The sequence below is a fragment of the Eretmochelys imbricata genome, chromosome 10, assembly GCF_965152235.1.
Source record: "Eretmochelys imbricata isolate rEreImb1 chromosome 10, rEreImb1.hap1, whole genome shotgun sequence".
NCBI classification, from domain to species: domain Eukaryota; kingdom Metazoa; phylum Chordata; order Testudines; family Cheloniidae; genus Eretmochelys; species Eretmochelys imbricata.
The window spans coordinates 73459425-73747782 of NC_135581.1; the positions used below are offsets into that span (position 1 = coordinate 73459425).

Below are 288358 nucleotides of genomic sequence, written 5' to 3' on the forward strand. Positions count from 1 at the left end.
TGCCCATGCAGAATGTGGGAGATGCCAATTCCATATCTATCTCCATTTTGTCCCTAGAACCCTGCTGGGGTTCCACAGGAGTCCAGGGGTGGGGCATGGAGTGCGTGGGTCAGGGGGTGGGGCCTCCCTCTTGCATCATCACCTCCTCCTAGCCCCATGGGTTAGCTCAGCATTAACTTTCTCTGAATTCCTTCCATGGCTGCTACTGAGAAACTGCAGTGAAATCCAACTACTGGCAGCATAGCTGCTGCTTTAGGGGAAGCCGTCTCCTGCCTCTGTGGATCTGAGGAAGTGAACTGATGGGGTGGGGTAGGGTTATCCCCTCAGGATCTACGGAATTGTGAGATCTCCAGGGGCAATAAGCCGCTTGCACTACATTGGATGTAGTGAAGCTACATGAAGCTCAGCAAGGGGAACCTCTTGAGTTTTCCTGCCTGTCTAGACCCCATCCATCATAAGTGGCCTGGAAAAAGAGAGAAATGGTAAGGTGGCAAAGTTGGCAGACAATACAAAATTGCTCAAGATAGTTAAGTCCAAAGCGGACTGCAAAGAGGTACAAAGAGATCTCACAAAGCTGGGTGACTGGGCAGATGAAATTCACTGTTGATAATTGCAAAGTAATGTACATTGGAAAACATAATCCGAACTATACATTCGAAATGGTGGGATCTAAATTTGCTGTAACCACTCAGGAAAGAGATCTTGGAGTCATTGTGGCTAGTTCTCTGAAAATATCTGCTCAATGTGCAGCCACAGTCAATAAAGCGAAGAGAATGTTAGGAACCATTAGGAAACGGGTAGAAAATAAGACAGAAAATATCATAATGCCAATGCATGGTATGCCCACACTTTGAATACTGCATGCACCCCATCTCAAAAAACATATATTAGAATTGGAAAAGATACAGAGAAGGGCAACAAAAATGATGAAGGTGAACTGAGCTAGTGGAAGCTTCCAGAGGCTGTCACAGTTGTTCTGGTGAGCGGCTGTTTGCAGGCCAGAGTGGCCCTCTCCACACCTTTTCACCGGTTAAAGCATGACCTGCCCTCTGAGCAGGGACAGCATTTCCAACCCAAACCATTTTCAGGGTGCTGAGAAGAAGGACTCCCCACATTTTGGGTGAGCACTTGCTTACTATAAAAGGGCAGAGGGGACTTCAAGCCTGGAGGTCCCCATTTTTTTTTAAAATGGTGTCCCCAGGAGCAATGTCTTTTGAACTCCCAGGCAAGCCCTGCGGGTGGCAGTAGCTCACTCTTGAAGTACTCCTAAGGTGTGATCCCATGGGCAATGCTACACATCCACCCTCCCAGGTGGGGCTTTTGCCAAGGTCTTCAACACACCCTGCTGGGATATTTACAAGAAAGAAAGCAAGGAAACACCAACACCCCCATTCTCCCCTTTCAGAGTAACATTAGAAAGACAGAAAGGGATAGCTCAGGGAAGAGAGGCTCTAAATACTGTGTGTGTAAATATAACAAATTTGAGTCGACGGGGGGGGGGGGGGAGGTGTTTAAACAATTGAGATCTCACCGCTCGGCTGACAGTAACTCAGTGGATACACTTAGCTGAAGGCCGGCTGCAGAAGACGACCAGGATTCTTGCTGGGTGGAATTGACCTCCGGGGGCCCCGAGAAAGTAGCACTTGTGGCTGCAATGAAATGCCAGTGGTCTGCTCCGGCATTCCTCTTGTCAACACAAACCCCATGTTTTTATCAAAAACACATTTCAGAACTAAGTAAAACAAAACAAAACAACATTTGAGGCTGCTGCGGAAGAAAGGTGGGTGACTCCCGAAGTGCCCGACCTACTGTCCTGCTCATTGATAAACACACGCATGGCTGATTGGTGTTCTGAGAATGAGGGTCTACATGATACACCCCAAAGTGATCACTCAAAAATCCTCTGCCGGGGTGTGGGCCATGCAGCGGGAGAAAAAGAAAAGCAAATGCAAGTTTTGTAATTGCTCTGGGAGAGGCAGGAGAAGAGTATGGATCACAGCTCACTGTTTCTGTGATTTCTCACTTCAAGGACCGTGACTCTGTGTTGAGAGGAAGGCTCTGGTTTACCTTGGTGCTTGTGATTGAGTTGGAAAGGCTTTGTGTGTTGAGTGGGTGCTCATGAGCTTTCAAGCAATAACATCATAAAATACATACAGAAGTGATTGGTGTCATATAGATAACCGTGTATGGACAAATACCTTACACCAGTGGTGTTCAACTTATTTTTTACTGGTACTGCCCTGCTACTCCCATTCAGCAAGATGGGAAGACCAAGGTGTGACCTCTTTGTGACTCCCAGGCTAAGGACTTGTCAACCTGGAGCGAAACTTTCAGACCAAGCCAATGAATGAAGTATTCTGTGAGGGCTGAGCCACTTTAAGCCAGGAAAGTCCACCCTGGTATTTAGTTATTTACTTCCCAAGGGATCCCCAAGGACTTTACAGACTTTATAAGTAAAGTATAAACCTTGGAATCACTTCCTCTATCACAGAAATGCCAGAGTAAAGATGTGCTAGTCCTTTTCCTGGGCCGAATTTTAATTGGATATGTTTTTAATTCTTCCCTCCCTGTGTCACACTGTTTTGTAATGTTCTTAAACAGCTGCCACTTTCCACCCCAGAAATGGCTGCATTTCACAGGGGGGTGGAGCAGTTCCAAGATATATACAGCCTCGTTTGTAAAGTGCTTTAAGGTCCTCTGGGGAGAAAGACATTGGATGAATGTAAAATGTTTTATTATTAATATTTGTATTGTTAATATTTTGATATTTCTTTCCCTGGATCTATTCTTTCCATTGCATTGTTGACTTTTCTCAGTCCAGATTTCAGAGGACAATGATGAAAGCCAGAGTAAATGATTCCTGCTTAAGCGAAGTGCTGGCATATTTCCGGACAGAATTTAAACTTAATTAGAAAGGCAAATGGATATCTCTGGCAGAAGAAAACTGTGGCTGTCACAGGCTTTACCAACTTTAGTTTAACAGAGAAGAATGTGCGTGGGCACCATTGTTTGGTTTCCATTTTAAAAAGAAAATTAAAGGCACATTTCCTCCAGCTGTAGATTTGAAGGATGATTTACAGACCAGAAGAAGACAATATAGGACTTTCTAGACTCTGTAAATCAGGGACATAAGAGTCAGACTGCATTTTAAATACAGCACACAGCTGCCTGTGCCATACTATTTAAATACTATTTATATGCTGCCTATATAGTCCTTCACCCTTCTATTGTTATTCACCTGAGCAGATGAACATTTCATTTAGAGTAATGGGGGCAATTTGCATCCAAATGCAAAGCCACTGAAATTAAGTTTTGGAGGTTCACAAAGACAGGTGAAGGCTGTTTGCTCAGCTGTACTCTGAGAACCCCAGTCATCTCCACTTCCTTCATGACTCCTACAAGCAAGCTACCCTGGAGGTGTTCCCCTTGGAACTTTAAGTTTGTGGAACTGAAAGTTCCCAGACAATTGTATAGAGGATGATTTGCTTCCAGCTTCGGTGACCCAAACCTATTCTTCCCCTTTAGACCTGAAACATCATTTCAAACTGACTGCACTCTGTGGGTGTCATTAATAGATTGATAATCTGCTAGCTGAAAGCTGTCTTTCTTTTATAGTCAATAGACGCGTACCAGTCCTAGGGATGTTTCCTGTTCTGTATAAGCCAAGAGATTTTAAGAGTGTGCAAGCCCTCTACAGTCTACTGTCTCTCCCTCTAGTTCTCGCAGCTAGAAATGTATGCAGCCAGGACATAGAGGAAGAGACTCCAAATGAAGGTGACAGGTCCACACCTTAAATGGAGAAAGATAACATACAACAAGAACAATCTTCCTCTCTCATCTGGAATTGTAAACATTTATTGCAACGGTCTCCAAAGGACTGCACAGGATAAAACCTTGTGCCTTTCACGAATAAGGGTCCCCCAAAGTTAAGTGAGTCTGAAATGCCATTTATGGTCAAAAAAGGCTAAAGCTTTCCCCCCCACCCCCCAGTTCATACTGAGTTCCACAGTATAGAGAGTGGGAAACTCATGCCCGCAAAGAAAGCCACACCCACAACAAACTCCCCTTAATTAATTGATTAATTATGCTGATTTCATTAACTCTTTAGCTCCCCTGGTGGATCATCACAAACCAATGCCACTTCCTCAAGCTAAGCAAATGCTTTGGGGCCTTGACAAGTTCCCCGGGTCTTATTTGAATAGGGTGTAGTTTGGAGTTTTCGTGGCATCACAGGCGTGTGTGTTGCCTGTACAGGTGAGGAATCATTTCCGTAAAAGTTATTTAAAAAAGTTGTAGAGTCTTGAAATTAGAGTAAAAGCATCCGATAGCTGGCTGACTAGTCTCTAGTGCTCTGGTCTGCTGCCTAGAAATGTGCACACTCTCTTCATGGGTTACAGCAGAACTGTAAGCACACAGTTCACATGGCGGTGGAACGATTGTTTTGAAACTAGGCAGATCTTCTGTGTTTAGTTTTTGGCAGGTTTTGTGTTTTTGGCGGGCAGCCACGTTTACATGTGTTTAGTTGAATTGACAGCCCTGATCAACACTGCAGATCCCAGGCAGGTACGACTAATCCTGACAAGGCAAGGCAGCAACAGACAACAGGCTCCTTCCAGCTACCCAACGTTTCTTGCCCCGTAAGAGAAAGAAAGCTAATTTGATTCTGCAATAACATTTCAGACCTGTGATTTATACTTTTGACTGATTGCACCTTCGTAAATAGACCACGCCCTCCTTATGACAGCCCTCTTTAGCAGCCAATTATTCAAGGTGCCCTACGTAGGCTATTGCAAACAAGCGGTATTATGATTGGCTTTGATGCAGTAGAGAGACTAGTTACAGTAGCCTTGTATGGGTGACAGAGCAGAGAAACAGCCTTACCAAGTCCACAGTTTTTGGACCGAAGACTTGAAAGTACGAGCAGTTGCACACAAGCCTTCAATTTGAAATATAAGAGACATTCCAAAAGGACATATGATTAAATTTATATAAGCCACAGTTTGTAATGGTTTAGGTTTAATCTCCTAGTCCTTGTGAGTCTTTAAGTCATGATCTCAGGAGAGCAAAGCATAACGGCATGGCAGATACAAGAGAAAAAAAGAAAAGCATATGCACCAAATGATGTGAGCTAACTAGAGATAATGATAATTCCTGTGAACCTCAGAAAGTTTGCAGTTTCAGATAGCATAAGCATCCACAGTAATTATCTGTCTATCTATCTGATGCACTTAATCATAGAGGATCTCACCTACTATATTCTTAATAATATATTTCTTCTCATATTATTGTTATCTATATTACAATAATTTCCAAAGGAATTCTCAAACTTTCTCTCCAAGTGTCTTAGATTTTGACCAGAGTTGCCAAGCCATGCTCAAAGAAGGGGTAACTTCAGAAAAAGGCATCTAACGCATGCAAGCTGTGAACATTTAGCTAATTCTCTTATTTAGAGTTCTCTGATGGAGAAAGAGAAATCACACTGTTACATTCTAGCAAGGGAAGGCCCTTATCACAGAAATGTGTCATGCCTAAAAGAATGACGAGAGGAGGAAAACTAGCATGGCACCTGTGGGCAAATGGGACTGTCATCCAAACTGCATTTATGTGCGAGTTTTCCAGAGATTCAGGTTTACTCAGTTGGACACTGAAACCAATATGATATGCTGGGGAGGAGGATTGCAGTAAATCCTGACATTCTCCAGACTGCAGAGACAGTTACCAGTAATGTCTCTGTAGAGAAGCATCTTTACAGCTGCAAAACAGTTGTGAAGCCAGGGATGATCGCTGAGCGCTGCTAGTTAGCATGGGGGATGAGCTGGAGAACATCCCCAGCTGCTATTTGTAATGGGGCTGCAAGATCAGGTACTATTTTGGGGTGGGACTGTGTGGTTCCATAATTTCCGAGAGGAATTTCCAAGACTGGAATAGCCCTATTTTCCTCCTTCAACAGGTCTTTAAGCTGTTCTGTATTAGTTCACCAGCTTCAGACTTTGCTACAGCTGCACAATGTAGCAGTGCCAAATCAATCATATTTACTGGCCTGGAACTAATTAAAAATGGAATATTTTAGATCAGTCATGGTGAGCATGGCCAGATTTACAGTGATAATACAGGGAAACTTAAGGAGCACAGTGACCTAGCCCTTTAAAAATGTCGTTCCTTCTATACGGTTATGCTACCCACAGGCCAATTGGGCTACTCTCTTATCACATTGTGAGTATGGAACCCTGCTGTTATATACCCTCATGCTGGTTAATGTGGGAGTTTAAGGGGGTGCAGTAGCTGCACGGATTGCCAGAGTCCAGTTTTACAGATGGATTGTCATGGAAATCTGCCTGCTGAGATACCTCTTTTTTTATTTTTAGAGCAGGACAAGTCTGCCAAGCTCAGTCATCAGCTTTAGACGAGACGAATTGAATTAAAGTCAGAGGGGAATGCAAATGCCAGAACAAAATGAGGACAGTGCGAATAATAGAAAAAAAAAATAGATGATTGAAACCAGCTCAGAAGAACCCATAGGCCTGCTATGTGACAGATGAGCTGTTTCAAAGACCAACAATGTCCTATGGAAACGGGGTTACCCAAAACTTGGAGAGACAGTTATACATTTCACGGGTCTGTCCAAAGTCCAGCTCAGCTTGCAGGTGAGTTGAAGTGAGACCTGGCACAGAGACAGCCCTTTGGGATCCTTTGGGTACTATATAAATGTCCCCCCCCCCCACAGCAATGCTATCCCTACTGCTGGATCACTTCCCCTTCAATCTATGTCCAGCTCATCACTGTTTGTTTACAGCACCTTTCACTAATAGGTGCTAACTTTGTACTTGTACCATGTTGAAACAAGCTCAAAATGTAATAATAATGCAAAAGAGGTCCTTATTTTTCATTACTTGTTGATTCACTTATTTATGTATTTGGGTGTATAGACAAAGTTAAGAGAGCATCTATCTGCTTTCTCCGTCATGCATGCGAGGAGCTACCTGCAAGGCTGCTACATTATGCTCCTTTAAACCTCTTCTGAAATCTCTTCACCTGTGCATTGATTTCTACAAAACACTTGAAGATGGTTAGGCAGCTGCTGTGCTTTGATTGCTGCCAATTACACTAATAATAACTGTCTCTCTGCTATCTTGTGCCTCCCTCATCGGTTTTCTTGTACCCACTGGCTTTCTCTTGTTTTATAGATTGTAAGCTCTTTGGGGCGGAGACTGTATTTTCTTTATACGTGTGTTTACTGTCTAGCACAGTGGATGCCTGATCCTTGACTGACTCCTCTATGTGCTACCTCAATAGAAATAAACAATGAAGAAGAAGAAGAAACAATGCTGTACTTTAAGTGCTCCTGACACTCAAAAGTTGAAAGCTGGACTGTACGCGGTCATTGGATGTGGCATCATTTTTCCGGTGCCTGGCTGTTAAAGTCTGGTACTGTTAAATATAGGAAAGCAATCTTTCATTCTCAGCATCTCTTTAGGTTTATGAGAGAGAGAGAGAGAGAGAGAGAGTTCTAAAGCCCCAAAATAAAAACCAGTTGTGTTTCTGTCCCTCATAGAATAGAATTTGATTTCATGCAGTGTTTTTTAGCATTAGAGCACTTTAAAAGCAACGGCTTAGATAAACTGGTAGTGCAGGCAAATGTGGCAGTCATCATAGGCCCTATAATAGTTTACACACAGCCTCAGACTTTAGACTTTTAAAACGAGAGAGACCAGGGCACCAAGGATTCTGCCTAATCAAAACATGCCACGGGATCTTTAACTTTCAGCTGGGGGTAGCCAGCAGAGATGGACAGAATGGTCCTCAGTTTATCACCTCATCCTCAGGACAAATAAATGCCAAATCAAGCTTTATGGTTAGGAAATGGCACATTAAGCATAAGGGTAAGGTATGCTCTGCATTTTCTACAATGGGTTCTCCTCCACCACAGCTTATGTTATCATTAAAATGATTTAATTGGAACCTCTGCTAAGAAGCGCTGTAAGTGACATGTTCACGACCTGCTCTGCATCCATACACACTATCTTGAGTGCTTGAATAAACATTTTGTAGGCACAGCTCTGAAGGAATTTACATTAACCTGCATTTATTTCATGGATGCTGGCCAGCTCTTGTATATTACCAACAGAGCAAGCAATGTCTTCCATCAAATTGAGGGGTTGTAAACAGAATACATATTAATAATGTGGCAGGAATCTGACTAGATACAATATTTTGGTTCATGCATATGAAAGTCTTGTGGAAAGTTTGCTTATAAGCAGCTGGTGAATTCTTTAGTTAATGTTTGAAATGAATAATAGGACAGGAGAAAAATTAAAAATCTCTCTCCCAAACATACGCATACTTTAATTCTTGCAATATTAGACTTCCCTGGGACAGATTCTTTCCCCACCCTGGGTAGAACAGGCCTGAGCCAGAGCCCATTAGTTAGAACAGGGGTTCTCAACCTATTTCTTTTTGAGGCTCCCCCGATATGCTATAAAAACCTCTACGGCCCAGCTGTGCCACAGTGACTGTTTTCCTGCATATCCAGTCGATTAAAACCAGGGCTGGCATTCGGGGGTAGCAAACAGGGCCACCGCAGGGGAGCCCTGCAAAGCTAAGTTGCTCGGGCTTTGGCTTCATCCCATACAACTTGGGCTTGGGCTTTCCGCCCTGAGCCCCAGCAAGTCTAATGCCGGACTGCTCTCTGGTTTATTTTGGCGGACCCCCCTGAAACCTGCTCGTGGCTGTCCCACCCAGAGGCCCCTGGGCCCCTGGTTGAGAACCGCTATGTTAGAGAGTCTTTCCATTGACTTCAGTGGCCTTTGGATCAGGGCCAATACGAACACGCAAAAGGTATAAAATCAGGCCTGGCACAGTGGAGCCACAAATTTTTATATCTAGACCTGGATCCAAACTTTGCCAAAGTTCAGGAGCGTTTTAATCCAGAGTTTACATTTAGCCCTTTCTCCAGATGTGTAAAAGCCATAAAATTTGGATCTAGATCTCCCTCAGAATTTGGAGGGATTTGGGTTGGGGTTTGGGGTTAGGAAATTCTCTAGCAAAATTGAAAATTAGGTTTGGGTTTTTTTTTAAGCATTACCTGTATGTTACCAAAGGAAGGCTTTGATTCAAGATCTGGGTAATGTTTTATCTGTTCTTTGTCTTTGTTTTTCCAAACTGGTTCATCCAGCCCTAGTGCTCTCTTTATTATTCTGTTAGCTAGAGCAGGTAGAGAATTTAAGAAACTGATTCATGAATGCTTCCATGAATAGAGTGTAAAGTTTGTTGGGCTATCATTTCTAAGGGCATATCATTCATTACTCATGAGCACTTGCCTAAGCTCCAGATATTCATGGAAGTGGTCACAAATCCAATACATTTTATGATTGTTACCAATTTTTATTCTTATAAAGTTTGCTCCAGAAAGTGCATTATTTGTGATTTACTATTTGTCATTCTCTACTTTTAAGAGTTTCGGTCATTCAATCAGAGAGCAGAAACAATATCATGTGATTTAGGTGACCAATACACACTGCAAATATTGACTAACAAAAATGTAAAGTGAGCTGTTCACAAACACACCAATAGAGTGGCAGTTGTTTTTCCAAACTGTTCAGTGAATATGTTCAAATAATGAGCATTTTAACAAGAAAATAGGATTGATCCATGAATGAGTCACATAAGGGGAACAGAGCAAAAATTGAAATTAATATTATTTGCAACAAATAATCTGAAAAACTCTAATCTAGCCTATCAGACCTGTGTTAAATAATATTCTGATGGATGCTCTGGAAATTTTTAAACTGGAAGTATACACAGGATTTTCTTTTTTCATTTCCTTTCTCTAATTTCCAGCATTTTCTGATTTCCAAATACTGAGTTTGGCTTGGATGTACATTGTGCTGCTTATATTATTTTTCTGTTTTTAGAGTACAAAATAGCCTGTTCGGGGGAATAGATGTTTTCCAGTCTTCTAGAAAATCTGCATATTTTATTATGTTTTGTATTCCAGATAAATATTTCTCCAGATATGTTCACACATTTGCTGCAGCTACCCCTTTGGGTTAATTTCCAAAAGGCTATAAAAGTGATTTGCTTTTAGAGAGGAATTGGTCAGCTAAAAAAATGATTATGCTGTAGCTGATGTGAAAACTAAATATGTCAGAGGCGAGGTGGAAAACATCAGCAGAGAAAGACCCGGAGAACTGCCAGGATAAATGACCCTGAGAAGGAGGCAAACAGCTGTTTTAGAAAGTCCAGCTTTTAACAAACATACAACAGTTCAAAAATTACAAAGATAATTTTTCCCTATGTACTTCAAATGACTTTTCGTACAGAAGCTGTGCTGGCTTGTGTGTGGGAACAGTCTAGGGTGACCAGATGTCCCAATTTTATAGGGACAGTCCCAATAATTGGGGCTTTTTCTTATATAAGCACCTTTTACCCCCTACCCCCGTCCCAATTTTTCACACTTGCTGTATGATCACCCTAGAACAGTCTGTGCCTCTGCTGGACAGAGCATTCCCAACCTGTCATCTTTAAAGGCCGGGTGGCTAGACCCTTTAAAGGGAAAAGGGGCATCAGCTCCACCTGTGAGAAGATCAACTCACCTCCCCAGGTGGGAACATGATTTTGATCATGTGATGGGAAGGTCATGTGATTAAGTCAGGCCTGGGGAAGATAGGTGAAGAAAGAACAGACTCTTGAGGGAGTCCCTGAAGAGAGTTCAAGTGGGAGCTTAATATTCCATCTACAAGGACTGCGAGTGCCAGACAGGACAGAAGTCTGGGAAGCTACAGCAGGCTTGATGAAGCAGATGGAGGTGAATGAGTGGTGTCTTGGCTCCAGCAAAGAGGGCTGAGGACTCCTGATTCCCAAAGAGTCAAACTGTAGGGAGCTGCTCCCAGTTTCGGGAAGGCAGGCTGGGTGCTCCTGATTCAGGAAGAGTGATACTGAACTGGGGTTGGGGCCTGGAAGGCCAATGTATGGAAGGAATACATATATTGGACCCCAGAAGGAGTGTTTTTAGTTACCTTTTGGACTGTGTGGAGTTCTTAATGGGCCCTGAGCAGAAGAGGAAACTGAGGCACGGCACCACAGAGCCACTCCTGGTCATGAGGGGGCGGCCACCTGTCTACAGGCCAAATCTCCAAAAATGTGTGCCCACCCTTTTATCAGATACACAGATATCTCACTGCATGCATATGCAAGCTGAGGATTGTATGCACATATAGTTGTGAGTATTGGTGTGTACATTTCTTCACAATCCTGCTTTACAATGTAGCCTATATTAGTTTCTAGTGGGTAAACGATCAGAACTTCTCCTTAGCATCCTTAGGTACTAGAGACTTGTGTTTTTGGAGCCATAGGTCAACACTTTTGTTTTCCATGCAGCATGTATGTGATTAACTGATGATCCTGATATATATATATATATATATACACACAGAAACACAAAGCAATAGGTTCCCTCATTGCTGTGCATATCATCATCATCCATGTTATGTTTTCCTTTTTTACCACTGAATATCATGCTTCCTAGCGCTTGAGAGACAGTTCAAATAGACAGCATCCCTCCTTTTAAACATCTGTCTTATCAGGTCTGTCAGATCAATACAGTTTCCTCCAATTTGGTTACAGAAACTAAAATTAAAAGTCTTACCCAACTGGAAAACTAATTTTGAAATACATTTTTAATCCTGGAGCAATCTTTTACATGCGATCCTAATTATCTCCTTTTAAGAAGACGTAATTAAGTGCCCACATGACAGACGCTCAGTTTCTACAAAGCATCTCTGCAGCAGACAGACATCATTATTAATGCAATTCCTGGAGGTGCAGGCAGGAGAATAAACTGGTTGTCATTTGAACATCATCAGTATAATGAACACCTGACTAGTGTACGGTTTGTTTCAAGTGAAGCAGACAAGGGAGGAGAGCGACTTTTAATGAGAGCGAGAGAGGATATTGCAGGATACACCTGACTTGTGTCTCCTTCCTTCATATGTGGCAGAAAGGAAAGGCTGGCCTACATATGGACACATGAGATGAGTAAAATGAAAAGGTTCTTAAAAGTGCGTTCTAAGAACTTCTGCTTAATCAAGGAGTTGGAACCTTGAGCAATGGGTTGGAGGGGGTGTTGTTTTTTTCTTTTCTCTAGAGCTTTATTTTTATTTCAGGCAGTATACTGGCAGTTTATGTCTGTTTTATTTTTATTTACCCCTGCAACAAAATTTGAGGCCATGAGTTAACCTACCTTACATGGGCATACAGCTGCCACAGTAATTACATAGTTTGTGCGTGTCTATGCCTTGCTCCTTGTGTTGGTGGTGCGTGTGTCCACCAGTGGCGTTTGTGTCGATTGTACTGTCAGTGTGAGGCCCTGAGGGACGGCTCCTGAAAGCCAGTAACAGTCAACATAAGCAACTCAGTTTCTCCACAGACACTGCGTCGACTCAACTACTTCGACCTGGACTCTACGCCGCTCGTGGAGGTGGAGTTAAGTGAGCATAGCAGGGCAGTCGCATTGGCGGGAGTGAAATTTAAGGTAGACTGCCTGTTGACCTAACTCGGTAGTGTAGACAGGGCCTCAGTCTTTCTTTGTTTTTGAAATGCACACTGTCTGAGGGCTTGTCTACGTTACCCATTGGATCAACGGGCAGTGATCGATCCAGCGGGGGTCAATTTATCATGTCTAGTCTAGACGTGATAAATCGACCGCCAAGCGCTCTCCCGTCGACTCCGGAACTGCAGCAGGGCGAGAGCAGGGAGAGAGTGAAGACACCGCAGTAAGTAGATCTAAGTACGTCGACTTCAGCTACGTTATTCATGTAGCTGAAGTTGCGTAACTTAGATTGATTCCCCCCACCCCACCCACCGGTGTAGACCAGGCCTGAGAGAGAGAGAAATGAAATACATTTCAACCAACTCAGTGCAAAACATAATGACTGAGATTTTTCAAATCTGACTAGGGGGTTTAGATACATGGCTCTGATCAATTTTAATTTGAATATGTAGTTAAATCCGCTAGAAGCACTGTAAATATTAACCATATTCCAAAGCTGGATATTCATAGAGCTGGACAAAGAACTAGTTACAAATTTAGGCCTTGATTCAGCAGAGCACTAAGCACATGCTTGAGTCACACTGAAGTAATGGGCATAAGTGCTTTGTTTGACTGGGACTTTAGCATCTGTATCATTTGAGTGCTGAACCTAGTTTCCTTCAAATGCATTTGTTATTTACAAATATTTGCGAAATAGTTCAGATAATGGGTTATTTGCAAACAGTTCAGTTCCACTATCTGCTATTTGTGTTGTGTGATTAGTCACCTATAACACATAGTATAAGTATAATTTCTGCTCCCCAATCAGATGACTGAAATATGTTGAACAGGAGAATAGCACATTTTCGGGTGCAATTTTTCCAGTGAATAATCATTCACATTAAACCCAGTGATACTTTGGGAAGCTGTGAACATATTCATAGACATCTAGCAGTTGTCAGAATACTCTGAAGCAGAGCTGTTTGGAAAATAAATTTTCCATCCCAAAAGCCAAAATTTCTTTCTTTCTTTCTTTCTTTCTTTCTTTGAAATGAAATTCTGGACAAGTAACTGTTCTGGGTCAATCCAAATGTTTTCTTTTGATATATTTGAAATGTTTTGTTTTGATTGCAACCCTTTTTTATTTTTTTAACCATATAAAATAAATTACATTTCAAAACAAAAAGTCATTTCACAACGAAAAATCTAAACGTCTTGTGCCAAAAATGTGAAAATGAGATGTTTTGACATTTTCAAAACTTTTTTCCAATTTTTTCTAAATGAAGTTTCATCAAAATTTATATGATTTTGCAAAATTATTCAGTTGCATATAAACAACTTTTTTCAATAGAAAACTGTTTCAGTAAAACGTTTCCAACCAGCTCTACTCCGAATAGCATGACCTCCCATTAGTCATAGCAACCCAAACTAAGTGATTTCATTTACAAATATCTTTCTTTTGCTACCTAACCATTTCTAAATACCATGCATCACCCTCATTGGGGGATAGTTTGCATCTGTCAGAGGGCACAAACTGGTCCATAGTCCCAAAACTGATTGAGCTGAAAAATGCATGAGATATACGATGAAAGAAAATCTAATAAACTGCGGGGAAAGCCCAGGAGAGATGTCCAAACCTCAAAAGGTTTGTAAGTTCAGCTAAATTCCCTGAATGCAGATATTTACCTGAACTTTGTCCAAATGATCCAAGCCATCTGGGCTAGAGCCTAGAAAATGAACCTAGAAGTCTCATGAGAAATGGTTTTCTCACAAGATTTCTGGTACTTCCTGCTTCTTGACAGGCAGGAAATACCAGAAGAAAAGGCTTTCTTGCTCTAGTTCATTATTTTCAGGATTAGCTAGAACCAGGAAGTGTAGAGGCAGCATGAAAATGAAAAACAGTGGAGGTGAGGGGTGAGAAGGAAAGTTAACCAGACTTCCTCAAGCCATCCAAATGGTTCTGTCCAGGTTCAAAATATATCATGGCAGATGAAATCTCGGTTCAGTCCTCATTTTATGCAGACTGGTTTATGCGTCACTTGACAGAACGATGTAATGCTGCCAGCTCCTGAATCTACTTGGTCAGAACTGGGGCCTCACATTTCACCCTAACAATCAAGCAATTTCCCAAAGAACAGGTCATTGCTATAGCATTGGAGTGTCAGTCAGTGGAAGCTGGGTTCTGTGCCTGGCCTTGGCTGTATGACTTTGGCCAAGGTCATTTCACCCTGCTGTGCTTCAGGTGTACTGTCTGTGGACTTCCATCCAAGGATCCCAATGCACAATTGCTATTCTTGATGATGCTCTTGTTTTGCAGACTCTTTGGGACTCAGGAGTGGCCCATCAGGACTCCAGAAAGGAACATAAAGCAGTAGGTCACTCAGCCATCCCATACAGTATCATCTCATTGATCTAAGGTGTGACAAAGCAACTGCTGTCTTCCATGGTGACATCCCCAACAAGCACGTACCTGTGTCAATTCCTTGCTGCAGTGAGCAAGCCCCGGTTCCTTTGTGTGTGTACATGTGAGAGCTGTTTGAAAGAAAGCAACCAGCCCCTATAGAAACAAATTCCGAGCAAGTATTCAGTTCTGCAGCTGTCGAAGGTGTCTCTGTGTTTCATTGTTGATAAAAGTACAGCCCACAATGACTCAACCATCCAGGAAGTGGTGGGATGTTGACGAAAAGAAAAGAAAGGAAGGGTGGGGGTAGGGGGGAGAAAACCTCTCAAGATGGGGAGTCCAGACATGCCAGATTTCTTTGGCCCAGACATTGCTGTCATGAGCCTCACAGCCTTTTAACATTTGATTTCCTGCTTTCTTCTCATCTGGCACAGAGATTGAACTGAAGTTTTTGAAAAGAGCATCATAAAGAATATTACATTGCAGATCTGACCTGTGAGGGCCATAAACAGCGTCTCCTTCATGTGCTGTGAGTTAAAGTGCAGGAGGGAACCGACATGAGTGCTGTCATAAATCTCTCATTAACCTACATTTGCCCACTGTGAAATGAGCATCGATTATTATTTTTTTCCCTTCTCTCCAGCCCTTTCTTGAACTCCTCTGATGAAGCAGAAGGCAGCTGCCTGAAGGACAAGGGGTGGAGGTCTCATTTGGAAGCTGAATAATAAAACCAACCATTGATTTCCTATTTGCAGTGTGAGGTATTCCAGTTTGCTGGGCTTTGTGATACTGAAAGGTGTTCAGATCTGACACATTTGCAGATGAAATAGTGCTTTGGGATATTTTTGTTTGTTTAAATTCCCAAGGTTTGTTTCTAGCAGCCTGCAGCAAGTGGCTTCTTGGGGAAGCAACATAAATTACCTGCAGCTCAGATCCCTGGACATCTTTCTCATCTGATGTTGTCCTTGTCAGCCATCTGGATATATGAAGATTGCAGTGGTTTTTCCTCTCACTCCTTCACTTTAAGAAACTTGGCCCTGTAGGAGTGATATAACATGACCTTTATGTGGTGACCTTCAATAAATAAAGGGTAATATAAATGAGGTCAAAGGGGCTCAGGTGTGAAGCTGGGCATAACCTGGATTTTCCAGAATGGAATGAAAACAAAACAACAACCCTTCAAATCTCATTGCTAACAAGAGAAGGTGCCAAGCCACTAAATTTGAATCAGAATCCAGATCCAGCCCAGAGTGAGGGTTTTCTTTTTTCTTTTATGCTTCTGATCAATATAACATAAGGGAGCATTTGCAAGATTTGGATCCTGGTTCTGATTCAAGCAGCTCCACAGTTTGAAGGGTCAGGCCCGTGTCTAACAATTACCGTCTGCCTATACAGAATCACCTTTTAGTTTTAATCAACCCTGTTGCTGCAACATTCCAACACAATCCACTCAGTGAGGGGCCTCCCTCACTTTGCATCTGGGCTGTTTTAAACTGCAGCTAAGATGAACAAACTCTATTAGACCTAAGGGCCGGAAAGGGCCTTTAGGGAATTGACTGCCATCTTTCCAGCTGAGTTCTGGGTGAGTTCTGCCAGTCACTCACACCTGAAGCCATCCACATGTTATGGACTTTATTGGCCAAATATTCAGAAAGACTGACATAAATTACCATGAAGCATATAATCCTGCATTCCTCTAGACAGAGGGCCTCCTGAGGGGAGGGGAAAGACATTGCCCTGGTATTAGCAGAAATGGAAGCCAGCCAATTTCACCTGCCACTTCTCTGCTCTAGATTAATTTCACATAAATCTGTGATGATTTAATAATTACTTTAGCTAGGTATGCAAGAAAATTACATATAGCATCTACTCATATGTGTGTGTGTGTATACATCTCTATATATACACGTGTTTTATAGAAATCTATATAACACAAATATGTTAATAAATGCTTTTTCAGAATAGTTTTTAGTTTCTTTTATCGCCATAGATTGAGATAGCTTTCTCGCTGAGATTTGCTCTCTAATTGTATTCTGAAGAAAAGTAAACACCTGAACATTTTAAAGCACCTTTTAATTAAAAACAAATAACAATAAACAGCCAGAGAGGCAGCTGGCGTCATCAGATATTCAGAGAATGGCAACGAGAAGTCAAACTGGGTGAATTATTCATTGTGAATATTTGATTAGGTAAGCCCTTTCTAATGCTTGTAAATTTTCTGCAAACAGACTTTGATTTTTTTACAAGTGTGTTTGTTCTTTGAAATTATTTCAGACATTTTGCACAAACATGTTTCAGCACGTGAGATGTTTGTGAACTATTTCTTTAACTATTCCTTAGGCTATTTGCCCGTTTGTGATGTGTGGTGTGTAATTGGTCTCCTAAGTCACATGGTATTCCTTATACTCCTATTTGAAATTTTTGTTAGCTGGAGGATAGAAATCAGATTTCCACATGACCCCCGTATCCATTCCAGTGCAAGTTTCCCTGAGTAGTCACAGGAACCAAGAAGTGTGGAGACAGAATAGCCCAATGCTAATGTAATAAAACAAAACAAAATGCTTTTTCAACCCCTCAAGAAAAGGTTAAGTCAAATTTTGGGTGAAGATTCAGGTCATTTCTTGTTTCATGTGACCCATTGTTGCGAAAAATCTAATACTCAACATTGCCTCCCATTCTGAGAAGTCACAGAGCTGTATAAACTGTCATGGAAACTGTATGCAGGAATAACTTCACTCCTGACTGAAACACAGATCTTTAGTCCCAGTGCCGAGAGTGTAAAATGATGTCTCAGTTTAGAGAAGGAAGTTAAGAACTCAAACCAAAGGGTAAGGAGGATTAGATGGAAAATTAGAATTTTGCCAAGATGCTGGAGTCAATGACAGTGCCATGAGACCACCACAGATCAGGACTTCCATTGCATTCTAATTCCCTGAGCTGGCTAAAGCATCTTGCAGGACAGTCCGAATGCAAAAATAAAATAACCCTTAAAAATGAATTCGCTGTGAACAATGGGAGAATTTTACTAGGTGGTTTCATCTTCCTGGGCTGGTGGAACTTGACATGGATGAGAAATTCCTGTACAATGACCTCTTGTCCACGTTGTTTTGTTGCATCTGAAACATGAGGCCTTCACTTTAAACCTGCTTAGACATTAAAACAAGGGGATGCAGTCATTTCAAAATTAGCTGTTAGCTCAGCAGCAGTTTTATTCGAGATGTTCGGGGAAAAAAATATTTCAACTTTTGCCTCAAGGGCTGGAAATCTATTTTTCAAGCTGTTTAGCGTTGTCATTCTCAGTGCATCTTTTTAAATTAGATTGAGACAGTGAAATAAATGGGAAATATTGCCCTGGGGCTCTTGGTATTATCAGAGGGGCCTTTGAAGAAAGAGAAGGAGAGGAGGGAAAAGAAACCTGATTCAGAGAGACCTGGTGAGCCTTTTTGCTGACATGAAATCAAATCAGGGATGGTCTGGTATTTACCGGAGTTCGTTTTTAATCAGGTAAAATCATGGTTTTTACCACCACAGGCAAAATTAGTTAGTCCCAGCTTAAGACATTTTCTATTTTAAAAACTGTTTCATGAATGCACAACACATTACACTTCGTGTTAGTTACATATTAAAATTGAGGTTACATAGGACAGTAGATTCATAGGCGCTGACTTTCCAATGTGCTGGGCGTTGCTCGATCCCCAGCTCTGCTCCTGGACTCGCTCCCACTCCAACCCTTCCCCAAAGTCCCCATCACCACCTCGCCTCTTCCTGCCCCACCCCGCTCTGCCTCTTTCCGCCCCCATCCGCCCCCTCCCCCAAGCATGCCATGTCCTCGCTCCTCCCTCCCAGAGCTTCCTGCATGCCGCAAAACAGCTGATCGTGGCTGGTGGAAGGCATGGGGAGGGAGGGGGAGGCTCTGATTGGGGGGACCCACTGGTGGGCGGGAGGCGCTGGGAGAGGGAGGAGGGACTGATGTGAGGGCTGCTGGTGGGTGCTCAGCACCCCCCATTTTTTCCCTGTGGGTGCTCCAGCCCTGGATCACCCACAGAATCGGCACCGATGAGTAGATTCATAGATCAATTTAAGGTTGTACAAATGAAAAGCAAAAGCAGTCGGTATAATACTAATATATGTCATTATAGTACTGCACATCAGAATGTCTGTATACATTTTAGTCTGGATGCATCCAAAGTTTGAAAAAATTTGTTCTACACTTGCTGAATGTGCTGGACACTGATGCAATTATTTTTCCCAGTCTCCTGGTTTAAACTGGGTTAAGACCATATTTACTAGGGATCTGACCTAAACTAGCTTTTCTTGTTTTTTCCTATATTATAACTGGTTAAAAGATAGGACACAAAAGGTAGGAATAAATGGTCAGTTTTCACAGTAGAGAGAGGTAAATAGTGGGGTCCCCCAAGAATCTGTACTGGGATCAGTGCTGTTCAACATATTAATAAATTATCTGGAAAAAGAGGTAAATCGTGAGGTGGTAAAGTTGGCAGACAATACAAAATTACTCAAGATAGTCAAGTCCAAAGCTGACTGTGAAGGGATCTCACGAAACTGGGTGACCAGGCAACAAAAGGGCAGATGAAATTCAATGTTGATAAATGTGAAGTAATGCATATTGGAAATCATACTCCCAAATATACATACAAAATGGAGGGGTCTAAATTATTTGTTACCACTCAAGAATCAGACCTTAGAGTCATTGTGGCTAGTTCTCTGAAAACATCTACTCAATGTGCAGCCACAGTCAAAAAAGCAAACAAAATTGCCTGTTCTGTTCATTCCCTCTGGGGCACTGGCATTGGCCACTGTCGGCAGACAGGATACTGGGCTAGATGGACCATTGGTCTGACCCAGTATAGCCGTTCCTATGTTCCCTGGAAATTACCAATCCTGATTCAAAAGTGACTGAGGTTAAATCAATTCAGCTATGACAAACCTCCTGTTGAATGTGGAGGCCTATAATTCAGTGCTTCTAGATTAAAATCTCAGGACAAGGTGTGAGGAGAAATCCGCAAGTTCAGATTCAAAATTTTAACTCAGCTGAGGGAAAGGTGAAGTCAAGTAAAGCTGGGAAACAGGTTCAGGTAATATAAGACACCCACGAACTTTGGTCTTGGCAGAGTTCTGATTGCTGAGTTTCCTTCTCTAACAGTGTGTTCCCTGTGGTCCTAGTAATATCTCAGTTTCCAATCTCCTTTCTGAAGGTTCCAACTTTATCCCATCTAGACTTTGCTAATGTATCTATCACCCTGGTATCACAGAAAGCAATTAGGAGGTGCTTTTGTTCACAAAGGAATCCATTTATCTTGGTTCAGTTCTTTCCTCTTACAGTCCCCCGTCCCTAGCCACACTAACACACCTGCCAATGTAGAGTCTGTTTGGCATCAGTTATAACAGTGTTCAGGGCTACTCAAAAAGCTATCACCAATAATATTTTTGATGAAAAAATGCCTTTTGGACAGAACAGAAATATCTCTTTTCATCAACAATGGGAGAAGAGAAGGGTTAATAACTGAGAAAAACATGAAAAATTGAGACAAATTTTAAAAAAAATAATGAAGTCATCAGAGTTCCATTGATGTAAAACTGGTGTAAGATAAGAATCAGACTCATTGTTTTCTGTTTGTGACATAACTATACATCTCCCCAACAACCAACTGTGAGAATTGAGGATTGGAAATAATGCAGATGAACCCTTGAGAAACAAAGATGCTGTTTGGGGCCAGAGCAATAAAGAACAGGGGAAGGTAACTGTAGCTAATATTATCCCAAAGTAGGATTCCATCCAGGCAATAAGCCCTGTTCTCTCCTTGCAGAACTCTCATGGAGCTCAACAGGAAACCTACACATGGAATAGGGATAAATAAGCCCCAGTACATTTAAAGAAAGGATTCTAAAGTAGACTCCTCAATGCTTTAAATATCCAGTATCTCATACGAGGGAGCAGTTAGTGGTAACATTAAGGTTGTTGCCCCATTGGGAATCTAGGGGCAAATCTTTAAAACAAGCTCTACCCCTCCCCCAAGTCTATTATAGGAAAAATTAATTATAGGCACAAATAATAGGCAACAAGGGAGAGTGAAAAGGAACAGCAGGAGAGGAAGGAGGAAAGAGAGAGAGAGAGGAGGAAATGAACTGGAAGAACTATAAGCATATACCCTGTTTGTTTCAGTGGAAGTAAGGAGAAAATTAGACCATTACCCTATTATTTTTGGTTATTTACTGCGGGCAGCTGAAAGAGTTCCATCAAACCTGATTTTCAACAGAAAAAATGGATTATTGACTAAACATTTTTTGCAAAACATGTCTGCTTTCCATGCAAAAGTTTGAGATTTCATTTAAAACCAGAACTCATTAAAAAAAAAAAAAAAAAAGCCCAAACCCCAAAAGCTGTTGACCAAAATATTTTTATTTTTGATATTTTGCTGAAAAGTCAACATTTTCCACAGGAAATTTTGATAAAAATGAAGAAAAAAAAAAGTCAATTGATCATGGAATAAAATCCTATTTTCTATCCAGCTCTGTTATTTACTCTTCGGGAGGTGTTCAGGTTCTACACTGATGGTTGGCACTTCCAGAGCTCTGATGAATGGCTGAACACATGATGCGCTCTATGACAGTTAAGGGCTAACTAGAGCAAGGACCGTTGCTCTGTTCCCTCCCCCAGCGTATGTACACAGATTGCATTTGTGCAATGGGTGACTGTTGATTCGATGTATGCAGTGTTGTAGCCATGTCAGTCCCAGGATATTAGAGACAAGGTGGGTGAGGTAATATCAGATCAAGTTGGTCCAATGAAATATGTTACCTCACCCACCTTGTCTCTGTATATTGGATGGTATTTTTCAGTAGCCATTTGGCCAGACTTTTCTGCATGTTGCTGTCATCAGTGCAGGAGCTATGTAATGGAGTCCTTTAAGCAAAATTACATTTCTAGAGATAAAATGCCAGATATTGGAAAATATTTTTTCAATACTAAACGTGAGATCAAAAGTTGCGGCCAATAGAACTGGAAGGTTTTATCAAAAACCAAATCACCTGTTTGCAAGGGGAATCCTTTCCAGTGCCGCCCTCTTCATCTGTATACCTTAGGCCAGTGGTTCTCAAACTTTTTCCGTCACTTGTTCAGGGAAAGCCCCTGGCTTTGTTTACCTGCCGCGCCCGCAGGTTCGGCCTATCGCAGCTCCCAGTGGCCACGGTTCGCTGCTCCAGGCCAATGGGAGCTGCTGGAAGCGGCGGCCAGTACGTCCCTCTGCCCATGCCACTTCTAGCAGCTCCCATTGGCCTGGAGCAGCGAACCGCGGCCAATGGGAGCAGCGAACCGAGGGTACTGGGAGCCGCGATCAGCCGAACCTGCGGACGCGGCAGGTAAACAAACCAGCCCAGCCCGCCAGGGGTTTTCCCTGCAAAGCAGCAGAACAAGTTTGGGAACCACTGCCTTAGGCAGTAGATGAATAATAGTGTCCAGGATTTGAGCATTAAAAGGAGAATAAAAAATAAATTGACCTATTTTTCTTTTTATATTTACAAACAAATGGAAGGTTTATGATGCTCAAGGGCTCCACTCTGTCTTCTTGTGCAGATCCCAGAGGGTAATTTCTGGGTAATTATCCATCTGCTGCAAATGCTCCTTCATGTGAAGGTCATGTAGGTTTCTGTTCTGCCTGTTCACGATTCACAGGTGAGGCTGGTAGGGGTGATTGTGAGATGGTTTGCATTGTGATTCCATCAGCATGTGGCTCACACACCTCTCTGTCACATTTTCATTGGGCCTGATCTAAACTTCCTTGAAGGTAGTGGAAAGACTCCTATTGACTTCAGTGGACTTTGGCTCAGAATGCTGCCTCTGTGTCTGGCCAAGACAGGGAACTAGATGAGAGCACGATGGCTGGGGTTCATACCAGACAAGAGAGACGTGGCATAGGTAGATTGAAGGAAGTGTCCTGATGGTATGTTGGGAATGATTTCTGTGCACACTATAGATTGGTGGGATTCGTCCACCATTTACCAAACTAGTTTACAGCTCTAGGTCCTTTGGGACCTCTGAGTGTGTCTACACTGCAATGTAAGCACAGCGTTCAAACTCAGGCTCAAGCCTAACCCCTTCCATCTACACACAAATCATGCTAACCCAGGGCTTAGACCAGAATCCAAGGACCTATGGGGGGGTGGACGGTCCGAGCCTAAGTCAAGCTGGCACCCAGGGTCCAAGCCCTTGTGCTCTGGAAGTCTGCTGAAAGTTTCCCACAGGCCAACTTTTTTCGTGCTTTGGATAGTCGAGTTTGGTGGACAGTCAAGTTTTCCCACACAGCACCATGAACAAAGGACTAGAGCAGCCACATTTTGGGAGGGCGCTAGGAAGCCTGGGATATGAGTGGTTGGACTTGAGCCTGCATAATGCAGTACAGATGCTGGAGCCCCAGGTTGGGATGCAGAGTTCACCACTTCCTAACGTGGTTAAAAATGAGTGTAGATGCTCAAGCCCTAGGTTAACAAGTCTGCTAATTTGAGTTCTACATACCCTGGGTTTACACTGCAGTGTAGACATACCTTTGACTGCGCCTGAATTTCCAGGTAGAGTTAATGACCAAAAGTACCTTTTGTAACATCTCTAGTAAGGTGACTACAGCTGTTTTTCTCAGATATGGGCCTTGTCACAGTCATGTGGGCCTTTGTTTCCTCCAGATTGGATGCTTGCTGCATGGAGCTAACTAAGCTTCAGCTGTTCCCAATGTATCTGCCCACTTCTTGGCAGTATTGGGGGCAGGCAGCCTATTACACCAGCTCTTTGACAAATGCGCTGGCTTCCTATTAGCAGACATTGAGCTGCTGGGATGGTCAAGATAACAGCCACTGAACGTGAATGTCTGGAGGATCTGGATGTGGAGTGTTCTCAGTGGCAGGGCCTTTGGCTGTGGAATAAGTTGGCTTGTTGATGCTCCCGCAGAGTTAGACAGAGGCAAAGTCTGTTGAAAGTCAGGACATGGCCCATCTTTCCTCAAAGATTTGTTGCTGTGGCTTGGGGACACAGTTGCCCTTTGGGGGTTGGGGGATGGGGTGGAGGGTGTTGTTTTATTAGTGGGAAAGTCTCTTTTTTCTTTTCAACGTCTAAGCACCCCATGCTCATGAGCAACCCTACAAAAACAGACCACATGCGGTCCACCACTCATGAGCAACTTACAGCAACAAACTGGCATGTAAAATATTCTGCAAACCAAAAGCCTGAGAATAACAAACAAGTATGCATTGTCTACTGTTCACGAGCAGCCCCACAATAACCTATCAGTGCATTTGTGCCATGGAGAAAGGAAAGTTTAGTGGGGAAACAATTTCAGTTTCAGGCTTCCCAAAGACTTTCTAACAGGCGAGGAAACTATTGTTATTAGTATTATTATTCAATTCTAAAAAAATACCCAGACAGGATTTCTTTAAGATGAAAACCCCCTAGAGCCTGCTGCAAATGTTGCTTTCTCTTTGCCTTACAAAGCACAGTGAACCTTTAAACATCCATGGCTGAGGTAGATTTTAAAAAAAAAACAAACATGTCTAAATTGGATTTGCAAAGCACAATCCTATCCTAAACAAACAGGGCTGCCTGGAATCTTGCTTGCCCGAGAGTTGGCATATCTTGTAGATTAGTTAACATTAACAACAATGCATTTCACAAAGGGAGAATAGACCGAACTTGGCCTTCACCATAGCTCCTTAAACCTGGAATGTTATCCCAGGAACACACTCTGGTCTGTTTAAGCTTCACATGGACTGGCTATTGGTAACACTAATCAAAGTCAAGGCATTTGCAGATGGCAAATTGCTCGACTCCAGCACCACACCCTGCACTGAGGACTAGAGGCAGGCTGCAAACTAAACTCAGCTAGTTATTCCACTACAAATTGCAGAAAGTGTTAAAGCTCCAGGGAATTGATTTAATAGCTCCCTTCCATTCCTCCGTTGGTTTCCCAGAGTTTGGCTTGCAGGCAGCTGAGGATGGGGAAGGCCTGGGCTATGCTTCACTTTAAAAATGTTTAATATTTAGTTTGCACTTGTTACTGGGAACATTTTTAATGATTCATACCTATAAACCCCTGTGCATGAGAGAGAGAGAAGCAGGCAATGAATGAATGGCTTTGATTTAGCCTGCCCGGGCTCAAGGAGACGGCAACCTGCATCAAACTGGCCAAGCATGCAGCCTGAACAATAAACAAAGTCTCAGCCATCCAGTGTGGCATTTGGGTGACCACATGCAAACAGCAGAGAGCTCAGCCTTCTGGGTAAAAACTAGGACTTCAAGTTTATATTAGCCTCAAATTTCAAATGGCTGAAAAAGTGAACAACTAAGTGCCAGCTCAGCAAAAAAATAAAGGTATTTCCCCCGCCCCCCGTCTGCAAACTGATGCAAGGAGTGAAATATGGCTCAGTATGAGACTTTTGTAAGTGCATGCATCTTAATCCCACCCTCCCCCCACCTCAATAAAAAATAAAATTGCTACTTGGTCCTGTGTTTAAAGATTGAAACATCAAAAGGAAATGAGCGGTATCTCTGTACAGAGAAATGTACATAATGAATGAAAGAGGTTGATGTCAGAGTTCCAAACATCACCTAAAGCAGCATTCTGAAGGCAAGTCAAACACATGCTCAGTCAAGGCTGTGACTAGTAAATGGCAGAGTGTTAATAGCAGTAATAGGCCTGGTTCTCCTCTCACTGCAGGGTGAATCAGGAGTTACTCCAGGGCTGTCAGTGGAGTTATACCAACATAAAACTGGTGTGACATCAGAATTGGGCCTGTTTAAACTCATCTTGCCAAGACTCAGAAGGGTGACTCTGGAAGACCCATGGTAGGACCTCACCAGTACAATTAATTCCATGTGGATGGAGCAGGGAAGGGAGAACCTCAAGATGTTCTGGGTTTGGTTTCAGTTTGGATGAGTGAGGATGCTTATCTGAACCTCCTGAGGCTGCCAAACCTGGAGTGGGAATCTCAAGAGGAGGCTTTCTCGTGACAGTATTTCTTGCCTCCTTTTGAAATGCCGTGATTTCATATTCCCCACTTCATTCATCACTTAGCTTTGAAGCTAAGTTCTGTCCTTTGTTCTGGGGTGCTCTAGTGGGGCAAGAAGACATAGGGAGTTTCTCTCCTCACCCGCGCCCTCTGCATGTCAGAATCCCTCCCTAGCACTCAAGAAAGAGCTAGAGAGAGGGATTGGATGCAATAGCTGGTGAACCGTGGCCCCAAAGGTCTGTGGTCTGCCAGCTACAGAACGCAGCCAGGGCCCCAGCCAGCTAGCTCGCATGCTGCCATCTGTAGCCCACACTAGCTGGGGGGTCATGCCTTGCTGCTCCATTCCAAAGGAAGGAGCAGGGTGTGCCCTACTGTGCTAGCCAGACGGTTCTTGTGATGCTAAAACAGGGTCTTCACTGCTCTCTGTCCCCTCTCCTGCCAAGTTCAGCTCCTAGCAGTGAGGGCAGAATCTCGTCCTTTGTTCTTTTAACCCATCCGTATGCCTAGCTCGTCAACATTGGCATATTCAAGGGTGTTTGAATTAGGGGGCTAGTTCAGCCTGTTGTGAAGATAGGGGTACATGCAAATGCGGGGTCCTGAGCCAACAGCTTTCCAATCTGAGAAACTTGTTCAGGACTATCTCTACAACAGCTGATGACTGTGTCCCTTAGTGGGTTAGTACAGCATATGTTTAAGAAAGGGGATTGCTTCCGCATGCCTACTGGCTTTATCTTTATTGTCTGGTAAAAATCAATAAAGGTACCATGCTTTTGTCTTAGGAAGTGAAAAGTCCTTTAATCTGACACTTTAGCCAGTGTTGTAAGCCTGCACATATGGCAACCAAGCAAAATGTGCGTTTAAAGATTCTGATCAATCTTTTATGTGTTTCTTTCTCTTTTAATATTGGAGGGGGACTGCCAGAGAAAGAGCATGGTCTGTGTGAATGCCATCACATTGGACCAGGAAAAGAGAGATTGTCAGACCGCAAGAATACATTGCACTTATATAGTGCCCTCTCTAGGCCATTTCTGGGCAGACAGGGCAACAGTTTGAGCTCAGATTTTCGTTTTCCACTTACAAAAATGCCTGCACCCATGTTTTGTGCATGTAAACAACTGTGTTTGCATACCAATTAGACAGTACTGATTTGCCCACACAGGTTGTGCATGCATGATGCATGCAGGCCTGTTTGCGGGTACATTTAGTCATACATGCAAAAGTGACATGCAGCATCAGAGGCATTCAAAATTCAGTCTATAATGATTAATGGACAAGAGCACAACTAGTGTGTTATGCCTGTTATAGTTCATGTGTTGTTTGAAAGGTCTGGTATACATTCCAACTACAGTATCTCTGTACTTTGCTGCAACACAGTCAGCCTAGTAAGTAGAATATTTCTAATGCTAGATTTGGTACCATGCAGAGAGGCGCTGTAGACCATATGGACTAAAGATTTGTTTCCATTTCAAGTGAATAGCAAACCTTGTTTGGCCTCAGCACACGTTCAGACCTCACCTTGCTACCTACGTGCATAAATCATGCAAGGTATAAAGTATTTTTAGTCTCTGTTGTACAGTATTGGTCAGGTATCTGATCCTAGGTGTCACAGTGCCCTCTAAAGGAGTTGCTTTGAATTGAACATAAGCTGAGAAGGCTCAACAGCCGAACTCTGCAAACAAAATTTGCCCTCTGTAGCTTATGGGGTTATTGGACGTAAATAACAGAAAGGTAATTCAGCCAAATGTGGGACACCCTTAAAAACCATTCTGTGCCTGAGATGCAAGCAAAATAAGCCTGACACGATTATATGGTTGCCAACATTGTATTTAAAAAATAAGGGACTGTTTTCTTAGCATCCCTGCCCACCTCTCCTTCCAATATTGTTGCTATCCTTATTATTAATAGTAATAATAATAATACACAGTATTCACCTACATTCACCAGGGGTATTTCTTGCTGCTTCTTGCAATGCTCAGCAGCTCCCGATCTTGTTGTACGGAGGTGAAAAAATAAGGGACATCCCTTGTAATAAGGGACTGTTGACAACCCTAGATGAACATTCCTGCTAATAAAGTCATTTGCAAGAACATTTTAAGACAGCAAAAACAAAGTGCCCTGAGTCCCATCAAACAAATGGATTTCAAAGTGGGAATGAGTTTTCTTGGGAATTTCTTTGCAATATGCTTTCAGCTCCAATTGTGGAGATGATTATTTCTTCTTAAACCAGAAAGCAGGTAAATGGCTGATAACTTCTGGACCCTAGAAACCACCGAAGCATGTAATTCTTTAGTTCCACTTATTAATGATGTAATTCCCAGAGTACTTTCATGAGAGGTGATGGGTAATTTAAAGTGACAGTGTAAATTTGATTTAGTACCAAATGTAAGTGATGTTCAAATAATAATAATAATAAAACAAGGTTTACAAAAATATCCTATGAAAAGAAATGTTCTCCTAAATTAAAAACATATACCCAATGATTTATTTTTTATGGGTTTTTTTTGTTTTGAGGATCCAAACTCAGCAGCCTGTTATTATGAGTATCAGAAAGAAAAACTGACTATAAATCAGGGATCGGCAACCTTTGGCACGCGGCCCACCGGGGTAAGCCCCCGGTGGGCCGAGCTGGTTTGTTTACCTGCCGTGTCTGCAGGTTCGGCAGATCGCGGCTCCCACTGGCCGTGGTTTGCTGCTCCAGGCCAATGGGGGCAGCCAAAAGCGGTGTGGGCCAAGGGATATGCTGGCCACCGCTTCCCACAGCCCCCATTGACCTGGAGCGGCGAACCACAGGGAGCCACGATCGGCCGAACCTGCGGATGCGGCAGGTAAACAAACCAGCTCGGCCCACCAGGGGGCTTACCCTGGCGGGCTGGGTGCCAAAGATTGCCAATCCCTGCTATAAATATAAGACAGGTTTCAGAGTAACAGCAGTGTTAGTCTGTATTTGCAAAAGGAAAAGGAGTACTTGTGGCACCTTAGAGACTAACCAATTTATTTGAGCATAAGCTTTCGTGAGCTACAGCTTATGCTCAAATAAATTGGTTAGTCTCTAAGGTGCCATAAATAAAAGAGAAATTGACCAGTGTAGTTTCACTGTCCACTCTGGGTGAAGCACAAAAACAAACAAAAAAAAGTCCTAAAAATGCAACATAAATTAGATTCAGTCCACTTCTTTCAATTTTAATAATGTGAGGCCCACCTTGATTATCATACACATTGTAAGGAGAGTGATCACTTTAGATAAGCTATTACCAGCAGGAGAGTGGGGTGGGGGGAGAGAAAACCTTTTGAAGTGATAAACACCCATTTTTTCATGGTCTGTGTGTATAAAACATCCTCACTGCATTTTCCACTTTATGCATCCGACGAAGTGAACTGTAGCTCATGAAAGCTTATGCTCAAATAAATTGATTAGTCTCTAAGGTGCCACAAGTCCTCCTTTTCTGTCAAGGAAAGAAGGTGAAACCTATGATTTTCATCTTCACATTATTCCTTTGAAGCACTGCCAGTTTCTGTTGTTCCGGTAAACAAATCTGCAAACTACTGGTTCCTACCCTCCCTAACATGACAGGGTGAGTTTTATGACACTCTGCTAGCCGTAATCCTCACTTTAGTCTGCTATAATAGTGCTAATTATTTCTGTATGTAAATAAACTATTGTTGACAGAACTCTTTTGGCAATTCACATGTGATTCACAGAGAGAGAGGTTTTAAAAATGATTTAGCCATAACCAGAGATTCCATATGTCCTGTACTAGGAGGCACTTCTCTCTTTCTCTCTCTTTTTTTTTTCTTGTTTTTTTTTTTTTTTTGGAACAGGAAATTTGTTTATGCCTGTGTAGCAGGGCTATAATGTGACAATTTGCCTCAGAGTGAAATCAGGATTTATGGTACTTAGCAGAGACCACAGAGGTAAATTGAACTGCAGGCTGTATTTAGTCATCTGCATTTTCAAATGTCTCCCTTTCGATTGGGTGACTGTGCGTTCATTGCTTTTTGGAGACAGACATGGCTGCAGAATCAGTCCCAATGAAGTTATGCGGGAGGATTGCAGACCCATTTAATTCAGTGACAGAACCACAACTTTTTGCCCAATTTGGCAGGAACAGGATGGGGCCCTAAACCTCTAGCCAACCAGCTTCAATGCAAAGCTACCACTATTCATCCATGTTTGAAGAAAAGGTGTTTTTATCAGCTGTTGATCTGTCCAGGGTGCATTTCTGGAAATCACAGCATTCCACATTAATTGCAAATCCATGCCACAAGAAATCCAGGCAGAGGAGGTACAATGATGATCTATTCCCATACTATTCATTCCTCTGTATGCCAGAAGCTGGGAATGGGTGACAGGAGATGGATCACTTGATGATTACCTGTTGTGTTCATTCCCTCTGGGGCAGCTGGCATTGGTTGCTGTGGGAGGAGAGCATACTGGGCCAGATGGACCTTCGGCCTGACCCGGTGTGACCATTCTTATGTCCTCTTTTGGGGGTCTTATTCTGCAACCTTTACTGACATGAGAGTACTCCTAACTTAACTAAGTAGGTTCATTAAAGTAAATGGGATCTCTGAAGTCAATAGGGCTACTCACATGAACAAAGATTACTCATGTAAGTAAGGGGTGTGGGATTAGACCCTTGTTTCAAATAACCTCATCTCTAGACACCTTTTCCTTGGGCAGTTGTTCTCTTGCATAACTGTAGAATCACAAATCAGACCCGCTCAGCCAATCAGACTGCATGGCATTGCATACATAAGAATTAAGGCCCACATCTTTAGGCTTCCATTCAATGGACGTTAGGAGCCTAAATGCCTTTGTGGATCTGAGTCTAACTGTCCTCATGGTATGGTGAGAAGAGGGTTAATGAGAGCCTGTGGATCCAGTTGACCATTGCAGCAGATGTCAAGCATGGAGAGGAGAGTTAAAAGGAGGAGACCTAGCCCAGTTCAGGGCTGACCAGGAAGGAGACCATCCAAGAGACTGAGCTAGCTAGCTGGTCAGGTTACCTTTCTGGTGGAAGGGCTGATTAGACCCTAGGACACCAATCAAAGTCCTGGTTATTTGAAAATAGGCCTTGAACATAAGGGGGGTCCTGCTGAAGCTTGCCAGATGATGCTGTTTTGAGTTGTGGTTTCGTTTGTCCTGTTTGTTGAGACTTTATTGCCACAGAAGGGGTGGGACTCAACTGTTCCTTGGCTGGAAGGCTAAAGCACTGCTATATTGGATCCTGGGAGAAAAAGCAGCCAATGCGTGGAGACTCCATGATTGAGTGAGCTGTTCCCTGGTGGGCCATGAAGGGGTGTTGCAGAAGCAAACCCAGTCACAGCCCTGATAAGTACAGCATCCCTTTGCTTTTAAAAATCCATTTCAGTGTAACAGGTGTCTAATTTCTGAAATACTTGAAAGTTTCTGGCATAAATGAACAAGCACAGTAACTTTCTGTGGTTAGATAGTATGATAAGTTACAGTTTAGAAGACAGAAATAACAAGGTTGTTTACTTTACTGTGGTCACCACAGGGTTATGTAGTGAAGATATAACAAATACATTACATAGCCAGGGCATGGTTATTGGGGTTCTGAGTTCAGGAAAAAAATCCACCTCATTATTTTGTGGAGATTTCACTTAAATAATATTTTAAAAGTCAGCTAACATGAAGAAATATGGCTCATCTGGCAAGGTTCTGAGATACATCAATAGCTCTTGAATGAAAATATGCCCTGCGGAATCTATGGGGTACAATGTTGGCCTTTCTCCTCTCCTCCCCTTGAGTTAATATTCTCTCTCAAGTCATATACCATCTCATCCTGATCCCCAGGGGAAATATCTAACCCCACATTCCCTTTGTGGAACAAGCTACACCTGAGAGTGGAAGAAGAAGAGGTGTTAGCATCCTCGGGGAGTCACTGAACATGGGGCATACTTCAACCCTAACTTGAAAGGGGGATCCATCACTTCTGTTAAAATCACACATCCCTAAACCCCTTGCCTTTCCACTGCAGAAATATATCTCCAAAGCAAATGCCATGAGTGAGGGCGAGGATGAGTAAGTAGTAGGTAGCGTTTAGTCACTGGTAATAAAGTGGAATGTAGAGCCTGGCATGTGCAAAGGGGAATTATTATTTGTATTACCGAGACCCAACTCAAGTCATGGCCCCACTGTGCAAGGCACTGTACGTACACATAGCAATACAGTCCCTGCTTTGAAGAGCTTAGTCTAAATAGAAAGGACAGGCAAAGGGTGGAAGAAGCAAATATTATCTCCATTTTACGGATGGGTAGCTGAGGCCCAAAGAGGCTACATGACTTGCCCAAGGTCACACAGGAAGTCTGTGGCAGATTCAAGAGCTGAAACCAGATCTCTGACACCCCAGTCTAATGCCTTAAAGCATAAGACCATCTTTTCTTGGATAAACTGGGAAATTAATCTGGCACTACGCAAAATGCACTTCACATTCACCCAACCCAAAATAGAAAGCAGATACTGCTGTTTGCCAATTGGATTGCAAGCTGGGAACTAGGGTGACCAGACATCCCGATTTTATAGGGACCGTCTTGATATTTGGGGCTTTGTCTTATATAGGCGCCTATTACCCTCCACTCCATCCCGATTTTTCACACTTGCTATCTGCTCACCCTACTGGCAACTTTCTACATTCTGCCATGTGCTGGAGATGTAGCCATTCAAACACCACAACTATCACAGATCTTTTGGTGTCCTGCCACATGAATGCCCTGCTCTGGACAATGTGTGCGCTCACATCTCAGAAGCCCTAAATTACCCCACTCCCCTGTCTGTTACACGCTGCCTCATTGGTCTTGGTACTGCTAGTTCAAAACCACCTTTCCTTTAAGAATACAGTCTCACCTCCTACCTTACACTACAAATTTGTATGTAGACATTGAGAAGATCCATATTTCCCCCTAGCTCAGATTGGAAATTGGATTTAGCATTTACCCTCATAACAGAAAGAAATTGCCCCCGTAGAAGAGATAGCTTGGACCTTTTCTCACAGGAGATGTTGCAAGATATTGCCACACTATAAAAGGCCCTTTGTTATCACACTTTATTGTAGATTCTCACATCACAAGCTAATAGGCATGTATGCTCTTGAGATACTCACTTTGTATCCCAGCCTGTCTCTCATCTCATTTGCTTCCTCTTCCATGTCTGCATTAACATCTTCCTTGTCCTTATTTCTTATTTTCCTCCCTTTTCAGTTTCTCTCCTACAATCAGACTCTTACTTTCTTTAGCTCCCTCACCCCAAGCAGTGACAAACACCTTTGATCAGACTGAAACTTAAAATATTTCCTGTTTGAAGTGTCCCATTTGTTGTTGTCTGGAGAATTGCCTGTATAGACTCCAGGATCACCAACCCAGATATTCAAATCATGAGTCGGACCCCCCAAAATCATGAGGTTTTTTTTAAATCATTATTTTAAGCAAAAAAAGATGTATTTTTTGGGGGGGCGAGGAATTTTTTGCCTTCTTGTGTTTTAAGCAGTTTGAAAGCTAACCTTTGTTTTGTAAATGAAAGCTGAGATTCTCCCATAATCACATGACTCCAGGAGATGGGGCTTTGAGGACAACATCAAATATCATGAGCCCGATGATAAAATAGCAACAACTGTCAGCAGTGACTGATGCTGTCCTATCTGCTCTTTCTCTGCCTTTGTAATTTGTTGTATCGTTATAGGGAAGAAACAAACAAGCAAATAACCTGAAACCACCAAGATTTAAAGAAGAGGAAAAAAAAGGACAGTCATGGCTATACCATTTGGAGCAACTCAATGTAACTGGTGTGTGAGAGGCACAAGATGTAGAAAAGGAGCTGGGGTAAAGTGAGGCCTGAGTTATGCTTTTGTATGTGGATTTAGGGCTGCTGAAAGGAGTTAGATTGATAGCGCAGGAGGGTGAAGTCTTCTGCTTATTCACAAAAAAGGCAAACCATGGGCAGTGGCCGTTCAGGGTTTTCTGCCAGTGGGATTGGAGCCCAACTTCTTCTCCCCTTATATGGAGAGACCATCTATCGGGGCGAGAGAGCAGTTTAGTCTGCATGGCTTGCTATCCCCCCTCCAGGCTGAGGGTGCCAAGAAGGCTGCCAGTTAAATGCCAGCAGTGGTGGTGATTTCTCTGTTATGGACACTTGTCTGCTGGGAATTGGACTGGGCTGAGGTATGTCGGCAGAGCTGTGTGTGGGAAAGAGAGCAATGTGCAGTGTCATATGCTACTGCTCTTCCCATACAGAAATGGTCACATTAATCTGCTACCATCGCTTCTCTCAGAAGACTTTCTATTTGCCTTTGTCCTTCACTTCGGCGGCTGTCCGCTTCTGTTTTGCGCTGCATTCTCCAAAGGGTATGTAACAAGCCTATCATGGTTTCCTGAAAACTGAAATCCTGTGGTACTCTCCAAGTGCTCAATCCTAAGAATGAAGTGTTGCCAATCCTGAAATTTTTGGGCTGCACTAAAGCCAAGTTACATATGTTGCTATAGATAAGGGCCTTAAAAGTAGGACAGGGTGCTGGTTTGCAATGTATTTACTCTCATATTATAAGAGAGCACATTGTACACCAATACCTTCCTGACAATGTCCAAAATGTAGGACAAGGGACTAAATTAAGGACATTCAGGTCAGAATATTGCAAATATCTTAAAAGGAAGTGGGATTCATTTTGTATTAATTGGAGTTGGGCTCAAACTGGACCCTAACATTAGCAAATGTAGAGGAAAATCTGAATTCAGATCCTGATATGCACTTCACCGCTTAGGCCTGTATCTACATGGGCCTAGCTCAGAACCTGGAATTTACAATCCACCACCGTTGGGTGAAGTTCAGAGTCTGTTTTGAGTCCAGTGCCGGTTTGTGGCCCATTCCCGTCTCCACTATAAATAACATTGCCTGCAGCCTCTGTTTCACATCCGGGCATTGCTGATGTAAACAATATGTGACAATAAAAGTGAAATAATAGCAGATTTGTGTGAAACGTGTGGGTGCAAAAGGAGTGCGTTCTTTATGATGAATAACTAATCTGACAAATTTCCCTTCCTTTCGTTCTCTGAGCACTGGGCAGTTTTCTCGTATTTGTACATGGAAATCACTGGATTGAATTTTTCATGAAGTTTGATGGCTCAGTGGGATGTTTCTCACAACTAGAAACCTGCCATTAAAGCTGGGTTGCTTAGTTGCCGTTGGTTACATAACCCATGTTACTCAGCATACCTCTCGTCTTCTAGTGTCTGTGCCACACCTGGAGATTTATGAGTCTGTTACTGGGTGAGAATGAGCACTCATACAGCAGAGCGAATGGTTGTAGAGTCCGAGGTTCTTGGCTCAACGCCTGCTGCCTCAAAACCGGGCCAGGCTATGATGTGAAAGGTAAGTCATATCGGAGTTTCTGTTCCTTGCCTGACTGGAGGAGTGCCATGGGATGGAAGAGGAACATCTCGCCACCAACTTTCATCCTGGGGGACAGTGATACCTTTAGCCCCCAACTTTAGGGTGGCTGTGAATGGGAGGGAGGGCACAGAGAGGAGTATCTGAGCCTGCTTTGTGCAGCAGCTCTTAATGGATTGCTCCCCACCACCTTCCTGCTCCAACTGCTAAGTTAATAGGCTCAAGCCAGCCCACGACAGCTGTGATTGCGGCCTTTGGGCAGCCGGGACCACTATGCCCCCCTTGCCGGGCAGACAGGAGGCTGCAGATGTGGCTACCAGCAGCCTGGTCAGCTCTGGCTTGCCTGGTTCCCTCCTCTGCTCGCTTGGGGGGGTCTTAGGCTGGGGGGGGCCTGGCTGGGAGCGCAGCTTCTCCTCCGCTCCACCCCGCATCCCACCTTAGGGAATAGGCACAAGGGTGGGTGAGGATGTACCAATATGGAGGTGGATGGCACAAAGGAGCAGTAGGAATGGGGGTGAGATTGAAGGGCACAGTGTGAGGGGGATAAGCATAAAGAAGAAGCGTGGTGGGGGGCAGGCAGAAAGTGGGGGACATGGGAGCAAGGGAGCAGCTATGGGGGTACAGATGATGGTCATGGGGGGAAGCTATAAGGGGGATTTGGGGAGAGGAAAAAGAAGATGGCAGGAGTTTGGAGAGAGGAAAGAGACTGGGCAAGGGGCCGTTTGGGGAAGGGGTGAGGGGCTTGGGGTAAGCAGGAGAGAATGAGGCAAGTTTGGAAGAGGAGCGACGGAGGGGTTATAGAATCATAGAATCATAGAATATCAGGGTTGGAAGGGACCTCAGGAGGCCATCTAGTCCAACCCCCTGCTCAAAGCAGGACCAATCCCCAACTAAATCATCCCAGCCAGGGCTTTGTCAAGCCTGACCTTAAAAATATCTAAGGAAGGAGATTCCACCACCTCCCTAGGTAATGCATTACCTAACGGTTGGGGCTTAGAGACTGGGATTTGGGGTGACAGGAATCTGCGGTGAGGGAGGTGACCTTGGGGTGGGGGGCTTGGGGAGATGGGAGTATCTGGGAGGGTTTCACCCAGAAAGGAATGCAGAGGCTAGTGGGTTGGAAACGCTGCAGGCTTTGCAGGCTGCTGCAGCTCAGGGAGGAAGCCAGTCCCAAACCTGCGCTGCAGGAAGACCAGCAGCAGGAGGCCAAATTAAGTGCTGGGGTCTTGATTTTTATTTTTATCAGCCAGGAGGAAAGAATTCGTCTGTGGGGGCGTAAGGAAGTGCAATGTCATTAGGTGCTATAGGAGAATGTTTCTCTCCAATGTCTCCCAGCTTTTGGGGCAAAATGACTGCCCTGCACTGTTTATGAAGAGATTTCTTGGGAGCAAACTCATGAAAATCCCCTTCCGCAAAGGCCACTATGTGAGCTTACCATTTGCCTTCCGTGTGGGCAGCTCTACTGCACATGAGTTTGCAGGGCATGAACGAAAAAGGGGCCTGGGCATAACTAAGCCAATTCATTAAGCAAGTCTAATGAATGTTTTCAGAAAGGCTTTGGCGGTGTCTACCCAGCTCTTTGAGGGATGTCTCACAAAAAGTAGGTCATCTGGATAATTAAGTGCCTGATTTGCAGGTGCAACCAGGCACTTAGCTGTCTACATGACACAAATTTGTTTGCAAAAATAATTGTGGCCACTGTTTAATAATCTGACCCAATGGATGCTAAGATAAAGAATAATATTTGCAGTGGTTATGGAGTCCGCTGGCATAGACTAAGAAGCGTGTGCAGAATAAAATCAAATGATATGGTAATGTGAGAATGCACTGTCGATATGTGTAAGTTGCAGAGGGTCACTTATGAACAGTTTACTGAAAGAGGCACCATCTGGAGCCACTTCACTCACTTCCTGCTGTGGCTGCATGTTGCTATATCCAATATAAAGTCAGGAGAGAATGTCTTCTCCATGACAACATCCTGCTTTAGGCTTTAAAACGAGAGAGCCCCCTGCTGGAGAAAGAACAGAAGTACTTGTGGCACCTTAGAGTCTAAAAAATGTATTCGAGCATAAGCTTTTGTGGGCTACAGCCCACTTCATCAGACGCATAGAATGGAACATATAGTAAGAAGATATATATATATACATACAGAGAAGGTGGAAGTTGCCATACAAACTGTAAGAGGCTAATTAATTAAGAAGAGCTATTATCAGCAGGAGAAAAAAAAAACTTTGGTAGTGATAATCAAGATGGCCCATTTAGACAGCTGACAAGAAGGTGCGAGGATACTTAACTTAGGGAAATAGATTCAATATGTGTAATGACCCACCTCTCCCAACATTCAAAGACCCAACATCTGTACTTAAACAACAAGGAGTTCGGTGGCAGCTTAAAGACTGACAGATTTATTTGGGCATAAGCTTTCGTGGGTAAAAAACACTTCTTCAGATGCCCACGAAAGCTTATGCCCAAATAAATCTGTTAGTCTTTCAGGTGCCACCGGGCTCCTTGTTGTTTTTGTGGATACAGACTAACCCGGCAACCCCCTGATGCTTGACGCCTCTAATTAATAATCTGTTAATTTGCACTGTGATAATAACTACAGACCCCAACCTTCTTGTGCTATGCCCTGTACGAACTAATAACAAAGAGCTGGTCCCTGCTCCAATGAGCTTATGCTCTATAGACACTGGTGGATACAACAAAAAGGTGTGGGGAGCTTGGGCTAATGATGAGACTGTTCGAATAATGTGATAAACTCTTAGATACTGTGGTGGCAGCGGGGTTATAGAAATACCTAAGGTGACCAGACAGTGTTTGAATGAAGTAGCTGCATGTTGAGATTTCAGTAAGAGATGATCTCCCCACTGAAGAAAGTGGAACTGGGTAGCATGATCACCACTCCCTGGGGTGGGTACAGATTTCTCTAGGACCTGGGAAGAAGCTTTCTGAAATGTATGTGGCAGTTTATTAGTGGCAACAAGACCAGCTTCCTCTAACTATCTCCTTCTCACCCATGTGCAGCACTGAAGGAGGCAGTTGCCCGCTCTCTGCTCACCAAGATTCACGACCTGATTCTCCTCCCACTGCAATCGGTGGAGTTACTCTTTATTTAAGAGGAGAATCAGGCCCAAGTCTCCACAAAGCAAAGGCAGGGAGAGAATGAATGGCACTGACAGGTCACGATGAACATTGGAACTCAATGGCAATAAAATATCAAGAAGTTAAGTGCTGATTTGCAGTCATTTTTCACCCTCGTCTGTGCTTTCGGAGTCTAAATAATCACCACTTTTGACAACAGCTACTGCACGTAGAGCTTAAGTGTTTATTAGATTGGGCTGCTGAATGTCCCTTGGGTCCAATAATACTTGAATATCAAAGACAAGATCTAGGATGCTCAGCACAGTCATCCAGCATTATTCCTAGAAGAGACCTTGTAACTAACTCAAGGACTCTTCTCTTTTCATTCTGTTCATCCTTACATGTGATTACTGTCCAGCAGCCAATGCCTTGGAGTCAGCGCATCTCTGACGGATGGGAGTTGGGGTGGGGGCAGAGTAGGGTGGAAAGTTTTCTTTTGTGTCTTGGATGAAACTGTGTGGATGAGGTATCTCTGGGTAGCAACAACAAATGGTATTGCCTTAATGAGAAGGACATCAAGGGAAGATATTGCATTGCTGCTATGAACAGCAATCACAGGCTCAAGGAGGATAAAAGGCAAATGAAGTTCACAGGGATTTACAGCACAAGATAGAATACGGAAACAAATGAACTTCTCATGCTCAGCACTGGAGTGAGTTCATTCAGGAAAATCTGCTGGGCCATCAAAGAACCACCAGGTTGGGGAATGAGCACCGCAGCCTCTGAAGGAAAAGGGAGTTTGGGAAGGAATAGATGTCAAAAAAATTATCTTCAGTTGATACAGGTGTGCACAATCAGGATGGAATGAGCCAGATATGTCCTCAGCAAATTTCTACTACCAGGTTTTTTTTTTTAGGACAGGCAAACCCATTCACATGAAATAGGAACCCACCTAAATCTTCGCCCAAAACTGGATCAGAAGTTGAATTCCTTAAGATTTGAAAAAGTTGCCTAGTGGATAAAATACTGGATGGGGATTCCAGAGACCTGAGTTCTATTCCCAGCTCAGCTGTTGGCCTGTTGGGTGATCTTGGACAAGTCATTTTGCATTTCTATGACTTGGTTTCCCCATCTGTAAAATGGGGATAATGATACTAAGAACTCCTTCATAAACCACTTGGAGATCTACTGATGAAAAGTGTTATATAAGACTTAGATATTACTAAATCACTTTCAGAGTTGTCTATGCTTTCAGGTTCCAGACAGGACCAGAATAGGAGTCTTTCCAATCTCCATTTGCAAATGTAACATACTGGCTAAGCTTGTCTTTGTTTCACTCTAGTGGCTGGATGACATAGGGGAGATATCAGCCTACTACTGCTTCTAGCTAACCGGTTTAGTCCTTTAGTTCAGGAAATAGAGACCACTGCTTTAGACGTAGGGGCCTCAGATTAAGTTTCTGCTGACAGTCCAATCAGTGGGCCAATCCATAGGGTAGACAGAATCCATTCTCAAAGGAGGGAATAATCTCAATTGGATAAATACCTGGCTTTTAATATGTTTATCCAAACCAAACCTCTGAACACTGTGAGATTTTCTTTTCATCCCTGCTACCAAAGTTTACATATTATGTATTCACATGTGAAAGATTATATTCACTATTCTAGCAAAACCTGTCCTGAGGACCACACCACCAACATCCAACCATCATCTTAAAGCAAACAGTTAAAGGAGACCAAAGGTTTTCATTGCAATTCAACTCAAGGCCAAACAAGAGCCCACCTCTTCTGGGGGCCAGATTTCTGCTGATGGTCATTTCGGACGGATTCCCCAGCATTCAAAAAATTTTGAGAATGTGAGGAAGGCTAAATATAGTCTTTTCCTCTAAACAATAAAACTAGTTTTAGAGTGTCATTGACAAAATTCAGCCTTTTCCCCTCCCTAGTATGAAAGATGAGAGAGTTTTGGGGTCAGTTTGCAATGATGCAAATTTTCCAGGGTTTCTTCTTAAACCATCACTGAGTGAGTGCCTGTTTCACTCTCCTTTATTCTACATACATCTGGGAGAAACACACAGCGGCAACAGTGGTAACTAATATCAGAATGCAAATGAGCTGAGCATGAAGCAATGCACAGATCTCATTTCTGTTGCCACCATCTCAGAATGATCAACAGTGCATTTCACCCTCATTCCGTCCATCCAGTTGGGGGGAGGAGAGTCAAGCGACATGAACAACTGTCATTTCTGTAATGCTAGAGGGCTTTTTTTTGTGAGGGATAAGATGAGAGCATGAGGAGAGAATCCCTGCTGACTCCTCTTAATGAAGATTTTGTTTGTAAAATATCTTTCCAAAGCATCTGCACTGAATTCCCTTGAGAACCTGCCAAATACAGATATGAAGCCGCAGTAGTTACTGTGTGGCCATATTTTCATCCACCTGAATAGCATGCCGAGCTCTTGTGGCTGTGGTAACCCATAACCAATGTTCCTATGGGAGAGTGACCACATTCACTCCAGATGATGTTGTATAATGGCATTGCTATTGCTGGTAATTCAAAGACAATCAGCTTTAAGTGGACCCCGGAGCGATGTATGGGCCTGATCCAAAGTCCATTTGAAGTCAATGGAGAGCTGTGTTCACTCCAGCAGTCTTAGCTCTCAGAAGAGCTTATAATAACATATCTCTGTGCAGCATGAGTTACTCCTCAATAACAGAGCTTGTATATGTGTTCATCAGGAAGTTAACTGAGTGTCTGATAAACCAAAGGGAAGTGATTTGAGTTTTAAACCTCCAAAGAGGCGTTAGAAATAAAATCATGTCACAATCTTACTTTTCAGATGGTACCAAATATCTCAACAGATTGTCAGATTTCAACCTATTTCTATCTTTTTTTTTTTTTAATGCCTAGGGTATTTCTAAAACTAAACATATCCAGATTCAGGCAGGTCAGCTGAAACCATAACAGAACAAAACCATCTAAGTTCCTTCTGCATCTTTGAATTCCCCAAATGGATATTGGGTTGTTGTGTTCTGAACCCCATGATCTGAGTGTCCCTAAGCTTCTGCTGGACTGGATAACAGGGGTGGATCACTTGTCGATTGCCGTGTTCTGCTCATTCCCTTTGAAGCACCTGGCACTGGCCACTGTCTGAAGACAGGATACTGGGCTAGGAGGACCATTGGTCTGACCCAGCATGGCCATTCTTACGTTCTAATATGATCTGAAATTCGCCACCATCAGGCAACCATCAGAAGATAAGCACAGACCTCACTGTGGCCTGGATTTTACTTCTGAGTTCTAAATTCAGCTCTGGTACTGACTTGAGGACTTTAAGCAAATCGCTTACACGTTGTGCATCAGTTTTCCCCATCTGTTTTTAAAATCATGTGTCTAGTCATTTTTCCTTAATCTGCCATTCTGGATATGTGTGAGGCTTACTTAGTTAACATTTGTACAGTCCTTTGAAAAATGTCAAGCATTGTATTAGGTGTTAAAGATACTATACAAAGTTGGTGAAGACTTTAACGTGATTTATAAATGGTAATAATTATTAGGTAGAGTTACCTACTGCCTTCAGAGAACGACGTTGGAAAATAGTGAAGGGTGAACATAAAATCTCAGCTTGGTTTAGATACTTCTCTGAATTTTTCTCCAACTTCTTGAACCCGATTGATTCCTGGGAGAACTCCTCTCAAGTTAATGGAGTTACACTGGAAATTATGACCCCTTAGGTCTATAAACTGAGCCTGAAACTTCAGAAGACTAGGGCTTACTGTGCAATTTCTAGTATGTCCTTCAAATTGGGATCAAAACACTTGGAAATCAGCCTTTCTGTATTTCATTTCTGTACTCAGTCCCAGCTTGAACTCAGAATTGAAGAGGCGGCATGAAAATGGGGAAGAAAAGAAAACGGAACTCTGATTAGCCCTCCAGAAAGGTTAAATGTGGCCTTGTGGATAGCACATGGGAATAGGAGAGCTGGTTTTTATTCCTGGCTCCGCGAATGGCCTGCTGGGTGACCTTGTGCAAGTCACGTTGCCTCTTTCTGGGATAATACTCCTTTGGAAAGCATTTTGAGCTCTACTGACGAATTAGGAATTCCTTGGGCTTAATTTTAGTTGTTGGTGGGGGTTGTTCATATTTACTTTGACCCTGTTGTATTGGCACCTCCCATTCAGAAACCTGTGGATTCTGTAACTTTGTGACAACAATATTTGTTTGTCAAATGAAGAGCTGTGAAATCAGCGTGAAACCTGTCAGTCTGTGGAAATATTCAGGGTCACCTTCCCACACCCGATCTCCACAAAGTTGCACTACACCCTTCCCGACGCCCAGACTCTACATTTACACAAGCGATGAGGCTCGTTACCCAGGCAGCTCTGGCAGTTACAAAGGCTACCCTGGCAAATCTTGTCCCTAGGGGCCAAATCCATAAAGCCTGTCTCTATAAAGCTAGCACTCTGGCATGGCTGTTCCCAGTGCAGGATAACGTGGGAAGTCAGGAATGTAAGTGTCAGTGCTGGGTGTGGGTTCTTCCACTTTAGCTTCTCCTTGACAAAGTCATTCTCATTTGATTTCCAGGGGCAAACATTTCCAAAATTGTGAACACAAGAGCTTGCTAAATATTAGCTTTCAAGGCTTTAAGTCACACAGTGTTTACTCTAGTTACCTCTTCTTGAAGTCTATATAAAGGGTCATGTTTGTTCAGGCATACTCTTAAGAGCTCCAAGACCTGGCTCTGTAAAGAGGTATGCAGTAGAGAATGTAAATATTGCTGGCTCTGCTGTCCTTAAAACTGGAAACCTTCCAATGAACCTATAGAAAGAGCTGGTGGTGGAAGTGCAGGGAAAAGAGGTTATAATAAGACATTGAGATAAAACTAAGGAAACTGCCTGGAATGTATAATTTAGTGAAGGACCAAGGATTTTAAATATATTTATTTTCCTTATCCCATGGTTTTCACCAAAGCCCGGCAGGTTGCCACCCCACCCAATTTCCGTGTTCTGTTCCCAAGCATGTGCTATAAACCTCCCGGCTGCCTTTTCACTTGCTGGGTCTGAAGCAGTGGTTTCCGAGCTGTGGTGTTTGGAGCAATTGCTCGTGGTTTGTGGGGAGCTAGCTGGACAAATTGTACTGGCTTTTTTCTTCTTGTTTCCAGCTGTTACTGTGCAGCAAAAACTATACCATCCGCTTTCCTAATGTGACTAGTAAGTGAGTGCTGAAGTTGCCCCAGGAGTGTTATGTGATCGGGGATGTGAAGGGAGGCGGGCTGCAGAGTGGTGATTCAGACCAGAGGCGCTCCATGCAGTCAGGAATGGGAGAGATCTCAAGTAGAGCCGCTGTGCAAAAAAGCTTTAAGTTAGTTGCCAATTCTGGAAAATATTAAAAAAATGGTTTCAGGTCAACCCAAAAACAATTTTAAAAAATGTGGGGAATTAAAAAGTGTTTAAAATATAAAAAAAGTGAGGGTGTCAAAGGCACTTCCTTTCGATGTTGAGCATTTTTTGTTTTTTTAATGGCTTTTAAACTCTTTAAAGGAAATGTCAAAATGAAACATCGTTTGAATGGAAAAATCAACATTTTTCATTTTGAAAATGGTGAAATGAAATGTTTTAATGTTTTTTTTTTAACTGGAACAATTCGACAAAATTATCATGAATTCTTGAAACATTTTGATGTCGTTGAATCGGCATTGTTCACCAGAAAGCTTTGGTCGAGGATTTCACCCTGCTCTGCCCTCAAAATAATCTCTCCAAGTTGGAGCCCAGAATATGAAAAGGTTTGAGTTAAAATCAAAACAAATAATTGATCAATAAATTCTCAAATGGGATGAACATAGCTTGAGACTGAGGGCTCCTCTGTTAGCTTCCGTTTCCTTAGGATAGAGAAATAAGTATCAGGATTCCTGGTTTCTATTTTTTGTCCTGCACACTCTCTCTATGTCCTTGGGTAAGTCACTCAGCTGCTTTGTGTCTCGGTTTCCCCATCTATGCAGTGGTTCTGTCAATATTTACCTAGCTCAAAGGGGTGAGTGAAGATGTAATTAACTGATATTATGAATCCTTTAAATCCTTGGATGAAAGGCATCAAGTGCATATTAATAAGCGTGTAATAACTAGGTACCTCGCTTGTGGAATCATCTTTATGATTGCTCTTGTTTCCTAAGCCTGTCTTGTGTGTTTTATGACACTAGATAAAAGAAGAGAGCTAAGGCTACAATTGCTGCTACAACTCCAGTGTTTTCAATTTAAGGAAACTAATGGGAATATCAAGCTTTATAATATGAATGGTGGCATTTGTTGAACCATGTTTAAGAATCAGTTCATGCTTCTGGGGCTTATATCTTAACCTTTGTTTGAAGACTATGCAGGCGTCACTGACGAGACTGGAAGCAAATCTGTCCTCTTCTGGATGTATCCATGACTGGTCTGAAGGATAAACATGTGGAGTAATCATGCCATCTGCTGGACAGAGTACACAAAAGTTTTCAAATTTAATGAAAGTCATCTGTAATGTCCAGATCTCCCATGGCCCTGTTTAGAGGGTTGTATAACTCAGGGGATTTGACCTAGGCTTTCTAACCTTTAACCACTTGGACACTGGTTTGAATGCAGCCCAAGTTGGCACTGATTGAAATCTCTTACCATCCGACTGCTGATCTATGGTCTCTGTAAAATAAGTTGGGGTCTCTGTCCTGTTCCTAACAGATAGATGTCCACAGCACAAAAACAATTGTCACAATTACTCCTCTTTTTGTTCTTCTGTACCTGGCTATATTTTATGTGCCTCCCATTACCATAGTATCTAAGCACCACTCATCCTGGAGGAAAACAAGTGCATGAGTCAAGGAAACATGCATGGGAGTCATGACTTCAGCCTTGTCCGTCCTTACTAATTGCCTACTGGGTTTTGACACCTGAGCAGCTCAAGCATTTCAGTATCTACCCTTCTCCAGTCCCAGGATGATGCATACTTTGCTTTACTGTATGTAGTTCAAGACTTCTGAGGAGATAGGGCCCCAGTCAAAATACTGGATCTGAACACCCCTGAATCCAAACAGGTCCATGTCTGGTCTCTCTATAGCAGGCAGAACAGAAATCCCAGCTCCAACCATTCTTGAATTGTCTAAGTTCTTCACCTTCTAGACCTGGCTCTCACTTTTGCAGGCTTATCCATGGAGCTGTAATGGTTCCAAAAATAATGTATCAAGACTGTCGGGTCTGAAAGGATATTATTGCAAGTCCAGAGAGCAGAAGAATTTGATTTTCCTGTATGTAAGTAGATAAAATTACTCTAAACAATATGAAGATAAGGTCACATACACGAAAGGATGTGGAGAGTTTAGTCATAGACTAGGACCCTATTGTGCTACCCACATTGTGCAGTGGTACTGCAGTATAATTGCTGTATGAAATCACACATGAGACCCGGCAATAGGTGGAGATATTCCTTAGGTTTTTTGGGGTAAGCCTCTAGCCATACTGTTTCTGTATCCAACATTTATCTTCTCTCTCTTGTCTCCAACAGAGGTGTTAGCCAGCAGCTGAAGAACGCTGTAGAAGAAATGATCTGCAAATATAAATGTTTTTCTGGTTAATTCCTATTAAGTAAGACTCCTTGTGTGCAAATTCTTCTTGTCTCCATGGAGCACAGAGCTGTGTGTGCCAATGTTTTCTGGATGGGTCCAGGGAGAGGAATTGTGTGAAAACAGCAGAACACAACCAGCAGCATAAGCCATATTTTTGCTCAGCGAACAAATTGTAAGAAGGGGATATTTCACCCTAGGGAAAAATTGCATCAAGAAGATGTATTTGTCAGAAGTTTCATTCTGAACCAAGCCTGAGAATTCTTGGGTTCCAACAGAGAATACTCATGATTGTTTCATGTAGCTCAATTAGAAATGAGGCACATTTTGTAACAAAAAGGGCAAAAATAAACAAAGACAATGATAGCTCATTTCCACCTTCTTGGTGTGCCTCAGCAGATGAAAATCAAGAGTGCACCTACAGTTCGGGGCCTCCTGTTCCAAAGATGTCCTCAGAGACCAGCTTTCATAACATATTGTGATGCAGATTTGATGAACTCCATCTAGGATCTTTCATGGCTTAACCCCATTCCTGCTCCTGACTCCTCTAGTTCCTGAAAACAAAGTGAGGGGGCTAATCGACTAAGGTCTAGTGTGACAAAGGGGGCTAGTGCTGGTACCGAGCTGAATTCAAATGAGCACCTTTGCAGATATGGACCAGGGGCTTCCAACTGCAGGCATTATCAGAATGAGTAGAGACTGGAAATCACCAGTCAGCAAACTGTCGGGAAGTACTGTTCACTAGAGTGTCTCTAAATAAGAATTTGATTGAGGCAATGCAATGGAAAAATAATCAACTTTCCTCCTAGTCTGTTTTCCATTTATAGTCAGATTCCAACCCTTTACTCTTAATTTGCCCTCATGGCAAATATTTCATATACATAGGTATGGGAAATGCACAGTCTTTGCAGTGTGCTGCATAGGGATGTTCACTCTTCCCTTGTTCCACTGTAGTATCAGTAGGTAAGATACCATTACTGTAACATACCAGGATATACACTGCACACACACATTGCCTGCTTTGAATTGTACTAATACAATTTATAGAAAAGGGGTCGTTCTTCACAGTTTGTTACCAGATTCCTTCTTGGTCTGCAACATACACTATTTGACATTTGAGCTGATTTGAGTGGTTAGCTATGCCACATAGTATTGCTCATTGTCAGAGTCTGGCTGGCCCTTTAAATGGAGTCAGGCCTCCCCTGTGGTGGATGGGCTACTCTCCCAGCTGATCCTGATCAGCTTGATATCAAATGGCCCTGTTCAGTTACTAGACCCAGTTGGGAAGGGGTCATGGGATGCCTTCAAAGGATGAGAGAGTTTGATTAGTGTGTTGGGGAGGGGGATTGCAGAAGGGCAGTTGGCTCCTCTAGTAATCCTGGAGAAAGGTAACTCCCAAGCAGATGGCCTTGAGCAGAATTCGAGGAAGGAGGCTGCCTCTTGTGATTGGCCCTGGATGAAAGGCAGCTCCTGGGGGAAAAGCCCTGAAAGTTGGCGCTCTGCAGGAGAGTGGGAAAGAGCTGCGAGCTGAGTGCTGGAGGAGCAGAAGATCCTTTTGGTTTATTGCACTTGTTACTTGTGCCTTGCCAGGTGGTGCTCAGAGAAACTACTGCTGGGCAAATTTTCCTCGGGGGACTGAGGCAGACTGAATAGTGCCGAGGCAGGCCAGAAGGGGGCACTGTGGATGCCACCTTTCTTTTGCCTGAAAGGATGAACATGACCTCTTGGATCTGCCAGGTTGTCTTGGTACTCTTGCGGGAGAGATACTTTTGTGAGTTTTCCTGTTTCCTGCCATGGTGGAAATACCATCAAAACATCTTCCATACATCTTTTGTATAGATGATTCTGAAGCAGAAGCACAGCGAAAACTGTATGAGCTATGACTGATTATACCACCTGAGACTCTGCCCCCAAGAGTCTGCTTGACTTTAACCTCTTTGCTCCTGTTGTCCACAGAGGGTACGTCTACACTGAAATGTAAACAGGGGCTCAGACTCAAACTTGGGCCCAACCCCCTCCTCCATCTACACACAAATCTGTCAGATCCAGGACAGTAAGCCCTCAGGACCCAGGTCCTAAAACCAAACAACGTTTTGCGTCCCACTGGGATCGGGTCCAAATTCCATCATTTTGCAGTGTGTCTGTAGCTTGGGGCCAGGTCCCCAGACTCATGTCCTGAAATCTTCCAATGCTATCCCACAATCCTTTGTGCCAGTGTTTCTTGGCCTTTCTATCTCAAGACTAGCCAATCGATTCCTGGGAAATGGAAGTAATCATCCTGGTTCAAGTACAACTACTCGGTGTTTAACTCTTGCTTATTATTCTGGCCGCTAAACGGCAAACAGAGTGAAATGTCTCCTGTGCTAGCTATGGCCACTGTGTGGCAGCAAACAGCTTATGCTTTTTCCTGTTAGCACCGCAGCTGAGTGATAGGGATTAATACAGTCCTAGGTGCACAGAGTCCAAACTGTGGGCTGGCCTACTGATCAGCTGTTGAAATGTACACTTCAAAACCAAATCATGGTCACAGGAGAATAACGAATCTTCCAGGCAAATATTAGTCTCCAGTGTCTGGGTGTAGCACCTATTTGACATGCCTGCTATAGTAGGGAAATGCTGATATGTCTGGAATAATTAGTTGTATTATTGTCCTTTGTTAAAGCCTAAGCTCTAGTTGAGAACATCCGGATTAATTCTATGCACTCCTGTTGATGAGGTCACAAGATAACCAGAGGGACACAACAGGAACTGAAACCATCACCGTGTTCGAGTTTCTAGGTTTCACTATAATGTAGTGAGATCTTGTAATGGGGGGTTAGCTGGGGGAACTCCTGGAGGAGGAAGGAAATAGAATCCAAGGAAAGGCAGACACAACTGCTGAAGTAGAAAAGAGAGAAAATCAGAGGCATAGCAGGAATGCAGTAAAAATAGTCTTTTTAAATAAAGAGAAAGCACAAGCACCTCAAACCATGCAAAGTCCAGAGACTCACCCAGAGGTTCAGAAGCTTCTCAATACTTTTATGGATTTCAAATCAGGCTGGAAATGTTACCAGAATGTTTTTTTGGATGGGGGGGGGGGGCAGGGAGGTGGTAGTATTTCCTGCCCCAATCAGGCATGCCAAAATCCAAATGATCTTTTCCAAGTGCAAACCAATTTTATTTTTGAACCTCAAAACATTTTTGGTTTGAGTCTGAGTCCTGAGAGAGATTTAGATTGGTTCTTTTATTTATTTTATGACAACCTGATCATAAAAAGATGCTGGGACAAGTGTTTAAAGGAAATAAGAAATAAGAATTAAAGTTAAAAGCATGACCAAAAATCAAGCTGATCCATAAAGCCTTTTACCCTCGTCTCCATCAAATCCCTCCTCAATTATTATTATACTTCATTATTTGTATTCCAATAGTGCTTAGAAGCCCAGAGACCAGGGTCCTATGTGCCAGGTACTACACAAACACATAGTAAGAGACAGTCCCTGCCCAGAAGAGCTTACAGTTTAAATAGAGAAGATGGACACTGGGTGGGAGAAAGGAAACTTTTAGTTCTATTTCACAGCTGGGGAAATTGAGGTACAGAGAGATTAAGGGTGAAACTTGCAAGAGCACCAAAGTGGAGGAAACAAAAGAGCCTAAATCTGATTGACTTTCAATAGGTCTTTAGGCTCCTAAGTCACTTAGGGTAAAATTTCCAAAAACCTCTTTAGGGATTTTAGGGACCACACACGAAATCTACAGCAGAGTCAGAAACTGAACCCAGAACCTAAATCACAAGACTATCCTTCCTTTCTAAGACCCACTTGTTCCATGATGACTTCAAAGAACTAAAACTGAAGGGCAGCTGAGTAGAGATGATGACCCTGCACCTGAACTGTGCTTGACCCAGGTAATAGGGAAAGGTATTTTTGCCAGTGCCAGCCTATGTTCAACCACAATGAACCTGGGTGAATGCATTTAGGGGAGGAGCTGTGCTTGTTAAATAATTGTCAAATATGGCGCACAGCCAAAGGGAGCAGCAAAGATAGAGGCTTAAACAAAAAAGCCAGACAGAGTCTAGGAAGGAATGTGGTCATGCAGGTAGGCAGGAGCAGAATTCAGTAGAGGCATGAAGGTTAAGTTGAAGCAGAAGCGTGACTTGTACATGGACTAAGAAGACACTGATAAAAACACAGGGGTATATTCAGATTGTGGCCATTTTCAATCAATGGCATAATTCAAGAATTTAGTCATAGGTTTGTTATTTTCTTACCTTAAATAGGAAATAGCACTTTTTGCTTGTTAAATATCTCAACAAATGAAAAATATCTGCAATTCAGCCCATTTTTTCACCTTAAAAGAGTGTTTATCTGAAACTAAGATAATAAACCCATAAAGTCATGTTATAGGTGTTTGACGAAGCCTGTAGTTTGGTGTTGGTTGGTGGCAGTTCCCCTTTACAGCTGCATGACTCTTTAGTACCTTTGTTCTCTTTGTCTTTTCAAGTTCGTCAGAAATGATGTATTGTAGATCAGATTTATTTATCTTAGCGCTATCAAAAACTGGATAGAATAAAGCGGTTGACACCAATGTTAAGCTTTTCCCCCCCCAATCATTTATTACAAAAAAAAAATCGTGCAAGCCAAAATGGATTTTTTTAGCTCCTGCTCTATAAATCTTAGTTGTGTTTCTCTTATTCTCTAGAAGAATAGGCCCCATTGCAAGGAGTCTTCTATCAAGATTAATACTTCTCTCCATCTGAGGATGAGCACAAGACCCAAATGCTGACAGAACTCTCTGCAAAGTCCCACAAATAACTTTCCTGTTCTGCCAATAGATGAATTTCCAGCCACACCTTGCAAATAACGTGTTATAACATGTTCACACAACTTTTTTAAAGGGTCAACGACTGGTCAATTGTCAGTAACATGAAGAGGATACCTAAGGTTTAGGTATTTTGTCAAATCCTTCAGGAAGGCTTTAAAGATCAGATTTTCAAAGACTGGTAAGGATAGTTACACTCACCTGGTTTGTGTGTACACAGTTCTGTGTGAAAACTGGATATTTATAGGCATGTGTAGCCAGTTAGACACAACTACCTGAAGAATAATATGGCAGGCAAAATTTAGGGCATGTGTGCTCCTTATGAAATCTGTCTCTTTTGAAAGCCATCTGGTTGCATCAGAAGAATTTTCTCTCTCTTTCTGAGTTGTATGGGAGAAACACCAGGATCAGAGCGCTGCCAACTCACTTACTCCTTTCCGGGTCCATGTTGTTGCCACTTCTCTCTTTCCTTTTGTTTGTGCTGTCGCTGTTTCTCTCTGCCTGGTCTTTCTTGCTTATAGTCTCCAAGTCAGTTGGCTTCCAAGTGCTGTTTTTCATTTTCCTCATTAATCTTCAGCTTCTTCAATACCACCTGCTACTGAAACAGTGAACTCTGTCTGGGTGGAGCATTGTAGCTGCTTCTGTCATTCTTTTCCCCGCTCTCCTTTAGTAGGTCATCCCTGAGATCTCACTCTTGCTGGTCCATTCTGGTCTCTGTGTTCCAGATCTGGTATCCCTAGTGTTGATCTAGGTGCTTCTCTTGAGCCGCATCCTGGTTCTGGAACACACTTCTTTTCTGATCCTCAGAGAATAGCAGTTCACCAGCTGGGCCGTTGTCAGCTCTTGAGAGTTTATTTGTCTATCTCCGCATAGCCTCATGAGCTGACTTTTCTTGAGTTGCTCATAACTCACCTTACCTGTATATTTCCCCAAAAAGACTAGAGGGCACTTTTTTTTCTCTTTGCTTTTTCCTACTACCATGCTTGCTTTTAGCGCTGTTGGAACTTACTGGAAATTCCCCATTGTCACTACCCCATCATGCTTCCATCATATATGTCATAGTTACTGAGCTAACTACACCACGGATCCTGCCTTGTCTCTTTGAATGCACCCAGCTCGGGCCTCCAGGCCTGGTCTGAGAGTGGGAGAATCTTGTGATTGCACCTCAAGAGGGATGACTGTTTTAGGCCTGAGATATGAAAGGGGATGCACTCAAAGAGACCAGGAGGAGCCAGAGGTGCAGTTATCCTAGTAACTCTACCACATACGATATAATATAACTGTGGATGTTCTCAGTATCCATGTGAATTTCCAGCTGTTCTTGATGCAAAGTAATTTTCCCTGCGAGGTTTCCAGAAGAAACAGGCATGTTCTAGAGGCCACAGAAAAATATGGACAGTTTCTGAGTAGCTCTGCATTGTGTCACAAATATTTTGCATGCTTCTAATAAGGATAACAGTGTGTACTTCCTTATGCTGGTTCAAAGTCCAAGCCTTCAGCCAAACCCTGCACGCCTTACTCATGTTGCAGAAGTGAGTGGGACTGTTAATCTCTTAGTGAAATAATGAATACCACTCTTAATTAAATAAATCCTTGTACAGAGTTAACTAATGTGGTCTGACCAACCTCTTCACAATGATTATTCGGTGGGAAGGACAGATTCTGCTCACGTTCACAGGTGTAAAAACAGATCAATTCTAATCTAGTGTAACTGAGCTCACAACTTGCCCCCCAACCCATCTTGGTAGCCTCAAATGTTTCTATGCAGTGCAATATCCACATCAATCGAAAGCCACATTAGAAGCAATGAAATTACATGACACATCCATCTGCCATTTCTAGTGCATGCACTATAATCTACGACGCTTCATAACCAGAAGGAATTAATATTCTTCATAACAAGAATATGATTTGGCACTTCTCTGGCAGTGAGAGATGGGGGGTTTAATGCTCATTTCAGATGGAGGTCTAGAGGGTTGAAGGTGAAAGGGGCCCTCCATCAAATCCTGCCATTCTTTGGAAGCTTTGGGGGAAATATTTCATACACTTTCCTCTTTATGTACTTTAATAAATCATATGGGAGCATCAACTCTGAGTAAAGAATAGCAGCAAAGGGGAAAAATTACCCAGATAGTGATCTGTCTTACTCCAAGCACGGAAGGTCCTTGTGTCTGTGAGGCCACAGTATTCTTCCTAAAGCTATTTTCCCTTCTCTTAAGGTTTACCCTTGATGCCTCCCCCTGAAAAAAAACTTATGACTGTTGATGTAGGAAACAAACATTATTGGAAGTCCAGGATGTTTATCGTACTCTCAATAGTTTAAAAATAACTTTCCCAGTCACAATTAAATTACAAGGGCTCTTCCTAACTGTGATAATTTTAGAGTCACAGAATAAAATTCTGGCACATTTGAAAGGACATTGTCCAACTTATGATGTCGTAAACAAAAAATTACCCCACCTACATCACTAATACCCTCGATTATTTAAAATTAAAGAAATTTGAAAATCCAGTTTACTTGATCCTCTGCATTCTTTATTTGCTCTCAGATTGGACAACAAAAATCAGTGAAGTCAGTTTCATTCTTGCTTGCTGTCAATATCTCATTCGGGTTCTTTTTGCTGGCTGTTTGGGTTTCAGACTTTGCGAGGGGATGGTTATTTGTTTGAAAACAGTTGTCTTTATTAGGATCTTTAAAAATGTGGAAACCTTCCTGTTGGTCTTAGGTCGTTTCCTTTTTAAAATATACATGTGCCAAATTTGTCAGAATCGATCTAAGCCAACTTTCCCAGGAAGACACTCTGCCACAAATCACACTTGCTGTTTATTTGCACAGGCTTCTCAATTCGATTCACAACCAACGTGTATTAGGAGAAGGACTATACTGCATCCAGCTTGTCACATCATTCCCCCCGCCCCAGGCATCTGTGCCGCTTTCAGTGTAGGGTTTAAAATAGAACAGTGTGAAATGTTCATAAACAGTGTGAAACAGGGGTAAAGGTTTCTGTTCTGTTTTCTCATTCACCTGAAATAAAACATATATTATCATCTCAGACTCCTTGCATTCCCAGACTGAGAAAAAACAACAAAGCAAGAACAGGACAAACAAAGAGACAGCCTCTGGAAAGGTAACTTGCCCTGTAACATTGTACATCAGAACTGGAGTATGAAATGGAAGCTGTCCCTGAAGCAGGCATGGAGACTCCTCCTCATCTGAAAGTGTCATACGTCGGTAAGAGAATGACAACATTTCCTCTTTTTCATAACGACATACAATACACATTCAGTTTCTTTGCAAGCCTGTTACCCAAACCCCAGGCCAGTTTTGCCAAAATATTCATTCGAGTTGATAAAACTGGTCCAGATTTCAAGGGATGCAAAATGGGACAGTTTGATTGGCTTCACTCTGAGTTTTGTGGGTTATTCAACTCTGGAAACTCCAAGCGCAACTCATTGGTTGCGAAAAGTGTTTTGGGCTTCAGGTGAAACATTCTGCATGATTTCCTGGGCAACCAAAGCACCATGTTTTACATAGTCCTAGTGAAATTCTGTGCGTTACACATGCAGGTACAGGGCGTTGTGGTGTCGGGGAAAGGTGGCTTTCATCCTTCTGCTTTCTGGGCTGAACAGAGGCCAAACAAGACCCCAAAGAGCTTGAAGTTAGAGACAGCTCCACAGGAGTTGCCCAGAGTGGCCACAGCAGTATGTGCTATGACCTCACCCTCTACTGCCTTACCCTGGAATGCCCCCAACACCAGGCCTTGTAAGGAGGCCAGCCCTGAGCTCCCTATGGAGGGCCAGTGTGGTATCTGTGCTGGGAGACTTCTTCCCAGCCAGCTAAAAGGCTTTTACAGTCCCTGCACTATTATTTATTCTTATCCATTTGCATTACCCTAGCACCTAGGTGCCCCATCATGTACCAGACCTACATTGTGCTAGGCGCTGTACAAACACCAAACAAAAAGATAGTCCCTGCCCCCAAAAGCTTACAACTGACATATAAGACAAGAGACAACATCTGGATACAGATGCACAGATGGGGGAGTACAAGGAAACATTGAGACAGTGTTGGTCAGGATGATTGGCAGAGATCTCAATATGCCGGCAGCCTAACTGTTGTCCATTTTTGTTAAGGCCTCATGTCAAAGGAGGGTTTGAAGGAGGGTTTGGAAGGCGGATAAGGAGTTAGTTTTGCAGATGTTTTCAGGGAGCTTCTTCCCAGGCATGAGGGGCTTGTTTGAAAATTTAGCAAGTGGGTGATGGAGACTGGCATCCTGGTCTGATAGGCAGCAGGAGTTTTATACTGAATGAGATATAAGATAAATGGGAGTCAGTTGTGGAGGGCAGTGACACAGATGGGAAAGACCCTCCCAGTATTCTCAGTACCTTTGCATTCTTGTCAGAAGCAGTCACATCATCAGCCATCATGTTCTTTAGCCCCTGGTCGGCTAATAGGTAAGGGTGCACATGTTGGGAATCCTGGTGACAAACTGCTGACAAGGGTCCAGGAACTTATGCTTTACACTTGGTTTGCTAAGAAATACATCACCTTTCCTCAATTACTTCAAAAACCAAAAGTGCCCCCCAAAACCTGAAATTCCAACCCTCTATCCCCAGTCCACACCCATTTGTGCCCATTACCAAATTTTCACAAGCACATTTCCTGGTTAGCTTTCTTGAGATGAGGCTCAGACCTGGAAGGATTCCCAGAATGTCTCATTTAGACGCAACTGGAGTTATAATTTCACACTCTGCCTTCAGCTGAATTGGGTGCCACATCCCTTGGAAAACATTCCAGTGTGCATAGGAGAGTAAATAAAGCACCTAACAGTTGGTGTCCAATGGGTTATCAGCTGTTCGTTAAAGATCAGGGTGTTGTGACAGTACTGGATTGATAGGCAGTTAGAGACTCTCTGAAAGGCATTACTTAACCCTTCAGAGCACGATACTCAGACACAGATATTTATGCAAAGCAGTTGCACATTCATATGCTCAGCAATCATCTATCCATGGCAAAAGGTATCTGACCTCCCACATCTCAGCTATTTGATCCAACCTCAATCCCCACAATACTCCTGACCCCTTTCCAGCTCCCCACCCAGAGGTGCCAATCTGGGTCACTCTATCTTCTTGATGGCTCTGTTCCTAAACCCTCCAGATGTGCCCTCTTGGCTGACCTATCCCTATTCTGATGTATTCAAGAGGCGGCTGGGTTAGGAAACCTGGAATGGGAAAGCAGGTCACAAAAGGGGAGCATAGGCCAAAGACTATGGTGTGTTTCCAGGACTTGCTCCAGATAAAACCCAACCTCTTTTGTCTCCTGCCTGCTAGAAACCCCTCTCATATCACTGACCCCTCCCCCACCACGGGGAATTAGTAGTCTAAGGGTTAAAAGGAAAGTACCGGTACGTGTTTTCTTAACTCTAAGCCTCCTTTCGCAATTTCCTTCTTGAGTTGCTTCATCAGATTAGGTGCTTTGCTACATATAAATATTGGCTGCGCTGAGAACATGAACCTTTACACTCTGAAGTGAGGTGAGCGTATTTCAAAAACGTGCTAGGGAAAGGAAGTTGTGGCTTATCACCAGATATGACAAACCAGTGACACTCCCACTCTCTCCTTCCCTCATGCCTAGAGATTTAGAAGAATTAGTGCCTTCAGAAGCCATCTGCAGTGCTCAGGCTAGACGGGGCTAAACTGGACTATCCATGGGATCAGCAGAGAATTCTTGAGAGCAATAACTCCTGTTTTCCTTAGGGTCCAAAGAAGCTGGCAAGTAAGAGACTTCACTTTTAACCAGCTGGTCACATGTGCAGGAGTAAAATGATGCAATAACATGCCACAGAAACATATTCCAAGAGCATCAGAAGTAAATTTACATAAATACTGTGATTGTTTGCTAACCCATGAGAGAATATTGTCTATAAGGGTGGTGCAATGGCAGGGGGAGGCAGCAATGGAAGACAGGGTAGAAATGCTGACAGCCCGCACTTTAAATAATTTTCCAGGCAGAATAGTGTGTTTCTGGTGGTTGGGCTAAATAGTGCTCTGAGAATCCAGATGCTCAGGGGTCTAGATCCCTGCAGATGCTCAGGGGTCTAGATGGAATGATCATAGGATGGTATCAGTGATGACGTCTTAGAGAGGTTAGATGTGATTGCTGCAGGAATCTGACCAACTGCATCAGAGCTTTCCCCCTCTTTATGTCATCAAGGGAACAAACAAAAGATAGCAGACCCTACCTGACAGTGTACTGTAACTTCTTCTCTTCATGTCCTAAATGGCTGTACAGTGAGTTGGGAATCAATAGCTGCTGTGATCCACCCTGGAGGAGACTGAAGGAAAGAAAATATTCCTGCATATAAGTAGTTGGTAAAGCACTTTGGGCCAGATTTTAAAAGGTATTTGGGTACCTAAAGATTCATTGGGGAGCTAAGTGTCTTGGCACTTTTGAAAATACCACGATGCACCTATCTGCGTATTTAGGTGCCTATTTAAATCTAGCTCTTTGATGCTCCATCTCAAAGGCACTAACTACATCAAGTACATGAATTAATTATTATTTAGGAATAAGAACAGCAAAAACACTTACATATTATGCTCTCTTATACCTAATTCCATGGAGCATTTTGTTATACAGTTTATAGGGATGCTATTCATGAAATGGTAGAAAGCCTTTTAAAACACTCATGTTCAACCTTTTTCTTCTCCGCCCCCCAACTTTTTCTTCCCTTCTGTCTCTTTTAAAAATTCACTTCACCTATCCAATATAATATGTTCATGCTCATGAAAACTGTTTTTGTGGCCTCTTCATTACAGCCCTTTCACAGTCGCCCTTCTGCAAAGGAACACATCATTTCACTTCCAGGTTTCATACAGATCTTCTGGGATGACAACTGCATGCACATGGCTCTAATATCAGACCATTGCTGAGGCCAGATATGAAAAACCTCAGCCACCCCAGCCGGTTGTTACCTGGCAACATAATTCTCAACTTTATTGATGTTTATTTTTCTTGTCCTTGGGATAATCCATTTCGATCAAAGGCTTTAATGCCAATCTGTCTGGTTTATCAGAAGAAATGCAAAATATCTTTTATATAATTCTTAAGCCCTCGAGGCAAAGGCTAGGTATTTTTTAAGGTTGTGATTAAAGAAATCTGCAGTCTGGTGTTTTGGTGGCAGTGTAGCTGTGGGGATCCTAGACAGAGAATTTAGGCACCCACAGGATGTATTTTACATTATGTTTCATAAGGCTAAATGTTACCTCTCATCCTTGTATGTGAAACATTCAGCCAATGTTGTATCATTACAAGAAGGCAGGCCTGAGGAATGAAGTTTGGATCCAGAATCGGATCATATTTGAATATTCCCAAAGTTTAGGGAAAGTAGGGGTGGGCATGAATATGTTCAGATTTGATGTCCCCATTGGAACCAGTACAGAAACTTACACCATCTGGATCGGATTGTCTGGTTCTGCCTCATCTCTCGTCTTTATTGTCTGTGCAATAGCATCTAGAATGTTTCAGATGCAGTACTGGCAAAATACTGAACACAGAGGATGCCAAGCATTTCATTCAGCTAAGGTCTATAATGACTTTTTTTTTTAACAGAGCTTTAAGTACCTCCTTTGATTTTTCTTTTAAATGGAATGGGCTCCAACTCCTTGCAGCTGAATAGGTAGGAGGGGTGGAGATGTAGATCTAAGCCACCTATCTCCATCTCCATTCTTGGGCTGGCCAGCCGCTGGCTGGCAAACAGCTTCCCAGGCAACTTAGAGCAGCCTCAGGGACTGCTCTAAATCACACTGCCTGCAGATCTGGCAGAGTGCTGTGTACTCCACCTCTTTCTTCTGAGGAGATGGAGAACAGAGAAGGGGTGTTGTAGAGCTGGGTGTGCCGGCATTGCACCATCTGAGGATTCCTATTTGCTGGGGGGATCCTCAGCTGTCCCACTAGGGCAGCCAGGAAAGGGGCTGAGGATGAAGCCCAGTGGTTTTATCAGGAAAACAGAGGCATAAACCAGTTAGGAAATAAATGTTATATGGAGTTACAGTTAAGGGCACAGAGAGCGGGGGCGGGGAATGTTGCAAAACACAAGTTAAAATAATTGGCCCTAAATCTTATGTTTTGAGACGTAAGCTGCAGGAGTAAGTAAGGAGACATTTCCCTGAATGTAGAACATTACACCATCAGCTAGGTATATTAGAATGGGGGTCCACTTTCCTCTGAAGCAGCAGGAATTGGTCACTGCTTGAGGCAGGACGTGAGCCATGATGGCTCAGTGGACTGATCTAGTATGGCAAATCTCTCTCTGTAAAAATAACTGGTTATTCTTACTATTTCCTTATATTGAAACAGAATTTCCTGCCCCCCCGTCTCCCCGCTCAGATTTTTCTGAGGCTTGTGTAGGGGACAGACCTGTTTTGAAGAGTGTTGAACTCTGGCATAAAGCACCCTGTGCGGTGAAATAATTGCATTAAAGAGCAATTAGTGGAGACTGAGTTGGAAGTCTGGGTCCAGCATTAAAAGCCTTTGATCACAGCCAAGGCAGATGTATTTGACGTAAATTACCAAGTGATGCCTGTTTCTTATCTTGGTTTTTCTGCTTGTGTCACATAAACATTTAGCAAATGCACTGTGTTAATTAGCTTTATTTTATTTCTATGTCAAACAGTCAAAGGGTATCCATTTTATTGCTACTCCTATAGAATTAGATATACAGGGTCAGATTCCCTCCTTTGCCAACAGATGCCCAGCTCAGTAGAGTGGGGGTGGGGGACTCATGGGGATGGTATGAGGGGACGGCCTACAATGGCATGTGGCCCATTGGCAACTGCCAGTAGCAAAAATCCCCAACTGCTGGAGACGGGACACTAGATGGGGAAGGATCTGAGTTACTATAGAGAATTTTTTCCCAGGTATCTGCCTAGTGGGTCTTGCCCACATGCTTAGGGTCTAACTGATTGCCATATTTGGGGTCAGGAAGGAATTTTCCCCCGGGTTAGACTGGCAGAGACCCTGGGGATTTTTCACCTTCGTCTGCAGCATGGGTCATGGGTCACTTCACGTTTAAACTAGTGTAAATGGAGGATTCTTTGTAACTTGAGGTCTTTAAACCATGATTTGAGGACTTCAGTACTGTAGCCAGAGGTTAGGGGCCTATTTCAGGAGTTGGTGGGTGAGGTTCTGTGGCCTGCAATGTGCAGGAGTTCAGCACTAGATAGGATGACCAGATGTCCCGATTTTATAGGGACTGTGCCAATATTTGTGTCTTTGTCTTATATAGGCACCTATTACCCCCCACGCTCTGTTCTGATTTTTCACACTTGCTATCTGTTTACTTAGATGATCACAATGGTCCCTACTGATCTTAAAATCTATGAGTTGGTTATGGCTCCTTGAGTCCATGTACTAATCAGTGCTGACCCCATTAATGCCATGAGTTAGAGCAGCCTTGGGGGCTTCTGTACCACCTCTGCAGGAGCCATGGGGATAGGGGGCATTGGCAAGCTGGAGAATGGAGGAGCCAATGCAGATCTATATACTAGCTATTTAGTGACCTGCGAAGGCCTGTAGGCCATAAGAGTCCTGCACAGGGACTGGCCTGGCTCTGAACAGGGGAGGCATTTAGGTGCCTAGTTCTCTAGGAGTTAGGTGCCTAAGTACCTTGGAGTGTCTGGGCCAACAGCCTTCCCTCTGTCTCTGTTCCAGAGTAAGGCTGACGCTCCTATGGAGGTGTACAAAGAATTATCAGTGCCTCGTTTTCTATTTGGCATTCTTCATTTTTATAATCCTTTTCTTCCTCACCTCTCAAACAACCCTTCTGTAGTAGGCCGGTCACAAGAACACTGCATGGAGGAAAGAGACCATATTACATAAATACTGCTGTACAAATAAGTCTCCTTTGAGAGTCCTTTTTAAAGGCGCACTAACATTAGTTCATAATTTTCAGCTCTTCGTTAGTCATTTCCTATTGTCATATGTTTTAAAAAAAATCCATGAGATTAAAGAGGCAGATTCCATCAGGGTCCTTGTAGTGCTCAGTGGAGTTTGTAGCCCACTAAGTATACAGAAACTTAGTGGGAACGTTGGTCTTGTATCTGTCATCTCAACCTGCTGAGCTCTGAATGTGCAACCCAGGCTTTTGAGTCATACAGTGAGGAGGCACACAACAAAACACAGATGAGGAGGAAGCTTGTGGATGTATAGCTTTCATTTCTTTGTGAGATCTAAACTCTGGGTTGAAGATGCAGCATTTCCAGAATTTAATTCATAGGAATGGACACTGAGAGAAGGGTGAAATCTGGATCTCAGTAGGCTTCTTCTTAATCAGTAGGCAAACTTTCCAAATAATGCAGATATGTAGTGCGAAGAAGTGCAAATTTTGTAGGGTAATTTGTATGCAGTCAGTGGTCACTCTGTGAATGGACAAATTATCATTACTAATGATCATTATTCCCGTAATAAACATAGACAGTTCTTGGTGACATTTTCTTGGGGTGGGAGGAGGGGCTACAATCATAGATGGGTTTCAGAGTAGCAGCCGTGTTAGTTTGTATTCGCAAAAAGAAAAGGAGTACTTGTGGCACCTTAGAGACTAACCAATTTATTTGAGCATGAGCTGTAGCTCATGAAAGCTTATGCTCAAATAAATTGGTTAATCATAGATGATTTTACCCATATATCTGCATGAAGTAACTTAGACCTAGTAGTTGTTTCTTATGGGACATTTTGCATCAAACAAAGAGAATTTGATATTGCATGTCTGGCAATCACTTAATGCATACGGATCTGCGTAGCTTAGACTGGGGAAGGGGAGAAATAGTGGTACTATTCCAAATTCTGTTTCTAAGCCAAGCTCTGCCCTAAATGAGATGTGTTGCTCAGAGGCCTGTCCTCTTAAATTGTCCAAGGTAACGAATGTCCAACACTGCCTGTTACATACAATTGTTTATAAAAATCAGCATAAAATGGAGACAAACAGAGTGGTACAAACTGACTTGTGTAGGTTAAAAGAACTGAGTTCAGGGGTTTTCAGGGCACCTGGTAGAGTCACAGGTTGGCATGACAATTAGGTGACAGGTTTCTAGAAATGGGAGGACATGTTTATAGTTGAAATCACCAAAATGTGTTTGGATCAGTAAATGTTAATGGGATGAGGTTGCCACCCCTTATTGGACATTGTTTATTTGGGGGCCACTAAATAAGAGGGAAGAGTGGACTGGAAAGACTGAGCTTCACCATTTTGACTCTCTCCTTCATCATCTCCTGGGACTCTGGTATCCACCATGACCCCAATAGGCCTCTGTCTTCCTGATCCTGAATGGCATCCTGTCCAGGCCAGGCCACAGAAAGAGGGGACAATTTGACATTGCCACTTCCACCAGCTTCGGCTAAATCCTGAACGGCAGCTGAGATGTGAGATTTGGGTTCCTATTGACACCCACCCTCATATGTCATTTTCCCTCCCTATCTTATTTTCCCTCTTTCCTATTGCTCTCCTTTGTCCTTCTGTCTAACCAGAGTCTGGCTTAGCCAGACAAGACAACTCATCTTTTTCAACACTGTGGTGACCCTGTGAGCAGAAAAGCTGCTAAAAGCAATGTCTTAAACTGCCTGACGTTGATAAAAGTTGCCAGATCTTGCGTGGCACCTACCGTGCTCCTGTTTCTCCAGCAGCCAGGCTACAAGTGAAAGCCAGCGTCAGACACAGAAGCTACATTTTTCTCTCTTTGCCATTCTCTCCTCTCCCTTTTGCATAAATTTCTCTTTGTTTGTCTTAAAGAAAACAGGATCAGACTTCATCAACAGCTCCTGACCATCTCAACTAACTTTTTCTCTTTCCCTATGAAAAGGGCAGTTAATGCAATCTTTAATACCATCTAAAACACTGCCAAACACTAGGGGTTTCTGTCTGAGAGCTCTCTATAGGTAAAGCAAAAGGGAAGAAGGCCTATTGTTAAAATGGAAGCCCTCTTTAATACTTTACATTTTAAATGCTTTAATCATTTTTCCTTTTTCTGTATCTTTAATAAAAGTTTTAAAAGATCATGAATGGTGGCTGTTACAGTGGGAATTGCCACCAACGATTTGACATAAAACCCTGGACAACGCTTAACTGTTTAATGTTGTAACAGTGAACACGGGTTTCATTAACATCTTATCCCTTGAAAAGAAAAGGAGCACTTGTGGCACCTTAGAGACTAACAAATTTATTTGAGCATAAGCTTTCGTGAGCTACAGCTCACTTCATCGGATGCATTCAGTGGAAAATACAGTGGGGAGATTTCTATACATAGAGAACATGAAACAATGGGTGTTACCATACACACTGTAACGAGAGTGATCACTTAAGGTGAGCTTTTACCTTAAGTGATCACTGTCCTTACAGTGTGTATGGTAACACCCATTGTTTCATGTTCTCTATGTATAGAAATCTCCCCACTGTATTTTCCACTGAATGCATCCGATGAAGTGAGCTGTAGCTTATGCTCAAATAAATTTGTTAGTCTCTAAGGTGCCACAAGTCCTCCTTTTCTTTTTGCGAATACAGACTAACACGGCTGTTACTCTGAAATCTTATTCCTTGTTCGGCCAGGACACCCCCTATTGAACACAACAGATGTCACTCAAAATGTGTAGTGTAGGTATTTATAATACATGCTCTTCTGGGCTCCGCTCCTGCTCACCAGGTTTGAATACACTCATGGGGTCTCCTGAGCTTCATGTTGGCAGTTTCCTCTCTGTTGGGCTTCAGATACCCCCCTGGGCTCTGATAGGTTCCTTTGTCTTGCTTTCTTGTTGATTTGGATGGAGGGGGAATGGTAGTATCTCACAAGGCCTGTAACTCACGTCACTGAAAGGTAATGTCACTCCAGCGGCCAAGCAGACCTGCACAATAATGCCCTCCCTCTCCCTTCTCATATGTTTGATCAGTTATGAAACAGTTAAGAACCTTGACATTTCAACAGGTTTCAGAGTAGCAGCCGTGTTAGTCTGTATCCGCAAAAATGTATCCTTGACATTTAGAGTATCTTGCTTAAGCACCTGGGTTAACACCTTGCTGACATGAATCATAGAATATCAGGGTTGGAAGGGACCTCAGGAGGTCATCTAGTCCACCCCGCTGCTCAAAGTAGGACCAATCCCCAATTTTTACCCCACATCCCTAAATGGCCCCCCTCAAGGATTGAACACACAACCCTGGGTTTAGCAGGCCAATGCTCAAACCACTGAGCTATCCCTCCCCCTGATATGGACAAGGGGCAGTTCACACCTCCCACCATGGCTGTGTTCTCTCCAAACTCAGGCAGACATCTCTGCATCAGTTACACTTGGCTCACATTTTGAAGGTTTTCTTAGCCCCCATAAAAAGGTGAGACTTCCCTGAGCCTTGAGGTCAATGGAGTTAAGCAAGTGTATAGCCACTGTAAGTAAGAGGAGATTCAGGCCCTTAGTTTTTCAAAATGAAAGCATAAATTTGGGAGCACAAGATGGCATCTTGGGAGAGATGTCGGCAGGTCAAATAAATACCCCTATAAAGCTCCCAAATCTGGGCATACTACAAACCTATCTTATGGATAGTATAGTTTATCTACCTTACATTTAGCTAACTATGCCCAGAAAGTGAGTTAAAATAGATGATAAATATTGTTTCCAGCAATTTACAATAAAAGCTTCAGTGACTGTAAAAAGAACATGGGTAATTCATTTGAATCTCAGTAAATATCTATTTTCAGCACAGGATAAGATCAGGACAAGTTCTCAATATTTCCTGTTTCTTGCTTATTCTTATAAATAAATGGCCTAGAAACTAGGGTTCAGAAAACCACAAATAGAGCAAATACAGGAAAGGTTCTTTGGAAAGTAGATTCTGGTGATAGATGAGTCACTAGAGCCACAGAACTTGTCTGGAACTGAAGAGCAAACATCACTTTCCTCCCCAAATGCCTCTTTGTATTGGGAAAGCTTCAGCAAATGATGCAGGAGGGGACAAAGAACATTGCTGTGGAAGAGAGGCTTTCATTCCAGCTCCATGTCAGCTGGTGTGTGATAATCCTTTATTTGTCATCCAGGTATTCTGTTATCATTTTATCATATTTCCAATGAGGCACATAATGCACCTTCACTACTGTTCTTATAGCAAACATACACACTCCGCATTTGTAGAGGACAAATAATTAATTATAAAATGGCACACACCTATGAACTGTGCTGACGGTATAATATACAATGGCTAGGGATAACTTTGAGAATTAGTCACACAGAAGCAGCTGCCGCCACTAAAACAAAATAATGCTGTGCAATCTCCAGTAATATTCACTGTCTTTAGAAATTCCACATGTCTTATTCTGGTCATTGTTTATCTCTATTGAAAATACACTACAATGAGTGTTTTAGCCTCAATCTAGGTCTCCTTGTACATATAGCCCCTGGTTTACCTGCTTGCTCTACTTGTGTCTATAGTAATTTCCAATACCTGTTTCTTTTTGTTCCCATTTTTTACCACAAGGCAAAACCCTCTTTGCTTTAGTGGCCAGTTTGCACAAGTGCTTTATTTCTTGTGTTATAACTTTCTCTTGTCACATCTCTGGAATCCTGTTGGGTCCTGTCATGGTAATTTGATAGGTTTCAGAGTAGCAGCCGTGTTAGTCTGTATTCGCAAAAAGAAAAGGAGGACTAGTGGCACCTTAGAGACTAACCAATTTATTTGAGCATAAGCTGTAGCTCACGAAAGCTTATGCTCAAATAAATTGGTTAGTCTCTATGGTGCCACTAGTACTCCTTTTCTTTTTGGTAATTTGATAGTTCAACTAGTTTGCTGGTTAACAGAAAGATCACCTCTCCATACTACATTAGCGGCCTTGCAACACATTTTCAGTTTGGCTGTCTTGGCTGTAATGTAATACAATGCAAATGTATACACAACAATTAGAATTAGACGCGGCAGAACTCAATTTTTATTTTTTATAATTCAGATGGATAATGTCGATATTAATTCTTAAGCATTTTTTTATTATTTTTATCAATCTAATTTTTCACAGCTGTGGGAAATTATGGAGGGGTATCAGACAATTATTCAGTGACAGTAGATGTTGAGATTCAAAGTTAAAGCTTTATAAACTATTAAAAACTCAAATTGTTAACATCTTATGTTAAAATGTACAAAATAAATATAAAATCAACAAACCTTACCCATTTTTACTATTCCTTCACTAGTCCATTTGTAACAAGTCTAATCCAAAAGTCTAAAGTGCTGTGATTTTGATTGTAATAAATTCTCAAACAGCATTTTTCTCACTTTGTCTATCTGTAAATTTTGATATTAATGAAAATACTTTTTCATCAGTTTTTGTGTGGGTACAGTGAAATTGATGTTTCCCACATTTACCAATAAAAATCTAACACTTTGAAGCCTAGATATAATATATTTGGGGCATGTTCAGACTCAACAGAACAGGCTTTTCAAGGGCACATGGATTTTGTTCTAGAAGCTATTTGGATACCTGAAACAAATATGGGGTTTTTGTTTTTGTTTTAATTTTGATAAGCTAGAAAGAGAATGATGAAAAATATCATGCCTATAGTGAAAATGGCAAAAAATTGTTTCTTCATTTTTGGCAGGGATATACAGTTAATTTTTGGTTCTCAGGTAACTTCCACTGGAGCCATTCCCTTCCGCTTGCACAAGCTAAGCAAGGTTGGCCTGGTTAGCATGTGATTGGCAGACTCCTGTGAAGTGGCATGAAACTCTGCCCTTTGAGCCAGTAATGACTTAAATTAATACCACAGCTCAGAGACATAGACCTTGAACTTGTATTCTTCTTAGCATATGTGCAATGCGCCTCATGTGTCATGTAATCAGGATTCACCACCGAATTTGGTCTGCTGGTTGGATCATTAACTTCCCTGGCCTAGGCTGGGTACTGACAGGGAGTGCATCATGAACACTGATCCATGCCTCCCAAATATGCACTGAGGCCCTGATACTTTAGTGGGGCTATGCCTGGTGGGTAGGTCTGCCTAAGCAACTGTACCTTGCACGATCAGGGCCCAAGTTAAGTTTGGCCTTGATCAAACATGCTTAGACATGTGATGAGTAACCGTACTCATGTGAGTAATCTCATTGCCCCTGATCCTGCAGTTGGATTCACATGGATTCACATGGATTCACCAAGGGTCTGCCTGTCCAGATCTGACTGTAAGCTGGGTCACAGAGTTCAGTGGCACGATTCCCATCTCTGTTTACAGGATTGGGGCCTGGGGCACTGTTTTTACAAGAGGGTTTTTTGCACTGATGTAGCTATCTAGCAAAACCACCACAGTAGATTCACTACACAAGCCCTGCTTGGCACTGGTGTAGTGCAGTGGTTCCCAAACTAGGGGCACCGCTTGTTCAGGGAAGGCCCCTGGCAGGCCGGGCCGGTTTGTTTACCTGCCGCGTCCGCAGGTTTGGCCGACTGGGGCTCCCACTGGCTGCGGTTCGCCTCTCCAGGCCAATGGGGGCTGCGGGAAGGGCGGCCAGCACATCCCTCAGCCTGCACTGCTTCCCGCAGCCCCCATTGGTTGAGAACAGCAAACCGTGGCCAGTGGGAGCCACGATCGTCCGAACCTGCAGACGCGGCAGGTAAATAAACCAGCCCAGACAGCCAGGGGCTTTCCCTAAACAAGCGGCACTCCTAGTTTTGGAACCACTGGTGTAGTGTGTTTACATTAGTCACTTGCACCAAGTTACACCAGTGCAAATTTCCCTACTTCAGACAAGCCCTTAAGTAGCATCTGTATTTCCACTGAGGATACAGTGTCTGATTCCCCCTTGCCCTGCACCTTTCATAGTGACTTACACTAGAGCAAAGCATTTGTTAAATGTTTTCAGATTAGAATGATAGTACATTACACCCATTTTGCCGTGATGAAAATCTACCCAAGGGGTAGGGCAAGCGAGAAAGAGGCCTAGTTTACCTTTAAACATTAGATCGACCTAGCTATATTGCTCAGGAGGACTGTGAAAAATTTTGAAGTCGTAATGTTGACCTAAGCCTTGTTGTAGGCATGGCTAGGTCTACTGAAGAATCCTTTAGTCCACCTAGCTCAGAGGTGGGCAAACTAGTGCCCGCGGGCCACATTCCCTCCGGCCCCTGAGCTTCTCGCCCAGGAGGCTAGCCCCCAGCCCCTCCCCTGCCGTTCCTCCTCCCCTGCAGCCTCAGCTCACTGCGCTGGGCAGCGGGGCTGTGAGATCCTGGGGCAGCGCAGTTGCAGAGCCCGGCGTGACCCGGTGCTCTGTGCTGCGCGGTGTGTGGCTGGCTCCAGCCGGGTGGTGTGGCTGTAGAGCTGCCAGCCACTGGTGCTCCAGGCAGCGCAGGAAGGGAGCAGAGACCAGTGGGGGTTGGATAGAGGACGGGGAGTTTGGGATGGTGGTCAGGGGGTGAGGGTGTGGATACAGGGCGGGGGGGTCAGAGGACGGGGAACAGGGGGGTTGAATGGGGGCAAGGGTCCTGGGGGGCAGTCAGGAAGGAGGGGGGGATTGGATGGGGCAGCAGGGGGGCAGTCAGGGGCAGAGGTTCCGGGGATGGTCAGGGGACAGGGAGAAGGGGTGGTTGGATGGGGCAGGAGTCCTGAGGGGGCAGTCAGGAATGAGAGAGGGGGTTGGATGGGGTGGCGGGGAGCAGTCAGGGGCAGGGGTTCCAGGGGTGGTCATGGGGACAGGGAACAGAGTGGTTGGATGGGGCAGGAGTCCCGGGAGGGCCCTCAGGGGGCAAAAAGCGGGGGGGGGGGGAGGTCAGATGGGGGCAGGGGCTGGGCCACACCTGGCTGTTTGGGGACGCACAGCCTCCCCTAACCGGCCCTGCATACAATTTTGGAAACTGATGTGGCCCTCGGGCCAAAAAGTTTGCCTGCCCCTGACCTAGCTACTGCCTCTCGGAGAAATGGGCTCATTACCTTGATGGAAAAACCCCTTCCATCGACTTAGGAAGTGTCTACACAATGGCACAACAGCAACAGCTATAGTTCTGTAGGGGCCATAGTGTAGATGCACCCTGAGGCCTGAAGAATAGGACAGAAATGCTATGCAGGGTTGCACTTGTCTATTTTTACAACAACTATTAGAAACAAGGGTGGCTTTTTTAAAAACCAAAACTTACTAACTTTGATATGTGTTGAGGTCACATTAGTGTTTGTTAACGTTTTTCGTTAGTGATCTTTATAATGATATTGCTAAATTATTTTATTTTACCAGCATTAGTTGGAAGGAGATTTTTATCAGCAAATGTCCATAAAAGTAGATCTCACCCTAGGCACGCAAACCAAAAAAAAATAAAAAAGTTATTTCCATCGATGATAACAGAAATGTACAGATTGTCCGGCAAAGGAGGAAAAATGCGGCTTGAGAATTTCTAAGAATTTGATTTAAGGATCTTCACTGTATATTTTGGCACGTGGCGATGACAAGTTGTGCGTTAAGAGTTATAAAGCGCCGTCTTCATGAATCGCAACGCCTGTCATTAACTAATTATTGTCTGACCGCCCCCACCCCGCCCCATTTCCTGCAACATTTTAAACGGAAAAAAAAAAAGGAAAAAAAGCAGTAAACAATGCTTAAACACAAACATCGATGTGATCCTTTAGAAATGAGATAAAAATAAAGCTTGAATTCTGCCAAGCCGAATTATAACCCTCAGGGGCTGCTTGGCACCAACTCCCCCCCCGCGGTCACTGCCTGTCCACCACTGGTGGCTTCGGAATCGGCTTGATCCCCTTTATTTGGATCACCCTTTCCCGACCCGCCAGACGCCCCCGCCCGCCCTACAGGTAAGCCGGGAAGCGTCGAGCCCGGAGTGGGATTTCCCGGCCGGTGCCTGCCGGCTGCAGTGGGATTTCCCTGCTCGGCGGGACGCTCCGGCGGCGGCGCTTCCCCCTAACTCAGGGCTGAGGCTCCTGGAAGCCGCGGCGCTGGCGGGGCTCCTCCCCTGCGAGTGGCGGCGGCGGGGGCGAGGAAGCTGCAGCCGGAGCCGCCGGGGGAGCGGAGCCCGGGACACCCCGGCAGGTGAGAGCCGCTGCCTCGGGCGGGGGCAGGGACACGCGAGGGGGCCCCTGCCCCGGCCCCTGCCCCGTGAAGTTGAAGGCCAGACCCGGGGGCGGGGAAGAGGGACTCTGGGGTGCACTGACCGAGGGAAACGAGGCGAGTGGAGGGGGCGGAGGGCTGGGCACCTGGGTGCTGGGGTGGGGCGGACGGTGGGCTCTGGGTGCGGTGGGGGGAGGGTGGGTGCTGGGGGGGGCGGGCTCTGGGTGCGGTGGGGGGAGGGTGGGTGCTGTGGGCTCTGGGTGCGGTGGGGGGAGGGTAGGCAACTGGGTGCTGGGGGAGGGTGGGCACTGGGCGCTGTGGGGGGGCAATGGAGGGAGGGTGGGCGCTGGGTGCTGTGGGGGGCGGTGGGGCGGATGGTGAGCTCTGGGCGCTTTGAGGGGCGGTGGGGGCTTTGAGTGAAGGTGGGGGGAGGGTGGGCACTGGGGGCTTTGAGGGGTGCTGGGGGAGGGTGGGCACTGGGTGCTTGGGGGAGGGTGGGGCGGACAGTGGGCACTGGGTGCTGTGGGCGGCGGTTGGGCGGACGGTGAGCTCTGGGCGCTGTGAGCTCTGGGCGCTTTGAGGGGTGGTGGGGGCTTTGAGTGAAGGTGGAGGGAGGGTGGGCACTGGGGGCTTTGAGGGAGGGTGGGCTCTGGGTGCTGTGGGGGGAGAGTGGGCACTGGGCGCTTTGAGGGGAGGTGGGGTCAGGGTGGGCTCTGGGTGCATTGGGCAAGGTGGGGTGGGCACTGGGTTTACGTGGGAGGAAGGTGGGGGAGAGGGCATTGGGGGGGAGATGAGGGAGTGGGCACTGTGTGCATTGGGGGAGGGGGCACTGTAGGAGATGAGGGAGTGAGGAGGAGTGGGCACTGGGTGTACTTGAGAGGAAGGTGGGGAGTAATGGCATGAGGTGCACTGGAGGAAGGTGGAGGGATGTGCGTAGGGATGGGTGTGGTGGGGCCAGGAGGTGGCAGAAGCAAGGTGCATAGTGCTGCTTCTAACTGTAAAGTTTGCCCCCTGCCCCCTTTAGTGACTGCTTCTGGTCTCGAGACAGACAGTGGGAGTTGTAGTGAAGGGGGGAGACCCCGGGTCCTCTTCTGTAAGGGATGGGATTTCCCTCTGTTTGATTTCCCTGGGACTCTCACACGTTCAGCGCACCAGCACAGCTATTCACTTGTACTTGGTTATTAAACCAGGACACTGGCTTCCTCTTGTCCCTCCACGTATCAAAAACCCCATCAGATCCTTTTCAAACAACAGGTTTGGTGATTGATTTGCTTAGGAACACGTAAGCGGAAAACCAATGGCTATACTCGGATTACAGGCTTCGCTGTGACTGTTGTGAAATCTATATGGCTGGAGCAACATTTGAAAGCCAAGTGATGATGACTGAGTTGAAGTGTAAATGTTAAAGTGACAAATGTAATAATCAGATTGTATTTGTTTAAGCAAACCATGCAGTTGTGGATATTGGACACACAGCTGGCAAACACGGCATCTCCCTTCCCACCCATGAACTAATTGGTAAACAGAACAGGAGTACTTGTGGTATCTTAGAGATTAACACATTTATTTGAGCATAAGCTTTCATGGGTTACAGCCCACTTCATTGGATGCACAGAATGGAACATATAATAAGTATCTATAATCTGCAGGTTGGGGGGCTGTCTGTAAGCGAGGACTGGTCTGTCTCCCAAGATCTGTGAGAGTGAGGGTTCATTTTTCAGGACAGGTTGTAGATCTTTGATGATGTGCTGGAGAGGTTTTAGTTGGGGGCTGAAGGTGACAGCTAGTGGTGTTCTGTTGTTTTCTTTGTTCTGTCCTGTAGTAGGTGACCTCTGGGTACCCTTCTGGCTCTTTCAATCTGTTTCTTCACTTCAGCAGGTGGGTGTTGTAGTTGTAAGAATGCTTGATAGAGATCTGGTAGGTGTTTGTCTCTGTCTAAGGGATTGGAGCAAATGAAATTTCCCTTACTTGAATGCTGCCCAGATAATTACCCAGTCAACTTGCTCAGGCAAGTAATGCTCCTCATGAGAGGTTTCAGAGTAACAGCCATGTTAGTCTGTATTTGCAAAAAGAAAAGGAGTACTAGTGGCACCTTAGAGACTAACCAATTTATTTGAGCATAAGCTTTCGTGAGCTACAGCTCACTGCATCCGATGAAGTGAGCTGTAGCTCACGAAAGCTTATGCTCAAATAAATTGGTTAGTCTCTAAGGTGCCACTAGTACTCCTTTTCTTTTTGCTCCTCATGAGATTACTGCTTTAGGGTTTGAACACTAAAGTCAATGGGAATGTGTCCTTGTCTTCAGTGTAAATAAGATCAGGCTTTTAATGTCTACTAGGCATAAAGGGTGGTTATGGAGGAAAGCTTGTTGCTACTAAGTATTACATTTTTTCAGCGTTTTTCCAACAGTGCTACTTGTGTATAATGCTGTAGTTTTAGTCTACTCCTAGCTGATTTATTTCCCTCTTCCCCTTAAAAGTAGCTTCTTAGAAGCATCTGAAGTTTTGCACCAGTGGCTATGCAGTAAGTGTTGGCAGGGTGGTACCATCCCTTCAGGCCTTCTGTATGTCATAACTTTAGTGCAATCTGTTGAATTATTGGTCTGTTACTAGGATGTCAGGCTTTATCAGTCTCAGCTTCTTATTCTTGTGTGGCAAGGTAAGTTTGGGAGCAGACTCCAGATTCTTGTTCTTCAGTACCATGTGCAGTCACACAGCCACTTTCTTGGCAGCAGCTTTGTCTAATCATCTGCTTTTGTGGATCAGAGGGAGGCATGGTTTACCGGAGGAGGATGAAACATTCTAAAATGCTCTTAATTTCCTCTGTTCCTTTTTTTTGCCTTTGAGTGGAAAATTGCTCCTGTTTTCCTCAGACCTACAGGAAATATGCTGCCACCTCTCAATGCTCTCATTGTCTCCTATTCTTCACTGCTGCATAATAGTCACAGAGAAACTGTTTTTCTGGGAAATTAACATTTTCTGTGAAAAAAACATTCTGATTTCCTTCTTCAGGAGCTGGGGATTTAAATAACCCCCTGCAGTGTTGAGAACCCAGATCTGTAGAACTTCTCACCTGGGTGAAGCTAGGCATGTGCATAAGGCCATGTCTATAGCTGTACTGGCAAATTATCCTAGTTAGATGCAGCTTCTACTACCAAAAGTTGCCAAAGCAAAATAAGCTTTTTTGCTGGTATGACTGCTAGGGCTTTTGCTGGTATAGCTGTGCTGGAAAATACTCACGCCTGCAACCGACATAGCTATGCCAGCAAAACTTAAAAGTACGCACTAGGCATCAGTCTCTGCAGGATCGGGCCTTAGTACATGAACAGAAAGAGAAACTGATTTAAAATTGTCTATAAACAAAACAAAGACTAAAGAAGTGTTTTACATAAGAACGGCCATACTGGGTCAGACCAAAGGTCCATTTAGCCCAGTATCTTGTCTTCCGACAGTGGCTAATGCCACATGCCCCAGAGGGAATGAGCAGAACAGTTAATCAAGTGATCCATCCCCTGTCACCCATTCACAGCTTCTGGCAAACAGAGGCTAGGGAAACCATCCCTGCCCATCCTGGCAAATAGGTCCATCAATGGCTATCTTCCTGAATTTATCTAGTTTTTTTTTAACCCTGCCATAGTCTTGACCTTCACGACATCCTCTGGCAGAGAGTTTCACAGGTTGACACTGCATTGTGTAAAGAAATACTTCCTTTTGTTTGTTTTAAACCTGCTGCCTATTAATTTCATTTGGTGACCATAGTCTTTGTGTTATGACAAGGAGTAAATAACCCTTCCTCATTTACTTTCTCCACACCAGTCATGATTTTATAGACCTTTATCATATCTCCCCTTAGTCGTCTCTTTTCCGAACTGAAAAGTCCCAATCTTATTAATCTCTCCTCATACGGCAACCATTCCATATCCCTAATAATTTTTGTTGCCCTTTTCTGAACCTTTTCCAATTCCAAAATATCTTTTTTGAGGTGGGGCGACCACATCTACACACAGTATTCAAGATTTGGACGTACAATAGATTTATATAGAGGTGATATGATATTTTCTGTCTTATTATCTATCCCTTTCTTAATGATTCCCAACATTCTGTTAGCTTTTTTGACTGCTGCTGCACACTGAGTGGATGTTTTCAGAGAACTATCCACAGTGATTCCAAGTTCTCTTTCTTGAGTAGTAACAGCTAATTTAGACATTTTATATGTATAGTAGGGATTCTGTTTGCCAATATGCATTACTTTGCATTTATCAACATTGAATTTCATCTGCCATTTTGTTGCCTAGTCACCCAGTTTTGTTTTATTATCTACATTGATGTAATTTAAAATAAAATAACAGAGGTAAAATAAGACATTTGATCCTGCATTCCCTGTACAAACTACATTTTCATTGCCTTCAACGTGGCAGCTGCCTTGCATGAGGACTGCGGCCATCATGCCGAAAGATATGAAAAGTACCTTGGACGTGTACGATACGCACGCATCAAAATTTATTAGGATGGTCACATTATTTAGCTTTTAATGCTAACTACTGCATTTTTGCAGTTAACTAAATCTTAATGAGAAAAACCCTCATTTTAAAAAACAACAAAAACTGAGGCCTTGTCTACCATTGATATGGTGAACAGTGTTGAGCACAGGTGTTACTACGTAGATGGAGTTACACTGGGGCTAACCCTTCACGTATACACACTGCACTGATATAAAGCAAGTCTTTACTATTACTTTGATTATGTCCTGGAATTATTAGTCCTCTCTCAAAAAAGTTTTTATAACCATCGAACAAAGCTATCTTTAAAAAGTTACCAGTTTAAGTCAATTTTTAAAACCCATATATCAAATTCTGGGAATTTTTACTTTTTTTTTTTTTAAACTGTGAAAGTGGCACAGCTGAGGAGTAACATATCATGTAAAATGGAAATGACAATGAACATTTCTGAAACATTCCTGAAATGTTGGAGGAGATTTATGCCTATGTGCTGTGGTGTACCACTGAGATGTCTTAGAGAAGAATATTGCTTTGTATATCTGTCAATGCCAGCTACAGTGGACTGATCACATCAAGATACACAATTACCCTCAAGTGAAGTTAACAGGTTTTGATTTGTCCATAATAAATCTAGGAAGTTGAGGTTACAGTGTTAAATATCCACAGATTTAATTTTTTAAAGCTTATAAGGAATAGCGAAACTTAAAACAATTAAGTGTGTGTGTGTGTCCTTAAATTGTGAAATAATCCATTGTTTTGTCACTAGTTAAATAACAATTATTAAGTGATCAGGGTGCAAAAATACATAGTGTGATTTTACTTTTTATTTTAATTTTTAAAAAATATCTATAGATATTATAGGCGAGGAAGGATTGTTTTAGGGTCTCACTTGGAACTGGGGTACCACTGAGGTCACCTGACCCGCCAGCTTGGGTTATCTTTACACTGTGTTGCTGTGACAGGCTCTCAAGCCCCCTTCCAGCCCACACACAGGTAGGGACACACCCAGCTGCAAGAATTTTGTTGTTGCAGCCTTTGGAATTAGCTCTCCAGATCTAGATTTGCTAACATTCAGGGAATACTAGTTCCCTCAGCATTTTCTTGGGAGGTAAGGGTGTTGGTTGATAACTGCATTGATGTAGGAAGCACTAATTCTCTTGTATTAACTAACTAACGCACTGCATGTCATTTTTTTTTAATCGTCCTCTAAGGCCCTGATTCAAAGACTCCCTGTGACTTTCTTGGACTTTGGAACAAGCCCTGTCCTTAGCAATTCAGAAACGGGCAGCCATTTTCTCATGTTTAAATGTCCTAGGGCCTGATATGGTCCATGCAACCCTGCACATCTCACAATAACGTTAGTTGAAAGTTAATCCATCCTGTGGCACTAATCAGACCAAATTTGGGAAGGAATAAACATTTTCTGCTTGGTACAGAGTCTATAGTGACAGACTACTTCCTAATCTGTTTATTAAAGTTATGCTATTCCTATTTCAAGACTGGTCACATTTGAATAAACACTAAGCAAGGAAAGTTGATCTGTATCCAAAATGCTTCAATAAATTAAGAAAAATACATATAAAAACTTGTTGGCTCTTGTCTGTACCTAGAAGTGTAGATATGGACAGCTGGAGTGGGGATAGTTCTTATATGCATGAGCAAAACACGAGAGGTTAGAAGATAATTAAATCCATTAAAGGTTTAGGTTTAAACTTCCAATACCCAAGCTTTGACATTGAGAAATAAATAAATATAAGTACAAGGAAGTAGTGTGATTGAATGGTAGATTAATAGACTTTTTTCCCCCCAGTTAAGCTCTGTTTTTACTTTGTAACTACAGGGAGAGGATAGTTTGTAAGACTTATTTGGCTTCTTGGATGCGCTTTGATCACCCTTGGTTATACCTCTGAATGAGGCTATGTCATGCTTACTAGGCAGTTTTGGAGCTCTCTTCATCTCCCATATTGCCCTGTCTCCATCCCTGCACTCTGCAACACATGCCGGCAGTAGAATATTTGCTCAATTTCTTCCATTTTCACCTTCATTTTTGCCTCTCTGCACCTCCCGTGTCAAGAGCTCTGACATGGCTCCAGGATCCCTCTTGAGTCATCAGGCCTGCCCCTCTTCCAAGCTCCTGTGGCCCTTCTTGCTACACCCTGGACATTTGCCCTGGCCTTCTCTGACTCTTGGAAAGACTCCCCTTTCTCATGTGGGATGTTAGTTATATACAGGGAGTCCTCTGACTTATGACGCCACTTACGATGCTTTTCAATTGACTGCCTGTTTCGCCCCTACGACGCTGGATTTGCATAAAGTTAGCTTGAAATCACTTCCTAGTTGCATTATACTGGTATGGAGCTGGAAGTGGTCGCTTCTGATTAGCTTTGAGACAGCAGGGTAGCTTGTTGCCGTGTAGGGTTGCTGCTTGTTTTTGATGGATATCACAGCTTTAAAGTTGGGCTACAAAGTTGAAGTGAGAATTGACTTAAGCATGGATTTATGTTCTGCATTTTGTCCCATAAGCCATGTCTACTGATTTCCAGTCCAGTGGCAAGACCATCCTTCCTGACAAATCACTAGTTAGAGCTGGCCTCCATAATTACTTGTTGTTTTTGGGGTGCTATTCTTATTGTCCAACAGTTGAAATCTAGAAGGAGACATTACTACAACAATGATTTATGATCTGAATCACATGCCTCACAAACAATTCCAAGCACCTAATATGCATTTTAGTAAAGCAAAGAAAATGTATACTTTTATTATCCAAAAATGTAGGCTATATTTACAGGATGGAAAACAGTGACTCTCAAAAATATTTGGGGCGAGTGGTGGAGGATGCCGTGGCCAAAAAGACTAATGTCATCCTTGGATGCATAAACATGGGAATCTTGAGTAGAAGTAGAGAGGTTTACTTGGTTCTGCCTCAGTGCAGAAGGCTGGACTAAATGACTTCTCAAGGTCCCTTTCAGCCCTACATTTCTATGATTCTGGGTTTTTCTTACCTCTGTATTTGACATAGGTGCGACCACTGCAGGAATACTGTGTTCAGTTCTGGTGTCCAGAATTCAAGAAGGATGTTGATAGACTGAAGTGGGGTCAGAGAAGAGCCACAAGAATGATTACAAAGGATTAGAAAACATGCTTTTTAGTTATAGACTCAAAGAGCTCAATTTATTTATTTTAATAAAGAGAAGGTTAAGGGGTGACTTGATTAGTCTATCGATGTCTACATGGAGAACAAATATTTTAAAATTGGCTCTTCAATCTAGTAGAAAGCTGAAGCTAAACAATTTCAGACTAGCAATGAGGTGTAAATTTCTAACAGTGGCAGTAATTAACCATTGGAACAATTTACCAAGGGTCATGGTAGATTCTCCATCACTGGCAATTTTTAATATCAAGATTGGATGTTTTTCTAAAAGAGATCCCTAGGAATTTTGTTGGGAAAGTTCTATGGCAGGGATTGATAACCTTTGGCACGCAGCCCATCAGGGAAAGCCCCTGGCAGGCTGGGCCGGTTTGTTAACCTGCAGCATCTGCAGGTTTGGCTGAACGCAGCTCCCACTGGCTGCAGTTTGCCGCTCCAGGCCAATGCAGGCTGCGAGAAGTGGCGTGGGCCAAGGGATGTGCTGGCCGCCCTTCCTGCAGCCCCCATTGGCCTGGCACGGCGAACCGCGGTCGGTGAGAGCTGTGATGGGCCAAACCTGCAGACGCGGCAGGTGAACAAACCGTCCTGACCCCACAGCAGATTTCCCTGGCAGGCCATGTGCCAAAGGTTGCTGATCCCTGTTCTACAGTATGTGTTATACAGGCGGTCAGACTAGACTACCCTTCTAGCCATGAAATCTCTGAATTTTACAGTGAGAGATTAAAGGAACTCATTTAAACTATTTAGTTTATTAAAAAGAAATTTGAGATGACTTAATTATGATCTAGAACTACCAGTTCAGGAAGAAGAGATCTGATATTAGCGGGCTCTTTAATCTAGTGTAAGGGGACTGTTGCCCCCTTACTAACATTCAGTGGGGGTGTTTTAGTTGCTAGCTCCCAGTACTAAAAAGGGGGAAGGGTCGATGGGAAACCAGGACCCGGGGACTGGCAGTCCCCAGGAACAATGGGGAGAGGCCAATGCTCTAGGTCAGCCTGAATGACAGGGTGGGCAGGCTAATCAGGGAGTCAGGAGGCCAGGGAGGTCCCATCCTCCGTGTGAGCTGGATTTGCCTGGGTCAGACAGAGTGGGGCTAAGCTAAGGAGAAAGCAGGGGCCTGAGCTAAGCTGGGGAGCAGAGCTGGGCCAGATCTAGAGGGACCAGAAAAGCAGCCCAGAGAGAGCAGACCCTGTCCTGGGAGCAGAGCTGCAGCCCCAAAGCTAGAGGCTCAGCCCAGAGAGAGCAGACTTGCCCTGGGAACAGAGCTGCAGCAACCAGAGCCAGAGGGGCCAGAAAAGCAGCCCAGGAAGCAGGTCAGTGCTGGGAGCAGAGTCACAGAAGCAGCCTGCAGAGCAGACCTGCCTGGGAGCAGAGCTGCAGCAACCAGAGCCAGAGGGGCCAGAGAAGCAGCCCAGGGAGCTGGAGGCAGAGCAGCAGCAGTGCAGAGACAGAGTGGTGCGGCTGGAGCAGACCGGAGCTGGGTGCTGTGAGCAGCTGGAGAGACCGAGGGGGACCCTGGGCAGCGGGCCCAGCACAGGGAGACGCCTCAGCCAAGGGGCTCTGCAGGCCAGGCTTGGATCGTAACCCTGACAGGTCAGGGGCAACACTGGGAAGAAGGGTCCTACCACTTAGAGCCTGAGAGCGTGTGGCCACCACCAGAGCAAGTGTCCAACCCACAGCATCCCTGCAGCACAGCCAGGGCCGGAGAAGAAGGCCTGGGACTTACAAGGAACAGACTGTGAACTGCCCTGACGTTCCAGAGACATTGTTTGTGATGCTCCCTGCCACAGAACGGAGTGATGGGTTTCCTTTAACCTTTCCCATCTTTCCTTATTCTTTTTAAAATTAATTGTTGATTAAATAACTTGCATTTGCTTTAACTTGTATGTAATGGTCAGTGGGGGTCAGAGAAGTGCCCAGTGCAGAGAGAGTACCCCAGAGTGGGGACACCCTAGCCCTTGTCCTAGGTGACCACAGCAGGGTTGGGGGTCGAGCCCCCCAGGAATCCTGGACCCAGCCTTTTTGGGGTTACAAGGACTCTGCCAGACAGGAGAGTGGAAGGGGAGTCCTCAAGGTCAGGGAGGCCACTGGGTAAAGGAAGTGGGAGCGAGGACTCAGATCCTTTCGCTAGCCCACTTCACCAGGGTAGTGCAGAAGCCAGGAAAGTTCCCCACAATAGCGGGACTATTCCCCTGCTTACACTAGCATACAAAGACATAACAAGATCCAATGGATGGAAGTTGAAGCTAGCAAAGTTCAAACTGGAAATAAGATACAAAATTTTAACAATGAGGGTAATGAAGCATGAATCACTGGGTAAAATTCTGTGTTTGTCTTATGTTAGGTAGGAGGTCAGACTAGATGATTGGAATGATCCTTTCTGACCTTAAAACCCATGAGTAAGTCCGCACAATAAGTACAGTTTCAGAGTAGCAGCCGTGTTAGTCTGTATTCACAAAAAGAAAAGGAGGACTTGTGGCACCTTAGAGACTAACCAATTTATTTGAGCATAAGCTTTCGTGAGCTACAGCTCATTTCATCGGATGCAGTGAGCTGTAGCTCATGAAAGCTTATGCTCAAGTAAATTGGTTAGTCTCTAAGGTGCCCTCCTTTTCTTTTTACAATAAGTACAGTGTGGACAGAGGTAGTTCTGAGTTCACTACGCAGTGCTCTACAAATGTCCATCAGAACTTGTCTGGAGAGACCATCCTTACTGGGAGAGAAGATTGTTCAGTTTCCTTGGGATTTAGATGGAATAATGCTGTGTCTTACAATATCCTTCCTATATCCCCCACAAAAACTGTACACAAATTCCTGGTTAATAATCTTGTTAGTAAATTCTTGTTAGTAGGAAATACACTGTTAGTCCTGAGACGGAAATGAGAACCAGATGCCTAAAAAGATCTGAAAGTGAAATTCAGACTCTGAATCATCAAGTACTGTATTCCAGACACTAAAGGAAATAAAAGTGGCAGCAACCTAATTTAAAAAATCAAGTGTCCCTGCCTTTGGGACTGGTGTGGCTAGATTATTAGTAGCTACGATGTCTTGAAGCTATGGTGAACATAGATCCGTACTGTTGAATTGGGCTTTCGGAGAAACTGCAGTGACAATGCTAAGCAGATAATGTAAAATTAATTTCAGATGTGGATAAGGTGAGCTCCAATATGCATTTTGACATATGTCCCCGGCCAGCACATCCCTCGGCCCCCGCCGCTTCCCGCAGCCCCCATTGGCTGGGGACAGCAAACTGCTGCCAGTGGGAGCTGCGATCGGCTGAACCTGCAGACGCTGCCGGTAAACAAACCAGCCTAGCCTGCCAGTGGCTTTCCCTGGCAGGCCATGTGCCAAAGGTTGCCAATCCCTGACTTAGTTCCTTGCTCTTTATAACTCTGTTCCCTAGACCTTGCTGCCTGGATGCTGGGAAATGGAGCACTTTGGGATAAGGAAAACTGGGCTGCAGAACAGTTTGCTTAGTGGAGTTTTTGGACCTGTTCAAGGCAAGGTTAGATTGTAACTGGCAGTTGTATGATGCCATTCCTGCTGTATGATGCTGATCATAGAGGTCCTGTTAATATTTACTGTTGAGAATCTTGCTTAACAAAAACATATTACAGGGTCACACAGTTGACACCTTCGCTATTTTATGGCTAAAACATGTGATGCCTACGTAAGCCCTTTTGACTTTTTTCCTTTTTAGACTTATATTCCCCGTTTCATCTCCCTACCTTCTATTTTGAACATATTTCCATCTTTCTTGTACCATTTGTGCATCCTCTAATAATAATTTTAAGAGATGTTTTTATAGATTTCTCTTGCTAGAGTGCATAGCTGCCAAGTTTCAAGGAGTTCCATGTGACATCGTATGCAAGTTATTTAATGATTTAATTTGTATAGTACAAAACAGTTTGCACTTAGGCACAAACTTCTTCTTTTTTAAGCTTTGCGCAGTGAGGGCTGATGAAAGGCAACAACTCATTTGACCTCCAGTGGAAACAAATCACTGATTTCCCTCACAGGGTTGGTTCCCCTGGGCAGTTGTGAGAAGGCAGGTCCTTATTCCTGGCACTTCTCAGAATTAAAGGGAGAGGTTGGCATCATGGCAGGTAAATTAAGGTCTAAAGGAGGTGCAGTTGCCGTGCAGGAAGGAGCTGGAGGTAGTTATTGGTGTGAACCTGGAGGAGTTAGCCCTATTAGCCCCTTCCATGCATCAGTTCCAGTTCCCACCCTGTCTTTCTATTGGTTCCTGAGCCTCATTCAACCCATTCAAACCCCCCATCATCCCCACTCACATTCTGTTTCCCTATTAACTCCTGACCTCTCCATAGCTCCCTCCAGTAGCTCCTGTCCTACTCACTCTTAGCTTGGCCAATAGCCCCTGAGTCCTCCGAGCATCTCCTCCTTCCCCTTGGTACCTCGCATTAGTCTGTTCTCTCCCCTCTGTGGTGCAGCCTTACCAGACGTCCTCTGCTGAGCTCCACGCAAATATGAACTGGGAGGCAAGAGCAGGCAAAGGAGGAGGCACCGAGGCTGCCTACTCTTTCTCGGCAGTGCCCCAGCGACTTTGGTGGCTCTCTGTGTGTGGTATTTGTGTAGTGAGGGTACTGTCTGAATGTGCAGTTTGCTGTGAGCCCTGATGTTAGAAAAACATCATGAAATAAATAAGACTTTCTGCCTCCCGCTGGTACAGCTATGAGGCATGCTGTCCTGGGTCTTGCTTTGTGTGGCAGAAAGGGTGGAAAGTATTGGTGAGAAATTTTGTATATAGCACTTCTTCTGTTTTAGAAGATAATGTAAGAAGTGAAAGTAATAGCTCCACAAGTTGGAGGCAGGTGCATATTTTTTTTTCTCCACTAACTTTCACTACCAGGTACTATTTTAAGATGTCTGTAACATTTGATTCTTCAGTTACTGCCCAGAGTTAGTCTGCTTTTATGTGAAAAGAAAAACAAATTCTTCAGATTGTGTAGGGAGTCTCCAAGTAGCTAGGGCTGCTTCCTTCCTCTCCCCAATCAGGACTGCAGACAAATGAGTATGCAGATCATGTACTCATTATTGTAACTCATTGTATATGTGACCGGTTATTTAAAAAAAAAAAAAAAAAGCAAGAGCCCAGGGCTTAAAATACCCAGGGATCTCTGTGTACAAGAAAAAATAAAATAAAAACAAATCTCACAACAAGCTTTGTAAAATAAATGTTGTTAAGTTCAGTGTTTGCCTCTAGAGTTTTTATATTATGACATTCATCTGCAGAAACCTAGATTTCCTTCAGATAACATGAATAAAAGGAAGTCTGTTGATCTGTTTTTATTCAAGCATTGCAGCATGCAAGAGTTGTCTTTGGTGAAGCAGTTAGCATTTAACGTACTGCCTAATATAGTGTAAAGTGATGGTAAGAGAGGAATGGACCAAACCAAAAGACTATAATGTGCACGATTCCAGTATGTCACCGTTTCCCAAAGTGCTTTTCAAAGAATTATGTAATAATAGAGAGAGATTACTTTCAATTGAAACTGCAGGAAAAATTTAGGAAGAAAAAAAAAAATGTAATTGCCAGAGTTGGAATTTGGCAAAAACACATAAACCCCTGCTGTTGCAAAAAGTCCTATGAAATCTTGAATGACCATATGTGATTAGGACTTTATCTACACATTTGCACCTGCAGTAGCCAGTAACACCAGCCTGGGACACTTGTTTGTATTGACACAGAGGGAAGAATAGTCTGAATCATATCCAGGACCAGCTCTAGGCACCAGCAAAGCAAGCACGTGCTTGGGGTGGCACATTTCTAAGGGCAGCATTCCAGCCATCCCATCCCCCCCCCACCAGCTGAGCCCACTGGCTGCTCCCTCCGCCCCGCGCATGGGTGGAGCTGGGGGCGCTGCTCCCCACCCCGCGCCGGGGCAGGCTCCCACCTTGCGGGCGAGATTGTAGCCCTGCCTGAGCGGCGGGGACTGCTTGTGGACCTCTGCGGTGCCAGTCCAGCCAGAACTGAACCCGGTCCCCAGACCCAATTTATGAGAAACTGGGTGCATCGGAAGACACTAACGTTTTTCATTACAGTGTATAGTTGAACCCAAATTGTTTGTAATTGTGATTTTGTTAAAATTAAATGAGTACACTAGTAGGAAATTGTTTTATTTCACTAACTACAGATTCTCTATTTTCATTTTTTTTAAAATTTGTAAACAGCCAAAAAACAAAACAAAAACATTGCAAACGTGTAAATGCCAAAAAAAGGGGGGGGGCAATTTTTTTTTGCTTGGGGTGGCAAAAAACCTAGAGCTGGCCCTGATCATATCTGTATCATTGGGGTATTTCTTGTAGGTCTCCTATCCACATTTTGGCCCTGTTTAGCTTATGAGATAAGAAATCACAGCGCTGGGAGGTATGGCTGCAAGCCCATCCAAATCAATGCTTCATATTGGCATCACCTGTTCTACAAGAAAAGTTAAATGATTTAAGCAGCCAACATTGCAGGGATAAAATCGTGACCCTATTGAAGTGAATGGGGCTCAGATTTCCCTCGAAACGTTTAAAATAAAGTCATCACATGAGGAACTGAATTTGAAAGCTCAAGGATAAACTGATAAACTTGAATGCAGACAAAGGACTACCAGTAATTTGCAAAAGTATTTTCATAATCCTTTTGATTAGGATTGCTTATCTGAGGCAGGCTATGTTTCCAGATAAGTAACTAAAAGCAAGCCATTAAAATGTAAGTATGCAAAGCTTTCTGTCTCTCAAATTATTTGCTTATAATGGTAACGATTTATACTTGAGCGAGGTTCTGTAAGCAGTGATAGGAAAGGTCTGATATATCTAACGTGACCTGTTTCATATCTAACACACGTTAACATACCCTAAGTCATGTCTGTCTATCAATTAGCTGCAAAAATTAAAGAGAATAACGGGTATGTCTACACTACAAAATTAGGTTAAATTTATAGAAGTCGTTTTTTTAGAAATCGTTTTTATATAGTCTATTGTGTGTGTCCCCACACAAAATGCTCTAAGTGCATTAACTCGGCGGAGTGCTTCCACAGTACCGAGGCTAGAGTTGACTGCCGGAGTGTTGCACTGTGGGTAGCTATCCCACAGTTCCTGCAGTCTCCGCCGCCCATTGGAATACTGGGTTGAGATCCCAATGCCTAATGGGCAAAAACATTGTCGCAGGTGGTTCTGGGTACATGTCGTCAGGCTCTCCCTCCCTCCGTGAAAGCAATGGCAGAAAATCGTTTTGTGCCTTTTTTCCTGAGTTACCTGTGCAGAAGCCATATCATGGCAAGCATGGAGCCCGCTCAGCTCACTATCACCCTACGTCTCCTGGGTACTGGCAGACGCGATACTGCATTGCTACACAGCAACAACCCATTGCCTTGTGGCAGCAGATGGTGCAATAGGTCTGATAACCATCATCGTCATGTCCAAGGTGCTCCTGGCTGCCTCGGTAAGGTTGGTCAGGAGCACCTGGGCAGACATGGGCGCAGGGACTAAATTAGGAGTGACTCGACCAGGTCATTCTCTTTAGTCCTGCTGGCAGTCCTATTGTACCATCTTCTGCCGAGCAGGCAGGAGATGAGGATGGCTAGTAGTCCTACTGCACCATCTGCTGCCAGCCAAAGATGTAAAAGATGGATGGAGTGGATCAAAACAAGAAATACACCAGATTTGTTTTGTATTCATTTGCTCCCCCCTCCGTCCGTGAAATCAATGGCTGACAATCGTTTCGGTGAGGTCTGTCAGGGGCACCTTGAAAAGTTTAATGGAGATTCAGTCCTGCCTGAAATACCAGGGGAGGGATAGCTCAGTAGGTTGAGCATTGGCCTGCTAAACCCAGGGTTTTGAGTTCAATCCTTGAGGGGGCCATTCTGTGTGACAGTTGTTTTTGTTTCTCCTTGAAGTAAAGCCACCCCCTTTGTTTTTAATTCTCTGTAAGCCATGTCGTCAGTCACCCCTCCCTCCGTCAGAGCAACATCAGACAATTGTTCTGTGCCTTTTTTCTGTGCAGACGCCATACCACGGCAAGCATGGAGCCCGCTCAGATCACTTTGGCAATTAGGAGCACATTAAACACCACACACATTATCCAGCAGTATATGCAGCACCAGAATCTGGCAAAGAGAAACTGGACGAGTAGGCGACGTCAGCGCGGTGACGTGAATGATGAGGACATGGACGCAGACTTCTCTCAGAGCACGGGCACTGGCAATGTGGGCATCATGGTGCTAATGGGGCAGGTTCACGCGGTGGAACACTGATTCTAGGCCCGGGAAACAAGCACAGACTGGTGGGACCGCATAGAGTTGCCGGTCTGGGATGATTCCCAGTGGCTGCGAAACTTTCGCATGCGTAAGGGCACTTTCATGGAACTTTGACTTGCTTTCCCCTACCCTGAAATGCATGAATACCAAGATGAGAGCAGCCCTCACAGTTGAAAAGTGAGTGGCAATAGCCCTGTGGAAGCTTGCAACACCAGACAGCTACCAGTCAGTCGGGAATCAATTTGGAGTGGGCAAATCTACTGTGGGGGCTGCTGTGATGCAAGTAGCCAACGCAATCAAAGATCTGCTGATATCAAGGGTAGTGACCCTGGGAAATGTGCAGGTCCTAGTGGATGGCTTTGCTGCAATGGGATTCCCTAACTGTGGTGGGGCCATAGACGGAACCCATATCCCTATCTTGGCACCGGAGCACCAAGCCTGTGAGTACATAAACAGCAAGGGGTACTTTTCAATAGTGCTGCAAGCACTGGTGGATCACAAGGGACATTTCACCAACAACAACGTGGGATGGCCAGGAAAGGTATATGACACTTGCATCTTCAGGAACTCTGGTCTGTTTTAAAAGCTGCAGGAAGGGACTTTATTCCCAGACCAGAAAATAACTGTTGGGGATGTTGAAATGCCTATAGTTATCCTTGGGGACCCAGCCTACGCCTTAATGCCATGGCTCATGAAGCCATACACAGGCAGCCTGGACAGTAGTCAGGAGCTGTTCAACTACAGGCTGAGCGAGTGCAGAATGGTGGTAGAATGTGCATTTGGACGTTTAAAAGCGCGCTGGCGCAGTTTACTGACTCGGTTAGACCTCAGCGAAACCAATATTTCCACCGTTATTACTGCTTGCTGTGTGCGCCACAATATCTGTGAGAGTAAGGGGGAGACGTTTATGGCGGGGTGGGAGGTTGAGGCAAATCGCCTGGCCACTGGTTACGCGCAGCCGGACACCAGGGCGGTTAGAAGTTGTCAGGAGGGCGCGGTGCACATCAGAGAAGCTTTGAAAACCAGTTTCATGATTGGCCAGGCTACGGTGTGAAAGTTCTGTTTGTTTCTCCGTGATGGAACCCCCCACCACCCTTGATTCGCTCTACTTCCCTGTAAGCTAACCACCCTCCCCGCCTCCCTTCGATCACCGCTTGCAGAGGCAATAAAGTCATTGTTGCTTCACATTCATGTATTCTTTATTAATTCATCACACAAATAGGGGGATAACTGCCAAGGTAGCCCAAGAGGAGTGGTGGAGGTGGGTAGCACCAGGAGGGGTGGTGGAGGAGGGAAGGACAAGGCCACACAGCATTTTAAAATTATAAAACTTATTGAATGCTAGCCTTCTGTTGCTTGGGCAGTCCTATGGGGTGGAGTGGCTGGAGGCCCCACCACTGCGTTCTTGGGCATTTGGGTGAGGAAGCTATGGAACTTGGGGAGGAGGGCGGTTGGTCACACAGGGGCTGTAGCGGTGGTCTATGCTCCTGCTGCCTTTCCTGCAGCTCAGCCGTATGCTGGAGCATATTAGTTTGATCCTCCAGGAGCCTTGGCATTGAATCCTGCCTCCTCTCATCACGCTGCCACCACCTTTCAGCTTCAGCCCTCTTTTCAGCCCACCACTTCTCCTGGTCATTTTGAGCTTTCCTGAACTCTGACATTATTAGCCTCCACGCATTCGTTTGTGCTCTGTCAGTGTGGGAGGACAGCATGAGCTCAGAGAACATTTCATCACGAGTGCGTTTTTTCCACCTTCTGGGACGGAGAAGATCCTGTGATCCTTGAAACACATGCAGCTGGTGGAGGAAAGAAAAGGGACAGTGGTATTTAAAACACATTTTTATAGAACAATGGGTACACTCTTTCATGGTAAACCTTGCTATTAACATTACATACCTAGCACGTGGTTCCTAGCCGCTGTTTGTACAAGCGTAACTTACCTTTGCTTGGAACCAGTTTAGGTGAACTTAAAGCACTGTCCCCTCTGTCTCCTAGGGCTTTACACTGGTGCAGCTATGCTAATGCCTGCCACCAACGGCAGAAATCGTGGGGAAATTCTTTATATAGACAGGGGCTAAACTATTTCAGCTTTCACGTTGAGGGAGCTGGAATGTGTAAAGTTGCACTAGGTTAGGCTTCAGTAGAGTTGCCTTTGAACTGAAACCAGTATTAAGACATGTGAATAAAGAACATCTTCCTAATAGCCTCTGTTTGTCACTTGTTGGTCTTTTCAGCTACTTATTATAAGAATTGTTCTAAATGTTGAGGAGTGGTTAGTCATAGCTGAAAGCATCCTAACTTAAGCATATGTTCACAAAGCTTGGTGGCAAGCAAACCGACCCTTTATTTTCACTTTCATTGTATAAGCAAATTGAATACAACAATTAGAATATTTATGAAAGGTATAACAGCAGCATTCATGTGCTCAATTGCATATACTTGATTTTTACTGCTTTTGAGGGTACTTCTTAAAGTTTGCTGGGTAATGTTTCAGTGTAAGCCTACAGGTTCAGTTTATCGTGTTGTTCCATGGGGACTGGTGGCAGTAGTGGGGTGAGTAGTCAGAATGAATATGGCAACACATTCCACAATGATGGTGCATCATATTGTAATTTAGCATGACTCTCTGCACCTATTTACTAACAATTTGCACTTGTAGAAGGTCTTCCATCTGAAGGTCTCAAAGTACTATATGCTAGTGAATTTAGCTTCACGACACCCCAGAAAAATAGTGAATAAAGATGAATTAGTTTACATAATTTATCTAAACTCTCAAATGAGCCTTTTGACAAAACCCCTCACGAGCATTTTAAGGAAACTTAATAACCAAAGTAATGTTCAGTTCCAATAATCAGAATAATATCAACTACTTGTACATATTCTAAATATACTGTAACTATCCAGGAAAAAGTGGAGAGCTCAAAGAAAACTAATTAATGTGTTGAGATGGCCAAAAATCAAACATAGTGCTAGCATACCTAAAGAACAGGAGAGAAAACGCTAAAAATGTTTAGTTATATCAGTTAATGGCGTGCTCTGACCTTAAGTACTATGGTGAGTTCTGATCACATTGTCTCAAAACAAAACAGAAAAGCAGAAATAGAGAGGGTTCAAAGCTAGGTGACAGAAATGATTAGAGACATGGAAAGCCTTCTGTATGAGGGGAGAGAGAAAACATTGGGACTATTCAGCGAGGCTCTGAGTAGGTATAAACATAAATAGTATAGAGATGGGAAATAGGACACTCCTATTTATTCTTTCTCCTAATACATGAAAAAACCCAAGAGGACATTCAATGAAATTGAAAGGCAAAAAAATTAAAATTGATCACAAGAAATACTTTTTATGCATAATAAGCCTGTGAAACTCCTTGCTACAATATATCATGAATGCCAGAGAAGAACGAAGGAGGAGGTATTGGGGCTGAGGCTCTGGCCCTGAACAGTTTTTTCTCTGCATACGTGTGATTGCTTAGACAAGATTTTGTGATGTTGTTGGCACCAAGCATTTGAAATTTACAGCAGGAAAGAAAACTTCTGATCTACGAAGGAAGTAGAATATATGGAGAATGCTGAAAGTATTGAAAATAAGACTAAACTTATTATGAGCAAGTGAGAACCTGCTGCTGTCTGTTAAATTATAGTTACTGTCCTGCTGCTAAAGATGGTGAGTAAAAGCAGGAAAAGAAAACACTGGAGAAAGTAAGAGCAGGCTGTTTTTTTGGCATTTGCTGTAGATCACAGTAATCAGTTAAGAGAAATGCACATATTTATAAAAAGACACTCCGATGAAGTGAGCTGTAGCTCCCGAAAGCTTATGCTCAAATTTGTTAGTCTCTAAGGTGCCACGCAAGTACTCCTTTTCTTTTTGCGGATACAGAGTAACACGGCTGCTACTCTGAACCCTGGCACATATTTATGCAATTCCACTGCAGCGCATTGTCTCGCCCAGTGTTGTCACTGGAAAGTTTGTCACTGCTTCATCAGAACACAGCATTGTGGTGAGATGTTATTGGGATAATCTTTCTTTACTTCTTACTGTGATGCTCTGTCGGGGCATCTAGAATTGTAGTCATGCAATTACCTTTCTGCGTTATCAAGAGGGATTTTTCTGGTGCTTTACTGGATGGTAGCTCCCCACCACCCCAGTTTGGGAGCCAGCCAAACAAACTCTTTAGGATTCTGCCAGTCCTAACTTTGCCTTGCAGGTTAACCCTTGGTGTACTTCAGTTTCCAGTCTCTCTAGAACAGTGTTTCTCAACCTTTCCAGACTACTGTACCCTTTTCAGGAGTCTTATTCATCTTGTGTACCTCAAGTTTCACCTCATTTAAAAATTACTAGCTTATAAAATCAGATATACAAAAGTGTCACAGCTCACTATTACTGAAAAAAAATAGCTTACTTTCTCATTTTTACCATATAATTATAAAATAAATCGATTGGAATATAAATATTGTACTTACGTTTCAGTGTGATACTGGAGCCTGTTCTTCACTTGTGAGCTTTGTCTGAAGCCTAAGCGCTGACGCTCAGGGCTGAAGCCTGAGCCCCGGTGCTTGGAGCTGAAGCAAGTAGCTTAGCTTCGCAGGGTCCCCTGTCCCCTGGGCAGTTGCCCTGCTTGGCAGCTCCTATGCCAGTCCTGCACTTGCGATCCCCCTAAAACTGTCCTGCGACCCCCATGGGGGTTACAACCACCAGATTGAGAAACACTAATTCTAGATGAGCAGAGTCCCCCCTGGAAGACCGCTGCGTACCCTGAGGGGTATGTGTACCCCTGGTTGAGAAGCATTGCTCTAGAACAGTGGTTTTCAAAGTGCGGGTTGCAACCCAGTACTGCGTCATGGAAGGTAAGGCACTGGGTCGGGGCAGCTCTGGTCAGCACTGCCGACCGGGCAGTTAAAAGTGCTGCCCAGCTAAGGCAGGCTAGTCCCCCCCTGTCTGGACACCGCGCTGCGCCCTGCAAGCGGCCAGCAGCAGGTCGGAGTCCTGTAGCCCCCCCCCGCCTAGGAGCCAATGTGCTACTCCCGCCCTGAGCACTGGCTCCTGGCCAATGGGAGCTGGGGAGGCGGTGCCTGTGGGCAAGAGTCGCGCGTAGCCACTTGTATGCTCCTCCGCCTAGGAGCTGGACCTGCTGCTGGCTGCTTCCAGGTTGCAGCGCGGTCCATGGTGCCAGGAAATGCAGGAAGCCTGCCTTAGCACCCCCGCTGTGCCACTGACCATAAGCTGCCTGAGGTAAGCACGTGCCCCACCCTTGTGCCCCAATCCCCTGCCCCAGCCTGGAGCCCCCTAAACCTGCAGCCCCTTTCTGCACCCCAAACCCCTCATCCCCAGCCCCACCCCAGAGCCTGAACCCCCAGCCCAGTGCCCCCTCCCACACACTGAACCCATCATTCCCGGCCCCACCCCGCAGCCCTCATCCCCGCATCCCAACCTTCTGCCCCAGCCCTGAGCCATTCCCAAACCCCTCATCTCCAGCTCTGTTGGGTTGCGGGCATCAACAATTTTCTTCAACTGGGTAGCCAGAAAAAAAGTTTGAAAACCACTGTTCTAGAAGGTCTCCCTGCAGCATTCAGCCCGTCACTGGATGCCCACAGAAATACCAAATTTGCCATCTCCAAAGAGACAGACTATACCTGCCTACTGGCTCATTTGAGGATGCCTACCTCACCTTAATATAACAGCACTGATAGGAATTTATAATAAAACAGGAATAAATTTATCACTTACATCTGTTATTTATTAATACTTAGAGATAATAGAAACAGAAATGGTTACAAAACCACAAAAGTATAACGTGTGTGTAAGAGACTACATGTAACCTCAGTAGGCTCCAAGCTTTGTCTAAAGCAGTTTTCTCACCTATAGCTGATTCTCAGCATCACCAACCCCCATAGTTGGGGTTCCTCTGTTCATGGATGCAAAGAGCTCTATGTCCCCTTAGTGATGAATACCCAGAATGTCTTTTTGCTTCTGCTTATGTTCCCCAAGATTTGTTGTCTTTGTCGCCAGGTTCAAGATGAACCCTTGGGGTTAAGACTCCCGTGTCTTCCTATGCTGATTTTACATCCTGTTTGACCTCCGATGCAAATGAACTATTCCTTGTCTCTTGCATCATCAAGCTCAGTTTACATTATAGACGGGGAGAGAACTATCTTCCCTCTTGTCTGGAAAAAAACCTGTTTCTCCCTTTCATTGGTTACAGACTTTAGAGCATAAAATCAGTGTAATTCCTCATATAGTGGTAACACATTTCATAATGATATTAATGACCATCATGTTACTGGTTTTCATCTGGTATCTTACACAACATTCTTTCTAGATAAAAAAACAACAAGGAATCTGGTGGCACCTTAAAGACTAACAGATTTATTTGGGCATAAGCTTTCGTGGGTAAAAAACCTGCTTCTTCAGATGCAGGTAAATATTTTGACAGCGGTGTATGAGGTGTAGTGAGTTTGTCAGGCTTACTAAGAGTTGCTGACATGCAGCAGTAAAACACTAATGGGCGTCTGTGTCACTCACTTACTCACTCCCCACCTAACCTCTTCCTGCCCTGTCTTGTCATCTGTCTTGACATTTGATATTCTGTAAACAATTTTGTGCCTTGGGGAAGTAGGAAATTGTAAAACTATGGGGGTTTAATGCTATCAGTGGCTGATACTTTTTATGTCCAACATTGGGGTACTTGGGTCAGTCTGCCCAGTGCTTGTAATGTCGGAGTACTGTATTGTGTTCCTTAATATGATGTGTGCTGTGCCAAGTTTTTTCAAACATTCCTTGGATTATATTGTCATTAGGGAAAAAAGTGATATTCCTTAGATTGGTGGAACAGATTTTGAGACGCACTGGTCCACTATTCTTGAAGTATTTTGTTTTTATGGTGGTGGTGATGATGATATGGTATAAATTATTGGGGAAACACTTTATTCATAGTGTTATTTGTAGAGTGCTATATACATTGATAAGGGACTGCCCCATAGCAGCTATCGTTCAGATGCCCCTGTTCTACAAATACTGTTTATCGAGTGAAGTGCTTACTATCATGAATCCTTTCATGGAGAACTATGCCTGGTAGCGTTTGCAGGAGTAGGTTGTATGTTCAATAACAAAACAAAAGCAAACAAAGACGACAAGCCGTGGTGAATAGTCAGGAAAGTGTGTGTGTGTGTGTGTGTATGTGGTGGGGAATAATGGAAAGGGAATAGGAAACACAGCTCTTTGAAGAGCTTTGTTCATCTAGGGAAGCAGATGTTATGAACTGGTCCTGTCTTTATCAACAGCATTTTGAATGTGACAGGTTTGTGTGTGAGAGAGCAAGAGAGAGCCAGCAAAACAGAAGGTGCTGGATAAAGATGAATTTGAATTTCAAAGGTCTTATTTTATGGCATTTTCTACAAACATGTTTGGCCTGGTAATTCTAAAATGATGTAATATTGGAAGTGGAGGCCCTATGACTGTGAATGGCCCATCGTGTTTGAAGGTGGAAAGGTTTCTAAATGAGAATTGTCAACAAAAGCAAGCTCAGTACAGCCTCCTATAGTTAAAGCATTGCACTGGGATTTGAATCTGGTCTCATTTGCTGGCTCTGCATCGACTTCCCTGTGTCCTTTGGCAAGTAATTTAGGGCCAGATTTATTTATATTGTTCCTCCACACAAGTGCAGTGTGCTTGCTTCTCCCCTTGATTTCAGTTGGAACTGTGGGCGCTTACCTCGCTAAAAAACAGGCCCCCTGGCCTCTCTGTGCCTCAGTTCCCCACTGGTGAGATAAGGAGAATTCTTCCTACCTGAAAGAGGTGCAGTGATAAATTCATTTAGTCTTGATTTAAACACTGTTTTTGTACCTGTATAGCAGGGACCAGCAACCTTTGGCACACGGCCCACCAGGGATAGCCGCTGGCAGGCCGGGACGGTTTGTTTACCTGCAGTGTCTGCAGGTTCGGCCGATCGCAGCTCCTATTGGCTGCGGTTCGCCGTGCCAGGCCAATGGGGGCTGCAGGAAGTGGCATAGGCCGAGGGATGTGCTGGCCACCACTTCCCACAGCCCCCATTGGCCTGGAATGGTGAACCGCAGCCAGTGGGAGCTGCGATCGGCCGAACCTGAAGATGCTGCAGGTAAACAAACCGTCCCGGCCTGCCAGCGGCTTTCCCTGGAGGGCTGCGGGCCAAAGGTTGCCGATCCCTGCTGTATAGCTATGTGGGTTAAGGGTGTGACTTTTTTTGTACCAAAATAATGGCACAGCCACTAGTGGACAGTTTTATATCAGTACAAAAGTGCCATGCACCAGTATAGTTTGTTCGCTTTCCTGTATGGGAATAGCTATACTGATATAGATACTTTTACACTGATTTAACACAAAAGCAGTATTGCTACCCCCCAAATGCTCACAAACCACGAATTAGGGTCCCCCCCCAAAATCAAAGGAGTAGGTTAAAAGTCATGAGATTTTAAAAACAGAACAAAACAGGATTGTTTTTATTTTCCTTCTGACTGATAACTGTTTGTTTTATTTTAGCTGGTTGTAGAGTTTTGAAAATGTACAGTAAAATTGTACAAATGTGTTTTCCTGTGTTCCAACCTGCTGTATTTGTTCTGCCTCACGCTTTTACAAAAATCTAATCCTCCCTGTGCAATTTATTAAGCTTCTTTCACTTATAGGGGCCTTACAAATGTCCAGTATATTGGTTTGCTGTTTTCGCAGGATGTGGTCAACGCCTTTCTCCGCCTCCCCCACCCCGCCCCCAAACTCATGGAAAAACCGTGCTTGCACACACATAGGTTGTTTGTTTCCACAAAGACCTGCTCTGAAAGGAAACCACTTTCCTGCTTGATTGCTTGGAATATCACTTATATAGCGAAAGCAAATCCTCCCAAAGGAGTTGATTAATTTATGAAGCATTTGATACCAGTAAGTGTCTCAGCCATTAAGTGCCTAATCCAAAGCTCTTTGGAATCAGTGGAAATCTTCAACAGGCTATGGATGAGACCCTAAGAGAATTACATGTACCTGAAGGTAGGCTCTTTGTTCCCTTTGCGTGTAAATCAGCTTTGGAACTGATGGAGCATTCTGTGCAATTTTTAAAGTCTGCCCAGGAAAGTGTGTTTGGGGATTCTTTTTTCTTTTTGAGTCAGGTTGTTTGGATAATAGCCTGTTTCTGAGATTGCACGCTATTAATGCTGTAGTCAATAAGATTTGTATTGAGTTAGCTCATTATTATTAATTGTTTATATTACATTAATACCCAGAGGGCCAATTTGGGATTATGGTCCAGTTGTGCTAATCACTACAGCAAGGAAAACACAGTACCTGCCTGAAGAGCTTACAATCTGAAAAGTAGAGCAATGTGGAGGGAGAGTGACACCCTTAAAATCTATCGATGAGAAAGATTGTATAAGTATATTATGAGGTCAGCAGGGACCCATATGATCGTGTAGTCTGACCACCTGCATAACACAGGCTAACAAACCCCACCCAATAACTTCTGCATAAAGCCCATAACTTCTAATTGAGTGATAGATTCTAGAAAGACATCTAGCCTGGATTTTTATATAAATTTTCTAACTTTTTAAAGTTTTATTATTTCATCAAAAAGATCAGCATGTCTCGACTCTTCCTTGGCCTTACTGCATCGTTGTCTGTCTGGCTGCGTGTTGGTACCGCAGCAGAAATGGGTCTGGAGGGGAGAATTATGCCTCAGAGAGCATTATGCATGCATGAGGGGTGTGATGAAAGGATGTTCAAAGGTGTTTGTGGGAGGAGTTTTACAAGTGAGCGATTGAGGCTGGTGTCATTGGCGGAGAAGAGGAAACAGGGTGAGGGGCAGGGCGATGCATTAAGGGCTGTATCCAAAGCCCATTGAAGTCCATAGAAAGAGTCCCACTAACTTCAGGCAACTTTGCATCAGCCTGTGGGAGACCAGGAGTGGATATGTAGAGAGGGGCAGAGTTTAAAATGTGGATTAGTGGTTTGTTAATCAGCAGCTGGCTGGTTAAATTAGGTATATTCATCTCATTTCTACAGCTGAAAGCCATAGCTTAGTTTGTAAAGTAGTGTATGCAGAGATGGGTTCCCTAAGTATGCTGGCCTCAGTTATTAAATGCTCCATGGCCAAACTAATCGTGTTCTACCTCACAACTGTGCTGAAGTCTATTAAAACGTCTTCCTCCCTTGGTCCTCTCAGAGGGTCTGGTATTGGCCATTCTAAATGAAATTAAAAAGTACTTCTGATGTGACTAGTCTCTCTGATATCAATGGGGCTATTTCAGGGGCCTCCTGATTCAGCGGATGCATTATACTAGGAAGTGGTGATGGAGAGCAAGCCTGCCTCACACTCACCGTGCAACAGCAGCTCCTGTCCTACAGACTCGCTCTGGTGCACGGGGTCACAAGTGGCAATCACTCAGATTTGGCCCCACCACCTCTCCATCGTGATGGAGGAATATGTACTACATGCATGGAAAAAGGGTCTGCAGGATCTATGGCTGTGGGATAAGTGTTCGAACAAGTTTTACTCTGTGTGTGTGTGTGTGTGTGTGTGTGTGTGTGTGTGTAGATTAAAGTATGTCTCTTTAATCCAATTCAGATGGTATTCTACAAATTCATGCTCTTCTTGCCTACAGGCATCTTGGATTTATAGCTCTTGCTGTGCCAAACTTTCAAAGTGGTCTCCTCCAAAGAATAATTCTGACATGTAGTGGTGTGTTTCTGTGGGGAGGGAGGGACTTCCAGGGACAATAATGAGTGCAGAGAATGTTATTAGCTGTGCATCAATTGAAGCCTGGATTACTAGATTCTTGGGTGTTGCCTTGAGCCATCACTGTTCACTCCACCTTGGCTGATGAGTGGCAGTCCTCAGTGTTCTGTTTATGAGTTGGTATACTGGGATGCCCAAGAACTTGCTGAAAGTTTTAGATACTCTCCACAGAGCTATCTCCTGCACATCCTATCCTTTTTGGCCAACATATCTAAAGTACTGTCCCATGCTGAAGTGTCAGTAGAAAAGGTTTTAGAACAAATTGATACATTAGACAGGAATAAGTCATCAGGACCAGATGGTATTCACTCATAAGTTCTGAAGGAACTCAAATATGAAATTGCAAAACTACTACCTGTAGTATGTATCCTATTGTACAAACAAACGTCTGTACCAGATGACTGGAAGCTAGCTAATGTAACACCAATTTTAAAAAGGGCTCCATGGGTGATCATGGCAATTACAGGCAGGTAAACTTAACTTCAGTACTGGGAAAATTGGTAGAAACAAATGTAAAGAACAGAATTACCCGACATAGATAAACATGATTTGTTGGGGAAGAGTCAACATGGCTTTTGTAAAGGAAAATCATGCTTTACCAATCTGTGAGAATTCTTTTAGGGTGTCAACAAGCATGTGGATAAGAGTGATCCAGTCAATATAGAGTACTTGGCTTTCCGGAAAGCCTTTGACAAGGTCCTTCACCAAAGGCTCTTAAGGAAACTAAGTAGCCATGGGATAAAAGGGAAGATCCTCTCATGGATCATTAACTGGTTAAAAGATAGGAAACAAATGTTGAAGCCTGGAGGAGAAGACAGGGATAGATCATTCCAACTACCCTGTTCTGTACACTACCCCTGAAGCTTTGGTACTGGCCACTGTCAGAGACAGGATACTGGGCTAGATAGACCATTGGTTTGACCCAGTATGGCATTGCTTATGTTCTTTCAGGCAGGAAAGTGTGCACAGAAGGTATCCTAGCATTGCAGTTTTTTTTCTCATGAAAATGTTACCATGCGTCAAATCTTTGTTTACAATATTTACTAAGCCAATCACTCTTCCAGATTACAGTACCTCTGGTTTCAGAGTGGTCACCGTGTTAGTCTGTATCAGCAAAACAACTGAGGAAGCCTTGTGGCACCTCAGAGACTAACAAATTTATTTGGGCATAAGCTTTTGTGGGCTAAAACCCACTTTATCAGATGCATGGAGTGAACAAAACAGAAAGCAGTGTAAATATTACAGCATATGAAAAGATGGGAGTTGTCTTACCAAGTGAGGGGTCAGTGCTAACGAGGCAAATTCAATTAAGGTGGAAGTGGCCTATTCTCAACAGCTGACAAGAAGGGGTGAATATCAAAGGAGGAAAATTACTTTTGTCGTGCTAACGAGGCCAATGCAATCAAGGTGGACATCGCCCATTTCCAACAGTTGACAAGAAGATGTGAGTATCTGCAGAGGGGAAAATTACTTTTTGTAGTGACCCATCCACTCCCAGTCTTTATTCAGGCCTAATTTGATGGTGTCCCATTTGCAAATTAATTCCAGTTCTGCAGTTCTTGTTGGAGTCTGTTTTTGAAATTTTTTGTTGTTGAAGAATTTGCCACTTTTAAGTCAGTTATTCAGTGTCCAGGGAGATTGAAGTGTTCTCCTTCCGGTTTGGGATCATCCTTCAGGATAAGTTGTAGATCTCTGTTGCGCTAGAGAGGTTTTAGTTGGGCCTGTAGGTGACGGCTAGTGGCATTCTGTTATTTTCTTTGTTGGGCCTGTCCTATAGTAGGTGACTTCTGGGTACTCTTCTGGCTCTTTCAGTCTGTTTCCTCACTTCAGCAGGTGGGTATTGCCTCAAACAACCCTGACATTATAATAAAGAAGGCTGACCAAGGAGGTGCTGTAGTCAGCACGAATAGGTCGGAATATGAACCAGAGAGAGTTGCCTAGCAGCCTGACACCACATTCTACAGCCTGATCCCACTGAGGGCTACCAAAAGAAACTACATCATCTACTCAAGAAACTCCCTGAAGAAGCATAGGAACAAATCTACACAGACACACCGCTAGAACTCCGACCAGGGGTATAATATCTGCTTTCCAGTGCATCAAGGATCTGCAACCTATCCTGAAGGATGATCCCTCACTCTCACAGACCTTGGGAGACAGGCCAGTCCTCGCTTTGACAGCCCCCCAACCTGAAGCAAATACTCACCAGCAACTACACACCACACAACAAAAATACTAACCCAGGAACCAATCCTTGCAACAAACCCCGTTGCCAACTCTGTCCGCATATATATTCAAGGGACACCATCATAGGACCTAACCACATCAGCCACACCATCAGGGGCTCGTTCACCTGCACATCTACCAATGTGATATATGCCATCATGTGCCAGGAATACCCCTCTGCCATGTATGTTGGCCAAACCGGACAGTCTCTGCAAAAGAATAAATGGACACAAATCAGACATCAAGAATTGCAACATTTTAAAAAACCAGTAGGAGAACACTTCAATCTCTCTGGACACTCAATAACAGACTTAAAAGTGGCAAATTCTTCAACAAAAAAACCTTCAAAAACAGACTCCAGTGAGAAATTGCAGAACTGGAATTAATTTGCAAATGGGACACCATTAAATTAGGCCTGAATAAAGACTGGGAGTGGATGGGTCACTACAAAAAGTAATTTTCCCCTCTGCGGATACTCGCACCTTCTTGTCAACTGTTGAAAATGGGCAACGTCCACCTTGATTGCATTGGTCTTGTTAGCACTGACCCCCCCACTTGGTAGGCAACTCCCATCTTTTCATGTGCTGTAACATTTATACTGCTTTCTGTGTTGTTCACTCCATGCATCTGATGAAGTGGGTTTTAGCCCACAAAAGCTTATGCCCAAATAAATTTGTTAGTCTCTAAGGTGCCACAAGGACTCCTAGTAACTCTAGCAGTTGTCAAGTTGCATATTTTAATTAATAAAGTTTGATAACCCACAATATCAGGTTTCAGAAAGGGGAAAGAGTGGAAATGGCCCACTTCTGATGATCCTAAAGGAAATGGGCCTCACATAATCTTAACCATCATTCCTTAGTGTAGGGCACACTTTCTACTGCTCATTCCCTTCTAATAACACAGTATACTTTCCTCTTGCTTGTTAGAAATGGACTGAAGGTCTGTGGGTGAGACATCATGAGTCATAATCCAGAACTGCTGTTCACTTTAACGATTTGGCTTTTATTCTTCTCACATTCTTTTTAGTGGCCTTATGAATTACTGAAGTCCATTCAAAACCAACAATGCCAAGGAGCTGCTGACATCCCCGTTGCAGCTATGGATTTGGATAGATCCTCTGTCTGGGGATCCCTGAAACAGAAAACCAGGCCTTTGTTACAAAACTTCAACATAAAGATGATAAAGAAAAGCTCTAGAAAAATGGTGGCTAGAAGGCAAAGGCATTCCTTGGACCGACGCCTCAGCGTATCTGTGCCCGACATACTGGAGAGTGAGTCTTTCACAGGCGAAGAAACTACTTATTCAGGTTCCCAGGCCCTGTCCACCTTTATCCCAAGCACTCTTTCCAGCTCGGTCATGTCTCTCAAGAGCAGCAGCACTTCTTTGAAACGGGCAGGAGAGGACCTGCAATGGAGACAGCAGGAGGCTGTGCACACTGAGATCAACATAACTGAAACAGAAACGGAAGTCATGTGTGGATCAGAACCCAGGCGGAAATCCAGCATTGACCTCTTAGCATTGCTTCAGAGAGCTCGCCTGAGTGGTGATCTGACAGAAGAAATGACTGAGGTAAGGGGCTTTTGGATAAGCCAGAGTAAGTAACCATGTCAGAGTTTGCATTCTGTCCTTTATCTGGGTTGGTTATGAAGGGATGAAGAAAGGCTAAAAATAAATTTTTAGGTCAGTAAAAATTAACGTATATAACTTGAGAATAAATCTTATTCCAAATTTTCCCTTTCATATACTGGAAAGTTCTAAATGCCACATTGGAACATTGTTCTAGCATCTGGCTTTGGCAAGTGCAGGATACTTTTAAAGGCAAATTTTTGAAGGTTCTCAAAAGAATGATCCCTTGATTCAAAAGCGTTTGAAGGCTTCTGACCTTCAAAATATGTTGCTCTCTGAAACATTTGGTGTAATACTTTCTTTGTTATCATAATATACTGGTTTCATCAGATAGCAAAGACCCACCCAAACCAGATTGAATAGTAGAGTGGGAGGGAGAGCGAGGTAAACTCTGCCTGAAATATGAGCTAACGGAAATAACTCGATGGCGTACAGTGAACTTGTTGGATTCTGCTCAGGAATTTCATTCAGGTTTTCATTACAGGATGATCAATCTGGTTAAAAGCACAGACAAAAGGGTTTTCTAACACTCCCATTTAATACTCATGGAAATGAGAGACTACCACTGACTGCAGGAGGCATGTGAACTTTGTCAGTGTATCTCTGCCAGGGTTATTCAGTCCTGACTAGCATCACCACTTGCCTATGTGTGTGTGTCTTTACAATATGTGTCATTAGTACTACTTACTGACCTGTTCCATTGCTGTCCTCCTGCACCATTTAAGCTCCATTTTCTTTTGAGTCAAAGTGGTATTTGCTGTCTACAGTGAGCTTCAAATAGAGCGAAGAAACCTGGGCCATACCCGTATCTTGCTAAACAGATGTTTAGTGTAGTGGCTCATGTTTCAAAAGGGGGGGGCATATTCACACAAGCTGATGCAGAAAGTGTAAAACACACCTCAATGAACTCCTGCCCTCAAGTATCCTGTATGCCAGGATTCAGAGTAACAGCCGTGTTAGTCTGTATTCGCAAAAAGAAAAGGAGTACTTGTGGCACCTTAGAGACTAACCAATTTATTTGAGCATGAGCTTTCGTGAGCTACAGCTCACTTCATCAGATGCATACCGTGGAAACTGCAGCAGACTTTATATATACACAGAGAATATGAAACAATACCTCCTCCCACCCCAGGTATTGTTTCATATTCTCTGTGTATATATAAAGTCTGCTGCAGTTTCCACGGTATGCATCTGATGAAGTGAGCTGTAGCTCACGAAAGCTCATGCTCAAATAAATTGGTTAGTCTCTAAGGTGCCACAAGTACTCCTTTTCTGTATGCCAGGAGGAATTCATCTACAGAAAAAGCTGTTCCTCCTGCCATCCCACTTGCCCCTTTCTGGTGTTTCCTACTCTTGGGGCCTTGTACCCGGGAGTGAATCCCATTGTCCCCGGGAGTGAATCTGGTCTACTGCTCTAGCCTTGGTAGTGATCTCATCTAGTTACTGGTTTAGTCTAGAATGTGGTTTAGCCCCCATCCAAATGGTTGCCAAGCTTGCAGTTAAAAATCATTGTAGCTGACATTGTGGCAGTTCCTTAGGGCTGTTCCCTGTCCATTGCCAGGGCGCTAAATGTTCTGCAGCCACAGAATCCAACCCAGGCCACAGAAATGTTCTCCAGAACTTAAGCTTTCAATTTAAAACAAACAAACAAAAAAATCTGTCCCTTATGGTTGCAGAGATAAGTTTCCAAGTGTAAGACAAGTACTAAACCAATGCAGTGCTGTGTTCCTGAAATCTGTCCGTTAAACGATCTCTTGGAGAGATGAGAACTACTCCATTTATTGTAAATAACTATATCGTTAGCGGTTTCACTGCTGTTCATTCTAGCCGAAACATCCAGTCCCACAATCCCAAACAGTGACAAAATCCCTGATTTTTCCCTGATGTAGATATCACAATTTAGGGGTGGTTTACATTAGAGAAGTTGGGGAAATGGTATAACCAAGACATTTTATAATTGCACTATAAAGTTGTAATGACTTCTGATATATATGAGGGATATATTTACTGTTATAACTGAATAGTGAGTTCTAAAATGCCTAACCCGTCCTGGCTGGAGTAATTATCATTATTACTTTTATTATCATATTGTACTTTGTACTACTTTAAATAATGAATGACAATCAAATAATAATATTCTCCTACAATGTAACTTTAGCTTGTACTAACTTTAGCAGTGCCAGTTTAAAAGTCCATTAGCTAACGCATAACTTTAGACACTGGGCAGATGAAGGTCACTTATTTTCAAATGTATTTTTAGTTCTATCTGTAAAATAACTTAAAATTTGCATAAAAATAAATGTAGTTCCAACTATGATACCAATAGCAATTATGTGAGTCACATACATGATTGTGATCAGTAAACATAAATGCCAAAATAATTTAGAAAAATAAATTCCCTTTCTTCATAAACAAGAAAAAAAACTTAATCACACATGTTAAAATTATGTTTTTAGTTTAAGACAATTGACTAAAATAGAGTAGATAATGGGAATAATACAGAGTGTGTCTGTTAGAGAAAGTAAGCAGATTTTATTAATATTTGTTTATCTGTACTAAAGATAGTGTACAAAGTATCAAACGTGTGTTTCTGATATCTGTGTTAAAGCTCTAGAACTGATACCTCAAGGTTTGGGATTGGGAATAACTTGCTGTATTATCTCCTTTTTGTTCTAAATTTACATATAAACTTTAAACATGGCTTTAATTGGAGTTTGTATATATATATTTTTTTCTTTATATAACAATTAGATACAGTGCTCCTGTCAGCTAATTCCTAAATTATTATCGGCAAAAACCCTAGAGTTTTCAGGTGCCCAAGTAGTCCATGGAATCATGGCTAAAGTTTCCTCCGAGCCCCCCGTCATAAATATAAAGGGAAGGGTAACCACCTTTCTGTATACAGAACTATAAAATCCCTCCTGGCCAGAGGCAAAACCCTTTCACCTGTAAAGGGTTAAGAAGCTAAGATAACCTTGCTGGCACCTGACCAAAATGACCAATGAGGAGAGAAGATACTTTCAAAGCTGGGGGGCGGCGGGGGGAAACAAAGGGTCGGTCTGTCTGTCTGTGTGATGCTTTTGCTGGGAACAGATCAGAAATGCAACTCAGAACTCCTGTAAAAAGTTAGTAAGTAATCTCGCTAGAAATGCGTTATATTTCTTTTGTTTAATGGCTGGTAAAATAGCTGTGCTGAATGGAATGTATATTCCTGTTTTTGTGTCTTTTTGTAACTTAAGGTTTTGCCTAGAGGGATTCTCTACGTTTTGAATCTGATTACCCTGTAAGGTATTTACCATCCTGATTTTACAGAGGTGATTCTTTTACCTTTTCTTTAAAGAAAAGTCTTCTTTTAAGAACCTGATTGCTTTTTCATTGTTCTTAAGATCCAAGGGTTTGGGTCTGTGTTCACCTGTACAAATTGGTGAGGATTTTTATCAAGCCTTCCCCAGGAAAGGGGGTGTAGGGCTTGGGGGGGATATTTTTGGGGGAAGACGTCTCCAAGTAGGCTCTTTTCTGTTCTTTGTTTAACATGCTTGGTGGTGGTGGCAGCATAGGGTTCAAGGACAAGGCAAAGTCTGTACCTTGAGGAAGTTTTTAACCTAAGCTGGTAAGAATAAGCTTAGGGGGTCTTTCATGCAGGTCCCCACATCTGTACCCTAGAGTTCAGAGTGGGGAAGGAACCCCAAAATCTGAAATGGTGCTCCGGGTGAGCCAGGAGTGGCCAGAGGGCTGCAACAGGGCCATGGGCTCTGGTAAGATGCAACCCCAGTGTGATGGTGCAAAGCCCGCCTTGAGGCACATGCTGAGCATCAGGCACCACAAGTCACAGCAGTGGCGCAGAAGGGTGGCAATATACCATATACCACGCCACGCTTATTATATGCCGCCACTGCTGGCGGTGGTGTTGCCTTCAGATCTGGGTGCCCGGCTAGTACCCACCAATATCAGGCTGCCCTGCCAGTGCTTAATTTGTGCCAGGGCTGAGCTCTGGCATCTCTTTTTCATTTCAAATTAAACACTGGGGGAGGCAGTGGGGCCCACAGGTGATGTGGGTGGGGGGGGAATCCCAGGGAGACCAAGGGGCCAGGAGTGATGGGGGGGCACCAAAATAAAAGCTTGCCCAGGGTGCCATTTTCCCTAAGGCCAGCCCTATTCTTATGCTCTAAAACAGGAGTGGGGAATCTTTTTTTCTATCAGGGGCCATTGACCCCCAGAAAAAATCAGGCCTCACACAAACAGAAAGCGAGGGTCTGATCCAAAGCCAAAGTCTTTGACTACCCCAGTCTTTGGATCAGATGCTATGATGCAGTTCTCACCATAAATCAGCCCTACCATCCCCTGGTGCTGTCATGTGGTCTTCTCTGAATTTCCCCCCGTTTGTCAGTATATTTCTGTGGGGCCCAGAAGCAAGTGCAGGATCCTTGGGAGCATGGGGGAGGGTTCCTCCCCAGAACTGGACTGAGGGGGCTGTCCTCTCCCTGTTTTGGGGTGGGTGGCCCAGTGGCATAGCCAGGACGGGACACTTGGGTGGGCCCTGACTTTTGGTGGGTGGGAAATGATGGGGGGGGGGGGGCGGCAGGAGGAGGTTTGGGGCTGTCTCCCACCCACCCCCTCCAGGCTTCCTTGCAAGGGGCGATGGACACTCTCTGGGCAGGGGCTCCCCAGGGCCCCAGGCGCTCACGCAGCGTCTCTTCTCAGAGCTGGTCTCCAGCGGCAACGGCTCCCTCCCACCACCCTGCACCGGGCCTGACTCCCCAAGGGCAGGTCTACCTTTTTTGAGCATTCCTCTGTTGCTGATGGGTCACCCACTTGCTCGCCCACCTGCCACTGGGTCAAGGGAGCATGCTCAGGAGCCCCAGCCAGTTGGGGCCCCCAGAAAAATGGGTGCCCCCACCTGCTCTGACCCCCCTGCCCAGTGCTTCTGCCGGGGAATGGGGTCAGGGCGCGCGGGGTCTTGCCTCAACCCCACTCATTCAGGCATTTCAGAGTTGCTGCAGAAAAAAAAAAAAAGGCACCCAGTCTATAAAATTATGTATCTCTTACTATGATCAAAGAGAAAAGGAGCTGCTAGAAAAGCATTCTCGGAGTACCCCCCTGCTTTGGAATTTGCTGCCCTGTCTTGGTGACCTTCAGAAGACCTTGCAAGGCTCCTCTTTTCTCTAGGTCTTTTGAAAACTGAAGTGTTGCTAGAGAGATGATATTTGGGGGAGAATGGATGATTCTTCAGTGTGAATTTTCTTTTGCTTGGGGGCTAGCCATCTATTGTCACTATCTGGTGGTGGCTCTCTGTGTTATGTCTTACCCTTTTAAATAGATGTCAGTAGTGCCTACAGCCTGGCTAAAGTGCCTTTTTAAGTTTTCCATAATATATAATGAATATTTTTATCCTTGCATTTTGGGCACCCAGTATTTACCAGTGAATGGATCACAGAAGTGTTTCCTCTGTGTGTCTTATTTTGTTAGCTTATTTAAAATGGTAAATGAAACAAAATACTGGGCTCCATCCTGCTGTCATTCACTCCATTGTAGTAATTTCAGGGACTGCAGTGGAGTGACTCCGGACTTACACCAGTTTAAATGACAGCAGAATTTGGCCTAATGCAAGGAGGATAGGCTTTGATGAGTGATCACATTTATTAGGTGCCCGCTGAAATGTCGTTATACCCATTATACACTTGAGAAGGGTGGCAGTTTGACAACCCTAAAGATGGAAGGCCAGTTTATCCACGGAACAGGTATATCACAAGCAGCAGCAACCGTGTAGCCTTCCTGCACACACCAGTGTCCCTCAACTCTGATTTGGAGGGATGACCTCTAAGGATGAAAGAGAAGCCTGAGTTTAATAACCCATTTAATCCCTGGCCTCTCTGCTGAGACACCCACAAGGGTGTCAATTAATGCAGTTGTTGGGGTTTCTTTTGAGACATGGATACTTTGGCATGGTAAATGGACTAAGACCACCAAGTCATAACTAGTAACAACTTTACAGTAGGTCACTAACGACCTGGGTCCTATCCCATTGCCTGCTTGTATCTCAATTGTCCCTCCAGATAAGGTCAGAGAAGATGGAGATTGTAAACTCTTTGGGGATAGGGACTGTCTTGCTGTGTGTCTCTATAGCAACAAGCACAGTAGGACTTCAATCCTGATTAGGGCCTCTGGATACTACCAGAATACGAATAACAATGATAGAGGGAAAATCTCTTCCTACATTTGAGCAGGAATTGGACAGCGCTTTATATTCCGGTTTATAAGGTGAATGACTAAGAAACATTAGCTATGTGAATGATGCTGATTTTACAGTTCAAGTATAGGAGGTCACAGGCCCACCGACAGCAATTCTGGGCCCCAGGGTAATTGCCCCCTTTGCCACCCCCCGCCCCCATCAGCAGGCCTGGGAGGTCAAATTCTGCAAACCTTATTTGGGCAAAATTCTCCTTGTGACCTTGAGCACCTGATTTAACAGAAGTTTTCTCTGATCCAGATTTGGCTCCCTATGTATCTCTTCTCATTTTGCACTTTCAGTCTAAATCCTTAAAAAATAAAAAAAAAAATGAATTCTCCAAGCTGTGAACCTGAGTCTCTCTTACCTCAGTGTAACTCCATTGACTTCAAAGAAGTTGCTCCTGGCTTCACTATTGATCAGATCAGAATCAGGGTTTGCATATCTCCTATTGTGGGACATTCTGACCAAATGAAATTTGGACCAAAAATGTAAATATGAAAATTTTCATGACTTTTCCCCATTTCTGTTAACCTCTTTATATATAATAAAAAAATTTCCATTTTGGAAAAAAAGACTAAATATTGATGTTGCTCAATTTTAATTGCAAAAACTAACTTAGCTGCATTGTTGTTGTATAACACCAAGGAGTCAATGCCATGTTTTTAGGCATGCATATTCAAGAGTCTCAGTGAAATTAGATTTACTAGAATAATAGGACTATATGGAAACCAAATTATAACTAGTTTCATTATCTGAAAACTATAACTTTGTTCCAAAGATAGGATGCAAAATGTATGAGGAAAAAATAAAGGTTGACTTAATAATTTTGGGGTAAGTGGTTTATCATAAATGGTATGCAGGTAGCAAAGAGACAAATATTTTTCATTTCACTTTTCTGCAATGTTCTTTGCTCTTCCATTTATGCAGTTTATAGCAAAGATGTAGAGCCAGACTATTATCAGTACAGTTGATGGTACTTGACAGAAATTCCTTAAAAGCCTCAGACTGCTAGAAATACTCTGTTTAAGGCAACACAATTGAGATTTTACACACGCTAGTCAGAAAATTCAAAATTAAAGGTCCCCAAGCAACTGTAACTCAGCCGTTGTATGTAGAGAGTCTCTTATGTTGCATTATCTGATGATAATTTTGCTGAGTTTAATATGTGTTTGCAATGTGGCCAAGTTATGGTTATAGTGGGAACCATAACTTTAAATTTCCTGCCTATCATGCAGATAAAATGTCAGTTGTAATGTGGCATTAATGTAGTTTTTTAAATGCAATTTATTTTTTGAAAATTAAAAAAGAAAACTGGAGTGATTTAAGTTTTGAAGTATAAATACATTTGCATTTATTCAGTGTATCAGTGTCTGTATGACTGAAAGGTGCCTGGGGCAGGAGCTAGTCTTTTTATTATGTTTGTACAGTGCTTAACACAACAGGGCCCTGATCGTGCCTCTATGCTCCATCAACATGCAAATAATAAATAATGATGACAGCACTTGAAAACTGATTTCTGGGCTGTGTGTGTGTGAGTGAGCGAGAGAGAGAGAGAGAGAGTTCTGGGTCATTTGTGTGTGTGTGGTGTGTTTAGGAGAGGGATATCATCCTTCTTAGCATTAATCTATGCTGAAATTCTGACCAATGTGATCATCCTGTATGAAACCAGTACAGCTGCCCTCTATGTTATGCCTCCTAAGAGCAGAAGAAATCTGAGCAGGGACCTGTACCAGTGGCCATAGTGTTATCTGGGGTATCCTGACCCAGATGTCCACTTTTACCCCTACAGATAGCCTATCCATGGCTCAATGCATGAAGTCAGAAGCAGCGGAAGCCTGCTAAAAGTGTGTGTGTGGGGGGGGGGGCCCACTGGTGCCTGAACTATGGCCCCTCCGCCACACTGCCCCTTCTCCCCAAGCCCTTGCCCCAGCACTGCCTTTTCCCCCAAGGCCCCGCTCTCCTCACCCCATCACTTGTCCTTATGGCTGGTAAAAGGTGATGGGGCCATGGACCCGTGTGCGCCCCCACTCCCCCGGGTTCCAGCGCCCCTGCATGGAGTACTCCTAAGGTGTGTTTACACTGCACACCACTGGCGGCGGCATGTAAGGTACATGTCGCTACCTGCCTCAGTGAAAGCAGGCTGCATCCACATTGCAATGTGTAGCTACATGTGACCGCTGGGAAAGTCTCTGGCAGGGAGGAGGCAGCAGGGTAGAGGCATCATAAGCAGGGAGCTGCCAGCACCTCTTCCCACTACCTGCCCTCTGCTAGAGCCTTTCCCAGCTGTGGGAGTCTTTTCTTGCAGTGGAGAAAGGCTGAGCAGCTGCCCACCCATGGAGCCTTTCCCCACTGCAGGGGTGCTGCTGGAGCCTTTCCCCTCTGCCTACCCCCTGCCAGGGGCTTTCCCTGCTGCCGGAGCCTGGAAAAGGTTCTGGTGGCAGACAGGCAGCGGGATGCTAAACTGCTAAAAACAGCAGTGTAGACGGGGGATGCACTGCTTGGATGTGTGTAGAGCTGTATAAGGTACGTACTCTAAGGTGCTATTTATACACTGCACACCCCTAAGCACAGGTAAGCGCTCTACACGCGGTCGTAAGATTTGTGCAGTGTTGACTTACCCATTAAACACTTGCAGATGCAAACTCTAGGGTTTGGAGGAGTCAAGCTTTGGCTGCAGAGGTTGCACCCTGTCCTTCCCTCCATGCCACCTCTTTTCCCATCTGCGCAGAAGGACCAGACAGCATTTTATTCAATTATAAAAGAAAATGGCGCAGAACGTGTTTTCTTCCCCCCCCCCATCTCCTTGACCACCGTTGTCTCATTCATGAGGGAAACATGTTTTACCAAGTTAAAGATTGAAGAGTCATGTACATCACATGCCAAATTTGAAGTTTTAAAATTTAAATGGCGGCGTTATTTGAATTTCTAAGATTTTAGTTTGATTTCTTCTTTCTCCCTCCCCAAGCTTAGAGATCTCCAAACTAAAATACACAGTGAGATATTCCAAAGATTTCCCCATTAAAAAAACTATGCCTTTGGATTGAGAAGGTGAGTTACAAATTTCAACCTGAAGTGTCGTTTCCCTTCCCCTTATCTCTAGTATGCTGTTGCTCCTGCTCTTTTATTTTTAAGCACCTGGAATTGGGACAGTGACAAAAAATATCTTGTCATCCATAAGTATAGCATCGCTAGGACAGTGTTGGAATGCAGAGTGGGAATTCACTAAATTGGTGGAAGTGTAACAATTTCTCAGTCTCTACCCCTCGTCCCCACAGTCATCAGCAGGGTTTGAACCAGGAATCTTCATTACTGAAAGCATGGGCCTCTACCATTTGAGCAGAAGAGCTAATTCCAATAGCTGGAAGAACTAGAAGGCTCTTCTTTTCTGTGTGGACCAGCCACTAGAGAGTGAAGATAGCAATATACCATGTGACGTGTTTGTGTTAGGCCTGATCCACACCCAACTAGTGCCAATGCAAGTCTGTCAATTATAGCTATTCTGATACAGCCACTAGTGTGGATGCAGTTGTACCAGGGTAAAGGTATCTTGTATTAGCGTAGTTCATACTCCTTCTTACTTGTGAATAAGCTATGCTGGTATAAATACATTTATACCCGTATAACTGGGTTCATATTAGAAGGGTTGTACCACTTTAACTATACCAGTATAGCTAACTATACCAGTATCGCTAAAGTGGTACAACTTTTATGTGTAGATGAGGTCTTCTAAGCAGAGTTTGTGGTAAAATGGGAGAGCAGTACACAGTGAGTCTTTCAAGTGTCTGAGTGCCTTCATCTCCTACTGGCACCGATAGGAAGTTAGGAGTATTCAGCCCTTCCCATGTTCAGGGCCCAAATGAATGTTTTGTGGCAAAGGATATCTGTACTATGAGCCTCACACTTGAAACTGGCTCACCTTTCCAAACCCTGCCTCCATGCCAATGAAGATGTATTTTACAGTCACTTCCACAGAAGCACTAATTTATCAACTGTTTTTAATGCTACATTTAAGCACGCATAGTTGTTTAGATTTTTGGTTTACTGCCTGCCCCCTCCCACATCTGAAAAGGCAGAGAGCTGTTTAGTTTTAAGGGCATCTATATGTTTGATTCATATTGCATGGAGTATTAAGACCTGAGAATATTTGTTGTGGTAGGTGAGGGGAATCCCAATATTTCTTTTGCTTATTTGATCATCTTTTAAATTTTTGTTTTTAACAGCATCCATGTGAAGGGATAGATCTGGAATCTTCAATGTCCTCTCAACTTTTTGATGAACAAATTGTAAGTTTATGGGTTTGAAATGTTTTGAATCCTGAGCAGACTATCTGGGAAAACGGGGGTTAAATTTAGATTTGGGTTCAGCTCCTTACAGATAAAGGGAATACTGTACATCTGAATCTTCAACTTCCTTAAAATATTTTGTTGGTTTTTTTTTTTTATGGTGTGTGGGAAGGGGAGGGTGAAGTGGTGTGAGACAATCACGTGTCAAAAGAACTGAGGTACTCTAGAAAACAACATCATTTTCAAATGAGATTTCACATACAAGCTGCCACATTTTTCAAATACTTTTCAAAAGAAAGGGTTGGATACAAAAGAGCCTTCCAACTGTATTGCTTAGAGAAAAATCTGGTCCTAACAAATTGTTTGTTTTGGAGAAATGTGCTGCAAAAAGCACCAGGGTATGTATTCAACTACTTGGAAGATGTAGGAAAAACTTGGAGTGGATTTTGGGACTGAGGGATATTATTTGAATATGGGGGTAGAGCCATTGCAATGTTTATTTGGGCTCAAGCTTTTACTATTGAGTTCACCTTTCATCATCCTCCAGGCAGTCTAAAGTAAACCGGGTTATGGCACATACTGGCCATGTTAAAAAGGCATTGTTAACGTACACACACGCTCAGTGGGCGCAATGTGTATTTGCAAAATTTGGATTCAACTCTGGGACTTTTACCATTAACATCCTGAACTCCATTATCTTCCTCCATAATGGTGATATAAATCAGATGTTTTATCTGAAGATACAGTCGGGATGATGATGATGGTTTATATTATGGCAACATCTAGAGTTCCCAACCAAGATCAGGGCCCCATTGTGATAAATGCTGCACAAATACATAGGAAAAAACTGTAAAATATTAGATACCTTAATCTAAATTAACATGTCCAGAGAAATGTTATATATTGGCAATGAACATATCTGAGTGGAGATGAATGTAAAAAGTACAAGAAAGTAGGAGGAAAAGAACATAATTTTATGTTACTCTGACTTGGAAATCTCAATATGGACATAACCAGCGTACAATGCATATCTACAGTATTATTTGTCATTCTCGCTTATGGCCCATCCTTTATATTACCCCTTTTCTATCTCTTGTGCATGTCTGTGATGTTGTTCTGGTTACCATTATTTGCATTATGTGTTTGTTATAATTACTACTAAAGCTGGCTGCAATTCGGGATTTCTAGTTCATAGGAATTTTCAGTATTTCGAAATTTCCTGCAGACCAGAAATTCCAAAAGGATTTGGCTTCGGAAGCTCAGAAACATGTTGTTTCAAAATGAATTATGCTTCCAGACCAAGGCAGCTGCTGTCTGAAATTGACAATAAATAATTGGTCTGCTGCTGAGGCAGCCTGCATGGCAGGGCTGCTTTGGAGCTGTGGACACTAGAAGCCCCAAAGTCCTAAGCAGGCTGCCGGGAAACCAGACAGGTTTCTTTTGGAACTCTGCCTGTGATTTGATAAAAGTTCATCAAACTCCAGATGTTTCTGGAAAATAATTTTCGGGTTAGCCGAATCAGCGTTTTCCGACAAAGCTCTGTCTTGTTGGAAATTCCCGACCAGCAATATTTATGATTAAAATGAAGAAAATAGGTAATTCTGACACAGGCTTTAAAACAAAGCCTTTGAAAGTTGTCTTGTGTGTGAGTGCGTGCACATGCGCCAAGACATGCGTAGCCAGGATTCCTTTTGCATAAGGAGAGGAAATGAGGCCTGTGAATTTCAAGTCACTCCAGAAATAGAAAACATGTTTTTGTGTGTGAGCTGAGCTGTATAGATGGTGAAACTGATGACTGGCTTCTTTGCCTTGCCACAGCCTCTTGAGGAAGGAAATGACTGTTTGAGCAGCTTGTCAAGCTCCTTTGCTTACCTACTGACAATACACCTGAAAGAAGGCCGGAACCTGGTCATTAGGGATCGCTGCGGTGAGTCTGCCTTTTGATGTACAGCAGATAACTCTCTTTTGGGGGGAAAAAAACCCCCAAGAACAAACTACGGTCCTGATTCTCCCTTCACTTTCCAAACCAGTCTAACTCAATTGGCTTCTCACTTACTCTGGTGTCAATCAGGGGAGAATCAGGCACTACTTCTGTCTGCCAGCCTGCCAGTCTGCCAGTCAAAATGTTAAATTTCCTGTCATATAATCACCCTAGGTACACAAGGGAGGGGACGGGCAGATATATATTGCTGCTTTTCCCAGGTCTGAGAATTATACACGTTGCAACGTGACCTTGTAAAGCACATGCTTTCCTCCTACTGCTGGCAAAAGACCCAGTTCAATTCTAGTTTACTTAAAGGAAACCAAAGGATGTTTTGAAATCCAGTGGGTGGTAGTGAAGGGGAAGACCAACAGCTTTGTGATTTCAAGGATGGTGTCTAAAATGTGTGTGTTATAGGGAGGAAGTTAGTAAAGATCTTGAAACTTGAGGGCTGTAACGTAGGGAGCGTTCACTTCTGAGGGTAGGGATTATGTAGTTTCACCTAATAAGGCCTGGGGTGTATGTTTTATGGCTTAGTGAAAGGAAGGTCAGAAAGACATTGAGGAAATGAGTTAATCAGTGGGACATTATTCAAATATTATGGAAAATGTTTGAATTTGGGTTGCTGCTGGCTTGAGAGAGTAGCACGTAGTCCTTGACTGTATGCAGGAGCACTTCCTTTAAGAGCTTAGATCTGGGTCTCTTTGCCTCTCCAGAAATACAATTACTAGTGTTAATTATAACACTCTGTCCATGGAGAAACCTCTGAATACTTTTACATTGCAAACGTGTAAGCACTGTCTCTCTTGAAACTGAGCAATAGGGCAAAAGTACATGAGTAACAGGATAAGCATGGACCTGTTATAAAGATGTATTTGCTTTCTTATAATGGGCCCTGGCTTGTTGTTGGGCTCCTTTCTGATTACTAGATGCATTGTTTTTTCTACACTATATTTTACTGTCCTAGCCAGACGGTAAGCTCCTTGCCAGGGACTGTTATCTTTCTCTGGCCAGCTCCTAACATTCTGAAGATATTAATAAATAGATGTTATGTAGTCTAAATCCTTTACTTTTTAAACAGAACTGCTCTTTGTTGAAGTGTTTTCTGACAGGACAGCATGTCACCAGGTTCACTAGAAACCATATATGTCAGAACAAGTCTTGCTGTTGGATGGCTCTGTGGAAAGGACTCTCTGCTTGCTACAAATGAGCAACTTGGGCAGAGGAATGTTTCCCTAGAAGAGAGAAGGCAGTCTTAATCTCACATTGTATTTGCTGTGTCTTAGGTGAGGCACTGCGCAATTCAGCTCAGTGTGATGTGACAACACAAAGACAATCCAGGGCAAGATGGATTATTGTTGGTTTAGCGAGGGCGTGCATGGGGAGATGTGCAATCCACTAAAATTCCTCCTGTATTTGCATACAGAGAAGTACAAAACGAGTGTCTGCCAATCTGGCCATCTATCTTCACATTGCTATAATATCTATACACAAACCCTCGACTTTAAAAGCACAGTTATGGTCAGACTTTTGCCATTGTGGTGCTTTTGACTCTCAGGTTTTTCTTCTTGAGAAATTTAGCTGGGCTAATCTGCAGCAATCTGTGTTAGGGTAACAGATGGGTTTTGAAATGTATTCTTAAAGGTGGAAAGTCCTGGGTTCATCGTACCCCCAGTAATGGGGGAATTTAGTAGCTAAAGGCCTGATGCTAAGAGTGCCCTGCCACTGAGTCTGACTGTTGATCTGTCAGCCCATAAAGTCTTGGTAGGACACTTTGTCATCGGAGTCGCAAAGAGGCAATCCCTGAAATAGCTATGGCCCTACTCTAAGATGGAGGTCTAGTATTTGATAAGGAGTCAGTGTATGGCACGGTACATTTTATGATGTGCTCTCACTGGCCTTTTTTACCTAGAAAGTGGGTTGCTCTGCCCCATGCTGTAAGTATATGCTTCTGTCTAGGTAAAAGAATGCAACCTATTAAATTAGACAGAGTAAATATTCAGGGTCATTCCACTTTTATTGGCAAAGAATACAATGTAAGTTACTGGGCACCTGAAAATGTCCAGTTAGGAAATGGATCAGTCTGAATGTGAAATCCATTAAATGTCTTAAAAAACAATGTAATAAACTTCAGCCAGTTTGGTTATATTGGAATGGATGTGGGAAGCTTCAAAAAGATTTCAGTGCATTTATTACTCCTCAGGCTTTCCTGATTGCTCTGGCAAAGATTTCAAGTTACCTCTCTGTGCATGTGGAAAAGCTTATTTGCATGTGTGTAGATAGGTAGTTCTGAATATAGTTACCTGGTTCATATCTGCACATGGATCACTGGGGGGTTTTCCTTCTAAGAGACCTCCTGAAAATGTGAAGCTTTCAGATTTATTTATTATTTTTGCCCCCAGAGTGCCAGCTGATGCTCCTGAAAAGTTTGGGAACCAGAAACCTACCCAGCTAACTAAGCAGTGCAGTTAAACACAGCTATTAGATGGGTTTAAAACCCACAACCCTAGCTGCTTTACTCGTGTGGTGGCATATTGCTATAAGCAAATAAGTATTTTGGTTCTGTAGGTCTTCTGGGACTCTTGTAAGCAGGGTTGGTGCATTTCATTGGGATTTTACATTGTTTGTTGGCCTGGAAATGCTCTTAACTTACAAAAAAAGTGCAGATAAGCATCATCTGGCAAACTGCAGCAATGTTGTGCTGTATAGCAGTCACAGTGGAGAGTACGTCAGAGGCATTCGTATGTTAAGAATACCCAGTATCACTGTACCACTCAGGGGTTTGCTCATATTTGAGATCCTATTGCAAATCTAGGGGTAAATTCCTTTCCAGTGACACAAGATGAGCTTCAGCCTAAGATTTCTTGTCTGTTACACAGGGATGGTCATATGAGAGAGAATAGTATGTCATACACAGAAAACCCAAGATATATAAAGCTGTTAATATTAAATCAATAAGGTTTGAAAGAGTTGGCATGGCCTAATTTCAACCAATTTTAGTTTAACATGTTTTGTAGTATTCTTGTCCTAAATCCTGGGGAATATAATTTAAGAAGACCACAAACACTTATAAATTTTACATAAAAAGTTATTCATCAACCTAGATCTATTTTGGTAACATTATTCTTTGATTGCTCACCACTTTAATTTCTTAATTTTTGTTCAAAGATTATGTGATCATATTGGGCAAACGTGATTCAAGATGCACAGTATAACTATGTACAAAAATTGCTACTTATTTGGGGGGAGGGGAAACGCTATGATCTTTATTTACAGACTGATAATGCACAAGCTCTTTAAATGGATAAATATGTCATGGACTGCGATAGAGTATATTATAGCTAGACATGAAAAACTGTGTTAGTGGTGCCCTCTTGTGGCTATTTTAAATGCTGCAATACACTTCGGGAAGAATGAAATTATAGTACTGGGCACTTCCCTGGAACTCTTCCATGGTGGAACTCCAAAAGCTTTACAAATATTAACTAATTAACCTGCTCAGTCCCTCCAATTGCATTCCACTACTTAAACAGCATCTGCATTCCACTCCATTCCAGAAGTGGCGCAGTTAACAGCGTACACAAGTGCTACAGAAAAAGTTAGGGCAAGAAATGAAGAACATGTTAATTGGTCAATACTCCAGGGGACAGATGAAGTTAAGAACAGAAGAACGGCCATACTAGGTCAGACCAAAGGTCCATTGAGCCCAGTATCCTGTCTTCTGAAAGTGGCTAATGCCACATGCCTCAGAGGGAATGAACAGAACAGGTAATCATCAAGTGATCCATTTCCTGTCCCGTATTCCCAGCTTCTGGCAAACAGAGGCTAGGGACACCATCCCTGACCATCCTGGCTAATAGCCATTGATGGACCTATCCTCCAGGAACTTATCTAGTTCTCTTTTGAACCCTGTTATAGTCTTGACTTTCACAACATCCTCCGGCAAGGAGTTCCACAGATTGACTGTGTGTTGTGTAGAAAAAAAATACTTCACTTTGTTTGTTTTAAACTGCTGCCTATTATTTTCATATGGTGACCCCTAGTTCTTGTGTTATGAGAAGGAGTAAATAACACTTCACACCGTCATGATTTTATAGACCTCTATCATATCCCCCCTTAGTCGTCTCTTTTCCAAGCTGAAAAGTACCAGTCTTCTTAATCGCACCTCATACGGAAGCTGTTCCATACCCCTAATCATTTTTGTTGCACTTTTCTGAATTTTTTCCAATTCCAATATCTCTTTTTTGAGGTGGGGTGACCACATCTGCACGCAATATTTAAGATTACTGGTGTTGGTGTGTAGCCAAGATACCAGAGTCAATAAATCTGCTGGTGTTTCTCTCCCCCCCCCCCCCCCCCCCGCGCCTCCAATCTCCTCAGAAGGACATCACCTCCAGCATCCCAGGCCTTCCTAACACTACGCTGTGGTTTTTGTCCAAAAGTATCAGAGGAAAGCATGCTGCCTATTCAGTTGCCAGCACTTCTGAACTAGCTGTTCTAATAGAGATTAAAATGAGAGTGAAAGTCTATCCTTGCCCCACCCACAATCACAGAATTGCCACTACTGCCTACCGAATATAGACATTTTTCTTCAGGTGGCTCTTCCCAGACTAGCTGATCATCTTCCCTCCTGCTGGGCTGATGCTGGGAGCTTCAGATGCATTTAATGGATTCACTGCTCCTCGCCAGCCATTGCACTTCCTCAGAACTCACCAACTATATTCTTAACATCTATTAAGTACTAATTGATGAAACTTGGCTAAATTCATCTCAGGTGTAACTTCACTGCCATCCACAACCTGTGAAATCCACAGTTACATCAGGGGCAAATCTGATTTTCTTCATGATCTTTCACCTGTTTCCTTCATTTTCTCCTCTTCTTTCCTTCTACTGTATACTACTCCCCCAGTCTATTTTTAATTGTTCTCCATTTTCTTCTCGCCCTTCTCTTCATAGTCCTAATTCCAGGGTCTGTTCTCCTTTTTGCTCTGGTTTGTGTTTCTTCCTCATTCCCTCAGGTTCTCTTTCGCTCCCCCTCTTCATCCTTATTCCCCATCCCCTTAATCCTATGCTCCTCCCCAATTACTTCCTTTACTCCTTCATTCTCCCTTTTGCTTTCTCTCCCACCTATTCTCTCACTCTTCCATTCCTGACAATCTTGCCTTTTTTCCTTTCCTCCCCGCCCCCACCTTTATACCTGCTGTGTTTGGGTGCAGGGGGAACAGTTTCTCAAATCAGCTGGAATCTGACCCAGCTCTGTATGTATGCTACTGCTTTCTACAAAATGGTTAAGCAGTGGGGGAAAGAAAATAGAGATTAGGGTGTGTGTGTGTGCTTCCTCTCTTTGCTCAACTGCTGCAGGGAGGATGGTTCCCTGGAGAAGGAGGGAAATTTCCATCCACCAGATACTCTGCCTGTGGAGTTCTGCTCAATGTCACTCCCTGCTAACAGTGAGGAGAGGAAGGGCCCAATCTGTTGTTTAATTGATTAATACTCCACTGTCTCCTATGGTTTCCTGTTGGGGACAGGTGGTAGTTTAGTAGTAGCCAATTTAAGAGTGCAGCTGGATTCTGCATAAACCCCCTTGCTATTCACAGACACAAGGATGAAGGTTTTTGGAGTGCTTTTTGCCAGATCTGTAGCCTGGCCTGTGTTAAAGCCTAGAAGTCTATTGACGAAGTACTGACCTTATTTCACCTTATCTAGCCTATGGGACCTACATAGGCTCTCACCACAAGGCAGTTTAGCAGCAGGCCAAATCAGTTTACTTCACCGTACTATGACACGTGCAGGTTGAGTCTATCCTTCCTATAGTAGCTTTATATCCATAAGTTTGTAGTTCTCATAATGAAAGAACTGCATACTGGATTGTGTGCATCTGCACAAGTGTCTATACTGGATTGAGCTAAACTGTACATTTTTACTGCTGAAAGCATTTGTTAAACATAGGTTTATTCTTTCACGCATTGATGGTTCCCTTTGACTTTCTGGGTATGTTTCAAGTCCTGTCTATTTAACCAGTAGAAGTGCTTTTGTGGCAAAGGGTTTGGTTAATTTTGTGTCTTGGGGAGTTTTTATTATCAGTAGTTGATGTGTTAAATTGTGGGGTGGATGGATGTTTGTGAATGTTTAACTTTGGTATGATAAATTGTAAAAAAATCCTCATAAGTGCATTTTGTTAATGAAATATACAAGCTTACAAGTAGTGTGGGTGCTGCTGAAAACTGTTCAGGATTCCAGGGTGTTAAGATCATTCCATTACAATTTCCTGGGTTTCAGAAAAGCTTAATGTCTCTTCTCTCTGACCTTCTACATGCTGCTGGACCCGCACATTTCTGTGGACTACTTTTTTTAGTGGTCTCTCTGATCCTTTCATGTCTGATCCCACAGACTTCCAGGTCTGATATTCTTGGAATTAGAAGTGAGTTAATCCCTTTTTGATTTGTTTTACTCTTACAGTCCTTTTTCCAAGTGCTGTGTGTTATTAAACTGAGCCGTTCTAATGAGACCTGAAATGCTCTGCTCCTTCACAGTGCTGATATGTTGTGACTGTGCATGCTACTGGCCTTCTGAATCATTTTGTGCAACAGTACAATTGTGTCACTTCGCAGTACTGTGATGTCACACGTGCCTTTTCTGTAATGAAGTGGTCTCTTTCTCTCCTGTTGTTTGAGGATTCAATTGACAATTGGTAAAGCGTTAAAACATTCAAATATGCTACTATAACAAGAAACAGAAACTCAGCTCTTCTTGGTGAGATTCAGTTTCTATATTGTGGTTAGGGTGAGGCCAGTAGCTGGCTTTGAGCCTTAAGGTATTTTTTGTCCTGAAACTCTGTGTGGTTATGCTGTGTATCATTGCAACTTTTTTCTGTGAAATGATGTACACTGAGTGGCTTAGTCTTTTTCTGGCCACATACTCTAACAAAATCCATCTTTCTCTCTCTCTCTTCCACACCAGTCTCCAATGAACATACTCTTGATTTTTTTTACACTTTTACACTTCTACGTCAGTTTTAACATTAACTTTGAGTCTCTTCCTTTCTCTCTGTGGGTTCCTAATAACTTCCTGTTGTTCCGTGGTTTGATCTGTCTTCTTTCATCTCTTTAGAGATAGTGTATGTGCAGATCTGTTTGTTTGTTTTCCTCACATGCTTCCCCGCTTTTTCCCAAATCCAGGCAGAGCAGGAGAGTATTCACCCCTGCATGAGGTGCTTATTTCTATATTCTTGCATGCCCATCTCATGACTTTGCGGATTGATTGGGATTCACTTGACTAGATCCTTTGAGGTTCACCATTTGGTACAAAGTAAATTTTAAAAAATGAATACCTAAAGCATTTCTATTTAAACTGGGCCATAACTAAAAAATACCGTGATACTTTCACAATGCTCGGATATCCAGTGCCAGGCTAGTAATGTGATTACAGATTACCAGACCACAGTGGAAGGGGCTGTTTTTTTTAATATGTCATTGAGCACATTGTCAGCAAATAAGACTATTGTTTAGAATGCAAGTGTTCATAACAGCTAGACTGAATAGTTCACAGTAAATAAGTTGTCTGTTAAATGTAGACTCTCTCTGCTTTCATGGTATCTGCAATCAGATCATTAGTTCCTCAGATCTATGATTCAGATTTACTAGGCAACTTTCTAGCCCAATGATTTTGCTTTAAGACTTAATTGTGAACAGTTTGCAAATATCTGGAATTTGAGCCATGTTGGATAGTTATAAGTTTCCAGGTAAATCACCTTGTGTTGTCTCTCTTCCTTGAGTGCTGGAACATGCAACAACTTCCACTATGAGTACAGGGATGTGCCAGCTGCAAATTCGGTTTCTGTAAGTGCTTGTGCATGTAACTCTGAAACTTTGCCTCCCACATACACTCATTCCAGTACACACAATCACTTGCATGATCGTGAGAAATGGGCATGCAAGGGGAAAGAACATGACCAGAGTGGTTTCATCTAAAAACGAGAACTGTTAATAGAAAATGTTAAGCAGTATCAATCAAGCTTTGGGAAGAAAAACATAAAATCTCAAACCTATGCTGAATACCGCCTCCAACAATCCATCCTTTATCTTAGGCAACCACATGAAAGCATTCTTAGGTAATGCCTGCATTATGCAGGAGGTCAGACTTGATTGTCTTTTCTGGCCCTAAAGTCTGTGAATTTTTCAATACAATTTTTTTCTCCCTCTAATAAAAAAAACACCTGTGTTAAATATTTCCTGGGCCTTGGGGTGGTTGCATAAAACAGATTTCACTGTATTGTAGAAAATATAACTTCCTAATGGGAGTGCTAGGTACCCCAAATGATTAAGACTCTAAATGGAAGGTGCTGTCAAAAATGTATAAAATAACACAATCTGGATGTTATGGAATGATCTTATCATCATTAGAATCCATCCTCCCTTCCTCATGTGATATTGACATGGTTAGGGAGGCATTACACTAATGAAATCAGGTGACTCTGCTGCCCTGTGTGGATTGAGTTGGTGTCAGTCGAGTTCCACATGGGCAGGAGTCCAAACCATACTAGACACCATCACAGTTGACATTAATTAGCTGGCTTTTTGGCAGTCCCTGCAGAGAGGCCAAGTGCTGAATGGACTTGGTGACTGAATTCCCCTCACATCTCTAGTGGTGGTCCCTTCAATGAAAGATGAGGGTCCCATTACCCAAGTGGGAGTGGGGAATCTTGTGCTTCCATTGTGCCTATTTTGTGTATAATTAGAGGATTTCAGTCTCTGGAGCCCTCAATCCATTATCTTTCGCCAGCTGAGATTTACTTCCACTTTTTAAAGGTTTTCATGACATCCTCCACATTTTTAATATATACTCCATGGAAAATTGGCATACACAAAACAAATGAAAAATACAGTTGTGGAATCCTCATGGGAAGGCCGTTTAAAAGTTGTTATATGGTGTTTGCGTTAAAAAAAGAAAAAGCTTGTCACGTAAGGCCCTCACATTCCATAAACTTTCTCAGAGATCTGCTCAGTGCAATACATTTTATGCTGCAGTTACAGATGGTTCTAAAAAGAAACCAGCCTGCACAACCATGTGTAGGTGTATGCGCCTTAGAAGCTGAGCGATTCCCTTTGGGAACATCCATTTCTTCTCTCCCAGATGCCCTTTGCATTTATCAGAGCAGTCATTGTTACAGAGAGGTGAGTTGCTATAACTTTCTTGTTGGCTGTTCTCAATGGACAGGTGTCCATATCACAAAATTTGCCACTATAAATAGCTCCGTCTGGGACCTTTGTTAACAATTTTTATAGTAATGTCACAAGAGGACACAGCAGCAGCACCGCGAAGGTCCCAGAGTGCGGCTGCACATCCCAGCTTGCCGTGCAGTAACTTGCTATGTAGCCAAGCCTTTAACTGTGCTCACACCAGCGCGTTGTGAGTTCAACGTAAGAATGACACTCTCACAACATTGACAACTGATTCTACCCAAAAAACTTTGAAACAAATCAACTTAAAAAACAAAGTACATTAATAAAGTTTAATTAACCAAAATTCCTACCCCACACAGAGCTTTTACCCCAAAAGAAGCACCAAAGACTCTATTAATTCTACAAGGAACTTAGTTACTCCTTTTTAGAAGGTGCTCAGAGATTGTGGTGATGGGCAGAGTGTGAAACCCTAAGATAGATTCTATTCCATATAGCTTCTTATACCAGCCTCATCACTAGTATTTGAGCAGCTTCCAGTAGCACATCAAGAAACGTGCGTAACTTGTCATATGTGGTTTGTTCTTTCTCTCATCTTTTCCCCCAGGGGAGAATTGTGTAGTGTTTTGGTTTGGTAAATTTGTGCAGTTTGTGTGCGCACAACGTGTGCGGGAGCAAGGGTGTGTGTGTGTGTGTGTGTGATGTACAGTCTGAATGTGTTACAAAAGGCAAGTTTAAAGAAATGTGCTTCGCACTTGATGCGGAAGGAAGGTGGTTAGGATTGTGATGGTCCTTAGTTCCTGTGGGTGTTCATTCCACAGCCTTGGATTGGCCCAACATAAAGCTCAGTTTCCTGCATACACAAGCTTTACCCTTATGGTAAATATTGCACCATGCTCTTCATCACTTCCTGGGTGCACTCCCACCATCTATTCTCTTGGTCCTCCTATGGTTTTCTCTACCCACGTCACTAACGAACATGGAAGCTAAGGCACATGTTCTTTTTAATACCACTTAATGCTTTCTTGCTTCAGAAAAAGACCAGTATTAATTAATTATTGCATCATGGGTTGCTCTGACCTTCTGCAAGACATCTCACGTGCTGCTTACAAGGTGCATTTTACAAAACATCTCTTGTCTGCCTCCTTGTTTTTTATCAGGCGTCAACTTACATTCTCCTTCTAAAAGCAGTGGCTCATTTCTAAGCTTATATATGTTCCACACACCTCTTCACTGGCAAAGTGTTCTGGTTTAATTTCCTTCATAGTTTACCGGAGACATTTGCTTCTAAACCATTCTAAACACACACACAGCTTTTCAAGTACACAAGCTTTTTCATTTTTTTCCTGCTTCCTCCAGTAGATATTTGATTCCATTTTTGTTATTTCTGTATTAGTGTTTTTTTTTCATTTGAAACAAAAATACCAGTGATCCATCTTATTTTTTTTGTCATTATTGTAAACAACTGTAGTAATATTATTTCTATGGGTTTGCTGAAAAATTACACTTGATTCTATATGGCTATAAAATAAGTCTGCAAAATATTATTAGAAATAAATTCATTTTCTTCTCCATATTAAAATTTGGAATTTAATATCCTAAAACAACAATTAAAATGATCTAGGATACATGCTGTATGGTTTTCTTTGTTTGAGTTCTTAGGATTGTGGCACCAATAGATCTTTGTATTTCTAAATACAGATATTTTTAATTCCTTGCATACCCAGCAAACTGATCTCTAGAAGATGAATATGTGGTTTGAAATAACAGCAGGTCTGCTGTTACTTTTTCAAAGTGTGAAACAAGTGTGTAGGGTTAGTAAATAAAGTTGATGTGGCAAATCTCATAATAGCTGCTAGAGGGCAGCAGTAACCATTTAAAAACACTATGAACTCTTTCTGAGGAAACAACCCTATCTAGTTACTGTGTGCAGAATACTTTTGTTTGTTTAGGCAACTTCAAGTCCCAGTGAACTTAGTCCACCTATACTGAGTGAATGGCCTTCAGTGTTACAGGATAAGCCGCTTTTCTAGGAAAAAATACTACTCAAAAATAATCCACTAAAAGCATGGTAAAAAAGGTCTTTCATATAGCCCAAAACCTTACTCCTGTTGAAGTCAAAGGCAAAGCTCCTTTTTGACTTCAATAGTGCAGGTCCATAGTGCTTTTGTGCCTGAACTCTTATTGTCTGTTCAGTTTAGAAGATAAACTCCCCCTGCATTTGGAAGTAATCTTATATATATAATATATACACACACCCCCACATTCACATGCTCACTCACAACTGCAGAAGATAATGAATGACTCTTTAATATGAAAGTTAAGTATATTTAACAATCCATGGGGTTATAAACCCCAAGGAGAAGGAAGAAAGGGTTATATAGTGTGCTTTCATCCTGGCCAATGCTGACTAGCACGCACGGTCTGACTAATTACTTTAAATGCAAGCCAGCTGCTTAACGGGTTGTAAAATCCATGGAAGGATCACAGTTTGAAAAAGGAAAAAATGAGAAACTGATTTTAATTAAAAATAAAATGGGTATGGTGAAAATTATTTAAAATAACCAATGACATTAAAATAAGTACCCTTCCTTTAAGATTTTGGGGCGCTTTTTTTTTAATTAAAGTCACAACAGAATCATTTTTCAGAGGTCACATTTTTTTCCTCTATTTTTATTGGGCTTTTGCTTAAGACTCCAAGAAGCAAATCATCACGTGTTCATGCTTGCTTTATTTCTAGGTCATTGAGCATTTTTCTGTCATTTTCCAACTTATTGAAAATAAATTTCAAAATCCTGAGCCATGCTCTTACCCAGTTTGGAAGAGAATTAAGCTAAACTGAATTAAATCCACTTGAATTCTGAACGACTGTGTCCACACAGGGATTTAATGTGGTTTAACTAATCTAATTTAAATGCACACTTTTAGTTCAGATTAATTCTCCTGTGTCCCCATGGAGACAAGTCCTAAGAAAAAAAGAACTGAGACACTGAAAAAAGGAGACCCCAAAGCTTCATTAGAGCTAAACAAATTAGTTGTGTATTCCTCCCCCACCCTTTCTGAAAAAGGGTTGTGGTTTAGTGTTTTGTTCTGCTCCATTTCTAATCTGATGCCATTGCCAGAAAAGATTTTATGTTCTTGCTATTTGGTTCCGTCAGAATAAGTACCATAGAGCTGCATTGTTTGTGAAGCTCCCGATGCAAAGGTTAAAGTCCATCTGTTGGCTGACAGTGAGACGTCATCTCGTCATTTGTCAATCTCAGAGTTGCATTCTTGAGCAGCCGACCCCTTTTTTTCCTGCTTACCTAGTTGAGATGTTACTTTCCTGACAGTAAGACAGTTGTGCTCAGCTAGCAAATCGCAGCATGTTTCTCTTGCGTGCTCTCCTTCAATTATTTTCCGTAACAATTAACACTCTACTAACTTGACACCCTTTTCTTGTTTGGCTTTGTAAATCATCATCCCTTTTTTTATTAATTCCAGACATTAATATTTTGTTTCATGCAAGTGCTGCCATTCACCCATGAAAGAGTTTGAACATTATGTTGCTGTCAAGATACCTAGGGATTACCCAGTATGCCTTGCCTTAGTAAGTGACACCACTGGGCCTGCTTTTGAGATGTTTATTTTGAGAGTAAGCTGACAAGCATGAAGGCTTGATCCCAGAGTGGCAATCTTATTTAATTAAAGGCCTCTTTTTATTATAGTTTTTTCCCACTGTTACACACCACATATATATATATATATGTGGTGTGTATGTATCAGAATGATTGTTAAAGCCCGATTCACTTGAACAGTGCTGTTATACAGTAAAGAGGGGTGTATGGGGAAGGACTGGTCATTCAAAGTAAGGTCATTCAGCAGTCTTGATACATTTCTGTGTAATAATGCAATCAGAACACTTGCTTAGCTATGGAACTTGTGTTTCCTAGTGTAAGAGGCTGGTTATGTTTTGTTTCTTATTCCTGCAGAATCTAGATTTTTGGTTGTTTGCTTACTTAATTTTATTTTTTAAAGGTTCCCTTCACTCAAAGTTTCTTTTCTATTTAAGAAACAGATGAGTTATAGCTGTAGACCACCTGCTTCCATTGCTCTATTCATGTTTCCATTCCATCAGTTCCTTCCCTTGTCTAATCTTGATACTACCTCGTTGGTGTAGTGAATAGTTGGGGACTTTGTTTTGTTTTGGTTTGTTTGTTTGTTTATAATGCAGGCTGCTTCTGCTTATCCAATACATGAAGGCAGTCACGCTCTTTTTTTTTTTTTTTTTTTCCCCTTCCAGGAGAGGGGAATTGGAATATTCAAGATAGATACGGGTATTTGGTGTAGCCTTTTGTTAATTTATCTAATTTCCTAACTAATGCATCCTCTGAAGGTTGTTGGACATATTTTATGTTGGGTATTATTATTTAGTGGATTATCTGTGTGGTCCTTTCTGTGCAAAGTGCATGCTTTTGTTCAATATTTCTTTTCTACCTGTGTACTTAGGAAGTGTGTGTGTGTGTGTGTGTGTATATATTTCTAATTATAGCTAAGGGCATGATCTAAACTCACCGAAGGCAATGGAAAAACTCCCATTGACTTCAGAGGGTTTTGAGGCTGACCCTAACTGTGGGTCTCTTGGAGGAGCAGGAAAACAAATTTCCTTTTAGCCCCTGTACAACATTGTCTGTCCCTCCCTCTCCCTGCCAAAAATAATAATATATATAATTCTGCTATCACTGTGTAAGAAAAGAGTTTTCTGCAGGTTGTATTTGAAAATAGATTAATTGGGGGATATTTTGTCTTTCATCAAAATGTTTTCATACTACTTATTAAGCCACCCCTTATGAAGAAGACCTACAGAACTGAATAGGGTTCTATAAAAATTATTCTAAAATCCTATAGAAATTAGTAATGAATAAGAGCCCTCCTATGTAGGTCTTCTGAATGAGTCTATATAGAATTTTTTAGCAGCTATACAATTCTCTATTACATTGTGTTGGTTAGTTTCAAAAACCTGCCAAACGTAGTTATATTCCTATTGAATCCCGTAAGATTTTCTGTAAGTGATTTTGATAAAATCTGCAGGCCTTTTTGTGTATCCCATTTTATTTGTGATTCTGTGTTTTTGTTTGTCTGTATGTTATATAGATTCATCCTTGCTTTTGTTTGCTACTTCCTGCAAAAAAAAAAAAAAAAAAAAAAAGAGAAAAGAATAACCAAGGTTCTTCCAATATGACATGGCAGAGAACACAAGCACAATGTAGAATTCTTTTTTTCCCTTCTCCCCATCAAATAACTTTTTAGCCATGTTCAGCAGAATCCCTGAGCTTTTTCTCCTCCATTATTTGTTTGTTTTTTTTGTGGTTGGTAGTGTTGGAAAGTTTTCCAGACTAATCCCATTTGTGTTATTGTTTATAATAGGTACAAGTGATCCATATGTGAAATTTAAATTGAATGGAAAAACTCTATACAAAAGTAAGGTCATCTACAAAAACCTAAATCCAGTTTGGGATGAAACTGTTGTGTTGCCAATACGGACTCTTGATCAGAAGCTCCGGGTCAAGGTAAATTTTTGGTGTAGGGTACTGAAACATTGGTAAAAGCTCCTCTGAACCAATTGTGCGATCTCGTTCTCACTCTGTATTTATTCCGTTTGATGGTTTGACACAGAGAACATGTATTCAAAACACAATTAGGATCCAATGTTTTCTAAGCTTTATATTCAAATGCACATGCATCTTTGCCACATTTTACTTGGATGTTGTGTTTTCAGTGTGTGAATGTCCCAAATCAAAATAATCTGTTTGACTGGAGGCGTTTAAACCTACTGTGCCAAACTCTGCCCTCAATTGCATCTGTGCAACCTCAGTGAAATCAGTGGGGTTTACCTGAAATAATTTAAGAGTGGAATATGGTGAACTGAGTTGAGTAGAATTATTACCTGTGAGGTAGTGGTGACAAGCAGCAAAGCTCTTTCTCGTTATGAGGTAACTTTATAGTTAACAGAACTGCAAGCTACCAGTTGTAAGCACTAATTGCTAAAACATCTGTAGTTAAAAAACTGCCTGGTTGTGTACAGTATTCGATTGTACTATACTACCAGATATATAGGAATGGTCCCAATCCATTGTTGCACATATGACTCTGTTCACCATATATCAAGAAGGTATTTCAAAATGCTGTTAAAGTAGTCAATTAAAAATCTACATTAAAGAATGGAAATGGAGAATTTCCTAGAAACATCTAGGCTTTGATTCCCAAAATATGGGATGAAACTCAAAATGTCAGTTCTTTTTTCTGATGTGGCAAAACTGGCTTAGGATGTGAAAATAATATGCACTTATTTTGTTACCAGGTATATGATCGAGATTTAGCCTCCTCTGACTTCATGGGATCTGCATTTGTGGTGCTCAGCAACCTTGAGCTCAACAGGTACTATATGAATTTATTAAAATGTGTTACTGTGGTTTAGTTTGGAAATGATCTCAACACTTTTACAGCAGCTTAATCTTTTATCTGTGGGTTGTCAGTCTGACTGTGGAGCTGGGAGACAGGAATTCATGTTTTATTCCTGGCTCTTATACTGACTTACTGATATCTTGGACAAGTGCATTTTCTTGCATTATGGGCCCCATGGCTGTACTATCTGAGTGCCTCACAAACATTAGTGAATTTATTTTCACAACACCTCTGTGAGGTAGGGAAATATTATCATCTCCATTTTCAGAAGGGGAACTAAGGCAGAGAGAGAGATGAAATGGTTTGTCCAAGGTGATGCAGGAAGTCTGCATCAGGTCTAGGAACTGAACACAGATCTAAGAAGTCAAAGTCCAGTCTTTAACTGTCAGACAACTCAGCTGGACAAGTCATTGTCCATATCCTTTCCTGTAAAATGGGGATAACATTGATCAGTTTTCTGCCTGTCTGAAGGTGGTGGGTTATCAGTATTAATTAATTGCTATGGAAATACAAGGTATTACTTAAAATCGCTGTGCTGAACTTTGTATGTTTTGTGGAAGCTGTGAGGGGGAATATATGCCACAAAGAAATACGCTAGATTGTACATTTTAACGTTTAGACTCAATTTTGAAAACTTTAAAATATCCTAAATATCAGCCATAAAAAAACGAATTTGCACAATTCAGTGTGACCTTTAATAATGAACCAGAAGGTAAAATGGAGCCTACAGATGCATTTCTTTTCTGCTTGCAGAACTACTGAACAGATTTTAAAATTGGAAGATACAAACAGTATAGAAGATGACATGGGAGAGATTGTGTTAAACTTGAGTCTAACAGTCAAGCAAGGAGACTTCAAGAGAACTGTAAGTGGTTTAGGAAATCAAATTTATAGCTAGAATGCACAAAAAAAGAAAGCTTCCCTAATCTGATTTACTCTGTACTGGGAAATGCCACCTTTATTTTCATCCTGAGACTCAGCATAGAAAACTAGATAGTTCACGATTTAAAAATCAACCACATTGGACTGGATAAAAGTTGATTATGCTTCTGTAGCCAAGTGCTTCTGTTCTGTGGCTTTAAAGGGTGAGCCCACGGATAGCAAGTCTCCATATAGTTCAATGAGTGGTAGGTCTGTGCATGTGTGTGAGATCTCTAAAAGTGTATGCCCTACAGCTGCAGGACTCTTCTTTCAGGACATGCCATTTTCTCACTCTAAGCAAGAGGTTTAGATTTTATGAATTTTTAAAAAGGTGTTAAACCTTCAATTAGATGTGATCTTTTCTTTTCATACCAGTGAAATATATATATCGGTGTGAAATGTTAAAGCAAGGATTTACTATTAAGACTAGGTTGTGCCAGCCCTGCATTGGTGCACATTGCTGAGAGGAGGGAAATGGATACAAGGAGCTATGTTTCAGAGTGGTAGCCATGTTAATCTGTATCACCAAAAGCAACGAGGAGTCCTTGTGGCACCTTAGACTGCCAAATTTATTTTGGCATAAGCTTTCGTGAGAACAGGCCAGGCACAGCCTTAAACCTCACCAGATTCTTCAGTGAGCTTTGGATCAGGCTCCTGTTGCAGAAGTGCCGTGGGACTCCAGTGTTGAAAGTGGTGATAGAAACCCAGAAGGAGCTGGGTGGAGGTTGCGGCATGAGATTAAAAGGAATAAGGGCTTTCAGGATCAGGGTTTGTGTGACTATTTTTTTTTTTCTTACATATCACCATTTGTGTTTCACACAAAACATGGACCATGCCTAAATCTGTAACTTCGTCTTGCAGTCATTTAGAGAACAGGTTGACAGTGAGAAAAGCCTCAAAGTATATAATTTGAATAGATCCAATTTTCAAGCAAGTCCAATTTTAAATATGTAACTAAGAAGTGTTGCAGGTAAAAAAAAAAATGAGAAGGGTTTCTGTGAATATTAATTATAACAGTTTTAATTTTTCAGAATCCAATGTGAACGCTGCAGTCTACTGTAGACTGTTAAACTAGACACGTGGGAATTCATAGTAGGTATGGGATATTTATGAAAGTGAGAATGTTACCAAAAGACGGGTTGGGGCAGAGAATATAGGAAATAGACTTCACAAGAGAGGTGTGCCTTTCATTATTGTTTCTTCCTAGTAGCTGCCTGGTTTTTAAGAGTTGTTAGTTTGTTAGGTAATTTAATAGTGTGTTGTTGGAAAGTTTTTGATATTTCTCCCTCTGCATATAATTATTTAAAAATGTCAACAACAACCAAATAATAAAAAAAAATTCCAGAACGCTTATTTGTGTTGTGCTGATCTCACCTAGCATATATATGCTGTAAGAAAGTAGCTTTTCATATACAAATAGGGAGGGAATGAATTGCCTGATCTTAAAAGTAAGAAAGCAAGAAATGTTGCGAGCATGACCGTTAATGTTCTGACCTTTCCTTAGTCATTAATGAGACTCTCTCTCTATGTCAAAGTCCTCTAATAAACCCTGACCACTTCCCTTGAAATTTTGGCTGTTCTTACTAGTGTAAGCCCTTTTGGCTGGGATGTCAACTCCCCCATTAATTTAGTGTGCAAGGCATGGGATGGCATTCAGGTCACTGTGTGCAGAAAGGGGCGAGACAGGTGCACTGTCCACGTGAGAGCTGCTGGAGGCATTTGTTCTTACTTGGGGAACAGTTCCTCTGGCAACATTAAGGGGATGTGGGTCAGAGTGGCCCTGGGGATTCTGGGATAAGAGAGGGTACAGCATTAGTTCTGGGCAGCAGCCTTGGGGATGCCTGGGTGTATGGTTAATATTCAGAGTCAGAGCAGATGCCTAAAGAGCAAAATGGTCTTGTCCATGTTATGCACTCAACAGCAAGCTGTTCCCCCCTCCCTCCCCTGGGCCTTTAAATTAGCTTAGTAGGATCAAATGGCACCAAAAGTTTGAGCCATGCGTCTTACTAATGGCTCAGGGTCTCTTCGACTTTTTATTCTTGATGCTTTATTTCCTTTTATTTCTGGTGCAATGCAGGTGTTCTGTTTTCTTCCTTGTTATGATCTGTGAGGGAGGTAGTTTAGTTGAATGCAGTAATAGAGCCAACTCTGTGCTAGTAATATGCCTTCCTTAACACAGTTTTATAAACCAGTGTTCAGATTATTTGACTGACCACTTTACCTGTTTTCCTCCCTTTGCTTTTGGATTCTCTCTGTTGCAATGGTGGGAACGCATGAATAGAGGTGGTCAAATCGGAAGAAACAAACTTCATCCAAGGTAACCTATATCCCTTTTCTCTTTAAACCTCTTGTTCCCTTTCTCCCACAAGAAATATCATCATCTTATGTAGCATCTCCATTACTGGAGGTTTGCAAACATGCTAGCGCCTTTCGTACGCTCCTCCGGTATTCTCTTTGTGGGTGAACAGTCCTTTTGAACAACCCAGGATTCCACACCATCCATCCAAGATGGTTTTCTGTAACTAGTTTGAAAACTCTTGGCACAGGTGCAGACTGTCAGGCCCTCTAGGCCGTGATTCTCATTCCTTTCTCAGTCTGACTGTTGAGTGGGAAATGTTGGACCTCTAGTTGTTTGTATTATAGTAGCAACTGGAGACTCCCAGTGTGCTTGGGTGCCCATTGTACAGACACATTGTAAGAGACCGTCCCTAACCGGAAGAGCTTACAGGGTAAATTGACAAGGAGGAGGAGACAGAGAGAGATGAAGGGACTTGCCCAAGGTCACACAGCAGAATGGTGGCATAGCTGGGAATATAATCCAGGTCTCCTGACTCTCAGCCCTGGTCTACACTTGGGGTGGGGGTCGACCTAAGATACGCAACTTCAGCTATGCATCTTAGGTTGACTTACCTGGCCGTGAGGACGGCGGTGAGTCGATGGCTGCCGCTCCCCCATCAATTCTGCTTCCACCTCTTGTGAGCTGGAGTTCTGGAGTCGATGGGGAGTGTGTTCGGGGATCGATTTATCACGTCTAGATGAGACTCGATAAATAGATCCCCGATAGATCGATCACTACCCACCAATCTGGCGGGTAGTGAAGACCTGCTCTCAGTCCAGTGTCCTATACATTATACCATGCTGTCTCTGTTCCTGAGCAGAGATTTCCTCAGATCCTTCTGTTGAGGGTTTCCCCTGATGGAATGAACAGGTCTTTTGGCTGCTAGAAATAGAATGGTGCCATCAAGATGTTCATGTACCATTACTGAGTATGCACATGAACGTCTTCCCTTTGGGGCATTTTTTTTTTGCACCCACTTATTGCATCATGCTTATATTGGATTTTAAAGCTGTTCAAGAAAGGGACTGGCTTTATATTTGTTCTGTAAAGCACCCAAAATGCTTCTGGGTAGATGATGAAGATAGTAACTTGAGACATCAGCATCAGATCCTGTATTTCGGGAGATTACAATGTAACTTTAGAAAAATAATTTGGCTCTTCTAAGAACACCTAACATCTGGGGAGTTTCCTCATAAAGCTGTTTGTGCCTATATGAAATTAATAATTACTCTCCCTTTCAGCACATTGTAGATAGGGACCCCCACCCAGGTATAATGCCACCAAAAATACTTCTGTAAAGAGGACATGTAATGTACATTCCTGGGCACAGGTCTGCAGCTATTTTGGCTTAACCAAACAGTTCCAGGGATAATGCTGGCCCTCTACAGCTATATTCATACTGCAGAGATACAGCCAGAAATTGCTAAATGGAATATGACAAAGTGATGGAATAATTGAAGAGCTCAGCAGTTTAGTTTTTAACTAAAGCTCTTGAAATTACTAGTGCCCACACTCGATCAAATGTGGCTTGATCTCTCTTTCTGCCATGTGTGCGCGCACACAGCTGTCTCTCGAATCTCGCTGGCTTGGAGTCACAGGACAGGGAGCCAGATATTCCAACTCTAGTCCTTTCGGTCCAAAACAGCCAAAGTTCTGTCTAGCTTTTTTTTCTTTGTTGTACATTATCTCTCTGTATTTTAAACACTTGATTTGAAATAACGCAGATAAAGCTTTAATTCACGTTGGCAGGTCATTCAGTTCCCCGGGCTCCAGTTAACATCTTAACATCGTTTTAAATAAAATTAAGAGATGCCAAAGCATGATATTGGATTAGTGGATGCAAGATTATTGTTGAAAGAAAAAATAGCTGCAACCCTTTGCTCTATTCAGTTATAGCCACTAGAGGGTAAGAGAGCTTCAGTTCTTCAGAGAGAAGACATAGTTCATGCTCGAGTGTGATCTCGTAAGAAAAGCTTCTGTGGCCATCCAAGGCAGTAAAGAATTTCCCAGAATGTGCTGGAAAAAATCTGACAAAGCAGTATTTCCTAGTTTATTGATTCTGCTACTGCATTAAAACATTAGTACTGTCCATCAATAACCACCTTTAGTTAGGAAACTCTGGTCTGTGGAAACAGTACTGGCAGTTTGTGGCAGAACATAAAGGCTAGAAAGAAAAATTGTGAGCATGGGGAATATAGATGTCTAGGGAAGGCATGAGAGGTTATGGAACAATGGCCAGAGGAGTGTGATGGGGTAGAAGAAATGCAGACAGACTGGATAAAGATACCAGAAATATGGGGGGGGGGGAACATTATATAATAGATACACAAACTCAGCACCGTTGTTTTGGCTATTACCCTTTGGTGGTTGTTCAAGGAGGAAAAACTCCATATTCAATCCATTTGTGCAACTCGGTTCCCGATAAATCTGCATTGCACTGATTAAATTAAATGTGTCTCAGAAATCTACATCTCTAACGTGATCAGGAAAGCAAATGTTTTATATTAGGGGTAGCTTAACTTCTTCTCAAGCTGAATGAAGGTGGGATTTTACTGAAATTTTCAGATCCTGTTATGTAGTGTTTTCATATGTGGGTAGAGAAAAAAACAAGTTACATTTTTCAGTCTTTGATTTCTCAACTCTCTATCTGAGACAATTATGGCTTATAACTGGATCTGATCCCCTAAGTTTTATCTTAGACTGGATAGCAGATACCAGTGTCACAAATGAATCTTCTTATTATTTTAGTTACCAGTCCATCTTGCAGGGACTCAGTAATATCCCAAAAGGAGCAGTGACTCCACACTGGTACCAATAACTGTTGCAGTCCCATGTGCAGAGTGGAAAAAATATAAGTTAAACCTGTTGTTACCTTTTTAAGTACTCTTTTTATTTACTGTCCTTCCAACTCCTTATCTTCTTTAAAAAAAAAAAAAAAAAAAAAAAAAAAGAGAGAGAGAAGCAAATATAACTTTTTAATACAGAAAATAGAACACAATAAAAATAATGCAAGCATTGGCTATAGGTAGGCTGCAGAGATGATTTCAGCTACTGAATATTGCATATGAAATCAGTGTGCAAGAGGTATCGAACTGGGTGGCTTGTATATTTGTCAGCATATATTTATCACTGCTTTTAGAGGGGGGTGTCATATAAAGTAAGTTATTTGGGCATGATTACATCCCCAAAGGTAGCAAGATATGTGCGTCAGAGCCCCTTGCTTAGGATGCGAGTGTGGGATAGCATTGTTTTTGATATAGCTAACTTCAGAGTGTAATTTGCTGCTTTGCTCATCAAATGTACATGGTGCTGCAGAAGGAAGCATGGTCCCTTTGGTTTTATTAAGTATTTGCCGTACTCTATCCATCTGTAAGAAAAACAAGATGAAGTGCCCCTTTCCCTTCCTCTTTTCCCAGGCTGCTTAGCCTATAGTGTTCCCCTATGCCCCAAAATATCTCTATGTCTGATGCTTAGTAGCCTTGTTTCTCCCAGGTGGCTAGACTCTTGCACCGAGGGCATCCTGCATGTTATTTCCATTCTTTGTACAGATGAATAACCTTTAAGTGTTGAACATCTAGGAAGCAAACAAATGGGTTTGCTTGGGGGGTGGAGGGGATTGACCTGCAGCAGTTTATTCCTAAAACAAGTGATTCAATTGCCACCTTGATATCTAAAGCTGATTGAATAAATTGGCTGAAAGGATGACTCTGGACTGAAGTACTCCCACTCCTCTTATCACAGGGGATAATCCTTCACCCTCCTTTTCATGTGTGTGTTTGCCTGCCTCATTGTATTTGGCTCTCTATAGCAATACCCTTTGGGCAGTGGTGCCTCTGTGATCCTTGAACGTTTCACAGAGCCATAGAACTCAGTTGCCAAAGGGTCATGTGCCATCACGGCAATCTCACGTCAGTTCAATTGCCTTTCTCGTCCTCCTCTCCTCTTTCCCAGAGGGAAACTGCCTCTGCATAACCGTTTCCCTGTCTAATGAGTAGAGGTCCAGAAACTTGTTTGTTTTTTTTATTTTACAAATTACAGTGGTTCCAATTTCTACTTTGACCTATTCACAGGAATTTGAACACTTTCTGTTGTCCTGTCTCATCCTTTTAAGTACAGGAGGCGTAAGACGGGTTCATTTTACGCTTGTCCACCTCACTGTATAATTTAAATAAATGTATGATGGTTTCTTTTTTATTGCTCACCAGCATACAGAAAGGCTTTGACCTTTCCCCACAAGCACGGTGCCCTGTCTGGGGAGGCAGTGTAACCTAGTAGTGATTGGAAGAGCGTCTAGAAGTGAGGGCGCCTGAGTTGTGTTCCTTACCAGCTCTGCCACTGATTTGCTGTGAGTTTGGGAGCACGTCCCTTAGTTTCTCTCTACCCATCTATAAAGTGGAGATAATACTTTCCGACCCAATGGGGATGATGCAAGGTTTAATTAATTGACACTGTGTAAATCACTTAGAAATGCTTAGGCGACAAGCATGAGAAAAGAATTAGAATGAAATAATTTTGATTTAAAAATGCATAATAAAATATCTGCCCCTTCTTACCTTGGGTGACATTCGCCTCAGTGCAAACTGTCCTCTCCAACACTTTAAACCCATGGAAATGATCCACGGTCTGATCCAAACACTCCCACAGAGGAGTAGACCCCATGTGCCAGCCACCTGCATTGTGGTAGGTAGAGCAGCCTCCTGAGAGCTATTGTTCCCACCCCCGGAGATGCAGAACTGGAACAGGCCAAGAAGCAGATTTTGACTGTTCAAGCCTCCTACTCTTACTCAGGGCTGGTGGCAAAGCAAACATTTAGTCCTTATGAAGTCATGCAAGGGGTCTTATGTGGCCCTTTGCCCTCCATTGAATGGTGCCCTGAGGACTTACATACTAGTTAGGAGGACCATAGACCTGGATTGCTACCATAAAACACCGGACTGATCAAAACCAGAAGGATCCCTATGAGAGGACTCACCAAATTTGATTTTAAAATTATGTGATGATAACTTTCTTTGTTGCTGAGCCTGGAGACTCTAGCTAAGTGGAGATTTCAGTTTAAAACAAAATGTACTGTGGATAATAAAGTTACTCTGTCTGTTTTTTGTGAACTAGCTTCAAAAACCTCTTCCTCCTCCAAGGAAGGGAGGGAAAATCCTTGGACCTAAAGCAGCAAGTACATCACATCAAACATGACTGTGTTAAATACTAAAATGTTCAAAGTACGACTGAGATAGATAAAGGCTTTGATGGGAAGTGGATATTTCCCAGGGACATTACAAGCAATAATCCAGATGTTATGGTGTAATGCAACGAGTGTCCATGGATAGATCGGGAGCTCAAGCCAAGCAGCGCCTGCTGTAGGCCTTAGCCCTCCACTCCCATGCTGTTCTGCCATATGGAAGCAATCTCTAGGCCCCTTTAATAGCCAGCTTTGGATTCCATTTTCACAGGGCTCGTAGAGCTAAGTGGAGCTGTTTTATGGACAAGTTAGATAGAAGCCTTTCCAAGATAAACATCCAATTCAAAATTAGGACATACCAAGCCACAAAATTATTTTAGGGCATATTTCATGGAAGCACTGCCATTTTTCTTAAGCAATTGCCAGACTGTAGGATGCCCTTTGATCCCTTGTGGACATTACTCCCTTTTTTATAAAAAGGATTTTGAAATAGTTGCAGTGTTTAGGGAGGAATATATCTGCCGGGACTTTGAAGTATGTCCATGGGAACAGTCATGCTTTAGCTTTTTGGCCTACAAGATGAACTTAAAAAAAAATTTGCACTGCAGCTGGATTTATGAATCAAAATCTCATTTTCTTTTTAAAGGTAGGAATTTGCATCCAGTGTGCCAGGAAAGCCAAACAGTGTGTTTTAAATAGAAGTATATTAATATGCATGTGGGATTCAAACATTTGGGTATTTTAACCAGTAAAAAGGAAGTTAAAACTTGTGTATGTGCCTCCCATGATTTAAGAATTTTGTTTCTGGGTAATTCTTCCTTAAAATGTTGTTCCCAGGCCTGAAGTGCTCTTGAAATCTTTTTATTTAGTAACACCATATCTTACTTGTTTTTAAAGCTAAAGTGTTCTGTTTTCATGTGTCTAGTGAAATCTCCTCCTCCCTTTTGGACCCACCAGTCTGTCATGATTGAAGCACAGAAGCATGGCATGTTAAAAATTGTTGCATGGCAACCAAATATGGCATGACTTACAGTGAGAAGAAGGGTATAGCCTTAAGTTTCCAGATCTCTCTGCTACTCCCGCCTGAAAAAGGTCCATTTACTTATTTCCACTTCCCATAAAATATTGCCCGTGCTATACTGTTATGTGCCATTACATGATGAAATCAGAAAGTTAATAAATATGTTGTAATTGCCATATAACCACCAGATAAAAGTCGTCATGTTTCAGCAGGCATCAGTATTTTTGATTCACAAGCTCAAATTCTGGTAACATAAACACTAAAGACTAGTAAACAAAGACCAAGAGGTGCAGAATGGGAAAGAAAGGTGGTCTGGTGGTTGGTTGGAGCACCAACTTGGGAATCAGGAAATTCATGGTCAATTCCCATCCCTGACACACTTCCTGTGTGACCTTGGGCAAATCACTTAGTGTGTCTGTGTCTCAGCTCTCCAGCTATAAAAAGGGGGGTAGCTGTACTTCTGCACTTCCACAGATGATGTGAAGATGCAGTAGAGATTGTCGCACTTGGAGTGAGGAAGGCCATATAAGTACCTAAGAGGTGTATCCAATAGCGTCTTCATGAAGTCAATTTGTTTTTCAGTCAAGTTTCATACGAAATATCCGACTGTCTGAATACATGCGAAAGAACGAAATATGGAATGGAATTGTGACGATCACTTTATTGGAAGGGAAGAATATCCCAGGAGGGGGCATGATACAGATTTTTGTCCTGTTAAAACTGGGAGATCAAAAATATAAAAGTAAGGTAAGTATTAACAACTTCTATAAGTGTGCAAGGTAGGGCAAATAAGGGGTCTGTTTTTTTCTTTACACCATTGGAACTCTTTCTTCAGTGGACTGGTTCCTGATTTATAGCAGTGTAAGCGAGACCAAAATGAGGTTCAAGGAGTTTAGATTTTTTTGTCCCTTTTCCTCATATGTGCATTTAATTGCAGAATAGGAAATAGAGACTATGGTGTGTGTGTGTGTGTGTTTATATATAAAATATACACTTCACAGTGATGGATTCGCAACACTAATATAAAATGAAACAGGATTCATGCATAACACATAGTTTTGTTCTCTGCCAATACAGAAGTCATTTTGTAATGTTAAGTGTGCTGTATAGGGCAGACCCTAAAAACTGTGCATTGACATTTTAAAAACATTCATTGACTTTTAAAGAATATACATATTTAATATTAAAAAAGAACCCTTGAAATTTCCAGTGTTGCTTCCCAGAGTTAGTTCTTCATTCTGTTCTTCATAGAGCTGGGCCAGAGTTCATGTTTACTTGTACCCCATGCAGCTTCCCTGGAGCCCACAGATTGAATGGAGTTCCAGTGGCTGGGCATTTCACCCTTTCATTCTAAAGATGGGGGAAATGCAATTAAAAACAAAACAACAAAACCCTCTTAATGCAAACAAATGAGCTAGATATTCTAGACTGGGTTATAGGACCTGATAATTCTAGAAACAAGCCCTGAAGATCTGACTACAGAGGTTCCACAAAATGTGGTCATCCTGTGGTTGTTTTTCAAAAATATATAAATAATTCTAACCAAAGAGGAACAGAACATGATGCTATTTCATTAGAAAAGTAGTTTTTTTTTTTTTTTTTAAAAATGAACAGATTACTTAATCTTTATAGTTAAGATGCCTTATCTCCATCTAAGATGCACTTTTATGTTTACTTTTAATGCAATAATAAATATTAAAATTGAAAATGTTTCACATCCGTTTATGGGGATTACTTAATTTACCCTTGTTCAATCACACAACACACAAAAGCAGACAAGAGGAGGGAGACCATAGCAGTGGTACAGGTAATCCAATATCCTGTCTCTTGTAATGGTCAATGCACATATAGAAGAATCACTGGTGTACTTCCAATATAATCTAATGTACTGTGCATTGCAAGAGATATTAAGGTCCTCATCCTGCATACACTCATGTTCCTGAGTAAATTTATGGATTTGAATGGCCTCACTGAACTCAATGGAACTATTTGCATGCATAAAGTTACTTGTGCGTATAAATATTTGCATGATGAGGTCCTAACTGCTCATTCCTGCCTCTGCTAAGGTCCCTCCCTTTTAACATAAAAGAATGAACACCCGGGACCTGATTCTGATCTCATTCAAAACTGTTCAACCTCACTGACTTCCAAGGGCTTGCCCCTGATTTATGCCAATGTAAGTGACATTGATCCAGGCCGGTGGTCTATTTAAACTGGAGATGGTGGTTCAACTTCCCTATATGTGCATTTCTCCCGCCACACATTCACATCATACTTTTCTATTTATCATTATGGGGAACAAAACACTTTTAAGAGAAATGCAGATCTGCATGATAGGCTGCAGAGCCTTGCTGGGGATGCTCCTCTTGGTACTTGATGCTCAAACATCTGGCCTTGCTCGTGTAGATGAAATTGATGTATACATAACTGTGGAAAAAAGTGCCATTTAAGAAAAGTAAATATTATAACTGCATGTTTTCTAGACACTGTGTAAGAGTGCAAATCCTCAGTGGAGGGAACAGTTTGATTTTCACTACTTCTCTGACAGGAAGGATATGTTGGACATTGAGGTCTGGGGAGAGGATAACAAAAAGCGTGAGGAGCTTTTGGGAATGTAAGTTTTTAAAGTGTACATGATGATGTGATGGTACTTTTTAAATTCAATGTTAACAATGTAACCTGCACTGTACTGTCCAGAGTAGCATAATACTTTGTTTTACATTATTCTGACAGCACCCAGATGCTGCTTTGAGGGGAACAATATAAATACCTACATGTGTTGTGTTCTAACATAACATGCTGGTTACTTGAGCAGAGGTTGTGACTCCCATAACTCTATAATTTCATTCTGTTTCACAAATTCATTGTAGTCTGACCTGTTGGGTAGTCAAGTCTGTCCTGTGGCCAAGACAGGATTTTTTCCCTACTGAATAGACCCTAAGACTTCCCAATTCTGCTTTAAATTTCAGAAGTGATGGGGCTGGCATCACCTTTGCTGATGAGATTTTTTTTCTTTTAAGGATTAGTTTTTGAGTTTTTTATGTTTTCATAATAGGGAAGTGTGTGTCCTATCTCTTTGTCCTCTCCTTCCCCTCCCATCAAGTCACATTCTGTTTGTATTAGACTAGAGGTCTCATTATCTTTTGTAACCCTTGTCATACATTCCTTCTTATTGCCTTCTCCTTTGACCTTGCTATGTCACTACTCAGTCCCTCATCCTGAAATTGGATTGATACAGACAGACACTTGTAGCTGCATGGAGCCCCACATGGGCCTGCCTGTGCATATCCAATTCCAAGATCAGTGTCTTAGCGTGTAAGTTCAGGTGAGCAGCAGACATTGCTGATTTGGCTGACTTAATGTACCCTCTCTAAACACACACACCATACATCATTTGAAAACTTACTATGTCTACTTTAAGATGAGGTATGATGTGAAGGTATCAAGTGATGCCATTACTGTAGAAACGGGGATAAACAATGACACCATCAACATGTTAAAATGACCATTTTGAAATATTTGTATTTGTTTGTTAGTTTAATGACCGCAAAGCATCGCAACAATAATCTTAAGGTTAAAATAAAATCTAATAATAAATGTGTACAGGTATCATTGAAATGTAATAGCGCTGGTGACGTGTCTAGTCTACATCATTATCCTCATATGCTTCATCACTATGATCTCTGTCAAGAGTATGTGGGTTACCACAATCTTCATTGCATTCTGTGGAGGGAAGATTATTCTGAAAACAGACACAGTTCATTGTGCAGTGACTCCTTCTGGTATAGTCTCAAATAAGGTCTTGTAGAAGTTCGCATGCCACCGGGCCCTTGAAGAATACAGAAAGTACTTCATCCACATTTTTCTATCCATGTTGCAATGGTGAACCAATCTCTGGGTTTCCCATGTGCAAAGACATCCAAATCTTTGTTTTTCAAGATGCTTTTTTGACATGCTCGTCAAAACTGTCCTCACATGGTGAGAGTTTGGCCAGTGACTTGTCCTTTTTTTGATGGTTAGATGGAGGCGCAAGCAGTTTAGGTCTCTGTTTGTTTTCCTGCACTGGTCATTCAGTACTGCTACCAACTTAATTGCTGCAGAAATTGTAGCTTGCCTATCACTCTCTTCCATCTGGCAAGATCTCTGAAGCGATAAGCTCTATTTGTTGCGACAACATTTAACAGATTTTTTCCCAATACCAAATAGGAGTGACGTGGAGTCACATCATTTTAATTCGTAACCAGCAGGAAATATGTTGCAGAGTCAGGAGTGAGTCTATCAAAAATTGTATGTACAGGTTTGAGGTGACACTTATCAATTGTGCTGATAACATCTGGATTGAAATAGACACACTTATCTATGTGTTCCATTTCTTGAAAGTAGTGAACAGCAAGGACCAAAACATCTATATCAGTTGACCGAATTACTAAGGTTCCTTTGACCCTCCCCAAGAACCCCAAAAGCCATATCGGTGCATACAGCATGCAGAAGCATCCTTGTGTCCGCTTCCTCTTGAGTACAAGTCTTGGGCTTCTATAACACCTCTGCTGGTGATGGACTTTGCTCCTTCGTCTTTGGGAAAAGCCTCCAGCAAGAAGGACGTTTGTGTAGAGTGTGCCTCTACGCTTTCAGGTGCATTTTGAACCATCTCCTCACAGTTAAATTTGACAAGTGGCTGCTTGCTGGATGCCATGTTCAGAAACTTTTTTCCATGGAGGCACAGAGCATCCACCAGTCACCTGGTGTTTCTTGCATCCAACCTTAGATCCTGACTGGCCCTGTCTTTCTACAGTTTCACAGAGCTACTGTTGTCATATCTGTCAAAGACTTCAGTTACAGAAATAGCTTTGTTAAATCCATTAAGGACCTGCCTCAAATACTCAGCAGCCAATCCATAGTACGTGTGGAATTTATCTCCAGCCATCATTTGTGTGACCGCCATGGCATCTCTGATGTACACTGTGGTTTCTTTGTTGAATGCTGTTAGCTCATGGATTCTTTCACATTGAACTTCCAGCTGATGCCCGAATTCAGCTTTCTCTGTTCTTCTCATTGTTCCCTCAGCGTGGAAGATGGACGTAGGCACAGGTCCTATTGGATGACTAAAACCAGTTGCCATTGAAATACCGTCTCTGCATCTTGCTAAAGACAGGGCTCTGTGAAAAAACAATTTCTGAACTGATAGCTGCTGTGATTGTCCCTCCCTTGCCAGACTTAAATTTGGTGGTCTTGGGCATGTCAGCAAATATTTTTATGTCAGATTTCTTGGCTCGGTTAAAGAAGCTACGTATCCCATCAGAATCAAGTGCACCTCTCCCAAGTCAGCATGTTGCAAAATGTTGATATTTGCCATTTTTGCCACATGCTAATTTGCTTCATCATTGCTGGGGGAAAAAAAACTTGCCCATGTAAAACCAATAAAACATTTGTAATACATTGTCCTTTGGTAGCTTTGACCTATAAACACCACGTTAAGGCATTGAAATTACCTTAAATGGTAAAAATTGTAGTCACAGTCCTGTTGCAGTGTTTCTGGAACTGTGCAAAAGACTTTCTCATTTCGGGTACCATTGTGTCGCCTCACCTATGGGCTTGTGGCACTACCTGACAGCTCCACATTATACATACACTCACATCATATATCCTTTAAAAGCTTATTTTATGTATGTTGGGCGGGTACATTAAACTCAAAAAATGTGGCCCTTTTTGGAGCGTTGCTGCATACTTCTTTCTTTGTGGCAGGGACCCTGGCTTTAATTGTGTTAAATTTAGCGTGCTTTGGGGGCATTCATTGGATAATAACTAGTAGGAATAGTCTACTGCTTCATGCATTCAAATAATTTGCAACTCTTCACCAAATGCAATGATGTCCTCTGGCCATACAAATATTTGTGGTTTCCCAGAACAGAAAATGCTTTCTGCTGAATACTTTTGCTTATCACATGGACAAATGTTTGCAGAAGAATCTGGTTCTCTCTTTCTTTAAAAGAATACATGCTCATTACTTTTGATATTTTCTATTCCTAGTTAGGCCCCAAATGCTAGTACATTTCCCATCTGGCCTCAGTTCCCTTAATGTTGAAAGGATTCCTCTTGGTTTTTCTTTTAGCATAGAGAGGAAAAAAGACTTAAGTAGTTTTTCAGCAGGTGGAGTTCACCATTTGTTGTGGCAAGAATTCATCAGTGAATTGGTTATTTTTGCAAAACAATAGCATTATAAAAATTTTTGGCATTTAAAAAAAAAGTGTCTGTATGGTCGAGACCTTTTTTAGGTTATTTTTTTTTTTTTTTTTTTACTATTTACCGAAAAAAAATCTTGTGTCTTCCCAAGTTCAGGGAAATACTCTCCATAGCAACACAATGTACAGGAAATGTAGAGACAGCATTTACAATTGAGAGTCTAGAAAGGGTGTTCCAAATATAGGGGAGCACTGTTTTGGGATGTATAATACAAGCCTTGTTCTCTCAGTGTAGAAACACCTAACACTCAGTAATTAATTTTTTTTTTGTGAACAGTTCATGTGTAGTCCTAATCTGAAAAGCAGTTCTGCAAAACATAGCATTGTTGTTTTGTCTCAATGATTCACATGCCATTCTGTGTTCTTCCTGGCACTTGTATCATCACCATAATAAAGAAAAGATTCTATGGATACAGTTGTACCCTGAGTTGTACCTGTGCAACCTCCCTTGTCTCCAGATTCTGTTCTCTCCACTGTGCAACCCAAATATTTTCAGCAAAACTGCACAGTTGTGAGCAAGGGCGGAATCTGGCTTTGCAACTGGAACTTAGTTAACAACCCTTAAGCAAGCTAGAATAGAATCCCCTTTGCTCTCCCAGAGCCCTATTGGCTGTGCTGTGCTTGTAGGAGCTAAACAATTAAAGTAAAATGTGCTTTAACACGGAAGCCGCCTGATCTGACTAGACACGTGGTGAAATCCTGAACCCACTGAATTCAATGCTAAAACTTCCATTGATTTCCACAGAGCCAGGATTTAACTCGGAGCGGTTCCCTTCATTAAGAAAGTGTCATTTTTACATGGCCCCTCTTCTAGACATAACTGGATTTTCAGGCAAACTGCTACTTTCGATTGCTGGCGCTATGGCTCCAATTGAGTCAGTAAGATGGTAGTCTTATCATAACATAAAAGGGTAGGGCATAGCTGGGCTTCTAATTTTCTTCTCCTGTCTTTCCTGCTGAGTTCTTATCTTCCTTTCATAAGATACAAACATTGAGTATGCAGCCAGTACAGAGCGGTTCTGTGTCCTGAACTGTAGATATTAGAATGTGTACGATAAGTAGTATACTATGCCTTCCATACAAAAGTCATGTTATTGCTAGGGCCTCAGGCTTTTGTCCACTTCTGAGCTGGTCAGCGGGCTATCTCATACCATCTCATACCAGTCATTCTGTCAAGAAAATGGCCCTTTGATAATTTTTTTTCTATATGTAGTAAGATAATCTCAGGGTCTTGGTCAAATTACATGTTGGGTTATTAGATTCTGCCTGCCTAATTCCCCTGGCATTTCCAATCAGTTTATAAAATGAGGAGGAAAACTGTGTCCGAAGTGTTGTGTAGTTCAGCTGCCACAACACAACACCGAGGTGGCTGATTTCAGTGCAGGTGAAATGATCCTTCTATTTAGTCTGCATAGAACCATTAGTACCATTTTGTTCAGCGTTATTTATATCCATCAGGATCAAAGGCAAACTTTAAGCAGAAGACCATGTTGATGGGTTAATAAATGAAGATGTTAAAGTTTGCAGAATCTGTCTAGGCTGAATGAAATTGTTTATGCGAAATTCGAAGAGAATGTTTCCGCATTAAGGAATACACTTTGAGAGAGAGAGAGAGACACTGTAAAATGTTGATTTTACACAAATTTAGTTTTAGAAATAGGTTTTAGGAAAATTGCTAGACTTAAGGAAAGATCATTATAAGCCATTAAATAAGAGTGCGTGTGTGACATCTTTATGAGGGATGCCTCTGGCAAGTACCAGTAGTATCTCTGCACCAAGAAACAATCCAATTATACAGCAGCGCAGTAGGTACTGAGTCGTAAGGCTGTGAGAGCTGGACCAAAACCCTGGATTTGAGCTCCAGCAAGCTATAAGAAGAGTTTGGAGTCAAAATACCTATCTTTAGAGTGGGTGACACCAAAACCCTATATCCAAACACTCCTGGCCTTTGTGGAGTTTTGAAATCCCTATCCAAATATTAAGACTCATCTTTTTAATCCTGTTTTCTTTTATTGACTACAATCTAGTCAAGTGCTGAGTTGGCTCTAGTATAAAATATTAATATAAATTGCGGTGATGAGTAAGAGGTTAATATCAATTGAAGTGAGTAAAAATCTAACGTGTCTGCTTGTTACAGTAAAAACAAACAAACAAACGACCCCTCTCCCCCAAATTAGCACTGAACTCAAATGATAAAACTGCAAAATTACTGGAAACAAAAAAGGGGCAAGGAACTGAATGATGCGTAAGTATGCAGACTACAAATGGGCTAACAGGGCAGTCTTTAATACAAGTTAAAATATATTACAACCAGAAAACCTTCATGAGTGACCTGGGGGTGGGAAAAAGCATCAAGAGAAATGGGATATATGTATATAATGTGCAGTGTTGGGTGTGTGTTTGTGTGGCCACCTTGGCCAACATACCAGGGATTGAATCAGTGACCTCCAGAACTAAACACTTGAATTTCTACAGCTGGAATTAAAGCTGGAGTCTGTAACAAACTCTGATTCTGTGTGGGTAGGGAACAGAGGGGGGATGCATAACACAATGTGACCAGTAGGTTACATCTGTATCTCTACCTAACATGTACAGGTGTACTAATATAGGGGGGAAAGGATTAGACAGTAGGTTTTAGAGAGGTGATTAGAGCCAAATACTGAACTAAGAACTGGGGAAATGTAAATTGGGGGAAGAAGGTGAGTAAAAAACTGAGATTGCCACTACACAGAAATGTTATATTAGGAATTTAGCTCAAGGGGGTATTTTGGTCTCCTAAAAGCATAAATAAATTTGTGGGTTTAGTCGTTTACTCTCATGTGGTGCTTCATACTAGGCTTGTATACTGCTGCCCATCATGGTGATATCTGAACTCCTTCGACATAAAATCAATAGTAATAGCGAAGTTCCACTCACATGTGTAACAGTAAGAGAGAAAAAAAATGGTTTCCAGAGTGCAAGGGAAGTGCTGTGAAAGTAAGTGAACCATAGTAGCAGTAGTCGAGAGCTGGTTGCTGGTGTAGAAATTACTACATTCATCTGTTAAACTCAATTCTTGATTAATTTTTCACGACAGTTTTTTGCAGTGTTATCAATTAAATTAAATGACTCAAATGAATCAGATTAAGTGCACTAATTCTCTAAGAGTTTTGCCTTTTGCCAGTGCAGATGTGGAGCCTGTTTGCAATTTCCTAAGGAAAAACTGTACCACTTATAGACAAGGCATACTAGCAACTTGAGTGAACACAGATGTTTTGAGTCAGTTACTTTCCATGGAAATCAAAAACGAGTTGAGGAAACAATGCTTACACTCCTTCTCCTGCTGGTTTCCCCTCCACATCTGCATCCCTCACCTCACCCTTACACTCAATCTTCTCTTTGACCTTTTGTTGATATTAATTTTTTTAATGGGTGAAAACAGTCAGTCTTACCCCAAACAAACTGGAGTTAAATATAAGTCTACTTTTAGGACACAGATTTTTGATGAAGTTATGTCTGTGTAGGAGGGACACTTTTCTCTCAAATAATTGCCTTCCTCCTCCCCCACCCACCTACTCTTATTATACATAACACCTAAAGTTATGATGACTAAAAGAGATTGGAGAAAAAGCTATTTTTTCTGAGCTTTTCTCAGTTTTGCTTTGTGTATTGTGCAACATTCTGCACACAGTTACTAGTATTGAATGAAAGCTGAAGTTGAACTTATTTAGGAGAGGAGTTAGGCAAAGGTGATACTGATCTCCTGGATTAAAGTGATAAGAGTTTGAGGAAAATGTCTTTTTATTTCTCCTCCCCCACCTCCTCACCTTCCAGGACTGAAGGTGTAGCAAGGAACACTAAATGCAATCTCTTGCAGTGGGAACATGGGTTGAAATTGGCCTTTGTATAGTACGTGGAACTTCGGTGCTCTTTTCTTGGTTATCTTGTTTCCTCTTCCGTAGCACTTGAGTGCAATCAATAAGAATAAACTTACAACTAGTTGTGTGTTTAACCTGTGCACTACATAGAGTTCACAGAGAGTGAGAGGCATGTCCATTGATTCCAATAGTTAGAATCTTACACAAATAAACACGTCCTAATGCAGAGCAAGTGAATGGCTTACACTCTCATCACACCAGTGACTTTTACTTCTTAGGTTAGATTTTGTGTGTGTGTTAATTTAAAGGTTTTTGGGAGGTTTTTCCAAACATTTACAGAAAATAGGCTGTTAAAAAGCAGAAAGCATGCAATTTATAGCAGAGGGGTACAAACCGCTCCAGCTCTACAGCTGGAATGGGATCAATCAGGAGCAGTGCATGCACCATTTACCCAGAAGAAACCCACCTAGGGGACCCCTGTGGAATTTTTGCCTATTAAGACAACACCTTAACAAGTTTTGTTTAAATAAAAACTTGTCGGCAGGCATTAAGTGGAGTGAGAACTCTCTCTATCATCCATCCCACATCCGCTGGAGAAATGTGACTCCCCGTATACCATGGAAATAAAGCTTCTCCTTCCTTGCTTTTTTTTTTTTTTTAACCACAAACTTTTGTTCAGCTTATTTTTAAATGCCAAACCTAATAGAGCTTCCTGAAAGTTCCACTCCATTTACTGGACTTCCACATAGAAGGCAGTTAGCTGCACTAGGTGTATAGACTTTGTCACATTTGACCATTTGCTTTTAGGCTCTCCAGCAAACTCTCTCTTCTTACCCCAACCTGGTCTCTTGCCTTGTTGTCTCTCATTAATGTGCGCTTTCTTTTTTCTTTTTTTTCCAAAAGTGTCAGAGACTATAACAATGTGCATTATGAGCTGGCAGCTTACCTGCAAGCCACACTGCCCCTCTGGGAAATATAACAATACAATGAAAGCCTAGATCTAGTTAGGTTTGTAAAGGAGATCAGGGCATACAGTACAATGTAGCATAAAATGAAGTCTGCCTTAAATGAAGCTGGTATTTTAGACACAACATTTTGACTTTGTATTTCCACTCAGATTATAATAATTTTACCTTTTTAGAAATCAGAAGACATTGGGGTTTTGTGGGAGAGGAGAGCAGAGTTGGATTTAAAACCTCACCACTACAGAGGCTGCAGTGCTAACTTTCAATCCCTATGCAAGTACAAGGAAAACAGAAATGAAACTGACAAGAAACAAAGTGAAACTAACTAGCTTTTCTCATTCCTCCCCCCCTTCCCCATTTCCCCCACCTTGACCAAACAGCCCAAATGGTGAAAAGTAAATTAGATATCTAAACTTAGTTCATTTGTACCTTTTGATCCTTAATGATAGGTAAAAAAATTCTTATTTTTAAAAGTGTATGTGTTGGGGTTTATTTGTCCCATTAAAGTAATCCTCTTTATTATTAATCCATGACAATGTTATTCTAGGTGTAAAGTGGATATTACTGCACTACCTAGCAAGCAGACCAATGTTCTAGAACTGCCAGTGGAGAAGCATCTGGGGTCTCTGCTTATGCTAATTGCTGTTACCCCCTGTTCAGGAGTGTCTATCTCTGATCTGTGTGTCTGCCCCTTGGGAGACCCCAGTGAAAGGAAACAGATTTCCCAGCGCTATGTGAGTTTTTGTTTTGTTTCTACTTTATTAAAAAAAATACTGAAAATTGTATCAAAAGAAGATCTGTCCCAGTCGTAATAACACCGCTTCTAATGGAAAAAGGTATCACACACCATAATTATGTTTAGTGTGACAAGTGAATAGACAGAGCAGTTAGCCTCTAGCAATTTGGCTGTTTGCATTTGGCAGTTTTTAAACTTAACAGTTCCCTTTTGAAAACTTGAATTACATTAAGATGTTATCTTAGGAAATGAGGAGACTATGAATGTTTAAAAAATCATAATGAGAGAGAGAAAGTAGTATTTAGAATTCTTTTCTCATTGTGGCGATGTGCTCTGGTCTGTTCACTTTGGGAAGATAAAGCCTGATTCTAATATTTAGTACTTTCTGTACTAAACCATAGATCTTAAAGTGCTGCACAGGATAGATAAACATCATTACCCCCATTTTATAGACAGGGAAACTGAGGCACAAAGGGTTTAAGTGATTGAGTTAATGATAGAGCTGTGAATGGTGCCCAGATCCTTGACTCTGAATTCAGTACTCTAGCCATGGGCTTATGGTGCCTCTCTAAATATATCTTATACTTAATTTTGGAATAATACTATTTTAATATTCAGGTATGTGCTTATTTCCTTTGAATCTCCTTGCCTAAATTAACCATTTAACTCCTGTAAACTGAAGATTACATATAAATTAAAAATAAATGATAAACAGACAGTTGACATGCTGGGATGAACAGTGTAAGTGTGTTGCAATGGGATGAGGATTGGTAGAGTTGTGTGAGTGAGTATCTGATAGTGAAACATTGAGCAGTGGGGATAGGGACCAAAATTAAGGGCTAGTCTACACTAAAGCTGTAAGTTGATCCAAGTTACGCTACTTCAGTTATGGAAATCATGTAATTGAAGTCGACGTAACTTGGATCGACTTACAGTGGTGTTCCCGCCTCTGTGTTGACGGGAGACACTCTCCCGTCTACTTACCTTATGCTTCTCAGGGAGCTGGAGTACAGAGGTCGATAGGCTAGCACTCTGCCATTGACTGAGCAGGTCTTCACTAGACCCACTAAATCGACACTGCTACATTGATTGAAGCAGTGCTGATTTAGCCATGAGTATAGACATGCCCTAAGACTTATGGTTTTCTAGTAGTCCGTCAAAATCTGTCTCACTAAATTATTATTTTTAAAAAAGTCTCTATTCACTATTTTTTCCAGGGTATAAAGAACTCCCTTCAGGACATGAAGGACATAGGCTTCTTACAGGTCAAAGTTTTAAAGGCAGTGAACCTGTTGGCAGCAGATTTTTCAGGTATTAATTGTCTTCCTTCTTTTTATTTTGGGTCTTTTCTGATGTGTTTTGATACCATGTTAATGTTTTTGAGGTGTAGTGCATGTTAGTGAATCCCTCACTTATGCCATGAGTCTAGCAAGGCAAAGTAAAACTTGTGTATCACCCACTTGTTAAAGCGTTAAAGGTAAAATGCATGCCTGGGAACTGGGGTCCCACAAGCCCTATGCATCACTTAAGACTCCAGTGTGGGGCTTATTTGGGACTTAAGTGATGAACAGGTTTTATGGGCCCACTGCACTGGGCTCAGCTTTACCCTTCATATTTATGAGTGGCATGCCCAGTAACTTTTGCCTTTTTCTCAATAACTTAAATAAATTAGGGTTCTTGTGAGTTAAACTGTGGGATCTTTGTGTGCAGTACTGGCCCTGCTACCTGTTTCTAATGCTGGAACTGTAACTATTATCCTGCAAAACCTTACCCACAACAATAAGGGTTTGCTGGATTGAATCCCTAGCCCTGTGCTCAGGCCAGCAGAGAACACCATCTCATTAAGTACACTTTAGACTTGATGTCAACCATAGATGGAAAACTATCTGAGATTGCTGTCTGAAGTAGAGGCTCTCAAGTGGCCAAATTGTTGTGCCATCAAGGTCTTCCTAGGTCACATCTGAATATCTAGGAAAATTACTTTTCCATCATCACATGATATCTCTTTGTCGCCTATGAGCAGTTTACATCTAACCATTCCGCATCCCCAAGTTCTACAGAACATGATATGAAATGTCATTACTTTTCTCTTACAGTTCTCTGTCCCACCACTTCAAGCTCCAGCCCCTACGTTCATGGCTCTAATATAGACTAGTTTCAGCACAAGTGAAGTGATCCACTATTATTGCTGTAAATTGTGACTTGTGCCAGTGATCTTTAATTCAGAAGCACAGCCCCTTTAGGAGCTGTGTTAAATGCTCTGGGTTAAACACTGCACTCCATTTTCAGCCATGGCCCATCCTGGTTTGGTGGCTGATAGGCTTGGTGTAACTGTGTTCCATACGTGGCACAAGAAGTGTGATCAGCCCCATTGGACAGAGGTCCAAGGTGTATTCAACCCCAGCTGGAGAGAGCCAGGCTTGACCCTGATGGCTGTAGAACAGACATAATCACAAACATTAACTCACTGGATATGTTCTTGGCTATTACAAGGCAGGAACTATATATTTTAGCACTACCTGACAAGTGTCATTCATATTGCAACTAACAGGCGATTATTTTCTGAGGGTGGAGCCCCATTCGCTTCCCTTTGCTGACTGACTAGTTGACTCCATGCTAGACGAGGATCACTGTAATCTAGGAATCACAAAAAACACCCAGAGACTTAAGTATCAGTATACTGTACTGGAGAAAGAGGCCTGTCAGCTGTTAAAGTATATATTTTGGAGACCATGTTCTTTATTTTTAACATCAGATTTACTACAGGCTGTACCCTTTGCTGAGATGCATGCTCATTTGTGAGTTGTGACATGCGTTATCAGGGGAACCCTTCTTCATCACTGTTGCGACAACATTTTGCTAACCAATGGAGGGCTAGATTGGGGCAAATGGAAAATAGCTCTGTTCTGGGGTGAAAATTTGGCCCCTCGTTACATGGATTTAATTGGGAGGATTTAGAATGCCGGGGCACTGTGTTGCTCTTGCTTCTTTCAATATGAATCATGGAAAATAAGTCTTGGAAAAGTATCTACAAAGTGACCTTGATTCAACTGCTGTTTGCTGGAGGTGACATGTCTCAGCAACTTCTTGTGAGCTCATGAACTAAATAATAGAATTCTAGAAATCCTCAAATTCTTTAATGTTCCCCATTTACCTAGTACCCTGTTCAGCACTTGTCTAGGCTGCCTGAATGTATGGGTCAATGCTCCCTCTTAAGTGGAGATTTATCAGTGCTGGAAAACTGTAAACAGTAGTTCCTATTACAGCTAAATAGTGAAACTGATCCAAAATATACTTAATATATTAGTTTCTCTCTTAGTAGGAAAAATAACTTCTGGCCTCTTTTGAAGAGGTCAGATGTGTTGGACATTGTTATTTTTGCAGGGCACTTTTTGGAAGCTGATACCACTGCGTGGTGACTGATGAAATAATGGCAAATGATGAAATTAAAAAAAAATATTCATGTAGACATGAGATCTGCTACATCCAGTATCTTTAATGGTGCATACTTCAGATACAGGTCTGATTGTAATGAAAATGTATTTTACCTTCTGATTCTTTTTGACTCATCAGAAAGGCAGAGAGCTAAAGAGAAAGCATTGTCAACCAAACCTGGGGCCATTATTCAGGCCAATCTCTGATTGTAACATCAGCAGCATTTCTCCAAAGTAAGGACTATAAAAGATACTAGCCCACATTTTCAAAAGTTTAACCAATAAATAGTGTTATTTATAAGTGTAGCCACCCTGTTGTCCCCCCTCCCCACCCCAGGAACAGGTAATGGACTTTTTTATATACTAGCAATGCACTGAAGAACTGAAAGGATTAATGTGCAGATCTTCTTTAAAAAATAAAAAAAAGTCCATGTGCAATAATGACCAGGGTAGAACTATGTGGGTCACAAGCTTTGCCTTTGATCTTGAGTTTCCTCAGCTGGCCTTTCACCTGACTGATAAAGGGCTGCTACAGTATGTAAGCCTTTATTGGTTTATTAGTTACTTTAGCTGCTCTTCATCTGTAAACTTAATAAGGCTAAATGTACTGTAGTAAAAAAAAAAAAAAAAAAAGCCTTTATAAGCTATGGGACTAATTCTACCTACAAATGCACAGAATATTACAGGGAGTTTTGTCCAAGGACAGATTTGGATCTTGGCTGTGTTCATCCTTTGTGTAACTCCACTGAGGCCAATGGCGTTATAGAAGCAATGGATTGGGCCCCATTTCCCTAAATGCTTAAACAGGAGTGTGTGCATTTGTGTGTGGATAATGAACACTGAAAGATTCTGGGGATCTTGATTTTGCAATTGAAAGACTTTTCATAAAGGGTCTGAAACACACATTCCTTGTGCACAGCACAGAATGAAATCCTGTTTAAGTGCAAGGTTACTTAGTCTGTCATTATGTTCAAAATAACTAAGGCTTTGAGCCTGAGCCTGATTCATGAGGCAAATGACAAATTGTTTTGCAGTGGCAGTGCTGAAAATATCCTAGTATTATGCGGTAATAGACCCACCAAATTACAAAAGGATGCAGCCATTTTAGGTAAAAATAGCATAAATTTCTGATTGTGAAATGAGAGACATAAAGATTAATTATCTGTTCTGAGCCATTCATAAATGATTAGTGCAGCAATTATGTGCTTCCATAGTAGAACCCTCCCAAAGCAGTGCTGTATTTCCTCCACTGCCTGGGAGACTGTTGCAGGTTTATTATTTTTGATAAAAAGTAACTTAAGGTCCAGCAAAAATCTGATAGAGACAATCAAGGAGACAATAAAAAATACAAAGATTTCCAAGGGTTAATAGAAGAGCAGTCTGAGCATGTATCATATTTTCTCAGTAGCGCAATGATGATTCAATGATGGGAATACTTCTGCAGACCAATTGTCCAATTCTAAGTGTAATGGCATTTTATACCTTGTTACTTACTACAGTAATGAAGATCAGATTTGAGTATGGTTGGTATTTCTGTTATAGGTTGCTGCGTGTTGGTACTGTACAGTTTACCAAATTTGAGTTTTTAACCTACAGTAATAATGAGAATCAGAACCTTATGTTATTGCATGCAATTCTGGCTTTTAAAGAGCTTCCTGAAAACTCACAGGTACTATTTGACCGAAGTTTAGACCAGTTACTATGTCCCATATTAAAAATGTAAAGCTAAATATGTCTAAGGACAACAGCAGGAACTTCGTCAACCCCAACTAGTTCAACTTGAACCTCCGCTAGATAATAGTTTTGTCATTGTGAAATGACTTTTTCTGCTTCATTGCATGTTTCTGTGTGCACATGAGCATTCTGCTCAAAGACGGCATTTGCTCACTGACCAAAAAATGGTATTCAGAACACAAAATTATAGAGTAGGATTGTCTTTTGGCACATACCATTTTGCGTTTCAAACAGTTTCTCTGTCATTAAGTACATTTGCCACTTGTACCTGGTTCCAGTGTATAGGTGGGTAGGAGACTAATAGATTCCACTAAAATGTGAGATTATTAAAACTTTCCAAAAGTGACTGGTAAATATTCACTGTTTTAGATACTGGAAAACATTTCTACTTAGGCTGTAAATTCCTCAGGACGGAGACCTTGTCTCCTTATTTGTTTAAGTGCCTAGCACAGTTTGGGTACTATATTAATAACAGCAATTTAAAAAAAAATTAACAGAAGTCTGCTTAAATGTCTGTTTTCTTTTATATAAATGTCTCTATGGCTGAGATACACAGTAACCTAAATAAGACTAGAATGCCTGTAGTTGAGCTAAATGTAAATATGAATACCTAAGATAATGAACTTTAAATCAGATATACAGCTGAACAGGCTCATAGGCACTCTGTTTATAGTGAAGTTTGTCTGAAAGCTCTGGAGTGTTTTAAGGTGTCATGCTGTGCCAAATGCAGGTATTGCAATCCTCTGCTTATTGAGAAAAGTAACTAGGAAATATATCTTCCCGATAAAACGCTTCCACTCTGATACCCTTTTTTGATAGGATGTTTCCTTTAATAAGTTTCTCACTCTGTCTTGATCCAGCAATTGGGTCCATTGGTCTGACCTGACTCTCACTGAAGTCGTCGGGTGTCTGTATGGATTCAGAGATCTACTCATGCAAATCTCATTGCAGGATTGGTGCTGAAGTGGGCACAATACTTTGCTTATTTTATGAGACTGCATGTACTTATATGGTTATATAATGAACTAATAAAGCAAAAGCTCTCGGCAGATTATAAAGCAAAATGAACTAACAGAAGCCCTGACATTTCTATAACCCAGACTAAAAGTCTGCATGGTTCATAACCCTTGATCGCCCGTGGAGGAGAATATAAAAAAGGAAACTTGTTCAGAATGGGACTACCTCTCTTATTGCATGTCATTTTTCTTGGTAGTCAACATTGGCTGATCTTCCTAATCACCAAAGATTTAAAGATTATTCTTGAGAAGATTTCAGTTCTCTGTTATGAAGACAAGTTGCCTACATGGATTAGAATGGAAAATGCTTCGATAAAGTTTCAAAGAGGAAAACAGTGAATACGTATTGGTTGTGTTGTTAATTTAGTAATTCAGAGAAAGGAAGACATTTCCAGTCACCTTAGTGCAGTTTATTCTTTTTTGATCTTCTGATCTCCTTCTCCCAACCCTGCTGCAAAAAGAGTGAGCTAACCACCATCACATTATCTAACCCTTCTTTGTTTTATTTTATTTTTTTCACCTGTTCTTTCCACAGGTAAAAGTGACCCTTTCTGTGTGTTAGAGTTGGGCAACGTCAGACTTCAGACCCACACAGTTTACAAAAACCTCAACCCAGAGTGGAACAAAGTTTTCACCTTGTAAGTGAATTGCATTTGAAAACATGCCGTAAATGCGAAACGGTGAGCAGCCCCAATATAAAAGATATTTATTTTAGGAAACATGAGGTAAAGTTTGGGACATGTCACTTTCTCCATAGGAAGAAGAGGTTGACTGAGTTGTATTTGATATTTCTCCATTAAAGCATTTTCCTTTTTCAATTCTGGCATGGAGTTTATTAATAGAAGTCATAACAAGAAGAAATTGGGATATTTATAGGAAGAATCATGACTATATATAATAGACTCCAAGAAATTGTATAGCAGACCTGAAAATGGAAACCTAGATATAGTCGCTCTTAGGTTTTTCCATAATTTAAAATATAACTTGTGTTTTGTTTGGACATGATAAAACTGTAGTTCTGTACATAATTTAATTTGAAAATGATCAGGAAGTAGAGTTCTGATTGCCCATGATGAAACAGCTGAGTTTAAATCAGGCAATAAGAAGCCCTACCCAAACCAGAAATTTACACCTTAATCAAACCAAAAAAATGTGTGATTATTAAGTGAATTTGATTCCTGTGAAAAGTGCCCTGGAGACTGAAGGCCTCAGTATTGGCAGAATAGATGCAACTTGCTGTTGCAAAGCAAGGTCATCACATGGGCTGCAACAGTGTAAATTTCTTCTATAGTGCCCCACCTACGTTTTTTTAGGGCTAAAGTGGAATAATAACCACCTTTTGGAGATGAGAGAAGAGTCTGCTTTCCCTTAATGATTTGTTCCTTGTCCACTGCTCTTGAGGCTACTGATAAAGGGTGGCAGTTTTATCTTTGTGATGCGGATGCTACTCCACTAGGAAATTAGTCTTAGTATTATTGATTCAAATCATACAAGCTAGCATGCAGAGAGGCTGGGCTGGCTTTGAATAAGATGAAAAGTTTCATATCTTATTGCTCTGTGGTCGATGGAAAAAACTCTACCATGTATTTCCACTGAGTTCACTGGTGCCAGAAATGAATCTGTAACATCTATACCTCTTTTGCCCTCTGGCCCCTACTGTGTGTCTCTTTTGTAACTCTCCTTCTTACCCTATTTGTTTATTCTGAAGAAGCTCCGCATGCATCACTATTTATCCTGAGCTTACAAAGTTGACCCTTGGTCCAGATTCAAATGTTTTAGTAAATCTGTTCACGTCATATACATTCTGTGAGACTTTCTGTTCTATTTAGGTTCTTGGACTGTGCCCATCAGTGTAGTCTGAGTACTTTTGACGTTTTATATCGCTAATAGCCTGTGTACAACTATTGTAATGGTGTTTTTGAGTTTACCTTTGAACAAAAGTGGAGGTGTAAAGCCTCACAAACTGGCAGGTTCTGGTAGCCATTTACTTTTTCTGGGCTCTCAAAACTTTATGGCTATATATTTAATTGCTGTTTATATAACTCACATTACGATAGTATAGGTATTTGTCTCCCTCTTCTGGCTGTCTCCCTCTACTCTCTCAACCTAAGAGGTTAGTGAGTTGTCTACAGCTGTCTGCTAGGGGAATTAGTATTTTAGTTCATGCTTTTAGTGCAATAGGTTCCAAGCTTAGTCCTTGGTGGACATTCATCTTAAATTGTGGCTCTGTTGCTGGAATGTTCCTGGAATTAGTTGTCTTCTAGCTAGAGTAGCAGCTTGTGAGGCTTATCTTCTACAACAGTGGCTCTCAACCTTTCCAGACTACTGTACCTCTTTCAAGAGTCTGATTTGTCTTGTGTACCCCCAAATTTAACCTCACTGCTTGCTTACAAAATCAGACATAAAAATACAAGTGTGTCCCATCACACTATTACTGAAAAATTGCTGACTTTCTCATTTTTACCAAAAATTATAAAATAAATCAATTGGAATATAAATAGTGTTCTTATATTTCAGTGTATAGTATATAGAACAGTATAAACAAGTCATTGTCTGAATGAAATTTCAGTGTGTACTTACTTTGCTAGTATTTTTTATGTAGCCTGATGTAAAACTAAGCAAATATCTAGATGAGTTGATGTCCCCCCAGAAGACCTCTGCATACCCCAGGGGTACATGTGCCCCTGGTTGAGAACCACTGTTCTATGAGACCAAAGCCTTAGTGGTTAGTTGTGTTAATTGCACTTGGATAAACAATAACTTGCTTGCTTTCTTCCTCCCTCCCTCCCTCCCTCCAGTCATCTACAGTTACCCAAGCTCTCACAGACACCAATACGTTTCCCCGGATGAATCTCTTATTTTATTAATGATCCTGATGACCAGTTGAGATGAGCAGGCAGTTGTCATCCCCAGTAAAGCATATGGATTAGATGGAATTAATAATATTATCTATTTTATTTGAGGGTTTTTAGAAGTCTTTAAACTACTTGGCCAAATGGGGAAAATTGCTCAATTGCTCAGAAAAAATGAGAGAGGTTTTCCTCTTTACATACCTTTTTGGCACATGCACGCACCTTCCTAAACTCTGACTCAAACTTTTTCTCTTGCCCACCTTCCTCACCCTCATATGTTCCATCAATGTCAACATCCACACACCAGAAATCTCACTGTCTAGCAATAATTGTTGTCTTTCACGTGGATACGTGAATCTTGCATGAGGGAAAAGCTTGGGGAATAGCCTTGGTTTGATTTAATTTTTGGAATTTAATTAAATGCTAGTTTTATACTCCAAGGTAATGCAGACTTAATTAGCGAAACACTATTCTCTGATCTTCCTGGAGCAGACTGAATGTGTACAGACCATTTTTTGTGCTTCTCATTCCAGCCCTATTAAAGATATCCACGATGTTCTTGAAGTGACAGTGTTTGATGAAGATGGAGATAAACCCCCTGATTTTCTTGGAAAAGTTGCTATCCCATTGCTGTCTGTAAGTTATCTTTGCACGTGTATCATTCGAACATTGATGGCTTCATTGGGAGCAAGTTGCATTTCTTTCCCTTTCTTGTATGAAACAACTCAGATCTAGATATAAACAACCTCTTTTTTGCAGTGGGGGAGGAAGGGTTGTTTATGTGTATACATATATAAATACACATACGTACGTGCGCGCGCATGTCTTGATTGGTCAGTGTTTACAGTCCTCCTTATTGTCACAAAGGTTGCCAAATATGGTTGATTTGGAAAGAAAACTACGTAAAGTTCATCCGTGCAATATGCCATTTTGGTCTGAAAACATAATTGAACTGTTTTTCTGTGTGTTTGTCACATCACCTTTCAGTAGTAACATTTCAGATGTGTCTTTATTCATTGTTGCTTCTTGTTACTTCAAGAAAGTAATTGCACATCACAATAGGATTGACCAAATAGTTGTTGGCACAGCTGAGCAAAATTACATAGATTCATAGATACTAAGGTCAGAAGGGACCATTATGATCATCTAGTCCGACCTCCTGCACAACGCAGGCCACAGAATTGCACCCACCCACTCCTGCGAAAAACCTCTCACCTATGTCCGAGGTATTGTAGTCCTCAAATCGTGGTTTAAAGACTTCAAGGAGCAGAGAATCCTCCACCAAGTGACCTGTGCCCCATGCTGCAGAGGAAGGCGAAAAACCTCCAGGGCCTTTTCCAATCTGCCCTGGAGGAAAATTCCTTCCCGACCCGAAATATGGCGATCAGCTAAACCCTGAGTATATGGGCAAGATTCACCAGCCAGATACCCAGGAAAGAATTCTCTGTAGTAACTCAGATCCCACCCCATCTAACATCCCATCATAGGCCATTAGGCCTATTTACCATGAATATTTAAAGATCAATTAATTACCATAAAAGGGTGTGTTTTACTACATAGTACTGCAGTTATTGTTCTGTAAGCAAATGTGAAGAGAGGACGATCATGGGAGAATAGAAACAGAATTGCATTCTGGTATCTCCTCGGAACTCCAGTCCTGGACCAGGACTCCATCGCTCTAGGTGCTCTACAAACATAGAACAAAAAGAGAGTCAGTCCCTGCTCCAAAGATTTTATTATATAAGTAAAAGACAGGAGACAACAGATGGATACAGACACAGATAAGGGGGAATACAAGGAAACAATGAGACAACATACAACATGACAGGCTGTGTGAACAGTATACAGTGAGTATTGATAACACCCTCGGTAGTAAAGTTGAAAAGTTAGCTTCCATGACAACTCCGTTTTCATGTGCTAATGTTTTGTCTGAAATAGGTTCACATTTGGGGCTGAAACTTTCCATGTTGGTCTCTGCTATTTTATTTATTTAATTATTATTTATTTTTGCAAAGGGTGATGGTGTGGGGAGAAAGTAGATCAAAATCTTTTCAGCTATTTTTTGGACGTTTAGGAAAGCAAGAAGCAAACACCTTTTTCATTGTAAAATTGTACCCACTCATTTAAAAACAGAACTACAACAAAAAAGTGGCTGGAGTTTGAAAGCTGGATGGGACATAGTCCTCAGTGAGGACTAGTTGCCTTGGTTTGGTGGGTGTGGGGGGGGAAGGTGAGGTGAGGGAAATTACAATTAAAATAATTAAGCAACAGAAAAATAACTTTTGGCTGTGCTCAGTAGTACCAGAATCTTATCAGAACTCAATGAATTCCTGTCCCCTTTATGATGTCACTGCCCATTCTCTCTGCTTGAATTAATTAAGGGACGACAGGAGCCGGTGCTTTCAGGTTTTCGGTTGAGCAGTTTGCATGAGGGAGACTGTGGGGTGGGGAGCAACACCAGTGCTTGCCCCATCCTCAAAACCGAGTGCTTTAACATCCAAGATGGGGTGGAGGGGCGCTCTCAGAGTTAAGGAGACCTAACATTTTAGTGTGTCTGCAATTTTTACTGCAATCTGCAGTATTTTGTATATTCTACCTTTTTCATTTTGCATAAAGAATTATTTTTTCTGTCTGAAAATATCTGCTCCCCTATTACAGCAGTCTGGCTGAAAATTGTTGGCAGCCAAACCGTGCCAGGAAAGTCGGGAACCCAGGCCCCAATCCAGCAAAGCATAAAAGCACATGCTTAATTTTCGTCCTGGGAGGAATCTCTTTGACTTGAGTGGGACAACCTATGTGCTTAAAGTTAAACATGTGCTTAAGCACTTTGCTAGATGATAACTTCAGAGCCCATTTGTGAAAATTTGAATGTTAACATTATGAAGCGCAGACAATTTAATTGTTTTCAGCTAGGAAGTTAAGTTTTAAAAAACTATATTAATTGAAGAACATTATTTCCAGCAGCAATGTTAACATAGCCACAGTACATTTATAGTGGATAGCATTTTCTATTCTCTGCGTGTGCGAGGGGGTGTCAGTTACGTGGCTTACTATGTCACTGTTTTATATTTTAAAATATTTATCATTCCAGCATATAGGATGTCAGGTGCAGCAGAGTGAATGCTGCTGTGAGAACCTTACCTTTTGCAATCTCTGCCTTGTATGCAATTTTAACTGCATTAATGTAGGTATTTGCTGTTCATACCTGCTTTATCAGAACCTGTACATATGAGGCATTGGAAAAGTACTAGGAAGCATTCATTAGTCAAGTGGCTACCAAACGAACATATCAACTTTGATTTCAGTGTAGATGCTTATGAAAAGGGTTGAATACAGAAGGTGGGCTCTATGGCTCTAAGTGATGATACTTGGCTACCTTTTGTATGAAATTATCTGCATAAAGCTAATATTGATAATCCAGTACCACAAAAAAAAGTGCAGTTATACTCTGAAAAGTGATTCTGTAAGAACAGTGCTCATGGGTTCTATGTGTGTTCTTCCTCTGTGATCTCCGTTCAGTCTCTTGCTTTACAGGTTAAAAGAGAGTTGTTTTTTGTAATTGCTGGCATAACTCAATCAGGAATCTGAAAGTCACACTGAGTTCTTTCTTGCTGATCATCACCAGAAATAAAGTCTGAATAATGTCATTTTAGGCAGAGGAGGGACTCAACAGTTCTGGAAATCAGGTCCCCTTTATTTATGCACCTAAATATGAATTTTGGTGCATAATTTTAGTTTGAAAAATTTGGTTTAAGTAAATGAACTGGAAACAAAAATTGATGGACTAAAATGGGCCTTTTTTCCTCTTTAATTCCTTTCCCCCCACTTCTTTATTTTCTCTCTTTGTGGGAATGAAAGGTGGGGTGAATACAGAATGGTGTGGATGGAGTTTAAATGCATGACTTTTGTAAATGTTACTATTTTGAGGGCCTGATCCAAAGCCCAATGTTGTCCAAGGGAGCATATCCATAGATTTCAATGGGCTTTGGATCAGGTTTGATATGAACATAGTCTCATAATATTTAAAAGTGCTTCGAATGATACATGTACATTTCTTCTCAGATTAGAATTGCAGTGTTTTGCAGCCCTCTTTTACTCTGCTACTGTGACTCTGAGTTCCTTAAGACATTTATTTTCTGCTTGTCCATTTTAGTGGCCTGAGTCATTGACATCTGCAATTTTAGAACAATGTTAAAGTCAGCTTCATGTGAAGAGCCATTTGATATTTACAGGGAAGAACAACTCTGAACATCTTTTATTCCATTTTTGATCGCTTGGTTAATTTTTCCCCAAGTCCTCATATCCCTGATGTTACTGGAAGAGAGTGGCTCGAGCAGCTGCTCTCCTGCAGAACCGGTGCTTGCCAAATGGTCTGCATGATCAGCAGCAGGCTGTGTGGGCTCACAGTGAGGAGATGTTAGATTTGGATCCTCTGTTGATTTTATAGGCATTTGTTAAGTATCCCTTAGGAAGCGTGTAACAAGGCAGAGGAGGGGATTGTGTATGTGTGTGGTAGAGTCCAAACTCCATTCAGTCTGGGTTCTTTGTCCAAGATTTGAGACAAAAAAAATTGTTTATGCTTTCTCAAGCCAACTGATTTTCTTCCTTCCCTTCCAAACTTTGCTGCCTCCTATTTCATGCAAATCTAGTGTAAATATACTGTTCTCTGCCTATGATTAAAAACCATTTAGCACCTATTAAGTTAGTCTGTTCAGAGATTTGCAGTGTTCTGAAACTCTCTTCTTTGAAATCGGAGTCTTTTTTTTTTTTTTACCCAATAGTGTTAGCACTTTGTCCATACATTTGAGTGTATCCTCTGAATTCTTTTGAGAAATATATTCCAAGAGAGCAGTAGTTGGAATCCCATGGAGTGGTGGCTGATAACCACACAAACAGTCTAATTCATAGGCGATTTGGCTTAACCTTTGCCTGGCATTAAATCCCTTGCCGAAAACCAAAAAGCATTTCACAATATTTTCTATCTCTTTGGTTAAAAATGCATGAGTTTTACTTGTGATCTGTTTGCAGATGAGATGCATTTACTTTTAGATTCACTTATGGGTGACAGAGATTCTCATCTTAATAAAAAAATGTACTTCAGTGTATGTACATATGGTGTGTGGGGGGGAGGGTTCCTCAAATATTAAAATTTGAGTTTATTTTGATTCCGATGTGGTCAGGATTTTCTTAGGTTGGTGCTTTGCACAAAATCAAGTGTTCAAGCTTAACTATTGTAAATGCTCATCACCAATTAATGTTAAACTTAAAGGCACAAATATTAACAAACAAACAAAAACAGTTGGACTGCCACACTCCATTGTGATATTTGACATTTGCACTTCATCCTGAATAGCCTGTTCCATACATCATCCAATTAAGGAACAGAAACAATAATATATGGGGTGGGGGAAGAGTTCAAAAAAGAATTTGCCAATAATTTCAAATAGTGAATGAATTTGAGAAATTCATATTCGGTTGGTGAACTGAATAAAGCAAAAATTGCTGACCAAATTATTTGTGAATTTTTATACAGCTCTAAAAATAATATTTAGTACTTAATTTTTCAAAGAACCATAGAAACATTAACTGATTTTTATAATGTCCCACTGAACTAGGTATCATCTTCATTTTACAAGTAGGGAAATGGAGGCAGGGAAGCTTTGACTCCCCAAAGGCCACACGTGTTAGTGTGAGTCTGAATCCACACTTGAAAGGTTCTGGCATCAATCACTGAAATCAAGACCAGACTTCATCTTTGCTTAAATCATTTCTGAGGTTAAAAAATAGACTTGGTACTAATGAAAGATGAGGAATTTTTGTAACACCCAGCTCAGCAATATGAGGAATTGAAGCTTGGTATGTTCCAGCAAGCTGTGGACCAAATACAGTGCATGTACTTTATATATCCTAACCTCAGGAGAACTTGGCTAAGAGAATTTTTTTCCATGTTAATCAGCCCATGAATTTTTCTCCCATCTCTCTTGCCTTTTGCTCCCGCTTCTTATTAAAACGACCTTATGGTCTTTTCAGTTTTTTGCTTCAAGGGACTCCCATATTATACAAAGATGCAAGTTATTTGGAAGATGGAAGTATGTAATGTGCTTCAATGAAGTTGAAAGCAAAGTAATGGTCTTGTATCAAATATCCCCCATGTTGGAGGGGCGGTCAGATGAAGTACTATGCCACAAGATGGAATGTTCTTATCTGTAGTATTATCAGCTCAATATTGACTCCAGCTGCACTCTTTTTTTTAATTAACAGGAAAAGGTCTGTAAAATATCCTCATCAAATAACCAAATGGTTTCAGTATCCAATAGTACAGTGATGATAACTAACATAAATGTCCCAGAGGTTTCATGTTCTAAGGGATATCTCAGATTGAGAACACAAGGACCCGAGCCAGCAGGATACTGAGCACCTCATCTTCCTTGAGAGTTGAGGGCACTTAGCATCTGACCAGTAGTGCTTGGTGCTACAGGATCAGGCCCTATATGTGACAGTTGTGGTAACACTACAATTGTATGATCTGGCATTGAGTGGGTTGACTAGGTGGCTTGCTGTCTCCTTTTCCGAGAGAAAGTTGCCTTTGAATAATTCCATGTGTCTCTTCTATTAGGCACTCTTTATGCTACTCAGTGCAACTGTATGACACTGTGCATTAGTGATGAGACCCAGAAAGAATTTCAGAGTCCCAAATGCTTTAGACATGTTACCCAGGGGGAATAGCCATTGTCCATTGCATACATCAAGGGTGATGATGTACAAGGGTTTTACCCAGCTGCGTTGAGTCATATCATGAAGATATGACATCGGATTCACATCAAAGGTGGATACATAGTGAAGTTTTCCTATTTCAGTGCAAAAAACCTCACTAAACCATATTTCTTTGAGCTAAAAGCAAAGAAAAAACCTTTGCTGTGTAAGGTTCCTGTCTTTTCAAAGCCTTATGTTGTATTAATCTCAGGTTTTACTATTTCATTAAAATTCACAAGCGGTCAGTAAGGTGGTTGCTTAATAGATTTAGCATTGGCTAGCTACATCAATACCATATTCAGTCACATTTGTTTTAAGGGGGCGTTTGTAAGAATAGTTCAGCAGATATATTCATGAATTTGAGAAAATGCAACACAATATTGGCCTGGAAGGATGATAACCTGGGGGAGGACTTTACAATGGATTTACGCCATAGTTCTCATTAAGATTGGATATTTCCCCCACACCAAGATACAGAACCAGGTTATTTGGAGGCACAGCACAGCATGGGGTGGGGCTGCAGAGGTGCACCTTTGCACTTCTGGAAATCTGGGTTGTTTCAGGCATGGTCCATAATGTAAGTTACAGAAACCCTAGAGGCTGCTTTAATTTGTATCCGCTTCCCCGCAACTACCAATGGGCTGCTGTGTAACCCAAAATATTTGGATTACAAAGCATGCCAGGCACCCCCTATACTGACATACTTCTTCCACATGCCCCTACATTGGTGGGTTGGGCCAGTGGGTGGAGGTAGCGGTGTAGGATTATCTATGGCAGCCTTTTGTGCTGGGGAAATTTCTCAGATGGCTATTCTGCCCTCCTTATATTGTTGGAGCAGCAAAGAAGGGGCCATAGCAGGTGCCAGAATCTGCCCAATAGTAATTACTCCGCTTAGAGCAGGGATGTCTTAAATTCAGCCCAAGGACTAAATTCATACCACAGCTGCCTTCTCTCCAAAAAATGAAGGTTGAAGACAAAGATGATCATGTTCTTTTTTGCCAGTGAACTCAACCAATAAGAAGTTTCTATTGGTATGACAGGGAAACAACCGGTATAGGCAAATATGGTTGTGCATTTTAATATTTTTATTGTGTTTTCTAAACCTATTAGCATACTTGATGTGATCATCCTTTTTTTTATGGAAAATGCTATGATGGGAAAGTCAGCATTTGCCCATGAAAAATTTCTTGATTTTCCATCAGGAAAACCTAAACAAATATTTAGTTTCTGGTCAGGTTGACCCAGACCAAACATTTGAGTTTGTAGAACCAACTTCAAATGTTCTGTCTGAGGACAGTTTGACATTAATCTGTGTCCTCTTGAGCTACTGCAATGCCTGAGGAGAGTTGCAGTTCAGGTGCCTTGCTCCTCGCGTGGACTACGTCTCCCATGGTGCACCATGGTGTCCTCTCTGGTTGAATGGTAGCAGTGCCTTATGGGAATCACATGGTGTAGGCTGGCTGGGGAGCCTGGCTGCCATGAAAATGGGGACTTGAGACACTCAAAATACAAGTCTCACGAAGTACTGAGGCAGCTCAAGGGGACACAGATGAATTCCAAACCAACTGGAAATGTAACATTTTCAATATTTCCAGCACAATTTTACAGACATTTCCATTCTATGAAAAACTTCAATATTTTGACTTTTTGTCCCAATTTAGAACACAAACATATTTTGAAATAATTGGAATTTTCCTACAAGATAGAAATTTTGATTTTCAATCAGCTCTAGTCACAGGCCTTGCCTTGGCTCTTGAAGTGACAATGGAAGGTCAGAGCTATCTTTTGTTTGAGTCTTGAAGGGGAATATGGAATTTTAGAAGAATTATTAAGTTTAATAGTTATATGACTTCTTATAATTTATTATTGTGGTAGTGTTTAGCACGGGGATCGGCAACCTTTGGTACATGGCCCGCCAGGGAAAGCCCCTGGTGGGCCGGGCCGGTTTGTTTACCTGCCGCGTCCGCAGATTTGGCCGATTGCAGTTTGTACTGGCCGTGATTTGCCATTCTGGTCCAATGGGGGCTGCGGGAAGTGGCGCGGGGCTGAGGGATCTGCTGGCCGCCCTTCCCGCAGCCCCCATTGTCCTGGGATGGCGAACCGCGGCCAGTGGGAGCTGCGATCGGCAGAACCTGAGGACGCAGCAGGGGCTTTCCCTGGCGGGCCACGTGCCAAAGGTTGCCAATCCCTGATCTAGCAGCATCGGTCATGTTAGGGCCCTGTATGCTAGGTGCTGTACAAATCTAGGGTAAGAGACAGTCTCTCTGCTTAAAGAGCTAACAAACTAAAAGGCAAGATGTTACCTGCAAGCGAAGCAACCAAGTGGTGTGGGCCGGGGGAGGAGGAAGACAGGACAATAATTGTAGAGTAGGAAAGTCTAGCATCAGTATTGGTAACTGTAGTAATCACAGTAATCACAACTTGCCCCCTGCCTTACCGTTATCAGATGGCTCTTCTGTATGCATCATGACAAAGGTGAGTGTCAGAATGTCAGAAGCATTTGAATGAGGATATGGGGGAGGCTTTATGTATTTGAAGGATTTTTTTTGTGTGGTTTTTTTTGTGTGTGCATGGGTTGTTTTTTTTGATGGAATAGCTTACAATAAAACACACAGGAACTTTTGGGCAAAGCAAACAGCAGGTATTCTGAGCTGTAACATTGAATAAGTTTTGTAGAATAAAGGAAAAAAATTGTCTAATGAGGGATAAAAAACAGTAGGGTGAGGAGGTACGTCATTGAAGAAATCTTTTGGTTCTGAGAATTCTTCAAATTTTCTGTTCATAGCTTTTCTTAGTCATTAGTTTGTGTCTTTACATCGAGCTCGCTGAGAAGATGTTGGATTCATTTTCTTATAGCACATCCATCTACCTGAAACCAAACAGTGCTAGGAAAAAACATCCTATCTGGCCTCAGACCTTACAAAAAGGAGCAAATCAATAAGTCGGACTTTCCTGCCCTCGGTGTTAAATCAACCTGTTAGAGGCAATCTTGCACATGATCAGCTCTCCCAAACAATGTAGGCATTCCATCGTGGGATCTGATCAAGGTGTAAAGCATAGTGTCACTAAGGAGTAGCCTTAACTACCTCTCTTCAAAGGTCCTACTCTCAGCCCTGTTCAAATTTAGATCAGAAGTGTGTCTGTGTAAAAACTGTTCCTGTCCTTTTCACCTAGCTGTAATATTCAGTATTCATTGATAGCCTTGCCAGAGACAAGTCATGTTACAGAGACCATTCGTTGAACTCATTATTGAATAAAATCCTTGGGATACCAGGCAAAAAGCAAAAGTTATTGTAGTTGGGGTGACACAACGGTAGGTCAGATTTAATCGGTCTTTCAGATACTTTCTGCCTGACTCTGGTGTAACATCCATTCACATTTCCTGTAGCTAGTGGGAATGTTTGCCAATGGCCATGAACAGCAGTGGTATGAGGAAAAAGTGGACCCCAAATTAAATGGAAAAGAATTGGCCATCTTTAAATATTTGGCGGGAGTGTGTTGTACTGAAAGAGAAACAAATGTAGGGAGAAAAAGTATGACTCAAGAAATTAATGAAATGGAAATGTACTGTAGCAAAAGCTAGCCTGGACATTTTTTCTGTGAACTTCTGAGGGATGCTTCCTTTTTATTTCTATATGATCAAATGTACTGAACTTCCCCACTGCATTTGTTGAAGCAAACTGGGATAGCGTGCTAGTGGTGCATTAAACAAGGGTTTTTTTTTACCCTGTATTCAATAAAAAATGTAAGGTGGAGAAACGCCACTTTATTTCCAATTTTTTCCCCTCTTTTTTCTTAAGAAGGTCAGCGAACTAGGAAATCAATATGAATGTTTAGTGTTGGACTGAACTACATTTGCACGTAAACCAAATAGAATTAAGAACAAGAAATAAAACTGACTGTTAACACTTCCAACAGAACTGTTGTTTTTCCCGATACAATTTTAAGTAAAGTTTAATAGTAATGATATTCACCTTTTAAAAGCACATTTCTAGCTTTGAAAAAGGTCTTTCAAGCCAAAACAGTCTCTCAGATACCATAATTCATTTCAATGGGCATGAATTCATTATTGGTTCTAAACTTGCGTACAGACACACATGGAGCCATACCCATTGCATTTGATTCTGTTCTCACTGTGCAAATCTGGAGTGAAATCAACGAAATTTGCCCTGGTGTAAAATGGCATGATGCCAGAATCAAACCAGTAAGTCTGGCTAAAGCTACTGTCATAGTACTGCATGTTTCTACTTAGCCACATGTGGTACTACTGTGGTTGATGCTTTCCTCATCTAGATTTTTGAAATGGATAATTAACTAATTTAATGACAGGTTTCAGAGTAACAGCCGTGTTAGTCTGTATTCGCAAAAAGAAAAGGAGTACTTGTGGCACCTTAGAGACTAACCAATTTATTTGAGCATGAGCTCACGAAAGCTCATGCTCAAATAAATTGGTTAGTCTCTAAGGTGCCACAAGTACTCCTTTTCTTTTAACTAATTTAATATATACCAAGGACAGATAAAGAGTACTCCTCATCAGGTTATTGTCAAGAATGTTTTCCCCACTAGGAACAGAGGAAGAGCTATGAGGAATGTGTATCTGAAAGATGCAGAAAATCACTAAACCATATATAATTTAATTATCCAATTTGTTTTAGCTCGATGTGAAATAAGCACAAAATTAACAGACATGTACATTAAAGACTGAACTGTGCTTTGAGTTACCTGCTGTGAATGTGTGTGCACATGTGCATCTCTGAAAAGCTGTTTTCAGCAGCATTCCTTCTACCTGTTGCAGAAATGTTAACCAGAGTGTTCTCCAGGCTAACAGGCTGCAAAAGTGATTGGCCAGGAACCCAATCCATCTGGACTACTTTGTGGATTTTGATTGGTTTATGTTATTATCAAGGAAGAAAAATGTGAAGATGATCAATTCTCTGAGCCTTATGGAAGTTTTATTTTCCAGAATAGGAGATATAACACACTCCTTGTTTGGTGGACTAGAGTAGATAGGCTTCTTGGAAGACTGTATCTACAGGTTTGAGATTGCCATTGGTTGCCAGGCCTTGTTCAAGCAGATTTGGAGTCTCTTGGGAAGCCATTTATTTGTGCTGTCTCCCTAGCTAGAATGCCTAAGATTCCGTGTGTGATATCCTTCTGCTGCTCATCTGCCCCAGATCCTTGTATCAGCTGGGTATGAGGAGTGACTATAGAATTAGTATCATGTCCAGAATTGATGTGGGTGGGTTTATGGAGGGAATGATGGATGTAATACATGCAAGTTTCCTGTTAAACAACAGAGGTGAGTGAAAACTATGATACACATCATTGCGAACTGTGTCAAAAGAGAAGATATCCTGACTTCCTGCAGTGCTTTAATTCTTATCATATGTCTGTTTCATAGGGCTGGTTGGAAATTTTTAAACAAAACATTTTCCTCTTTTTTTTTTTTTTTTTTAGGAGGGATTTGGTTGCAATCAAAATTTTCTGAGGAAAAGAACTGAGTTTGGTGGAATTTCCAATTGGAAAAATTGAAACAAATTGTTTCATTTCTGATCTACACATCAAAGTGAAACATTTTAGTTTGGGAATGTTGAAATGTTTGGTTTGACATTTCCAAATAAAATTTTTTCAGAACTTTTCATTCGGCAAAAAAAGGTGATATTTTGACGTTGTCCTGAATTGGGACAAAACACCACACCTCAAAATACCCATATTTTTTCATAAATGAGAAATTCCACTTTTTGATCAGCTTTAGCTGTTAATCAGCACAAAGCAGCTTACATTCCAGCAATATATTCTTGGAATATGAGGAATAAATATCACCTTAGCACTAGTAGCCCTGCAGGTCCAGATTTGGCAGCACTGTCCAAAACCGTTTGGGCTGTGAAGTGGCATCATATTTCTTGTCAACCTAGAAGGAGCTGCTTTCATGGAGGTACCCCTTTTGTGTTGTATCACATATAGGTTCGACCTATATGTGGTTTGAAATGCTCAAGTAATGAAAGCAGAATCAATCTAAAATCAATTAGACACCATGCGTTTTTTTTTTTTTTTAAATAAACAAAACACAGACATACCAATCCCAAAACATCCTATCAGGTGAAGCTTTGGATGACAGCATTAGTGGAAGCTGGAATTCCTGTTTGGATCCCACTGAGGATGTAAACTGGTTCTTTCTGGGGGCCCTCTTTTCTTTAACCATTAGCCAGGAAAGGGATCAATCCGCTGGAAAACTATTCAGTACAAAGGAGGTGGAGCAGCATTGGGAAAGAAAGTGACCTTTCCCTTGTCATGTGAAAACACTCTATTCCCGTTTGTGCCTTTTATTCCTTACCCATTCTCACCATGGCTTGTATGAGCACTTGTACTAAACTAATGCCGTGACAGCAATAGCTATTTTAAATATGGTTGCAATTTCATTCCCCCAAATTTCCTCTGTTCTCTTTAATCTTTGATCATTACAGTCCCCAAATGGAGATTTTCGGTGAGCTGCAGTTTTTATGTTGCTGCTGTTTAGAATTAACTGGTCCGCTTCCTAAAAAGCCAAATGTTTAATCAATACATATCCTACTGTGTATAATAAATACATTTCTGCCATCACTTTTGAAGAGAGGATGCCATTTATTTGAGCCAAATAGTTTGCAAAATGGTAAAGGAGATGGTTTTTTTCATAGATATTTAACATGACAGGGCCAACAGGCAGATTAGAGCATAGAAACAGCATCTGAATTCTAAGGGGAAAGTCTTTTACAGGAATTTGTTTATTTTGAACATTTGTTACATTAACATTCATTCCAATTGTAATGATTGATTGATTTGGACTCTCTTTGTTCTGTGGCTAATAATTTGACAACCTTTCAATAAAGTGAGAATTTGGAGATTTGTTATTTTGATTTTGTTGTTGTTGTGTTTCCTTTTCTGATCTTTGGAAGAAAACTTACATTTTAAATCTGTAATAACACAGGCTGATTACTTCCCATCAACTCACTGGCTTCCAGGACAGAATTTTCAGGCTGGTTATTGTTTGCACTGCTCTGCTATAAAAGTACAGGGTCTGTAAATTAAAGTTGGACGGTAATAGTTTTTAATCTGCAATTTTATAGTCCTCTAATCCAATGGTCATGTTACATTTCAGGCTTTTTCTATATTGTCATCTTTTCTGGGGAAGGACGGTGGTTGGAAAGCTATTCTAGACACAGCGGAGAGTTAATATTTATTGATACACTTTATTTATTTATTTATTTATTTATTATAATTCTAGATTAGAAATGGACAGCAATGTTGTTATACATTGAAGAATAAAGACCTGGAACTTGCTTCAAAAGGAGTAGTTTGCTTGGAGTTGGATGTCGTATTTAATCCAGTAAGTTTAAATGTTTTCACTTAACTCATCCACTCTGTAAGAAACTGGAATGCCTAAATTTGCTAGTGCCAAGGGGCTTGGTCTTTTAAACACAGGAACTGAATGGAGAAGGTCCTGACCTGGTTGCATCTGGAGGGAAGGTTGGGCTTTATTCTTTTTATAAAGAAATACTGGCAGATCACTATGCTGCAACATTCCATCCAAGTTGATGTGACAATGAAATGGCAACTTTGGGCTGGGGATGACCACAGATGTTTTGGGAAGAGGTGTGGGTTATTGCACGCAAGGGCTTAATTTGCAGTAACAAAAAAGGGAGTTAATATTTACATTACTATGCAGGAATTTTAACGACTAATTGTTCCCAGAAAGTTGACCCACAATATTCTATTCAGAGAGTGTTGACAGGAACAAAAACTCAGACATGGGTGTGGTGGTCTCAGATTGCTTGTGTCCCGCCATCTCTTACTGAATTAAATTCGTTTTACATTTGCTGTTGCTGGATGGAATGTAACTCACTTCTTACTAGCCACTTATTACAGTGATATAGGAAGCAAAGTTTTATTTATTTAAATGGTTGGTAGGTACTATTTTGCCTTGTATGGAGTTTAGGTTTGGGATGTTGCTACAGAGAACAATGATCAACCCTCTTTGTCAAAGAACAAGCTCAAATATATTATGGCTCCCCTTTTCCGGAGGCTTTCAAAGCTGTTTCCAGGCCATTCCTGTTTTTCAGATAGACTGGAATCGATCTATTTAAGTATCTGTTAGCCATCACTGTAGTGTCTGGGAACCTCTTCGTAATCTTTAATTTATTGTACCCGCACAACACCGCAGTAAGATAGGAAGGTACTGTTTCCAATGTACAGATGGGATATTAAGGCCAGAGTAGGCTAGACCAAGGTCACACAAAAAGTTTGTGGCAGACCGAGTGCCCTATCTACTTGACCATTCTCCTGCCTATGGCTAAGATACTACTTTTTGTGGGCTAAATTATAATACCATTACTCATATTTGAGTAGCACCTTACTCCGTGAGTCATCCCATTGATTTCAGTGGACCTATTACTAGAGTAAGGTAGTATTGAGCATGAATAAGTATATCACAAGCTGGTTTAAGTGGCTAAGGGCGTTACAGGAGCGTAAAATACTTCCGTCTGTTCTCGGATGTCCCTTCTAATACCTTAGTATTAAATATGCAGTATGAACAGGACATTTGGGGAAGTGATCTTCAGTTCCTGTCTCTTTTTTTAGAACTTTTCTGTATGGGGTTGATCCAACAGAGGAACAGAAGGGAGTATGCTGAGCTGTGTGCTGAGCTTAACCATGGAGCAGCTCACACCCTGCAGTCTCCTCTCTATTGGAGTAACCTAGATGAGCCCCAGGATTGTGCAGAATAACTGATATGTACACCTAACACCTTGTCATAAACCATTTAGGGACTGAAACAAATAAATAAGTAAAGGACACCAGAGCTCCAAATCAATATGATGATACCAAACTTGAATGGTAACATTCTAAATAAATTATTCTTTCCTTAGGTAAAAGCAAGTATCAGAACCTTCAAGCCACGAGAAAAGCGCTTCATTGGAGACAACCGCAAGCTTTCAAAGAAGGTAGGCTGACTCTGGGCCGAGCTATCACCTCTGTTTGGAATGGCTTTTCAGTAGCCTCACTAGTACACCCAGACGATAGAACCTGTGGTCAAACTCTATTTATGTATGGAAACATGGAACACAGATGTCAATTCTGTGTATGTTTTTTGCATGTGTATAAATGCTGATTTGCATTCACACACAGTTGCTTCCTGATCTAACTCTGTGGTGCTACATCTCCCCAATTTCTGGAGGGAAAAGAATGGCTTAATAAAGAACTTTTAACATATATGCATGTTGCACAGTTTATGGAATTTGAAACAAAAACCTATACTTTGGTTTCATCCCTGAAGAATAAAGAAAAACAATAAGATGGTATAGAAATTTAATAAGGTTCTAAATCAATTACTATGAAAGTCTATAGTATTTAATTGAGACTAATATTCTTGCTATTTTTTAACCATCTGTAGCAAGAATATAATTTTTTATTCAATTCTATAGAGAGATAGCCCAAACCCCTAAGGGAAAGGGTTTCATTTTCTGTTAAATTCTGTAGGATTTTGCCATAAAGGTGTGTTTTTTGTTTTTTGGGGTTTTTTTTGGTGGAGGGGGGAAAAAAGCTTCCATTCTTTTTCCTTCAGACTTGCAGATTTTGGGGTGGGGGGAAGTGCTGAAATATTTGGGTGTCATACGAAAACACATAGTAGCTGGAGCGTGTCTCTGAAATAGAAGCTGTAGCATACGTACAAGCACAAAGGCAATTGTAGCTTAAAATTGTCACTGTTCCTGAAGTGAAGTAGGAAATTGGAGCATTTAATTAAATTCCTTTCTCTCCCCTCCCGTCCGACGTTTACCAGATCTTATCGAGAAATGTTGATCGTGTGAAAAAAATCACCATGGCGATATGGAATACAATACAATTCCTAAGGAGCTGCTTTCTCTGGGAATCTACACTAAGGAGTGTGGTAGCATTTGTGGTAAGTGGATTTATTCATATTCCATCAGACTAACTGATATGAGGCATTGAGTCTTACAGCACCTTCTCTCCTCCCCATCACCCCCCCCAGCTTAAACTCTCTTGTTGTTGGTTGGTGTTACTATTATTGTCCTTCAGTTTTATTATTTAAATCACTGTAGTGCCCACAAGTCCCAAGCCTGATCAGGCTCTTCTTGTGCTGAATGCAAGATGAACACCATGGCGGTCCTTCTAGAACAATCTCTCCCATATTTTCACCTGTTGCAGAGGCCTTCTGCACAACAAAGCCCCTTCTGAGACCTTGTATGGAGGAGCTATGAGGGCCCAAAGGCAGCACTGGGGGCCTCCGAAGGCTGTGCACATAAGGATTGGATGGGCTGCACTGGCTCTCAATAGGTTTACACAGAGAAAAGTGTCACGACCAAGGACCTAGTGGTCTAGAATCCCCACAAAGGGCTTACAGAAGGTCATATTGGCTGGACTTGCGATAATGGAATGGCAGCAGCCCTGTGACTTACCTTTGGCTTGTTGTGCTGCTGATAAAGCACTGGAAGAACGAGTCTATAGGCAACAATCCTTTATTGATGGGACAGGATGAACTCATAGGTCTTTTCCGTTCCAACTTTAATTTCAATGAGATTGCGTTTTACTGTAGTTCAGCAATGCTTGCCACACCTGTTAGTTGAGGGCGTGCCACTTGTCCGACTGCATACAAGCAGCTCTATGCTGACATTAATTGTCTCTTGTAAATCTGCCCATTGACTGTAATAACTATATATATATAAAAAATTTTTGGTCAGCAAGTCCTGGTGTGGTCTGAGAACTAACAGCCAAGTTCTCCACCTATCTGGCCCACTTTTCAGCTGCATTCTTTTTTTCCTCTTTGTAGTAAACACCCTTTTTTCAGCTTTCTCATCCACTCAAGCAGAAAGAGGTTTCTCCTCCTTTTTATTCAGCAGTGTGGCATTTTCTTCATGCTTGAAATGTCTGGCATGCCATTAAAGGTTGCAAAATTGTTTTGTGGTGGTCCAGAGGGGAAAAAAAAAGTTTTTGAGTTAAGTGTTTATTAAACCAAATAACAGCCACATCTCCAAGTGTTTGCCTCCCTTTTTGTCTTTGAATTATAAGTTGCTTTAGGGTTCTTTTGATGAAAACACTTCACAGTGTATTTGCACAGATGAGTAAAGTGAGCTGTCGCTGCTTGAAAGATGCACAGAGTAAAGACAGAGAAGCTGTCTTTCACCGTGCAGGTTGAGAGGGATCTGGCAGGTACAGTTGAGGAGGAAGAGAGGGTTTTTTTTTTTGTTTTTGTTTTTTACTTGCGTTGATAATATACACAGTTGACTCTAATGGATCAAGAGCTTGAAAGGGTGACGATTAGTGTTTTCCAGTCCATTCTCCAATTGAGATACTAATTGATATACCTTTCCCTGTGATGTACACAGATATACTGAACCCCAAGGGGAAGAAGGCTCAGTTAATTTTAGTTCTTTCCTCTAGAACATGAAATTCTGGGTTCCTTGGACGATCTGCCACTCTTATGCTTGAGTGTGCATGTGTAATCGCTGTGGTTCCCGAGACCCGTGTGTGTAATTCCGAATGTGAAGGGTAAAATGGGACTCTTAGTTGAAGCAGGTATGTGTGAGTGCACTGGTGGAACTGCATGTTTGTACATACTGAAAATGGAAAGAAGGTGAACATACAGGGTGCCAAGTGCCCTGATTCAGCAAGTTACTTGAGCACATACTTAAAGTTAGGCATATGGTTAAGTAGCTCGCTGAATCTGGCCAAAAACAAACATGGAGATGTGTCTGTCTCTAGGCTGTGGAGAAATATAACAATGTTAGCAAGTGAGGGAAACTGAAATATAAGGAAAAAAGGGCAAGTGTAGGGAGACTGAAAGTGGGAAAGTGTGTCTAGGACCAAGGAGCTATAGGTGATGGTCCAAGATGCATCTAGAGAAGGAAAAATGGGATCAGAGGGTGAAAAGGACAATTTTCCAAATTTCTCTTTCTACTGCGTGTCGTAGATGCTTTCCCCATAGAACTAATATTGTGTGATGATATGTCATTGTGGGGGTGGGTGGGAAATGACTGTACAATGTTAAGATAATAGAGAGTAACTTTCCTCTGGAAAAAAAATTTAAACCTAGCTGATTCAGCATTAGTGTTAATTATGCCCCCTTCACTATGAATATTTCCAGTGTCTCTGTTAATAGTTTTAAAAGTGCCTTTGCCGTAGTCTCGGTGCAAAATGAAAACTGTGTGTACAGTTCATACGCAGCAGGTCAAAAATGACTACAAACAACGCCTCTAACCTGCCTAGAAACTTTTGCTCTTCCTCCAACTTTTTCAACCACTCTTTTCCCGAGCCCTTGGAAAAGCAAAGGAAATCAGAGTTTTGGAGTACCCATTGGGTGTTCTTACCTACTCATTGACCAAATGAAAGGTGAACTAAAACCATAAAAAACCCCACAATCCTCCCAAAAGCAGCCCAGTTTCAGCTCAGCCTGTTCCACAGGTCTTTTATTATGTGGCCATTCTGACATTAACAGCAGGAGAGGAGTCTGAGATCCCCAAGACATCTCTTGAACCTTTCTTCTTGGTTCTATGCATAATTGGAAGTACAAGAGTTAATTTACTTCATTCAACCACAGTTGCTGAGGGATGGTACTGTGAATGACATATATTTTTTTTAAAACTGTTCGTGCATGATTGTCAGGGCTTAGAATATGGCCAGAAACACAGGAAAGCTCCACGCCTTCCTGCTCTGGGCTGTGTGCTGCTCTCACACCTCCATTACTGTGTACCGGTAATGTTTTCCCATCAATGTTGACAGGGTTGTGAGTTTGACAAGAGTATTTACTACTTCTGCTGGAGGCACATCAGAGAAAGAGAGATGGACAGAACCACAGAGAGAGAGAGAGAGAGAGAGAGAGAGAGAGAGAGAGAGAGGAGGTCACGTGGGACCATAGGAGAATCCGAAGAGTGCTATCTCCTTTTGCATCAATCTATAGGGTAAAATACTCCCAAGTTAAATCTCAGTGCTTGTCTCTTCTCCCCATGGTGGAATATAAATAACATGTGAGTAGATTTCACATGCATACACACACCAACTAAAAAGTGAAAGCAAATTCCTCATCAGCACTCAATCTGTTTAGAGTAATAGAATCATAGGGTTAGAAGGGACCACAACAGTCATCTAGTCTAACCCCCTGCCAAGAGGCAGGATTTGTTGTGTCTAAACCATCCAAAACGGATGGCTCCAACCTCCTTTTGAAAACCTCCAGTGAAGAAGCTTCCACAACCTCCGGAGGCAGTCTGCTCCATTGTCCTACTGGTCTGACTGTTAGGAAGTTTTTCCTGAGATTTAACCTAAATCTGCTGTGCTGTAGTTTGAACCCATTGCCTCTTGTCCTGCACGCTGTGGTGAGAGAACAACTTTTCTCTCTTTTTTTATGGCAGCCTTTCAAGTATCTGAAGACCACGATCATGTCCCTCCTTAATCTCCTCTTTTCCAAACTAAACATACCCAGTTCCTTCAGCCTTTGCGTATGTGGCTTACATTCCATCCCTTTGATCATTTTTGTTACTCATCTCTAGATCCTTTCCAGTTTCTTTACATCCTTTCCATATGTTGGTGACCAAAGCTGGACATAGTACTCCAGCTGAGGCCTAACCAGTGCCGAGTACGGTGGTACCGTCACCTCCCATGACTTGCATGCTATGCCTCTGTTAATGAAACATAAAATTGCATTTGTGCTTTTTTTTTTTTTTTTTTTTTTTTTTTTGCAACAGCGTTGCATTGCTGAGTTATGTTGATATTCTCCCAGATCCTTCTCAGCAGTGCTGCTGCCAAGCCAGTTTTCCCCTAATCTGTATTTGTGCATTTGGTTTTCTTCCCTAAGTGTAGCACCTTACATTTCCCTTTGTTGAAATTCATTTTGTTGCGTATAGCCCAGTTCTCCAATTTATCAAGATCCCTCTGAATTTTAGCTCTATCCAAAGTATTGGCAGCCTCCTCTAGCTTTGTGTCATCTGCAAACTGGATTATTATGCTCTCTGTATGTACATCCAGATCATTAATAAGATGTTAAATAGCAGCAGACCCAGAACAGATTTCTGGGGAACCCCACTTGAGACTCCCTCCAATCCAACATAATTCCAATAATAGTTTAAACTGATGACTTGTGACTGTCTGTGACTGGGTTTCCTCACCGCTCGCGGCACCTACTCCTGGCCATCCTGCAGATCAGTTCTGCCAGGCGCTTCACCCTCCTCAGCAGTCTCTCTATCCATCATCTTCTCTGTCTATAGCCTCTCCCTCCCTCTTGGAGCGGCAGCCAGGTCACTAAGTTCCTCCCCTTCCAGGGAAATCACAGTCCTTCTGGACCAGCTGTTTGGCTGGCATCTCCAAAACCCTGTGCAACTACCCAGTGGCTGGTAGGGGAACCCAGGCTTGCCCTCTACACTGGGTTCCAGCCCAGGGACCCTATAACATTCAGTCAACTGTCTTAGTCTTTGCTGCTGTTTCCCTGGGCTTCTTCCGACATCACTGTCTCCCCCCTCTCTGAGTACACCAGCCTCCCAACTCCCTCCTCTCAGGGAGTAACTGCAGCCTGCCTTTCCTGCAGTCCTCCTTGCTACATGCAGCTCCTGAGCTTTATACAGGCCCCTTCTCTTCCAGCCCAGCTGCGACTGCCTCCAATTAGTGGTCGTCTTCTCGCCTATCTCACTCCCATACTGGCTGCTTATTTGGTCAATTAGGCTTGCCTGGCCTAATTTACCCTCTCAGTGGCCAGTGTGGGGAATATACCCCATCACACTATCTCTGCAGTCATTTGCACAGACACTAGGGTGAGTACTGTTTGGGATTACATAGGTGTTATGTGAAATCAGAATTTAGTCAGTTGACTTTTGGTGTGTGGAAGGTGAGGGGAAAGGTGAAGTTTCAATGACCAAATGAATTTAACTCGGTGGAATTCACCCTGGCATAGGGCCAGTACAAGGTCTGTGTACCACTTATGTGCTCAAAACAAGGTGTTAGTGGAACATAAGTAGTCTATCAACCTTTGGTTGTCTACATAGTGAATATCACAATCACTGCAGACTCAGAAAAGACACTAATATATTGGCACATAACTAGGAATATCCATATATTTGGACAGATTGCTCATAGTGAGTGTTAGACTTGTATATCTATGCAAAAATTCTGGACTGTTCCTACTGTGTCTTTCTCCCTACCAGAGCCAGCAATTCCACAGATTTGAAATTTAGGGTGTTAAGTGCACTTGAGCCCAAACTTCCACCTGAGCCGGAATGTGCTAATGATGCTATATTTAGGGTTCTAGCTCAAACTTCACCAGTGCAAGTCTGTCTACTTGCACAGGGAGACTCGCTCCCAGCTGCAGTGTGAACATATCCGTAGAGTTTAAGGCCAGAAGGGACTATTAGATCATCTAGTCTGACCCACTATGCATCTCAGCCATTAAATTTCATTCAACTACCTCTGTATTGAGCCTATTAACTTGTATTTGGCTAAAGCCTGTCTCACAGAAAGGCGTCCAGTCTTGATGTGAAAGACATCAAAACTTCCCTTGGTAATTAGTTCCAATGGTTGATCTCCCTCGCTGTTAAAAATGTGTGCCTAATTTCTAATTTGAATGTGTCGATATTCAGCTTCTAGCAATTGGTTCGTGTTATGCCATCATCCATTTAAACGTTGTTTCCATAGTATGTTACTGTTTTTCAGAAATCATTTATTAATTTCTATATTCAGCCTGGAATTTTCCGTAGCTGTGTTCTGCTTATGAGCAAAATGATATACACACATGCTCCCAACTTGCTAGTTTTTCCAGCATTAGACCTATATATGGCTTAATTTTTTAGATGCCGTTTTTCATCTTGTTTAGTTCATATTAAAAAAATCTCACAAATATGGTTGTGGAAGTTAAGCCCATAAATTAATTGTGAAGTTAATTGCTATTGCTATATATTATACATTTTAAAAATCTTTTAAAAGTTAATTTTAATCACAGAATGATTTTTATAAATAAATGTGCATCATTGCACATTGTGCTTATGATTTTATACATAATTACACCTTCTATTGACAGTTTTCCGTGCATTAATAGTAATTATGTCATTTAATGAAATTACAGTAATTGTATTAAGAAAACTATACTCTGGTCAAATTAAAAGAACCTATTGCCTGCCTTTTACTATTGTATTCCTTTTAAAATTTTTCATGGAAGTCATAAAAGACATTTGACTAGAGCCAGGCATAAGGTGCAAACCAAACTCCATAGTATCTTGGGTAACTTCTGACTTCATCACCGATCTTCTTCAGCTTGTCCCCTCTCTTCCCCCATACTGAGCTCTGCCAGTACACCTAAGACTTATTTTAAGCATACCCTACTATTTCAGTCTTGGGCCTCTACTAACCAGGGCTGCTATTAGGAATAGGGACAGGTAGAAGCTGTTTTCCAAGGCCATACATAGCTGGTGGTTTAGGCCGGTTGGCCAGTGAATGGTAGCAGGCATAGGCAGAGCTGTGCTGGTTGGTCATAAGTTTTGGCTGAAGTGCGGTATGGGAAGTGTGTGTGGTGGCGATACGTAGCTCCTAAATTTTACACAGCTCCATGTATGACATTTTATGCAGATTATTTAACAAATTATTTTACATATTCTTAACTTTTTTTTACATATTGTTGTAAACTGCAGCTTCAAAATAATTATGGATTTAGTGCTGATGCAGCCCTGATGAATTAACCTCTATTTACAGGGCAGCACAAGAACATATTTTCCACACACACTGCCCTGCCGGCATGCATCAATCCTAATCTGGAGGGATTTCCTCTAGAGTAATGGTAGTTCAGTTTGCATGGTCCATGAGGTTCTTGGCCTCTCTCCTGAGTCAGCCCCAGTTAGTGCAAAGCATGATGGTGAGTTTGTGAACTGGGAGCTAGATGAGAGTCCCACCAAACTCATTTCATAGAGTTTCCCCCAACATCCCATTCGATGTGAATAATTTTTAACTCCCTGATGAGTTGGGCTGGATTTGTACTGGTGACTTATAGGCAAAAGGCTCTGGTGTTCATTAGCAATATCCCCTAATTAGCACCAGCAGTACATCTTAGATGGAAGCTTGTTTTCTGGAAAGATACATTAATTAAACCAAGTACTCATTGTCATCACTGATTGTCATTGCTGTGGGAATATTAACTGCCACAGCAGAACTCAGACAGGTATCTCAAGCTTTAACAGTAGCCCTCCATCCCACCCCAACCGTCCCCCCAAAAATTCATAGCTTGAAATCTCTTCAATAATTTGAGTTTCTTTTGTTGTCTATATGAGCTTCTTGCTCATCAGAACATTTGCCTGCATGTCTCCAGTCACATGCATGTAACAGAGCTGTATGCACAAATGTGGGATTTCATACGCAGCAGCGGGAGCATAGTGTAGGGAGCAGGATGAAAACCTACCTTTTATAATGGTGAGAACAGTTTCATGAGGGTATAATAGTTTTAAATAAAAAAAGGCCTAAACAAGCCTCTCTGATCCAATCTCACCTCAGACTGCAGGAAAGTTTGGTTCTGAACTTTGCAGCTCAAGCCAATCTTTTTGAGGATATAACTGTTGTTTCTCTATGACTGTATCAGGAACCCAAGCAGGACAGGGACTGAGGAGAGCCCTAGACAGAAACTCTGAAATGAAACGGAGGGGAAGGGGAAGACCGTCTCTTTGGTAGTAACACTGGTTTCCTTTTTCTAGTAAAGTTCCCTGTTCAGTGTTTGAAGAAAGCGAGCCTTATGGTGATTCTTTACTATTTCTATAGATCTATTTCTGATGTTTTAATTGGCCGAATTTCAATCCTCAGTGGCTTTTCAGCTATTCCTGCCACCACTACTACTTCAACTAACAATAAAGGAAACTTCAGATTTATGCAAACAAAGATTTAAGAAATCAGAATATCATTAAGAATCTGCCAGTCCTAAATTGATCCTGTTGTGGAGCCCTTTTTAAAGTACCTTGAAGAAGGACAGCACAAAGCAAAACACCCTTATGAAATAGATCTATCAAATATTGTTTGGGAGGACACTTAAGGGTTAATTCTCTACTCTTCTGTTTCTGCTTAACTGTATTGCACTGTGAATTGGACACTTCACCCTTAGCTGTGAATTTCCGTGCCTTTGGTGGCTCAAATCCTTAACATGATTCTAACCTATACTGATTTATGTGAATAATCGCAGCGCTTTCTGTGCAGTGCTTTCTAAACTTGCGTGCATCGTGTAGAAATTAATCCCTCAGCCCTGGCGGCTTGGGAAATCCTCAGCTCTTGCCTCCCATTTTCCCTATACTTACATTAAACTGATTTTAAATTAAGCCCTAGGCTTTTTTTTTATGTGTTTGTAATCCAAAAGTTGCAGCCAGAGCCGGAAAGCCAAATTCTGCCACAGGATGAATGTGTGCACAACACTCATTGACTGTGGGTCATTGGGAGCCATGCATGCAGGCTTTCAAAGACAGAGATGAATTCACTGTGGTGGTACAAGGATAGATAACCCCTTAAAACAGATTCCACCCACCCCCCCGCTTACTGAGTTGAATTAATAATGTGTATTTTTCATCTGTTTGGCTGTCTAATAACGACACATAAAGTCAGCCCCAAATGTACAAACATTTTGTCTATTGAAAAGGGTTCTTTAGAGCTTAAATTTGAACCAAACGTGTGTGACAACAGTTCTAACTGGCTTTCTGCTTGAGTTGTGACCTGTTGGAGCACTCTGCTCAGCGCTTGCATTTCCAACTAATTTGATATTGCCTTTTTTGTGGTTCAAGCTTTGTCATTTGTTTCTAAGCTGTCATTTTTATTAGTCTCTCTGGCTGATCTTTTTGGGCTCTCGTCAGGTGGTGTGTGTTCTCCATTGTCTGGCTGGTCTTGGCAAGCTGTAGGTCCTTTTATTGCCATATGACGTGGGCGTGCTTGTAGCAGTAGCCTGTAATTATACCCACCACAGGTGACAGTTACAAGAGAGCTTTGGTAATAATTTTAGCTGCCTGATCTGATGTTTATGAAGAGAGAACTCTCTTTGTGGTCTGGTTAGAGTTTGCTATAACGTATTGTACTTTAGCTGTTTTGATTTATGAAGCCTTTTTTTTTTTAATCGTACGTGTTAGTCTTTTAAAGTTATGAATCTAATTTTACAGGAGATTATTGTTGGTCTTATACCATCCCACACAATTTCTATTTATTTAACATACACTGTGTTCAACGAGATAAAATTGTGATCCAGTCTATTGCTGGTTTTTACTTGTATATGCAACCCCACTGGATTCCTAGTACTTCCTAGAGTTTTAGCAGATACATTCTGTCCTTTTAGTTGTTCTAATCACAAATCAGCACAATCAAGCATCTTTCTTGGGATTCAACTAATTGTCAAGGACACGGGTCCGAATTCACTGTCTGTGTATGCAAGATCAATTCCATTGCTGTCAGTGGAGATGCAGAATCTACTCATGCCAGAAATAGATTTAGCTCGTTGTTCTTACTGTCATTGTACAGGTCATCCTTGACTCAATGTACAGAATTCTCATTCTTTGTACAGAATTCCACTGATGTCACTCGGAATTTACACTGTGTTTGTCCCTATATTTTTGTAGGAATGTGCAGTTGTTTGTCATGAAAGTGCAGCTCTGGATTTGCTAGAGAGGGTTCAAACAAAGTGTTTTTAGAGTATATTTTGAATTTGAGACACCAATAATTGTAATCTTTGTCATCTGACTAATCTGCAGACAGATAACAAAAATGTACTTGTGACCAATCAAATCAGCTCATCTGGTTCTACCGGAAAAGAACTCTCTTTTTTGCAATTTCAAGGCTTATAACATTTACAGACTCTATTTATTTTTACTTGTGGACTGCATCACAGAAAGTTAACAGTATTGAATGAATAGAAGTTCATCTTTTAAGTTTCATGAAAATAAAACCTTTTTAGCACCCTCAGTAAGTTCATATACAGTATAAAATTGAACATTCAATTAAAAGATGTGCCATGTTTTGCAAACCCCAGAGGTACTTTTCTTTTTCCTGGATCTGTTGGGATTTTTACTATGTTATTTTAACCCTGTCATCTATCAGAAAACTTCTCAGAGCACCAGTAGGCGTATTTGATGTACGTGAAAAGTATGGACTCACACTGACCTTAATTGATTCTTCCATTAGCCTAGGCATCCTGTAACTGGTTTTTATTTTTGTGTCTTCATTTAAAAAACAAACATGTTCTTTAGTTTTCACATAAGTATAATCTAAAAGAAAAAAAGTCTCTAAAAACCTGGGCTTTTCACTCTTTTGGACTGACAGGAAAAATAGGCTGATTTCCATCAGTTGAGGATCTGGCTCTAATTCCACTGTCTTCAGTGGACCTACGCTGCTTTACTCCAACTGAGGTTCCAGCCCTCTATTTTAGAGTAAACTCTTCACCTAGGCTTGTTAACTGGTTTTCAAAACTGGGGGAAAATCCTGTAGGTGGCGATAGACTCTCATGAATGATTAAACTCCCGTTTTAATGTTTTTTTTCTTAGATTTTTCTGGCAGTTTCTTTTTTTTTCCTTACTTGAACTCTTTTATTTTTAATTTCATACACCCATTCAGTACTAATCTAACACTACTTGCAGAAATCTGGAAGAAATATTGTATTTTGAAGGCAATGCAACATTTTGGTTTTTGTGGTGATGGTGATCGCTATCGTGATGCACCATGAGAGAGTGCGGGAAGGAAGGGGTCTGCAAGGGAAGACCACTTTATTTATTTTTTTTCATTCTTTACAAGATCTGAAATGAAGGAGGCTTGGTGTAGAACTCCTATTGCATTTAAAAATCCTATCTTCTCCCTTTTTTAGTTTTGCTTTTCTTTACCTGCAGCTAAAATATGATGCACGTGGCAGAGGTTAGATTCAGGTACCAGGAAGTCCAGAGTTGTTGGATACAAGATTGCTTAAGAAGGAGGATGATGATGATGATAATAATTAATAAATACCCTAAAATCAAATCATAACATCTTTTTTTGACACCTTCTCCACCACTTCACCACAAGCAAATGGATTAATCTGTATTTTTTCCTAGTGCTTTTTAGCCAAGGTTAGAATTGTTTAGGGTGCTCTTTATTTTAAACACAATGCAGTGACTTTATATATTTTATGTAAATATATAGATAATATGGTACTGTTGTTTTCCCCAGTCTGTCTTATTCTGATTTATTTCAGACTCTCATATTAGGTTTTCTTAGAGGATTCTCTGAGAGGAACACAATATATTTACACGAACCTACACTTTAAAAAACCCCAAAACAACAAGCAAACTTAGTCTCCCCTACTAGTTTAGGTTCAGAACTCCCTAAATTGCTTTCCATTGTATGTTACTGCCTTTTTCCTCAGCTTTTATCTTTTAATGTCAAATAGTAACTATACTGCTTTTTCTCAAAGCCAGTCACTAATTTTCAGTAGTTGTATTCTGTTGCCGTTCAGTTTTAAAACCGCTGTATTATACTTTGATATGGAAGGAGTTCTTGTAAATATACACACACTAGTAGCTGCAACCTTTTTTTATTGTTTTCCATGTTTTTAAAGTTGAGATGCACAGTTGAAAAATATTCTCTTGTATAAACTGAATGTGTTTGTAACATAGGTTCTTCACAAAAGCAGCTGCATGTAGATGTGTGGAAAAGCAAACAGAATCTTGCAAACTGTACCTAGGTATCTGACCCCTATTATCGGCTGGCAGTGTACATCAAATGGATTTAAGCGTAGAAAAAATACTTGTTTGCATGATTGCAGCTCCCATTATTCAAAGATGGGTGGGAATCTAGTTAGCTACTCTGTAAAAACCCATTTTGCAATGTCCATATAAAGAATGTTCAAAGCTGGCCTCTGTCAGAAGATGACAACTATGGAAGGTCTAACCCCATTTTAAAACTGTGCTAAGCAAATTTTCTAAAAATGTGTAGAATATTAAATGGGGAAAGCATAACTTATATTGCGAGATCAGCATTTCAACAGCATGTGTCCATCAGGAATTAAATTATGCCTTGATCTGCCAGTTAGTACTTGTGGAAGTTTTGCTTTCTTGTACAAATTTTGGAGGATTGTTTACAGCTAACCATTTTGCTTTTCTTGATCAACTAGATCGGTCCCTGTAATACCCTCTCCTCTAAATCTCTTCACAGGAGTTAAGCATTGCAGTCTTTTTAAATGATTATTTTTATGACTAAAATATTAAGTTATGCCTTTTAAAAATAGATGTATGTCCCCAAGCAGAGAAATAAGCAGTGAAATAACCTAAAATTGTTATTAGTGTTGATATTCTGTAGCACTGCTGCCTGATTGTTTTTGACAAGTAATAACTCTACAGTCCTATAGATTGCAATGGCTGCTCTCTGTTTTAAAAGGATACTAACAGAGATAGTGGACCTGTAATGCACAATGAATGATGTCTTATGCACTGATACCTATAGTAACACATACAGAGTGACTATGAGATCAAATGCTCTGGCTAAAAAGCCTTAGGGAAGCATTATGTGTCTGAGTTCTGATCTATTGTCTGGGAGGTCGGAGAGTGTTAATGCACTCTGCAAAGATTAGACTCCTTCTCTAATTGCTCCAACACTTCCTTAAAGGATTTAAGCAGTCAGGAAAGGTGACGCTCCTTGTCAATTTTTGTCTTCTGACAGCCTGTTGAAGTTTATCTGTCTTTCCATGGAGACCACTAGATCAAGTAAACCAGGCAGTGTCAAAAGCATAAACCCTGAATTAGGACTGAAAGCAAAGAGTGACATTATTTACAGCTCATTTATTTCACCTTTTAAATGCTCTAAAGAGGGGGAGGGGATCAGTTTTATATTCCATTTGTATTGTTTAAATTTTGAGTTGATTGCAGAACCCTATGAACAGTTTAACTTCTTGACTTTCCTTAGAAGTCACTCTTTACTTCCAAAGCAGGTCAGATTTTTTTTTTGTTCCTTGACATAAGGCTTTTGGGGTTGATAATTCTATACCCAGTGTAAATTTACAGTAACTAAGTTAATATATTTACAAAAGCTTAGTTATTTTAACCTCTGTAGTTTTAGTAGTCACTGTAATACTGGTTATGTAGCTAACCTAGCTACATAGATCCAGATCCTGACCTTCTGCAATGGGCCCAGAGTATTAAGTGTTCACCCAAAAGTCTGATTATTTTGACAAAACCCTGATCATGAGCTGATCTTTCTTCATTCTCCTGGAGTCTTCTGGCAGGACCCAAATGTATATAAAGCTCAAGTCAAAATCTGTGGCACTTCTCTTGCAGTAACTCTTTCATAATGGTTAACATGCATGTCTCTTAACTCTTGGATCTGAATGGGAAATCTTAAGAGTAGAATTCATGAAGTGTATTCTGATCATTCTCACATGGACAGTTGCCTTTCACGTCTGCACATAGCATGTTATCTCACACTGTTGCTATATTACATGAAATGTTTCATCTGTATATAAAAATTAAAAATTCAAACAAAAATCTGGCCCTCATGAAGAACAGGCCCTTTGGGCATATGGTTCATTATGCATATTCGTTTAATTACTAAAACACTTGGGATGTCTCTACTGCCCTTGCTTTCAACTTGCAAAGTTGGATCTGTTCTGCAGCACAGAATATGTCAAACAGGCGTGTGTCATAAAGGGCTTTGATTTTCTCCTATTTAAAATATATATAGTTCTAGGATGTATTGTTAGAATTTATTGAACATTGGCCCAATCCACTTCATGAAAACAGCAGCTACAATGTGACTTTTTCCTTACTAGCTCCCCCCCTTCCCCCGCTCCCCCTCCCCCTCCCCGGCTGGTTTTGCAGTCTTTAGCTCATATCCATGTGAGTATCAAAGTAATGCGAGACTCAGGCTTAGGTTTCAGGCACATTCCCAAAAAGCACCTAAAGTTGCACGTTAAAGCTGTATAACTTTTATTAGCTAAGAAAGGATTGCTGTGATAGTGTGACTTTAATTGATTTTCAGGGCAAACAGGTGGTGGTGGTTTAGGCATCCCCATGTCTCCTGCCATTCCTAATTTGGAGCTGTGCATATAATAGCTTTATTAAAATAAACAATCTTCTGGCTTTGGTTTTACCTGAACAGCTGCCTTAAATTGCAAAAGGATCTTGCAATTTTTTTTAAACCATTCTGTGCTTTGTAAAGCAAGATGCTATAGGCCTGTCACTGGAGAATCTTCATTGCTTAGTCCTGCTGTCAATATTGGGTTTTTGTTGCTGCTGCTATTGCTAGTCTAAAATATGCAAGACTGAGATGAAGAAAGTTATCATATTTAGGACTGTAATTACAATGACTGTTCCCGTCGTTTTTAGTGCATTCATTACGCACTGTAGCAATTTTGGAACTATGTAGTTTATGAACACGATAATTTTGTGTGTGTTTTAATCACTATAGATTTTTCTGGAACATACTTGTTGGGGATAAGGGGGGTAGTTACTATTTTTGCTCTCTTCCTGACTACAGAATCTTGTAGTCAGATTGACAAAGAGGACTTCTGGATTCCTGAGCAGTGCAGTAGCTATAATCTGGACTAGGAAACTATTCATGTACACACAGCTGGGAAGAGAATCATCTGAAATTCTTTGTCTGAGAGTATGAGTATTTTAAGTTGGTGTTTTATATTTACTATTTTTTCACAGGACAAGCTTGTATTGTGGTTGGTGCGTGCTTATTTGTTTTATTTCATTTTTGATCCCAGATTAAAAACAAAGAAATCCATATACTAATTCTATCAAACTGACCATGGCTTCCATCCTTGGTCCCAAGTTCCAGAGAGTATTCAGCCTGGCAAACCATTTTCTAAAATGGGAGACTTCATAAAGAAGGATACCAGTTCAGTCCTAAGCACTAAAATGTACATGCAGCTATTTCACACTTATGTGGGTTTATTGCAACCCAAATTCTTTTCATGCCAGAGATGAAGGCTGCCAGTGAAGTAACCTTATGCACTGAACTGCGATACTCCTGCCACTGTACACTGAACTAATTCTAATTAAATACACTTGGTTTATTACAGAGAGCCCTTTTTTCTTTATTCATTCAGATCTAATCTGCACTATGAACATGAGGCAGAAAGCCTTTTAAGTATATAGTTTAAGCCTCCTTTTTTAGTAACCGTTGTAATTTGATGTTGATTTTACCAAAGGCAAAGTACACTTGCACTGAATACTTTTCCCACTTACTGTACAATTAAAACACCATCTGACTCTTACCACTAATGTTTCCTATAATGTTAACCAATATGTCTCCAAAGTGAGTAGACATTTATCGGTGCAGTTAATGGTGATTTTTTTCTTGACCTTTTTAAGTTGCTCGGCTTTACCAGGAGCAAATAAAATGTTAAGTATTTTTTTCTTTTGCTTCCTTTTAATTAGCACAGAGGTTTTGCTGATGCTTTTTGAAAGAAGTATTTACTGAAAAATCCGACTTTCAACTTGCACAATTACTGGCGTCTTCGAAAACCTATAATGAGAAACTTTGTCTGATCCTAGCCATGAAACTGTGACCCTACTGCTGCTGCAGAAAAGGAATCAGAGATCCAAAAATGTCATCTTTCATTAGGTTAGCCAAGATAAAGTAATGAAGCCTTTTTAAAAATCTGATTTAAGGTACCTTTTCCCCCTTCCTTTTCCTGGGACAGCTTGTTTTAACCCCATTGTAGGTAACCATTTGATTCTCCCTCCTTCCCTGCGCAAAAAATATCAAACTGTCTTAAATAATTCCCCCACCCCCTCGCTTTATTAAGGTTTACTGCATGAGGATCTTAGCCGTATTTTACTTGGCTCAGGAAATGTAAAATATGGTACATAAAAACACAGGGGAAAAATTAGAACAGTCAGTATTCTAACAAATGGCTGTTTCTACAGTGTTCGCTACAGAAAAAGATCTGAAGGCTTCTCACTCTAGAACTACTGTACATGCATAAAGATAGGTCCCAAGGACCCTTCTTACTTTACCCTTCCCTGGGGCCGGGGGAGGGAGGAAGTTGTAGCCACAAGAAAACTATATAAAAGCATCAAACCAGAGTTCTGGTAGGCTATTATGCTTTGGGGGTTAAATGTACATATGTTAAAATAAAACCTAGCTTGTTTTCCAGTTGAAATAACATCGGCACCAACACCCAACTGCATCATCCTCAGATGTCTGCAATGCAGTACAAAGCATTGGGCAAAAATCATTGTCAAGTGGGGGCTCTACTCTAAGCCCTAGTAGAATGGGAATGTTTAAGGGATCTTGTTTTCTCTCTACTGGGCTGCTGTCTCCGTAGTGTGACCTCTGATATGCCGCCTTGGGTATCTCAGCACTGGGTATACCTACACAGCGCAGAAAAACCCATGGTACCAAATCTCAGATCCTGGGTCAATTGAATTGTGCTGTGGGGCTAAAAATAGCAATGTTGACGTTCCACTTGGGACCCTCTGAGACCCTCCCAACTCACCAGCATTCAAAGGCCGGGCTCCTGCCTGAGCAGAAATGCCCATACTGTTTTTTTTAGCCGCGCAGCCTAAGCACTGCGAGTCCAAGTCGATTGAGTATTTTGGAAATACCGAGCAACAAAATAAAACAGCAATTCATCGTGCAAATCATCATGATTCGTTGATGTCTAATTCTGAACTCACGCGCTGATGTAAATCCGCTGAAGTCGACGCCAGTGCTCTGTAGCAGGACTGGGATCCTGCAGGACCCGCTGCCATAATATCCTGAGCAGGTAAAATGTACTGTGTTGCAGGCAGTATTGGGTGAGCAAATAAAAACAGACTGCGGTAATTTGTGGGGAAACACTCTAAAACTTTTAATACTTAGATTTAAGCGAGGGGTAGAAAGAGATTTGATGTTTATTATAAAAAGAGTTGAAGTATTTTTACAGGGTTTAAGCAAGATTTGTTTTATTGTTTTAGTGGTAAAATTTGTGTCTGAATTCTGTTTTTAAATATAATATATTAACCAGCCTTTTTTGTTTTGGGGGCAGGGGTTAGTAGTTGCAAGATTTGTGGGATCAAAGCTTTTTGCGGGTGGGAGCGGGATCCAAATGCAAGAAACAATGCGGGAATGGATGGGATAGGTATTTGCGGGGCAAAACATGAGCATGATTAAAAAAATAGCCCCATGCAGGGCTCTAGTTGATGGCAACACTGTACAAACAGTTTGATATCAGAATCTGGACATTCTGCAAGGGATCAGAAATCATTTTGAATTTACCTGTACCATCTGTCCAGAATACAGAGTGGTGAATAACTGTGGTGTCCAATGAGAAAAACAAAGAAGAAACTGCAGCCTTGCCAACTCTTATGATTGTATTGGGAGCCTCACAGTATGTTATTTTTCTTAAAGCCCCAGTTCTGGGAGGCCTGTGATTACGTGAGAGCTGCAGCTTTCATTTAAGCTCCTCACAGCAGCAGAGGAAAGCTTGAAAATGTGTCCTCCCCCGCCAAAGGTTCAAAAACCATAAGGCATGTAAATAGGACCCAGCATTCATTGGCTTAAACAGCAGGAGAATTTTCAAATCTATGATTTTGGGGGGGAGCAGGAGAGAGAAGGGGTGTGGCTTATGTCTTTTAATGCTTGGAGTTGGCAACACTTAATTGTAATTCATAGAAGCCCAATTCGTCTCCTGCTCGTTTGGTGCTCTAGGGAGGAAGTAGGTTCCTTCATCCCTTTCACTGAGCAATCTGTTCCCCGTGCCGCAGTGCACATGGCTAGCTACTCTGGTTGCTGAATAGAGTGGGTGAAGCCAGGGCTGCGCCTGTTCTTAATCTTCTCTCCAACCTTTTTCTTTCAGCAGGGGAAGGGGTGTGGGGTAGCCCCTTCTCACCCCACTGCAGCTGGAATGTGAGAAATTGTAGCTAGAACACTGGAGCTGAGGTGGTGATTTCCACCTCGAGGAGACATACCTGTGCTCGCTATGATTGAGCTAGCACACTAAAAATAGAAGGGTCACTGCGGTGCCATGAACAGCTGCCTATGTACCTGTCTGAGACAGTACGCATGTACCCGTTCAGCTAGCCCTTCTGCGGCTTCACTTTTATTTTTAGCTCATTTAGCTCAGTCAGCTGCCAGTGTGTCTCCTCAAGCTGAAAATTACACCTCCAGCTCGCAGTGTAGACATGCCCTACATAGGGCAAAGCATGAGAGGGAGGGGCAGGGCTTTAACCCTTTTACTCCATCACATGGCTGAGTAAGGGCTGCAACAATCTAATCCATTTGTAATGACTATCCACGCCTTTTCCTTTTTTGCTCCTCAGTCTTGTGTAACCAATATCTTTAGAGGTTGGTTTTTGTTGTTGTTGTTGTTAAGAGCCCTTTTTCTGAACATACGTTAGGTTCTAATCCCTAGTTCTGTGCAGTGACATGAATCTAATGCACAGAGACTGTATTCTTTCTGGGCATGATTTCTTTTGCTTAGAAGCTAGTCCTGTTTGTGATGGAGGGTTTGTAGAGGGCTGCTAACATTTCTTTGCCAGAGGTACACCCTTAAAATCAGGAACTTGTTACACTGATGAGATGCACAGAGCAATGTAGTGATAGCAGGTAACATGGTATAAATATTTAAAGATCTCCTTTCCTTCGGGTCATTTTTGATTTCAGTGATCCAAGCTCAGTAGAACATACACTTCATAAGACTATTGAGATTCCCCACATTCTTTTGCTGGGGAAAAGCAAATTAGATCTAAAGCAAATAGGTTTCTTCTGTCAGCAACTGTTTATTTAAACATTATTTCTCTTTCTGCCACATGTTTTATGTCTCATGTTATTGCATTACAAAGAAAGAGGAATTCTAATACAGTCTTGCTGATCAACTGTTCCTTGAATTAATTTCATTGCTGTCAGGCACTGTATTTGGTATACTGCCACTGAGTGTGTTGGGGTGGTGGGGGCAGGATTTGGAGAACCAGTGCAATAGGCACAATAGGGATGGTGGAGACAATGCTATGTGGATGCATCAGCCTTTGCTTCCCATCCATAGGACAAAGAGGCTGCTCTAGCTCTGGAGGCATTTCCCAGTACACAGTCTGGTAGTTCAGACTTCATGTTGGGGGCCAGGATTTGGACTTGGTTCTTGTGATGGGTTGTATAAACCTCACATGAGTCAGGAAAGGGTCAGTGGGCCGTTGGGGGTGCAGTAACCCCCACCCTGTGATATCTGAAACAGGTGACAGTCTTTGAGGGAGGAGTGAAAAAGAGAGCCCACCTCAGCTGCTGGCTGACTGGGAGAAAGAGCAGACGGTGCGCTCTCTCACTGTGGGGGAGAAGGCTGGCTGGAGCCAGGAACTGGGGAAGACTGATGCCTCAGGGCCTCCCTGAGGGAAGGGAAGAGATCACATCTCTTTGTTTGTTTTGGACTTTGGGGGTACCCCAGAAAGGGTTGAACATTTAGGTGACCTAGCCAGAGAGCTAGCCAGGTGTTGGAGGCTGGGTGGAACAGCTGAAGGCCCCACAGGAAACAGACAACGCCACTGCTGCACCGTTCCACACGATAAGGGGGCGCACTGCGAGGGGGTGTGGCCACAATGATCAAGAGTCTGTGAGAGTCTGTCACGGTCAGATGTGTGTAGTAGCCGAGTATTTCTTGATAATGTGACATTTTCACATTTTGTAAGACCTTGCTGCTAAAGCTGCTTGCTCTTTGATGTTGCCACTTTGTGTGTTTTCCCTTTTAATCATAGGAATAAGTTTCTGCCAGAAATAGTTGTCAGTAGGCCTATTTTCTCCCAGAGATTCATCTGAACTTTTTTTTTAGGTCAATACCATATTGTATTGGCTAAAATCCCTTAGTTTGTTTGGTACAGGGAGGGATTAAAAGTATTATCTGAAGAGAGATATCTTGTAATTTTGTCTATCATTGAGCATTCAGCTGTGACAGGTACTCCTATTTGATAGTCACTATTATGTATACAAGGACCTGAATACATTAGCTTAGCCTTTAGATACATTAGAATTGTGGAGCTATTCTTCCCTAGGACCATGCTCAATGCATGGGACCATATTTGTATCTCAGGTCAAAATCAGAGTTCTGGTTTGGGGCCAAAACGGATACCTTGGAGGCACAACTTCAGATCAGCTCATGTTTTCCCCTACCAGGCCCAGGTTCATGAATCTAAGCAAACCTTTTGACAAAGCTGGTTTCAGATCTGAGATCAGTGAAATCTTGTGAGATGTGTTTTAAGGGCTTGGGGGTTTTAGTTTTGGTTTTTTGGGGGGGTGTTTCGCAAACTTTTTTCGCAGCTCCACTGATGAGGCATTTGCTTAGGACTGGGACTTAGAATGGTCAGCCTGACAAATTGCAGTTTCAGTAAAGGTTCTTTGCTCACGTTTCATGTCCTTTCCCTTTTTTATTTTTTTCCATCTGATGAAAATTATTTCTTTGTACTTTTCCCATCACTGTCATGTCCCAAGAATTACTCTGTCACACAACGCACGGGGCGGGGTGGTGGTGGTGTTAACCTTCACTTTGTCAAAAAGGTTTACTGGGCCAAAGGGAAGCTTTTGTTTATTAGAGATAAATATTAATAATTACCATACAGAGATACTACACTGACATTGCTAACACCTCACCCCGCCCCCCAAATTAGGATTCTAAATCTCCAAAAAATTATTCTACCCCATGATTGTGGGGTTGCTGGTGGTACACACATTTTATGGGCATAGTTCAGGAGACACCCATCTAAAATCTGGTTTTAATAGTCAGATTCTAAATTGGAAACAGAAGGACAGAAAAGCCAGATTCAAAATGTGTTTCTAAGGGTTTCAGCTCAGATTGCCTTCTCTCATCTTTTACACTGCTGTCAAAAGGGCCACTCTCATGGTTGTTCAAGCTCCATGCTTCTTGACAGGAACAGTTGGACTCCTCTTCAGTGATTTTTCAGATGAAATGATTTCCAAACCTCTAGAGCTTTAACTTGTAGTTATTAGGCCCTTTGAAACAGCAACACATTAATCAGCTGAAATCAAGTGGACTGTCTCCAAAGCTATGATGCTAGTGTTCTGTTCTAGACAGGACTCCACTCTAAATCTTAACTCCAAGAGTTCTTTCTTCTCCAGAAAGGTCTCTCTCATTTGTATTTTTATTTTGAACTTTCGTTGTTATGTTTTATAATTCTTATAATTCTATTCCTTATTGGTTCTTATACTGCCCAGTTCAGCTCTTTCACAAAAATTCTTTGCCTTTTTTTTTTTTTTTTTTTTTTACTTTTATTTCAAAAATTGGCTTCTACTCTTGCTTGCTAACTTTTCCCATCTGGAATATGCAGTTTACCAATGTAGGTGGTGATGGTGCTAATGGTTAATATTTAATGGAAGGAGTTCGGTCTACTGATAATATGAAGCACTATGAAAAAGTTAAGTTAGAGTAAAGTACTTTGGGCAAGGACTCCTGGGTTCTCTTTCCTGTTCTGCCATTGGCTCACTGTGATCCTGAATAAGTAATTTAACCTAGTTCTGCATCAGTTTCCACAAGTATAAAGTGAGAATGAGAATATCTGACTTCGTGTGTTTGTATGGAACTCCTTTTATGTCTTCGGCTGAATGATGCTATGGAACTATTTATAAGGCACATTACAAATACACCGAACCCTCACTAGAACACACCTCCATATAGCGCGAATTCGCATATAACGCGGTTGTGGCCATGGATCCCGAATTTAATTACTTTAATTACAGTTCATTTTAATGCGGTTGCCGCGTTAACGCGGTCCTGCGCACGGATCCCAAATCCCGCGTTCTCGCGAGGGTCCGGTGTACCTTATAAACTGCTCTGTACTGTGTGTTCTAAGTAATCACCTCACATACCTCTGAAGCTGAATAATTTCTAATTTCTGAATATATAAATAAATTTGCCCTTGCCACCATACTGTGCAACAGAGCTTAAAGCGCTCTGTACTCTAGCTACAGAAGCAAATCAGCTCTTTCAAAGCAGGCTTAGTGAAGTGCAGCTACCTGTGGGTTGGAATTTGGCAGTTGACTATGGGTGCATCAGTAGCAATACAATGTAACTTTAGGAAAGGAATTGATCAACAACCTTGTCCGTTTGCAGCTATGAAACTATTTTGTAAATAAGCTTAATTTTACTACTCAAAATGTAATTTGGTCAGGAGACCTAACAACATACTTGTACAAAAAGTGCTATGGGATTATTAATGATTGCGAATGAACAGGATCTTGATTTTTATATGCTATCTAAAGGACAGAGGGTTTGAAAGTTCATATTAGAATTACAATTGGGGACTTCTGTTGGATTATCTAGTGTAGATATTATGGTGACCGCTGCACTAAAAATGTACACATAGGCTCTGATTCTGCAATTGGATCCATGCAGGCAGGTTCTTGCAGAGATCCTTTGACTTCAGTGGCACTCCAAAAGACGATTGCAGATTTGGGTCCTTAAATCCAGCCGTCCCTTTCTGTATCATCATGGGACTGAGTTCAGTACTATCCCAGATAGGTGTTACATATACAACCTCCTTCAGTAGGTTACACTGACTTTTTAATTCATAACGATACATGCTATCATTGAAGAGCTTCCACAAAAAGATCAAAACTTGGGTTTGATAAATATGTGGAGGTCATTCTTGTCCAGGGTGGTGTTTGGATTAGGGCCAGAACTGAAATCACCCTTACTGTATCTCAGAAACGTTAAATAAGCAGAGGTATGAGGGGGTGGTGGTTGAAACAGGTTCAGAGGAATCTCTTTTGTGAGAACTTTACCACCTTCTATAGCATCTTCTTTGTAGGATTTCAAAGCTCTTTGCAACGAATATTGACTAAAGCCTCACAGCATTCCTTCAAGGTAGCTAAGTATTATCCCAGTTTTGTCCAAACTCCTGTCCTCCTGCTGTGGTCATGCTTGCATACGTTGGTGGAGTCAAATTATGTATAGTGTGGAAAAATGTGATCTACCTTGTCATGTTCTAACTTCAAGTGCTGTGAATCAATAGTATGGGACTGTGTTGTCTGGAATTGAATCCATTTTCTAAAAGCATATATCTTAGGCTATATTTTTATTACTGGCCATCAGAACCCAATAAAACAGCCTCTAATTCATTCCATAGCAACACAAAGTAGGGGTTATCGGTGAAAAATACCATTGTTGAGCGGTTGGCTGACTTAGAATGGGTGATAGCATGTGGAGTCTTTCCCCTCTTAGTAGCTGGGCTGAGTTGGGCCCCAAGTGGATGACAACTGGGCAGTTTGTCTTACACAGAAAGAACTTTTTTCATTTACAGAGTGCATCTATCCCCATTCCCCAGGCATGAAATCCTGGCCCCACTGAAGTCAAAGGCAAAGCTCCCATTTATTTCAGTGGGGATGGGATTTCGCCATAGGAGTTGGAGCTGTCAGTTCGTGTCCCTATCACAAAATCACTGCCACAAATGGCACTAATTGGCACTCCTGTGAGCAGTGTCAGAAAGTCTGAGGATTAATAGATGTGGAGACTCAGCCATCCTCTCATCCCAAAAGTTTCTCCTTCGCAGTATTTGGATGCATTGGCAGGAGGTGGTGGTGTTTTTATTGCTGTTGCTCATGCTGTACCTGCCTTGTAGAGTTTCAGTTTCAATGCTGTCAGTCCAGCACCTCTCACCAACCTAAAGCTGTAAAAGAAAAAGGGCATGGCAGGGGATTGTTAGCTGTGATGTCACAGCTCTTTCCCCCTTTAAATAAACAGATGGGTTAAGTAAATTCCACCTTGGCTGTGTTATTCTAATGATGGGATTTTAGATCTTGAGCATTCATTCTAGAACAGCATTTCTGGATTTAAAAATCGAAAAGCACTTGGGTATATGTGTCTTGTATTCCAGGACAGGTGTTTATGGTTTAAAGCTACTTACAGCATTAGGCTGGCCTGGAAACACATTGTATGGCTGGAAAAAAGAATTTTGTGATCACAACATGCATCCTGTGGCAATTGTGGACCTAATTTATAACCTTATTCTGTGTTACCATCAACTCCAAGCTCAGACCCTGTTCAGATGATGTCATTACACAAAAATATTTACTGCTATCTGCATATAGGAAGGAGTTGATGATGATAAAACCTGATTTGCTTTGTTTTCTTTGAAAAATCCAGCCATTTTTGTTCTAAATCTCTGTCAGGGAGGCCCCATCCCACTCTGAACCATTTTGCAGATCAATTTACTTTGAAATTTGGCCTCTGCTTTTAGTTTCTGGCATCACTAGTTCAGGTATCGCTCCCCATGAGCAAAATCATACTCCTACTGTGGGCCCAGAGGTCTCCAGACACAACTGAAATAATGTGGTTATCCAGTGTTGAGAGGTGGCTGGGAGACAGGATTTTCTGATCCCATTCAGGGAGGCCTTGCATCCTGCTCACCACAGAGCCCTGCCCTATAAAAATGGTCATAGTGGGCTAGTCCATCCAGCCCAATAGACTGCACTGACAATGGCCAATGCCAGATGCTTCAGATGGAAGAGGGCAATTATTGAGTGATCCATCCCCTGTCATCCAGTCCCAGCATCTGGCAGTCAGAGACTTAGGGACATCCAGAGTCTGGGGTTGCATCCCTGATGATCTTGGCTAATAGCCGTTGATGTGCCTATCCTCCATGAATCTATCTAGTTCTTTTTTGAACCAAGTTGGCCTTCACAGCATGCCCTGGAAATGAGTACCATAGGTTCATAGAATCATAGAATATCAGGGTTAGAAGGGACCTCAGGAGGTCATTTAGTCCAACCCCCTGCTCAAAGCAGGACCAATCCCCAACTAAATCATCCCAGCCAGGGCTTTGTCAAGCCTGACCTTAAAAACTTCAAAGGAAGGAGATTCCACCACTTCCCTAGGTAACGCATTCCAGTGCTTCACCACCCTCCTAGTGAAAAAGTTTTTCCTAATATTCAACCTAAGCCTCCCCCACTGCAACTTGAGACCATTACTCCTTGTTCTGTCATCTGCTACCACTGAGAGCAGTCTAGATCCATCCTCTTTGGAACCCCCTTTCAGGTAGTTGAAAGCAGCTATCAAATCCCCCCTCACTCTTCTCTTCCGCAGACTAAACAATCCCAGTTCCCTCAGCCTCTCCTCATAAGTCATGTGTTCCCATCCCCTAATAATTTTTGTTGCCCTCCACTGGATGCTTTCCAATTTTTTCACATCCTTCTTGTAGTGTGGGGCCCAAAACTGGACACAGTACTCCAGATGAGGGCTCACCAATGTTGAATAGAGGGGAACGATCACGTCCCTCGATCTGCTGGCAGTGCCCCTACTTATACAGCCAAGAACGCCATTGGCCTTCTTGGCAACAAGGGCACACTGTTGACTCATATCCAGCTTCTCGTCCACTGTAACTCCTAGGTCCTTTTCTGCAGAACTGCTGCCTAGCCATTCGGTCCCTAGTCTGTAACGGTGCATGGGATTCTTCCATCCTATGTGCAGGACTCTGCACTTGTCCTTGTTGAACCTCATCAGATTTCTTTTGGCCCAATCCTCTAATTTGTCTAGGTCCCTCTATATCCTATCCCTGCCCTCCAGTGTATCTACCACTCCTCCCAGTTTAGTGTCATCTGCAAACTTGCTGAGGGTGAAATCCACGCCATCCTCCAGATCATTAATGAAGATATTGAACAAAACCGGCCCCAGGACCAACCCTTGGGGCACTCCGCTTGATACCAGCTGCCAACTAGACATGGAGCCATTGATCACTACCCGTTGAGCCTGACAATCTAGCCAGCTTTCTATCCACCTTATAGTCCATTCATCTAGCCCATACTTCTTTAACTTGCTGGCAAGAATACTGTGGGAGACCGTGTCAAAAGCTTTGCTAAAGTCAAGGAATAACATGTCCACTGCTTTCCCCTCATCCACAGAGCCAGTTATCTCTTCATAGATGGCAATTAGATTAGTCAGGCATGACTTGCCCTTGGTGAATCCATGTTGACTGTTCCTGATCACTTTCCTCTCCTTTAAGTGCTTCAAAATTGATTCGTTGACTGTGCATTGTGTGAAGAAATACTTCCTTTTGTTTGTTTTTAAACCTTCTGCCTATTAATTTCAGCATGTGACCCCTGGTTTTTGCATTATGGGAAGGGGTAAATAACAGTTCTTTATTCTCTTTGTCCACACCATTCAACATGGGAGCTGCTTTGCCACCCCAGATGATGAGGAATCAGCTTGGGCACAGGGAAGAAGGAGCAGCAGATAATTAAAGCGTTGTAAAAATCCACTGTCTAATTGTCCCATGGGAGTGGATGTACAGCAGCACTTGGGGCAGAAGGTTTCCATCTCACTCACATCGAACCTGCTGGCTATTAGTGCTTAATGAAACTGAGTTGATTTGCCTCCTAAAGAGTAGCCAAGTGCATTTGTTACGAGCTGGCATTGGGGACAATGGCTATCCAGACTTGGCAGGGTCCCAGTAAAGAGGGAATAATCCCCATACACTAGCATTATGTTGGTGGCCTTGTACTCTTCTGAGAAGATGGGGACAGAGAAGCTAACAAACGTCAGCCTAATGGATGAAACACAATGGAAAGAGAATAAGCTATCTGGGTAGATTTTCTTTATTGAAGGGGTGTGGGTGGGAATGAGGTTAACAGAGATACAAGGATGCATGTTAGTAGGGATAATATTGAAGGGGTTTATTATGTTTCTCTTTAAACACTTGTTTTAATCCCCTCTTATTGCTTTGTCTCTCTTAGGTATTTGTGGTCACTGTTTGGCACATAGAGCTTTACATGGTGCCTCTGGCTTTGTTGCTGCTCTTTGTGTACAACTTTTCTCTGATCACAACAGGGAAGGTCAGCAGTGCCCAGGACACCCAGGCAAGTAAAGTAAACTAATGTTTCAGGGCCAATTGTAATCTGCCTTTGAGCAAAAATGATCTTACAGTTTACGGGTTTTCAGCTAGTTCTATGTCCAAATGGTATTCTATTTCTAGGTTCCTGTTAAAAACAAAATAATAGTCTCTAGAGTTTTGTGGTTCATTTCATGTCATAAACCATTGTGGGACAAAACTTACTGCTCTTAAACAGCTGCAAAGTTTCAAATAGTTTTAAACAAAGAATGGGACAATACTTGGCCCTTGGATCTCTCAGATTGCAAGGAGGCATGATTTGAACCCCTGGGTCCATGTCCAGCCCTGCAGTTTATTTTTCAGGAATGATTCAGGACTTCCTGGGGCTGAGGAAGGCCAACACAATCCCAAAAGAGAGGCCAGTTTTTAAAAGTCTATTCTGTGAGATCGATATCATCCTCGTCTTATTTTTACTGTGACTTTAAAAAGAAAAACAAAGCTGTTCAAATCCAGCTAGATTTCAGTTTTAGATCTGATTTTTGAATAAAAGTCTTTTCTGTGCAAAAGTAAATTGCAGCATGGAACTCTGTTATGATACAAAATGTCATTTCTGTGATGTTAATGTTAGCACTCTTCGAACATGTTATACATAGCACAGGTCATTGAAGTTAGAAAGAAATAGAGTAAATTAACACCTAGAAGATTCTGTTTCAAAGCTTTATGATAATTCTGATAATGACATCCAGGCAAATTCCCTTTTTGAAATGTTCATAGAAAAGCATTGTCATTTGTACACACAAAAAGCAACTTAACATAGTGCAACCACATGGAGACCTTAAATGAAGGAATAAATGGCATCCTAGGTCAAATATGTATTAAAAAAATAATTTTAGCTAGTCAAGTTGTTCCTATTGAAGTTTTGAGTCATTCCCAGGTCAAAAGTAGTTACAAGATGATGAAAATCATATTTCAATAACAGGCGACTCTATGCAGATTTGACATGAGGATAAATGGTGAGAATCTGCTAATCTCCAATGTCAGGAAAGTCGGAAGTATTCATAAGTGTATTGTGTATGTTCCCTGAGTCCTTTATTCCATCACCAAAATAGGAATTTCCCACTGGGGAGAATCCAGGACAAATAGTTTATTAAATATAAAAGATAATCTATAAAATAATCTTGAGACTGACTAACCAGATAAAACCAGGAGAGTGCAGAGTTAATGGCTGCCACTGCCCATCGCTCATTCAGTGATGTGTTGTGTACCCTAGCAAACAGAATCTCACTGAAATCTTTATTGTGCTTGTGATGGATACCACAATGTGCCATGCGTATACAGCTGAAAAGTACAGAACAGCTATTTTCAACAAGACTTTGGTTAATCAAAAGTTGGTCACTTCCACTACATATGCAACCTGGGAGTAAGGCACACCATATGTGCATATAGTAATGCCAGTGACCTCAACAGGATGCTCTCCGGTAAGCAAAGTTACACATGTGCACCCAAGTGCTTTGCTGGATTGGAGCCTTACTGAGCCTCTAGCAGGTCAAAGCATCTTTAATATCCCTTGGATTCTTTTTCTGGTACCCAGATTCTGAGCTTTCTGAATTCCAACTCTGTATACCTCCTGTAGCTCAAAATAGGTAGTGTTGCTCTGAGTTGCATATGCTCTGGGTGGGAGGAGTGGGTAGTATAACTGTCCCTTTTTCAAAATACCAGTGGTTTGAGTACAATCCTATTCTTTCTGCTCATCCAGACCTTGGTTGCACGTGGAGTAGCTTAGTTTTCTTCATGCCTACGTACCCATGTAAATTTTCAAAAACAAAATTCATTTTGTCCATTCTGAATGCACATCACGTTCTCTGGAAATGTGGAACCCGAACCACGTGCCTCAGTTTCCTGAGCTGTAAAATGGGGATAATATTAACCTAGTGTACATTACTAGGTTTCTGTGAGGCTATAATCATCAGGACTTGCAATATGTTTTAAGAATCTCAGGTGGGAGCTGCCATAGATATGGAAAATATTATTATTACTATTAACCTAGCTACCCAAGGCATTTCAGCAAAGACATTGGCAGATCTGGAGGTAGGACTCACATATCCTAGCTCTCAGGCCCTTGCTCTGATGAATAGATACCACTACCTCCCTAAATAAAGCAACCTTTAATTATGATCCTTCACATCCCAACATTTCAGTGATGTTTAAACATTTTAATATGGTAATTCAACTCTTCCTATTGAATAAGCAAGACCTAAATTAACTTGGAGGATCCTGTTAAAGGCTCAGCTAGAAAAACGCTTGAATTGAAAGCCAGGGGTCCCTAAGTTCACACCCTAGCCAAGTCTTTTGTTTTCTTCCCTACCTGTCAGAGTGGGAGTCAAACTGAAGGAATAATGCTGTATAGAAATCTGTATGTGATTCTTGAGATTGATTATGTTCATACTAATGTATTTTCTTCTGTCTAATGTTTCTGTAATGGCCCTAAAGGGAGAGAGCAGTCATTGTAGCAGTGAGGATAGAACAAACTGAGTATAGAATCTTCAGCCTTGACATACCAACTGGTTCATTTATCAGACTAAGAACAAAGCTGTTTACAGACAGTAGAACTTGGCAATGAATTTAAAAGCCTGTTGCCTTCAGACTGCTGGGCTCAGCCACAAATACCTCGATGTAGACTTAAAATTTGCGTAGGTTATTGCGTGCTATTGTTCCTGATCTTGGGGGGGAAAGACCTTGAACATAGAGTAATAAAATAAAAATGGTAGTTTAAAAAAATGGTTTAGAACTAAATGTACCACATGAAATGTGATAAAAGTTATGTAAATGTTTTGAACCTCTGACTGTCAATGAGGAATTTTAATATGGACATATGTTTTTCAGGAGACCACATACCTGGATGAGGATGAAGATGAGGATGACAAGGTAAGTGTGTCACATGTAGGTACACCAGTTAGAATTAAATAATGCAAATGATGCAGTCTTACTCCAGGAGATTGTGGTTTATACTCTGCACAGGCTGCGGGGTGGGGGAAGAGGCGGTTTCTATTAATGATGGGCAAACCTGAGAATATCTGAGGTTTCATTTGGATAAGCATTCCAAAGTGTGGATGCCTATTTGAAGCTTATAAAAACTGATGTCCCTTTGGAGTCCCCAAAAGTGTGCTAGAAATCATGGGGAAAATTGTACTCTTTTGGGTACAATATTTCTTAACAATTCCAGTTCTGAATCTCAGATGGAAATTCTATCTGAATAACATTTCTTGTGGTATTGAGGCATTTCCAGTTTTTGTCCAAGTTGGAGACCAGAAATGCTGAGATTTGTGGAGGGCTGGGGAGAGTTATCTCAATATTTCAGACCCTCCAAAAATGTTGGTTTTAGTTTGGCTCCTGAAATGTACAAAGGATTGTGGTTGAAGAGAGGTGCCTCTTAGTTTATCTGAATATACTTGCTCATCCTCCCGCTTCATTCTGAAAAATACATCGGATTCTTTCCAGTTTATCAAACCAAGATGACAAATGATAAAAAGGATTAGAAGGCATGACATATGAAGAAAGATTACGAGAACTTAATATATACATCTTACAAAAAAAACATAACTAAGTGAAGGGGAATCTGATAGTCTATAAATTCTTTCAGAACTAAAAGGTAAGGAATTATTTAATGAATAACTGCTAGCAAAAGGAATTTAGATTTTAGGGCATAAATATGCACAAGGTTATGTGCAACTTGCAAAATTTCATAATAACTTGGCATGCCATTTCTTGAATATTCCATAGGTTAATAGAACGTTGAAATTAACTGTTCAGTAGTAAATCAAAGTCATAGTTAGTATACAAACCCTTAACATTACCCACTTGTGTACATTAGGGTTCGATCTAAACAAGCTATTTGCTGGGAACAACTTCTTTACATTTAGCTTACTGTTCTGTCAGAAATTTAAAAAAACTGAGCAGAAATCTGAGTTTCATACAGCTACCAGTTATTATTCAAAACTATGTAACAAATAATTTATTTCAGACTGTGGATTCCTCACAATCTATATACCACAACTATCAGTTCAAGTCTTCTCATTTATAATTCACTGTTTGCATTGTGTGATTGGTCAACTAACTCAAATGTTGTTGTTTCTGCTGAGTGAATGATCCTAAAGTCAACAAGAATCTTTCTTGATGGCCACTGAATGCTTCTGGTGCTAATATTTGTGCTCAGACATATTTGTGCTAGTTTTCCCAGGTGAATATTCTTCCAAACAAAAGTCACTGTGCACTGAAATTTGCAGAAAATTAATGAAAAGTAAATTGACTATTTTTATTTGAATAAATCTTTATCATTACATTTTTGGTAGTATTTGTCCAACTGTAATCATGATAGTCTGATTCACATATTAGCACATTATATCATTCCTCCCGCTTATTTTATGCTTACAATAAAGCATGGCTAACATGTTCAAACTAAGAGTTGCATGATTTTCCATGGAGTGGTGGATGTTCAGCATGTCTGAAAATCAGAGGAGTTTCCTAACTTTAGGCACCAGATTCGAAAATGCGAGCCTTCATCTTTATTGGTGTATGGCCTCATTCTTCAGTGTTTACTCACTTGGACAGGCCTATTCGCTTTCGTTTTACCACATTACTTTTCTTCATTTGTGCATGCTGATTCAGACAAAACTATCTACCTTGTCTTAAAGCTCTAGACAGTTAAACCATGAATTTGACTGTAATATGTGCCTGTGACCATGGTTTAGAACAATAAAACAAGTCTCACTGGTGTGTGGAGAGGGAGGGAGGGAGGTGGTTCTGTTTTGCTACGTAGAGGCACACAGTACATTTCACCTTATGTAAAAAAGGGGGGAAAGGACATTTGAAGATTTGTTAAATAAGCGTTTTGTCCAAAATCGGCAGAGGACTATGCAATAAATGAATATACTACAAAGCCAAAATATTTAGGTCCAGTTTTACACTGATGTAACTACACCAATTTCTATAGGGTTACTCTGTTTTTGCACATGGATAACTGAGATATGAGTCTAATTGCTCTGCATTTTGCACTTCTTCAAACTTGACCTTATTCTTCTTTTACCACTTTGGTTTTGGAATGCTCCTGAGAGACTATGTTCAAAATGCTGGTTATTTGGGAGGACCATGATGCTGTGGTCAGTGTTGCTTCTAGACCTCGCTGCTATATGCATTAAGTACTCATGATACCTGGCAACTCATGAAACTGGGTGGAGCTATTCATAGCAGAGGCAGCTGCTGTGCCAACTCTGTTATTACATTATCAGGTGCCCATCACCATAATACTTCATAGCTAAATCTCACCATAACCATACCATGTAACCTCTATTAGAGTATTAACTTAGACCTTTGTATGACCATCCTGTCAAGTGTACTCCCTTTTTGGATAGTAAGCGAAATGGCATGTGTGCATTGAGGGGAGCCTAGATCCTTAAGTACATTTAGCTGTGCTCAGTATCTTCATAGTTTTTCAAGTGCGGTAGTGATAGGGGTGGTCGGAACACCCTTGCGAGTTAAAGAAAAATGAGTTTGATGACATTATCTCTATGCAATGTCTGCATTTAAAAGAAAAATATACATTTTTTTCCTATTACAGGAACTCCTAAAGTTGAAATCTGCTAGTAGGTCATAGTATACAAGGTCACTGTTTCTGTTTCCTGTCATTAATGTGTTGTATCAAAATACTCGCACACATAGCTCTTCTGGATTCTGTTGCATGTTAGACATAACAGACCGTGCTTCTGGGAACTGTAACACGACCCCTGAGAGATGAACTGTTTACAAATTATAAACACACAGACGCTTAGTTCAAAAACAGAAGAGCAGATTAACTCCCTTCCACCTAAACGATCCGTCTTGAAAATGACAAGGCTTAATTGCTAGCTCCTCCTTTCCCCACAAATGCCGACACAGAAGACTGTGAAAGATAAGAATGCTTCGTCCCTTTGGCACAATCTGCTCAGTGGATGAACGCCTTCTCGGATTCTTGCCATCTTGGATGCAGATTTCAGACTCTGGGGTCTGTCAGGCTATAGCTGTCTGGAGCGGGGATTGTTTTAAAATTACATCACTGTGGCATCTTTCACCCTCCAATACAAAGGTATAGAAAAGTTGCATACAACTCATAAGGATTTTGTAATACTCTTTTGGAAGTGGCATGGAATCTTTCATGACCTCAGGTTGTCGGGATCTTAGTTTTTCTTTTCCTACAAAAGAGACCAAACAAAGTTGCTGCCAATACCGGGTTTGGAAATTGGTTCAGCAGAAACTCGAAGGAAGGATGATCAAGTGATTAGGGCACTAACCTACGGTTGGTTCCTTGCTCTGCCACAGACTTCCTGCATGGCAAGTCATTTAGCTTCTGCGCCTCCATTCCTCATCTATAAAACGGGGATAATAGCACTGCCTCATCTTGCAGGTGTGTGGTGAGGTTAAATACATTAAAGATTGGCAGGTGCTGCAGGGGGCATATAAGTTACCATAGATAAATAAGGAAAACTGCTTACTACTGAATCGATTCCATTTTCTGCAGCATCACCTGTTACTTTGGGGGTCTCCCATCCAAATAGTGAGTAGCACAGCCCTGCTAAGCTACTGAGATGCAATGGGATCAAATCAAATAAGGCTATGGCTGCAAGCAGGGTTATTTACTAACTTCCAAGAAATATAAAGTGTCTTATGCTTGGAAAAGAAATCCCCAAAGGAGAAAAAAAGGCATTTTTTCTGATATAAGAAAATTTCTGTTGTACTAGTTGGTACCAAAAATACACCAAGTTTTACAAGCATAGTTCAGAAAGGCTCCAGCCAAACAAATAAAAGTCAGATTCGTCCAGTAGCAAACAGCTGACATTTTCCATTTGTGTTAGATTTAGCATGTGGAAACCTTCCGTATGAATCTTATTTGTACGGGTGGTTTACAATGAAAATTGCATTAATTTTCTCCACAGTAAAGGTCAGTAATTGAAACATGAACCGAGAGTCTATTGTGTAAGACGATATATCCCTATACTTAGGAAAGGTCACTCAAGACAATATCATCTCATTGTTTTCATTCCTTAGGGTAAAAACAATTGCATTAGGGTTTTTTTCACCCCTTCAATTTAACAATCATATATAATATTTCCACATCTCCCATTAATATCACTGAAGACTAAAGATGATAAAGGCTTGAAAGTACAATAAGCTACAAAGAGTGTTCTTGTGCTAACAATGCTGTTTTAATACTAGCTGTCTGATAGACAAGGATGTTTCACCAGATCATGTAATGAAAGAAAATTAAGAGCATTCTACAGCCATATAAATAAGAAGAAAACAAAGAAAGAAGAAGTGGGACCGCTAAACACTGAAGACGGAGTGGCAGTTAAGGATAATCTAGGCATGGCCCAATATCTAAAGAAATACTTTGCCTCAGTCTTTAATGAGGCTGATGAGGATCTTAGGGATAATGGTAGCATGACAAATGGGAATGAGGGTATGGAGGTAGATATTACCATATGTGAGGTAGAAGCGAAATGCGAACAGCTTAATGGGACTAAATCGGGGGGCCCAGATAATCTTCATCCAAAAATATTAACGGAATTGGCACATGAAATTGCAAGCCCATTAGCAAGAATTTTTAATGAATCTGTAAACTCAGGGGTTGTACCATATGACTGGAGAATTGCTAACATAGTTCCTATTTTTAAGAAAGGGAAAAAAAGTGATGCGGGTAACTACAGGCCTGTTAGTTTGACATCTGCAGTATGCAAGGTCTTGGAAAAAATTTTAAAGGAGAAAGTAGTTAAGGACATTGAGGTCAATGGTAAATGGGACAAAATACAACATGGTTTTACAAAAGGTAGATCATGCCAAACCAACCTGATCTCCTTCTTTGAGAAAGTAACAGATTTTTTTAGACAAAGGAAACACAGTGGATTTAATTTACCTAGATTTCAGTAAGGCGTTGGATACTGTGCCACATAGGGAATTATTAGTTCAATTGGAAAAGATGGGAATCAATACGAAAATTGAAAGGTGAATAAGGAATTGGTTAAAGGGGAGACTACAGTGGGTCATACTGAAAGGTGAACTGTCAGGCTGGAGTGAGGTTACCAGTGGAGTTCCTCAGGGATCGGTTTCGGGACCAATCTTATTTAATCTTTTTATTACTGATCTTGGCACAAAAAGTGGGAGTGTGCCAATAAAGTTTGCGGATGATACAAAGCTGGGAGGTATTGCCAATTTAGAGAAAGACCGGGATATCATACAGGAGGATCCGGATGTCCTTGTAAACTGGAGTAATAGTAATAGGATGAAATTTAATCATGAGAAGTGAAAGGTCATGCATTTAGGGATTAATAACCAGAATTTTAGTTATAAACTGGGGACGCATCAATTAGAAGTAACGGATGAGGAGGAGGACCTTGGAGTATTGGTTGACCACCGGATGTCTATAAGCCGCCAATGTGATATGGCTATGCAAATAGCTAGTGCGGTCTTGGGATGCATCAGGCGAGCTATTTCCAGTAGAGATAAGGAGGTATTAGTACCGTTATACAAGGACTGGTGAGACCTTACCTGGAATACTGTGTGCAGCTCTGGTCTCTCATGTTTAAGAAGGATGAATTCAAACTGGAACAGGTACAGAGAAGGGCTACTAGGATGATCCGAGGAATGGAAAACCTGTCTTATGAAAGGAGACTCAAGGAGCTTGGCTTGTTTAGCCCATCCAAAAGAAGGCTGAGGGGAGATATGATTGCTCTGTATAAATATATCAGAGGGATAAATACCAGAGAGGGAGAGGAATTTATTTAAGCTCAGTACCAATGTGGACACAAGAACAAATGGATATAAACTGACCATCAGGAAGTTTAGACTTGACATTAGATTGAAGGTTTCTAACCATCAGAAGAGTGAAGTTCTGGAACAGCCTTCCAAGGGAAGCAGTGGGGGCAAAAGACCTATCTGGCTTCAAGATTAAACTCGATAAGTTTATGGAGGAGATGGTATGATGGGGTAACATGATTTTGGCAATTAATTGATCTTTAACTATTAAAGATAAATAGGACCAATGGCCTGTGATAGAATGTTAGATGGGGTGGGATCTGAGTTATGACAGAGAATTCTTTCCTGGGTATCTGGCTGGTGAATCTTGCTCACGTGCTCAGGTTTCAGCTGATCACCATATTTGGGGTCTAGAAGGAATTTTCTTCCAGGGCAGATTGGAAGATGCCCTAGGGGTTTTTTGCCTTCCTCTGCAGCTTGGGGCACGGGTCACTTGCTGGAGGTTTCTCTGCACCTTGAAGTCTTTAAACCATGATTTGAGGACTTCAATAGCTCAGACATAGGTGAGAGGTTTATTTCAGGAGTGGGTGGATGAGATTTGGTGGCCTGCATTGTGCAGGAGGTCAGACTAGGTGATCATAATGGTCCCTTCTGACCTCAATATCTATGAGTCTATGAGCATGAAAGCTTCTTTAGTAGCATGAATACTCCCTCCTAGATCATTGGTGTCTCTTGATTTCAGCCTGTCACTACTTCTCAGTGAAGTTATTTATAGGAACACTGGTACGCCATGGATATAGACATAGCAGTAATATTTTCTAGGAACAAGATAGAAATGTAAGGGCCGGCTCCTCCAGTCTGGGTAAGCTGTGCTCGGGGCAGGACTTTAGAGGGGGAGTATAAAGGAGCTCTAAATAAACTCTGTCCCAATTTTGCAACCATATGGGGACTAATCTGGTTTCAAGTAATACTTAGGGCAGCCTTATAGCTACTGTAAGTTACACCTGGCTACCTATGGACCCAAATGGCCAGTTTGACAAAGGGGGAGTACAGGGATTGCTCTTGCCATGCCCCTTTCCTCCTGGAAACCTCTCTTACACCAGAAAGTGGAGAGGTGATTCTTATCATTATTTATACTATTATTATTTATTATTTATATTGTGGTAACACCTAGAGGTCCCAGTCCCATTGTGCTAGGTACTGTACAAACACAAATCCAGGCCCCAAAGCGCTTATGGTCTCAGTGGAAAAAATAAGAGACAACAGGTGTATACAACAAACAGATGGGGAAGGGGGGAGGAAGTGCAAGGTCACAGCAAGACAATACTGATTAGCATGATGAGCAGTGGTTACAGCACACCAGTTTTGAAAATATGCCCCTTTCAGGCCAATGGTGCTCTCATTTGTGTCACTCTGAAATAATGCCATTAACTTGAATGGAGTTGTCATGAATTTCACATCATTGTAACTAAGAGCATAATTTGGACCTTATATGTCACTCTAGAATGTATACTTTCCTCTATTGTTCATTGACTAGTTCAGATACATTCAGATTTCCATTGGCAGGCAGGCATATTTTCAGCATGGTGCTAAAAAATAGAAATCCTGAAATGTACAACTGCCTATCATCTTTGGATTGTATGAAGTAGGTGTACAAATCTAGGCATGCATTGTGTACATTTACCCCTCCTTCTGTTAAGTAATGAAAATCCTCCAGCAGCAGACAATAGATGTAATAAAGGGCAAGAAAGTGTCTTTGCAACACAGGTTGTTGGGATCATTTCAGTCTATTCAAAGGCCATAATGGAGAAGCACAAATCAGAGTCCAGTTCAAGGTTGCTGTGCTCATTTTCAAAGCACTGCATGAAATTCATCCTAGCTACTAGAGAGACTCTCCCCCTCCATGACCACTACTGCCTACAACAGCCTTATTACACTGGAACAATGAAACTGTCAGCCACCAACAGGGAGAGACTTCTAAGCAGAGGAAACAAAACCTCCACAGGAACTGGGCCAAGACTGTAGAACTTGCTGCTAGAATGTCCAAGAACCTCATGTTCAGAGTAAAATACAAAACCTACCTCTTTGCCTAAGCATTCTTCTCATTAAATGACTTGAACTTACTCTTGGGACATACTCATGTACTACACTGATTAGATTATGCCAATATATCAACCTACATAGATTCACAATCAACCCATGTTGATACAAATAACTTCCTTAAATATTAGGGCAGCTGTTACAACTGAGAGTACCTTGACGTGGCAGAATATGGAGATTCATTCTCTCCCCTATACAGTCAATAACAGTTGGGGACAATTCTCTGAGGTTTATAATCCATTAAATCCTTTTGATTTCAAAGGATACACATCTGTGAATATATTGGTCTTTGGGAATCTTTCTTTGGCAAAGATGGGTTTGAAACATCATACTATGGCATAGTGCATGACAGTTACAACGAAAATCAAGTATTGGTAAAGTCTGCATTTCTTTAAATGACCACAACATATTTTTTAAACCCAAAAGAACAACAGAGCAAGAAGCCATGCATGCCTGAGTGTTTTGGATTTTTTTTTAAAGTCAATCCTGTTTGTTCTTAATACACTGGAGAAATCGTACCTAGTACATTGGACAAATCCCATTAAAGCATTACCCATGTTATGCTTTCAAGGACAATGTCAGTTTGGGTTATCTTCTGCATAAAAGCTGATCATGATAGTTAGACCTGCCCAAGAGCTAGTCAAACTTTCACAACAGATTTTTTTTCCTGAAAATTTCTAGGTTTTCATTCATGGATTTTTTTTATTTTTATTTTTTGGGGCCTGTCTCACCCCTTTATTACTCTTTTTGTGATTTGCCACTATTAATTTTTTTCCTTTATATCCTCTTCTCTCCCCCCAAACGTCCCTTGGGTTAATATGTGCGTTTCCTATGGCATGCCAAAAATCTGTTGATGAATACCAGTTGTATGAAAGTTGCATGCAACATTTCTTTTTTGTGTGAGTGTTTTATGTAACTAAACTGAAATCCGAGTGGTATAAAGCCATTTAGGAATTGTTTGTGATTTCAAGCTTGAAGTCTCAGTTATACAATACATTACCATATGAGTCAGCAGTGCACTTAGAGAACAGCATTAGAAACTGTCCTTGAATTTGTAATGTAATAGATTAACAAACACATACTATATTGGATGTTTCCATAGGAAGAAATTTAAAGGACAGATAATAAGGTGCATGGTTTTAACCGTGAGGGTGATTAAACATTGGAGCAAACTTTCAAGGGAATTGGTGCATTCTCCGTCTCTGGATGTCTTAAGTTAAGCCTGCATGCCTTTCTGGAAGACGTGCTTAGTCAAACTCAAGCCATTGAACTCAATACAGGAATGTAGTGGGGCAGCTGCCCCACTCCAGGAGGACAGGGGTTAAAAGCAGCCCTGGAGAGGGCTGTGGCTGGGATAAAAGGAGTGTGAGCAGCTGAGGGAGTAGCTGACCACAGGTGTGGCCAGCTCAATCAGGCCCCAGCTGGCCCTGATAAGAGGGCTGGAGGGCCAGGAGCTGAAAGAGTCTCTCTCTAGCTTTGGAGAGAGATGAACTTAGCTGCCCGAAGGAGCAAAGGTACCCGATGCAGAGCAGTGCTGGGGAAAGGCAAGAGGAGCTGGGGAGCTCGAGCCTGTCAACTCCCCAGGCTGAGGCCTTGTTTAAGGCCCAAGCAGGTCCTGGAGCCTGTAGAGGCGCTGCGTCGGTGAGCCTGCGATCCGCTACACAGAATAACTAGATGAAATTTTATGGCCTGTGTTGTACAGGAGGTCAGACTAGATGATCTAACAGTCTCTCTTCTGTACTTAAAATCTGTGCATCTATAGTTCCTAATGATTTCAACAGGGAAGTCTGGGTCTAGTAAGCATATCTGACCAGTCATGGATTTCTGTTTATTGTAAGAGATTTTTCCCCCCTTCATATTTCACACAATTTCAAAATGAAGTTATTCTCATCAGTTTTAAAGCTGAAGTGAAATTTTCTTTTGTTACTGTCCCTTACTTTCTGGGAAATTATTAAATTTCAGTGAGATGAAGTTGAGAGATTTGTACATAACTCTTCAAGTGAATTTATGTGGGTCAATTATTCGCTGCCATAACCAGTGATGAGCTGCCAAAATCTTAACAACCAGTTCCCTCCTCACCCCATGAGGGGTTGTGTCCCCCACGCCCTGGGGACTCCTTCCCCATCCAACTCCCCATGGTCCTTGATGCGCCCCCCCCCCTCCCCCCCGGGACCGCTGCCCCATCCACCCCTTTCCCCTGACTGCCCCCAGAACCGGGCAGGAGGGTCTTGTGGGCCACCGTAGTGGGTGCCCACGCCGCCCAGCCCCTAAGAGCCAGAGGGACGTGCTAGGGGGCAAGGTGGGGAGTCCTGGCAATGCTTACCTGGGGCAGCTCCCACGAAGCAGCCGGCAGGTCTCTCTGGCTCCTAGGGATGGGGTAGCATAGCTGGGGGGGGAGCCACTGATCACATCAAAAGTGGTGCCTTAGGCATCAACTCCGTGGGTGCTCCGGGGCTGGAGCAGCAACAGAGAAAATTTGGTGGGTGCACAGCACCCACCGGCAGCTCCCCGCCCTGCCCCACATCTGGCCCCAGCTCACCTCACCTCTGCTCCGCCTCCGCCCCTGGATGCGCTGCCCCACTCTGCTTCTCTGCCCCGCTTCCTGCAAATCAGCTGTTCGGCGGGAAGCTGGGGAGGGCTGAGAAGCAGGCGGCGGCTTCACACTCAGGCCGAGGGTGGCGGAGGCGAGCTGGGGCGGGGAGCAGTTCCCCTGCGCACTCCCCCTCCTCCCCCGGGTTACCTGCTGCAGCACAGGCAGCCCTCCTCGCGCTCCCCCCCCCCCCCCGCCCCAGTTCCCCTCCTCTCCACCTCTGCCTCCCTGGGCCTGAGCGTGAAGCCGCCGCCTGCTTCTCAGCCCTCCCTGGCTTCCTGTGCGAACAGCTGATTCACGGGAAGCGGGGGTGGGGGGCGGAGAAGCAGAGCGGGGCGGCGCATTAAGGGGAGGAGGCGGAGTGGAGGTGAGCTGGGGTGAGGAGCTGCCGGCGGGTGCTCTTTACCCACCAAATTTTCCCTGTGGATGCTCCAGCCCTGGAGCACCCATGGAGTCGGTGCCTAAGGTGCCACTTTTGACCATTGTTAAATTTAGAAGCTCTTCTAGAACCGGTTGTCCCTCGCGGGACTATCGGTTCTAAAAGGGCTTCTAAATTTAACAACCGGTTCCAGCGAACCAGCTCCAGCTCACCACTGGTCATAACTCTAATAAAGAGTGAAAGGTGGAAACACCTTTCCTTACATAGGCAAAGGCTTTGTATCTTGCTTTTTAAGTTCAGGCTGATGTGTGTTAGTTGGACACAAAAGACTTAATTTCTGAATTCGCTGAACTTTTTTTTTTTCCTGACATGGTTAATCTTTTGTAAGACCCCTTTGTGTTTTTGTTCATGCAATTAGTATAGAAATGAAGGTTTTCTTAAATCAGGATACGCATGGAAGATTTAAAGTAACATACTGATTATATAATTAATTCGCAGTTGTACATTTATTTTGATGGTGTTAATGCTTTCCCAGAGGCTGAAACTAGTTTGATTCTACCTACAGTGCTGTGATCAGCTGAGAAATAGGGAAGAAAAAGGCCTTGAAGAAATGGGGATTTCACTATTCATTTGAAGAAAAAATGATTTGCTGGAAACAGGCAGGATCGTTTATTTTAAATTTAAACTTAAACAAAGACGTTATGAGCTAAGGTTTTAAACCGTGGGTGTCCAGACTTTTTTCTTTTTTACTGGGCCAATTACACATTGACTTGAGACACCTCCGGCCACAAAAAGTCATGGTACAATAATATCAAAAGGAGTGTAATGCTGTGGAATCTTCAGCCTTGTGTACTTTGGAAAGAGTACGGAAGTGAAATCCTCCTTTGAATTCATTCTACATCGGACTCAAATGTGGTACATTTATTGATGCTTAAACAAAGCTTTTTACATGATGATTGCCTGTATTTATTTCTATATAACAAAGAGCAGTGACTCTATCTTCATAACTTTAGAACGTTCGGTCTTGCATCATTTCTTGGGTCCAGTATACTGTGGGGTGCAAACTTCAATAGGAGCTGAGGCTGCTCAGAACCTCACAAGGGGTCAAAGAACATTGGAAAATCAGGCCTTTATTGTGCATCGTTTTATCTTTTGTGTCACTTAATGAGTTATGCTTTGTGTGTCTGGAGTTAGGGTCCTGGTACTAATTGCCACTCCCCCCCTCGCTCCCCAAGTACGTAACACAGAATGAGGCATAGGAAAAAAATCCTGGAATTTTCAAATGATTCTTGCAAAAAAACATTAGTGTGTAAGTACATCACAAGAGCAACCCAGATTACTTGCTAATCAGAATCTGATTTCAGTGACAGCACTTGTTAATTATTTCTGTAGACTACACACACGCACGCACGCACTTTTCTGTCCTGTATGTTTTATATTACAAATTGGAAATGCCACTATCTAGCAGTGACTTTGTGTGTGTGCATGTGTGTATGCTAGGTAAGGAAACGCATATGATTGCTATTATAGCCTTCAGAATGAATCACTGTTTTGTTTTTCTGAGGCAGCTTGGTAGCTGCAGCAGAAGTAATGTTGCGTGTGTTAAACTGTGTTATCACCGCATTTCGTAGCTCAATCGGAGATGTGTAAATAAAGTCAGCATGATGCAGATAGTGCTGCCAGATTATCTTCGTACAACTCTGGGCAGCAAGAGTAGGCTTGCCCTGGAAGATCACTTTTGGAAATTTCTTGCCTTCCCTCCAACTACAAGTTGGACAGAACTAGATAATTACTGGGTTGGCTCTCCAGTTTTTGCTCTGTGTTCCACTTGTATGTAAGGTGCATAACAGCAGCGTAGAAATAGTTTAAAATAACCATGACATCATTTAATTCTGACCCTAACAAGGTTATAACTGGACCTGTGTGAAAATGACTGGGTTTTTTTTTTCTGTTTTGTCATTAAACGGTTATTTTGTTCTGGGTCATTTCACATTTAAAAAATTCTGTGAAAGTACTTTTTCATACTCAAATGTGATATTTAAAATTCCACTTCTTTTCATAGCACAGTGACGTATATGTAAAAGGAATATCCAAATATTTAAATTTGATCACATCATTAATTTTTGTTTAAAATTTACTTTGAGAGAAAAAAAGGACTATGTGTTATTTAAAAATATATTTTGGAGGAGAGGGGGAGGAAGACATGTGGCTGTTGTCTCAGAGGTTGTTGATTGGCATCCCGTCACTCTAGCAGGAGCTGAGGATAGGGAGTCTGTGTCAGGTACACACAAACTCCTCTCCAAGTGACCTAGTGCTGAAAGGGAAATAGTGATGAACCTTCCACCATTCCATCTGATGGCTGTAGACCCTATCAATCTGTTCTAAGCGGGGGCAAGGACATGGCAGAGGATGGTAGGGTGATGTGCAGAGGCAGAAATACAGGGATGTTCCAAGTGTGAGTATGTGTGGTGCCCTAGTAACTGGGGAAATAGGTGAGCATGCAAGGGGCTGGTAGCACCACTCCTACAGGCTCCTCCCAGTCTGGGCTTTAATTGGTTAAAACACATTTCCACCAGCCCCCTCAAATTGGACTATTCTTGGACAATCAAAATGCAATGTAAAAACCTCTATATCCAGGTGTTTGAATTTTGTACAGAATGAATGTTTTGCACACTTCTAGTTAGAATGTTTGTAGCCATACTAACTTGCGTGCAAAGAAATGTAATGTTAACACTGATAATTGTACCCTGATTTCCATGGCTGATTTAAACCATGCTGATTTTAATGCATTCTTTGCTTTCATTTTATTGCTGCACATTGGTTTCCTGTAATCCTGTGGCCTAAAATAAGCAGTAAGCTTATTTCGCCACCAGAAGCAAAAATCCAAACCCTGAAGAATTTTGAGTGAAAATGGCAAAGTTCATAGTTTTGGAGAGGGTTGGAATCTTTAGGGTTTGTTGTGGAATTGTAATGTTTAGTGATTTGAGTCAGAGGAAATGCTCTATGCTTTTGGCTTTGCATGGAAATACTTGTGAAGCAAAGACAGTGGTTATATATGAGTCTGTACAGGGCATGTATAACAAGTGTTGCTGAAAACAGATTGGGCAAAAAGACTCAACTGTGTCTTGAACAGACAGGTGTATAGAAATGATATGGTGGGAAGTAGAGCATATTAGAGTGTTTGATTGGACTAGCAATACCATGATCACAAAGAAATTTGGACATTACATGATAAAAGGGGAAAGAATATCAGAGAGGAAAATCAGATCTCTAGGACAGCTCTCACCTGGTTCTAAAGTTCAGTAGAAATGATTAGGTTAACATATGACACACTCAAAGATTGACCTGTAAGTCTGATATTGGTTTGTAGCAAGACTGGGTTATTAACACTTACTGAGTGAGAATGGTGGAGGCATATTGGGTGCTGGGAGAGACCAACCCAAGAGATTGGAAATAATTTAATTTTACATTTGGTCACTTGACACATACTTGTGTATAGAGTAATGTAATGGCTGTCGATAAGGATAAGGCTATGAAGCTTGTGAATCCTGTCTTGAGCAGGGAATTAGATGAACAGTTTCATGCAAGGAATGTGGGAACTCATTTGTGTGGTATATTGTGTTTGCATCAGAAAACCATTGCCCAATTTAGCAGAATTTGTATATTTAGCAGTAATTGCTTCTGAGTGGGCTTGATCCTGCAAGATTCTGAGCACCTGCAGATCCTCAGCACGTCTCCTAATCAGGTTCTCAATGCAAAGTCTAGTGCAGGTCAACATCAAGCAAGAATTGCAGGTCTGGTATGAGATGCATTTACCTGTCAGGCCTCTGTGGGGTAGATGATCACTGTTGGAAAAGGACCTGTGCTCACCTGAAGGGGTGGGGTGGAGGGGGGAGATACACAAAGTAATGTAGTATATTATAAATGTATTGTATATACATTTAAACTACTGTGTGTATACTCTCCTGCTCCCAGCTGAACATCCACATGTGTGGATATGAAAATCTATTATATACCTATTTTGTCTATGAACACATTAGGAAATGCAAAATAAATTAAAATTTGGTTTACTTTTCAGGAATCTGAGAAAAAGGGATTAATTGAAAGAATCCACATGGTGCAGGATATTGTTATAACTGTTCAAAACATCTTAGAAGAAATAGCCTCATTTGGAGAAAGAATTAAAAAGTAAGTGAATGTTTTGTTGTCAGGCCCTAAAATGTTTAGGACAGTGCAAAGGTGCATAGCTATAAGTAAGGAAATAAATTCCTCCCTCAGAGAGTGGCTGGGAGTTGTAGGGGAAGAGCCCGGCCAGGCCTGGCTCCATTTCTTCTCCCCAGCAGTGGTACCACAGAAGACAGCTCAAAGTAGAGAGGACAAAAGTTATCAGCAGCACTGCCTCTTCCCAGCTCTCCCCAGTGTGCTGCCCTCAGCCCCCTTTCTTATCTACCTCTATGGATAAGGGTAGGGAATGGGGGACTCTGACCTGTGGGTCCAGGGACTCTGCTGCTGGAGGGAGGTGGTCACAGAGGTGCAGTTGAGGGTATTCCTCCGGCTCATCCTCTGTCTTTGAACTAGGTGGGGATTAATGCCTGAAGCTTTCTTCCCATCATTCCTCCCAAGGCCGGACATATGGGTTATCTGTTGCTTGTCACCCCATCCTGTGCCTTGAAGTGCTTGTCTATGTATCAGTTTAGGCTTCTTGCTGCCATGAGGAATCCTAAGGAGGTCCTTTATCATTTGTCACAACAGAAGGCCTATGACTTATGCCTCACACTAGGAAGCACGGAGGTGGGGGGTGTCTCTAAATAACCCCTTCCCCCCCCCACCCTCCACCACACACACACATGTTTGTATTTTATAATTACACCCATAGTGGAGTGTAACTGACACTCACTTTTTTTCTCTTTAACACAAAGTAATTGTCGCAGAGCTACACTTAAATGAGGAGCTGGGTCGGGGCTAAAAATATATCAAATCCATGTGTTGTGGTTCCACTCCATCCATCCCAGCTGTGGTGGAAATGGCCAAGAGATGTATTCCACTCCATGAACAGAGTACTGTTCTGTCCAGCTGCATGGCAGGAAGGCTCAGAGTGCTTAAACACTGTTAATTCTGGTATTTATTTTGGTAACAATGATCTTAAAGAACCCATTGGTATTAATGTGGATGCCCTATGTAATTTCCAAGGAATTCCATTGTAATTCAAAAATGATGTACCATTAAAAAATTGCTACCAAAGTTATTTTTTTAGTTTTTTTTTTTTTTTTTTAAAGTGACAGTCTGGTTTGTGCCAGAGCTCTGTCACTCTGATTATGCAGTCCGAAGGATTTTTAAGAGCTTAACTGTATTGAGCTGTTTTGTGTTTTGTTTTTAAGTTAAGCTACACAGTTGTGTAATAATTGTGGTAGCCCTTTCACCCTATCTTTCCTTAATATTTTAATACCTCCCTGGAAGTTAAAAATATTTTCCCCCTCCTACAAATTTTGTATGTGAGATGAAGATCATCTTATTTTATAGCCTGATGTTGTTCTGAGTGGTCCACTTTTGACTCTCTTCACCCGCAGGTGATCCATGTAATGCAAGGACACCCTGATCTGTAAATCCACTCATGCTTTAACTAATGCCTTGTACTCCAGTTTGCCTAGTGTTTAGCTGCCGCTGCCAGGAAGTAGATGGAGATCAGAGAGGCATAGTGCAAGGGCAACAGGGTAACTGTGAAGAGGCAAGAAATTGCAACTTTCAGTTATTTCACCTCTAGCTCTGACATACAGGGCTAGGTCATTAGTAACTGGGCTACATGGTGGCCTGAGTGAAATGAACTGAGCTTCTAAGACTTATTCCTAAGGGAGAGTATCGAGACTTGTTCCTCACCTGAGAGTATCATGCCTGAAAATGTTGTCATTCTCAGAAGATACCAAAGACTAAATAAGCATGGTGACTGAATCACTCATTTACCTTTGCTTGTGCTTCTCCAGAACAAGTCTGAGGCATGTTGGTGACATGAAAAGGCTTGGACTGCTGCTGTCTTGTGACAGTTCCCAAAATAAAAATAGTGATAGACCTGCAATGAGATATGTAGAATCCAGAGACTATTCCCTTTGTAGCACCCAGATGCAGAAATCTACGTATCTGTCTTCCAAAGTCTCTGTGCTTTACTTTACAGTTTATTTATATGCATTGAATATTGCAGAAGGAGTCCCTGAGTTCTTAATGGGCTGTAAGTTATAGACAGCATTTAAGATCAGTAACACTGAAGAGGTTTTCTTATTATTATTTACAGCACATTCAACTGGACAGTGCCTTTCCTGTCGGTCCTGGCCTGCTTAGTTATGACAGCAGTGACCGTTATTTTGTATTTCATACCATTGAGGTACATTGTTTTAATCTGGGGTAAGTGCTTCATAATATTGCATTTGCATGGGAAGAATCCAATATTAATTTATAAGTGGGAATAATAAATCTTTAAACTTGCTGTTACGGGCATCAAATATTTGGGGTAAGCACTATGAGGATAATAAACACGCCCTAAGCCTTGGTGGAAGTGAACATTTGTACTGAAGATCAGACTTTCTGCTGGTAGACTAAGGATTTACCTATTCTGAGCTTTTTCTTGAAGTGTTCTCATGGTTTACCATAAAGGGAGCCTTAGTGTAGACAAAATGCTGCCAGCATCTTTACTATTGGGTTGTCTAGACTCCAACTGAGCAGAATAAGATGACAGTGGTTGTTAAAAGCCTAATGCCCAAGCTCCCATTGGTGGATCGACACAGCTGGTTGGAAAATTAAGGGAAAGCGAGAGGCATATCCTGGAGGGATCACAAGAGTCCCCTCTGGCTTTGGAATCTATGAACTAACTAGACATGTCTGAAAGGTTTAAACACTAAGGGCCAATCCTGCAAGACACTGAACTCTGTGGGGCTTGAGGGTGCTCAGCAAATAGCTAGAGGCATTTAACACCTTTCTGGAGTGGGAGATGGATGGGGAGGAATTGGTCAGGATCGTGTGAAGGTACATGGTTAAATTTTACTAGGTGAAAATAGGTTTCAAAATTGTCTGACAGTGCCAAGACTGTGGTATAGTCTCTCATGATAAGTGACAGAAGCCCTGTTGCTGGAGACATTTCAGTCTTGGCTAGACCAAGCACTAACACATGTATTGTACTGTAGACAGCAGCCCTGCAATAGCAGAGTTGAGAGGGTGGACTGTATAACCCAGGAGATATTTTTCTGGATCTGGTTTCAAAAATGATTTGGGTGAAATACTATTCATTTCTATTACTTGATTGACTTGGTGCTTTCTAGTCAATTAAAGTAATGAAACATGCCCCTGTAAGTTGCATTCCAAAGGAGGGTGAGAGATAAATATATGTCGGGGGGGCAAATGTACAGGCAAATGGTTGACGTTCCTATGGAGACAGAGTTGTTATCCAGTTGTATGAAAATAATTTTGGTAAGTGAACAGGTGGCTCAGTAGCTGGTTAGTCCGTAGGAGGTGATAATAAGAACGCATAACAGTAGATTCACATTTAGGAATGGGTGACTGGATTGGAGGAAAATAGGAACCAGCCCACACTTCTGTACACATTTTGAACCACACCTGAAATTGTTGGTAGGCTCACAAAATTTGAGACCCAAACTCAGCAAGTTGGGCAGTCTCTGCTTCCCTTCAGTTATTATGAGTTCCAAGGTCAGGGGAAAAGGGGGGTGTGTGTGTGTGTGAGAGAGAGAGAGAGAGAGAGAGATGTATTAGGGGCTGCTTCGAGTCTGGGGAATGGAGCACCCAGGCCAGTACCTCACAGTGTATGTGTAAGACCTAGGAAATCACTTGCCCTCGTGAAATCACCCAGGCCAGCATATCATCAGCTGTCGGGAGTGGGATGTGAGTTGGAAAGAGGGAGCTTAGTTTTGAGGGAGGAATGGGAAGGGGGGGGTCAATAAAGAGGTAAAGGAGAAGGATCTGACTAGGCTGGGAGAAAGAAGTATCTAAACCTTTCAAAGCCATTAAGTATCCAAATATCAGCTGGATCTTCTCAACAAATCTTGTAGCTCTTTGCGTCCTATCAGAGAAGTTGGACGAAATCCAGTAAAGTCAGGGACATTTCTGAAGGTTTTTGTGTAATCACAATGCAGTGTTTAAAATAATAATAAATTGTGATAGTGTTTTGCTGCTCCCATGGAAGATGCCCGCCTTTACTGGTATATTTGATCTGATGTTCAGGGTTTTATGTAGTTTCCTGCTCTCACTGCCCATTATAGCAAATCCAGATGTACACGCTTTACAGACCTGATTTTCAGTGGGGCTGCGACTTCTGTGTGCATTTTGCAACCAGGGAATAGAATTTTTGTATGCAGATTTATGCCTGTACTAATAGAGCTCATAATCTGAAAATCAGGCCCTTAATGTATGTCTGTAAGAAGAGAAAGTTGGATTTTTTTTCTCAGAATGTTTTTGTCGCCCTTCGTCAATTTCCTTGGTTATTTACAATGCTAAATCTGGTTAGGGGTGAAAGAACAAAAACCAGAGGGCAGGGTAGCCTCATCAAACAGCTTTGCAATGTCACAACATCATGTAACTGTATGCTTCTGGACAGTGGTCAGCCCTGATTAGTTTTACAGTGATGAATCATCCACTAATGTCAGTCTAACATTAGGGGCTGGATATGAGGAGGACGAGTGGATGATACTTTCAAAAGCTGGAGCTGGGAGAAAAACAGTAAAATAAATTATTGAACTCAACGAAAGAGCGAATGAAAAGAAAAGAGAGGAGATTCCCGTGAACTAAAAGTTCAGTAACAATATGTTTCTGCCTCAATGTGGAAGACATCCAGAGTACACCAAAGCTATACATCCAGTCAACATCATCTAGACTGACAGGGCCTTCAAATATGATACATGTTAACCAACTACCCTGTGGCAAGGCCTCAAAGGACCTTATGATATTTTCTGTTTTTAAAAATCAGGTACACAGAAAATTGTGTTGGCATTTTGCTACAAGAATATAGCTTAAAAGCTGCATTCATATGTGAAGCAGGTACATTTGAGAGAGAGAGCAGTGAGGGAGGGAGTGGAAGTCATTGCATTTGAAACACACGTGCATAGAAACTACTGTGAAATTTTAGCTTGGGTTGTGATTAGATTAGGTGCTTGTGACCTCTTTCTTTGCTTATAGGATACCAAAATCTTAATTTTCAAGATGCATTATTATTTGCTCTCCTTTTCCTAATAAGACTTAACTCTCCTACGGCACATTTCAGCCTTCCATCTAAAAAGCTTACTACACAGGAGGATAAGCCACATGACAAATTCTTGTTTCCAAATGGGGAAACTGAGTCAAAGAGAAGTTGAGTGGCTTGCCTAAATTGACACTGTCAGAGCTGGGAATAGAGCCCAGGTCTCCTGACTCCCAATGCTGGACCTTGTTCATGTCGTTGCTCAGAGAACAGGCTGGATCAAAGTTGTATGGTGCTCTCCCTCTGATTTAGGATTCACACCTTCCACTTCTACCCACATCAGTAGAGCTGGTCAGAAAATGCCATTTCTGCAAGACTTAAACTGTTCATGGAAAAGGATCTTTTTTGGTAATTTTTAAACTCAACATTTTTATAATCTTTTTTTAACATTTTTTAAACAAAGTTCTGATTTTCTGATTAGAAACAACTTTTTGTTTTGAAATTTAAGGTAATTCAAGGAAAAATAAATATGTAATTTAAAATGGTCAAAATTGAAACAAAACATTTTGGAATTCTCAAAATGAAACTCTTTGATCCACCTAAATTAAACTTATTTTAAATATTTGGTTCACAGGCACTTTTGAGAGTTTTAACTTTTTGGCCTGATTCAGGCCAGGAAAATTTTTTGATATCTAAAATTTTTTGTGGGATAAGAAAATTGTGATCTGCCCAGCACGCCTGGTGAGCCCTGATTCCACTGCTGGGACCATCTCCAGCTAAGCACAGTTTGGCTATCTCTGCAGAGCAAACTAGGAATGACATTGCAACGCTTAGTAAATCAAGTTATCAACCTTAGTCAGATCAAAAAATAAAATCCGAATAAGTTTTCACAGTTTCCCACAGCAGCAAAGTACAATCAATGTGTCAAATCTGGCTCTGCAGTGAAAGGATAAAAAGCTATGAAACATGCTGGGGGCGGGGTAGATATCCTCAGTCGCTTTCTTTTTCAAACTAAACAAGAAAAAAAACCCCTCCTCTGTCCCATTTCTCTCTTCACCCTCCAACCTCCTATATTTTCCCTCAAGCTTCAGGAGAGGACCACATTCGGTCTAATGATGCTATATTTCAAAGCAGAATGGGCTGTTAGTTCATGTATTCCCCACCACTACCACCTTCCCCCCTCCCGCCCCAAAAAAAAAAAGAAAAAAGAAAAAGATGATGGGTTCCACAGTTTCTGCTTTTTCAGCCACTGCCTCTCTGCTGGTATGGTAATGGGATTTTCACCACCCAAGTAAAGCAGAGTCTTTATATAATAATTCCCTTTCCTTCCTTCCTTCCAAGAGGCATTTGTGAATGATTCCACATGACAGCAACACGTGCATGACTTGAAGTCAAGTCATTGTTTTCACACTCATTTTTACTTGTGAATTTCTGTTTTCCCCCCCACTTGCCTGAGCAATTAAAAATAACTAAATAAATAAACTGGGTTTGTATTGTTTTGTTTTGTTTTTCAGGCATAAATAAATTTACTAAGAAGTTTAGAAATCCCTATGCCATCGACAATAATGAGTTACTAGATTTCCTCTCCAGGGTACCATCTGATGTTCAAAAGGTAATGAATGGCCACCACCAGTGGGGGCATCAAGCAGGACTCAGAGTTCCCAGCACTATGCTTGGGGAATACAATGCCGAAGCATTTTGAATAACAGAGATAAGGTGTCAGGAAAATCCATAAAGGGGGCAAGGAAAGTGAGGGAGAGGGGAGCTGAAAACCTTTGTCGGACGCATAAGATGATTGAAGAAAAATTTATCCTGAAGAGAGCAACTTAAAAATGATCTTGAACTTGCACAGCATGGTGATGAACTATTGGTTTGTTCACCTTTTTGCTCTGATACTTGTATGGACGGTGGGGGAGGAGGGAGGATACAATCTCTCTGAGTGACAGAGATAACTATCCAAAGGGTTTTACTGCATTCCCCGTCCCCTCATACAGGAGTGGGGGGATTATTCCATGACTTTGTGCTTGCTGTGATCTGCTTTGGGCCAGTTGCCATCCTAATTTCTTCTTCCCCCACCCACCTTGAATGCAGGGTTTCTTTGGACAATGCTATGCTCACCTTTTATGGCGCAGAGACTTGAGATTTGTATAAAATAACCGTGATCAAGAAGATTGATCTTTTACCAGCATGGAATTATAACTTTCAGTCGAGCCAGGATCCCCCTTCCCCCACTTCAGTCATGTCTTTTTTTTTTTTTTTTTTTTTTAAAGCACTGTATTCAATAATCTTGTCCAGCTGGCTGCAAATTATCTGAACAGTGGGTCTTTTAGAATGTTGAGATCCATTTATTTCTCCCGGTGGAAGGAAAATAGTCTTACTGGGTGGCAAATCACACAAAATAAAACAAAAGAAACAATCCTTTATAATCAGCCAGAATCTTATAACCAAGGGCCCTGATTCTGCTCCCCCCCCACCCCCAATCACACCGAAATAACTTTTTACTCAAGCAGTAGTACTTGCAGAGTGCGGTGCTGCTCACTGCAAATAAGGGGATCACAATCTAGCCCATAGTGATTTTACTCTGTTGGAGATTGGAAAATGATTGTCTCCATGCGGTGTCAATGCAGCTGGTAGAAACACAGTTGGAAAAGGTTTCCCACAACATTTGTTTCAAGAGATCACCAGATTGGTTTATGGTAGTGCAATAGCTAGAGAAAAATATCTCTATAGATTGGGGCGGGGGGGGGGGGGAGCTAAACAGAAATAATCACAGAGACATTAAGCTTAAGTGTATTTGTATTTTTGTTGTTGCTGTTCCAGAGTGCACTGGATTTGCAGAGATGGTTTGCACTTGTCCTTTAATGTTTATATGTAAAGATAAGCTGCTTTTCTATTTGTGTTTTATTTAAGATTTACATTTATAACATTTTCCTGACTGGTTTCCGTCATCTTCGGGGAGCTTCACTGAGCTCTCTAAGGAAGGTGATGCTATTTTCTATGAGGAAGCATTGGTAAAACACATATGAAGGGATATACCATCCTAGGGGAGTTTTGCCATAAATGCTAAAAAAAAAAAAAAAAAAAAAAAAAAAAAGTGAATACATTTGGCATCTGATACAAGAATCTAATTAAAACCATTCCCAGGCAATAGCAAAGCCATCTCTGCCTGTTCCACTTAAAATGTTGCTAAAGCACCTTTGTTTCATTTTGCTAGTACTATGAGTTAAAAAATACCCCCAGTATCGTAGCCTGTTACTGTATGCCAGCAGCACATGGCCTGGACAAAAGGCACAGAAGCATGGAAAAGTGGCGTACTCTTTGTAAGGTTCTCATGATTTCAATGGGGCCGCTTTTCAGTTATGCAGCAGACAGTTTGCGATTGGGAATTACACCACATTTGGATTTATCACAGATGTTTTAACTGTTATATCGCAATTGAAATTGCTGTGGGGAAGTAGGGGAAAATCTTTGTTTCGTTTCTGTTCGGGAAAATATTTTTCCTCTTTAAAATGATAAAGCATGTCTCTGTACAGTTTTGAGACTACTCTGACCTTACTGAATATTGGGATCCACTTGCTTTATCATTCCCAAGAGAGTCTTATTAAACTTATAGGTTAATGCAAGCAAAAAAAAAAAAAAAAAAAAAGCAGTCTATCTGGCATTGCTGAGATCAGGTAGTGCCCCGTGCATCTCATTAGAAAAATCTGCTTTTAATATTTTGGTTTCAAGAAATGATGCATGACTTCTCAAATCCTTCCTGCAATTAATCCCCCATGTTCCTGTGTTTAGAAAATGATTCATTACTTTTGAACCTTCCTTAGTTTCCCTTGGTTTGTCCTTGGGGAGCCATTAACACACACTGTAGTGAGCTAGAGTTACCTAACTGCAAACGTCATGTCTATTTGTTTTTACAGGTGCAGCGTGCTGAATTGAAACCATACAGCAGCTCCAGTCCCCTCAGGAAGAAACGGAGTACTCTCTAGGATGCAGACAGATTTTTGGAATGCAACATCCTCCTCCATATACACATACATACATACAGTTTTTTCTCCCCACACCCTTTTTTTGGTTCAGATCAACACTTTAATACCTGCCATGGGCCCAGGATGGTTCCATACATTTTCTGATGTGCACCTATCCTGGGCTGCCTTTCTTTTTGGCGTAGAGGCCTCATCCAACCAGAGCAGGGACGAATTAGTGGGTGGAGAAGAGCACAAGTGCGTGTTCCATTTTTTTACTTGGATTATTAGGGTAAGACCGAATGTTGCAGCTCTCCTTGTTTGTATGTAGCAAGATATAATTCTGCCTAGTGTAGTAGATCAGCTAAGCTGATGTGAGGAGATGCTCTGAACTAATTTTTAACATATCCAACAGATTTGCATTAAGATACGAGGCCTATTCTTTTCTCAGTTAAATCACAGTGCATAGAAGGATTTAAACTCTGAATTAACAAGTCTTTGATACCCTGCTTCTGTTCAAGCAGTGTATATTTTAAAATGTTGTTATCATAATTGCCAGAAACAGCTAGAAGCTCCCACAGTATCTCAATTTCATCCAGCACTTGTGTTTTTAAAAACTGCTGTTAACTCCTTGATGCCAGAATTGCCTGACATGAGGTCCATTGCTGGCAATGGACACACCAGGATCCGCCATTGTGAAAGGGTTAAGAGAATTTGCGAACCTGAAAAGACTGTATTTCTGACTTGCTATTTATAATTCCATCTCACCAGATTTTTCAGCATAACTGTTGCTTTTGTCTAAATCTGGAGATGTCAACACTACAACTCTCGAAGAAAAATACTTTGTAGCCTTAAAGATGCAACATCTTGGGCAGGAGGAGAGCACTATGCCCAAAGCGGTGTTGTAAATATGTTGCTTTGCTGTAATAGTTCTCAAACTTGGGTCCACTGACCACCAATGTTCTATGGAGTCTTTCCTGGTGCCTTTCAGAATGAAATGGTAAGAGGTCCAAGCAATGAAGAACTGGTGTTTTGATAGTAGAGGTGAGTCCATGAGAAAATTTTAATTCTCCCGATTATCTAAGTCCTTATATAACATTTCTTGTCCACAGAACTCAATGCATTATGAAGTTGGGTAACCATTGTTTCCCATTTCACAGATGGGGAAAACTGAGGCACAGGGAGGCAAAAGTTTATGCTGCTAAATCACTTGAGGCGATGTTGACTTGACTAGAACCTAAGTCTTGTGACACCCCTCAGCCCCCCATCCACTGACCTGCCCTGAAGTGGTTCACAGAATAAAGAAACCAGAGAACCACAGGATACAGATTACTTGAAAATGCATTATTTAGAAATAAATCTGATTAATCAATGGCTGTAAATATAGGCCTACCTTTATTGGCAGACCTGTCTTGAACAGAGTTATATCATGGTAGCCAGCACTGCCCTCTGCAAAAGAAATGGGATTGTGATAGTGAATGGATTATTACTCAGATTCAGTAATTTTCTAATAGTTTATTTTTCAAAGTTGTTTTAACAATGTTTACAATGCCTTCATTGAAGGAGAGGAAATTTTTTCATACAAGATTTAATTTTATAAACAAGGTATTTCACTGGGATCTCATGTTGTAGGTATATGTGAAAGACTAGAAAATAAATTAGCCCTCATTTAAAAAGGAAATGTGTGCTGTGTATAGCATACATACCTATGTATATGCATACATATATAATGTATGTATGTATATGCATATATATGTTTGTTATGTGTATCCTTATGTACATGTGCACACACATTTGGATTGCAGTTAAAAAATCTTCAAAGAAAATGTTTATGAAAACCGCCAAAGATTCTAAAGCTTATCTTGTGTCTGTTCTTTTTCATTTTGTATCTTTCCCGGTATGTCTTTCTGGCTGAGTCAGATCTCTGCATGATTTGATTTACTTCAAGTTAATGAAGCCGGTTGGAAAGAGCCTTGTAGAAATTATAAAAGCTCCAGTAAATCTCCTATTTGTACAAACAGTAGATATGCACCGACCCCTTTTGTTAAACCAGTTACTCAATCTTCTGTGTAAACAATGCCTCATTGTCTCACTCTAAACTATCATCTAGTTTATCATACTGTCGTCTGTAATTTTGTAAGGACCAAAGTCAGACATTTTTGAACACATGTGAGATCTGTTCATTTACTTGAATGAAAACATTCAAAAGGAGCAAAAATACCTTATTTGAATGGAAGGTGGGACCAATATTTTAATAGTATTTTTTCTATAGAATTTTCCACATGAACTGATTGCTGTTCAGGAGACAGGGTAATGTCTATTTTTTTTAAATGTAGGTATGCTAAATTTCAGACTAGTTTGTATTAGATTATTATGCTGGAGACACACAAACATAAGAGTTTTGCTATGTTCCAGTACCTATATATGTTGCGAAGAGCTGTTTGTTATGATAAATATTTTGAAATACAATAAACATTTGATCTTAAGTTGTTTTGCTTTTAATTACTCTAATCAGAATATATATTTCCTATTCATTGTAGAACATTTACTGTGGTACAGTACTTAACATCTGACCATACAAAGTAAGCACATTATATTGAAAGTACATGTCTTGACAGAAAGGAAGTGCAGTATAACAATAACAGCAGAGAATTGGGATTTGGAATGGAAGCCATGCTGCTATGGGGAACAAAGAGTGGTGTAGGGACTGGCGTGGAGGAAGTGGCCATCTGTACAAATCCAAACACAAGTATCCTGTTATCTACAGGATTTCTCTATGGATCTCAGCCCATCCACATCCAACTCCCTCCTTGACTTAAGGAGTTCTCCAGTCCTCACATACAGGACCTGACCTTGGGTGATTGATTGCTCCACATTCAAATGACCAATCTCTGTCTTCACAGTACTCTTCACTTGGTCCAGAATGGTGGGGTGTGTTTTTGTTTTACAACCACACTCACGTCACAATTGGTGCAGGTGTTATTTTAAGTAAGGTATTTATATAATGGAAATGTCAATGCACATACAATAGCATTTACATCCCAAACTCTCAAACTATCATAATGCATTCCGAAACTCAAACCTGACCATGGGTCCTTGTACGGACTAGAGCTAAGTTAGCTGTGCACACATGTACATATACACTGCATGGACACTGGTGCAAATATCGGATCTGAGATGTACCCACCAATCGAGTATTTCTCCATACATTTGGCCAAACAAGCTGCTTCTGAAAAGTTGTTTTTTGTGAATGCACATAACTAAAATTTTTTCCTTGAACAGTCATATCAGTTAAGTTCTGTCACTAAAATGCATATCCTGGAAAGCAGGCAACCAAAGGTTGTTAAGCCTGAATAAAGCATATCCATTTAAAATGTCAAACAAATATTGACAGATTTCCTTTTTTTGGGGGGTGACGGGGGTTGAGGGACAGGTATTTGCCATGCTTTTATTTTAACCTTAAGTGATGTCAGTTCCTACCACTATGCCACTACTTATTTATTTCAATAAAATGTGGGTACAGTGGAAGTAGAGGGAAATGTAAGGAGTGGCTGGGGTTTTGGTTTGCTTTTTGGGGGGAGGGTTTTTTCTGTTTTTTTTTTTAAACTCAGTACATACAAAGTTATCTGTTAGAAACTGTATTTTTTAATCCATCATATTTTGCATCTTTAAAGGGACACTATCCAATTCATTATTTTTTCAACTGATTGATTTAAAAATTGCATTTTTCGGATAGAAAATCCTTTAAATAGTATGTCCTGTTTTTTGCGGGGTGGGGAGTTCAGTCCTTTAAAAGAGGATGATGATGTTTATAAGAATCTTTTTAGCCACAAAAGAGATGGCTCTGATCCTACAGCTGGATTCATGTTGATTGGTGTCTGGGGGATTGGTGCTCTCACAAACCAAAGAAATAGAAGGTAAAATTATGGGAACTTTTCAGTTTTATTAATCAATAGCAACGATAAGTTTAAATTTTATTGCTAATTTTAAGTTAATGGTGTCCCCTTAAATGGCGGCTGTTTTGTAATTCAGGTAATGCAGACTTTTAGTAACTTCCATTTTCTTGCTGCGTATGAAATATTTTATCTTTAGCCTTTGACACATTTTAAAAACACTTGTGCAGTGTGTATTCTACCTCCTGTTAAAATAGCTCAGAGAGCTCAAATGAATCTCTGAGGAAAAGTAACTAATTGTCTTAATTGTCCTGTGATTCTTCATGCCCTTCCCTTAATACCATTTTTTATTTTCTTTGAAAGAGTTTTTTATGCTTGCTTGATGGTGCTGGACTTGAATAGTATTTGACAAGACTGTTTTTAGGATATAGAACTTTAATAACATTGAAGTTTCCTACTCGCTTCTTCATCAATGTTCTTCAACTCTGACCACCCTTACAGAACAATTGGCAGTTCAGGTTCCTAGATCAGCAGTTCTCAAACTGTAGGTCAGGACCCCAAAGTGGGTCACAAGCCCATGTTAATAGGGTCACCAAGGCTGGCGTTAAACTTTCTGGGACCCGGGGCCAAAGCCCAAGCCCCATTGCCAATGGCCAAAGTCAAAGCCTGAGCCCCACTGACAGGCTGAAGCACTTTGGCTTTGGCCCCTCTTCCCAGGGTGGCAGGGCTGAGGCAGGCTCAGGCTTCAGCCCTCCCCGCCCCCCCCACCCTTCTGGGGTCATGAAGTAATATTGGTTATCAGAAGGGGGTTGCGGTGTAATGAAGTTTGAGAACCCCTGATCTAGATTATAATCAGTGACCTCTTCAACTGGGATTGAGGTGAGTAGCAATTGTGATGGCAGTTCATTCAATATAGGCACCTGTCCATTAGGAAATAGACTGAAATCCACTAACTCACTTTATATAGGCCACTAACCAACAGATGGTAACAGCCCACTACCAACCTGAGCCAATCTGTCGCTACCAGTCTGAACAGTCTGGAGGAGAAAGATTTACTATTGCCAGTGTTCTACGCCATTCACTTTTTTTTTTTTTTTGAGAACCTGATCCTTCAAGCACCCCAACATGCAGAACTGACATTGACTTCCCCTAACATCAAGAGCATTGCACTAGAGATGAGTTTGGGGAGGGGGGGTTATTAAGTTCTTTTTCAAATAAGATTAATAAAATGCCTCTTAACCAAACTCCAATCTTTAGATTCTCAGCCCTTTAAACTAAGTTGATAGTCTGAGAAATGTTAGTTTTGGCTTTAGAAACTGTGGTGTGTGTTGGAAGTGAATCCTCTTCTGATTCAATATTGTACTTGCATTTTATCTGTAAAGCTGCATGTGTTAGTGCCCTGGTGCATCCACCCCTTCAAATCACACAGCGGCACGATAAGAATATCTGCTCTTTAGAATCCATAAAGTTAGCAACTCAGAGGGAGGCTGAGATACTACAAACGATTGTTAATCTGGCGTGTTGCAGATGGAGTGTTTTAATCGTTCTCAAATTCGGAAAAGTTGAGCCAGTTGAAACGCCATCATTTCTGGGTTGAGGTTCTATCAGGTGATTCATTGCGGGGAAGGGAACCCTGCAACAACCAAAATCTTATGGTAATAAGGGAATATAATGTGAGAAAAAGACATGTTTTATTTAACATATACATAATCATTACTCATTTTGTTTGGGTCATTTCAGATGCACCATTATGGGCTTACATCACTTTTTTATCGGCTATTTCTCCCCTGCCCCCCCATGTTTTGATTTAAAAAATGCCATGTTTAAGGAGGATTTAGAAAGCTTTGAAAAATGGATTTGTGCTACTTTAATATATATAAGCCTGAAACGTCTATTCCAGGGCGACGAGGAACTGTGGTAGCTGGTCATGATGCTTAACGCAGCATAATTTATGTAGTAGAAACTAAAGTTGTGAGTTGAAATTCTGGGGGTGCATGTGACCAATGGGCTGGAGATCTCCCCCCCCCAACCCCCCAAGTGTGTTGGACTGAACTAGATGATACCTGCCTTTAATTGGAGGAGGCGAGGAGAGAGGTAGAACATATGCTGACTTAATTGGAACCAAGGTTCTGACCCTCAACTTTCTTGGGCTAGTGCAAAGCAGCCCTCAAGCCACCTAACTAGACCCTAGCCTTGCATTGGGGAATCCAATGAGTGGGGAACAGGAAGCACGTACAGGTTATCCCTACCTCCTGCAATCACCATCTGCTCGAATGGAGCAGCCCCCAGTGTATAGAGGAGTGGGGGGAAAAGATAACGGGTGAATATATTCAAATAATATGGAGTCTGATGGAAATAGAAAAGTGGCCCTGGGTGTGTTGGGGACCACTAATATAGAGATTCCTTTTCCTGTCCCAAATACTAGTGCTAGCTTTTCCAGTAGGTGAGAATGAATTTCCCAGTGTCAGCCTCCACACATTTGGGTGAGTGCCGGGGTAGAAGGAGAGACAAGCCTCTGGTAACATACTTGCTTGCACAGGTATCACCATGGCCTCCGACCGAATAGAATGTCAGACCTGTTCAGGTGTGGGTGACTCTTACCATCCAGGTGGTGGAGTCTCATAGAAGTGATACAAGTCACCAGACTTGGGATCCTCAGCTCCAAAATATGCAACCATCTAGATTCTCCTGCAGCTCAGAGTAAATGGCTTGGTATTTCATAGCAAAGGGTCCCAACTCCAAACCTCTTCTGACAATTGGGAAGTAGATGTTGTTACATTCAGGTCAAGGTAGCTCTTAAATCTTTTGGACCAGATCTTCTGCTGGTATAAATGGAAATGGGCTTTTCAGTTACAATGGCGCAGCCCATTTGCACCAGCTCAAGATCTGGCCCTTTGAATGGATTGCTTAAAAATACACTAAAGAGAACTCAACCCAGGCTTAAAAAAAATTCCCATGAGCAATCTATTGTTGCTACTGTCAAGTCCACCTTCTGTATGGTGCAGGTGGGATTTGGCTGAACTTTCTTATCCCTGTGCCATGTAAGGAATCCTCTCCCAAAGTAGAGCAAATATTTCTCGTCTTCATTTCTTAGTGGAGATGCACAGTGGAAATAGTGCATCTTCCCACATGCAAAACAACTGCATTGTAAGTTCCTCAGCTTTATGTGCTAAACGTTGCTTTGATCATGATCCATTATTTCTCCCCCATCTCCTGTGTGTCGTTAGACCCCTTGAGAGAGTCTTCCAAACTGCACAGCAAGTCACTGCCCTACAAGAAGGGAAAAAATATATGTGCCGTCTCCCGCCATCCCCGACAATAGACGACTTTACTGAAAGTCAATGCCATCCACTTGCATTTATCACTGCCACTCTTGCTCTGCATATTTTTGGTATTCGCCATGCATTGTTAACGGTGATTGTCATGTAATTAAATCACTGCTCATCACAAGAGCCTATTTTTATGCTGAGATAAGCATCAAAAGTCTGCCGCAGCATCCCCCAGATCAATAAAGATGTTCCCTGTAGGATTACAAATAGTCTGGGGTTGTGCAGGGCACCAGAATTAATTAGGAATGATTTCTCTTTTTCTTTCCACTTTCAATACATTTTTAATTGTTAATTCATTTTCGATGGGCTTGTTTTTAACTCTGCCTTGATGCCCAGATGCCTCTGTTCATGGATTTTGAGCATCATGTCACTTGTGGCAACACCTCTTAGTCCTCACCACTCTTGCCATCCCATCTATAGTCATAGAATCATAGAATATCAGGGTTGGAAGGGACCTCAGGAGGTCATCTAGTCCAACCCCCGCTCAAAGCAGGACCAATCCCCAATTAAATCATCCCAGCCAGGGCTTTGTCAAGCCTGACCTTAAAAACTTCTAAGGAAGGAGATTCCACCACCTCCCTAGGTAACGCATTCCAGTGTTTCACCACCCTCCTAGTGAAAAAGTTTTTCTTAATATCCAACCTAAACCTCCCCCACTGCAACTTGAGACCATTACTCCTTGTCCTGTCCTCTTCTACCACTGAGAATAGTCTAGAACCATCCTCTCTGGAACCACCTCTCAGGTAGTTGAAAGCAGCTATCAAATCCCCCCTCATTCTTCTCTTCTGCAGACTAAACAATCCCAGTTCCCTCAGCCTCTCCTCATAAGTCATGTGTTCCAGACCCCTAATCATTTTTGTTGCCCTTCGCTGGACTCTCTCCAATTTCTCCACATCCTTCTTGTAGTGTGGGGCCCAAAACTGGACACAGTACTCCAAATGAGGCCTCACCAATGTCGAATAGAGGGGGACGATCACGTCCCTCGATCTGCTCGCTGTGCCCCTACTTATACATCCCAAAATGCCTTCTTGGCAACAAGGGCACACTGCTGACTCATATCCAGCTTCTCGTCCACTGTCACCCCTAGGTCCTTTTGCGCAGAACTGCTGCCTAGCCATTCGGTCCCTAGTCTGTAACTGTGCATTGGGTTCTTCCGTCCTAAGTGCAGGACCCTGCACTTATCCTTATTGAACCTCATCAGATTTCTTTTGGCCCAATCCTCCAATTTGTCTAGGTCCCTCTGTATCCTATCCCTACCCTCCAGCGTATCTACCACTCCTCCCAGTTTAGTATCATCCGCAAATTTGCTGAGTGCAATCCACACCATCCTCCAGATCATTTATGAAGCTACTGAACAAAACCGGCCCCAGGACCGACCCCTGGGGCACTCCACTTGACACCAGCTGCCAACTAGACATGGAGCCATTGATCACTACCCGTTGAGCCCGACAATCTAGCCAGCTTTCTACCCACCTTATAGTGCATTCATCCAGCCCATACTTCTTTAACTTGCTGACAAGAATACTGTGGGAGACAGTGTCAAAAGCTTTGCTAAAGTCAAGAAACAATACATCCACTGCTTTCCCTTCATCCACAGAACCAGTAATCTCATCATAGAAGGCGATTAGATTAGTCATGCCTAGCTATTGGTTCAAAAGCGCAGTAAATGTTCTTAAGACTGAAACACTTTACATTGTAGGCTGTGTGATGGACTTTAGATAGTGATGATGATGATGTATTGTTCCGGGCCCCATTGTGTACAAACACATAGGGTCTGTCTACACTTCCAGCTTTCCACATGTCGGACTGCAGGTTCTTGCCCCTACCCCTCTATCATTCATGCTTAAAGCCCTTAGATATATGTCCATGGGTGTGTAGACATCCCACTAGGGGTGGGTGAGAGCATGCATTGACATGTGACCCATCTCTCTACCCTCCCACTTTGTGGTGTGAACATAGCAATGATGCAGTGAACTGCCCTCGAGTCTACCTAGTCCTTCTTCATCATTCCCACATTCCCTGTCCCGTATCTTCTAGTCTTTTGGCCTCCTCAGGTTCCTCCCACTTGGTCTCTATAGACCACAAGTTATCTGCTATTTTATATACCCTTGCTCAGCATTTATCTCTTCTCTTTCTGTGTGGACTGCTCCACTTCCACAACTCGCTCCAGCTCAGTTTGCCCTGCCATTTGAAAGTGTTCTCCCTCCAGTGTGCTGCAAGCTGGCCAGAGAGGCTCCCAGAACCATGACTGCAGCAGAATCTCACAGAATATTCACCTTTATGAGGTCCCCTGGAGGCTGGAGCAGCAGGACAGCCATCAGACAGTGGTGTAGTGCAGGGAGTGGATAAAACATCTGAAGTGCCTGTACCACAAGGCCAGCATCACGCACAGCAGGTGTGGCACATGCCCAGTACATGCCCTTGCTATAAAGAGTTTGATAGGGTTGTTGGCACCACTCCAGCATTGAGCCCACCATCTCCTATGATGTCCTCCTGACTCCAGTGGGTCTTATTGTGAGACTGGAAGAAGGGGAAGCAGGTGGCAAGATCAGCTGGGACCATGGAAGGCTTGCAATCCCAGGAGTAGAAAGTGAAGCTTGAAGCCTTGAATCAGCCCACTAAGCAAGGTGCGGGTAGCAGACATTCAGTGCTCCATTTTCCAAGGAGCTCTTCGGGGATGAACCTGGGAACCAGCCTGGAGAGAAACAGTCAGCAGCTGCCCTGAAGAACTTGCATTCTAAAACAGTAAAGATAAATGGTGATAAGGGAAACTGAGGCACTGAACAGTGATGTGACTTGCCCACAGTCACTCAGCAGGTCCGTGGCAGAGCAGGGAGTGGATCCCAGGTCTCCTATCCCCCAGTGCAGAGCCCGTTCTACTAGAGCAGTCTACCTCCCACTGTATAGTTTTTCTAAATTATCCACTATTTTTCAATATATGTCAGATAAATATAGACAGTTAAGTACAGGCGAATGTGGAAACTTATTCTGTGGGAAAAATAGATTTAGGATTTTTTCTCCAACTGAGGGTTAATGCATCTCTTCTGAAGGTTCTAGTAAAGGAAAAATAAGGGACCAGTCATACAGTCCTCAGTGCATGTACAGAGCAATTAAAGGAATCTGATGTGAGTTATAACAGTGCAAATCAGGAGCAGTCAATGGAATTGAAGTAGTTTAAAATTGGAGTGAGGTTGGAATCAGGCCTATTGACTTCAGAGAGATGAATGCAATTTTCTAAAAGATTGGTTTAGAATCAGGAGGTTTTGTGAATTTGTATATTATTGTTTAATCCCTCTTCCTAATGGGGAAAAGCCTCCAAGTCTGAAATAAATTTTGCCTTTGAGAGAGTGTATACTCTATTTGTTTAACTACATTCTACATATCCTTTATGCATATCCTATAACTTATTACCTGTGCATGGTTTTTCAGTTAAAGGAATGTTTCAAAATCTAACTTACTTTTCACTATTGATACTTGATTAACTTTTTTTGCATTTCACGCAAGCCTAGACAATGATATAAAATTCCCAGCTTTACTTTTGTTTATAGTCCCTTTCACTTTCTTGTTTTCATATATCAGAATTGTCTCCAAATTTCCCATTCAGATCTCTTATCTGCCAAAACTGTTCTGTCAACATTACTTGGACATCAGAACCAATTGGTGCTCACCCCATTTGCATGCAGAGTTGTTTCTACAGCAGCAAATCCAGGTCATCAATCAAGGCTCAGGGCCACATTGTGGTATGTGCTGTACGGACACCCACTGGAGTTCCACGGACATCTGTGGGAATAACTGTAAGTAAAGACTGCAGAATTGGAGTGTAATATGTAATTGCAAATTATGCATTGTGAGCCTGCTAGAATTATTTGAGAGAGGTGACCGAATCAGATAAGCAGTAGAGATTGAAACTACAGGGGTGTGTGTGTGTGTGTGTGTGTATATATATATATATATATATATATATATATATATATTGAAATAACCATACAATACTGATATTCACAACCAATATGAGCACAATGATCTCAGCCATGAACATTGCACCTCCATCAACAACAAATTGCAATGATAACAGAGGCAGCAGAAAGACATTGTCGTGAAGGTCTCAAAGAACGGGTATGCGTAATATACAGTGGGGTTCAATGTGAAACAAGGGAGAGACCTTTGCCTTAGTTGCCCACTGATCTAAGGGCTGAGTGCTGTTTCCTTTGAACATCCAACAGCATGAAAAAAATACCTTTCCCGTCGATATTTTTTTTGGGGAGGAGAGGTCCTCACTCCGTTGGTAGCCACAGGGAAGAAGCATGGATTAGAACAGGTTAAGGGTTACTGTGGGGATAAACAGCCAGTTCTCAGCATGCAAAGGAAGTGAATAGTTGGGTGACAGGTTCTGTTCTTTATGGGCCTAATCTAAAGTCCATTGATGGTAGTGGAAAGATTCCATTGGAGCTGTGGACCATGCATTATATTTGTTAACCCCCTACCGGGGGACAAATACTGGCCAAAGGTGTCACTGAGAAATAATTTAGATGAGTCTAAACTAAAGGATTGTGAGATTCTTCACAAAGGCAAGCATAACTGGGGTCCCCAGCAACTTAACAATGGAGGAAATGCATACTGGAGATGCTTTTAATCTGCTCTCTCACACTGTTGCATGAGAAAGGGAGAGCTAGACACTGTTGTGGACAGCTGAGTGGGAGGTTTTCCCAGTGTGTGGAGGGCACTAAAGAGTGGAGTGAGGAATTAGGTGCATTGAAGGAATAGCACATAATACAGACACCCACATTCACTGTTGACTTACATGCCCATGCTATGGCATTGTATTACTCCTGAATGTAGGTCAGTGAATGATGTAGAGAAGACCAGCTGTACATTGTTTGCCTCCTCTGATAATACAAGGGTAGAAGGGCACTTGAAACTATGAGGCAATAAACTTAAAACAGATGAGAAATGCTTTCCCACAATATATAGCTAGCTGGTGGCATTCACTACCTCAGGTTAATACTGAGTGACTGCTCACACCTGGACTAAGCTGACCTGGGTGCTGATCGCCGGCGTTAATTCTGCAGCGAAGACGTACCCATCCTGAAAGGGAGTCCCTGCCCGCCAGGGCTCACATCCTCAGTAAACAAGTCAAACAAAGGGGTGGGAAGCAATATGTGCGCAGCCTCTTGAATAAGCTCTGTAATGAAAATCTCAGTCAACCTCACAGGCTTCTAAAGACTGACTCTTGCTTTAATCGGAAGTGTGTAGAACTGAATTTGATTATAGATGATGGGTTTTGCACAGCAAGAAACCCGGCACATGCTCATCTCTGTGTTGGGGCAGAGGGGGTAGGTTTTTAGAGCTCAAAGTACTCCTAGATATATACTGAAGGCATTTGCTCTGCAGTTGCTGGCAAAAGGCAACTGTCCCCAGAGAATGATGGAATTCACACGCCTGTCAGCCAGCCAAAAGCTACCTGTCCTATATTTACATGTAATGACACAATGCCTGAGGACCTAAGGGAACTGGCAGCAGCCAAACATGCCACTTGTTCAATCGCTTGCTGTACTTTTCCCGTGAATGCACCGAATGGATCTGATTTTGGGAGTGAACCTTGGCACATATTAGGGTTCGCCTACCCTGCAAACAAAAGACCCGCAGCAGACCTCAGAGCCAGGGTCTAAGATGTGTTGCCACAGGTCTTGGGGTTTTTGTTTTTGTTTTTTTTGCTGTGTACATGTACCCTTAATCCCCCAAAGTGTGGCATCTTTCTCACTGCAGCATTGCACGTTATTATTGGAAGCAAATGGTTCTCTCCTCCTACCATGCCAGCAGAACCCCACTGATTTCAGTGGAGTCACTGCTGACTTACCCCAGTGTAAATGAGAGAAAAATCAAGCTCATTTATCTCTGAATTTCACCTCCCTTCATCCTGAGAAAGACAGTTGGGGTTTCATCCCCTTATGCCCTCAAATCCCTAGTGATCCATAGTTTGCCATGGACCTCTGTCAGTGCTACTAAAGGGAGCACAGATGGCAGGGGTGTTCTGTCCCACTTGAAGAAGGCTTTAGTTGAAAGGAAATTGTTGATTAAATGCATCATGAATCAAAGAGCTACAGATAACTCACACAAGGGGCAGGATCTTCTGATGGGGGTGTGTGTGGAAAGGCTTTCCATCTCCTTCAGTCCTGGGGCTGGCTAGGGGCACAAATTGGAGCACCCACAAGGGTACAAGAAATGGGAATCAATGTTTAAAAACTCTCAAGTGCAATGTTCAAAGACTGTAAAATACTCCACAGTCGTTTTTCTGTAAGACATGGCATAATATAAAATGCACCAAAGGGGGTGTGCTATGAAGGCTTTCTTGGCACGGGTTTGAGGTTCTGCAATGCAGGAGTGGTGGGTAAAACCCTGCTACAGCACCATGAATTCTACATATAAGTTATAGAAATATGATGTAAAGATTTTGTTTTAATTGGGCGGCTCTTTTTGTGTCCTGCCATCTCTAAGGCCAAGTGCCTGAAGTACAGCGGGTAAAATCCTGGCTCTGCTGAAGTTGATTGAAAATTCCCATTGACTTCAATGGGGTCAGGATATCACTGCATGATTCTGCTTGTCCACGGCTGAGTGGGAGCCATAAAAACCTCAAAAATAACTTGACTATCCCTAAATAGTCACCTTTTAAAAACCCTTTTCCCCGTTTTGAGCAATTGCTCTCCCTTGCCTGTCCTGGGTATTGGGTCAGGCTACTTTGGAAGGGATAGGAGGGGACATCCAAATGTGGGGGAAAGGAGGATACATTTTTGTGGCAGAGTGAACCAAAAAAGCCACCCCAACTTGGCTATTTGAAGGATTTTGGATTGTTAGAATAAGGCCTGAGGAGATAGATTAACAATCAGAGGGCAGGTGAGGGGATCCAAGGTCACAGTGCTTATTGCATCATTGAAAGGAGCTTAGCTCCCACAGTGAAGGCTCTAAGAACCTAAACAGAAAAGAAGAGAAAGCAGCATGATGAATTGCAGAGGGATGCAAGAAATTAATGTATTACGTGGATGTCACGTGCGAATGTGCAATTGCATGTGTGTGGCTGTGTATGTGTGCATTATTGTTATGTAATTATAAAAGCATATATATTTCTGTATGAGTGTAAGTAAATCTTGGCAGTGTTTGTTTCAAAGTCATTTCAGCTTGGTTTGCTTCCCTGTGTTCTGTTCAGCAGGGTCCTTGCAAAGAGTTCCTCTCCTTTCCCCTTTCCTCTTCCCCTTCCTCCTCCTCCCATCATCTCTGCTGCCCAAAGTCATCCTTCACTCTCCGAAAACTGACTTCTGTTTATGGAGCGGCTGGCAGCAACAGCATTCCGGACCTGAGCCCTGGCTAAGAAACAAGCCTGCTTTTCCCTGAGCTGTCAGGAGCTTTTAGAAATAACACCCTCCTCTGAGGAAGTCAGAATAGCAACAGGAAAATAACTAAAACCTATTATAAAACAGTTGTCCAAGAACTTAGGCACGGCGCGGGGTAGAGATCAATATGCTGTGAAGGTTAAATCTATTTTCACACTGTGTTCTATTTCACAGTTTAATGGTGTTTTAATGTGTCTGTCACTGAGCCCCCTTCATGTTTTGCAGGTAGAGCCTTTACAAAGGAGAAAGAACCTTGGCTTTACAAGCTTCCCAGTAACATCTTATTTACCAGCTGAGATCTGACACTTTCCCTTCCTCTCTGGAGAGACGCTGGCGTCCGACTATTATTTTTTAAAGACCTAATGCGGTGTTGCCTTTACAATAATTTCAAATGATCTTTTTTTTTCAAAATGGTTTTTGGGAAGCTGGGAGCAGTTGGGAATGACGGGCCTGCATGAAGAGGGACGGAAATACCTAGGGAATGTTTGAACAAGGTGTATACACTAGGGATGTGCTAACTCCCTTTGCCTAATTTGGCACCCAATCCAAAACGGTGGCTTCCAAACTTTGGCTCAAATTCTAATGCTAATGAGGTTTGTCTCCCACTTTCGGAGAGCATGGAAAAAGAAGCAGACGAACGAAGGTGAGGAGACCACAGATCGAAGGAAAAGATGGGATGCAAAATGGAATAGGGAGAAGGCAGAAGGAAACACAACTCAAGAGTGACACTAGGGGAAAAGAGAGCTGAGAAGTAGGGGAGGGAAATGATGCTAACATCCAGAAGTAGGTGGTTTCTATCCCTAATACTTAGCACAGGCTGCCTTCTGGCTTGACTAAAAACCCTGTTTGTTTGCTTTTAATTAAACCACTTGGGTTTCAATTACAGGGGGAAATAGCTCGCAAGCTCCAGCCACTGGTTACTGTTTGTTCGGCGCTTAAAAAAGGTAAAGCGCCGTGTAAATGCCAAGTATTGTTGTTGTTCATGTTACAGCCTGCCTACTGCAGGAGCTTCAACACTCCTCATACTGCAAGACATTCAGCCATTCCCTGCCTCTTGGCACTTGCATACTACGGTGATGAGAATGGGGCACAGAGGGGTCTGTTTTTTCACGGGGACCTCTAACTGTATCCGGCCTCTTCCACCAGGCAGGAGGCTTCCCCATATGTTTCATGGGACAGTTTAAAATTGCTTTCTTCAGGATGAATGTGCCCCACCCATCTTTGGGTCAGATTCATCAGCACCATTATCAGGCCTAACCCTCACCAAAACCAGAGGAGTAATGTCTGCTGAAGCCAGCTGTTAATCTTGCCCCATCTCTCTATACTCAATTCCCTCCGTTTACCTAGAACCAGTCTCTTCTCTGTCCTTTCCCATAATGTTACCCCTGTTATTATGAGAGCCTTTTCCTCTGCATCGCCTGCTGTCTGGAACGCATTCTTACATCCCCCCCATATAATTTCAAATCTCATCTGCAAACACCTACTCCCCCTTTGTCCATATCTCTTCATTTTTTCCCCATCCTATTTAATGCTGTCGAACAAGCTGGGATGTACAGTTCGTAGGAAAGGTGATATAGAATGAAGGTCTATATTGTATTATATCTTACTTGGAATCAGCTGTTAAAAAATCCAAAGCTTCCCCTTGTACTGGTTGCTTTGCTAGAGTAATAGACATTTGTTCTTTCAAGTCCATCATGGGTTGGTGCTTTCCAGATTGAGTATTGACCTGCAGAGCAATGACTTGGCTTAAGCCATGTGTCCCACTGTACCAGACATGTCTGTAATGTGTTTTTTAGCTTTGCTGCCTTGCATGTTCCAAGTTCCTCTCTTCTCCCCCTTTTCATTTTCCATTGTTTAAACAACAGTCTTCTGGTGAATGTGGAGCAGAACTGGCCCTGTATTGTGGGGCCAAAATAAACTCGGTGCTTATTGTGTTTTCCATCCCTCACAAGGTGAAATACCAACTCTATGAGCTATTGACCTCCTGATGGGAGCCTGTGGTCTGGAAATCCAGTGGCAGATTTCCCGGGACAGAACTCCTTCTTGACCGACGTTGCTGAAAGTTAATCTCCGGTCCTTGGGAGTTAGAGGAGCCAATGGGCTGATACAATAGCTTCAACAGCAATCTGATTTTTTTTTTTCAGCCTGGTTTTTCCAGCTTAACTTTGCAAATGCAAGATATTCAAACTTCAATGGGTCTAACCCAAAATGCCAGATCCAAAAACTCGATCCAGATCCAGATTTTCCTAAACATTCAGGGTCTTGGATCTGGCCCTTTATAAAGTGGAGACCTGGGTCTGGAATTTGGATCCTGCATTTTGGTTCTACTCTGTGCTTTTGGATGCTTATTCCAACTGAACTGGACCAGATCACTGAACCCTGTGAGGGTTTGCTGTTCACTATCTTTACCCTGCATGCTTAAAGGACTGTTTCTCTTAGTGCAACCATTAGAGCAAATACATGAAAGCTTGCATTGCAGGCACAGAGATATGGTTAAACTCACGCTCTCAGAAGTGAGGCTGACAATACAACCATAAACGTTATATGACCCTGACTATGTGAGTACAGCTTCGTGTGACCTAGGCCAAATTTGCATGCTAAACCCCAAACTCACAGATTAAAGTGAAAACTTAAATCTGCTGGGTAGTGTATATTAAAGTATTTCTTTCAGTCAAACTATACAGAAACAGAACTTGAATATCCTCTGGAATTCCATCATCAGTATATCTTGGGTTAGGAGGCCAGGAAAAGAGGTAGGAGTTGGCAAGAGAAAAGTATGAATAAAACAGAAGGCCCGTTTTTTGCAGCCACAAAGTCTTGTCCGTTTCTCTGTTTTGCAGCTGATCCCTGTTTTTAATCTCACTTAAAAGTAACATTTCTTGAGGTGGTTAATGCAGTCATGTTGCTTAATAAAAACTCCTCTTTACTATAGTCTCCCTGTAGAAATACTTAAGGATCCAACTAACAGACCAGAAGAAACTTAAATGTTAAGGAAGGAATAAGAGTAGGGTGGCCAAGATGTTGTTGTGAAAACTAGTTAATCCCCAGAGGGATGGGACGTGAGGATTTATTAATTTTTAGAGAGTTAGAGGAGCCAATAGGTGCTCCTATGCAAGGGAATTAAGATAGTTTCTGGGACTTAGGTGGAGCCAGGTTGAACCGTCTGCCGAGATTGAAATCCAACATTGTCCTATGCTGAGAAGCTCTCTCTACTGCACAGTGTGATCTTCTCTCAGCTGTGGGTTCATGACTATTCACCCAGGCTGGGAATTCATGGAGAAGGGCTGGCATGTAAGCCAGTAGTAGAGATGGACCTGAGAACCCTGAGCAGCTCCAGGCCGGGAAGGAGGACTGGCCATGCTGTGAGTAGGTGTGCATAGTGGAAGACCATGAGGCTTGTTGGGCACTGGGAGAGGTGAATGCTTTCGTGCTTGTCTAGGGCAAGCCTGGTTCTAGTGAGGTGACTTTGATAGTCTGTGGAGATAAGTCATTCATAGCAGGTGATTTATTTATTGAATGTTCCCTCATTTTCTGTTCACAAGTTTGGCAATAGCAGTTTGCAACTTTTTCAAATGTATTTTCTCTACCTTATGCACTGGATAACTTTTTTATATGAATAATTATGGATCTCTAGGTTGTTCCTAAGCAGTCAGTTGAGAGTTTGTGGGACCAGATTCTCAATGGGTATAGCTCCATTGAAGTAGATAGCCAATATCCAAGCTGTGTCTGTTCATTTCCATTCCACTATGACACATGGTACATTTCTGTTTCCTAAGTTGATGAGTACAACTTTGGAGTCAGGTTTCTGCTGCTGATAATCGCCTTCCAGAGTTCAACATCTGCTGTCTCAACATATTCTCTAAAAGTCACTTACATTTGGTTCCCCCCAGAAAATTCTCTCCCTAAAATTCTCATACAAAACAAGAACCATAGCGGCGCCACCATTTGTTAGGCCATTCAGTTGTATTCAAATATTCACAAAATAGCAACCCAGCTGTAATAATCAGTGTTCTGTGAATTCTAATGCAGCATACACATGATCAAGAAAGCTGATACCCAACCATTGAGTCCCAGTGCTTTGATTTAAGGAGTTTCCAATCACCAGGGATATTACAGTGATATACAGGTTTATGCCACAAGCAGTTATCAGTGTAGGTTCCAACAGACAGCTGCTGTAGGACTCACATTTGCATCAGACAAATAGCTTATTCCTTGTTCTATGAAGCCTCAGTTGCCTAAGATTTTGTTTTTTTCAATTTCAAATGTTCAGATATGTCTATTAAGTTATTGAAGTGGAACAAATCAATGCATAACCCAGTATTAATTGTCTACAGTCAAAGAATGAGAACTTTCTTTTTGCAAAATTAAAATTGACAAGCCATTAGCGTAAGCTTTGTTCTAATCACATTCCATACATATTATTTAAATTTTCAATGATGGAATTGACATAATTTGAAAGCTATCTGCTGTTAATGTGCAGCTATGTTTTATTATCACTCCTTTAAAGCTGGTTGGTAACAATGGGATAGTTCACACTATTAATCAGCATCGTGCATTGCAGACTAGACCATTACGCCAATTGACCTTCTTACCCAAGAAACCTCCGATGAAGCACAAGATTCAGTTCAAAATATTTTGGTGAAATCCTGATCCCACTGAAAGCAAATGGACTTTTGCAATTGACCTCAATGGGGGCAGGATTTCATCTTTTGAGTTGCATCTGAGAGAGGAGTAGTCCTCAGCGGGTGTAAATCAAAGGAGCTGTGTTGATTTACACTAGCTGAAGTTCTGGTCCACTGTTTGAAACAGGATGAAAACCTCATGCCCAAGTAGAATTGGCACGGACTGTGATATTGCAGTGAAATTGTATGGAGAATACAGCCACAGACCAATATGTAACAGTCATGCCCTTTACACAACTCAAAGAACAAGTAAGGAGCTGTTTTGGTTGATGGTCAGAATTTCAGTAATGTCTCTATAAACTTCAAGCACCCATTGCATTCCACTCCTGTAGTGTTTTGTTTTCTTTTCAGACCCCCTTGAAACCATATGTAACATCTCAAAGGTATTTCCTAGACAGGGAATGTAATAAGTAAATAAAGTCAGAAATCTCCTTTAAACACTTAAGAAAATATAAATTGTGGCACAGGGAATGTTTTGGCTCATTGAGCTTTCTCAAGTGGGTACTCTTGACTTGCTTTCTGGAACCACTGCAACAGCTAGTGAAGCTGCTTTGATTTCTAGCCTGAATAGATTCTTGCTTATTTTCATTTTCCCAACTATTTGCTGAGATACTTCTCCGCCACTGCATACCTGGCAGCTGCATCAGCAATTGCTGTTCCATGCTAGATGGTTAAAGGGAAGTTGTCAGCTAGGTTTTGGTCTAATACTTAGACTCGGTTAAAAGTTTAGATTATGATTTGAAGTTACCCCATATTAATACTGCTGAATTAGATCAGGATCTGGCCCATTATGTTTGTTGTTGTTTGAATTTCAGTATCACCTAGAAGGTCAAAATTACTATCTGGGCCTCTGTTGTACGGACGCGTAGCAAGAGATGGCCCCTGTAATGAGGAGCTTATGAACTAAATCAGTGGTTCCCAAACGAGGGGCGCCACCTGTTCAGGGGAAGCCCCCTGGCAGGCCAGGCTGGTTTGGTTACCTGCCGCGTCCGCAGGTTCGGCCGATCGCAGCTTCCGCTGGTCGCGGTTCGCCGCTCCAGGCCAGTGGGGGCTGAGGGAAGGGCGGCCAGCACATCCCTCGGCCTGCGTCACTTCCCGCAGTCCCCATTGGCCGAGAACTATGGCCAGTGGGAGCCACGATCAGCCGAACCTGTGGAAGCGGCAGGTAAACAAACCAGCCCGGCCCACCAGGGGGCTTCCCCTGAACAGGTGGTGCCCCTCATTTGGGAACCACTGACCTAAATAGACAAGCCAAACAAAGGAAGTGTGTGTTTTCATTTCCATATTATAGATGGGGACATAAAGCACAGATAGACTAAGTGAGTTGTCCAAAGTCCCACAGGAAGTCTGTGGCATAGCTAGGAATCTAATCCTTCTCCCCTTCAGATTAGCCCAGTGCCTTAACTGCAAGTCCATCCTTGAGACTTTTTTCAAGTTTTGATTTTTTTCATTTAAAACTCTCATGCATTAATTACCTTTGCATTTAAACAAATGTGTACCATTAACAACATGAAGATCAAGAATTAACATGCTACCACAAGCGGCAACTACAGCATAATGCCACTACAATATGCAGTTTGAAAAAAAGCACATTCTTTGCTTCCCAAAGATCTTTTATGCCTTATGCAGAGCTCCGGTTTAACCTCTTTGTGTTCAGGCTTTTGCCAAAATTGCCTGGGATCTAAATATTTCCCTGTTGTGTGGTGAACCCAAATTGCAACGATGCCATGGTAATGCATGAGAATGCAAAAATGAAGCCAACTAGAATCAGTGGTGAAACTGACTAGTCTAGATCCATTTTATGAACTGAGTTGAAAGGCAGCTATGCAAACAAAAGCATAAATGGTGATACCGAAGTACGTTTTTAACCATCTTTAAATGTCAGAGTAACAAAGGTTAGAAAGCAAGCATCACTTTGTTTTTAAAATAGTGTAGTGTTACATTAGAAACACAGAATCATAGAATATCAGGGTTGGAAGGGACCTCAGGAGGTCATTTAGTCCAACCCCCTGCTCAAAGCAGGACCAATCCCCAACTAAATCATCCCAGCCAGGGCTTTGTCAAGCATGACCTTAAAAATTCCTAAGGAAGGAGATTCCACCACCTCCCTAGGTAACGCATTCCAGTGTTTCACCACCCTCCTAGTGAAAAAGTTTTTCCTAATATCCAACCTAAACCTCCCCCTCTGCAACTTGAGGCCATTACTTCTTGTTCTGTCATCTGCCACTACTGAGAACAGTCTAGATCCATCCTCTTTGGAACCCCCTTTCAGGTAGTTGAAGGCAGGTACCAAATCCCCCCTCACTCTTCTCTTCCGCAGACTAAACAATCCCAGTTTCCTCAGCCTCTCCTCATAAGTCATGTGTTCCAGTCCCCTAATCATTTTTGTTGCCCTCCGCTGGACTCTTTCCAATTTTCCACATCCTTCTTGTAGTGTGGGGCCCAAAACATTGACACCACCCTTTTATAAAACATGGCCAGTTAATACTGTTGAAATTGAGTGATGTAGGTATACAGTTACAGTTTGGATGAGCCATGTTTACTTTTCAGCCAAGGGAGGATCCTATATTATTCAGGGGAGAATGAACATCTTACATTGTTTTGTTTAAGGAAAGGGAGTTATTTGACCTACAAAAGACTGCACCTTCTACCGGTGCACTTTCACTGTCCTCTTTCACCATGAGTTCCATACCAAACTCTGAGGAAAGAATGCCACCCATGAAATCATTGGCACCAACCTGGCTTTGTCTTGTAGGTATCCCGTCCAGCCCTGACCATGTCTGACCCTTCTTTATCTAGGGGGATCTAACAAGACCAAATTAAAAAGTGTGGTGTCCGTAATAGCTGGTCTTTTGGCTGGAAACACAGTTTTTTCCTCCACTAAACTGATTAAGAATGAGGAATTACTTATAGACATGGGTTTTACAAACTGGATATGACACATGGCCTGACTGAGAATTAAGCTAACCTGAAAGTCAGTCTGTTTCTTCGCAAGTTGGCCATGTGTGTTCCCAGCAGGATTGTTGGAGAGAATCTGTGTCCAGTGTATTCTGGACTAGTGTAATCCCCATTTCTCATTAAAATTATTTGCAAGTCCATTTATCTGACATGTGCATACAGCACAAAATAAAGCAATGAGAAACCAGTAATCTACAATGAAACCTTTGTTTTAAAATCCCCTTTTTTCTCTCTCCTTCATTTAAACTCCAACTGCCTATAGCACAAAGGACTCCATGACAGTGCTATCCTTTGCTGCAGAAGCTTGTGGCAGTTTCAGTTCACATTGCTTCTCATCTCCAGTCTATCCTGCCAGAGAAAGAGGAGAACCTTCTCTAAGGAATGACCCATTCAGTCACTGTGGGCTTGATCTGGATAGGCGCTGAATGTCGTCAAATCCCATTGACCTCAGTGGGATTTGAGAGCACTCCAGCACCCAGCAGGATCTGCTCAGCTCCTTACAGGACTGGGCCCTATGTTGTCAACTCGACGTTCACTCAGATGAATGGTATTTTCATTCTGGAGTCATCCACAGTATACCTGGACTGGACTAACCTGCATGACATTGAATTGTGTTAAAAATATTCGGTATGTAGAGCAGAGATTTCCAAATTATTATTTTGTTTAAGTGAGTGGGATTGAAATCTTTTTCTTACAGCTTTTAAGGTTCGCTCCATCCAAACATGTCTGATTGTGTAGGAACATTCTATAAATAGCCTCTGCTTTTTACCAAACCTGCTTTGCATGTAGATGTGAAGCCGCTTTCATCTCCATCTACTTCAGCTGGCGCCTTTTAAGTAACTTCCAGTTCAAGTGCTTGCTGATGTGATACAAGTTTCTGTCTCTTGGCAAATCCCCAGGCTGGAGAAGAAAATAACCCTGCCTGAGTAAGCTGAATCCCTTTGCTTTGTAAACTGGTCAGCGGTGGAGACAATGAACGGGAACCAGTATTGCCACAATTTCACTTGTCATAGACTCCAAAGCCATGAGGTATGGAGAATTTTTGAAGGGAAGTGGTGTCTGTTTGGCTTGCCTTCTGAGCGAAAAGAAGTTGTTCTTGCCGTTAATTTAAATTACATTGGAATTAGTCTCCAATTACAATTTTGGGGGTCTTTTTATTTTTAAGATGACAACAGTATAGGTATTTAAGTGCCATGGAGTCATCTCTGAGGACTGAGGGCCAGGTTTTGGTCTCACACGAGTGTAAATTCTGGAGTAAATGCTTTGACTTCATTGGACGTACATCAGCTTTACACTACTGGACCTGGATACGACTTACTCAGAGATCAAGTGAAGTAGCAGCATTGGTAGTGCAGGTTTCCAGCACACCACACTCTGCCAATGCAGACTTGGATTTGGTGACCAACCGGTTGGATTTATATGGGCGTTCCCTTTCCTATATTGAGTCAGATCTTGGACTAGTTGGGGACCAGCTCAGGAATGCTAGATCATGATCTCAGCCCACAGAGGACATGCCTCCTTTCTGCTAGAGATTCATAGAGATCCACAATTAACGAAATAGGTGACTTGTACATGCTGACGTCTCTCAGCAAAATGGAGGATCTTATTTCTATAGCAAGGGTTTATCTAGATGTGGACAGACTCAAACCGGAGAGACACGTGAGTCCCACCAGAGGCCCAAGGACCGTGTCCTGATTAACCTTTTGTCCCATGTGTCCCCGTCCCCTCGTTCTGTCCCTCTCTCCTCCCTGCTGGAAAGGGAACGAGGCAACTGGTTGGCTGCTTCTTCCTTTCCTCATGCCTCTCTTCCCAGGAGTTCCAGGCTGGCCCACTGGGCACCTTTGGGGAAAGGTGCACTAAGAGCAGAGGAAGAGGAAACAGTCTTTGTCTTTGTGGGCTCAAGCAGCCCTGGATAGCCAGGAGAGGTCACTTCAGGAGAAACCTTGCTCAGCCCTGCAAGGTGTGAGAGACTGGCTGCATTTGGGGCTGGAACAGGCACACAGGGGAATCTCAGAGTCAATCCCAGGCTGCCATTTCAGGTCCCTCCCAGATGCTGTCCAGGCCCCACCAGAGGAGCCAAGACACAGTCTGAGGGTACGTCTACATGTGAATGAAAGACCTGTGGCACGGTTGCAGCTGGCCCAGGTCAACTGACTCAAGCTCATGGGATTCAGGCTGTGGGGCTAAAAATTGCTATGTCTACATTCAGGCTCAAGCAGGAGCCTGGATTCTGGGAGCCTCCCCGCTCAAGGGGTCCCAGAGCTCAGGGTCCAGCCCAAGACTGAATGTCTACACAGCAATTTTACAGCCCTGCAGCTGGACACCTGCCAGCCTGAGTTAGCTGACCCAGGCCAGCTGCAGGTGTTTAATTGCTGTGTAGATTTACCCTGAGAGCCCCTGGTCTAGGGTGCTCTCGAGACCACCAATCCAGGCTATCAAGATTTACCTGGATGTTGTTCTTCTTGGCTTCATTTGAGTTCTTGTGAGCCCTGTAGCCCTTCATGTCCGCTGTGGACAATATCATGTAACCTACCTCTGAGGGTGGTAAAAAACGAATGACAGTTGGTAAAGCCCTTTGAGATCCTCAGAGTGGGGAGAGTCAGTGCCATCTCTTGTCTGGACCTCCATCACTGAAGGAAAAAAATTAAACCACGCATGGCATGGGAGAACCATTGCTGCTGTCAGCTTAAATCTGTGAGACATGCAGGCCAGTGCCTCTAAATACTGCCTTATTTCACACCTCAAATTTAAGTCCCTGAACTGTTGCTTGTTTGCCGTCCCTTATTTCCCCTCTGATTTTTTAACAAGCTGGAAGTGCAGCTGGAAATTAATGCTTCCTGTCCTTTTAAATAATAGGACATTAAAAGGGGGGTGAGGGTGTTCAATGTGCTGGCATTTAACATGCCACAATATTTCAGTTATTTTTCACAGGTTCGGGTGCTGGTGTGTTATTACAGCTGTTCTGAAATTCTGACAAAGAGGTGCATGTCTTTTTTTTTCCACTGTGTCCCACCATAATTGCTTTTTGCTGCATCTCTGAGCTGTAACCATGGCGATGCGCAACATTCATCAGAGGACCCTCTTGTTGTTTCCCTCGTGTGAATGAATGAAAAAAAAAGTAGCATAAAATATTCGGAGAAGTTTCCAAAAGATGGCTGGGTTTTAGTTACAAAAGGCAGAAGCTGCGTTGGGGAGGGGAATGGATGGGAGCTCCAGAGCGCTGGGCTTGTTCCCATCTGAGAGAGAGAGAGTGTGTCAGAATCTAGGGGCCCCATTTTTGTGGAAAACATACTGCAACTCCAAAGCTGTTGCCTTTTGAAAGGCGGAATTGTGATCCGAAGGGGCAAATAGAAAAGCTTGAGTCTTTTCCGATTGTCCTTGGTGACAAACTGGGCCTTGTTTTGGGAACTAGCTCATGTCGTTTATTACCATACTAAAGTCCTGTCAGTTCTGACCAGGCCTGGCGAAACCTTCTCACTCTGAAAGTGATTTACAGCTGCTCTTTTCCAGGATATTTTTCCCAACAGTCCCCCCTTTGCTCAGTGTCCAGGGAGAGAGATTCAAACAATTGGATGTGGTGGGAGTAGGAAGAGATGAGGGAGAGTGGGACCTTCCCAGCTCCAGTATGCCTGTGGACATCTGGCACCACTCTGTCCTGCTCTCTCCCCAAACCAAGTTTTCGATTAGCTAAAGCCTGCCAGGTAAATAAGCGACTCGGGCAACGTACCCTTTGCTAGGAATATGTGCACAGCCTAGGATTTCTTCCAAGCTGGGATGATTAGGCTATCCAGTGTTTAGCCAAGTGTCTTAATCAGCTTTGCCTACCAACGCAGCCAACTTCAGTGTCTCAGGAACTTACAGCTGACTTGCCAAGGCAGAATCAAAGAAAACAATGCCATGGTTAAGATGAGCTCTGCATGCTTTTTGCACTGTGCAAGGTTTGCACGTCATGATGAGCATTTCCTGTCCTGTAAGGTGATGTGGATGGTCATTTAGTTTTCATACTGTAATGCCTCCTGACCCTTTCCAGAGGGATTCCAGTAGAACGCGACATTTAGTTGTGTAATTGTATTTGATTTTTAAGATGCTCTCCTCACCGGTAGAGCTACACAGCTTGCTCCCATGAGGGCGTAGGCAATTGCCCAGTGTCATTTCAATGAATGTGAAAATAACGCTCTCCATGAGTGGAAAAGAGGACTGTAAGGAGTGGCAAGTAAGATTATGGATTATGTAGTTCTGATCTTGCTGTAGGCTGGGAGTCAGGAGGTCTGTGTGACCTTGAGTCATTCACTCAACTTCTCTGTGCCTCAGTTTCCTTGCCAGTAAAATGAGGTTAATAATATTTACTTCTGTTTGTAAAGCATTGGCTTCTGGACCTAAAAAATGAGACAAATGATTAATTTTTTCCCTAAGATTGTAAGGTCTTTGGGGGCAGGGACTGTCTTTTTGTTGCATGTTTGTATATCACCTGGCATCATGGGATACTGGCCCATGACTGAGCTCCGAAGCACTACAATGAGAAAATAATAAATAAGAATAATTTAAGAATCCATAGTAGACAATAATCAAAGGTAATAACACTGATTAATAGCAGTTAGCCCTTAGGATATTTATCCTTTGTGAGATCCCTTTGTAACTCTTCGCACTCAGCTTTGGACTTAATTATCTTGAATAGTTTTGTGTCATCTGCAAACTTTGCCACCTCACTGTTTCCCCCTGTTTCCAGATCATTTATGAATCTGTTGAATAACATAGGTCACAGTACAGATCCTTGAGGGACCCTGCTATTTATCTCTCTCCACTGTGAAAACTGACTATTTATTCCTATCCTTTGTTTCCTGTCTTTTCACCAGTTACCGATCCAGGAGAGGACCTTCCCTCTTATACCATGACTACTTCAAAGAATTCTAATAGATTGGTGAGGCATGATTTCCCTTTACAAAAGCCGTGTTGACTCTTCCCCAATGCATTGTGCTCATCTATGTGTCTGATTCTGTTTTTTACGATAGTTTCAGCCAATATGCCCGGTACTGAAGTTAGGTTTACCGGCCTGTAATTGTCATCATTGACTCTGGAGCCTTTTTAAAAAATGGGCGATACATTAGCTATTCTCCAGTTATATGGTACAGAGGCTGATTTAAGCAATAGATTACATACCACAGTTAATAGTTCTGCAGTTTCATATCTGAGTTCTCTCACTATGCTTGGGTGAATACCATCTGGTCCTGGTGATTAATTACTGTTTAATTTATCAATTTGTTCCAAAACCTCCTCTATTGTCACCTCAGTCTGGGACGGTTCCTCAGACACTGAAATGTGTTACCTAGGGAGGTGGTGGAATCTCCTTCCTTAGATATTTTTAAGGTTAGGCTTGACAAAGCCCTGGCTGGGATGATTTAGTTGGGGATTAGTCCTGCTTTGAGCAGGGGGTTGGACTAGATGACCTCCTGAGGTCCCTTCCAACCCTGATATTCTATGATTCGTCCTCTAAAAGGGATGGCTGAGGTGTGGGAATGTCCCTCGTATCCTCTGCAGTGAAGACTGATGCAAAAAATTCATTTAGCTTCTCATCAATGGCCTTGTCTTCCTTGAGTGCTCCTCTAGCTCCCCAATCGTCCAGTGCCCCCACTGATTGTTTGGCAGGCTTCCTGCTTCTTATGTACTTAACAAAAAAATGCTGTTAATTTTTGTGTCTTTTGCTAGTTGCTCTTCAAATTCTTTTTTGGTCTTCCTAATTATATTTTTACACTTGACTTGCCTGCGTTTATGCTCCTTTCTATTTTCCTTAGTATGATTTAATTTCCAATGTTAAAAAGATGTCTTTTTTTTCTCTAACCACCTCTTTTACTTGGTGGCATAGTCACGGTGTCATTTTTTTTGGACCTTTTACCATTTTTTGTTTGTTTGTTTTTAATTTGGGGTATACATTTAATTTGAGCCTCTATTATGGTGTTTTAAAATTGTTTCCATGAACCTTGTAGGCATGTCATTCTTGTGGCTGTTCCTCTTAATTTCTGTATAAGTAGTTTCCTCATTTTTCACATTTTGAAGTTATATGCTGTTGTTATGGGTTTCTTTAGTGTTTTCCTTCCTACAAAGATGTTAAATTTAATTACATTATAATTGCTATTACTGGGCTGTTCTTCTATATTCACCTCTTGGACCAGATCCTGTGCTACACCTAGGACTAAATCAAGAATTGCCTCTCTCTTTGTGGGTTCCAGGACTAGCTGCTCCAAGAAGCAGTTATCAGTGGAATCTAGAAATTTTATCTCTTCATCCCGTCCTGAGGGGACATGTACCCTGTGAATACAGGGATAGTTGAAATCCCCCTGTATTGTTGGGTTTTCTGTTTTTGTAGTCGTTCTAATCTACCCAAGCATATCACAATCACAGTTGCCATCCTGGTCAGGTGGTTGGTAATATATTCCTATATGCTAGACTCTTATTATTCCAGAATAACATTTCTGTCCATAGAGATTCTATAGAGAAGTTTGAGTCATTTAAGACTTTTACTAATTTGCTTTCTTTCACATATATTGTCCCTTGCCCACCAGTACGACTTACTCTATCATTCCTACATATTTTGTATCCTGGTATTATTATGTCTCACTGATTATCATTATCCCACTAAGTTTCTGTGATGCCTATTATATCCATATTCTCATTAATACCAGGCACTCAGGTTCACCCATCTTCGTATTTAGACTTCTTGTATTTGTATACAAGGACTTATAAAATTTGTCAATATTTAGTTGTCTGTCTTCATGTGATGTAATTGAATGGGACTCGTTTTTCATTTGACGGTTTCTCCTCAGTTCCTATGTCTACTTATCAACTTCTATCCTCTCCTTTTTACTAGGCTATAGAATATTTCCTTTAATAAATCCACCCCTAAGCGATTTGTGTGTCCAAAAGGTGTACTCCTCCACACCTGTCAGCTTTCTCCCAGCCTTTAGTTTAAAAACTGCTCTATGACCTTTCAAATTGTACATGCCAGCAATCTGGTTCCATTTTGGTTTAGGTGGAGTTCATCCTTCCTGTATACGGTCATCTTTCTCAAAGGGTTCCCCAGTTCCTAATAAACCTAAGTCCCTTCTCTGAACACCATTGTCTCATCCACACATTGAGACCCTGCAGTTCTGCCTGTGTAACTGGCCCTGGCTGAGGAACCGGAAGCATTTCAGAGAATGCTACCCTGGGGGTTCTGGATTTTCATCTTACGTAGCAGCCTAAATTTGATACTTAGAACTTTTAATAGTGATCCCCTAACGTGGGGGATCTCAACCCGAGGGTTGCAGTCCCCAGGGGAGATTGCAAGCATGTGTTGGAGGACAGGGACAGCAATCACCCAGCCCTTCCCATATTGCCAAATGTTGGGGGTCCCCATACCACGGGAAGAGGGATCTTGGTATGGAAAATGTAATAAGGTCCCACTGTGGGAGTGGCTGGCCTAGATTCTTATTCGCAAGCCAAGTTTTTCTTCCTTTTGTTTTATGTTCAACAGCAACCGTTGAAAACTCTGCAGTGGCATTGAACAGAGCTGTTGTTTTGGGAAGAAGCTGCTCCAGTTTTCCTCAGAGCACCATTGTGAAGGTTCCCGTTCTGGGCACCATAAGCCGTTACGATCAAGTACATAGAGTGGAGCGCGTAGCTGAAAATTAATTTTTTTTTTAATTAAAATCTACATCTGTGAGCCTCTCACTGGAAGCCACATTTCTGCTGAGAAATGGCACTGACGCTATGGGCCCGAATGGCAGAGACTGGAAAGCCACTGTCCCTCCCAGCTGTAATCCTGGTGCAGCAGCCAGCAGATTTTGTCCTTCAGTATTTAAAGAGCTGCTGGGTGGTGCCTCATGAAAAAGGGTTTGAAAATATTCCAACTACAGTGAACCATTTTGGCTTGTGCACAATATTCTCTCTGTGTTTCTCGTCCTTCTTTACTTGTTATTAAATATCAGACAAGTTCCTTACATCTGGCCCCCTCTGTGCGTGAAGCTGCTCAGAAATTGGGTGCAAAGGTAGTTGTAAGCTGCCTTCATGTCCTCTTATTGTGGGACTGGCTAGATTCTGGTGTGATTCCCAAGGCTCAATTTAGAGCAGCCCCAGATTTCTGTTTTAATTGCCCTGACTACCATTCTGGTAGGTGAGGATTGCTCTCAGAAGGTCCTTGAATACATCCTCTTTTCTCCAGCCATTTCTTATATACTGGGCCACGAAAGGGGTGGCATAAAAGCTGCTGTGCTGGCAGATTTCTCAGGTATCTGGTTAAGTCAGTTTTCTGGATGCCTTTTGCATCAATATAGGGTGTCAGTTTCTGCTTCCATCCACTTCCCCACCTGGTCTGTTTGCCCTTCCTAGTGATGATCAACCAGATGATGTCCCAATGAGCAGAATTTGCCTCTGAGTGGTCAAGGGCACTAGGATTAAATCAAAATGTTTGGGAAAGCAAACAGATACCAGGAGAGGTTTTAATTTCTCATCTTTTCTACCTTAATGGATTAAATATAGAATTCATTTCATGTGATCCTCAGTGCAGCTATACAAGCATCATCAGCGAACAGCTGAAGCAGAGTTAATTACATTCCACTGTACAGTTCTCTGTGTGTTAGGGATGGTGTGAGACAGAGTTTGAAATGTGTTACTAATTATTTGGATTCCAGAACTTTTCTACATGGTTAGCATGACTCACCCTCCCCTCCTTTCCTAATCCTATCTTGTTTTTAGTGCTTTCTTCATTTTATGGAGCTGGGAGGTAGCCGTACTGATTGAGATGGCATGTGAAAAACTAAAGGGTAGTTGCCAAGGTGGGAGTGACTAGCTACCAGAGTATGTACCTAGGGTCTTGGAGGGGATTGTCCTCTGGGGGGCTAGAACCTCGTGCTGCTTGCACTGCTGAGCTAGCTTAGGTATGTCTCTTGAGCTGGAAATTACACCTTCTGGCTCCAGTGTAGACAAAAATACACCAAGAGTCTTTACCCTTTGGATCTGGCATTGTGCCCCAGAGATGTCTGCAGCAGCGGCATGGAATCATAGAATTTCAGGGTTGGAATGGACCTCAGAAGGTCATCTAGTCCAACCCCCTGCTCAAAGAGGGACCGCTCCCCAATTTTGGCCCCAGATCCCTAAATGGCCCCCTCAAGGATTGAACTCTCATCCCTGGGTATAGCAGGCCAATGCTCAAACCACTGAGCTATCCCTCCCGGGACCTATCATGCTAAAAGCAATTTAATTTGAATAGCTGTGGTATGTTAATGGAATGTTATGCTAAACTCCTACACTGATTCCTGCTCACATGCACAGGGTGAACTGATTTCCAAGGACCAAGTTGTGCCAGCATGGCATAGGGTAAGTGTGCTGTCCCACGGGAACCTCCAGAATGCACGGTGTCTCCTGCAAAGCTGCCGAACCACCACGTTGGAGGATCCAGAGTGCACTCTCCTCTTCTATTTGGTGCAGGGTTATGACTTCACCTCTTCTTTGCATCTCCAGCCCTTTTGGAGTAGCCGCCAGCATCCCTTGTGTTCAGGGCAGTGCAAGGGCTCTAACTGTAGCTTGCCCTGACTTAGGGCCATAATGTGGAGGAGGAGGAGGAGAAGGGAAAGCATGCTTGTGCCTTATCCTCCCACTTGTGTATCCACATAGAGACTGGTTACAATCTGGCACCATATTTGGATATGGGAAGGGACTTTCCACCATGGAGCATTGCTAGAGTCCTGGGAGTTTTCTACCATAGAACTGTGTGGCATTTTTGTGACATATCCATTGAGCCAGGTTTGCTGCAAAGGTCACTAGGATGCCCAAAACCATTTAAGCAAGACTGAACAAAGTTTCAGACAAAACTGTGGGTTGGGTGGAAACCACAGGTCAGATCCTCAGCAGCTGTAAATCAGCTTCACCAGCAGAGAGTTTGGTCCCAAGTTATCACCCACATTTGAATCACAGATCACAATTTTATAGAAAGGGTCCATTTATAAATAGTTTATAAAGGGTTAATACCTTATGAATAGATGTTACCAGCATGTTACAGACATGAAGAACATGGATTGTAGATGATTAGATGCACATTAGTAGATAGCTATAAGCCACCTGTGGGACTCTCTAACCGTCTATACCCTCTGTTTTGCCATTTATTAAAACCTTAATTAACTATTTATTAAATATTTATACACATATCCTTAATAGAAAGTGTCTGAATTTACTTAACTTGAAACAATTATGTGATGAAGAGATTGTTCCAGATTCTGAATTTCCAGATCTATTTAAAAAAAAAAAGAAAAAAGAAAAAAAGCAAACCAAAATTCTCCCACTCTCTTGCCAAACTGAAAACTGGCCACTTATTTTTTTCATTAGGTCCTTCCAACATTTGATGTGCCTTTTCCTGCAGCTGTAAAATGCTTCTCAGTGAGATGAGGAGTCTTGTGCATGGACAGGAAATAAGTGAAAATAACCGTTAACTTCAGGCTTCATGGGAAAAGGAAGCAAAAAAAGGTCACCACTTGCCAAATGGAAATGAGCAAAACCAGGAGAGGGCTGGCTTCTGTGCATGCAGTGTTTGCAAGAGGGGCTAGTTACACAGCTCTGCAAGCTCAAGTTGTCCATCTGACCACAGTGAAACTGAGCAAGGATGATGTAGGGGGAATATCAGGAAACATTTCCTGATAGTGAAGCCTGTTAGACTGTGGAATGATCTCCCAAGAGAAATGGCAGAAGTCCTGTTGCTAGAGTCAATTATAGAGTAGTCTAGACAAAACCCAGGAGGGTATTCTCTTAAGGACCAACCCTGCGTTTGGAAACGGGGATGGGGTATGGAAAATATGACCTAACTTTTCCACCTCTCTCTAACTATGTTGGAGGGGCCACCTATATGGCTCAGAGGGTAGGCCAATATCTGTGACCCCCTCTACAGTGAATGCCAGCAAAGATATTAACCATGAGTATGGTTTTGTGATGTGGACTAGGAAGCAGACAGAGACCATCAATTTATTTCAGACAGGCCAGCTATCATGCAGGAGATGGCTCTGTCTTTTGGGCACTACTTTTGATTTGGGATGGATCTGAACCAGTTAATGCAAGGCAAAAAGCTCTATGCTCTCTTAATCCTGAGTCGATCAGCACTCCAATGATTTCTGTCTTCCAGCTTCTGAGGGTGCAATGAAAACAAATTAGGCCTGTAAAGCTATTTAAAACACTTGAGTGCCATGTTCAGCACACAGCTATGTTGGGCTGTCCCTTCATTAGGCCATGTGTGTTACTCAGCAACTAGACTAGCAGAGCCACCAATAAAAGGAGCTTGTGTAGTAACATAAGGTTACATTGTTTTATTTTACCTTTCATTACAGAGCACGGGCCTGATTCCCTGGTACATTTGGGCTGCTTTGCTATCTTCGCTGATGCCAAGCAGTGCTAAACCTTCAGCATCTAGACACCTCCTGATTCCCTGCAGTGAGAGAGAATCTCTGGGAAGTGCAGAGCTGCCACCTCTTGCTTGGCTGCTGGCACAGAGGGCATGGCCAGGGATCCCTTATGCCTGGCTGATTGCTAGCTCCTGGAACAGCTCCCTGGAATTTTTGGCAGCTGACATAAATTCAATTAGCCTTCAGGCTGCTCCAATATACGCTTGGGACTGAAGTGATCCCTAAATAGTCCCAAAACTGTGGGAGCACGAGCATGGTTACAGACCGTTGCCCCCTAACACCACCACCTTCTGAACTGCATCAAGCAATCCTGAAGCACCACCCAGGATCTGGACCCACACCTTACACTTATCATAATAACGTTTTGCCAGGCTCTGTGTGGGGGAGGTGATGGGTGGTGGTGGTCTTGATAAAATAGGAATTATATTTTTGTCCTATCACGTAACTGTGCCTTAAAATATATTGCACAAAATTCTAGCCATCTATTTTGCAGTCAAGTTGTTAAATTGGAAATTTTATTTTAGAGAGACAAGGTGAGTGAGGTAATGTCTTTTATTGGACCAACTGCTGTTAATCAAAGAGACACACAGCTGTTCTTCAGGTCTGGGAAAGGTACTCCAAATGTTAAAGACAAGGTGAAATGGGCAGTTAACACCTCTACAGCCAGAGGACAAAGGAGGGTTCGTGGATTACAGATTGTAATAAGCCATACATCCAATGTCTTTAAGGAATCCGTAATTTTTAGTGTTGAGCAAAATTATGAATTTAAGTTCCTAGGCTTGTCTTTTGAAGGTGTTGTGCAGATTTCCTTCGAGAATGAGGATTAAGAGGTCAGATATGGAGTGATTGTTTTGTGAAAAGCGTTTGTGCCATGGGTGATATGGCATTTTTGTCCTTTTTTTCCCTGTGTGAGCTCATTTGAGAGCTTAGTTATTATTTTCTGATTGATAAAGTGCAAAATTATTTTCTCCTTTTGTCAATAGATGAGCAAGCCCCCAAAAATCAGATACTCTTCTTTAAAGTAATCTCTATCTATCTATCTATCTATCTATCTATCTATCTATCTATCTATCTATCTATCTATCTATCTATCTATCTATCATGCTAATTTCATTTGAACTGTTTTGTTTTTTTTAAATGCATTTCATAAGCCATTAAAATGAATGTGGCCCTTTAAATTTCTAAATACCGGAGGAGATCCCATTAGGTCTTGTCCTCCTGTCAGTGTCTGAATGTGGATATTGAAGTCACAGATGCAGAGGAAATGTGCCCAGTTGGTAGATAACGCCTGACTGCCCTTTGACCCTCAGGTTAAACTGCTGTCTGGGCTCTGCAGTCCAGTAACCTAGTTCCAAGGAATGGAAAGCTGCCAGTTATCTGTCAGGATGCCAAGGCATTAAATCTATCAGAGGGAGACAAAGATATAATACGTTTTAATGTCCTTTCCTTTCATGCCCCTCTTTGTTAGAAGAGATGGGGGGAAATATATTTCATATACTACCCATTGTGAGTCCCTGATTGACTATATATTCATATGTACCAAAGCAATGAGATTAAGTCACCTACGTTCTAGAGAAAGTAAATATGCTATTTATCTTTGGACCATCACACTCAGGGTTTTTCAACTGATGCATATTAAGGCACATCATTATTTATTTGTTCTTTATTATTCAGTAGCCCTAAGGATTTTTTCAGTCTGCTGTATTATAGGTAAACTGGTGGTTTATCAAGCTAATACAATGAGACTGATAAGCCAAAGCCTGACTCCTAGAGCCTCTGGTGTAATAAGGGAAAGGACAGGAAGAAACAGATGCATATAGTTTTGATTTGATCCTGATGGCACTAAATAGATGAGTGATTGATTGTTGTTGTTTTTGTTGTTTGTATCTGGGCAAGAGACCAAAGCCGTTTGTTTGCACATTGAGTTTGTCACCGAAAATGCCCCCTCTGACCTCCCTGGCATTCCCAGCTGACATGGTGCAGAGAGGCATTTGGCTGTAGGGTTAAAAAGGAATGTCCCCCTTAAATATACTCAAATAAGTTATGGCTGCATTAGTGCCTCTGACTGACTTGTGATTGCGTAACTTTATTTCAGAACATAACCAACAATAAAAAAGTGCACCCCTCCAGTAATTCCATGGTCCATTTTAACCTTTTCAAGCTTTTAAAAAATGCCTTGACCCCGCTTCCCGCTGCCTTTAAAGGCTGACTGGTTAATATTAGTAAAACCCATCTTCATCATCTCCTTCATCTCCCCTATCTCAGTTTGGTGGCCATTAAAAAAATATTTCTGAATGCATGTTTGGGGTTTGACTTGAGCTCAATGGATGCCATAAACCACGACAACACAATAAGTTGACTCTTTCCTCTGAGTCCATATTAAACCGATACTGTTTAATCTCTGTTGCTGTCGGAGATGCCACTCTTTGATTTGATCTACATAAGGTCCGTGTCTGAGCACCTTTAATATATCTTTAATATATTTATCCACACAACGTGCCTGTGAGGTAGGGCAGTGCTATTATCCCTGTTTTACAGATGGGGAACTGAGACACAGAGAGACAAAGACTGAGATTTTTAAAGGTATTTAGGCATTGCTGTGCTCAGCGCTGCAATACTGAACTGATTTAGGAGCCTAAATCTGATTTTTCAGAAGAGATTTAGACACTTGAATCTAAATCCCACTGATTGTCAGTGGGAAATTGGCTCCTAAGTGTCTAAATCCCTTTTGGCAATGAGATTTATGGTCCTAAATCCATTAGGCATTGTAATACTGAGTGCAGCAATGGCTAAATACCTTTAAAAATCTGGGCCTAAGTGACTTGCCCAAGGTCACATTGCAAGTCTGTGTCAGAGCAGGAAATGGAATCTGGGAGAAGGAGGGGTTTAAGGTCCTGAGCTAAAACCCTTCCACAGTTTAGGAGCAAGAATAAGGGGGTGACTGGACGTATTTCAAACTGGATACCTACATTCTTCCTACCTAAAATTCCTCCTGTAGTTTCAGCAGGAGAAATTATTCATTTCCTCCTGCTGTTACTACTGCGTGCTGCTGCTGCTGCGAAATGCTGCCAGCTTCACTCCAGAGGTGCCTGCCTTCCGGGGTGGGGTGCAGTGTCCCAGGGAAAGATACTTATGGTATTTTTTATTAATTTTTTTTTCTGCTCATTGAACTTTTTGCTCCCAAACCTAGCCCGGCCACTGGATGTGAGTTTTATCTTGCTCGTCGGATGTTTGAAACCAGGACGCCACCTTAAAGAAATCAAGGCTATGTCTACCCTTGGAGCTTGGCATGTGATTCCCAGCTCAATTAGACATATTCACGCTAGTTCTCAGTGAACTAGTGCACTAAAAATAGTAGTGTAGTCCCACTGGCAGGGGCAATGCCGAGCAGTGGGAGAGGCTAGCTGAGTTCAAACCCGCCTGGACCCATGTACGCATACTGGATGGCTAGACCCTCTCGCTACTGAGCATGCTACTGCTGTTACATTACTATTTTCAACACGCTAGCTTGATGAGAGTTAGCACTAGTGTGTCTTCTCGAACTGGGAAGCACACCCCTAGCTCCAAGTGTAGAGAGACCCAAAAGTTAACAAACAAACCCTGATCACTTATTCACACCAGTGCATATGCAGGTGCTTCTTGCCCATGCTGAAATGTGCCCAGCACTTCTTCACGCTCACTATTTTTATGTGTTTATTTTTATTTTTTATTATTATTAATCATTTCTCATATAAGGTGTCCGTCACCCTGGAATCTTGGTGGTTTTCCATGGTGTAGATGAATGAGTTCTTGTCAGACGAAACAAGCCAAGACCAACTTCCATGCTGAGCTAAAGGTGATAAGTACTCTTGTCATAATTGGACCAACAAATTTACTCTGGTTAGGAGCTCAGTTGTGAAAAGTATATACAATTTTATAAGAAAAAAATACAATGACCTATAACAACAAGTGTCGATGGAAAATAGGTCAAGTTACTTTCAATAATGAATGCTATAAGCAGTTGCAAGAGAACCAGACAGAGAGACTAAATTAGTCCAAACAGGCCTTGAAGTATATCAGTGTCGTCTTTTTCTATGTTGAAATCATGCTTGCTGTTAAACAAGGGTTTGGTATACAGAGACTTTAGCCTGCTTAGTAGCATGGCAAACACACATTTGGTCCATATATTCCATCTAAAACCAGTACCACATAGAAGTTTAACAAGTTTACGGGGCTTCCTTTTGACTTAGTTAGTAGGGTGAATCTCAGTTTGAATCCTGTCTGCATTAGCATGTAAGATGCCCATATAACAAGTGGAAGATTCCGCAGATTGGGCACTGGTTGGCAGAATTAACCGACACACATCTGCAACAGGTTGGCGTACACTGCCCACACAAGCGCCAGGAGCTGGTGGACACTGCAAACACAAATTGCACTGGGTTGGTGGACCCGACGCCCACCGTTGTTCAATCTTCCTTTATTTTTGCATTAGTTCCATCTCCTTCCCCTCCTCACATCTTCAGTTCTGTGTTCTCTCTTTGGGGGGGTGTGTGGCAGCAGTGATTACATCTGCTGGCGAGGACAGCACCCATATGAACGCATCCATTGTTTTCTTTCATCTCCTTCCTAATGGAATGGAAAATGGAGCATAAAAATATCCCATGGAAGGTTAAGTGCTCTCTTCTAACTGCGGTGGCTTTGGAGGAGTCACTGAAGCAAGGTCTGTGCAGGGTAGAAATTGCGGGGGATGGGCTGTATCTTTTTCTGTTTGGATGAAGCCGTGTTATTACAATTAACATTAAAGCGGGAATGCACAGGGCGAAGGGGAGAGAAGGCGAGGAAGCACTTTTATGGCAGGAGATGAAGCCTGCCCCGTAGACTGTAATTGAGACAGTCCAGCCGGTCTCTCTAAGGTCATTTGTTTTTATGTAAGGCAAGAGGTGTAAAACTGGTATAAGAAATCCAAACAGGAAGGGCCTGAATGGCACATGTGGAAGAGCTTAACAAACACACACTCAGCCCAGGCTATGGGCTGCTGCTTGTCAGCTAGAGCCCGACTGAGATATACTGGATTCAACGACATGCCTTGGAGAAACCAGCAGAGGCGCTGATTTTGAAAGATGAATCTCTGAGGGGTTATGGACTGCACTGTAAAGATGTCACTGCACTGAGCTCTGAGGAACCCACTCTCGTTAGCTTTGAGATGACAGATGCAGTCGGTTGCCCTGTTAGGAAAATGCAGTTTGGGTGGCAATGGAGTGCAGAGAGAGCAGTGGCTCTTTATAAAGTCTCTGTTGGATGACAGTGCTAAGGCCACCTTCACTTGTGCAAGAGGAGAGGAGACAGCTGCACGTTGTTTTAAAAGTATTGGGGTGGAGGGGGTGGGTAGGGAGGAGGAAGAGGAATAAAAGGGGATGAAATACTGAGAATAAAAGTTAATTAAAAATAAAATCAGGAGGAATGTGTCTCCAAGGCCACTTCTTTCGCAGAGACCACCTGTCAAACATTTCCCTGTCTATAAACCCCAGTCTGGGAACCAATCTATGAGATAGTTCTTTAATTTTTAATGCCTCTCTCCTGGCCTCGGAGATGGCTCTTACAGACAGAGGCTGTCACCTGTAAAGATACAGATGTATATGATGCACGCACCAAAAGTGAGTGCTTGGAATTCAGGAATTGACACCATTTGGGAGAGGGAACTGCCAAAGGAGATTGTGAAACTGTGGAGAATAAAGTGTCTCAGCAGTGTTAGGGATTGTCAGCTCTTTATTTAAAAAAAAAAAAAAATGGTTTCAGGGCAGTTGAATTGACAATAGAAGGGGATGTGGCCTGCAGCCAGATAATTAGAGGTGTCGCTCATGCATAAAAGTGGGAGTCAGGAGCTCCTGAGTTCTAATCCTCACCCCCTCTGTCAGGCAAGACCCTTAGCCTCTCTGCCTCAATTTCCTCATGTAAAAGTGGGGATCATAATTCGTTCTAACCTAACTCATAGGGATGTTACTTGAGAGGCTCAATTAGTTAATATTTGTAAAGCATTTTAAATAATACTAATTAATTAATGCTTAGCAGATGAAAAGCAAATATTGTTGTTGTTAAAGTAATGGCCAACCACCCTGCTGAAAGACACAAGCGGGGTACTGATTATTGAAATCATTTTTAGATAGTGCTACAAATGTCCATGGAGCTTTATAAACCTCAAGTTATGGTCCTGTCCCCAAAAGAGAGAACAATTAGTTGGCTCCATCTTTGTTGTTAGATATTGTTGTGTTGGATATTTTCAGAGACAAAGAGCAAACAGATACTTTCAGTCAGAATGGCCTTTATTTTAACCATGAAACCAGAAGGAAGAAAAGCAAAGTGTCTGTGAGAGATGGCAAGATGCATACATCTTACAGTTTGCACTCAATTCTGGGAACAAAATGGTTGCTCAACTGGGCAGCCAGGGAGAGTGCTTCGAAATGCCAATGTGTAGTACTCGGGACATAAAAGGTCCCTCATTTTCATAGCTGTATGCAGCACAGGTCAACATCTGTGCACTTAAAGCACATGAATTACATAGCATCTGGGGCAGGGAGTGGTGTGGGGGGTTTAAGTAGCTCAGGGGATGGATAATGGCTAGGCAGACTGGCTTTGCCTACAGCTTTTGGCTCCAGGCTTGGGCTTGCAGGCCCCAGCTCTGTCTTTCTCGCCTCCAGCTGCATTTCTGGCACTTGGCTGGCTGCAAGGTGCATGGGGTTGATGGCTAAGGTTGTCTCCTGTGCCAGCCAACCAGATTGTCTCCTTTGCCCTAAGCTGCTCCTCCTTCCTTCAGAGAGAATCAAAAAGGAGAAAGAGAGAAGCTGAGCCCACTGATAGTTATGGCAGGTGCAATTTGCTGAGAAAAGGAGGTACTGGAGCCAGGTGGGGAGGGATTTGGGGGTTGAGTGGGAAAGGGAGAAGCTGGGGGTGGACTGATGGGCTTGGAGCATTTGTGAAGTGGAGCGTCCACTTTTGGTGGTTCTGAAAATTATACAAATTTATTTCCTCAGCCTCTTCACCAAGCCCAAGCAGGGCTGTGGGTAAACACTCAGGCAGACACTCAGGTCTGTCATGTCTGGATGGCACTAACAGATTATGCCTTATCTAATAATATTTCTATGACTTCTGTCCTACCCACAGTGCCCTGCTTCAGCTATATTCTCCTTCTGGCCACCATAGCTCCTCCCTTTCCTGGCATTTCTAGGTCTAGCTCTGTCCCAGAGTTCATTGCTGTCCTTGCAGTGAGGGACTGGTGCCTGCATAAATCCTGCTGGGTTCCAGGTGGAATGGAAGCTGGCTGCTATGAGGTAATGCAGGCACAGGTAAGAGCTGGAATGAGGGAAAAGAGATAGGGTCGAACCTAGTGAAGGGAGAGGAATTTCCTGGAATTTAAAGATACATTTACCAGTGCTAAACTTTAACCCAAGGAAAGGGACAGGGAGACTTTCATCTCTTGGTTACCAGTGTATTATTTTTTTCTAATTGGAGCCCATTTTGTTCGTGACAAACAAGGGACACCAGGCAATAGCTATTTAGTCTGTGGTCTGTATGAAATGAATTGGTGGTCTCCATCTTCTTCCTAGTGAATATGTGTCCACATCAGAAATCCCCCCACCACAGATGGTTGGTCCCCAGACAATTGACGCCCAAGACATAGGCAGTCTCAGCAGAGGAGATCTCTCCAAGTTCCACCTTGCAGCATGATGATAGGAGAGTTGACGAGAAAGTGTGCACTGCTTCTGCTCATGCTGTACCTTTTGTGGAGATAAATAGATGTCTTAAGTTTCCAGGGCTATTAATCTGGCACATTTTTAGGAACATTCAATTTGTTTGGAGGAGGGGGGTGGGAAATAAACTATAGAAATAAAATTACTATAATTGAATGTAGTTCCAGTTATAGTGATACGAGGGCTGTAAATTTGCACTTGACGTTTACAATGTCAGGTTTGTAGGTCTCTGATTTTGTTGCTTAGGGATGACTTGTGCTGTAGAGGAGAATCTGTTTGTATCAGCAACTTAGGATGTCTCCAGGGGACCCCCAAATTGTCATTTGTTTGATAACAGTTGCCTTTTAGTGCAACACTTTTAACATTTTTGCTGTGGTTTCAGAGTTGTCTGCAAGCCCTGTTCAGCTGAGCCCAGGAGCAGTTGTCGGATATTCAGATACTATACAGATTCACAGGGCATAAATACCTAGGTTGATATGAAGGAGCCTCTCAAGACAGGGTGAAGCAGGCCAGACAGTTAGGTCACAGTCTATCATGCTGACCATTTTGTCTCATTTCATCTATCCTTATCCACCCGTTGTCTCTCGTCTTACACTGAGACTGTAAGCTGTTTAGAGCTGGGACAGTCTCTTTGTTCTGGGTTTGTACAGCACCTAGCACAATTGGGTACTGGTCTATGACTGAGGCTCTGAGGTGCGACACGAATACCTTTAATAATAGGTCAATGGCTCACTCTCCATCCTGCAGTAACTGCAACCACCTTTCTGTTTGCGAGGGCTTCCTGGAGAGTGAATAAGTGAATATTTGTTGCATTGGAGTGAGACTGTTTCTGGCTCCAGAGATGAAAGGTACAGCAGGCCAAAGGCCATGCAGGCATTGCCACACTGTCATTCTTCTACACATGCCAGCCAATGGGTCTCAGTCCATTTCTGGAGGGGCTGTGTCTGAACATGAAAAAGCAGTTGATCACCTTTGTCGATAAGGAGCAAATGAAGGTTGGCTTTGTGCTGCAGACTTCTGCTGTTGGGAACTGGGCTGAGACCCACCAACTCATTGCTCTAACTACAGCACCACATAAGAGTTTTGTGCTCTACAAAAATTAAAATCAATTGTTATGAGTGAAGAGGCCTATTTACAACTGAATTGTACATCTTCTAAGCCTTGTCTTGAAGCTGGGATCTTGCAGGAGGAGCAGAAAGATAAAAATAGAATTGGAATCCATTAACATGCTTATTCTGTGCCAGACCAGCTAAGTCACTTAGAAACTTTTCAGTCTTGGTATTTTTTTTCAGTGTCTTCGATCGTGTTTTCATGTACAAACATCTTCAGGAAAATATTGATTACTTAATGTATATTCCGTGACAACCCACTCCGAATGGATTAAGTATACTCTACTCAATGAAGCAAAGAGGTGTTGATGAAGAGAAATTGAACTGTATCCCTGAGATAATGTTCTCTCTTAAAATAGAGAGTATACAGAAACCAGCTCTGCACTACATTGTAATAAAAAAAAAAAGTGGCTACATTGTGAGTGTCATAAAACTAATATTCAGGACATAATTGTAAGTTGCTGTAATGTCAGATACTTGATATAAACTTCTGATGACTTTCAGTTGAGTTCTTGAGAGTTTTGTGGCCGCTGAAGATTAAGCAAAAATGGGATTTCCAATTTGGCAATTTCGAGTTTGGATAGTTACGTTCTGCTTCTCTAATATTCCCCTTGCAGTTTCAATTGGTATGATATTTATCTTCACTTCCTGTCCTCAACTGGTGTATAAGTGACTCTGCACACTGTTAAATAGCTGCTGAGCTCCACATCAGAGTTGGCTGTGTTTCAGTGCTGGAAGGTGTTTTCAGAGCCTTATCTTTCCCTCTTCTTGTATACAGAAGACAGATGGAATCCAAAGGGAGTTCTGGGTGTAGAAGGACAGTAGAGTGAGTGTTGCCTGTTGTTTGTGAAGTGCTTTGGGATCCTGATGGATAAAAAGCCTTAAATAAATGTAAGAGATCATAGTAAATTGACAGAAAAATAAATAAGAAAGAGCCACATGAACAGAGGGCAAGCAGGTTAAATCAGGTAAAAGAACAGGCGAGGAGACTTCCACTCCAGTTCAAGAGTAAATTCTTAGTGTTGGTAGCGCAGTCCATGAATGGTTCATGGAAGGATGAAGGGGTGCTGCCATTCCCATCTTCCTGACAGTGTGATTTAAAGTAGTGTTGTTTTTTCTGTTTAGTTTCTGGCATGGCCTTGTGTCTCACTGTGCCCTTGAAAAGGAAAGAACCAAGTTTGTTTTGCTTGTTGACATTTGTCTTTAAAGGGTGAGTGGGCAGGTGTGCTTGCTGGGTACCTTTCAGAGCTGAAACCCCTGAAGAGTAACAAAATGATAATATTGTGCGGACTTAACATGCCTGGCTTACTTTTGTCTTCATTGTGGTTTTTTATGCTACCATTATACTTTGTAATAGACATAGTCAGCATGTAGTCTGTAGCATGAGCCAGCCTTCAAATACAAGTGTTTCTTTGCAGGAGATTTTATGCTGTTGTTTTATATAATTTTTGATATTCAGTCAAAAAGAAGCCTCTGAAGAGGGATCTTTCTTTGCTAACAGCCATCATTTTTATATAAAATCGAAGGTATTCATATTACGTCTTCATCTTCTATATCTCAACTAGTAACAATATCACAGCTACTCCCTCCTGACAACTATATTCATTTTTCATTAAAGATATTTCATGTTTTATTCAGGAATTTAAATGAAGCTATCAGAGCTGTAATAGCATCAGTTTGGGCTAACTATATCTCATTCATGCCAGCCTCAAGAGTTCTAATTAATATATTTTTAGCTCCCTGGCTGTCTTTAGACTGAACAGTTGAGTGCGAAAGACGGGGGAGGGGAAGGAAAAAAAAACAACCTTCACCCCCATATTCAGATTTGCAGGGGAAAATCTCTGAAAGAGGGAATGTGGGCAATTATGTATTTCCAATCCTTGTTTTGCTCTTGACTATTTTCAGCTCAGAAATAACTTTCAAGAAGTAGAGACCTTTCTGAAAGAGGGTGGGGGACAAACATTAGTAAGATTTATTCTTTACTGATCACTTGTGAATTATACAGTTGTGTAACTTTTGTTTTGTTCCTTTCTCCTTCACACGTACCGTGGGATTTGCATTCCATTTTTGGTGATCATTCCCCTTGACCCTTTTCCCCCCACCGTATTCCGAACACACAGCTTGTTAAAATAAAAATTGTTGAGTTTCGCAAATATGGTCAGGAATGCAAACAGGCTCCTATTAAAGTCCTTAATGTGAAAAAGAAGCTAATTTGGTGCCAGCATTATTATCGATAGGAGAATTGAATGGTGGATGGTAAGGTTCTATCTTCTCCTTCCCCTCTTTTCAGTGGTAGGAAATGAAGCTAGGATTTTCTTTTTTTATGTCATTCTGTCATTGGAATTCATAGCACTTGAATTCACTTAGAAGCCCGAACTATTTCCTCAAATCACTTCAGTCTCTGTGACTCTCTCGGGCTGTAGTTTATAAATCACTCTTGTGGTGGACTATCTAGAAGGGATCAAGACCCCTGGAAGCTTGAGTCATATTGAATTGCATTGTGTAGCGGAGTGTCATTAGGAGTTTACTGTAAGGGGGCAAAAAGAGGCCTTATAAATAGGCTAATTCAGCTGGCACTTATATGTTTTAAAGGTGTTATTGAAGATAGAGGACGGTAGCATTATTTGCTCCCAATTTTGCTCTCATCAGCTTCAGCTAAGGGGTGGCTCTGGAATAGCAGAGGAATAGAAGTTTTAGAGAGAACCTGTCTCAAAAACCTGGATTTTTTTTTTATTTAAGCAACTTCTAGGGATCATTTAGGGTTTATTTAACTTGCTTCAAAGCTTGCAGGTAATCTAGCCTATATTGTCTCAAATTGCTGCAGTCTCTCCACCTCCATGGCATTCCCCTTTATCTTATTTCCAATCACTTCGAAGATGTTCTCTTCAAAAGGTCTGCATAGTAACGTGTGTGCATTTGAACAAGGGTTTCTGACAATGAAATTATTTTTGCTGGGAAGTTCACATAACAGCTGCATTTTTCTGTCTGATTAGACAGTAAGGCAATGCCAAGTAAAGCATCTTTCTCAACCGGGATGATGGTAACAACAATGATTTTATTTGTGTGTGTTTCATTTCCAGATTAGTTAGCACGAGGTGTCCATGCTTTGGGTGTGGCCTCGCTGATGATTGTCGCCATTTGGCTGGGTTTTGGGGGTATCAAATACCTGGATATCCTTAGTGTGATGACAGGAGTGTCATGGTGAGAACAATGACCAGAAACAGGTGTACTGCATTCTGGGAGATATGTCAGGAACTCTGGCTCATTGCCACTGCAGTTCAGTCTCTTCAGAAAAAAAAAGAAGAGAAGTGCAGACCTCATTCCATGAAACCAGCTTCCATGCCATCTGTAGGGTTTTTGTGTTTGGTGTAAACAGGACCTGTGTGTGAGTGTGTGCACGCACGCACAGACACACAGAAGTACTGTCAGAAGTTTGAAGGGCGGGGAGTTGAGTACACTCAGATGGGCTTATAAATGAGGTCTGGTGATTGGCTGGCCTTCACCAAGGCTTTACAGAAAGTGTTTCCTTGGGATTCAGTTGATGGGTTGCTTTGATACTCTGTCCTTGCACTTGCATAACCTGGATTGGAGTCTAGCCCAGTCCTAAGAGATAGAGGGTCACTCCAGTTTGATAGTGTAAGGTCAAAAACAGAATGAAGCTGGGATATCTCAATTGAGCTTCGAGTGTATAAAAGTATAAATCAAAAAAGCAAAATCCTTGAAGGGACACCTTGCAGCTGCCAGAGCAATGAAAAGCTTTAAAATAGTAGATTCAAGAACAGAAGAATCCTGTGGCCAGTGCAACTAATAATACCATCCAGTATCCACTTGGAGAACATGAAAATACTATTCTCATATGGAAAAGTATAGAACAGATTGTTACAAACAAGTCTGGACACAGATACTTTGCTGTAATGTCAAGCCAGCAGCAACCCTAATATATTACACACACAAATGTAATGAATGTGTGTATATATACAAATATAATGCATGCTTCTATATAAATTCCAATTTTTTAATGATCTTTTTAGCAAAACGCAACCTGAAAATCCGACTTGATAGCTCCTATAGAGCTCTGGCAACTGTTGGATTCCCCTCTTCTGTGTCCTTGAAAATTATGGATAGGCCCAAAGTTCACCCGTTTAGTCACAAAAGGGGAAAGAATGAGCTTTTTCATCCACATTACTACTGAACTCCACTGTCTCATTTTGCTGCAGGATACTAATAATTTTATGCTTATTTAAACAGACACATTTCTAGTGTATGGGCATATTCCAGAAAAAAAACTACATATAGCTCAGAGAACAGTTCTGACGGGCAAACACCTGATCCCCTTTAAAAAGAGATAAAAGGGAAACTATTCCCTTGCCAGTTTGCTACACTACAGGGCCTTGCTAGCAGTTACACACTGGTAGCTTGCACTTCTGACTAGTACTCAGCACCACACAGGCTAAACTTGCAGGTACGATGTTGATAAATGGTTTGTGAAGACACCTCTTAAACCTACTGTAGCAGAACTTGTATGTATCAGTGAGTGCCTCACAATGATGTTTAGAAGCCAAAGTTTAAGAGTTCAGGATGTGCACATCTGCCAGTCAAACCCAGGTTGGGGGTGGATCTAACTGAAGTCTCAAGCTGCATCGGACTTAATCCCCACTGTTTTAAAGATTCAAAAAGTGTTTCGTACTGTCGCTACTGGTTTGATATCTTTATTATTATGTTCTGTGTAGAAAGCAAATATGGTGTTCAGAAATCTTATACAGGAGTTCTGATTTTTGGTTTTTGCTGGTGATACTTATAGTCATGCATCTAAAAAAAATAAAAGGTTGTAAGCATACAATATACACTATGTCTTAACTGTTATCTAGCGACGAGTCTTGAGTTGCCTTACACTGCCCTTGGAGGTGTCAAAAGCAGCTTAAAATCTTGGGATCTGCAGCATAGCATGGTAAAAGATATATGGGATGAACTGCTGGCCTCACTGAAGTCAATGGCAGAACTCTTCATAGATCGCATGATTACTGACACTAGAAACAGATTTGCATGTCTGTCTGTTACCTATACTAGCAATCTAGGTTCTTTGGTGTCTGAGTGTCTAGAGAAAGAGACTAGACAGCAGTGATGACCCCAATCAGAGGGACCCTTCCCCGATGGTGCTGGAGAAAACTGCCTTGGTGTCCCTCTATATAGAGGGATGCTAATGTGGGTGTTTGGGGGGGCGTGGACTGTCCCACAGAGTGGATCACCATGACCACAGACATTCTGGGAAGGAGATACATACATATATATAACTTCTTCTCTTCTCTTCTTCTCTTATGGGGTCTCCAGGCTCTATTTCCCAGTTTAGGGGTGAAGAATCTGGTCTCCCCTTTGATCTCCTCTATAGGACAATGCTCTTTTACTTGGACTTTATTTGCACGTTCCAAATTGGTCCCCAAGAAAACTGTCCCTCCACTCAGGCGCTGATATCGGAGTAAAGCAACCCCAGAATAGGTGGGGGTTCTGATGCACAAGATTTAGTGTGAACCTTTGCTCATTTTTAATACCAAAGTTGAACTAAGCCCTTTTCGGAGGTTCTAAGATCTTTAGATACTGAAAGTTATTTTGCTTCTGGTTTCCCTCCAGAACTACAGGGCACTTTTACAGTGTCGCCGATGAGAAGGGGCAGGGCCAGGAATCTTGTGAGAAAGCCAATTAGCATAAGGGTTCTAGTCCAGTCTGGCAAACTCAAGAGGTTCACTTTGTTCAGATAAGCTCTGGAGAATCAGAGATTCCAAAACTATCAAGTCAAACCTAAATATCCAGACCTAATGGATATTCTGAATGGAGTTTGGAGTCCTGATCACACTTTGCTACACTCTTTATACAAATCAAATGCAAATATCCAAACAGGATTTCTCACAGTTAAAAAAAATGTCCCCCACATAGTAGGTTTTGTAGAATCTTTCAGTAATGTCCCCCACTTATTCCCTTGTTGTCCATATTTGGCTCAATAAGTCATTGTACATTTTTTCCTTTGTAATTAGCATGCTGAGAGACATCTGTCTAAAATAAATTAGGTAAATATTCAGGTGTGTTTAATTGCTGTTGATGTAATAAATTAGTCATTTTCAAAATCTTCACATTTGCTATGGTTTTTTTTAAAAAAATCTATTAAAATAATCATCATACTTGTTGTATAATGTTCTGTTTTAAGCAGCTAATCCTTTTCACACAAGCGGTTTTTGCGTGTCACTGATGGTCAAAGTATATAAGCCCATCTGCTGTCTTTTATGGGAATAATCTGTGTCAGGAAGTGAAAATGCTGTGACTGTCTGCTCATAAAATTTCCTTCCAATTCTTCCATTGGGGCAGTAAGTGGCAGGTTCCAACACTCAGGGATTTAACCATGGATGGATCCCTTGTCACCTTCCAGAGGCATATTCCCTTGCCTCTAACTCAGCTTGCCCCACCCCAGCTCCTTGCTTCCTGGAGAACTTGGCTTCTGCAAGGTATCACATTGTGGAGACTGAAGTCACTTGAACCGGCTGTGGTGGTTTGTTTTTGTTTTTGTGAGGATAGTCTGGTGGAGACCTGCCACCCTCAATTCTTCATACTCCATGTGCTTCCTGCTCCATGCCCATGCACCTGGAACCCATGGAGTTCTCCTGAGGAAGGTGAATGGGCATGTCACAGAATGGGCAATTCCATGCCTCCTTAGCTGGCCTCGGTAGGTATAGGCTTCTCTCTGTGTCCACTTATGGAGGGGAACATGGGGGCCAGAGCTGGTACAGTCACTATAAAGCCTTTTGGACTGCCTTTAGATGAAGGGTGCTGTATAACTGAGAAACCATGCAGAAGGAAGAGCACTGAACGTGCTCAACTGTTTAGCTTTTCTGCTTTTTAGGAAACTTGTGCCTCTCTTTTGCAACGCAATTGTTATGCCTTCAGTTCTCTCTTTGCTGGGTCTATACAGTGATCATGCCTAAAGTGCACTTTGCTGTCGGCAGAGATAGGCTGCCATTTTGTGTTCAGGTCAATGCAGACCGTTTCTAGAAAAGAATTGAACATACTTTGCTCTCTCACAATTCATTTTCTCTTTTTTTCTGTTTTTATTATTACCTATTTCCAAAATAAAGGCTGATTCTGATTGAAAGTACAGTGCTCAATCTTGAAGCCAAATGGCAACTTTGTCTGAGTAAGGACTGAGTAAGCCAGTGCATTCTTGTTGCTGACTATTGGCTTGTCAATTCCTGCGCGCCTTATTATAACTTGATCTCTTCTGTTAAAATGTTTCAGAATTCTCTCTCCATTCTGAAACCCATTAAAGTTTTCACAGCATCAGCTGCTTGAACCTGACAGCTCTTCCCTTTCCAAACGAGAAAGAAACTGCACCTACTCAGGGAAACTAATGATATTGAAAATCTGTCGAAAGGGGGAGCAGAGGAGAGAGGATTAAGGGCAAATCCTGGTTTGAATCCATCCTTTTGTTTTATGATCAACGTAGCCTCTGTCTGATATATCAACAAAAAACAAGGAATTGAAATCAAATGAGAAGGGCTGGCAATAATATCAGAATAGTCTGTAATGTTTCAGCAAAGCCACCATTTGGCTTTTGCCAGCAGGAGACTATTATTCCACCCCCCCTCTCCTTGCCAGTTACACGATATACTTGGGAACATGTTATCAAAGACTAAGAATCAGGCCAATGGCTGCTGATGTTAAAAGGACATGACATATGCACAAGGCAGGGCATAGGGGCTGGCTGCACATATTAAAGTCAAACACATCACAATCCGATTAGCAGAAATGGAGTGTGTGTGCTCTCTCTGGGTCCCCCCCCCCGCCCAAGTTATACTTTGTGCTTTTTTTATTGATTTATTTTTGAAGGAAGTAATTCCCTTCCCAGCTTCTTGTGCACCTCTATGCCTCCCCACCCCCTCCCCACTCAACCTTGCTTTCTCACTTCATAGAGCTGCCTGAGAACAGGCATTCAAAGGGAAGAAAAAAATTGGAAATATTGCAAATGCAAAGAGCTCTCTAATCTCTTTCTGACCTGTCCTGTACAACCAGAGATTTCTGCAAATCTAACACAAATGTATAAATCTTCAGAGCTGGGAGGGAAGTCTAAAAGCAACACGTGTTGTTTCAGGAGAATTTAAGCTAAAGGAAAAAATCTAATATGTTTTATTTTTTTTATTTTTATTTTTTGCTAGCTTACTGTTTTGAAGGAGACTTTTTCTTTAAAGGATGCCTTTAATTTCTTACACTGTTACATCTCACTCAATATATTAATTCACCATCAAGGATTTGATTTTATTATTAACTTCTTTTATATCTTTCTTCTAGTATTTCAGTGGGTGCAAGTGCAAAGAAAGCATATAAATGCCTATAGGGAGGAGAGATTTTCAGTTGCTGTTTCTTTAATGAATAAAATTTTCATTAGAGCGTAAAGCAATTCATGGCTGCAGCATGTTCTGTGTCTGTCCCTCACAATGGAGAATAAAGAATAGATTTTCGGAGATGAGGCTATGTAATATTCTGTTGAGGTTCTTAGGCTGTGCCCATCACCCTGGTATCTGAAAGCCTTCCAGCTGTTTATTAGGGCCCCAATCCAGTAAAGGACTTAAGCATGTGCTTAGCTTTAAGCATGTGAGTAGTCCCGCTGATGACAATATCTCATGGTTTCCAAGTCCCATTGAAATCAATGCTTTGCTGAATAGGGATGGATTTACTCATGTGCTTAAAGTTAAGCAGGTGCTTTGGTGAAAACAGTGTGGGCACAAAGTTAAGCAAAGCAAATGGTCAGATAGTATGGGACTTTAGAAGGCATTTCTTTATACACAGAGTGGTTAATATATAGCATTACCTAGAGGAAATCAGTGCTCTGTGAGGAAGAGAATCTCCGATGAGGCAGGCAGACCTACATGGGGATTTTAGCTTCCTCCCTCCCTAAAACTTCCTCTATTCCTATAATCTCAGCGCAGATGTTTCCTTTTTAATCCCTGGCCCCAGCTGGCAACGCATCTCTGCTCTACTGTACTTAGTTGCAATTACTGTAGACATTAACTCTGCACTTGGTTAGGAAATAGACTTTATTTCTAGCTGTTAAAAAACCTGATGATGAGCAAGATTTCCAAGGAAGAAATAGAAGTCAATTTGTGTTCTGATGAATCCCATTCCCCTGAAGAAATGTAATAGAAAATAAAGAGTCAGGGAAGAGCCTTGGAGATGACTGAAATCCTAAAGGTTATGCTGTGCAGTTCAAAGTGCCCTCTTATGTATGGAGATGATCTCAGTGTTATTCATTGGGAAGGCATGTGATACATTTGTCTCATACCTATGAGAAACACCTGCCTGCCTGATTGTGATTTATTCTAATTTTCCATGCCCTAGAACAGTTTCAAGTGACCGCTATCTTTTTTTTAAGAACAGAAAAAAAAAAGAACAAAACAACAACCCCACCCCAAAAACCTTACCATGACAATATTTCCACTTTCTATCCCCAAAGGTAAGATCCCTCTCTGTTCGCATGCATGCGTGGAGACGTGTGCACACACGCACACATTACCCTGATTTAAAGCGTAGGATAAGGACGATCCAGCTTTGGATCAGTAACTCATTTTCTAAATATAAAAATACTACAGTAATGCAGAGGGTGGAACTTCTGTATCATGAAAGATTTTGGCTTCATCCCAAGCAGAACTGAAGACCGAGAGTTTTTAAATTCTCTGCAAAGAAAGATTCTGGAAAAACAATTGTTTTGGGTCATTTGAAATGTTTCATTTTGACAAAATTGTTTCATTTAGACTTTTTGTCTTGTTATGTATATTATTTCAAAGTTAAAAATTGGAACGTTTCATTCAGAAAATGGCAATATGGGACCTCTTCTCTGATTTTCTTCCACAATGAAATTCTGACCCAATTGCACCCCCAGTTTACAGGTAGAGAAGTGAAGTGAGTAGCACAAGGCCACACGGTTAGCCAGTGACGCATCCCGGATTAGAACCTGGGACCTCCTGAATCCTTCTAACTCCATGCTCATCCCTCAACCTATGACATTCATATCCAAATCCTGCATTATCAGGCCCAATTTGCAAAAGCATCAGTAGATTTTTCATCCGGGTCATTTAATGAACCTGTGCAAATAGGTGATTTGGGTATGCACACACCCATCTGCAGACGGGGAAAACCTGAAGTGCACACTCACATTGGGCATGTACACACACAATGGTGTCTGTCCATGCTTCTAAAATAATAGACCCAAGTCTTTACTGCGCTCTCTCTTGAGCAAAACTCTCATTGAAGCCAATGAACTGCTGAGTAAGGACGTCAAGGTGTGACTCAGTTTGTTGGAGAGTGGTTTAGGGGCTAGAACATACAACTGCAAGTCAGAAACTCTGGGTGCTAGTTGTGCTCTGCTATGGATCTCTTGCATGATATTGATAAATTGCTTAATATATTTCTGCCTCACTTTCTCCGTCTGTGAAATGGGGAGGAGGATAAAACATACATACTTGCCTACCTCAGAGGGATGTTGCTTGTTTAATGTTTGTAAACTACTTTGAGATTCTCGGTGTTAATGAAAAGTAATATTATCGTTTATACTCTTTTTAGATAACATTTAAGGATTAAAATTGGAAAATGTGGTGCAGGGCTTCTGATCTCACTTTGTAGGCTGAAGTATGACTGATGACTTCACTACTTAGGCACCACAGGGAAGGGCGCTATGGAACATCCAAACTGGGTAAATAATTTTGCCCTTTGTTGTCAACTGTAATGATAGGTAGAGATACTGATATTTTCATGTGTTACGTGGCTGAGCTGATTCCTGTATTAGCCTCTGATCCCCAGAGACTTAGGTTTAAATTAAATGGAAGATGTGATAGCGGGTTCGGGTACAATACAAAATTACCTGCACCAGTCCCAAAATGATTTTTGTAATTGAAAAAACCTAGTTAATTCTATATTAAACAGAAAATGGAAATGATGATTTCCATTTACCCTCAAACTTTCTTTATTTTTTGGCCAAAAGCAGAAATAAGTAAAATACAGAAAAGCTATTTTTATGGTTTGACCCAGAAAGTGCTAGCAAGTCCTGGGAACCATAGAATATCCGGCTTGGAAGGGACCTCAGGAGGTCATCTAGTCCAACCCCCTGCTCAAAGCAGGACTAATCCCCAACTAAATCATCCCAACCAGGGCTTTATCAAGCCTGACCTTAAAAACCTCAAGGGAAGAAGATTCCCCCACTTCCCTAGGTAACGCATTCCAGTGCTTCACCACCCTCCCAATAAAAACGTTTTTCCTAATATCCAACCTAAACCTCCCCCACTGCAACTTGAGACCATTACTCCTTTTTCTACAACAGAACAGGTTCTCATAAGACAATCATGCCTATCCCTAGACAAAGCGTATGTCTATACGCCAATCCTGGGATCCATTTGCAATTACTGTAGATACACCCAACTAGCGTTAAGCTCGCTAGCTCAGGTATTGGAGCAGTGAAGGAACAGCACAATGGACTTCAGTGCAGGGCAGTCCTGTGAGTGATTACCTGGGTTCTGGGCTACTGAAGCTTGTGTTGCTACAGCTTCACTGCTCCAGGACCTGAACTGGCTAGATTAACGCTAGCTCAGGTATATCAACATGAGCTGACACCATATCCCATGATTGCCATGCAGGTAAGACAACTCAGATAAGCTTTGCTGGAGCTTCCAAACATTTGGCTGCTTATTTGAATCGAACCTTGGATCGTCTGCGGTTTGCCCCTCACCAGCTCCACCTAGGAATAGGCCATTGGTGACACTTTTTTAAAAAAAAGTTCTGGTTCCAGATGGATCTTATCTTAAGACCATATCGAAGATCTGAACATCCCCAAGCATTGGAGAACTTCACATTTAAATCCCTAGCAGCAGGTCAGCACAGTGTTGCAAATGAATTGGTTGTGCTGCAGTGGCAGGCCTGGCCCTTTTTGTGCCCTCACAGATCTTTGCATGTCTGGGCGTTGGCTATCTGGATGCAGGCGAACTCTCAGCCATAAGCACGTGTGTATAGATCTGGTGGGAAACAGCTTTCCCCTCCTGTGAAAATCTTAGATTTAAAAAAAAAAAAGTTCACATCCTAGTTTAGGATGAAAAATCAAAATCTCAAAAATTTTCATGAACCTACCCCTGCCCTACCCCCCCCCCCAAAAAAAAAAAAAAAAGAAAAAAAAATCAGTTCAGGATAATCAAAATGTTTCCATTTCAGAATATTTCATTTTGAATTTGCCATTTTTTTTTTAAAAACCCTCTAATTAGTTTAAGTTTCTAAATTAAATGTCCCTTTGAGCCAGAATTTTTTGTTTAGAAAATGTCAATGGAATATTTTGTTAACTTTTTTTGGAGTTGAAAAATTCATCAAAACCAACCCTTTCCCAGGAAAAGTTTTGGTTGCAACAGACGAGAAATATTTAATTGAAAAATTCCCAGCCCACTCTACTCATATAGACGACATTCAAAGTGTAAAAAAGAAAAAAAAAAGTGGTTTGTTTCAGATGAGAGCTCTGAGGTTAATGGTGGTAAACTACTGATGGGTCTGAAATAAAATATTGTAATTTTGTATGCACTTATGAAAAATCCCAGGGACAGCCCACTAAACCTAACAGATTTTTGTTCAAGGAAGGGTTTATTTAGACTGCATTGCCTAATTCTGTAAATATCTTTAAAGGTAATTATTGCTTACTGCACAGATACAATGAGCCAGGCTTTTGGCTCTCATTCACTTACGGGGCATGGGGTGGGGTGCAAAACTGGGAAAAAAATCATAAAAGAAAACTTTGAAACCTGAAAAATTTCAAAGACATAAAAAGCTATTCCTTTTCAAAACCTATGCAATAAAAACAACTTTGAATTTTAAAAACTTTTCATAAATCCTCCCTCTTCCCCCCATTTTTGACCCAGCTTTGGTTATTTCTATAGATCTCTCCTTCAGTGTTCTAGGCTACAATGTGATGGATGGATGGGAATCCGTGATAGCTACTATGGCAATTTACGTAAAATAAAATTAAAATAACTGCAGCTGCGTTACTGCAGAGAAAACTAACCGTGCAAAATCTGCCATGTCAGTAAAAACAGGAAAAAAGAAAAGGGAAAGTTACTCAATTTATTAGCTTTGGGGCTTATTTTCCTTCACTCCCACTTCATGTAGCATGACTAAAAATGCCACAAATGGATTCATTTTTATGACAAATAATGACCTACAAAAAGTATTTGGTTGCTTTTCTATTTTTTTCCTTTGCAGTCACAAAACTCCTCAGCCTATTTAAAAGAAAGCCCCAGACAAACTTCCTGCAGATGCAGTTGTGAAAAAACCCACTAGGCACAACAAGATCATAGTCACAACATGGACAAGCAGAGACACAAGGCTTGTCCAGTACAGTGTTTAACATCTCAAACCAGTTCCTTCTGACTTATCACTTCCTTGGGCTAGTGAGAAGACTCCAGAAACCATCAGCAGTAAGAAAATATAGCCCATCAATTCCAAATCTGAGTTGTATCCCTTTGGGGGATGAGACCACTTTGAAGTATGTCCCCTCTCCCCACCCCACATTTCTTCTTAAACTTCATAAAATCGTAGCAGTTCTTCACTTTAAATTAATTTTCCCCAATAAAGCCATTTGTAGGGTTGTCATCTTTAGAATTCATCAGTTGACATGGTTTAGTTGGTAGCTGAAAAATGTTTAAAATGATCTAATCTGCATTTACATATAAATCCAATGTGTAAGCAGAAAAAAAGTGCTTGATATCGTGTCAGTGAGTAAAATGGACTCTAGAACCTATACCTGAATGGGGAGCTGGATTCATAAGTGTGTGCTCCCATTTTTGAAGCAATTCCTGAATTTAACATGGGTGTTGACTCTGCTGCTGTCCAAATGCATTGGGTAGTGTCCTGTTAGATTTATAGTATGGATCAGTGTACATTCCACTGTCCCATTACCATAGGGCTTGACTGTGGTGGCAGAGAAGAGAAAGGGACTGTGTTATCATGGATATAAATATATTTTTAAAATTGAGTCTCAAGGACATGGATGGTCCTTGTTCTCTCTGTCTCCCAGACTATCACAGCTTCTGTTGTCTAATGACATGAGATAGCAGGGCCCCATGTTGAGGAAGACCCTATCTACAATACACCTGCTAGTCCTTCTCTTTCTTCCTGACTGCCATCTAAGGGGTGTAGAGAGGTAAGAGGGAAGATCCTTTCCAGACCAGGAAGAATAATGGAAGCCAAAAATGACAAAAGGGCAAAGGAACAGATTGAGAGGACTGGATGGGCCCTCTTTTTCTGTTCATGCAGATTGTGACATATGGAAATTGATTCACTATTCTATTTTTGCAAATAGTTCTGGATATTCCAGAATGTGTCTGCTTTGACTGGACATGGAGGTCATGGTTTTGTTTCTGTTCCCTGACTGGATAAATATATTGCTTAGAATGATGTTTCTGTAATGAATATTCTTGATTATGAATTCAAACTTGGCTGTCCATGAATATTCTCCAGCAATCAATTAAGCTTAGCTATTTCCATGGGAAAACCCATTCCCTAAAATACTTACTGCACAAATATCCATCAACATTGTATTTTCCCATATCAATTTTGGTCAGCGAAGTTATGTTAATGGCCCTATAGTTTTACTTTTCAGTCACGTCTATAAGCAACAAAAATTGGCTCCATGAGATTTTTCTAACCACCGACATTTGCAAGCCTATCTATGTTCTTTTTGCTTCTTACACTATCACTAACGATCAGTGACAACAAAACTTACAAACGCTCTGCATGGAGCGGTAGGTGTCTATGCAAGATTATTAAATCGAGTGCAGGAACAAGGAAAAGGAGAGCCAAGAAATACATTGAAAAACATTTGTCCCAAAGGAGTGGATGAAATATACCAAAGTCTCTTCCAGCTGTCTAAGAGAGCAGTATAAGCAATAGATTATTTAAAAAAAAAAACTATTAAAGAAAATGGTGACACTATTTTAAAGGGATATAGCAGCCAGCAAGCTAACTTCAGAACCATTTAAACTCAGGCAGACAGAAAATAATTCTACGTCTGCTATTTAGAATCATGGAAAAAAGAAAAGGCAAAGGCCTTTTAGGTCAACCAGTCCATCCCTTGCCAATGCAGGCATGTTCCTTACAGCATCTTCACATCCATGAGTGCTTTGTCCAGTCTACTTTCGAATAGCTCTAGCAAGGGGGCTTCTATCTGCTCCCTGGAGAGATCATTCCATTTATTCACTATGAGCTCACGCTATGGATTTTTTTAAAGTATTTTTATTTTCATTGACAAACCAAGCAACAAAGATTGGTCTGCCAGGCCCAAACGTCTCCAAATTGCAGATTTTCCTGGACTGGGAAAAGCTTTCAAACAAGAAAGGGTCACCCTTCTCCCCCTTGCAATGAGCCATCATGAAGCCCTAACCAAAGAAGCATCTCATTCATTCCCTGAAGTGTAATCCCTTTAGATTTTAAAAAAACCTCTGAAAATACCCTTTGTTCCTAAGGACAAGAAATAATGGACTGTTTCCACTGTATAGGTAAGAAGCAGGTTTTGTCTTGTATTAATGTTAGCTTTTACTTGGAAATAGCTGTATATATGTACCTCTGAAATGGACATGTGTTACAATTCAACATGTATTGTGCCCCACATTGTTTCAGCTATCAAGGACTCACAGGTGTAGCTCCAGTCCTAGGTTTTGCTACTTGAACACTTTGGGTCAGGTTCGGATCCTGCTTGCAATGCTGATCAAAATCAGGAATAACTCCTGTGAGGTTATTGACATAAGATGGAACCATATAGATCATTGTTGCAACCAAAGTCCTGTAGTGGCACCAAATCTTGTATAAGGGGGTCAAATAAGGTGCCTAAGACGAGGTTATGGTTTGCTGGTTATGATTATGCTGTCTATATGTGTGTAATCATTTTTATAGTTAAAGTTATGAATATTGGCTCTATATTGTCTGTATTTCAAACTTGTGCTATGCTTCTGGGGAACACTCCAGAAATGTTGGTATCAGCTCTGCCTCGCCTGCTTGATGGCCCATTAAGGACCATCAGCTACACAACTGACCCACTGAGAGAAGGCAGACTCGCCTTATGACTCAGCAAGGTATGCAAGGACATGCCTATGGACAGAACTCTGAGGTTTTTCCAGGCCATGTGAGGGACAGCTTGTCTTTGGGACAAAGAAAGACAGACCACATGGCAAGAGAATATAAAAAGCTGCTGCAGCTCCTCCATCTTGTCTTCAATCCTGCTTCTTACCTCTGGAGGGACTTTGCTACACTGAAGCTTTGAACGAAGGACTGAAAGACCCATCCTAGCTGGGGATGTACTCCAGAGACTTGATTTGAACCTGCAGTTTATTCTATCACTGCTGCAAGCCTGAACCAAGAACTTTGCCATTACTGTATGTAATTGATTCCATTTAACCAATTCTAGCTCTCATCTATATTTCTTTCCTTTTATGAATAAACCTTTAGATTTTAGATTCTAAAGGACTGGCAATAGCATGATTTGTAGGTAAGATCTGATTTGTATATTGACCTGGGTCTGGGGCTTGATCCTTTG

General features: G+C 41.8%; 1 protein-coding gene across 4 annotated transcripts; it reads left to right on the plus strand.

The window, feature by feature from the left end:
* The first annotated feature begins 69831 nt into the window (after positions 1-69831).
* Positions 69832-231725, plus strand: MCTP2 (multiple C2 and transmembrane domain containing 2). Of its 4 annotated transcripts, XM_077828640.1 has the most exons (23): positions 69832-69852; positions 99786-100328; positions 110835-110897; positions 112716-112824; positions 127464-127606; positions 128398-128474; positions 129255-129366; positions 131704-131739; positions 138540-138704; positions 140441-140571; positions 149566-149752; positions 150972-151065; positions 156474-156576; positions 159324-159426; positions 172805-172906; positions 174444-174518; positions 175355-175474; positions 202195-202317; positions 205173-205214; positions 220218-220327; positions 222423-222532; positions 226826-226923; positions 229226-231725. In XM_077828640.1, exons 2-23 carry the CDS (start codon positions 99858-99860, stop codon positions 229292-229294), a joined length of 2643 nt encoding a protein of 880 aa, XP_077684766.1. In that variant the 5' UTR covers positions 69832-69852; positions 99786-99857; the 3' UTR covers positions 229295-231725. The 4 variants fall into 4 exon arrangements, with proteins under 4 accessions (XP_077684766.1, XP_077684765.1, XP_077684767.1 ...); XM_077828639.1 differs by lacking the exon at positions 229226-231725 and having other exon boundaries at positions 226826-227215; XM_077828641.1 differs by lacking the exons at positions 69832-69852; positions 99786-100328; positions 110835-110897; positions 112716-112824; positions 229226-231725 and adding an exon at positions 114147-114164 and having other exon boundaries at positions 226826-227215.
* Positions 231726-288358: the final 56633 nt, after the last annotated feature.

Excerpts from the sequence above, each read along its gene's own strand:
- MCTP2 (XM_077828639.1), top strand. The coding sequence starts at position 99,858 with ATGGATTTGGATAGATCCTCTGTCTGGGGATCCCTGAAACAGAAAACC. Across the intron at positions 175,475-202,194 it reads GGAGTGTGGTAGCATTTGTG|GTATTTGTGGTCACTGTTTG; the intron begins GTAAGTGGATTT and ends TGTCTCTCTTAG. Across the intron at positions 205,215-220,217 it reads ATGAAGATGAGGATGACAAG|GAATCTGAGAAAAAGGGATT; the intron begins GTAAGTGTGTCA and ends TTTACTTTTCAG.